This window comes from Argiope bruennichi, chromosome 9, assembly GCF_947563725.1.
Source record: "Argiope bruennichi chromosome 9, qqArgBrue1.1, whole genome shotgun sequence".
In the NCBI taxonomy this organism is placed as follows: domain Eukaryota; kingdom Metazoa; phylum Arthropoda; class Arachnida; order Araneae; family Araneidae; genus Argiope; species Argiope bruennichi.
Genome location: NC_079159.1, coordinates 74,227,752 through 74,495,540, shown reverse-complemented (window position 1 = coordinate 74,495,540; position 267,789 = coordinate 74,227,752). Strand labels below are relative to the sequence as shown.

Genomic DNA, 267,789 nt, shown 5'->3' with positions numbered 1-267,789 from the left:
TTATTTTGAGGAAACTGACGATAGTAATAAATATATAAAAAAATGACAAAGTTATTTGAGTTTTTAAAAAATGTGTTTCTATAAAAAAAATTTCAATTTTTGGTGGATTATTTTTTAAAACATTTTTTGAATGAAATTTTATTTTACATTTACTGTAAGCTTGGTAATTTGAACCCATACTATACAGGAGTGCAAACACATAGTAATAATAATAAAAATAAATCCAAACTTTAAAAAAGTTATCGCAGGAAATATTCAATTTTCAGTAGAAAAAGCTTAATTAGGGAAGTCTAGGCCAGTCAGTATTCAATGAAATCTATGCATTTTACAATTAAGACACTACAGAAGTTCTAAAGTGATATATTAAGAATTCTTAAATTGGTATAGTAACAAAATATATTTTCAGTCAAAAACAGTTTTTCAAAATAGATTGATCTTATATTTATATTATTTCATCTGCTCCAGAATTTTTTAAAAGGAACCCTTAAGTGTAATAATTTCAATTTATCTGCATTCTTAAAATAAATATTTTCTACTTATTTGAATTCAGATTTTACTCTAACTTCTGTTGCACACTTTTTTAATATTCATATAAAATGAAATGAAATTTCTTTTGGAAGCTAAATAAATGAATTCCCTCCAGCTTCCTATTTGGAATGTTATTGTATGCATGCATCACACATAAATTATGCCAATTATCACTGTTAGATAAAAGGCCCATTAAGCAGAAACGAAGAGCAAAATGCATAAAATTAAGCAACAATCAACGTGCTATCACAGTATTGTTTATTCACATAGCTTTTTTAAGACATGCATTTAACATTGAAATCAGTCCCAGCAATACACGTATACACAAAGGCAGCATACAGACAGATTTACAAGGCATACATTTGTTACAAGTATATTACACATCTGTAGACTTGGTATGAAATTAAGCACATATAAAATATCATAATTTTTCTCATCTTAAAACATTTATAATTTTACATCTCTCATTTTGAATAAATTTTAATGCATTACAAACATTAAAAATAGGACCCTTTGATATTATGCAATAAATTTTTGGGTCTCAATAATACAAAGAAAATAAATATTTCATATTAACTTATTTACAAACATCTCAAAACTGCAGAAAAATGTGCTTCTGTTAATATGACAAGCAGTAGTAAAATATTGGCACAGTTTAGCACAAACATCATTAAAGCAGATTTATACTTCATAAAATTCTTTAAAAAGGTGTCGACACCTGTAAAAAAACTTTGGTTATAATTATAGAATACATTTCTTGATGCACAATGTATTAGAAACAGCACAGCCTTCCCAATGTAAAGAATATTCTTTATTAGAGATGCTTAAAATAATTTGCCAAGTCATGAACAAACCAAACATGTATCGAATAAAATTTTGAGCCATTATGCAGTTTAGTTTAATAATGCAAGTAATATAAATACATGTAACTGTGGGAAGACCATTTTGATATGCTTGCTACTGATCTATAAATGATTTAATTCAAAAGGCACACAAATAAGAGCAATTTATGAACGAAAAATGAAAAAAAGTAATAATAATAATAAATTTAAAAGGATTGCAGCAAATATTTTATACTTCATAGAAAACTTAAAAAAAAAAAAAGAACTAATTAAAAGCAACATTATTCATGATTTAAAAATTATTAATATTACAATGATTGTTTAGGACAAAGAGTCTGGGAAAATAAAATGTCTGTAAGCATAAGCAGGATTACACATTAAGAATTTGACATTAGATTATTAATTATTTAGGTATTAAAACAGAAAAAAAAATAATAAATAAAACACAAATTTCTACAATAGAAAGCAAAAATTTTGATAGTTAAAAACAAATTAAATCAACAACAAAAAAAAAAACTATTCTAAAATAAAATACTATTACCTTTTACATAAAATGCATATGCATATTAAGGTTAAATATAAACATTCAAATATTTTTATTTCACAGAAAATTATTTTTAAATATCTCACAATATCAACATTTATATCTTATTATAAAAGACAAAAAGAAATTTCTGAATATTCTTTGAAACCGTTAAACATTATTCAGAAATCAACGCACTCATTTTATATTACATTTGATAATTCGATATTAAAACATACTGATGCATTTTCCTTTTCTATACTCTTTCTCTGTAATCACTTTTTATATACATAATTATTTTCAATTAAATATTTTTTAATATCATTTCTCTGATTTTAAAAACAAATTTTAGATGAAAACTAAATACACTAAATCAAAGTATTAAATTAAAAAGAAAATAATTTTCAATTATTTATTTATAATGTAAACTGCAGCCAGCACTGCTTATGCTTTCTTTCTTATAAGAAGCAGTGAGCAACAATTATTTTTAAAAATATTATAAGTGGGCATCAAAAACATTTATAAATTTTTTATTAACTAATTTATTATTTTTAAAAATTAATAACTTACTAATCAATGAAAGCTAAGCAAACTAAACAAAATTTTAACAAGATACTTATTTAAATACTATTGAACATGACAGGGAAAAAAAAAAGAAAAAAAAGAGAAGAGTAAATAATTACGAATCTTGTATTAAAAATTAAAAACTTATAGTTCTTCCTTTGGTAACTTATAGTTACCAAAGGTGAAAAACAATCTTATCTACTAAAATAGAAACAACTATTTAAATTATAGCAAACAAAATGATATATTTTTATTTTAAAAAACACAAGTTAACATGCATATGTACTGAAAATGCAGAAGTAAGAAATCATTAGTCTATTAGCAAAAATCAATGTTTTATCTTTGATTATGAAAAGTAAGAGCTTTCACAAATGTATTGCTTTACAAAACATAATTTTTAAATTTATGTATGTTCACCTTTGTTCTTACGATACCATAAAAAGATACCATTCTTTCTCTAGAGTAATATAAAATAAGTGCAAAGAGTAAAATAGACCTTTAAGATATGTTATGCTTAATCTCTTAAAAATAAGTGCAAAAGTATTATAAATAAGTTGCATTTTTGCTAAAAGAATTGTCAAAGCCTTACAAAGTGTTTTGATTTAAATACTAAACCGTGCAACGAAGCTTTTAAGTTAGAATATACCATGTGTAGAACCTAAATCCTGCCATCTCTGATTAATGAACTATATGTGAAAATTTTTCACAAAACCTACCTTAATCAATATGCATTAAGAGAGAAAATATTAAAATGTGCAATGCAGAAAAATGAATATTCTTAGTAAACCATTAATATCCACAAGTATAAATAAGCATTTCACAGTTTTGATATTTCATTCACTCATACACACAAAACAAAACAATCAAGTAACATGTAGTAACTTTTGTTCTTACTGAAAATAATTTTTCATCGTCCAAAAGTTAAGTATCCAATATAAAATATGGTCCCATGATACAAGAGCAAACATATTTAGAAAGGGTTGCCAGCTCTTCCATTTAACTAAAGGCAGTGGATAATCTAACTGAGTCTGAAACAATGTGATAAATAGTTAAGTAAAAGAAGAAATTCGTTGTTATTGCTAAATAAAGAGTAAATTAGCACACATCACAATTAATTTAATTAATCACATAGAAACATATAAAATGCTTACATTCACTATCACAAAATTTAAATTGATCATTCTACTTAGATAAGATTCAAGACCATAAATAAAACAATTTTATTAATTATCAAAAGTTCAAATAAAAATTTAAAAAATTTGCTCTGTAAAAACTTATTTTTACACAACAAAATATATTTTTGAAGCATATACTTAAAGACAACTAAATAGTAAATTTTAAAATCAAATTTAGCAATTCAAATTTTCTAAAATATTTTTTTATAGAAAAGAAACTGTGTTTGTTATAAATATTATTATGTAATAACAATAATTATAAATATAATTTTAAATAAAATTTGCCTTTTGACATATAAAATGTTTTAACAAATTAGTAGTAGTTTTCATAACTAAAATATATTTTAAGAACACTGATTAAATGTTTAACTAAAATATTAACTTTAGCACATTTCATAAAGCAGTATAATGTCAGACTCTATCGTAAAATATTTATAATTTAAAATATCAAATAAAGGAAAAAAATTATATGAAAAACTCAAAGGAAGTACATACAAATTTAAAAGAAGGGGTGAACAAAAGGAGCAATGTAAGGCCTATTAATTACGGACGGCATGGGATTGAAATGCATCTTCACTATACTCAGCATAGTTTCAAAACACAAATAATCAAATAAAAAATTAGAATAATTTCTTAACCCATTCATACAACAGTCTATTACATAGTTTAATAATAACATGCTAAATGCCATGGGTCTACCAGTGACTGACAAAGTCAAGATTACCAGAAATGCATAATTCTAGTAATTCATAATAAATTTTCAACTAAATAGTAAACTTTCAATTAGTCTAGTAAATTTTTAACATTTTAGTTTCAATTTTATCACCATTACTAAAACAGTGTAAAGAAATTAATGCAATATAAAACATACAAACATAACAAATAATTGCATTTCAGTGGCATGCAGGTCACAATTGACTTTGGTAAAATAAACACATTACAAATGATTACACAAATTAGCTCATCGGTTGCAATTAATATTTCACCAAAATATTCAATGCATAATGAAAAGTCATGTTGGCCAGACAGGCAAGTCATGTAAAATTAGCATGGCATTAAACATGTTAAAACATTTACATAAAAAGTACTCAAATAATGGTACTGATTTTAGATGAAATTCAGGCATTCTTAAATTAATTGAATTTGTTCAAACACTCTCTTAATATTTTGATTGATACCTCACAAAAACAATGAAGTATTATAAACAAGAAACTTAAGATTTCACTCTAAAAAAATCCCTAGTAGAATAATCTTCCAATATCAATTTACTACTAATTTTCCATAGATTAATATGTTATATTCAAAATTTCACATAGATATTAAAAGATAGCAGATTATTTATTTTATGTTGTCAAAAATAATCTTAGAAGAGGAAATAATAATATGTATCAAAGGGAAATATTTTAGAACATATATAAAAGATTAAAATACCTCAATGATATTTATACATATCTTCTTTAATTACTGATTGTTAATAATTATAATAATATAACAAATAGTTATTATCATACATAAACATTGCAGAATGGGTTAAGAAATAATAAAGCTACAGAAAACATATATAGTGCATATTTTATGGATAATTTCTAGAAAAACAATTTGTGCTTAAAATGATTTAAAATTTAAGACTGCGCTAACAAAATTGGAGCTGGGAACCCATGGGAAAAAAAAGCGCTGCATGTAGGTTCTGTGACAAAAAGAAAATATTTGGCTTAAATGGTCAAATATGAGCTGATAATAAATATCAGATCAAATATAAAATGTATGGTAAATGAGAAAAGTATGTACAGATGCAGAAAAGTGACTCAGCACTACAAAATATTCATCTTTGATTTGAGGTTAATAATGTTAGAAAGGTTTGAGATGTTTCTCAAGATTATAAATTTAAATTTAAAAAAATCAGTGCAAAACAGTGAGGGATTTTGATAATACATATAAAAGTGAAAAGGAATAAACAGAACCAAGATTGCTGCTTAACGACATTTAAGTGAATACACAGGCTTTTATGATTCTAAGAATGCACATGTACACCAGATATACAAGTAGTGACATTCAAAGTCATGCAGATCTACATGATGATGATTCTTGATAGACAAAGATGTAAATTATTGATAATTGTTATGCAGAAAATAACAGTATTTAATTTCATATAATAAATTTAAAATAAAATAGATTTGTTTTAAGAAAAAGTTTGCAAATAGAATACTTTTCAGTCAATATGCATCATGAACAGTAACAGTTTAAGCATGACAATTAGGGAAAAAGGAGAAAAGAGTGCAACTTTTAAAATGAGCATATACGTAAGAAATTATTTTCACATAATTAAATTTTAATGAGACATAACTTAAATAATTTTTTTGAATATTATTCATTGATAAAATTCAAAATTAGTTGGGGAAAAAAATTTCCATGTTTTTTCACAATGGATACAGTGCTAATTTAAAAATAAAAGTTATTATTGAAATATATTTCAACTGCTAATTATTGAAAAATATTTTATCTACCGAAATCATACAAAACAAGTACAATTATTCATCCTCTTAAATAGCACTTCAAAAAAAGAGTTTTCTTGTTTAAAAATAATGCATAGGCTCTCGCACAGTTATAAAACGAGCAAAAATATTGGCTTGATGGTTAATCTTGTACTATAAAATTAGCTCTTGGCTGAAATGAGGAGCATGGCATGCTAGCATTTAGAAAATCTGAGGAGATGATACAATGATTTAGCTCACATAAAAGGATCTTGAATACTTTTTACAAATTTCTGAAACAAAAAAAATAATTACTTTAGATTACTGTTGATAAATTTAAATATGACAAGAAAAACTAAATTTATTTATTTTTTGTGAAAATTGGGGGAGGGTGTATTATTAACATACAAATTGTCCTGTTTCTGTATTTTGAATCTGTTTTTGAGTTCTTGAAATATTTATTAAATTTTAATTACAAATGTATATGAAAAATTATAATTTTTTGGAAAGAAAACTCATTGTAAATCAAAATTTTATCTAAAATATTGAAATTATTTATAAAATAAAGTTCCTAATCTTCCCAAGGCAAAAAATTGTCTGGGAGTTTATAATTAGAACTATTATCTTTCAATAAAATATTGAAGTTTCATTTAAATATACAATAAATGATGATCAAAATGAAAAGACTAGTGTAGATGTTTATCAAGAATCATCATCCTGTTTAATTTATGGATACTAAAAATTACTGTTGGGTTGTTCAAAAACAAACATGCAGTTAGGTTTAGATTTTACAGCACCAATACATCGAATTTCTACAATTAGACATCTGACTTTTAAACACTGCAACATTTATCCAGACTAATTAACTAATAATTTGTGCAATTATTTTAATGACAACATCCAGTACTGGAGCTAGAACTATATTTCTTACTAGTGGGAAAATACCACCCATTGTCTTTGGGAATGTCAATAACTTTATCTGGAATGATTTGAAAGTTGTACAGAAACTAACTAAAATTAACATTAAAAATACAAGACATTCATTTGCAAAAACAAATTTCATTATAGTCAGTGACAACTCAAGGTCATAGTACAGGGAAAGCTTCACAAAGTACCACTATTCTGAGATAAATAGTCCTCAATAGAATCCTAATATATTTAAAAGTTATTAACATGTTTGAACAGATTTTAGTTTTAAACACATGTAATTGAAATGCCGTGCAATGAATCTATGTTTAGAATGAAAGTTGTCAAATTCTATTAAGTTTTTTCTATAGCACTAAGATGCACAAACATTTGGAAGATGTAATCCTCTAGTGATACGGTTGCTGGTAGCTTTCTACATAAATCCAACTTGAGTTGTCATGGTCTATAGTGAATGGAACACAAATAATAAATAATGATCTACATCTAAAGATTGCAGTGTTACCAACATATTTATAATTTGAATGCCTTGGTAAAAGAAAAAAAAATTATACTTGCATTAATATTTTAATTTTCTAATAAGCTTTAAAACATCCCCAGAAAATGGTCAAAATCAATTTTGCTGGATATTCATTTAACAATTACAAAACAATTTATCTAACTGAATATTAAACAACGTTTTTTAATAATTTTATTTCCAATTAAAACATTAAAAAGAAAACATATGAAATTAAAATTACTAAGCAAAACATTACTGTGCAAGTAGAAATACAAATATAATTGTAACTTTATCAATGGAGATAGAAAAAATAGCATTAAAATTGTATTTTAAAAACAAATTACAAAAATAAAGAAATAGGAAGAAATTTAAACTATATATTTTTGAAACTATCTATCTTTTTAAAAAAATTACTTAACATTTCCCCCAAACTAATAATGTAAATAAATTTAAAAAATTAAAGATTGATAATTTTAAAATGGAAGATAATTTTTTATTCTATTTCAATCTATTTACTATCAAAAATCATATCTGCCTGACTTGAACTGGATTTTAAAATCAAGTTTCTGTGATGCAATTTGATTAATAATATTTTTAAAAGTATAATTATAATTTTAAATTTCTTCCAATCAGAGGGAAAAATTTACAAAAGGAGTTAGCTACTTTTTTTGTGTGTGTTTAAGTCATTTTTTCTCCCTTTAAAAATTTTTCTTTCTGCAATCAAGGAGATGACTTAGAATTATCTGTAATGGTACATAAATTTAACAATATTTTAAATATAAGTTAATACATTCAATGAATTAATAAAAAATATGCTATAGATTTGAAAAAAAATTAGTAAGCTACATCCAATTTATTCACATAATTTTATTAATTATGAAATATTTTAATTTTCAATCACAAAGCTAAACTATTATTCAGAAATGATAAAAAAAAAAAAAAAAAAATACAAATGTGGGTTACAAAGTAAAAGTTTGGGCAGGATGATATAAATTTAAAATTTTTTTTTCCATATAAAATAGTGAAAAATTCCTTATGTTTCATATAATTATCAAGAATTTAGTTTAGTTTAGCACCATTAGTTCAAAAGTACCAATCAGTATGAAAATAGCAGTACAAATCTATATACAACTAGGAAAGAATTTAATCAGAAGAGATAAAAAGTATAGCATCTTACAATTACACAATTTTCATTAATTTTATATTTCTTCAATAACCCCTTAACTGATTAAGGTATATAATAGTGTGCGTACATGCAGATGTACAGAAAAAAAGTATCTAATATGCTTTAATAAACTAAGATTATTAATATAACATATATATCTGTACATCTTTTCAGTTTCTGAATCAAATAAATCGGAAAAAATTTGCACTTGCCTGAAAAAGAAAAAAAACAACACCTTAATATTTTAATGTTAATTCTAATTATTAGAGTAAATAATAAAAAAAAATTGATAATTTTTATTTTTTAATTATTAAATGTATATTTCTTACACATTATAAGAATTTAAGCTAATTAACCAGTTGAGGGGTAAAGAATAATTGTCCATTAAAATAAAAATTATTGTGGTGTCCAAACAGTTGTTTTAGGGCTATATTGACGCCTTTTGCCACGAAACCTTCTTCACAGAATGAAAAGCTCTATACAAATGTAAATGGGGTTAAAAATTTTGATTAAATGTGATCCATTATTTGTTTTCGCTACTTCATTTGAAATGTAAAACAATTTATAAAAAACAGCAAAGAAGAAATAATATCATTATTCCTCAGCAAACAATTTCCCAGAATGTAAAACAATCATTAATATATTTGTGAGAACTTAACACTTAAATAAAAATCCCAGAATACATATATTAGAATTGCACTAATTTTCCAGCAGGTTTTCAGCTACTTGGAAATGAAACACAAATCTAATTCTCAAGCAGCTTAAAGATACATTTGATATAATTAACAGATCAAAATCAAACCTTTAAAAAGAACAATAGAAATATCTAAATTTGCCAAATAATCGAAATATGTTCAATTTTCATAATATAATTGAATTATCTAATTTATGAGAATGATTTTATGTGCATATTCAATCATTTTTCAAGACAATAAAAAAGATTGGAATTTAAAATCATAGTTATATTGTTTTTAACTGTAACCTTGTTTTAATGCTGAATTTTAAATATGATAGCCAAAGAGGATTAATCACATTTAATACTTATATTAAATAATTTAAGAATTATTTTAAAACAAACTTTTTAAGGATTGTACAACCATCTATACATATAATTATAGATTTGAAAAATAACTGCATTAACAAAAATCAGTTGATTGATAAAATACTATCTTGACTGATTACATTAACTTCTACTGGAATTACAATATAAATGATAAATTTATAAAAATATATTTTATAAGCAATAATCACAATTTTAAAGAAACAGGATTTATAACCATTCATAAGAGTTATAATTTCAATTAATCCAACAGCTTCAGATTTCTTTCATTTCCATTCTAATGGGCTTCAACATGCCATTGATAAATATACATTATAGACATCAAAATACATTTAAAAAGCGAAAAGCCACTTTTTTTTAGGAACCAAGAGAATGGAAGACTGGATAATACAGAAAGTAATACTGTTTTAAATTTATTTATTACTGTACAATAAACATTTCATAAGTCTTTTAGCATATCATTATAAACTGGTTTGAAAAATTACATCCTTAAAATGGGTTTTCTTTTTTGTTTAAATAAGTATATTAATTAACCTGTATTATATTTTGTAGAATATAATGAAACATTAAATAATTTTTTTGATTAATAAGGGCAGTTCCTTCAAATATGAACCCATTAATAAGTACTGATCAGACACCACTTTTTTCAATAGATATAAGTGACAATTTTTAAAAACCCTATAAAATTTTAAAAAGGGTATAGGATCATAAAAAATATCAATTTACTCTTTCAGTAAGAGAAGAGATGCAAATACAGGTATAATTTCACATATTAAAAGATAATTTTTTTTGCATACAGATGTTACACATTTTCTTTTTTTGAAGAACATTCAACACAAAATGGGCAGAAACATTATATAAATTTTTAAAAGTGCATAGACAGAATGGAAATATTAAATTAAAGGACAGAAAATTCAAATATAAAATACTGTGCAAAATTCTATTACATTTTTTAATAAACTTAAATGTCTAAGAAATTACAAATATTCATTAATAACTGAAAAAAAAATTCAATTTTATGCTTGCAGAGGCATAATTCACTGAATCTTAAACAGCAACAATAATAATAAAAACTAACAAATTTTGAAAAACTTATCAGAAGTTGAAACATTGGTGGGGAAAAAACAAAACTTAAATACAATATACTACAAATTGTTTTGTAGCAATCAAACAAACACCTTTAAAAAAAAATTATATACACCGAAATTAGGCAAATCATATGACTTTGAAAAGTTTAACATAGGAAATATAATAGTTTATTTTTAAACATGAAATAAATGGAATATGAAAATCAGATAGTCACTTTAAATATAGATTGATGCTTTTCAGAAGTTAAGCTCATTTATAAATATATTACTGATGCAATTTTATATAATATTTCTACCCCAATCAAAAAATTATATGTGTGAAAAGAGAATTTCAGTGAAAAGTCATGATAAATATACAAGACATTTCTTTATTATACAAATCCACATTTTTGAAAAAAAGCACTCTCAACAGACAATTAAATATAATATATATATATATACAAAAAATATGATTTACAACAGATTTTCTGCTTCCAGTTAAGATTTCAAGTAAAAATATCGGCTCAAAAATTGTTCTTAAAATTTACAAATCTCTTTGAGCATTAAAAAATACATATGTTTACACATTTCTTTCTTTTTTTTTATCAGAAGTTGTCTGTGTAGCAAAATATTTTAACAGGTAGAAACTGAAATGATCTTTGAAAAATACAAAACTGTGCTTTCAAGCTTACAAAATTTTTTTAAAAAAAATTATTTTGCAAGTTAGACAATCTGATTGAACTGTGCTTGAAAATTTCCATTTTAAAAACACCAATCTTATAAATTAATTATTACATGGATAAACAATAAAAATGTAACATATAAGACAATGATTCAACAGAAACAAAACAAAGGTGATAAAAAAATTGAACAAAGTCTAAGTATATAGGAACATGAGGCACCATGTTTAAAGAGGATAAAGACTTATTTACGGATCAAAAGTTCTTTTCAAGCAATAGTCAATTCTAAATAATACATATATAAACCTTCCAAGAAGTAAGAAACTTAAATTTTAAGAAGCTAGTACATTCAATAGATATGTACATATATCAATACAAGGTTAATCTCTGCACATGTAAACTTTAAAAAATAAATTAAAACTTCTTAAAATGAGTAGTTTAGTGTTCAGGAAGAATAACTGTGTTTTGAAAAATAAGCTCAAAACAATTAAATTTTTTACATAAAAAAAATAAGTACTGCTTACAATTTCAATATGGTAAATATAAAGCTTTGGGGGGGGGGGACTGTGCCTCAGAAATAAATACTTTAAAGTTAAATTGACACAAAGTAACAGAAAGATATTCATTGGAATCTACCATCTAAAAAAAGCAAAATTTAGATGTTAGGCTTTTATGTGGATGGTAGGTGTACCAACTGAAAGCAAACTTTAAGACACCGGTGCTCCACTTCACCAAATATGAGGTTTCACATAATTTCAGGGATTTATTCTTTCTTGCCTAACAACTTGGAAGCCCTTGCATTAGCATTGACAATATGAGTTTCATTTGATTGTGCCTACAAGAAATGAAAATATATTATTTGGTAATACAATAAAGCATAAATAATCAAAAAATGCAATTACAAAAGAAAAAAAAATCATTCTGCACAAGAAAAATAAAGAGGTTGAATTTCTCTATGAAAAATTATTGTTGTAAAATATTTATAAATGCTACATATGCTACACCAATGATTATTTTTGTTAATAAATAACTGTGAATTACTTCATTAAATTAAATGTTTAATGTAAATTATTTGGTGAGAAGTAATGAAAAATCTTTGCATCATAGATAGAAAAGATTTTTCATCAATTAGCAAAAAGAAAACTTCCATATAAAGTATTTTGTAATAGAATGAATCCAGATTTGGGCAATGCTACTGAAGTTTTACATACTTTACCATTCCATATAAATGAATAATAAAGGAATACTTATTGTTAAATTTCATTTTTTTTCATAGAATATAAAATTAGAAAATATAAAGGGTATTATGTGAAGTATTAAACAGAAATATATAGTGGTGCCTCACTTAATGAGGATAATTCATTCACAAATCTTATTTGTAATACAAAATACTTATTGTGTGAAAAGAATATTCCATATAATCAATGTAAATTAGAACAATATGTCCCCTCCCCCACAAAAAAAAAAAAAAAAAAAAATATTCAAACAAATTTATAATAATGTAATTTATTATTAATAATGACTGTTTTTTATTTTAAAGAAGGTTATTTTAACAGTTGGTTTTGTCTATGCTTCAAAATTGAGAGAAACTAAAACACAGTATTATCATTATACAAATCCTAAGCATGCAAAGCTTTCGCATTGTAAGGGTAATTCTTAACATATATGTAGCAGTTTTCCATGTTGACAATGTCTTCTATATCTCATTGGAATGTTGATGCTATACTGAGACAGTATTACCTCCTCTTCTGATGAAATCTCCCTCACAACTTCTTGCAGTGTACAGAATACCCCTCCTGGCTATGCTTGCATGTTAATGAAAGAATTCCCTCTCATTTTGATCTGAAGCTATAATGCTTAGAGAAGTATCTCACTTTTTTTTGTACTTGCAATTAATTATATATTTTCTGTTCCACTGTTAATTTTTGGGAAGGGAGGTGGAAAGGAAAGGGGTAAAAAAACCTTCAACAAACACATGCTAAACACAAGATTCATATAGGATTCTATATACAGCATTAAGAAGTCTCCTCATTACTTATTTTGAAAAATCTTGCTTGACAAGGAAGTATTTTTTTTTTAATTTTATTTAGTACCTTATGCAAATCACTTGCTACAAGAGGTTTGAATTCTAAGATCCATGATTAGAGAAACTATACAGAAACTTTCCTTAAGTCATAAGTAACACAGAAATAGTTATTTAAAAATAGCATAAAAAAATCTACTTAAAGATAATATTATGTACATTATATTCCTTTAAAAAAAATTTATTTGAACATAAACATTTCTATCTTTGAAAATTTTGGTAATTCGATTTACTAAACGAATTTTTACGGTAAAAAAAATCTCACCTTCATATTGATTCTGTCAAGTTGTTGATTCTGAGAGTCGATTTCACTTCCCATATCTATTGCCATATTTTTTAGATTCCCAATTATAGAGCTGACTTGTTGCATATTTTCTTCCATTTCATCTTCACGTGCATCATGTGTAATTCTAAGAGAAAAATATTTTTTCAAAAAATACTTACAATTATATACATAGTAGTATATAAAGCTTAAATTAATAAATTCTGCTTTTAGTTTAGAAAATTATAATTAAGAAGTTTTCAAACCTTATACATATATATCACTAGTTTGATAATAATACAATTAGGAAATTTCATAATAATTTTAGCTAACTTCATTTAGCACAATAGTGTGTTTTCATTAGGAAAAGTTATTATAATAATGGTAATAAAGCTGATACTTAATATTTTATATTTGCAATGAAAGAAAGCTAAACAAATTTGTTTAATTTATTAAATAATAGCAGATTTTGGTGACAAGCATATTTGTCTCAAGTACCAGTGTTAACTCTTCAGCTTTAAAATTGATTCACTTAAAATATAATAATTCAATCTAGAATTGTACATTCGTTAAGTTAAGAGGTTGTCTTATCATGGCCTCATTTTTGAAAACTAGCCTAAAAATGTTTTTTGAATTGATTATGTAAACCGAACCCAGTTTGATCACTTTCCACATTATGTTTGATAAAAGCATTAAAAACAACAGATATTGGAATTTCTTATATTTTTAAAGTATAAAATAATATTGCAACATGTTATATAAAAACATTTTTACTTTCTTCTAGACTTGATATAGGACCTAGTATAGCAAAAAGAATCTAAATTTGCACCTAGCCCTTGAAAATTTGTGGTATATACTATATTTCAGCCCAATTATCAATTAATGGAAATACTCATATACTCATGAATAGACTAGGTTATTAAATGACTTAGATTCCATAATATGTAGTCTAAGTCAATTAAAAAGTACTTTGAAAAAATACTACAATTATTATAAGGATGCAGATTACTCATATACTTTATTCACTTAAAAGAAAAATTATGAAAATTTCTAAAGAAAATATCAAATAATTCTAATGATAAATTTTACATTGAGTGAAATAGAAGCTATTATTTTGCAACACATAAATTCTCAAACTTTCTTGTTATGGGGGGAGGGAGGAATCCAGAATTTTAAAACTTATTTTGACTATGTTTATCACAATGGTTTCAGATATGAAAATATTTTCTCTATCTGCTCTACTTTCTGAGATGACAGGCAACTAAATTAAGAAATATTTAATATATAAAGAACAAGTAACTTGTTGAGAAGACAAAAACATTTTTTTAATGCAGAAAATCATGATAAATGAAAGATGAATATGATATTACAGTTCTGGTCATGAAGAAAATTAAATTTGAATTGTTCATGATTATTAATGGACAATATGTGTGGATCACATGAAATCTCCTTGCATTTATGGGGCAGCAGAACCAACCAACACCCATGATAAAATAAATACTCAAGAGAGAGAACTTTGTTATCAGAGATAGAAACATCTTGCAACTGCTGCATATAGAACCAGGGTAAACAAAACAATTTATGAAAGCATTTGATCAGAATGTTTTAAGCTTTTCACACATGGAACAAAGATGATTGAGATGATAAGCACAAAAAAACCTGGAACTAGAATTTTAGTTGTTGATCTTACAAATGTGTTAAGAATTACAAATTAAATATATGGAAACAAGTTTAAAATAATAAATATTTAAATAAAAAAAATTGCAACAGACAATTTTTAAAAAAAATGGATAAACTGAAATCACCTTTGCACATATCCTCCAGTAGTTGGACCAGCACCATTTCTGTTATCAACTACTCTTGTAGGTTGAGTATTTACAACTTTACCATCTTCATTATTTCTCCATGCTGCAGAATCAGTTTTAAAATCGGTAGCTCTGATAAAAAAAATAATTAATTGAATGCTAAAGTGAATAAGTTATTTAAGTTACAGAATTCAAAAGAAAAAGAAAATTGAAAAAAAGAATTAAAAATTAACTAATTCAAATATTAATACTTCAATTGGAGCATCAAGTACTAAAAATATTTTAAAAATTTCAACTAACTCACTGAAAGTGTTGAGTAAAATAAAATTATGTAATTCAGAATCAAGTTTCAATTTGAAAATAGAAATAATAAATTTAACAAATTGCATAATTTTTTTAATAAGGAAAATATACAAGAAAAATGATCTTTAAACAATTTATTAAAAATAATTAAAGGAAAATTTGTGAAATATTTATATTAATACTAATGTCAATAAAAGAGATCTTTTAACTTTGATCCATTGCCTGAGGATTATTTACATCTATGCAACTATACTACCAAAACTTAATGAAATTAAATGTTGTTGAATTAAAGATGGGGGGGGGGGAGGAAAGAGAGCAAACTAAATTAATTTTGGAAAATTTAGAATTTTATTAAACTTTCAAGTTTGCACTTATCTCATCAAGTTCAATAAAAAGCTAGATTTATAAATGGAAGTTTCTTAACATTTTTTTAAACATGGAAAATCAAATAATTCAGTTTAAGTGTCACATAAATTTAAAACTCAGTTTCATTAATTAGTGAACATTCAATCATGTTTCTAGATATCCAGGGATTACAGTGCAATTGGACTAATTTGAATTTATGAGTAACTTGAATCTCTGAATTTCTTATAAAATAGAGATACAACCCTATATTTTGATTAACTTAATGTTATTCTCCGACTAATTTAACTAATGAAAACTCCCGTTTCCATTACTTAAACATGTTTGTACTTTGCACTCTCGATGATTTTGGTTATTTTGAAGTCAAAACTAAAATTATTAAAACTAAGCCGTTTTTCATTAATTAGATATGCCTTTACCTCATAATAGAATAAATTTTTAAATACTTTAAACTTTTTAAAACTTTCTAATCATTAGATTCAATTTTTATTGTGAACCCACCAGTTTCAAATTAGTCAAATTCTACCGTATGACTATTTTGAAGAAACTTTAGAATTAAATGCTTACTTTCCACATGGACATATACATATCCCACAACATTTCTCCATCCCTGTTAAATTTTTTTCTGCTTCTCGCATATCGGCATGAATGACATCCATGTCTTCTTCAATGCGATCAAGTTGTTCTGTTAATTTCAGTGAAGATGGAAATAATTATTATTAACCAGTTATAAAGAAGCAATGAAGATACATTAAAAATGCCATTCAGATTCACAAACAAGAATGTTAAAATTCCTTTACTGCCAATCTTTTTGATAAATATAAGTAATTAATATTTTCTTTAATTATTTCAAAATGTTTAACAAGGGGCAATAAATAATAATTTAATCTTACCCCCTTGATCACTCAGCATATTTATTGTTTTCATACCAACATCTTCAGTCTAAAAGCAAAACAAAACTAAAATATAACTTAAAAGAAATAATAAGAACGTTTGCAAATAAGAAAAAAAAATTTTGTAAATAAAAATAAAACTGGAAACATATAAACAAAAGTGCTACTACAAGCTAGAGTAAAAAAGAAATAAAATTCTCAACTTTCTATTAGAATAATGGTGAATAATTATGCAATACTTTAAACCTTGGTATAATTTGAAACAAAAATATTTTTTTAATCTCTCTAATATCTTCTTTTCTTTTCCCTTAATAAATTTTCCTGTTTTATAAATGTTGTCATTTTAATTTAATCAAAATTTCATGAAACACTTATAGATTCTAAATTTTTAAATCAAATTACAATGTCTAGGTACATAGATATGATTTTAATTTATAAGTTTCGAAACATGATAATTTGATACTGAATAATCAAATCAATTAAATGGTGAAAATTTATCAAAATGAATTAACTTTGATTATCAAACAATTTCAGCATGCATAAAAATATATGGCATATAATAAGAGAAGACATGAGCAACAATGAAATTCAAATTTAACAAACTACATGATATTAGTTATGACATTTCTTTCTTTTTTTTTTTAATTTAAACTTTCTGCAAATATATCAATATGTATGAACTGTACTTTGAAAATAAGTAAATAATAATAATAATAATAATAAAACTAAAATCCAAAATTAAATAACGTATGTCCTCAAATTTCAATCAAGTCTTTATGAAGAAACAATAACCAATTTAGTTAAATTTACTTTTAACAATTGTGTTTTAAGTAATTTTTATAAAAAATGTGTGAAAAGCAAATAATGAAATATTAACATTCTCAAACTATTAATATGTAGAAATCACACAAATAGCTATTTATATATTAAAAAACAACAGGACATCGCAACCAGGACAAATATTAAAGAGGATTCATGTGCTGAACCATCAGCCTAGGTAAATGCCCAATTTCTTAAAAAACATGCAGATTTCTTTTTACCCAAATGTTAACAATCGAGGCGATAGCAGAACATATAAATAATAACAATAGTTGGTCACAATAATTCATGGCATAAACTGATCACCAGAAAGGTTAACACATAAGTAAGTAGTTTCTTTTTTATCATTGATCTGGCATATATGGAAATGATGAATTATTTTTCTGAGGATTTTTCTAGTTTTCCTCAATGAATGATATGGCTTTGTTTAACCGAGTCACAAACATGCTCTAAACTTTTGCTAAATTGATGATTTGAAGGCCCTGTTTATCAAATGTTTCTAGCAGTTTCATGAATGCCATAATTTTTATTAAAAAAAGTTAACATTAATACAAGTTATCACAAACTCATTACATATGTAAATAACATCATGCTCTCTATTTGTATGGATTATAAACATGCCAATTTTAGCTTCTTTCCTGGTATTTATACAAATCAAATGTCTTGGGACAAAGGTTAAAAATGTGAAAGGAATCAAAAAAATTTTGTAACATTTAGTTTTTACAAAATTAATTGTAGAGGGTAAATACAATTGCCCTCTACAAAATGATACTAGAATTAATACTGCAGAAATTTTGAGTCCATACCTTAAATAGTATATGCAGAAATTTTAATAATAATCCAACAATTAAAAGTAGAGTTTCAAAATATCATGAAAGAACCAAATAGTATAGTAGACTTTTGTATTTTTCACAAAAGAAAATTGATTTCTTATGCAATAAACATTTTAATAATCTCTAAATATATACAACATTAGACAATAATTAGTTAATATTAAAAATATTCAGAATGCCTAAGATATAGTTGAATAGCACATTATTAACTTACTCAATTTTAAAATAATAAAAGCATTCAACTACTTCTTGTAAAGTAACATCAATAAACTTTATTTTAAGAAAATTACATAAAAGAAATTTTAAAGTCTATTCATAAGATTTATAGAAATTTTAAATTGAATGAGGAAATTTTAATACATTAAAATGATATTTTAAAACACAATACACTATGTCATTTATTTTCCTAACATGCTTTGAAAATAATAACACTTTAAATCAAAACTAATACTATAAAAAAACAGCTTTTCAAATTAACTTAGCAATAAATAATAACTCATTCCTAAAAGTAGCAAAAAATTTACTCATACTGCTATCTATTATAAAATATCTTTTTCAAATTGTATTTAAAATTTGTAATTGAATAATCCTTTCCAAATGCATGATGTGTCTTACCTCCTTGCTCATCTAAAGCAACCAATGTCTGAATACCCGTGTCCTTGCTCTAATGGCAGCATTATGATAACAATAATAACAAATTAGACAGAAAAAGTAGCTAAACTAATAAGTGTTTGAACAAAGAGAAATATTATGCATAAGAGGGGAAATTACAAGGTTGCAAAGTAATAAATAAAATCTTAAATTTCATCGTAAAAGGTTAAAACTGTTATACAAATATTAATTCAAATATCTTTCAAAACACAGTTGGAATTTTTGAAGATTTTATACTTTACAGAATGAGAACTTCCAAAACTAAAAAATAATAAGTTTCTAGAATCAAAATTAATGGATGAAAGGGAAATTACAAATTGCTGAGTTAAAGAGAATATTCCTGATAAAAACAGTTCAATTGTTTAAATACAATAATAATAATAAAGGGTTGAAGTTTTTTTTTACTATCTTGCTACTTAGATTTTATTGAATGCTTCATGCAATTTTTAGGATTTAATACAAAATAGAATAAATTCAGCATAACAAAGTAAAAAAGGTAAAGAAAATAATTAAAAAAAAACTTTAATAAATAGAACTATTAAATTTATTCACGACTTTATATCTTGTCATTGTACTACAGCTAAAACAGATCTTTAAAAGGTATATAAAAAACAAACTATTTCAATATATAAAATTCAACAACTGTATTTAAGCAATGTATAAACTTAAAACAATCATTTAATAATTGTGAGTACAAAAGAATTTTTTGCTTACTTCTTCTGCTAGTTGTAGCATCCTTCTTGTGCTTTCCAGTGACTGAAATAAAATTAGTAATTAAAAATGGCAGGTAAAAAAGGTCTAGTTCACTAATTTGTTAAAATTAACAGTATACAAAATTAATAACAATATTCTAAATAGAATTAATGGGCTTTCAATACTAGAGCTACGCAAAAGGCTTTTAAAACTTCTAGAATTATCTATTTATCAATAATTCATTATATAATCTTTTTTTAAAAAATTACTTTAATATTATTTGTAGCAAGTAAATGTTTCAGACTCAAATATATACAATAAAAATCATTAATAATAAATCTAATTTTTTTCCCTTTCCCAACAATATAATAAAATAGATAACTATTCCTTAATACACAAAATCCCACCCTTTTGTCAGATATATAAAAGACAGCATAGTAACTTATGAATCCATTTCTAATTTATCTAAATTCATAGGTTAAGTTCTAAAATATTCAGCATGATTGCTATAAAAGCTTCCTTAAATGGTTCAAAAAGTAACAATTTCACTAAATAAAAATTTATACAATCTCAAAACACAGCAGTATAAAATAGTTGTAAATGTAATATACAATTCCCTTAAAATTCAGTTTTACTGGCTAAAGGCAAAATTATTTTAAATAGAATTTCTAAAAAAGAATTTATCTTTTATGAAAATTTTAAAGCTTCTAAATAATATCTATTGGAACAAAAAATTTATTTTTTTGCAAGTATTACCAGGAAAGACTACTTATGACTACTCATTCTGAATATCTATATTAGAATCTGTAAAATCTCCATAATCAATCAACTACCTTTCACTGCTTATTAGAAAATATTTAGTATCATTTGTGATCTTTTGTACACTGTTTTACTAGAATATTGGATTATGGATATATTCATGAGAAAGAAGTTTAAAAAAACTTTTGTCTTTTCTATTAGTGAAAACTTTCATAAAATTTTACAGACTCTTGAGTATGTTATATTATTAGAATTATATAATTAGAAACATGACAGATATAATATCTTCTCCCAATGGCAAAGTTTAAATAAGAGAATAACATTTTGTTGATAGAAAATGAGGAACCAGTTACATTTAAAACTTCAAAAATACAAATTTATACAGTACCACTATTGAAGAGTTTTGACTGACAAATATACAAATATCTTTCTGTTACAATTATAGATATATAGCTAAAGTCCTTTTAGGCTTTTGAAATAAAAGTGCTGGATAACAAAGGTACTTTTAAAATTGACAAGGTGCAAATCCTGTGAATGATTTCAGGGATTGTCTGGATAGGCTATGTAATATTTGGTTTTATAAATCCTTGATAAGCAAGAAAAAATTTATATGTAAAAAAAATCAAGAAACAAAAAAGAATAGAACTTTCATTCTATACTTATTTTATGGGAAAAAAATGAAGAAAAAACCTGGCCAGTTTTTCTTTAAAAAAATAAATTAAATAAAGCTATTCAAATTGGTAAATATATATAATCTGAAGCATGTGAAAAATGAGTTCATATTCACAATTTAAATAAGAAATTCAAAATTTACAGAAAGTTATATTAAAAAAGAAAGTTTCTCAACAATAATTAAAAAGCCATCTGATTTAATCTTGCAGTATCTTTTTTGTTGTAATTTTACAGTGAAACTATCTCAATATAATACACACTTATGTAAATGACACATATTTAAATTCCTCACAAAGCTTAAATTTCTTCATGAATATGAGTAAAATATTTTAAGAAATAATTAAAAAAAAAATATTGGTTTCAAACTAATTCAATTACAAGAAGAATATAGAAAAGAAAATTAATAAATGTATACAAAATTTATATACTTACCTCATCAGTGACTTGATTTGCCTTCATTTGAAGGATCTCAAGCTCTGATGTTTGGTTAGTAGTCATTTTTGATGTCTTTTCCTGTAGAAAAAGACAGAAAAGAGGTTAATACTCAATATCACTCAATTAAAAATGACACATTAATTTGTATATAATGATGCAGATTGATATCAAATAATCATTGAAGGAAATAACTGTTATCATTATTAATAATTTGAATTAATATTAATAATTAAATAATTTTATATTAATACCTTATATATTAAAATTACACACTTGCATTCATTTATTTTCTTAAATACTATAATCATGAAAGATAGTATAAAACATACGTTTTCATTAATTAACTGAAAACAAGATTTTCATGATTATATAATATCTACATACCACTCTAAATGAGTGATCAATATCTTTTATATCATTTATAAAATTCAACATTAAAAGATTTTTGAATTTTTGCTTTTATTAATTTTTAATGACATAACAGAAATATAACATCGATAATATCTATTTCAATACTATACTTCCAAACAGAATTAATACAAAACTCACAAATCAAAAATTTATTCACACATGTAGGAACTGTCAGAATTTCGTCAAAATATTCAGAAAAATTTTATCAAATGAATTATTTCCTCATATTAATCTATATTAAATAATATAAAGATCGTTGTTCGACAGAAAAACTGAATACTTTCAAATTAATCCATTACATATTTTCAATTAAAAATTTTTTTTCATGCCACTTTTAAATTTTGCTTTATCATTCTAATTTCTATTGTAAAACATATTGGTTTTCAACTATTGAAGAGTAACATAATTACATAAAAATGAACAATATATCAGTTCTAATATGACATAGGTCTTTCTCATTAAACCGAAACTTCAGGAAATATGCGATGACAGCAGACGAAATAAACCATTTATCAGGCAACATTTAACATTCATTTCAAATCAATAAATAATACGAATCCTCAAATCTATCATTTGAAAGGTTGTAACTTTGCTGTCAATATGGTAGGGTAAAACAGAAACAAGATAAAACAAGAAATTGGGAGGAACTGAAATGTCAAGAGGTGGATACCCTTAAATATTATAAACTCGTTCGATTATCAGAATCAGAAGAAAAAAATACACACATGCAGATTGGAAAAAGTACAATTACTCAAAATTTTCTTTAGAGTACCTCAAAATTATTAATACTTACAGTAAGTGAAATTAACAAATTAGAAGAAAACGGAGAAAACTTTTAACACAATAATAACATCTACTTCAGAATGGAGTCATTGCCAAATTCTGATGCATAAATATGGGTATCTGCAGTGTAATTAAATCCAAAAAATAAATAAATAAACAAATAATAATGAATAAATTTATTTTTCATTTAAAAAAGTTTTTTTTTATGAAATATATTTTTTTCACGTTAAGTTTTTATGAATTAATTGTATCGAAAAAAGATATCAGTCAGATTACTGAAAAGGCAATTTTTCTTCAAAAAGTTACTGCTAACTAAACTTGCTTCCCTTATTATTACTCTATTCTACTATAAAATATCTAATGTTAATTAATTAAAAATTCATAACATTTAAGCTTCAAAATATTTCAAGTAGGCTTTAAAATAAAGAAACTGGTATATAGCTCGCAAGTATCATATTCTAACCTGTCTGTTGCATTAAAATATGAATCTTTCAGGTCCCGCCAACTCTCCCTTTAAATGTTTTTAACTTTTATTTATCTAATTTATTTATATCAAAATTAAATTTTATATAATTCAAATATATTTTTTCATTGCTTTTATTATTTGGACACGGAAAGTTTCTAACTCTTTCATTTGAACCATTTATATTTTCTAACAATTTCATTTCAAATCGACGATAAAAGCATATTGCTATCTATGGAAGAACTTAGAGGCACGGAATAGTTTAGAGATAGATGTTAGGAATAGATGGGAAATTACCATAAGGAGTAATCACATAGAGGATCTTCCGAGGACTCCGAAAATTTATGCATTTCGAAATTATTTATTTCTTAACTGTTTGTATAGTATGTTGGGGGAAAATGAATAGATTAATTTAGAGAGTCATGTCTATGAATTGTTTTGCAGTAAAGCTATTTTTATTTATGTTGTGATTCGTTTTGCTATCAAACAGTCCCAAATTGAACCTTATGGAAAATTTGTGGAGTGCAGTGTCTTATTATGCAGACAGGCGTTGTTACGCCAATAAATATGAATTACATAAGATGGAAAATTCATAGGAAAAAATATCGAAACAACTTTTCGCCGATATGTGAACTCTGTGACATTTCGGTTGGTAGTATAATACAAATTTAAAAAAAAAAAAAAAAAAAAAAAAGGACGAAAAATTTTTGAATAATAATTATTTTGTGAGCCAAATTTGTAACTCACCCTATTTTATTTTTCAGTTTTACTTTTGTGTAAATTAAAATTGAGTAAAACCGTAATAAATTAAAATGAAATATTGTTCAAAATTGCTTCAAATATTGCATTTTTAAAAATATATTATATTTCACCAATTAGTTTAAATTTACAAAAACTTTTTAGCTGGCCCTACCTTTTTTTTTTCACCATTGTAGTTTTATTTTTCGTAAAATTTAACTGTTTATATGGCACTTTTAAATCCATTTTTATTCAACTCATTTTTATTGAAATATTGCTTCTAGACATGTTATTTCGATTTATATTTTATTTACAATTTTTTTTAGGTATTATAATTTTTTTAGGTATTAATAAACCTTTTAAGCAAAGAAATAAGAACAATTCTCAAAATATATCGACAGTAAAAGTTTGAATGAATAGAAAATAATACGTCAAATGAATAAATACGTTTAATGAATAAATGAATACGTCATTTTGTATGTTCTTGTGTTTGAAGCTTTAAATCCACTTCTTCAGTTTGTTAATACCAAAATCATACGAAATGATAAAAATCGAACACATTTCATTCAAATTACTTGATGTTTTTTATGTAAACTCATAAATAACAACAGAAATAGGGATCGATAGATTTCTAAAAATTGGATAAAAATTAATAGGAAAACAAAACATTTAAAAAAAATCAAAAGATTTTTATCCAAAACTAATGTAAGTATTCAAAATCGAATCCCTAATTTTATTAGTCCCTTTTTGAGGATCCTTCAAAAAAGTTGATGAGCAAATATTGAAAATTAAATGGAAAGAAATATTTTATAAATACAAATTAAATTTTTGACAAAGAAGTATATTTTAAAAATCTAAATTTCTGCACAGTTTACATTTAACTACTACAAAGAAAAAAATACCAAAACTGTGGTAAAAAAATGTTTTAGATTCCGAATTTTCTTACCCTTTTCTTTTTTGTTTTTTAAAAATAATTGCTAAGAAAAATAAACCTGACTGCTTTATCCTTTGAGATATTTAGTTGTTTAGTATGGAAATTCGCTAAAAACTTTGGGCTCGATTTTGTGTGTGTGACGATTACTATGCTTTCTTCATACTTCATACACAAGAAAGTAATAATATCTGTTAATCGGTCGTTCTCTTGCCGGTAAAATGATAACTTAATCAATGGGAGTAGTCTAAATGAAGCTTTCTCGCCTATTCTCTATAAAGGTGTTATTCCTCTGTCGTTGCATGCGATGCGCGAGGATAGAACGTGGGACTTTGTAATTCGCAGCCCAGTAACATTACCACTACACTAAAGCAATTGCTCGTGTAGTTTTGCTGTTAACTGGCTTATAAGCTTTCACCAAAGACTCTCGATCGAGTGAGTCGGAGGTGGCACGAACGATATGGGTGTTGAGTGGTGATGTATTTAGCTGTTGATTCTAATGCGCCTGTACCCATTTGAGTAGTGCCAAGCATTTCCTGAATATTTCCAAACATTTGGAAGAATGCAGGACAATAAATGCATTTGTGGAGGAATCGGTACTGTTTACCACTATTTAAAGGAATGTATTGAAATCTCGGAGTTAAGAAAAAATCTGAAAATAATAAATGATGACTTAAGTACAGTACTGACGGTACCAGGTGATCTTAAAACTCTGAAGGACATGATGTCAAAAATTGTCAGTTTTTTACCAACTATTTGAGAGTTTGTAGATAAGAAAGAAGGACAGTAATTGACCACTTTGTGGCCAGTTACCTCGAGGAGAATGTCAGTTTGACAAATCGGTCAATGCAAGGATGGACAATGCTCAAGATAGCAGTCGGCCACAACAAATCCTGTCGATACTGCTACGTTCAGTGGTGGCGGGGTGGTAGGCTGTACGCAAGAAGAAGAAGGGTGAGTGGTTGCTGGTGCTGTTGCTGCGTCAAGTGAGTCTGACGACTTCGGGTTGCTGCGGTTGTTTTACACAAAAGAAACTGTAATTATAGGAATAAGAATACACACTGAATTCTACATACATGCTTTTACGTGCTTGCGAATGTATAGACTAACAGATAGCCAACCCTTTAACAAATTTCGTTGAAATTTGATAAAATTCTACATCTAGATGCTCAAACTGTGTATAAATTTTATTAATTTAAATGATTTTGTTTTTGAGTTATTTATATGCATTTGAAAGTCCCTATTAGCACAAGATTTTGTATGACATCTCTTCGATGATTGATGTTCTCAGCGCCCAACAGTATCAAGGAGATATGGCAACAGTATTTCATGATCACACTATATGCATATGCAATTCTTTACATTTCATTGTTTTCATGTTCACTTGCGCTAAAATACGCAAACAGACAACTTTCCTTTAAATGGCTTTGATGCAATCTATAAATTTGGAATATAAACCGAGAAATCAAATTTTGTCAATTTCTTTTTAGTTATCGCACACAGACAGACAGGCAGATAGACATAATTCACAAAAATTTGTTTTCAGACTCAAAGAAGTCATAAACATGGAAATCCGACAAAATCTCAAATTCGAACTTTGTATAAGAAAAAGTAAAAATGGAGCTAATAAAACGATTGAAATTATGTACCTAAATTTAGATCTGTATCGCACACGAAATTTGTCTATCCCAATGTACTTGAATGTAACAACTCAAAAATGCAACTTGAATGGAATTTACCGTTGATTTTATCAATTAAATCGCAATTCTATGCAATTATTTTAATTCCAAAATATATAATCGACTCTCTTGTTATATTACGAAGATAAACACAAAAGTATCATTCTGTATAAAGTTGGTGAGAGAATATTCATGCTGATTCAATAATCATCACACCTTCGTTTCTCATCTATGCCTTTCTCAAGGTCATAGCTGTCTACCCTGAAAGCTCCCCCACCCCTCTTAATTCTACTGATAATTAAGTTTCCAAATTGATTCCTCTAACTGCATCAAGGTTTCATCATCGGGTATCAGGCACGATCTCTCCCTTTATATTAATATACAGGGAAATTCTTTCATAATATGTAATTTGTTCCTTTCTTTTTCTTTTTATTTCCTCTTTTGTATTTTGACTTCTCCTTACTATTCAAAATTTTAAATGTTATTTCTTTGTATAATTTTCCGATCATCCTTTCTTGTAAACCATTTTTTTATGTAACTATAATTGCTATCTTATTTTCTTTTTATTATTGTTATCTCCGGAAGTTAAGATCTATGGAGTTCAAGAACTCCTCCCATTCTGTTCCATTATGTGCCATCTTCTTAAGAATTTGAACTTGTTCTTTCTGAATAGATTTTCCCAAAAATATTATTTTCTACATTTTGATATTAACAGAAACGATTCAGATTTGAATTGAACGATTCATATTTATTTAGATTTGAGTATTTTTATTTATTGTTTGGTGCTGACTTTTGTAAACGCTTTTGTAAAAGACCGAGTAACTACTTGTTTAAAAATTAATTATTAAATATATTATACATTTCAATTTATGCTTAATGTTGTATTAAATAATATTTTTTCTCAGTAAATTTTCTGACAGAAATAAAATTTATTAGAAAAAGTGATAAAAAAAATAAATTCTTTTCAAATTGAAAATTGACTTTAATTTTACAATTTTCACTTAGTTAAATTCTATTAAATTTAGGCAACTGATGAAAGTTATGGGACTTCAATAAAACGATTGCAAATTTAAAATAATTTGCCATTAGTCAAAAAGTATAATTCGTATTTAAAATTTCTTCATTAGTAATATCAATATTCACAAATTTAATAAAATTTTCTATTAACAATATACAGTTACATTATTTGGATTCATTCTAAAATAATTGAATTTTCTAGAAATCGATAAAAACTTTATATAGCTTTAATAATATATAAAGCTTTAATAATAAAATATCCTGATAAAAAAGATCTGAAAACTAAACAAATTGCATAAAAATTATAAAAATTTGAAAGGTGTACATTATTTTTAAGAGTGGTTTTATTATTTTGTATGCAAGATTTTGTTTTAAGAACCATTGTTTTTAAGAAAATGGATGTTTTTTTCTCCTTCTACCATGTGTTATTATTGCCACATTAAAATCGCCATTCATTTCCAGCTAGTCCCACGGGGGGGGGAACCTCGTAACTGAGGATGAGAAGTTCCGATATGGTGATTGGTTCTCTCCACCCTTGTGAAAGGATGGCGAAAAAAAGTGGGGATCTGGCTCCTCACATCGTTGACGGGACGTACTTCCTTAGGGAAGTGTTGTATCGCGGCCGGTGAGTGCCCTTAGGACTCAACCATAGTTCTGGTCAGTATTGCTGTTGAGGCAGTCTGGTCATACAAGCTTTTTGGTGTGCCTTCCGGCAGGCCGAAGTAGCCAATTTGTGGTTCATTTCCAGCTACGTCTCTGAAATTTTTATTTTTCTCTAATCCAATCTATTTGTATATGTAATTAAATTACTGAAACACAAATCTTTTGATCAAATTCTTTCCAATTTATTAATTTTTTTGCAAAATTTTTTAATTTTAGATTTACGATTTAAATATTGAATATTTCATTAAATCGATAGTTACGTTTTATGAATTAATATTGATTTTGAAGTTAATTAATGCCATTATCATTAATAAACATAACCGCTCAAGCTACTTAGCATCCATTGGACATTAACTTATATCTTTGTAAAATGCGTAATAAATAACGAAATTCACTTGCCATAATTAATGTATGTTACATGAGCTTGATATAATTCCACATTGAGCATTGTACTGATTCTAATTATTGACTTCAACAATCTATAACTATTTTGAAATGAATTCAAATAATATTTAAAATGAAGTCGAAGAACAGTATTAATGACAAAGGCAAAGAAAGATACATGATTCGAATTTATTAATCTTTATTATTTTTCATTCCGAAGCAAGCATTTATGCTCTACAGTAGCACCATCAAAATGTTAACAAAACTCCACTTTATCACTAGCGCATTACACACATGAGATGAAGATGCAAAAATGATAAATATCAGACAAAATGAATCTGCTTTGTGTTTTTTTTAAACATAAAGCTAAAGCGTTTAACTTAAAGCATTACATTTCACACAGAAGCAATACATTTCTATTAATTTTTACAAAATTAATTAATTGAAAAAATTGTTAAATTATTAATTCTGCCGTATGAAATTCAGACATCAGTGTAAGGGAAACTTTATTTCATAGACAATTTATTATTTATGATACACATATGGAAATATAACCAATACATACCAGGCATATGGAAATATAACCAAAAATACAATTTTAATATTGTAAATAATTATGCTATTTTTGAATCGCCATTAAATCTTTTAACTTTTGTTGCTTTCTGTACTATCTAATTTGATGTATCTTCCATTTCTGAAATATATAATTACATTGATCGCAGTAAGAATCCATAGAACACTTTTGATATTTACGGGTAACTGCTTATTTTTGTATGAGTTATATCACAGTTAAGGATTAACACAAATTAGCTGTCAAGCATATTTCATGAATAAGCTAATATATTTGTTTTATCAAAAAAAATAATAATTATTGTTTTTATAATTAAATGATATCAATTATGCATTGCCAAACTGCGATTTGATTACTGCACTATTGATTGGTTATCACATGTTCCAATTCTTCTAGTCGATTGATGTTTCGTCAGTGTTAACTTTATAAAAGAGCACATTCCCCTATGCGGGGCATTTAGGATGAAAAGACGTAGTATAAGCAAACAGATTCTCGCTTCTCTGGTGGGTGGGGTGTAGTTATCTCTAATCCGATGACGGATCGTACTTCTGGATGAGGAGTAAATGCATGGGCCCTGCCGTAATGGGAGCTATTTTGCATTCACCATAATAGCTAGTTTAATCCCAGCAACAAGTTCCGATCAATTCTTCATCCCAATTTCACTGTAACTTGTACATTTTTGATTCACATTCAATTTTATTTCCTATTTTTAATATACTTATATATATATATATATATATATATATATATATATATATATATATATATATATATATATATATATATATATGTGTGTGTGTGTGTGTGTGTCTGTCTGTTTATTTTCATTTCTATTTTTTGTATTGGCCCTTATTGATTTTGGTATTAAATTTTCTTATATTAATTACTAAGTGAAAAGAATAAAGGCACAAATATTATTATTTTGATATTTAACTATTGTTTATCTATTTTTTTCCCTGATTTGAATAAATAAATATGATAAGTCTAATTGTCTATAATGTATTGGCAAAACGGTAGTTCAAACTTTGAAACGACTGCTGCAAATTCCATTATAAATAGTTCATGAAATATGCCTTTCTTTCCGCATATTTAAAAATGTAATCTTATAAATTTGATATTTATTATTATTTGGTAATTTTAAAAGCATCTGCAATAATACTAAGTAGTAAATTTGACAAAATTTATAACACAATGAAAATAATATTTATACTCCTCTCACTTCCCCTCCAAAAAAGAAGAGTTATTTAAATCATTCCTAAAAATTTTAAAATCTTAAATTTCGATCACTCACTGAGAAATCTTTCGAAATTGTAATTCAGATAATTTAATTAATTTGAAGTGAAAATTTATCAAAATATTTTTTAAAAGAAAATTTATTAAAAGTATTGACGTTAAAATGCTTATATTTTTAATTAAATTTCGAGATGTTTAATTAAAATTCGAATCAATAAATTTGAATTTATTTAATTTTGAGATTTTAAAATAAATAACAAAGTCAATCAAAATCAAGTTGTTCTTCTTTTAAGATGCCAATTTTTTTAAATAAACGCGCAATTAAAAATTTATTGTTCAGATTTTTTTTTTTTTTTTGCATATATTTCTTTTCTTTATTTTGCATATGTTTCTCATAATATAAAACAGTGAATGAAGTTTATTATTAATTAAGAGTGTAAACAGTTTCTACTTATATATGATATTTATTTGACGTACTTATCGGGAATCGATACAAAATTTTCCTATAAAAAATGAAATATCAAACGCCGATAATAATTGCAGACGACAATTATATATATATATATATAATGATTATTATAGCTATACTGAGTAGTCATAGTTACATTCTTATCATTGCTTTAATTTTCTTATGAATTTCAAAATTAAATCCTGACAGATTTTTAATATTATTCTACCATAAAACTCTGAAGAATATTATTTAGTGTAAAGAAAATTATACATTATTATCAATCGAAGAAGACTTTAAAAGTCTAAAGAAACAAAGGGCAAAAGACAAACGAAAAAACATATATACATATCCTCCCCCCCCCCCCCCCCACAAAAAAAAAAAAAAACACCGTCAAATTTTGAATACTTGAATACCAAATTCGAAGATTAATCTGTAATTCAAAATAAAGGAAAGAAATATTTCTAATGCCAAAGTAAATATTCAAATATTATTGAATGTTTTTCCTTACAACCAATGCTATTTAATTGGTGAATATTTTTTTCTAATAATAAATAGAAATTAGATGAATAATTTAATTTTATTTTTCCAGTAATAGTATTTTTTAAAATAAATTTTAATTATCTAATAGTTTGCCATTCCCAAAATATTTTGTACCATTCAAAAATCTGGGAAGACACGAAATATTATATTTCATAAAAATTAAATACCAGTTCTACTAATTTTACAACGAATCTGATAAATGGCAGTAGTTGTTACCATAAAGCACAATTTTTTCCAACATTAAAATTTCTTCACCATTTTAATATTTTTACCAACTCCTTTTTTTTTCTTTTTTCTTTTTTGCATTATGAAGTAGTACGATGAAAAGGAGGGAATTGCTGCTAAATATGCTATTATTGCTTCCTTCAAAAGTTACTAAATAAATGATTCAATGTTTTATAAACTATTCAAATGTTTTACATACATTTCTCTAATGTATTAAATTTGATGTTTAACAGAATAGGAAGTTTGGCCCCTGTATTTCATGCTTATCTAAGACCACTCGATGCTTTTATAAAAATGGAATATGGAACGTCTATCAGTTGCGTTAAGTTCCGTCTCAACGATACATTAGAACTTTACTAAAGGACGGAAAAATCCATAAAAAACAGTATTAATGTTACCAAAGCACATAAATTGCATCATAATTTTTCATTTTATTAATCATATAATACTGTTTTTTTTTAAAAAAAAACACCAAACGATTAAAAGAAGTAATAAAAAAGAAAAAGAAGGAAGAAAGAAAGAAAGAAAATGCAACTCTTTTGTGATTGCTTCATTCCATTTTTATAGGATCTAATCTTTTCGATATTTTATTAAATAAAAGACTAATATTTTCTGAAATTCTTTTGCTTCGCTTGAAAAATAAATAAAAATGATTCGGCATAAAACAAAAAGAATTTAATGAACGGTTTGCAAATTACTACTGTTTCTTTTAAATATATATTAACAAATGATAACAGTTAATCCAAGAGGATTGATAAAATTTCTTTATTTAATTGAATTTGAAAACTCATTTTAAATAAATATAAACTAACAACTGAAAATCTTTTAAATGTCACTAACTCCACTTGAATTATAGTTAAATTAATACACAGTAGATACTACATCAAAAATTAAAGAATATTTAAAAGCAATTATAATAATTTTCATTACATTTTTAAGAATCAAACTCACAGGTTGAAAATACATGTAGTAAATGTTTTTGTGAAAAACTGACTAACTTGATAAAGATTAAATAAGTGGAATTCCAAATTCGACTTTTGCAGAATTTAATTACATTGTTATTATTTTTTTTACTGAAATAAAGATTATAGAATTCGGGAAAATATACAGTATAGTTTCATGTGAAATTATAAGAAGCATTTATTTTTAATTAGAATATTTAATAATTTCTTTTAAGTCAAGGAGTAATAGAAATATAGCAAATAAGACCAAAATTTAAACTGGTGTTTTTACTCATTGCCATTATAATTTTAAAACGTTTTTTTTTACTATTTACTTTGCACTTATAAAGGAATGTTATCAAATTTGCTCATAAACTATTTATATAATATCTATGAGATCTATGAACAAAGTATGAAACAAAAATAATTTGGTATATTTTATAAGCCAAAAAAATTAACATAGAGAAAAAATTCGGCTGGACAGAATGAAGTGAAAAATTTAAATTTTTACAATGAATGTATGAAGGACAAAGTACTTTTTCCAATGAACAGTTTTCAAAGAATAAAAATTTAAAGTGTATGTTATGTAATACACGTTTATTTCCTTCGTTAATAATCAAGACAATGACATTAAATTTAGGAAATATTATTGAACTTATGTTTTGAATACAACAATAATTAACCGACAGATGATTTCCAAAATACCTAGCATCAAATATTTGTTATGTAAATAGCAAATTCTTTAAAAATATATAACAAAAACATCATTTTCGTTAGCAGTGTACAAACATTTATATCACTTAAAAATATAAGCATCTAAATATCTAAACCACTTTGCTGAAGCGCCTTTCTAGCTTTGCTGAAAATATTTCGCTTTAATAAACTCTTACAACTAACTGTTTATTTAAAATTTTTATTAGCGAAATGGAATGTTTATTTATTACTTGCTCATATGTTGAGCTCTACATATCTGGAATGGTTTGTATCAAAGATGCCTATGACCTATTCTAAAGTATAGTAAATGTTAACTTTTTGGGCTTTTTGCGAAAGATTTGTCAAGCCCAATTCTGGCACTTTCAAAATTTCTCAGTAAAAAGGAAGAAATATTCTTTCTTATTTTAAATATTCATTTCTGTACAGTCTTATTTTAATTTTAAAGGAACTTCAACAACACTTAAAATTATTGACAGATTGAAACAGTGAGTGGATTGAAGTAACAACATCCGTATCACTTCAGTTTTTGGTTCTCTCTATATAAAAAAAAACCCAGTAGCGGCTTAGATTATACTAAGCATCGCCACATTTTAATGGTTAATAACTATTCTGAAAAAATCGATGTCAAATAAGGTCAACAAGTACATTACTAGCGTCATTGTATCTTCAGGATATTAGACTGATTCGAAATATTTTCTATTTTCAGTTCTACTTTCCACAAATTAATTGAAATATTGAAAGAAAATATCATTAGAAAGTATTCTAAAAATCACCATCTATGAGAACGAAGAAATTTAGTAAGAGATTGAAAATGAACATCTGACTCTAATATATACTATGTTTATCTACACCATATCGTTCTGATAAGTTCAGATTTTAATCACATAAGTTCCAGTTTTCAGAAAATCAAGCAACAGTTCATCTCTCATAATTATTCTACTTCACAAGAAATCAATCACATTTTAAGCAATTGAAGTCATTAATTGCTAAAGTCTTCATAAAACTCATAATCTTTTATTGCCATAGTTTCTTTTCTCAACATGATTCCACTAATTCGTTGAAAGTTAGGAATTCAGCGGCACATACAAAAACGGGACTTCATAGATATCTGGTTAGACTTCATGTTCTAATAAACATTTACTGTTCTATTTGTTGCAAAAAAGCACACAGGAACTTGGCCTTCTTGGTCTGCAATCAGCACATAATTTCGATTCTTGGAGTACTAAATATGCTAACTAAAATAATCCAGATTAATTGCTGAATGATTCATTATCCAGAGAGGAAGAAGTTGGCAGATTCTATTACGTATCATCATCGCCCAGTTTTTTCGAAACGATGGCAAGAGGTCCAACTGCTCCTGGCTTGAAACTGTTCTCTTGTGCGGCCAGCCTAGATGGCAGAATGATTGCTTGACCCCTTTGGGCGGATTCATGGAGCTCTTTTTGCATCACAGCCAATGATACTTTGTTCGCTCGCAACAAATCAGCCATGGAAATCATTTCTCCAGAATTCCGGCGTTCACCATCGCTATCGTAGGTAGAATCATTATCGCTGGTGTCAGCGCCCTTACCCATATTACGAGCCTGAAAAAAAGAAACGGCATTAGAAATACTGCAAAATTGTTTTAAATCTATTTTTTTATATAACATTGAAATATTAGATCATGTTTTAACAATTAATTATTTAACCATGATTACTCATGTTGACTAACGATTTCATTGTTAAAAGGTATTTGAGAATATAGAACAGTTTAGAAAAATTAAGATTTTACATATAAAATTAACTTTATTTAAATTCACTCTTTAAGGATGCTAAAGTAAGCAATTTCTAGTTTTAAAAATGCAGAATATATTCAGTAATAAGAACTGGAACCAAATTTTTCCTTATCAAATATCAGAGCTAACTCTGATCTCATTATAGTGATCAAAATTTAGTATAATTGATATGCTTTCCACTATTTTTTAAGATAAATTCTACATTGTCTCAAACTATTTGTTGAATTTTAAATTAATTATTAAAAATAAAATTCGAAACGCTGAAAAAATTATTTGCCCTTTTTTTAGTTAATAGACTCAAGTATTTCTAGGGGGAAAAAAAAGAAAGAGAGAAAGAAGGGAAAGAAAAAGAAACAAGGCAAGCATATGGGAACCAAAATTTCAAAAAGAAGGAGTAACATATTAAATATTTGGTTAAAATAAGGAGAAAAATATCTCAACTCGATTTCTTATTCTTCTAGAACACATGGGAGAAACACTTTTCTTATTTTCAGATCAAAAAATGACTTCAGAAAGAAAAAGCAACACAAAGCGAACAACAGCGACAAAATACGCAATGTTGTAAAATAACTACTTCACTGAACGAAACACGAATGAAAAGAAATAAAAATCAAACAATAGATAAAAACAAATAAATTTCATTGCGTACTAAGCGCTGAGATCAGATCGTGAGGAAAATAAATCCAGACATTGTACCTGGGTTATATTTTTTCTGGCAACGAAGGGATTTATGCACTTGTATCAGTTTTACTATCGTAGTTTTAATTCACTTATCCTTTTTCATAGCTAGAAGTTATGGGATTTCGTGATAGCGTAGTTGGCAACATGTAAATAACTGCTCTTCTTGCTTCTGAAAGATTCTATTCTATTGTCCTCGTTTTTCATAATTGTTAGAATACAAGATATTTTCCCGCGTTTTTCTGACCTGCGTCTTAAACACACTTTTCTATTCCCTTTCTCTTTGTAATACTTATATTGAAACAAATAATATTAATATTTTCACAAAGAAAAAAAATTACGGTGATTGACACTCAGATTAAAAGAATTTTGAAACCCACGAGATAGTAAAAATTTGGCGGAATTTTAAATATATCAGAATTTGAATGTAATACTATATTACATATATCTATATTTCAAAATACTTTGGTAGTGGAAAAAATACATTAAATTTTTTTAATTAATTAATGTTTCGTTGCATAATTTCACATAGATATTTTTCCTTTAGCTTTTAAATATTAAAAAAAAAAATAATTGCTATGTTTATCAAGACTTTTGGAGAAATAGCGTTTGAAGAATTGTTGCATACATATTTCAGTTGTTAACAATCGAAATTTCAATACGATCAGCAGTATAAGAAGTTATTCTTTAGTTTATACGTGATGTTATCTGAATTGAATAGATGTCGTTAATGAAAATGTATCTACTTATTAAAAACATATCTAAAAATATCTAAAAGATATAAAAATATTGAATGAAAGGAATTTGGATAAGCGAATTCATTATTCAATCACATAAAGGAACCAGCGGGAATGGTCTCTCTAATACTTTCTCGCTTAATCTCTTATAAAAATGCTATCCCTGAGAAAGTTTTGCAAGGCATTGCCATGCAATAGTTACTAAATATTAATCTTTTGTATGCATTTAACATTTTTATTGAATATGTCAGTGATCCCTGGCGAATTTTTTGGCAATTAATCCCTGGCCTGCGGTTAATAATATCCCAAAATCGAATTTGTGTTTCAAACTCGTTTATTCCAACCGATTGAAACTCAAATTTGGTATAAAACTATGATTGTAGTAAAAAAATCACATGCCAAATTTAATATTTTTAAATCACTTCCTTTTTGAGCTATCGTATATACTGTTACGAATATGCGATGCGGCTTCCCAGCATAGTGGGTTCCATAGGAGGTCCCAGAGCTTGGCGACCATTTGGAGACGAATTTGGTGCCAAAATAGATTATACCCGAAACATATAGAATTTTGCCGATCCGTCCAGTAGGAACGGAGATAGCCTCGAACGTTCCTGATTGGTTGAGAGGCTTCTAGCCCCGCCTCCTGATACCTATAAAAGGAAGCACCCGCAGCTGCCGGGCAGTGGTGAGTCGAGTGGTGAATTGAGTAGTCGGGAGCGACAGAGAAGAGTGGTCGTGGACCAGTGGAGTCGTCGTAGTTGTGAACCGACGATGAATTGAGTCGTGGACCAGTGGAGTCGAAGAGTAGTCGGAACCGACGCTAAAGAACTGGCCTTCCAGAGATAAGCGGAGCAGCGACGGAGTGAACTAAGCTGTGTACTACTGTCTGTAGTAGAGTTTTGTATGCTGCTGTTGTATGCTGCACGTCTCGGCTGAAGATAATCGTCTTCTGTGCTGTATATAGTTGTCGTCTTTGTGCTGTCCTGTGTGTCTTCGTGTAAATAAACGTCGTTGTTTTATTTTCTAATGCCACCTGCTGATTGAGTGTTCTCCACACCATATAGCTCCCACTTTCCAAACGAACCCCGGAAATTTCGTAACAATACGTATATGCATCTGAGAGGACTAGACTGACAGACAATCAACCCCTTGTTGGATTTGGCTCAAAATTGGATAAGTTTCTACAAATTCTAAATTTGTAAACCGAATTTTATCCATCTAGATCTCTTCGTTTTGTAATTACCGTATTAATTTATATTCGAATAGCCGGGGAGACAAATGGATTTGGCTCAAAATTTGATAGAAATACACAAATTTGATATGAAGAATGTATACCAATTTTCATCCTTCTAGCTCAAAGCATTTTTTTTATCTTTGTCACAGACTGACATTTTCTAAAAATGTGTTTTTTTAAACTTAGGAAGATCTAGAATAAAAATCTCGAGTTTGAATTTTTTGCCGATTACATTATTTTCTCCATACGTGAAAGTAAAACATACGAGAAAGTAAAAATAAATAAATAAATAAATGAAATAAAAATAAAATAAATAAATAAAATAAAAATAAAATAAATAAATAAAATAAAAATAAAATAAATAAATAAAATAAAAATAAATTAATAAATAGAAACACTGTCAGACAATACAAGATCAATAACATGTCATTGTAGAATTTTCATTATGCCAGTGTAATAAAATTTTAATTATTGTTCTGAAAATAAATCGCTTGGCTTGTTATTAGCTTTTCGGTTCATGGCTTATTACATAAAAGGCCTATTTCAGTTTAATCTTAATTTTTATACTTTATTTTTGAATCATAAGAAAATCGGACAATGAAGATTCTTTTTAATTGTATATTCGTAATCGTTTTAATTAATCGCTCATAAGTAATTCTTAAAATTCAGAACACAAATTCTTGTTGAGTGAAAGGCATAGATTCGTAAAATATATCTGATAATACTAACCAATAAAATATCAAAATAGCATTATTAAAGTATTAAAAAACAACTTTGTTTATTTTTTTTCTCTTATGCCTTATATCAATGATAGGAATGCCGGTTACCAAGACACATCTAATAATACTACTGTATTACATGTATTATATATTATCCTAACGTTTATTTTGAAAATGATTGCATATAAGATATCAATGAAAAAGCTCACATAGCCAAAGTTGGCGTCACTTAGGCTATTAATAACCATTTCCAAATTGTACATTTTTTAGGTATAATTTTATGCGCATAATACAGGGTGTTTATAAAGTCCCAGACCCATTTTGATGTTTAATAACTCATAAAATAATAAAGATAGATTTAAATTAATAACATAAATGGTTAAATAGACTCAAAAAGTTTCATGACCCTTGTCAATGAACTTCCACGTGTGCCCCCTTAGTCGCACGGAGAATATCAAGTCGATAGTCAATTTCACGCCAGGTAGCGACAAGCATGTCGGCATCCTCAGAGCCATTTGCGCACTTTATGGCGATTAACAATGCCAGAAACATGAAAGGATGCTTCATCGGAGAACATTATGCTCTTCAGAAAATCAGCAGCATCTTCTATCCTCCTTAGCATATCTGTTGCAAAGGCCATCCTCCTAGGTCTATCGTTCGGTTCCAAAACTTGAACAATTTGAACTTTGTATGCATGCAGTCTTAATTTTTTCTTAATAACCTTGCACACCGTCGAAATTGGCATATCCAATTCTGTTGCCGCTGATCTCACAGATATTCTAGGATTGTGTAAAAATGTCTCTCTGACACGCCCAACATCAAAATCACTTGTGCAAGGACGTCTGGAACGTTTCTTATCTTCGATACTTCCAATTTCTAGAAAATTCTTTTTCCACCGCAAGGTGCTGTTTTTGGATGGAGGATCTTTTTGGTAAATTCTTCTGAAATTTCTCTGTGCTTGCACTATCGATTTCATTTCTATGAACCACCATAAAATCTGTGCTTTCTCTTGTGGTGTATGCATTCTCCTTAATATCCGCTCGAATAAAACATCACATACAAAAGTACTACATAGAACAAACACATCAAAAGTAAACATAACATTGCAATAGTTGACAAAAACAAAAGAGAGAAAAATGCAATTAATAAGCAGACAATATTTAGAAAAGTACAGATATTTAGACTGGAAAATGAAATTATCTGAAATTAACCACACGCGCAGACGATATTTACAAAAGTAAAAATATTCAAACCTGAAAAGGAAAATACATGAGTTATTCCATCAATAAATGTCATAAGTGCGTTTATATCTTTATTATTTTATGAGTTATTAAACATCAAAATGGGTCCGGGACTTTATAAACACCCTGTATTATAGAAAAATTTTAATACTGCTAATAGGATGCGATACAATTATAATCTCTTCAAAATTATTGCAATCTTACATACTTAGGCGCAATTTGTAATACTGTTTTCGAAACCTATTAAATTGTTATTGGTTCCAGATTAAACAGCTGCGTTCTTTTTTTAACACATTATCATTTTCTTGTCTGCCTGTTTGGAACAAATTTTGCAATTGATTTTAAACTAACTTCCCGACTAGCTAAAGACTTGAAAATTTAAATATAGCTTTAAACTAAATGACAATGCAATATGCGCTTTCTTGTCTGTTCGATACAAATTTTGAAATCTGGTCTAATAGGGAATGGCTTTAAAGTCTATTTCAAAATTTCATATGTACAAAATTAAAAAGCAGATTTAAATAGATTTTTTTTATTATACCACGTTTTAAAAACTCACTGCAAAAATATAAAGCGAATTCTTTTGCTTCCATACAAACTCCTAAACTACGATTATGATTTTTTTTTTTAAATTCACGATCACAAATTGGTAGGATATAGTTATTCAAAGAATTTATTTTATAATTTTTTTTATCTGTTTTAAAATTTTGGGGTTTGATTCTCTTTATTAAAATACTTTATTCAAACTGGGCTCATATTTCAGCACACCAAACATTCGCTGTAGCTGTTAAAGTTATGCGAAGTGCAACAGATCCTTACCTGGGTCCTCAGGTGATATGGGGTAATGGCGTTCCGGCGTCCTCTGGCGAGCAGCTGTGGTCTACTCGGGGGTTTCCTGGACCTGCAGCTACACGAGAAGTCCAGCGTCTTCATAAGCCAGTTGAGGAACTGCTTGATGACAATGGAGGTGACGTTAAAGAGGCTGTAGATGCAACACGATCCGCACACGATGAAGGCGAAATTGGCCACCCGGTAGAGCTCCATGTGCGGGTAATGAGGCTCCTGGGAAGTGACCAGGTCCCCGAAGCCGATGGTCGAGAAGGTGACAAAGCAGAAGTACAGACAGTCCAGGAAGGTCCACCCTTCCATGGGGCTGTAAAGGAAGGAGGCACTCGTGGCGATGATGATGGTGGCCAGAAACAGGTACAACATCACCCAGTAAACCTGTACAAAACAAAGAAAATGGCAATGAGAATAGTATACTACTTTTGAAATAGTAAAGAAGCTCGTTCAATCAAAGAAGGTTTAATCTTTATCAATTTGCAGATGAGAAATTATCGTTTGCTAGGATGTCTGTTATATAAAACGAACTAATTAGTGGCGGATTACCAAACAGACAAACAAGGTAACCACTTAGAATCACTGGTATGAGAAAGGCAGAAAATTTTATTAAAATTGCTATTCGATTAGTTGCCATGTAAATAAATTTATAAAAAGATGTAAATTTTATGAATTGTAAAATATTAGGCCTACAATATGTGCTTATAGAGAATTATTAAAATCGTTATTAGTAAATTATTTACAATATGACGAGTTATTAATATTCATTTTACTAGTTGTGTTATATTCCATTTGATAGATCTTAATATTCAAAGTTTAACTTGTTAAGTTGAAGTGATGGAAGTAATCTTGAATCGAATTGGTGTTTTAATATTGTTGTAAAATAGTTTTTTTAGGTTGTTCGTACTGTATGTTTTGATTTTATTCAATGTTACGTTTGTTTCGGAGCATAATTAAAGCAATTTATAATATAAGATAACGAAAGGGTTTTCTTATTTATAAACTAAAAAGGTCTTCACCTAGATGATATTTAATGACTTTTTAGTGAAATTTGAAGCCAACCTAAGGTAAAAAGTATCAGAAGAAAGTTTTTTTAAAAATAATTTTGGGAAAGTAAATTTCAGGCAGATTAATCTTTAGTGGTATGTTTTCTAATTTTTGAGAAGTAAATACTTTTTCCCTGTAATGTTCTTATCTTCGTGAAGAAAGCAATCAAATTTTGTTCTTTCTATTATCAGTTGCAATAAACTGAATGAAATCAGCCAAAATAATGACCAGCTTTCATCTGTTATCCAAATAATTTTGGATAGGTGCAAACTACTTCTTATCTATTGTTTTTTACTGGAACTATATGCTAATTCCAAATCAACAAAGCGTGGTATGAAGAAAAGTATTTTTAACATTTTTTAAACCCATAAATTTACAAAAGGATTTTTGAACTGAGTGATGATACTTTGGCAGTATCATCACTCAATTCAAAGATGGTGAATAATCTAATAGGGTTTAATAGAAAATGTCTATTAGGGAGCCTCAGGGAAATAAATCTATTTACTATTAGGGAGCACCATAGCAATATTCCTCCCCCAGGATTGCTTGATTATAATTCTTAATTAACACCAACATTTAATTGTTTATCGCCTAATATGATTTAGTAGATAAGTATATTTGAAAAGGTAGGTAAATATCATTTGAATAACAAATGCAAAATATATCCCACCAACAGCTCAAAAATTACTCGTATGATGAAGGTATACCGTTCTATGAAATTATACATGTACCGTTTATCTAATCAATGTTTTTCATAAGACCAGTATTCTTCATTATATGCATCCATGTCAACAATAGAGAAAAACTTCCAGTAAAAAAAAAAAAAAAAAAAAAAAAAAAAAGATGACTTTAAAGATAATTTGGACAATATTAAACTTTCTACGTTTATTTGAACTACAATAGAATCAGAAGTTAAGAAAAATACGTTTTTAATCAAACGTTTAAACCTAAAGTGATGTTATTTTAGTGCTGAGAAATTATAACTCTTAACGCTTCTTATTCAGCAAGATACTACCCCATAGCTACTACAAACTTTATATACAGTGACGGGTGTACAAACAGTTACATACGGGTGACAAACTACTACGAACACCCACGGAAAAGGTATGGCTCATTTCAAAGAAGCTGAACACGCATGTCACTTTTCACTCAAGTCTATCACCTGGTGGTTATGAAAGGTAAGATATCAGTCGTTGAATATCAGTCATAGATATTGCATGCGCCTGTCTTACTCTCTGAAAAATTCAATAAAGACTGAACTGTTAAAGTTAGGGAGTGGAAACAACCAATTATTTGGGACATTCAAGATGTACTGTATTAGCCGCTATGACAGCATACATGTTGGCATCTGTGAAACATAGTTGTGGAAAAAAAAACTTACTATGAGGGATAGGAGTGTTGATTTGTATAGGGGGCCGAAAGCTCAAGCAATCGTTATCCCAAGTAGTGCCAAATCAGTCATATCCGAAACCCATTTCAGTAAAAATTATTCAAAGGGAACTTCATGCTTCTAACGTATATGGAAGACTTGCAGTTCGCAAACCATTGGCACCATCAGGTCGTGCTTTTCAGCGACTCCAATGTTAATGGCTCGTTCTGAAATTTTTACATTTTTTTTAAAATTTGAAAGACTTACCGAGGGCTTCCACTCGTCTAAGTTGTAATCGAAGGACTGCTGTGAGTCTCGCCGTCCTTCGAAGAATCCCTTTTTTCTGAGATCTCTCTCGTGCAGCATCCTCAGAATGTAGGCGAGGAATGTGATGATTCGCTCCAGGAACAGGTTGAAGAACAGGATGGCCCCCGAGCAGCCGAAGAACCCATAGAAGATGACAACGATCCGTCCTGCCAGCGTCTTTGGGGTTGTCATCCCAAAACCTGAAAAGAAGAGACGAGTCATATTTGTTCATACGAGCTCTTGGTTTTTGAATTGTTTATCCATGAAAGTAATTCGTATACTCTTCCATAAGGCAGTTGTGAGTTCAGTATTTTTTTAAGCGAAAATTATAGGAATAGGAAAAAGAGTCGATTAAAAAGGGCAAAAAAAAAAAAAAATTATTCTGATTTCTTTTTAATCACCCTAATTTTTCACATCAACTAATATTTTCGAAAATGATATGATTTTCCGGTAAGATCCTGAATTACTGACATTTGTCTTAAAAAAATTGAGTAAAAAAAATTCCTGAAACAGGAATGACAGTAAATAATATTATATATCCGGGAAAGAAACACCATTTTTTAAAAAATGGTGTCATTAATTGTTTTTACTTATGTATATGAATTGGCATATAGTGGCTCTGATGAATTGGAGGCTGACCTTCAACTTTAGAAAAAAGAATCAAAGGAATGGTGAAATATATGAAACGGATAGCAAGTCACAGAGAAATAACTGGATCGATATAAATGTCACTTGTGTTGATGCCTTTCAACTTATTAAAATGGACTCCTTTCATTTTAGGTATTCTTATTCAAATCCGCCAACTAAAACGAAGTTACGTTTTACAGACGTTGTATGCTAAATAATGCGGATTTCAATTTCTTCGTGTAATTATTTATTTATCCTTAAATAATTCTGCAGAGAGTTTTACTCCTTTGTTCAGTTGCATCACCTCATATCTGATGGTTGAATTAATTGCTATTGAAGAAAGACAAAATCCATTATTAACACTGATGGTGGAGAGAAATGCCTTTTTTATGATTCTTTTAATGATCTGAGAAAAAAAAAGTTATATTTCTTCTAAGAATACTTGTTTTAGAATAATGTTTTATAATTTCATCTTTACTAAATATTAGATTCACTTTATCCTGCTATGTGATATAATGAAAGAGAAATACTGAAATCGACAAAAAATTTGCCTTTTATCTTTGGATGAATATACACATTTCAGATTTCTGTAAGTAGGGGAAAAATATTTTTGGAATAAATGTCTAGTTATTTGGCTACTTTTACTGTCCCCAGGTTCCCTTGATGATTTTCAAATCCCATCAAGATGGTCAAGATAATGGCCAATTTCAGGTTTCGCCAAGATAGCAGAGCTTTGTTATACATAAGATGACATGATGGGTGCATTCCCAGATCTATACGGCGATTTTCAAATTATGCCAAGATCTCAGAACTTCATTTTACACAAAATATTAAGATTTTGCTAAGACAATTCGCCATAATTTGCAGTTTTTAGCGATTTATCATTAATTCATATATATATATATATATATATATATATATATATATATATATATATATATATATATATATATATATATATATATATATATATATATATATATATATATATATATATATATAGCTTCAATAATTCATATACTAGAAAGCCGCAGGGAAAATATTTCCGTTTTTTTTTCTTCTTTTGTCCACATAAATTTAATGGCTTTTGTACCTGTGCTGACTTCTGAATACCAGCAGCTTGTTTAATATTCATATCAATATGGATTATAAAAATCACTACCATAAGTTTGGTTTCTGGAATAATAACATAAATTATGTAAAAGTAATACTACCATGTTAAATTTAATCTTTTGGCGACCAGTTGGTTTGCCGGGATTGAGGTTTTCTAAAATTTCGGTTAAGTATTTTGTGTAACTTTGTTTCAATATCTGAGAAAAATATTTTAAAACTCCTAGATAGACATTAAATTTATAGTGTGAGTTAAATGTCTATCAACATTTACATCGTTCAGTTCATTGCACTATGCAATTTACCTAATTTTTTTCATCTCTAGCTTTAAGCATGCAATTATATTGCAAAAAACAACAGTAGTGTTTAAACGCACTTAAAAAATTTTTTCACCAATGCTTGATTTAAAAATCTTAATAAATACAACCACATTTCAAGAATTATTATAATAAATAGAATATAATGAATGGATGGAAAATAATCCGAATCTTTAGCAACAGATAAAAAACCAGATTGAGATATTAGCAACAACAATGAAAACGATTTGCGTTATTTTAACAAGGAAACATATTGCTGTACAATACATCTGAAACCTTTTTTTAACTATTAATTTATTATTATTTTTAACTATTAACTATTATTTAACTATTAATTATTATTATTATTATTTAACTATTAACTTTTCTAAATATTAAAAATATTTTTAAAATTAAAAATAGAAAAAGAAATTACACGACAAGATAATTTATATCATTGGAAATATAACGTTTTGAACTTGAAGATGTAAAAATTATTCTTGTCGAAGGATATTTACGGAAGGAACCGCGAGAAACACCAAAAATTCCCTAACCTTTTCAATGGTTAAAATTCCACTTAAAATGAATTGCTCCCAGGTGCACATTATCACACCCCTATGTATACTCTGCCATTTTTTTTTTTTTGTAATTCTATATTGAAAAATCTGTCCTGCACACGCACGCACGCACACATGCACGCACACACACACGCACACACACACACACACACACACACACACACACACACACACACACACACACACACACACACACACACACACACACACACACACACACACACACTTTTATATTATTAATAGATATTTTAAATGATTTCAAGTCAGTTTCATTTAGACGGTAAGAAAAAAATTCTCTATTTTATTTTGTTTCCATCTTTTTTTTTCTTTCTTTCTTTCTCCTCTGATTTGATGGACTCTTCCTACGGACTGCAACCTCAACCGCTGACTACCGACAAGAAAGAAACGTCTCTTTGTTGGAGAAATTTATTGCCGCTGTAACGGGCATAAATTCAGTCCGGCGTAGCTTTTTTTGGCATCCAATAGGCCATTCGTATGGATAATTTTTATGATAGGACTAAGTGACGCAGAATAAGTAACTGCGTAACAATCAAGTGGGTGCGGAATGACTTCAAAACGAACGTTCCATTTTGTTTTCTCTTTGCAATTGGGTTAAGAATATATTTCTACCACTGAATAATGTCTTCGAAAAGAAAGTAAGGTTGTTTTCTTTCTTGGCTGCTTTGACGTAAGAGAGTATGTATGCAACCCATTTCAAATTTCGCAGATTTACTCTGCTATCCGTTACCTTTCACCTGGCAATAAAGTAAAGTATCATCTTTAGCAATAAATAGGAACAATAAACCAGTAAACAACTTCAATGCCTCAAATATATTGAGACATTAATGTAGTTGGCAGTTATTCAAATGTTGATGTAAATTGGTGCAAATTTTATTAGCTAGTTTATATATTTAAAACAATTTGGAGAAATAAAACTAGTCCCTCAATAGCAACTTCTGGTCTGATTACACCACTTTTTTAATTAATATGAAAGCTCATGACAGTAAGGAAATCACCATCAACTCATATTGAAGGAGAACTTTCAAACATATTATACCTCTGCATATTTTAATGGGAATACTCCCCCGAGGGACTTCCCCAATCATTGCTCAGATTTCACCAATCACTGTTTAGATTTCATTAATTTTATTTGATTTGAAAACTCATACGTTTAGTTACGTCATCAATGATTGCCTTTCGCCTTTTCACCTTTATTTTCCAGAAATATTGGAAAATAAAACCTCCACACAATCCCAAGCCTCAACAACTAGACCGATATCGTTAGTTTTATTTAATTAATTTCGCCACTGAAAGTATACAGTAACCAATCAGAATGCCCTATTTTATTTTGTAAATATAATTTAAAATAATTTTTAATTTGTTGTGATAAAATATAGTTCATCAAAGTTGATTGATGTTCTAATACCATTAATATCGTGAGCAAAGGTCGAGCCACCGATAGCGGCTTATTTTATATTGGAAAGGTTTAATGGCTTAATTTTAAAATATATATAAAAAAGGATTTTCCAGATATGAAAGTATAAAAGGACTCTGAGAGACAGATTTTCAGTCCAAATTCCTGAATATTTCGATGCTAATAGGAGTCAATGTTAATAAAAATAATGGAACACTTCCGTAATTCTTATATTTATTATCGAATCTTCATAAAATTAGTGTTCAACAGACATTTCTCAATCAGATTAAAAAAAACTGATTACTCAAGTTAATTAATTAGTATCAGAATTTTCCCACTACGAAAATGGAGATTTTTTAATAATTCCATCCAATATGCCTTATTATATATATATATATATATATCAAAGTTCATTCCAAATTTCGTAGTCGTTCTTGAAGTATTGTTTGATGAAAACTCCACTTAAAACAGAACAACTTGCTAAGGGCCATATACTACTAAATAAACCTCAGATAATAGACCTGCGCAATAATACGACAAAAAATGATTTTTGTCATTTTATTGCTCAGAAATTTCAAAATGTAAATAAACACATTTCTGGTTGTTCTTAGTTTGAACATTCAGTTTCAAATTTAACTAATATTTGATTTTTTATTAGAAATTTAAGCTTTTCAGTACCTTTCAAATTATTTTCGAAACTGCCTCTATACTTGATCCAGATAGAAATATGTCAATACCTCCTAAAATGTTTAATTGTGAAGGAAATCCATTGGATACAATATTTTTAAATGCAATTTTATTTCATCAGTAAAAAAGCTAATTTGCATACTAACATTTTAAGCAAATGAATTTATCAGCTTTTATATAAATAAGGAAATTTTATTTTCTCGATGAAATAATTGTTCATCAAATTAAAAGTCCAATAAGCTGAGATGCACTTTTTTATAAAAAAGCTTTAATTATACTTTGGTACTTTGGTTTTAAATAGATTTCAACAATATTTTAATTAGATCGATAGAGTAAGTAAATATATGATTTTAATCTACAGAAATAAGAAAGAAAATTCAATTGACTTCTCTAGTTAAAATAACTGCGTACGGGTAATATTTATGGTGATGAAACAATTCATCATTTTAATCTTTGAAAAGATTTGAAAAATATCATTAAAAAAAGTTCAAAGCAAGTTACATAAAATACCGATTTAATGCAAAAAGAAAATTTACTCAATTGCTTATTTAAGTTATTTTTACCACTTCATGAAATAGAGAATGAAAAAAAATCGTTTGTCTAATAAACGGGGGAAAAAACATACTTTGATAAAAAAATAATTTTTAAATATTGTATGAAGAGAGCATTTAATTCTTTCATTTTAATCTGTAAAGAGCAAATTTTTTCTACTTAAAAATTATTTCCCCAATTTATCAAAATAAAATTTTTCGTGATATATTTTTTTTTCTGCTAATGCTCAAGTTTTTTTTTTTTTTTTTGAAATCTTTTCTCGAATTCTTTAATTTCCTAATACATTAAAGTTTTCATATTGCATTTTGGCTGGGATTCAATGGGATTATAGAGTTGTAACTAGTGATTATTTCAAAATAGATAAAAATTAAAATAAATTAGCTGGATTGGTCTTCCCAAAACTCTCTCGCACACACTCTAATAAACTTGCCATGCAAGAGAACGCCTTGTATGGCATACAACGTGTACAAAAGTTAAAAAAAAACACGTTTTGACTTGAATTTAGCATTTACTGAGTCTGCCGTGCTATCTTTGGCGATTAACTCCTGACGTACGGATAATTGAATCCGAAAATCGAATTTCTGTTTTAGATGCGTTTCTCTCAAACAATTGAAACTAAGATTTGACACAAAACTACACCTGTAGTCACAAAATCCCATACCACGTTTGATATATTTAAGTTATTGCCTGTTTGAAATATTGTATTTACATGCTTTTGAAAGTACAGACCGACAGATGGTCAACCTCTTGGATTTCGTTCAAAATTTGATTGGTGTTTACATTAAAGATGTTAAATCTGTATATCGAATTCCATCCATCTAGCTCTGTCCGTTTTGTAATTATCGATTAGTTTATATATTCATACAATCAGACAGATAAACTTGATCTGAATGAAATTTGCTAGAAATCTACAAATTTAATGTACAGACCTATGCCAAATTTCATTCGTCTAGCTCAAAGGGGTTTTGAGTTATCTTTGTCGCAAACAGGCGGATATTTTTCAGAAATGTGTTTTTCAAAATCAGAGAGCTCTAAAAGATAAAGATTCGTCAAAATCCTGAATTCAAATTTTTTGACAATTACAATACTTTCTCTATACTACGCATAAGAGAAAGAAAATAGTAAAGAAGATTCAAACAGATTTTCCGAAACAACATGGTATGAAAATTGCTAAGTTTGATTTGTCAGTATTTATTTTAAAAATTGCTCTTGATTATAAAATAGCGTAAATGTGCGCACAAAAAAATATTTAATAAATCGTCTCAACTTGTATGAGTGCAAATGGAGGTATTAAAACGATTAAAAGTATTATTGTAAAATATTCTCAAAAATACTGTCAGAAATTTAGTAGAATTAAAGAAAAAAAAAATTCACGGAAATGAAATTGAATTGATTGACTTTTTTCTCGAATTTTAAAATAGCATAAAAGTATTTTTTTAATGAAAATACAGATGAATAATATTAAATTTTGAGTAATTTTTAATAAAAAAATCCAATAAAAAAAACCGGGAAAAACTTTTTTTAGGGAGCGCCTACTTCCCAAGAAGTAATTAAATGATAAATTTAGCAGAGTTAGGTGCAACAGCTAGCTCTACTGAGCATATTTGAGTGATTTTTTTCATCCTGTATGTCGTCTCATATATGTAGAACTTCACAAATGTTATGCCAGACTATAAGAATTAATATGTTTCAGAAAAGAATACGTATCAACTTATTGGGAATTTGATGAATTAATGTAGAGTTTTGAGTCCCATAATATAAAATTAATTAGAAATTCTACAGATAAAAAAAACAGAAATAAAATTATGCTTATTTAATAATAAAAACAGAAAAAAACCTTCCTAACACTAAATGCAAGAATTTTAGTTTAATGGAGACTACAAGACTTTTTAAAAAATTACGTCATTTTTTGTTCCCGAATTTAGAAATCAAAACTAATTGTATTTTAATATTTGTTTAAATAAAAAAACAAAATTAAGGATAAACGAATGAAATTATTGTAAAAAGCATCACTATAAAAACATTTGGTCAAAAGAAGTGAATAGAGTACAACTCTTCACAAGGAAAGTTTATTGAACTCTTCAAAGAAATCTGGACAGTCGTTTGATTATTCCAGTTGAAATTCCTCGCCGCATAAAGCGAACTAATAGTAATAAAATAATAAGAAAATGAAATAAAAATAATCAAACAAAAGAAAAAAAGAACGTAGAGCTATGGCATGCGAGTTAAATGTGAAGGCGAATGAAATGATTGACAGAGCCGCCGAATTCCAAAGCTCTCATAAAGTTTGTTTTCGTCGTTTGGCCGCAGGTCGCGCAGGCCAATGAGAAGAGCGGAAATGCGCTTTGACGTCACACGCTCCCGGCATCCTCTATTCGTCCTTGACCTGCGAAATATTCCTCTCATGAAAGGAGGATAAAAAGTGAAAAAGCCCGAAAATTCCGTTCAGAACATTTATGACGTTGGAGCATTTCATCTTAATATTTCTTCCCCCTTTTTTAGTATTGATAGCATATAATTTTTTTCTTCTTTTTCTTTGCAGCTGTGACTTGCAGTCCGATGAGGTTTGGAATGTAGTCTCACAGACCGCGGCATTTTTGAAAAGTTCTATTGAAAAAGAATTAAGTTTTTGTTTCCATAAAGGTTATACGATTATTTTATAGGCCATCAAACTGGCCGACTGCTTATTCGGAACCTTATACTCACTCCATACTTCAATTCCGATATCAGAAAATGGGTGTGGGCTTTCAATTATTCAAACGTCATATTGGATGCATAAATTCTCATTTTATTCAAACAGTATATTCAGCTTCGATTATTCAAACAACAAACAAATGAAGGCATAATAAATAAGAATGCAATTTCTCCATCCAATGTTAATCTTTCATAATATAGTGATTTATATTTGTATCAGGATAATTTTGTTTCTTTTCTAATATTGAACTATGTAATAGTTGATTAATAAATTCGCTTAACTGCATTATAAAATTGGAAGAGAACAATTTTTAGTGTATAAATTTCAAATGAACAATTGAATTTTATATACTAAATACGAATTGATACAAAAAAACATTGAAGAAATAAAAAAAAAACAATGAAGAACAAATTATATTTTTATCAAACGAATAATACAAATTTTTATCAAAGAAAAATATAAAATTATTAATAAATGATACAAAATTTAATGTTGCTTTATTCTTTATTTTAAAAACATACAGTGAAAATAAACAAGATCGTTTGCATTATAATAAAATTACCAAACGTAGTTTAAAATTTAATAAAATCGTTTTCTTTTATAATTCTGATAAAATAAAAGGAAAAGCTATTTGTAGCATCTTTAACTGATTTAAAGTAAAAATAAATTCAGAATAATGTAAAAAAATTGAGTGGCTCTATTTTCTTTTTCCCCCCCAACTTTCACTCTGAACAAATATTTAAAAAAATGACTAAGATATAAAACATTACGCAAATTACTAAACTTTTATTAAAAAATAACTTCTCTATAATAGATAATTAACTCCCTAGAAAATTTAATATACAATATTACAGAATTTAGTGAATATTGAATTGACTCTATCTTTTTTTTCCCACCACTGTATTCAATCACCGATCTACATTTTGATCAATGATTCTATTTTTTCAAAAGTATTACACTTGTAGGAGGGAAAAATAATTTTGGATAAAAACAAGGTGGTTAAAATATTTCATAAATGATTCATATTCTTAAATTTAAAACAACATTTTTTTCTTTGAACGCACATAAAAAGTTTAGGTTAGACTCAATTATTTCAGCTTGCACCATTGAGACTAAAGTTTTAAAATTGTTTTGGCTGCCTACTTGAGTTATTCTTTCTTGGAAGTTCGTACACGTAGTTTTAGTAAACCAAGGAACCCGATTCTGAGCTGTAAAATTAGGTTTTACGTTGGTAGGGAACCACCATATTCCCACGTCTTTTAGAACGCTGGAAAACTTTCAAAATAGTATATTTCCTTCCTGGAGCTGTTTTGTGATTCTTTGAAGTTCTGACGTGGCCATGAGGTTGCCCCTTTAGTAAAACACAAGTATGAGCGTACTTCCCTCAACATTTTAACAACTATATTTACGCAACATGGTTTATGTACATTTTGACTAGTGATCAGAGTCGAGTATATATTTTGTGTATCTTTTCTTTTAACCGATTGGAATCGACATAGATCCACAATTTTTAAATCACAAATTATATATCAAAATTTCATTTCGTTAACTGGATACGTTTGTTTTTTCTTATGTTAACATGTTTACTAGTACTTGAATAACATACCTATTGATTTCTGCTTGATGGATTTCTTCTAAAATTTAATATGAATCTATAGTTTTGAATATCTTATATCATTCTTTCAATTTATCGCATTTTCACAGACAGAATGACTTCAAGCAGAGATATTTCTCAATTTTTTTTCCTTGTTCGAGAGGTCTACTGAATGGAAATTCGTCGAAATCTCCTGGTCGATCTTTCTGATGATTCTTATACAAAGAGATAATCTTCTAAAGAAAAATACGTCTTTATGGAAATTTCCTTAACTATTATTATCCGGAATGTATTTTAACTGTATCCATAAACTTCCATCAAAGATACATAAATGTATGAAAAGAGTTTTTCAAAAGAGATTGAAAATAAAAAGGTAGATAAATTAAATTTTTATTCGGCCACCAGAGAGAAAAGATGTCAATGATTCGAAACTTCTTTTTTCTTACATTCATTTACAAATACAAGTTCCCTTTTCCCATCTGTAAAATTTGTTGACATATTGAAAGACAAAATTTCTTTCCTTAGGGCATTTTTCCATACCTCAAACGGGTTTCTAGCAAGTCTTTCACCCTGTCTTTCAGGAATAATAAACATATCTCAGAGGTTTATTAAAGGAATGATGATTGCATAAGGATGCATTTATTAATTTTCATTGAATTTTTAAAAAAATATAAAATAATGCATTAATTGAAGTGCTTAAAAAAACATGTTCAAAATGAATATCCTTGAAACCTTTACAAAGCTGCATTCTTATAACAATACTTGCACACGAACGATCCGTTTCAGTACTTCTGATATCAAGCCATCGGCAAAGATCCACAACATCTACAAGAGACTTGTTATACATAGAAGAAAAGATACCTAATATATAAAAATTAACAGGTGTCAAATCAGGTAATATAAGGGCAAATTCAACAAGTCCTTATATGCTAATTCACTTACTAAGTATTGTAGCGTTTATTATCTTACAGCTGACTTATGGTGTGGAGGAACACGATCAGTAGAAATATTGCCAAAGGCCAAAATGTTCAATTATATTATCGTTCAAAAAACTGAACATATCAATCATCATTTAATACATTTTTATCCAAAATAGCACTAACCAAGGAGTTTCTAAAAACCAATTGTAAGTTCTATAAAATATTATATCAGGTAAATTGTCAATAACTAAATTTGTGCTTTCATTTACTTATATTAATGTCCGTCTTTGAAGCAATAAAAGGGTTTTGTTTTTAGATGAACCTCATAATTTTGAACATGGTCAGATGACACTGACATAATACTTTTTATTCTAGCATCCATGCCCATATAAAGGTCAAGATGTTTAATATTCGAAGTCAGTTTTAATGTGCACAAGGTCCATGTACACTTAAAGTTTTTTCGATCGATTTGGATTTTGAACGAAGTTAAAACTTGACCATCAACCGCCATCGTTGATATTAGGATTCGGCTATTCCGCAAAAAGTTAATCGTCTCATTTGTTTTGATAAGTTTACGTTATAAATTTTTCTCACACCCGTAAATTTAATTTCAATTAAAAATGAATTAATGTACTTAATTCTATAAGTGTTAGAATGCACAATTCCCGAAGCCAAGATTTTAAATCCTATAAATCAGAGGAAGGATTTCTACGAAACTTATTCGCATATTTAATGAAATATTGTGTTATTCCTTCGCATGAAAATTGTGGGTAAGGCCTTGAAGCCAACATAAAGATTTTTATTGCCCTCGGAATCAGAGACTGGATATTTTATGCTTCGTAGTATCGAGATGAAAAGAGGGTCTAAATTTTTGACATCTTTTTTCGACAGATTACAATAGATATTGCTTTACAATATTTTTAATAAAATCACATACCGATTTCCATTTATCTCATTTCGTATTTGAGTTGTAGCTTTTGCATGCAATCTGATGCATATCTACAATTACGATGCTAAAATTGTGTATTAAATTTTATATCCCTATCTCTTTACGTTTTATAGTTATTGTATTGACTTGTTCCTCGAAAGACAAATTTCCTCCAAATAGAATGCATTCAAAATTTGATAGAATTTGATAGATAGATTAACAGAATATTTTCTGTTAAGATCATATTTATTACCTCGTTCCTAATTGTATCCGTGTTATTCAAAGTATTTTTGAGTTATAGTTTTCACGGAAAAACATAACAAATAATTCCAAAAATGTGTTTTCTGTAATCGGAAATATCTAAAACTTGGGAGTTTACTAATATCTCGATTAGAATACTTTTTGTTTGAATACGTGAAAGTAAAAAAAAAAAAAAAAAAAAAAAAAAAAATCAATGAATTGATTTCCTACACATAATAAATCACGATTTCAACTTTTCAGAAAAATTTATTAATGCATTTAGTTCGATAAATAGTTTGTACACATTGCTTCCAAAGTATCAACTTTACTACCAGATCAAGGCGATCTTCTATAATGTTGGGTTACATATGTTCCTTAAAAAAAATTAACAGATAATTAATTGTTCGTATGCATCGCTCAGAACAACTATGTTGGTCATTAATTTGCAATTAAATCCACTTATAACGAATGGCACGTGTCAATATCAGAATTACCACCCCCTCCCATCTTTCCACGCGTTTTCTTATAAAAGAAAATTCTCCTTTCAAACAAAAATGACAAAGATGCAAAAAAGTATCACACTGTTGTTAAAACAAAGCGGAAAATTAAAGCAAAGAACTTTGACACCAGAAGACATCACGGAAGTACTTTCCCAGTTAACAATGCACTCAAGACTAATTAAAAGATATTTAATTACTTCTTTGTTTTAATTTGAAAGCGTAGGCTGCAATTAATGTTGTTTTTTTTCACTGCTAAATGCTCAGGTCAGCAGGTGGAACGTCTTTGTTTCAAGAATTCTAGTAACTAAGCAACCAGTCGTTAAAGCTATTCAAGTAATTAAGTGCATATAAAAAGAAGAGAGGTGATATCGAGTAATTAAAGCTCGGCATTGCTTCATAAGATGAAAAGAACTCAATTGTTTGCAACATGATTAACTGACAAATAAAAGTAAGGGGAGAGATAATAAAAAATATCGCAGTTGTTTACAAACAATCTGCTATAATCCGAGCAATTTAATGTTTTAAAATTTTCATTAAAATAAAATTAGTGTAAAAATATTTAAAAGGTTTATGTATAGGATACAAATATTCACAAAAATAGTAATTTTATGTATTTTATGATTTAAAAAATGTTCACTTCCTAACGTATATTTTTTAAAAAATTAACCTATTTATTATTTTTTAATTTTCCTATTTTATTGTAGTTTTACATAAAGATTTTGATAGTTAAAATTTATTGTCTTTTTTTATGTCATAATGGAAAAAAAAAGCTCCATTAAATGAACACAAATTTTTAAATACAAATTTAATTCGCAATCGATATTCTTTTGTTATTTTCTATATAACAGAATATTTTTTTTATTGAAAAGATAGATAATATTAAGAAAAAAACGAATAATTCTGTCTGAAATTAGGGCATCACATTTGTAAACCTATTGTTTGGATTGCAATTTGATGAGATGCAGAATCAGAATAAATCTTTCCTAAATTTAGTTAGGCATAATCTCTGCTAATAATCCCTGTTATGGTACTGTACTGGATAGATCTCCTCACCTAAAGCTACCATTATTTGATACTCTTGTATAGTTTGGGGGTTGAGTATATATCAGAATGATGTTCTAAAAAATCTAATTAATTAAAAATTAAGCAATATTTTGAAGTTTTTCGTTGATAATCGCCGAAAATATTTACAATACACAATTTTGAAATCCGGATAAAAAAAAAAAGAAAAGAAAGGGGAAAAAAATACAATGTCTCTTTGAAGATTTTACTTTGATTATTTTATTTGTCATGTGATTTTTTTCTCTGAATATTGGTGGTTTTCAACAATATATTTCATTGTTACAACAAAATTAAAACCACTTTAATTATTCCATCAAGTATTTAATTGTGAGATTTTCTTAATATGTTAAAAGTTAAAGAGTGACACCTTTTATTATCTTCACATTTTCCATGTGGAATAAGAAAGTTAACTTATAGTACTGCGAAAAATGACATTCAGCTAGAAGACAATCTATTATGACAGGTATTCTTATAATGGTGCATCATGAAATTCATTCAGAAGGTTAATTTTACACAATTAGTAGAACATGTGTAAGGGTATTAATAATATCTATCATATAACAGTTCTAATGTCTATCACAATTCGATGCTTAAAGTTACTTTTTTTGAGGAAATCACGGACGTTACCGTTGCGAATATGATTAAATTAAACGCAACTAACATTCTCGATGAACTAGTTGATCGCCAAAGAAGGCTAATAATTTATAGACATCAAAATATAGTATCTGATAAATGGTACTTCTTTCTCGGGAGCTGAAATTCGTTTAATCTGTCTGTTCTTGTTGTTAAAAAAAAAAAAAAAAACGTATTTTCCCTTTTCAACATGATGTCTACTTCAGTTTAGTGAAAATTACGAGACTAGTTTCGATACTCAGTCTCAAATATTCACAGTAGCCGGCGTCCTGGCATAGTGGTAGCGCGTCTTCCCCGTGATCTGGGCGTCCTGGGTTCGAGTCCCGGTTCGGGCATGGTTGTTCTTCATCTGATTCTGTCTGTGAGATGTGTGAATGTGCCCCCCTGTAAAAAGGGGTTGTGCAAGCGAATGTGATGTGTGAGTAGCTAAGACGTACTCTTGGGCCTAGTTGGCGCTACTAAAAACAAGAGACGCTCTCTTGGCTTAAAATTGCTGACTTCGTCAGCAAGCTTGTCCATGGCAAGTGCCATTATAAACAACAACAACAAATATTCACAGTGAAATTCTTAAGACCGAACTTTCACGCAATAGTGTTTCTTTTCTTGTCAGCTTGGCAGATGCTTGGAAGATTCTCTATTTCGTTTTATAAGCAGTCAGATCCAGAGATACATTCCATTGTAGAATACATAAATATTTTTAAAAAATACAAATCGCCTGTAGAACTTAGATTATCCGAGATGAGTGGCGCCATAATTCACCTTGTAAAATCGAAAACACTCCTACTTGTGACTCCTTTCTTTCGTCAAGGTCTTTCAAAATTGTTTATTTGAAATTATAAGAATAAATCCTCAAACATAACTACGTATCTGCCGATGCAGTGTCCGAGCAATCCAGTCTTGGAAACGCAAGGAGAGAAGTAAATACATATGGCACAATAGAAGGGTCATTAAAAGATGAAGTCTTATAAGAGCGGTTAAAAGATCAATCACTGTTAAGAGGTTTCGTGTTTCCCCATTTTCTTTGTATTTTTTTCATAGTTTCTTTAAGGATGCTCTCAGAAAGACCAATTCTCTCTGTTCAACAGTTCTCGGAACTTACTGACACATTTACTGTGCCATTTAATTTTTTTTTTTTTTTATGTTTCTAAAATTAGGAATTGTGCTGCTATTATCCTCCCCCTCCGGATAACTTCATGAGTTATAAAAGATCGCTTCCCCATGATGATCTGTTGCAGGCCTTTCCATCCTGGCAATAGGTTCCAATGCAAACGATTGAGTCGATATCGCTTTATATCGATTAATTCATTATTCTTAACACTTAGAAAAATACCCAATTAAGAGAATTCTGTATTTGTTAATTTATATTCAAACTCATTATGAACATCGGCATAGCGAGGATAACAGGCATCCATGGTACGACGTAGAAGGGCAAATAAAAGTGTCCCTCAGTTGCCATCAATTGTTTAGCAAATTTGGAAAGCACCAGGGGTAGGGGTACAGTAGTATTTGTTCATCAACACGATTCCAAAAAATGAATTTTGAAAAGTTAATTGAAAAAATAATATTAACGCAATAATGTGTTGTCTTGATGGTGCTTCGTAAAACTGGCACCCGGGGCGTTACAGCTCCGACCCATCCGTTGCCCAACGGTCATTATGTCATGGTCACTATTAATGGCGCAGCGACCGTCATCATCGTACAGATAGACGTCTCAGCGACATCCTCTATATGTAACATAAAAGATGACGGTATGCTAATCAATCAAAGTTTTATAATATGTTGTTTCTGTGAACACACCTTTTAGAGATAGCGTTTATAAAGGAGGCATTATATTTGAATATTTAACAAGTTCTATTCCTTTTACTTTCTTGTATACTATACTAAGTATAGATAAAATATTACAACCCAAAAAAAATTTGAACTCATTTTGATAAATCTCCACGTTTCAGACCTTTCTGAGTTCGAAAAAATACATTTTTGGTATTACGTGAATAGGATAACGCAAAATTGCTATAAGCTAGATGAACAGAATTTGGTATATGGACTTTAGACAAAATTTGTGAATTTTTTAAAAATAAATTTTGAACTGAATCTATTTAGAAAGAGTCTGTCTGACTGTCTATCTGTTCAAGTGAGCTCAAAACTATATGTCGTGGCTGGTTCGTGAGTGCTTTGAATAAATAGGCAAATAGAAAACTTAACAACAAATTTTATGCAGATTCGTTCGAGTTACTCTGCTCAGTAACTCCTTCTTCTCTAAGAGCCAACACTCGAATGACATCACTCTTTGAATTACACTCGCGCTAGTTGCCTAGCGCCATCTATGAACGTTTATTTCCTAACGCTTCAAAATCCAATCACTACACTATAAAACATAAATGAGCTGAATAACTCGAAAACGCAAAGAGTTAACTAAATAACATTTGATCTATTTAGCATATAATAGCTAAATATTATTGATTCACTCTTATCTCTTTTTAACCGAATCTGTCAAAGAGTTGGTTGTCTGATGATCTGTAATTTTGCATCCATACAAATCTAATAGTCATAAATTTGATTAATTATCAACTCATATCAATGACTTTAATCAATGAAATTCAACATGTCACCTTGTGATAGATAACAACTTTAGTTCCCTGTCAAATTTTAGTTCCATTCTTCAGGAAAAAAAAGGGACCGAAATGCATGTTTGTTGATACATTTAGTAAAATTACTAATTTCAAGCCAAGGATCTATATTTCGTTCCTATTGTTCGCCAATGCCATGCAAGAAAGTCCACAACTTTATGTGGGGGGGGGGATAAGACCTTTATTGGTGAGTAGGTGAAAATTTTCAAGGAGATCATTATTATATGTTTTGTGTTTGGCACATTGTTAACCCATATTTTCATTTTAGGACATCTACTTCACTGAATGCTTTTTCTCAACTACGTAAAATTGCTACAAGGGTTGTTCAAATGAAAAGGTACGAAAAGACCCTGTGGGTATAAATGAAGACTTTATTCAAAATATACACCATAGGCCTGAGTACAACGATCCCATTGATTAACCAACCAAAGGATTCCTTGTCCCCAGAATTCCAGTGACCGTGACAAGACCCAGTCCTTCACAGCGTCCTTGAGTTCGCCGTCCGATGTGAAGTGCTTCCCTTTCAGATGTTTTTTCAGGGGACCAAAAGCATGAAAATCACAGAGTGACATGTCCGGGCTGTAGGGCGAATAGTCGAGCTGCTCCCACTTCCGCGTGTGTGACCCTGGAGACATGTGGATGCGCGTTATCATGGAGCAGAACTACAGCGTCGTTGAGTAGTCCCGGTCTTTTGTTCTTGATGGACCTCCGTAGTCTTCGGAATGTCTCACAGTACACATCGGAGTTAATGGTTTGGAAAAACATCTCAAAGGGAAGCGCTTCAACTCGGACGGCGAACTCAAGGACGTTGTGAAGGTCTCATCATGGCCACAGGAATTCTGGGAACAAGGAATCCTTCAGCTCGTTTATCAACGGGATCATTGTGTTCAGTCTATGGTATATGTTTTGAATAAAGTCTTCATTTATCGTTTATTTCTCACATTTCCCATAGCGGCATAGACAAATATTTGTAACGGTTACGTTGTTACGAAGTTTCGTGCCTTTTCATTTGAACACTCTTTGTATATATATATATATATATATATATATATATACAATACACACACACACACACACACACACACACACACACACACACACATATATATATATATATATATATATATATATATATATATATATATATATATATATATATATATATATATATATACAAGCAAATATTATTTTCCAGTACATGAATGAGCCATTCAATTCACATCCAAAACTAAAATAATTGCTTATTAAGGAATTGAATTCTAATTTCACTACTTGTAGCGAAATGAGTGAAAAAATTCTTTTTTCTGCACTTCAGAATCCTTCAGGAATACTTTAAATGAATCTCCTCCCCAATTGAGTCTTTCTTCTAAGTTTTCATCGGTTACTAAGCCGGTAATCGGTTGCTAATCGGTTACTAAGCGTTATAATTTTTATGTATCCCGTGTAAAAAATTTTTGCTCACTTCCATTTAATCCAATTTATTCACTAGAAATAAATATGGAATTTTATAGTCGATTTTTCCTTCATTTATTGGTGGATTATAGGTTTGAAATTTTCGTACTTGTGTGTTCTGAATGACAGTTTATTATTGTAATATATTCAAAATTTAATTATGAGGTAATCGATTAATTTAATTAAATTTTACTTCATTAGAAGCTAATTACATATTGACCTTTTCTCTCATTAGATGATATTTGGAAGTCTGATTTAGGGAATAATGTGTATGATATTGACCTAAAATGTTGATATGAAAAATACTCTGTCAAGATAGTATTTCGCAATGTTTTGATTGTCATAAAATCGGTAAAGTCGGTCTAACCACAATTTTGACCTATTATCAAATTTCAAGAGATTAAAAATAGCAGACAAAATATTCAGATAGTCATAAATGTTGCTAGAGCTCAGATTTTTATTTTTAAAGTCCATGTATGGAAGTTGTGTGTTTCGTAGAAAAGAAAAACTGCTACTTGAGTATTGATTGTTTGATTACGAAATGCCGATATTTGACGTGAATCTAGCGTTTTAATGAATTTACGATGCGATGTTTTGCAATTAATCGCTAACAATATAAGTATTAGAAAATTGAATAAGAATTTTGGATGCCTTAACCAGAATTACAATTATAGTCACAAGATCACATAACAAATTTCATTTATTCAAGTCATTATATTTTTGAGTTAACGCGTTTACATACAAGCAGAAATACAGACCGAGAGACGATCAACCCCCTGGCTCCAAATCTGATACATATCTACATTTTAGATGCTTAACTTGTGTACCAAATTCCATCTATCTAGTTCTTTACATTTCGTTGGTATCGTATTCACTTATACTCGAAAAGGCAGACAAATTTCCTCTGATTGTGTTCAAAATATGTAAGAAACAAATTTTGCTTTAAGATCATATATCAAATATTCCCCGTCTAGCTTTTTGAATTATCGTGTTCACAGACATAATTTCGAAAATGTGTTCTTCAGTCTCAAGGAAATGTGAAGCGTGGAGATTTGTCAGAATCACCAATTCTAATTTTTGACGATTACAAATACTTCATCTTTCCTTACGAGAAAGTAAAAGTTACAATGTTTATTTCATATTCTTTGTCTACTTTTTTTTGGGGGGGGGCTGCTAATTGAAGGTGATAAAATAATTTTTATTAATTTTGAAGTTGAATATTTAGCATCTAATGTAATAATAAGCAGCCAAAATTAAATTTTAACAAGTAATATATATATAAAAATTTTTTAAGTCAATTCCTACTTAAATTAACTTTATTTTACTTAATCAGGATATTCTTATATTATTTATATATATCTTATATTATTTATGATCGGTTGCCGATTATTTGTCGACAAATTTGCCGACCATTTGGTGACATGGCGACGGATTTGGCGACTTTGGTGACCAAATAGAAATTATTGGACAAATTTAATTAATTAATTAATATTTAAAAAAAATTGTATTAACATCAAGTATCATGCACTACAAGTTTTAAAAAATGTATTTGAATTTGAGTGGATGAATAAAAAGTATTTTATTAACGATTGAAAATTTGAACAAGATATATATATATATATAGGGAGAGCGTGAACTAATAGTAAGAATTGAAAAAGATATGCATAGAAGTACAATGTATTTTCACCACTTTTATGAATTTGAAGTCCCACACAGAAATGAAAGATATTAATTAGCTTATTTTTTCTTTTCTTAATTTTATTTCTCACTAATTTACAACCTCGCTGGGATAAAGGGAAACTGAAAAAAAAATATATCTTTTCGGCCCACCTCAATGTGTACTTTCATTTCTTAAGTGCCTGTAACGCAAATGTTGACTTGGTGGCTTTGATTTTTTTCTTTTTTTGTGAATATAATTTAAAGTTAATGATAATAATCTAAAGTAAATTTTTCAATGATTAATAATCACACGCAAGAAACTTTATTCGAAATTTTGAAATAAATATATAGACATGCACTGTTCTGTTAGACTTCAAAAATTATTTCAAGATCGAACGAATTGTTTCTAAATCTTAAATCGACATTAACATTAACGACGGTTTATGAAGACTGTTATCGATTTTTCTACCGCTTCATCAAACATCCTCGCTTAAATCACTTTAAGAAAATAAGATTAGAGAAAGGATTTCACGTGCGATTCTAAAAATAGGGAACTGTGCTATGGTGCCTCTCGAATTCTCTATCTGGCTGGATCAAGCGAATCGTTCAGTTGTGAATCATTTGAAAATAGTACAAGAAAAGGGGGAGTTCCATCTAAAAAATCACACCGTTTTATTGATGAAAATTTTACTCAAAAATTATAAATCCCCCTACAATATGTTTTATGTTAGCTATAAATATTTATAACATTTAGAACTAAAATGCATTTTAAAATAAGAGGCTGCGAAAGTAAACTTCTTTTTCAGAAATTTGATGGCAATTATTTCTTTACCGTCCATGGGCTAGCAAGGTGGCCGCTGCCTGGTGGTAAGGACTTGAGCGTGCAAACTGAAGTGTTTCAGGTTCAAAACCTTTGAATTTTGGGGCATCTTCTTAGGGATATGCAGTATCGCAAATCTGAATTTGAGGGTCAAATGTCTTTCTAATGGTGGTGTGGTGAGGAAGTATGGAGAATAGATATATCGGTTTGGTGTTGTTTGCGTTATTTGATTATAGTTCAAAAGCGGAAAGACGCCCCCCAAAAGCAAATGTGCAACATTAAAACGGAATGCTAACTTAAAGAGTAACATAAAAAATAATTAACATTGCATTGACTTCGCAATTATAACTACGTATTTTTATAACAAGGAGCAGAATCAATTAAGAGGAAACATTATGTGCTTATATAAAACTATACCAAAATCTAAATCATAGAGTATTGCATTATTTCAAAATTCTCGTTCAAATCTGTTACCAAAAACAATCGAAAACGATAAAATTTTCTAAAGACAAACCTTGATATGAAATTTCATTTCACATATTAACTCATAAAATCCATAGCTGAAGTAAAAAAAGTGCCGTGAACAGTTTCATTTCTATATCAATCTTTGGAATATAAAATAAAATAATTTGAACAAACAAAACTCAAGATTTTAATGCAACGAGAACTATAAATATGGTCCTGAATAATTATAACACTTAAAATGCCAATACGAGGCTTAAAACTAATTGTTGTTCATATACGGTTAAAGTTCTGTATTTGTTCTATTCTCTTTTAACAATCATTTGTCAAGCGTCATCAAGTTTTTTTCAATTATGAATTGAGAGTTATAATTTTAAAAAAGAATTGTTTATACTTGCTGCCTGTCATGGTATAAAAAAATATCCTGCATTAAAATGACATTCCTCATTATTTACAAAAATTTAGGTTATTTAAGGATATTGTTCAAGATTGTGTACAGATCTAAATAAGTCATTAATTCGGTAAAGTTAAACATTTTGCAATTAAAAATTATACTAAAAAACGACACAATTAATTTTATATCAAAATTTTTGCTCGCATATTCTTACTAATGAAACTCAAATTAAGTGGTTTAAAAAATGCCTATTTTGATTCAGGCACAATTTAGATGACAATTAAAATACCTTTAATTTAAATTTCTAAAGAAAATTTCAAGAAGGAAAAAAATTAGCATATTTTGAGTTATGATCAATAATATCGACAGCTTTTTAAAAAAATGATCATACTTTTTTTCCCCGAGTTATATCGCAAAAACATCCAGAAATACTCTGTCCAGTCTAAAATGCAGTATTAACTGATACAATCATTAATTTTAAATTAGAATTCTGTAAATTTAATCTTTTATTGAAGAAATAAATTTTCAAATACCTTTAGTGCCAAATTTAAATTTCTTTGAATTGTCTTTTAATGGTATATCTTTAACGAAGTATATCAATTAACAGAAGATCTATCTTCAATTTTATGAAGGAGGTGGATATCCAACTAGAGAGATTTGACAATTTGCGAGGGATGCCGTACGGAGAAAGAGAGGGGAGACAGTGCAGTGTACAAAAATATTATTTCTCTAGTTGGCAGATAATCTAATATATAAAAATGAATTTTTGTTTGTTCATATTTTATGCGCTGCCATACCCTTCATCAGATGGCGATAAAACTTGGTCAACTTATTGCTTCTCCTTGCGCGAAGGTTATAGAAATAGTACAATTATTATCTCTAAAGTAAAAAAAAAAAAGTATATTATTTATATTTCTCATTTATATATCATTCAACTTCAGTGAATGTACAAGGGGTGTTCAAATAAAAAAGTACGAAACAACACTGTGGGAAATAAATGATAAATGAAGACTTTATTCAAAGTATACACCATAGGCCTGAGCACAACGATCCCATTGATTAACGAGCGAAGGATTCCTTGTTCCCAGAATTCCTGTGGCCGTAACGAGACCCAGACCTTCACAGCGTTCTTCAGTTCGCCGTCCGAGTTGAAGTGCTTCCCTTTCAGATGTTTTTCCAAACCATTAATTACGATGTGTACGGTGAAAAATTCCGAAGACTACGCAGGTCCATCAGAAATAAAAGACCGCGGCTACTCATCTAGGGTGTGATTCTGCTCCATGATAACGCGCGTCCACACATCTCCAGGGTCACATACGCGGAACTGACCAAGTTCAAGAGGGAGCATATCGACTATCCGCTCTACAGTGCGGACATGTTGCCCTGCGATTTTCATGTGTTTGGTCACCTGAAAAAACATCTGAAAGGGAAGCGCTTCAACTCGGGCGGTGAACTCAAGGACGCTGTGAAGGATGGGTCTCGTCACAGCCACAGGAATTCTGGGAACAAGGAATCCTTCGGCTCGTTAATCAATAGGATCGTTGTGCTGAGGCCTATGGTGCATACTTTGAATAAAGTCTTCATTTATACCAACAGTGTCATTTTGTACCTTTTCATTTGAACACCCCTTGTATTCCTTGTGACAAGTAAATAAATATCATTCTTTCTATCATTCTTAATTAAAGAAGATAACTCAAATCTCAAACAGTAATTCCAAAGTTTTTTCTTCTGATTTATAAAAAGTGCCGTTTTCATGACTTATATGATGTTAAGCAATATTATTTCTTTCTGAAATATAATTGGTTCAGTTCCTATATATTTTATTACATTCATTTACTTATCACAAAGTTTGAACACTGAGCGTTTATTTAGATAATAATATGCACAAACGTGCAAATGAAGGTGTAATGAGTCATATTAAATGAACAAATATATAAAAAATATTCTCATGAAATTAATAAAACAAAAAATTAACTTAAAATAAATCCCTAATATATTGACTGAATTAAAAATGTGTTTAGAACTAAATTGATCAATTCATTAAAAGAGGCCCCTTATAGTGTGCGCTGAAAATGCTCAAATCTGCCAATGTTAAGAACTTAAATGATCCCATTCCACCAACCGATATTGGAGGTTCTTAATATTCCGCAATAATCTACAATCTTTTTCATGGTATCCTCACAATATTGAACAACGTCATATGAATATTACACAATATAGTGCGATATCAAAGGGGATTTTTCTTCCTGAAATGAAAATAATACTCTCCTGTAGCATCAAATGTGTTCTGAGAAAATCATGATATTTAAGTTAAAATTCCGCTCAATATAACCTTGCTGCATTTATTAAGGACATAAAAATAATTTTTCTATTTGAAATTCCATATCAGTACATTATTTCTTACTAAAATTGTCAATTATCTGTTTTTATTTATTTTTTTAGTGTTCTTATATAATAAGTCAATGCGTTTTTGCGATGTCATTGTCATACCAATTGTCAAAGATTTATTGTATCATGAATGTCATTTGCTGTGTCGTCATTTGTATTCTTGTTTGTGATGCTTTTTAATGTGTACATAATAAATATCAGTTATACATAGAAATAAGGGACTGCGTTTGTAAAGCATGAATTTTGCTATCGAATTCGGTTTCAATGTAATATAATTTAGAAATGTACACACGTCTGCAAATATTATAAGTGTTAATGATCAGTTATGGTATTTACAGGTATAAGAACTTATAAAAGAAGTTATTTCATTTTAATGAGTGCCTTTTACTTAAAAATTCAGTGAACGAATCGGAATAACATTTCGATTTTCAGTTTTTATTATTCTAAAGTATAATGCTTTTTTTCGTCAGTTTCACATTTATCAGTTTAATATAAGAGTGTTTGAAGCAAAATTCAGTGTTCATTAACATTTTTATTCAATTGTATTCAGATTCAATTGTATTCAATTGCATCTGAATTTCAATAGAGAACAACGTTCTTTTAAATGTTGTTGTTTATAACTCAAATTGAATTGTTTGAATTTGAACATAAAAAATTATGATAAATATCATTAAAATTGTATGATTAATATAGGTAAAAATATTTTTTTTTGTTACAGCAAAGATGAATGTGAATAAAATAGCTAAAAATGTGTGTGTGTTTATTGTTACAGCAAAGACGAATGTGAATAAAATAGCTAAAAATGTGTTTTTTTTGTTTTTTTTTGTTACAGCAAAGATGAATGTGAATAAAATAGCTAAAAATGTGTGTGTGTGTTTTGTTATAGCAAAGACGAATGTGAATAAAATAGCTAAAAATGTGCTTTTTTTGTTACAGCAAAGATGAATGTGAATAAAATAGCTAAAAATGTGCTTTTTTTTTGTTACAGCAAAGATGAATGTGAATAAAATAGTTAAAAATGAAGAGCAAAGCTGAATGTGCATAATAGAGCTGAAAATGAAGACTTTTCTGTTACAGCAACTACATGCCAAATATGATGTCTAATAATTCGGAGGAAATAATTGTGTATTAGGAGATATAGCTAAGGAGATTTTCTGTTAAAATTCTACATATTTTCTCATTCTCACCCCCCATTATTTCAATTTTCGATCGAAAGTGTTCCTTTTTCTTTTAACGACCTTTCATCAAACAATTAAAAAAAAAAACACACACGTGACTCTTCAAATTTGCGATTACATTACTTAAGAATAATTTAACTATACATTTTCCTTTTTCCGATATCACTCCATTTTATCTGCAAAATGAAAAAAAAAGAAGAAAAAAAATAAAGCGAGCATTATTGAAACAAAAGTTAAAAATCTGTCCCTGTGTTTCACGCAGTCATAATCGAACTCTTTTTGACTGAGATCCCCAAACGAGGTGCGGAAAGAGACGATAAAACATAACTCCCCCTCCACAGCAAGCGCAATGCGATTTTGAGTCTCATTAGTCTGGCGCCAGTATCTAGCTACTGCTCCTCGATCGGCCGCTAGGGGAAAAGATCGTCTGCCACTTCCGGTTCGCTTGTTCCGCTTTAATTAACTCAACTGCCATTTTGACACTTCCGTTTCGGTCCCGCAACGACTCTGGTCTTCTTCGATTCCATTTCTCATCGTCGCAGGAATAATAATAATAGGAATAGGTGACAGGTCCCCGAACACGATTCTTTGACTTTCTGCATCGAGAATCATCTGATATTCTGTCTTTTATAGTTCGCCATCAGTTTCTGACATTTCATACGACAGGAAACAAACACAGGGTGCAATGTACTACGACCAGACTATCTTCAATAAGACTTACCACAGAATAAAGCAAAAAAAAAAAAAAATGAATATTATTATGGTATGCAAGAAGAAAAAAGAAAAAAAAAAGTTTTCTTTTTTTCTTGGGATAGAGTATATAAATAATAGAAGAAAAATTCTCAATCCCGATCATTGGTCAATCATCTTCAAAAACCGGTTCCCCAATCCCAATCATTGGTTCGATTTCGCCAATTTTCATATTACATGAAATATGTCATCAAGATTCGTCTGCATTCCACCACCCTTTATTTTCAATAAAGTTTAAAAAATACTACTTCCCTGTCCATTATCCATTGAAAAAAAAATAATAATAACTCCCAAACCACAATCCCCTTAGCGATTTTGAAAATTTTTATTTCAGGTGGAAGTTTATAATCCTAGACAATCATCTATACTCGTTTATATCCCGCCATCCTCCCTTTTCAAGAGAAAATTCAAAAAGAATGCTTCTAACAACCAGTTAGCTCAATCTATACCTTTCTCCAGACCAAATATAAGATATCTTGAATAATCATTCGGTAAAGTAACAACCCCGAATGGTAGAAAACTTTGAATTCCTAATTTCAGCTCAGATATTCTATCGAAATATTTTGATCCTCGAAATATTGTAAAAAATCTCCAAGTTTTTGAAGTGATTTATTTTTACAAGGTGAACTAAGATGAAATACTACATTAAATGAGATATTTGAATAAGTTTTAAAAGCCAGGACTAACATGCAATGAATCTAGTAATAACGAGAGAAGTTAAATAAAGTCGATATTAAGAACTTATATCTTTTATTATTTTAGCTTAATTAAATGAAAAGTATTAATTGACCATTAACGATAGGAATTTTTCAAAGAAAAGAGATATCAAATAATCTAATTTTCGTGTATTTCATTTGTAGAGAGATCAACTATTCTATTTGATCAATTGTGCTAGTTATCTTGTTATTCATCTTCCTAATCACCAAAAATCTTTCAACGGTGGTACAGCATACATAGGGAAAAGACGCTTCCAATATTGTGATTGCTTTCGCTTTCTTATTGGGAAAAAGTAATGGTACGAAGTGGCTACTTTCATAGCGATGACTGGGCTTACCTCCGTCCAGCAGACTTGTATCGTGAGCGTTGAGGCTATTAGGACTCAATCATAATTCTTGTCTAAGTGCTGGCACAATGATGCAGGTCATTCAAATTATTCTGAATGCTTTGGAAGGGGAAGGTGATTAGCTCTTCTTTTTATTGTGGTTATTCAGACGAAATTAGTTGTTTCTTTGTCCATTGGTGTTCAAATAATTGCTTAGAACGTTCAAGTTTAGTATTTTCATATTCAAAACTATCAATCCAAAAAAGAAATAAAAATTGCCCATCAAAAACGTTTATTATAGATTACATAAATGTTTTACGCTAGATTTTCACAAAATTTAAAAAATCTTCTTCTGTGTATAATCATTGATAGTTACAAATCGCCTACAGCTTTTACAAGATATAACGAAACAATTCCAATAAATCTAATTATTCCAGAAAATGCAGTTTAGTAAAACATTAGAATCTTAAAAAAAAATCCCTCATTCCTTCTGGATTGAGACACCAGACTCATATAATATCTTCCAATTTCATCTATGCAGATTGTTCTGCATAGAATGGTTCAAAACAATGGTCATGGCATTGACCAGAGTATTTCCTGGAATTTTTTCGATAATGCCATTTGGTAATCCGCAAATGATGTAGGTGGATAATTGAAATTCATTAACTAACAACAGAGAAAACAACACTGAATTTGGAAAAAAAAGTACATTAATCGTACTATCCAAATTTATTTTATGATTAATTTAGTAGCAACTATCGCAATTGCTGACAGAATCAGTTCGTTTCTGCACTTTCTTGAAACACCGACTTGCACAGAAATAAAAGAAAATCATGTTTACCGAATGGACACCACAGGATTTATTTAAGGGCCGAAAGTCTTCTCTTCTTCTAAGTATCAATATATTTTCCTACTTTTAAAAACTAATTCTGACTTTTGTAAGATTCTAGAAACTTTGTGTTTGTTGGAACCCACCAATTAATTTATTATTTCTTCGTTATCTGCTATAAAAATGAAATAATTTTATTTATAAGTAAGTAATCATTAATTATTGTTTAATTTTTCAAAGAATTTTTCTGCAATCATTTCTTTTATGATACATATATTAAAAACGAGAACGTGTATTTTCTGTAATAAATAAAAACACGTATATTTTAACAAAGCTACTAAAATAAAAAAATTAAAATATAATTAATCATTATAATCTATTATGATTACAGATAAAATATAATTAGCACGCTGAATAAGATTAAAATGCATTGAAATATGTAAAGTTATTGAAACAGAAGCCTCACATAAAAGGAGCATTACATACGGCAACAAAATGCCCGAATTTGCCGTTAATAATTGCCATTTATTTGTTCTGTAAATGTGTTTCACAGTTGAAGGACTATTATGGCAGTGAAATGTAAAAGAAAATGAACCAGAAATAAAATGGTGATTTGAGTTTAAGTGAAATATATTAATTAATAATTAATTTTAAGAAAGGCATTTTTATTACTAAGAAGTGGATTTTTTTATTTTAATAATTTTTTATTTTGTAGTATAATAATTAATAAAATTAAAATTAAATCTAAAATGAAATAAGTTGAATTCATTCATTTCAACTCTTCTCAGCAATTGTAAGTTTTCATTTTCGCCAAATGATATATTTAAAAATAAGAAACAAACATAATATGGTACAAATGTATATGCAAATTCACTACTGAAAATTTTCAGGGCGGTTGTTTTAAAATTGAATCTTGATGATTTACGCATTCCTTCTTTCTCCGAGATATAATTGAATGCATTAACTTAAATTCGTATTCTGATATAGTGGCGACATCTGGTGTTCTTTAATGTATTAGAGTTTGAATTTGTTCATTCTTGAATAAGCTGTTGATGTTAATTCAAGCATAGGCTGTATTAGAAAAGAAATTCTGAAAAATAGTAAACCAATAAAATACTTGCTTTAACTTTGTGTTACCTTGAAAATTTTTGAATCACCGTAGATTGCACGATATCTGTCATATAACTGAATGGGATGAATTTCCATGCCGTATATTTATGTTTATTTAAAGTAAGTAATTTAGAGAATGAAACAATAAAAATAGTTTTTTTACGTTTTTTTTCATTGTTTTATAACAAAAATAAAATTTTATCTCTTTAAGAATGTCTTCACAAAAGGCAGTTATTGCATTTGCAAATAAAAACAAACAAACAAAAGAAACATGCAAACTTAATATTGGGAGTAATTAAAAATAAAAATGAACAAGGAAAAATCGTAAAATTTGTGCATGTATATTATTTAAATTTTGATCCATTACTATATGTTTTGTCAGTTTATTTTAAATCTAGTGAAGAATTTTTTTTTTTTGGTTTTTTTTATTGAAATTATTTCTCAAATGGATGATTATATTTTGGCTATTTTCTTTAAAAACTGCCCAAATTTAAATATTAAAATATTTAAAACACAACTCAAAATAATTTTAAAGCAATAATATACTTGAATTTTGCACTAAAGGGGAAAAAAATTAAATAACATTCTAAAAATAAAAGAAAGAGGCACGAAAAGAATGCAGAGTGCAATAACAAATGCGTAGAGGCATTCTACGCATTGGCTGTTGCACTCTATATTAAGCTGCATAATGTTAGTTGGCCATTATTCTAATAAATATCAGGAATTGTTACAATCAATGAACATATAAAATTATTTCATTTTCTTTATATTCTAATTTGAAGCAAATTATTCAATTTTTTTTAATTATAAATATGCACATTTTATTTCTTGAATTATTTTCAGAATGAACAGTTTTCATTCAGAATAACTAATTTGTCTATTACATCTGATGTATTTCCGTTTAAATATCTGTCTCAATTTCTAAGTCAGTCACAGTAGCCTATACTAGTCCATTCTGATATAATTTAAAATGATCAAAGAAATTCCACTTAGCCTGCAAGCACGATAATGAAATATTAATTCAGTTAAATTGAATCAATTAGCAATAAAAATATATTTTACAAAGTCCAAATCCAATATTGCAAACAGTATCTAAGTGTTAGTAGTGCCAAACTAATCCAGTTCAATCAGCACATCACATAACGCAATAATCAATGCTATAAAAATGCAGCATTTGAAATTTTTTTTTCTATAATTTGATGTAAACAATTATCTAAGTTGTTTGTTTCTTATGGCACTTGCCACTGACAAGCCCACTGTTACGAAGACAGCGATTTAAGCCTGAGGGGGACGTCTCTTATTTTTTATAGCAGCGCCAACTAGGTCCAAGAGTACGACTTTGCCACTCACGCATCACTCATTCGCTTGCACAACCCCTTTTTACAGGAGGGCACATTCACACATCTCACAGATAAAACAATAGAAGAACAACCATGCCCAAACCGGGACTCGAACCCGGGACGCCCAGATCACGGGGAAGACGCGCTACCCCTATGCCAGGACGCCGGCACAATTGTCTAAAACTGTGTATTTTGGAATTTGCTCTTATAATTGAGACGAAATATAATAAATTTAAGTAAATCGCATTTTCTATCTAATTATTCATAGAGCTTTTAAGACCCAGACGTAGGATGAAAGATTTTCTTTCTGCATAGTTGGGAAAATTTTAAGAATTACTCATACTTTCATTGAAAATGGATTCCACGAATAAGCAGTTCTGGAAGTAAATTGTATTAAGTAATTACATCTTCCAAAATTGAAAGCCCAAATTTTAAGACCAGTGCAAGTAAAATAGCATAAAACAACTGAGCCTATTAATTGAACTCGCTTAAGAAGTGCAGCCAATATGGCGAAAATGAATTTTCCACCTAAGTTAGGACTACTTTTCTGTTCAATAACCCCAATAGCACTCTGATGAATCCATAAGCGCATTCAACAATCTCAGTCTTTTGATGCCATTAAGCTATTTTGATAAATTAGTCCTAATGGAAGTTGACTATTTGCAATGAAAGATAGTTTTATTGTTGGCAACTCACCCTGTTTGCCAAACGCAGCACTTCCTCTGATAGAAATGCATTTCTGAATTTCTTTTTTAGATCTTTTTTCCCTTTGTGTTTTACGAACTGATAGCGCTTCGCGTTGCATTTACGACACGAGCTTTGTGGGCCGGATGGACAGTTTTATTCATTTGCTGGCTCCCTTCCAGGGCGGTCCGAAAAAGAGATGAAGTCTTCTGGAATTGGCCAGCAGATTCTTATCGCTTGTTTGTCTTGGCGATGTCCAGAAGGGATGCCCATTGGTTTTGATTCATTATAAAAATAAAAAAAAAGAAAGAGTAATTCTTTTATATGAGAATAATGCTTTTTAAAAATTATTATTTATAGTAATAATGGATTGCGCAATCAGACTTAGTTTATGCACAACGAAACCGGCTAGAAGAAGGAATGCCATTATGTTAATGTAATGGGAAATATCTGAAATATAATGGAATTGATTAATTTCGAGTCATAAACATAAGACAAATGCAATTACGCTAGCCATCTGACATCTTACAATTTATGTGAAGTCATTGGCCTTTTCTTGGCAAGACTGCTGCCATCTTTCTGAACTACTGAACAATAGTTTTTAAAAAGTTATCTTATTTTAATACATTTTTTTACTTTCTCGTATACGTAGTATAGACTAAGTAATCGTTAAAAAATCGAACTCGAGATTTTCATGAACCTCCGGGTTTCAGACCTCCATGAGTTCGCAAAAACACATTTTAGGAAGACGTCATCTCTGTTTCTGTGACATAGACAACTCAAAAACGTTTTAAGCTAGATGGTTGAAATTTGGTATGATGTCTCTTCACTAAATTTGCAAATTTTTATCAAATTTTGGGTAAAATCTGTTCGGCTATTCGAATATAAGTTAACACGATAACTACAAAACGAAAAGAGCTAGATAGATAAGATCTGGCACACAGATTTAATGTCTATAATAAAAATACCTCTCAAATTTTGAGTCAAATCCAACAATGGGTTGATTGTCTGTCGGTCTGTTCTTCATAAACATATAAACGTGATAACACAAAAAAATATATCTTACATATATCAAATTTAGCATAGGATTTTGTGACTATAAGTGCAATTTTGGGTTAAATCTTTGTTTCAATCGGTTGAGAAAATCTTGTCTGAAGCGCAAAATCAGTTTTCAGATAATATTAAGGCATGCCAGGGATTAATCGCCAAAAAACTCGCAAAATTAATATTTCGTAAATATTGAACGCAAATGTTCATGTCTATTAGAGAGTATGGGAGAATGTTTTGGGGAGACAACTGCCACTTGTTTGACAAAGCTGTTATTAAATTTAATGATTTAAGCATGATTAATATTGAGCTTCAATCAATAGCTCTAAAGAAGACCATTTTCTCATATATCAGCGTTTATGGACAAAATGTGCAGCTCTAATATAACAAATGTCAATAATTCAAGAGTAAAATTAGCTATTAGTGTTTTCAAAAATCAGCTAGTTCAAATGATATTTCAAATTTAACAAAAAGATAAAAGATTTTATACTAAAATAATTTTGGATATTAAGATATTTTATGAAAGTAGTTTTCACGTTAAAAATATTATACTTGAAATAATTTAAATCATTAGCAACGATGGATATATCATCAGTATTTTATAATTCATAGAATTTTTTAAACAAGATTTATTACTTTCTATTTAGATTAATAATGACTTTTCGAAACAACTTTATCTATGTTCCTAAATAGTTATCAAGTCAAAAATCCGATACTGAATGAGATAAAAATATCAAAATGGAAGAATATTTATGTTGCAAAGGGTTTTCAGATGAAAAGGTACGAAACGTCGTAACAACGAAACCGTTAACATATTTGCCCATTCCACTATGGGAGAACTTGATGAGACATCTTGGAATGCGATTGTAGTCTCCGGCGTAAATCGCATCATGCGCGGGTGCCCGCATGCGCAGGAGAGAGCAGAGTTTCTTATAAAGAGAGCCGTCCAATTGACATGGCAGTGCATGTGAAGACAGGATGGCATTAAGAAGAACCATTAACTCCGATGTGTACTGTGAGACGCTCCAAAGACTACGTAGGTCCATCAAGAACAAAAAAAACCGGGGCTATTCACGGATGGTGTGGTTCTGCTCTATGAAAACGCGGGTCCACACGCGGCCAGGGTCACACACGTGGTACTGGCCAAATTCAAGTGGGAGCAGCTCAACCATCCGCCCTACAGCCCAGACATGTCGCCCTGCAATTTTCATGCCATTGGTCCCCTGAAAAAACATCTGAAAGGGAAGCGCTATAACTCGTATGGCGAACTAAAGGACGCTCTGAAGGACTGGGTCTCAACATGGCCACAGGAATTCTAGGAACAAGGAATCCTTCGGCTCGTTAATCAAAGGGATCATTATGCTCAAGCCTATGGTGTAAACTTTGAATAAAGTCTTCGTTTATACCCACAGTGTCGTTTCGTACCTTTTTATTTGAACACCCCATGTACACCATGTATTTCAAGAACTGCCATTTAGAGGTCCGTCATCCCCATATATTTCAACAAGTGTCATTTAGAGGTCCGTCATCCCATTGTTCATACAGAGTCTGGTTCATCATGAAACCAAATACCTAATGTAGCTTCAAGGACACTGCTGAATTGCTGCTGCCTTCTTCATACTATGATTAGTTAAAGAGGTTCTGAATTTCATAAAGAGAACCGTACCAAAGGTGTTATATTGTCTGTCTATACAAGAAAATCGAGGGGAAGATAATCCCTCTGATTTAATTACAAGCAAAGGAAACCAGACTTCGGGCTATTTTTAAATTATTATGTCGTACCACATAGAGACCCGAACATTTAATTAAGAACTGTTTTCTTATACAGAGGCATAAAAAAGAAAATGTGTTTTAAAATCTGGATAAAAATTTGTCTGTATTAAGTGTCAAAATATTTCTATTATCATGGTATGCAATAGTCAATGCATTTAGTGATCACATATATGGAAATTATTCGCTTTTACTGCTCAAAATAAGGAAGAATAGATCTTCCGTATCTAAATGCATAGGCAATCAGTCGGCCCTAAAGATCAATTTTGATGTCCATGCAGTTTGGCATGGAAGTTTCTTTGGACACAGCAAAAGAAAAAGCTTAATCAATTGAAAAGTCCGAAGAGGATTATAAAACTTCGATCAACACTAACGTATACTTTGAGACAACTTAAAAAAAAAGAAAAAAAAAAAAAACTGGAAGAAATAATTTACCATGCATGGATGAATCGGACAAGAGGACGGCACGCAGCGTGAAACAGAAGAGAAACCGTCATCAGCTTACGAAATTCTGAAAGTTCTTCATCCATTTAGAAGAACATTCAAATGTTGCGCTGAATCTTTTTTGCTGAAGATTATTCATATAAAAGATTGATACAACAAATGTTTAGTCACTCAATAGTCTCTATATTTTTGAATTGATTTATAGTTTTTTACGGAACAAGTACTGGTCCCACTGAGCCGTGATAACTTTTTAAATAAGTTTAGAATTTTAAATTTGTATGAATATTTTTTAATCTATGAATTATATCAATTTTTCTGTTTCTAATTAAAGTGAATGAATAATAATAATGATGCTACTTGGTTTGTTTTTTCTGGTACATTTTTTAAATATAATTATATTAATTTTAAAAGTTTTTGGACGCCTTGGTCATTTGGATATAGAAATCACTTTGTCTTGGACACAATTGATCGCTACAAGTGGCTTCCGCTATACTTAAAAAAGAGGGCTTTAAACATAGTTTTATTTATTTTCGGCATCATTTTACTTTATTTGTAATATTAATGGTATTTATTTAATAAAGCAAAAATGGGAATCGGACTGTCGGCATAAAAAAGTCATAAAAATGAGAAATAAGGTAGAAAGACATAGAAATGAAAAATTTAAGCATCTTATGAAGAAAGCTAATAATTTGCTGATGTGAATGCGCTGCTCTTGAAGAACACATAAAAAGCAAAAGTTAATTAAATAAATTAATTACTATGTCTATGATCAGCAGAGGACTTCCTACTTGGAAATTTAAGTAGATGACTGGACAATTGGACGCTGGACAAATGAAGATCGCAGACAATTCAAAGACAGGTAAAAATGTTATTAGCCTAGTTGCTAAGTAAATAAATTTGTAAAAGATACAAATTCTATGAATTAAAAATTATTAGTTATGTATTAAAATAAAATACCATTTGCAATTAATCATAAAATATTAATATCAATTATAATTAGACAAGTTCCGAATCGCATCATTGGTGCTTATTTATTATTGGTGCGATGCCTCGAATCGCGCATTGGACTTTGGCCTTAAAAATATTTATAAGTATTGAAAATGTGTAGCAACAATAGTTTGTACAAAAGAGGATGACGCCCAATTATGAGCCATAATATATACATTTTCACATAGCTTAGTTAAATAACCTAAGATAGATCACTGACAATAAATTAAAATGTAAAATTAAATTGATAAATAATTAAAAAAGGGGCCTTATAAAGATAACTACCAAGAACCTCAATATACCAAAATTGAACCGATAGTCTTCTTACACACATATCCTTTTACATAACAGCAGAATAAATTATACCAGAATTTTGATGTACAGGACAACAAATCCTTTGCTCTTAATCTTGAATCTTTACGAATGTTCTAATAAATATTCTGGGATATCTTTCAGACTCAATTTATAACCTGATATCCATTTTGTTCTGGAACTTCGAGAACACTCATTATTCAATTCTCGAATTTAGTTCCCTTTATATTGGATGAATTTTATTGCCTTCTTTGACAAGTTTAAGATTTCAGTAGATTTACATTTGATACATGACTTCACCCCACTGTCTCTTAAGGTTTGTAAATCTTATCGAGCTCTAATATTAACAACAGGGTAGTTAGATTATCTGCCTTTCGTATTGGAAAAAGGAATAAGAGAAATTTTCATTTAGTAAAATTGTCAAGTAATCTTAAAATGACCAGATATATTAGAGTATTCTTGGTTATCGAAACTGATTCGGTTTATAATAATCTCGGATAATTGGAAACTTATTTAAGAAAACAAATAATGACTTCTTCTTTCCTTTCCAAAAGGTTTTCCAACATAAATTAAATTACTTGAAATTTTAAAATATAGCTACTGAACAGTTTTCTTACATCATATTAATAGTATTTAATTTAGTAATGTCAATTAACTTTGATAAATTACATATCATCATACTAAAAGACAGTATTAATTTTTAAATTTACTTGCACAATAAAGACAGAACGCTCTGATTGGTAAACTATGCTTGCAAAGTGGCAAAATTAATTAAAGTATAAAATTCGCAAACTCACTTTAGTCATGAGGGGATAGAGACACTGATTCTGTTTTATCTTGATATATATTTTGAAAACGAAGCATTTCATATTTAAAATAAATATTTAAGAGTCATGTGTTTTCTTATGAAATAAAAATTAATATAATCAACACAGTGGCTTGGTTTGGGGTACTAGTTCTATAGTTTCCTGGTTATTAAAAAAATATAGGAAGACCCGCAAGTACCACAGTGTACCATCATTTTAACAAACTCTTTATGAGTTTTGCATTGATTCTTGTATTTTTTAAAGCATTAATTAGTTTTGATAACAAAAGTTAAGTGAACATAAGTAATTTTTTTTCACTGTTTCCTTTTCATTTCACTTGTAATTTTTGGAAAAAATTTACTCAAAACGTATTTTCATGCTCTCTTTTAATGCAATGAAACGTTTCCATATATTTAGAGTTATTTTTTTTTATTTGGGGAAACATGGATATTGCTCATAAGCTGTAGAAGTGTTTAAGAATGGAATTGTGTATTTTTATTCTTTGTTTTATAAAAGTTTACCTCCTAATAGCGAAATCTTACAAGCCTTTACTTCGTAGGACCTCACACCCACCTGAATTGGCTGAGTCGGCGTGAGTTTTCCAAACCTTCGCATCAAGAAAACTCGATTATAATATCAAGTTTGACCTTTTTACTGAAAAATTCTGTGACATTATTAAAAATTATATGGACAATTTGATTTTCTGATAGATGTCCGGATAATCGAGGTTTTATACTGTATTCTTATATATGAAAGAGAGAGAGAGAGAGAGACGAGGAGAAGAATGTTGGGTCAGAAAGTCAGAGTATCCTATCTGATTTAAATGTCTGGTGCCCTTACATTTATTATGGATAGAATTATTATACAATCTTTCTGCTTTTTATTTATCATTTTCTCTATTTCTTGCTATAAGGCCTTGCTAAGAAATGGAAGCAATCTTAGTCTACCAGGAAATCTTGCTTAAGGTGAAGCATGTGATTGAAAATGTTGATAAAATAATTTAAACTAGAAGTTTTAAATTTTGGGGGTTATTCGTATTTCTGCTCAAGGTCCAATTTTCAATGATACCTGCCCATCTTTTATTTCTCTCAACACTATACTAATATACAAAAATCTTTTAAATGTGAAAATTAATTTCGATTAATTTTAATTAAAATTAGTTTAATTTAAAATTAATTAAAAAAATTACTATTAATTTTTTTTTGTATATGCAGTTGGATTTTATAAGTAGATAAGGCACATGAATGCAATTAAGTTTCATGAAAATCGTATTTAATTATTTTTCATAATAAAAAAGATGGGTAATATAGCAAGTAATAAAATGAAACATATTCGTATTTTAAATTATAACAAAAATTAAACAGATTCATTATAATAACAATTTTATTAACAAGGCAAATTTTCCTTCGTAACTAAATGTCAAATGCTTGTAAAAATGCCCAATTATTTTAAAGAAAACATGAAGAAATAATTTAAATAAGGTTAAAAATAGGAAATATATGGAAAAAAGATTTATCTAGATAAAGAAGTTTTGTCCTGTTGTTGAATAAATGCCTTCCTTTTGGAATTACTTATCAGAAATTCAATATATAGGGTGTCCATTTTCATTGTGGACCAATCGTTTATTTCAAAACCCTTAGGGTCTGGTATAAAATCCTATAAAAACGCTTTAAATTATATAAAAAAAATCACATTTTGTAATTTTTGGTCAATAAATTTATCGCTAAAAGCTAAGAAATTTAAATTTTTATACAACATTTCTTTCCGGAATGATAAAATGTTCTAGTTATGTTAATTGGTGAAATAAAAAATTTCCATTCTTCTGTTATTAAGACAGATCGAGAAACGAAGCATTGAATTTTTTTTTTGTATCTATAACTTCCTCAAGAAAACCGAGTCCTTTGATTGGGTGATCTTCATCTGGACATCCGTTAAAATGGTTTAAAACAGTAATATCTAAATCTATAGGTCAATTTCAGTCGCATATGAGTGGAACTGACTTTACTTAAAATGTTAGAATGCCAAAATTATTTAATTAATTAAAGATTATATAAAAATTTGGAGACTATATAAAAATTTGAATTTTGTATTATTTTTTAACGGTTTTTATCTCAAACTATATAAGAAATAATTTCCTTACATGATTTAAAACATTTTTCCAGTCAGCACTAACCGACATAAGAAACTGGCCAGTTTAGAAATTATATATTAGACCAAAATTATAGTGGGACTTCTGTTCAGCTCATGGGAAAATAACTTCTTTTTCACGAAAAATAAATGACATTAATCTTTTATTCTTTTTGTGTTACTTTTATTCTTTTCCTCTGACATTACTCAGTCTATTATCGCCCACATTATGATGTCCACTAAAATTTTTCGATCAACTCCAATTGAAAGAAGATCCATTTATTTTTGAACCAGTTTTGAGATGTCAGAATATTTATCAGTTCTATCTAAAAGGAAACTGAAATGAAATCATTAACTGCAGTTCTCTCATTTTCTGTAATCTATACATCTATTGCTTCTATTTCACATTTATCAATAGTGAGAGAGATTGACCGAAGGTCCATTTAAAAGTCACTTTCCATTCAGGAAAGAACATTTTTCTTAAAAGATTATTTAGAGAATCCCATTTTACACGCTTTTCATCATTCTTGTCTTTATGATATGAAAGGGAAGAAATATGTATTTCAATTGTCTAAAGTTCTTAGTTCTTGTCTCATTTTTATATAACGTTTAGGGTAAATTAATTGCTCTTGCAATGACACAAAATTTAGTATTACTGATCTTTTTGCTTTAATTGCGAGATTTGATGAAATTGAAACACATTTCACTGAAATTACAAATATTTTATTCCGGCATTTACATTTATTGTGGACAAACAGGCTCTCTTTTTCAAGTTGAGTGGGCATTTTGATTTAGTAGAGTTTAAATAGATTTATTATTATTATTTTAGTTTTGGGGTATTTAAAATAAGATTAAGCCTCAAAAAAAGTGTATAAGAATTTTTTTTATAGCTCGTTCATTTCTAAAAACTATTGCTTTTTTCTTTAATAGAATTGCATGCAAAAATATATAAAATCGACCTTTTAGCTTTCTTTTTTTTTTGTTATTGTAGTGGGATAAATTTTTTATTTAGATCAGCAAAAGTTTTTTTTTCTAAAAAAATAACAATGAACATACACGATATCACAAAAAAATCTATCAGTACACTTATATATTCTTATGAATTTGTAATATTGCTTCTCTGCGCAGTAAGTCTTCCGGTAAGTATGCAATCTCTAATGGTTCCTCATTGGATGCTTAATAAATGTTTTCCCGTTCGTGTGTAACTTGGAGACTATCTGGCTGTTTTAGCAATAAAATCGAAGATTCCAGAAACGACAAGAATCTTGGCGATAGATCCATTAATATTCGATGTATGGGGACCCGTCTAGAAGTTTCTGTGCCATGTCTCGGAAACTATAAAAAGCAGGGAAATAGAGTAAAAAGTGCATAGTGAGTTGGCAGTTAAGTTCAGATTCAAGTGAACAGCCACTAGACGATTCGAGAGACTTGAGTAATCTCGCAAGTCTTTTTCATGCCAGTATTTTCTGATCTCTTTGTGTTGTTACGGTTATTTATTATCGATCTTCTGCTTGTGTGCTACGGTTTACTTATTGCAAATGTTGTTCTTAGGCACAGTTTGACAGCGCTTTTTTTGACTGGATGTTCGTGTTTTTGCGTAGAACAAAGCGTAATTTTTTGTTATTTAGTCTGTTATATATATTTTTTTTTCATCATACATCCTCAGCACTGGACCTTGAAAAATTTTCTTAACAATATTTTATAAACATGTTTTAGTTTAACAAACCATATTAGTAGAATTTCTATAATTTTTCATTTGTAGGTGATATGATAGACAGAGAGAATTGGCAAACACATGACACAATAAACAAAACAACACAAGATTTCTAAAACAGTATAAGTTACTTGTCTGCCGAATTTTGAAATTAAAAAAAAATAATTTGTTGAGGAGATCATTAAAATCAAAGTACTCACTAAAGATATTATTAAAATCCTCTCCAATCGCGGTCCAATATTTAATTTCAAAGTCACCAGAGGTATGCGTATATTTTATATAGGAAAAATGTCCTAAATAATTTAAATAACCATAATTTAGATCGCTTGGATCATTAAATGAAATACTGAAAATTGAAGAATTCTAAATTTTTATTCAATCTCCTGGTTATATTAATCATTTTTAGTAAAATATCTTTGATACAATAACATTTTAATCAAAAAATTCCAATCTTTTGAGACTAAAATGGAACTAGTTATTTAGCTTTGAATCATTATTTTAGATCATTTCAAGTGTTCTCAAATTTTGTTTCTGTGTCTTTTTGGCTCAACAGCTATTTTTGGCTAAACTACGCCACACTTATGGTTAAAATATCCAATGATACTAGAAAAATATTCAAAAGGCCCATATCATTGGTACATATGAAGCCAACAACCTTGCTACCGCGAGGAAGAAAATCTAATCAACAGATTCCATTTTTCGGAAGCAACCTCTGATTGGTCTAACATATCTAAAGTTTTATAATTCGGATAGTTATAGCCACGAAAGCGTGGAACTTATTCTTTATAAATTTTAGTGTATCAAGAACATTTTAGTAAGTATCAGTCGAAAAAAAAGGCTCTATAAAAATTTAGAATTTTTAAAATTTTTTAGAACTAAATTTATTGACTAAAACGAAATAAAATATAACTCTTTACGTCATTAAAATATCTTCCCAAATGAAAATAAATTCTCATCTCTAAAGGATTAGTATGACATTCTATATATAATCAGTTATTTTGAAAATATATTATAAGATTTCACTTTCGACGATTCGGAGGAATTCTATTACATATTAATTTAACTTTGATTAAATATAATGTAATTTACTAATATATCCCTTCTTTATCTAAATTCCTTATTCCCTTCCTTATACATTTTTTAGCAGATGCTCATATTCTAAGATGCTTTCTTCTAAAAAAAAAGTCAGTGACGTCGTTTCAGCTTGTATTATATCAACATACTAGTTCTATCGAAGAGAATTGAAATGATATTCTCAAATAATCCTCCCTCCCCCTTTCCATCCTCAAGTCGCGGTTGGGCATAAAATCAGGAGGAAGGAGTGGGGAAGGATTGTCTTTTGCTGAATCTGTGCAGTATTTTAGACATCTGATCGCTAAATGAAGATGGAACGTGTCTCCGGAGATCTATTACAACTCATTAGAAGGGGGGATACGTAAAGTGGCCCTTCTTTGACGAATAGCTCGAATAAAAGGATGATGCGTCTCCGTTTCCTGGAGAAAGGCGATGTTGGTTTACCATGCATGCCCCGGGGATAAAAGGTTGCAGCAGCCAGTTGTTGCAATAAATTGGCAACAGGGGCATCGATTACACGGAATGTCATGACTTTTATTAAACAGCTCTGATTATAATCTTAGTGTATTTAAAAGTAATTGATGCATTTTGAACTGAAATTTTATTTTAAACTCCGTTAACCCAGAAGTGGATCATTGTTACCACTGTTAAAGTGGAAAGCTATTATTCGTTAGTGTTGCCACAAATGGTGTGTTTAAAAGTGAATTAACAAATACGGTACACATCCCGAGTATCCGGCCTAATGTGGCGGAGAGGTAAGGGATAACAAAAAGCTGGATAGGCCGGAGTTCTATGAATTCATTTCTCTGCCCACCGATATACCAGAAGACAAAATTTTATTCCAAACGTATTAAGTAATAAATATTTTCTCACTTCTTATTGAGTACTAAGCCTTACATTTATCTCAAGTCACGTAGAAATAAACATGGCCGCAGCCGGTGAATCACAGAAATAGTTGCTGGTAACGTATTGAGTTAAAATAGAAGATTCTGCAGTGGTAGTTTATATATGTTTATATACTGCACTGCACGTTTCAAGAATTTATTAGAGAAAAAGTGAATTAAAGGATATAAACTACATTCACATTTTAATTGAATTCTGTAATGTCTAACTTAAATGCAGGAAACTTAAACAAAACGTTAAAGGAAATCATAGGCCTAATTCTTAAGAAAATTGTCTCAAATTGATTTCATTTTTCCCTGATGAATGATTACAGAGATATGAAAAGTTAACCCTAATGTAAGAGTCAATACTTACAGTTTTTAGTTTTTGAAAAAGTCCTTAATAGATGACAGCTTCTGCAACGTCTTGCCTTCCTCATTTAATTATGATAAAAGAAAACTAGGTTGGATAGTCACTAACCAGATACTCGGAAGTGTTATGTAGTAATATTGTTTTAAACTCATTTGATGTTAATTAAAGCTTTATTTTCTTTATTTGCCCCCCCCTCACCGTCAAGCGCAAATATATATATATACTAAGCTGTGAAAAAAGTTTCTTTAAATATTTCGAAAAATAATGCGGAACAAATCTCAAATGTCATAGGTCAGGCGACTCTTTATCTATCAATCATACAGCGAATAAAATGCAATGTTTACATAAATTTTTTTATATGATAGATAGATATAATTATCGATACATATCATGATATTTATTTGTCTTATTTGAATGATATTTCTATGTTTCGTCCTTACCGAATTACTTATGGAATCACAGGAAAATTCAACTTTCTATTTCTCACAAATGCCTCCCTTCAATAAGTTAGACGATTCGTCTAATACCATCCGTACAATATATCCTTTTCTAATTCAAATCCAGTCAAAATGAATTAGAATTCTTAAAAGGAACATGCCTAAAATATTTTTTTCAATCAAAATTTTTGAATACCAGATTTATTGGGAAAGAGAAGAAGAAAAATTCCACAAAATCTATTGGATCGGGTACGATTAATAACTTTTAGAAGAAGTCTATTCATTAAATAATCTGAATTTTAGAGTTTTTGAAATGAAATTGTTTTTAAATCAATAAATTTTTGTTTCAACCAACAATTGAATGTTGAAACTTGAGATTTATCAACTGAATTTACAATTGTTACACTTACAACAAGAGAAATTAGATATTTTGCGGCCCTAGGCGTTGTACATTATAAAGAGATCTTTTAATAAGAACGTCAATTAAGTTTCACGTTTCAACACATTTTTAACATGCGAATGATTTAATTTAGGTTAACATCTTTAGTTTATTAGCTTTGTGTATATGTATTTGTTTTTAATTATCTCTTATGTCTTAACTTTTGGACATCCAAATTTGTATCTAATATTATTAATGCAGATGTTCGATTTTATAAATTAATAACTGAGTAAACATAACGCTTATAGTACCTAATCAAAATTACTTGATAATGAGTTAATATTATCGCTCATAAATTTTAAGAAAATGCTATTTAATAAAATAATTCTGTTTATTTTTAAAGGTAAAGAAAAAAAGAGAACAAAAACAAAATTACAAACTCGTTTTTTAGATTAAAATATAAAAATCATAGAAGAAAAACACTTGCAGATTCTAGAAACTTCCGATCATTCTCTACATAATGCTGCCAACGAATGTTTCTGACCCATTATTTTCACTCATCTGACCATCTCTCTCTCTCTCTTAAAGTTTTTAAACCTCAGCCCACGAGCGTTTAATTATTTTAATAAATAAGAAGTTATATTGCATATTTCATAGAAATCCCAGTATTTATTTTTTCGATGTGGTAATGTTATTCTGATATTTTACTACTCATAGAATCTGCATTCCTTATAAACTATTTTTTGGCCATAGGAAAATATATTTTATAAAAAAATCTGTTAGTGGTTCCATCTTGGTCTAGCTGGCATAGGTAAATATTTAATTCGCCTAGTTCTAAATTCACTATTGACTATTGCCTAGTTGCAATGGTGGAAGTAAAGAGAAAATTTTTAACAAAAATTCTCTTTACTTTATCTAAAATAGAACGATTTTAGAAATTTCATTGCAATGGAAACCTTTATAATTCATTATCAAACTGAAAAAAAAAAGAAAATTTCAAGAACTCATCACATTAAAATGGAAAAATAAATTCCTGGAAATTTCAATATGTAAATATATAAAAAAATTAAAATTTCAAGAAAAATTTAACTTTATACAAAAACATAATAAATTTTCAGAATTTTTCTCTTAAGAATGGAGATAGGAAATTTCAGGAACTCATTGAAAACGGAGACAAAAACAAATTTTTACAAAATGCATCTAAATTTCTTCGAGATTCGATAAGGTGACACATTACCAATTTTATCCACCAGGAACATCATTTAGAATGTTTTTGTAATTTCATTTACCATGAAAACCTTTATAATTCATAACCAAATTGAAAAAAAGGATTCAAGAATTCATTATATCGAAGTGGAAAAACTAATTTCAAGAGTTTTCATTACTTAAACATAAAAAAAAAAAATTCAAGAACAATTTAATTTGATGTAAAATTGGAAAAAAAATCTAGAATTCATTACTTCAATATGAAAAAAAAATTCCTAAAATTTTTACTATTTAAATGTAAAAAAAAAAAAATTAAAATTTCAAGAATAATTTAACTTGATACAAAAACATCATAAATATCCAGAATCCTTCTTTTAAGAACAGAAATAGGAAATTTCAGGAACTCATTAAAACGGAGACAAAAACAGTAATTTGCAAAATGCATCTAAATTTCTTCGAAATCCGATAAGGTGACACATAACGAATTTTATTCACCAGGAACATCAATTCTGGAGCCGTAAAACATAAGCCTTCGTGGTATGGGCTTAAATGAACCCCGCACTTTGTTGCTTTTTGTGCTTTTCCTGCCTTAATAGCCAGGGAGATATATCTGCTTACCGTATGACAATGATAGCGCTTTCCTGGAAGACACCCACGCAAATCAATGAAAAAGAAGAGTACCGATGTGGGTGAGAAACGCCTTCGCTCGCGAAATTCTCCAAGCACAGTCAGGTTGAGTATTTGCGCAGAAGAAAATAATCTATCTACTCTTGTATCTAGATTTCTCCTCCCCCCCCTTTCATATGAACAGATTGAAATGGTAGAATCCATCCCCTCCCCCTTCTACCCGTTTCTCAGTTATCATTGCGAATTTTACTAGGAATTTCTGCTTTCGTTGGATAATATGTTGTTGATGATGTGCATTATATTACATTTTTGAGGGAAAGAGAAGGGATGAGAACGTTAACTTTGGGTTGAAAGCAAAAGCGTAGGCGGAATAAGTTTTCGATTCAGGTTATAAATTCTTTTAGATGTTTTGACATTGAAAATGCTTTTTAGAAATGTGAATGGAATTTAAAAAAGGAAAATTCTGAGAATTTTTGTGAAAAATATAATTTCTTTTTATCAAAATTCTTAGTGATTAAATTGCTTTTTAAGTCTAACATATGTACTTGATCGTACTAATAGCGGTTTCTTTCTTGAAATTCGTGATAAACTGGGGTTATTTCTGGGTAGATATAGTTCATTCTTTTTGAATAGGATTTCAAAGAATATATTTTGTTTCTTTTCTTCATCCCACGCTACAGACGCTTCACAAAATTTCAACAACATTGACATGTTTTGAAGTTAACCTTATTTATTTGAAAGAAAATCGTTTGCATTTCTAAAATTGTTAAGACGAAAAAACAGTAATTTTATATTAATTCATTGATATGACATGCGTACAGATTTCGAAAAATTCTCCAAAACTGGCTCTGTTTACAAAAAAAGTACATTTAAAAAAAAAAAATTGAGCATTCGAAAGATCATTCTTTCATAATTATAATTAGTCTGAGTTTTTCTATTATTACTAGATTACAGTTAGAGGCCCTGATTTGAGATGCTACAACGACATAGATAAATATACACCGTTAGTTTCTTATACTCCAGAGCTGAAAAATATATGCATTAATAAAATCAATACTTTGCAAAATAACATAAAATTAAATTTTACTCTCTATAACTATCTTAAAACAATATTCACACATATTAATGTGGAATTATTGTACCTTTCCGTAATGATGACTTTTAATATCATTCAGTAATATCGAAAAATACAGTGTAGAAATATTACATCTAACCGGTAAGGTCGATTTTTAATGTTTCCCAATGATAAAGAACATGTTTACGACGACTGGAATGATGAAAAATCTCTAGGATTTCTGCGTTATATCGCTCATGTGTGATATACAAAAGGCTTCACTCTATTCTGTTGTTGTGCACTTCATATTGTTTAGCTGGCCACTGCGTGTGAAAATTATTTTGATTTCATGAGTCTACAACAATTGTGTGGATTCCATTGGGTCTTGGTATTGATGTGGAAACAGCAAGCTTTCAATTGCGTTTTTGGAGAAAGTAAAATTCTCAGGAACCTAATTCTGAAAAGATACCAGTACAAAAGGGATAATAGAGTTAGTTAATTAAAATGTCACAAACAATAACTGTCCATTAATATATTACGTTATCATTGGAAAAATAAAATCCCGACATTTCAAGTCGCAAATCCAATCGCTTTTACCAAATAATCTTCTTCATACACAACAGATCTTCATAGTAAAATTCAAGTTTGCTTTTTGAAAAACACGAGGGAAGACTTTGTATTTGATTCACTAAAGGATATTGTATATATTTACTATTCTCAGCAATAAAAGATTGCCGAAAAATGTTAAAGTCTCTGAGACCAATCTACATAATAAAGCATGAAATTTCAAACTGTGTTTCATTAATCTTGCATTGCTCTATCTTCTTTGCAATGGATCACGACGTAATCGCGGATTGCCACAAGCATGTGGTCACAAAAGTTATGATATTAACACAGTAACACTTGGCTTCTCTAAGAATAGCAAGACATGTCAATGTTACTATTTGCTAGTACTCTACAAAACCAGAATCATAATTTTTTTGATAGAATTCCGTAGAATGCTTTTACTTATAATAATACTAATCGGGGTTATATATATATATATATATATATATATATATATATATATATATATATATATATATATATATATACCACTTATCCTTACAGTATTCTCCTCGAAAAATCTTTTACTACTATTTCTTCAAACAGTTAAGTTTCTGTGTGGTCTTACGTCAGAAGAGCTTCGTACTTATTCTGAGACCCATGTTTTGCCTCGTTTAAAAATATAAAACTGTCCGTGTTTTAATTACCAATTGCTTTTCTCTTTGGAATTTTTGCCCAGTAAACACCTACGCAGAGGATTGATGTGGGCGATAATAGTTGTATTTCTTGTAACGGCAGTATGTTTTTGAACTTATTTATTCAGGAGATAATTTTTTTAGTGATTTTATAGACATTTTATTTTATTTGATTTGTTTCGAGTTATAAAAAATATTGCAAATCGATTTTCCCCTTTCTATTCCTAATACATTAGTGCTTAGAAATTTCGTATACTCGCATATTATCGATGAAAATGCATTATTTTTAATATTTGAAGATATTAGTTATCAGTGCAATCGACTAACTTAATTAAATTTTAATTCCATAGAGAAAATATTTAAAATAAAAATATGTACTTTTTTAACACTTTAATAATAATGTGTTTTAAGTATTTTTTTTATTGGTTTTTTTTTTTTGTATTAGAAAACATTGAAAAAATAGAATTTTACTTCTTTTTTCATTTTTCACAATTTTTTACATAGAATTACGTAGAATATTCATCTGAAAATTTTAGCAAATATTATGGTCACTAAAGGCGGCTAATAATAACATAAATAAATATAAAAAATAATAATAATAAATAAAAATAAGAATGAATAATGTTACTATATTATCCCTCCGAAAAGTAATAAGGTGCATTTTTATACATATGTAATTATAAAGCTTTTTTTATTGTTTAGAAATCTTAAAAATAGTTGTAGATTTGTTATAATTCCTAAAAATTATGAAAATTATAAGGATAAAAATTGATATTATACGTTTTTTATAATAATCATTTTCCAACAGGAATGTGGAAATGATGCATTCTACACAATGAGAGTCAGATTGGACATAGAAGTGATGAGTTAATATAGAAACATATTCCTGATAATAAAGAAAAATAATGAATAAATAAGTATGCATAAAAATAAACAAAATAAATAAAATTTATAAATATATGAAATTTATGCAGTAAAGGCAAGGAAAAAAAAATAAGAAATCACTAAAAAAAAAAAATCTTTCTAATAAGTGTGAAACCACAAAAAAAAAATCTTTCTAATAAGTGTGAAACCACAAAAAAAAATCTTTCTATTAAATGTGAAACCACAAAAAAAAAAAAAAAAATCTAATATAATTTAAATGTGTGAATTAAGAATTTTGTGACATTAGATAACACACTTTACAAGGTTTCTTTACTTACAAATATAAGCTTTTAATTATTATAAAAATTATAAAGAAACAATAAATTTCAAACAATTGTAGCATTCAAAAGTATAATTTTACAGGATTTGTCAAGTGGAATATAACATAGCCAGTTAGTGAATAATTAATATTTCTAATATATTATTAAAATATTTATTTATAATTCATTTTAATGATTTTGATAATGCAGTGAAACTGTAATAACATAGTACCAAGTATAGTAGTATTCTACATAGTACAAACTGTATGTATGTTCTATGTAGAATGTTGCACAATTAAAAAATCTTACAAATTTATTTATTTGAAAACTAGAATAATCGCATTTATTAAACGACTTGCATGTGTATCTGTTTCATTTCGGCTGCCTAGCTATCTAAGTGGAGATATGCCATTGGTAAGATTACAAATAACAGTTCTGAGTTCATTCTTGCCATCCAATGAAAATTAAAAAAATTAGGAAGTTCATTTTTAAATTGCTCTAATTGGCTAGTAAAGTTTAATGAAAGCTTTAGCTAATGAAATAAATTTAATATCTTTGATCAAATAAAACTTAATAAATGTAAATTTTATCGAACTTAATTATTTCCTTTACTTACAAAACGATTTTTTTGATTAAGAAGTCAGACAAAACACGTAAATGGTATTCCTAAATACGTTAGAAAAGTTTTAATATGATAATTTAACAGGTTAAATGCTATTTGTAAATATCGATGCATATGGAGCGAAAATTTCAAAATTTTTTTTATAGAGTAAGCCTTTGGATCTAGATATACCAAGTTTGGCATTTAGTTCCCTTTTATACTGTAAGCGCTCACGGACGAAGTGGTTATAAATACATTTTTAGTTAAAATTAATTAAAATATTAAAAGCTTTTATTCAATATTTTTAAAGGTTATTAATCATTTAAATTTTTATAAAAAAAATAACTATTTTGTGAGAATTATTTTATTTCAGTGCAATTTTTTTCCTAATATTACAAAAAATATTAAAATATATATTTAAATATACTTTTCAGCAGCATTTTTTTATTATTTTATCTCATTTGTTTATATGTATATGCATTGTGTTAATTCTAGATGTAATTTTTGTGTGCATATTGTTGTAGATATATTTAAATTTAAATCTTTAGAAAGTTTAATATACGGATAGACGAATCAGACAGACTTTTAAAATAATATCATGTTGCGATGTTCGGACTAGAACTTCGAATTTTTCCCTCCATATTTTTTTTTTCAAATTTTCTCTCAAACTGTTTCTTGTTATATTATAGTATTATATTTTATTTTATACTTTTAAGCAGTAGGAGCGAACATTTTTAATAATAAAATAAAAATTTCTGCATAGTAACTCTCTGATACAAGAAAATTTCAAATTCATTTTACATCTCTACAATATTTTCAAAAAATAATTTCATTTTAGTACTTAATATTTTTTTATTGGAAACATACTCGCACAAATTAATAGAATGACTGGTCATTGCCAATATGGATAAAAACACTTCAACTTGCTATTTCTTCGAGCATAGTTTTGCTATGTATAAACTCCGACAACAAAATACTCGACTAATGGTTTCCTCCCACATTCCCGGAAATAAAAATGCAATGGAACAGTTTTTTTCCCATTTGCTAATTATCTTTATGAATTCGAGGAATTTATATATCCATTGCATAAAACGTTTCTGGAAAAAATTGAAGGACCTACTATAGAGAGATGGTTTTTGCTTGTTCTGTAAAGTAAAGCCCATTGGTTGATAGTTTAAAGAAAAAGTAATTGGGTTGTACAATAAGACTCCATCCTCATTATAAAGAAATAAATTTATTAGCTCATTCTGCCAGGACGTAGGGAAAGGAATGCAAATGAATGATCCATTATCTAATTTCAAAACTTTTCTCGGATGATTGAATAAAAGTTTCGAAAAAAAGATAAAATTCGTTAAAAAGACATTTGGTGAATAATTGATGATTTTTAAGAGGATGGAAACAGGTCAGATATGACCATAAAGTTCTAAAAATAGCTAAAAGTAACTTGTCAAGGGATTAACTGACAGGTTAAACCCTTGACTATAAAAGAGTTTTGTTACGCCAGGATAGAACCTGGGACCTTGCGGTTCGCAGCCCAGTAACATAACCACAATACAAAAGCAACTGCTCGTGTAGCGTAGCTGTTAACTGGCTTATAAGCTTTCACCACAGCTTAAATATGCTGAAGTAACTACAAGCTGTAGCTGTTAAATATGCTCAAGTAAGTTCTGGGTTTAAATATGCTTAAATAATGGCAAAGGGATTTAAATATGCTGATAATATATCATGAAATCAAAGTCGAAAGTGCGCCAAAATTTATCTGAGCATGCTAGCCATTATGAATTCATTTTTGTTATTAGTTGACTTACATTCGTCTATTTTCTTATATCATTCAAGGAAAAGAAAAGCAGGATGACATTCTGTGAATAATGCAATTTAACAGTACAGAATAGTATTACTTAACTCCAGTTCGATCAGCATAACCTGGTGATCCGCATAGAAGTATTCTTCATGCAAGTAGTAAAATAATTCGAAGATAAATTTGTTGACTCTGTTTTAGAAATTGGGCAGTATGATATAAAATTTGCAATCCTTGATTCAAAATATTTTGCTTGAATCAGATCAATATATTATACAAATTTAAAGAAAATCCTTTAGTTTTAAATTTTTTACAAATCTGGACAGTAGCATGTATTGAAGCATTTAGCATTAGAAGAAGTTTTAAAAAATTTCTACTTAATAAAGAACTATTGCAGAACTGGATTGCTATCCTATTTTGTTTGAATATTGAATTAGAACAAAAAAATTGATTCATCAGCATCATGAAATCAATTCTAATTCATGTGATACACTTCTAAGGTGACCATTCGTACTGATTTTACCAGTACAGTACTGGTTTTCAGGGCATAAGTCCTGGTTAGTCATTAAACAAAACCAGTACACGAAAAGTACTGGTTTTAGATTACAAAACATTAAAACCAAAAAAAGTAATAAAATAAAAATAATAAAATTAGAACTGGCAACCCTGATAATTCCATGTGATATCGTCAGGTGTCGCATGAGCAGGACCGCCTCGAGATAGGTGGATTGAAATTTTTAAAGCCTTTAGAGAAAATGATGTGTCCAATAATATTGGCAAATTGGTAGAGTATTGCCTCTGTATGCCAGGAACTAATGCACCGACCGAACGGGATTTTTCTTTATTAAACAACATCTGGACTAGCTAGAAAACCCAATTGAAAGTGGAAACTTTGAAATCCTTGTTGATTGTCAAAAATAATTTAAATGAAACCTGTATGGAATTCTATGAAAATATACAGTAAAACAAAAATTTGTTAAAAGCAATTCATTCCTCAGAAAAATATAAAAAAACAAACTAAATTAAATAACTCCTTATGTTTTATTATATTAGGTATGACTTATCATGTTATGTTATGTTTATTATGTTTTATTTTTATATTGTAAAATCATATTTTAGTTTTCACATTTCTTGTGTTTAAATAAAAGCAACATTTTTTGATATCTAAAAGTTTTTTTATTTACTTAGGTATAGAAATTGGACGTTGGGCGAATTTTTGATCAAAATTTATAAAATTTGGGCGTGGCTGGTCAAAATTCCTGTTGTCCTGGTTTCAGGTTAAAAAAAATGGTCACCTTATACACATCAAATGCCCCAAGCCAATTTAATTTTGGAATCCACATTAAGCATCATTTAAGGGGAATATAATTGACTCTACACAACATTTCAAGACATCTGTTGATTTTAATTAATTATTTAAAATACAAGGCAATTGATTAGATCAGATATTAATCCTTGGTAAGACTGGTAAGATTGATGAATATTATGTTTATGTCAAGAACGGCGTTATGCAGGTAAAGAACTCATTAATATTTTCTTTAAATAAAAATTAGAATTTTTTTCAGCAAAAAGTAAGGCTAGACAAAATAAAAAAACAATCCTAATCCTTTGTAAGAAAATACTTTCGTTAAATTTACTTGGTCCATTGTTTTGATAAACACGAAACGTACATTTCTTAAAAAATAAAATGATAAAAATAGGTACTAAAATTAAAAAGTATTCTAGTTACAGGAAGAATTTTTCTTAAATAAAATCAATAACACTGAAATAGAGGGAGAAAAGCAATGCAAGAAAAAAAAATGGATAAAAATTTACCACTTCAACAGCAGTTCTGCGTCTGCCCAAATTTCAAATGACGTCAGAAGAAATCTGAGATCTAGCGGAAGATTCCGCCTATTTTAAAAAAGACTCCTACGATAGTTGTCAAAACAAACAACTCCGAATATAACGAAGGTTTATATTATTATACATAAATTCGTGTATATATATTTTATCCTCCTTTTTTTATTCGGATTATACTGAAAAATAAGAATAGCAATAAAAAATCGTACCGGACGCTTTGACAGCTGCACAATTCGATGCCAGAATGTCAAAAATCATTTTCCTTTTTTCTGTGTTGCCATATTCGAGAAACTGAAAACTACAAAACAGTCTATGAATTAAAGATGGAAAGGAAGAGGCGACATCGATACAAATGGCTGAATTCTTGAAGAAAAGTCTCATCTAATTCTTAAGATTTGCTATTACTGTGAATCTTTCTGTATGGATTGGAATGTGTTCTAAGAAGTGAAAATGGTTGAAGCTATTGATCAAGCTTGATTCTCAATTGGGGGAATTTTTTTCTTGCAGTCTGGAAAGGATTTCGTCAAGGAATCTACGTGCCTGGAATTAAGATGTTATCAAAACAAAACAAGCGAAATTTCTGATTTCCAATCTGCCGTGATGATTTCACAATAATAGTTGTCATAAAAATGTTAATAAAAAGGATGTGATATACCTCCAAAGCGCAAATATTATTAAGTGGAGAATCACAATTTTATTGCGTTTTTAATCGAGTATTTTATTGCGAATAATCAAATATATTTTAAAGACAGTTAAACTAAGGTGACATAAAAATGTGACGTAATTAACGTATATAAATATATCAATGCTCTTGAAGTTATTAATAGCATTTGTATGCGTTACTCCATAATTTAAAATCACCAACTTATTGTAGTGCCCTTAAGAGACTAAATGTAAATTTCTAGCAGAAATTTACATTGTAACTTTTTCCCTTTTTCCTCATATGGTTAAGGGCATTCAGACCAGATGTAACTCTCCTATTTTCCCACACATAGTTAAGTGCATACGGACCTCCAGATGTAGATCTTTTTACTAGGAGAGCCATTGTGTCTGGTTAATTGTTACTATATCCAGGTGTGGGAAAACAGTTGTGTATCCCGTCCTTTCAAATAGATCCATCATGTCTTCAAGGGAGAGGTACGTCGAAATATCCAAATACTAAACCAAATATCCAAATACCAAATCAGTGTGTGATACAATTCATCGATACATCAAATTATTATCTACAGACATAATTCAGTAATTCTATTTATTATGATTATTTTGTGGAAGTAAAATACATATCCAGAAGCTTATCAGAGATCAAAAGATGGTATTCTTCATCTTACGTTTAAAATTTTTAAACCATAACTTCTAATCATAGAAGAATTCCGAAATTCCAAAATGATTAACTCAGCGGAAATAACAGAGATTCAGATAATCATTTTCCTTGAGATTTCCGCTCGTTCCTAAGAAGAAATTGGATATTTTGAAAATAAATATATTTAGCTCTCTCTTTCTCAGTAACTTGACTGTAACTTTAGATCAAAATTAAGGGGAGATTTATGATAAAATGAGGTCACAATAATAATTTTAGTGGATTTAATTGTGAAAAGCATAATTGTATATTATCAAAACCAAGCAGCAGCAAAATTTTCAGTTTTCCGATGGAAATTGCTCTTATTTTAAACATTGGACATTGGATACAATGCTGGTGACGTGATGTTTGGAATGTTTTATAAGCATAATTGCTTTGAAATTTTAATGAAAAATTTTTAAAAATTGAATATGAACTCTTCAAATATGCTGTTTGGGTTTATAAAACCGCATTTAAAAATATTTTAAAAATTTAATAATGTGCTCTTTATTTTTGATAAAATATATATACAATTATACTATTTGTAAATTACGAATTACGTTATACGACATGAAAGATAAAAAAATCGTTCGACATGCTTTACAGAGCAGGTCGTTGGATTTAAAACATCCAAATTCGCCGGAAGTTAAGTTTTGTGTAGTGGGTGGTCACTAAAAAAATGGTTTTTTTAAAAATTTTGATTAAATTTTTGGATTTAAAAATTTTGTATTAAAATTCTTCTATTTGTCAACGCTTATTCCTCGATAATCTTGTAGGATATTATTACCAAAAGTATTTTTATACTAATTAAAATTTCAGAAAATAAAACTGTTAGTGATACCAATTTTTTTCCTTATAATTAATTTTTATTCTATGCAAAAAAAAAAAAAAATGCATAGAAAATATCTTTTGCTCTATCAATTTTTAAAATGTATGCGCAATTACAAAAAAAAAAAAAAAAAAAATTCAAAAATATTTGTAACATTTCTTTAAACAATAATTGCTTCGATTATTGGATTTATGCAAGTGCGCGTTGTGACAATATCAATTACATTTATGTACATGATCGCTACTATTTAACTAAGAATAAATTTAAAAATAAAATAAAAACAGACAAATTGGGCCTAAAAGTAATCATGTCATGATATTTCGGACTAGAAATTGAATCTCTTTGAAATTATTTTTGTAGCAGTATTATGTTTAATTTAAAGATTATCATCACTTCGGTGGTTTATCTAAAAAAAAGCAGCTAAGAATTAAATTTATATTTTGCTTCAAAATATGATTCAATAACAAACTAATTGTTTTATTACTAAAAAAATAAAAACCAAATTGTAAAATTTAACTACAAAAAAATTCAAATATCGTGATTGCTTTCTGTGCAGTTGTCATGAAAATGGCAAAATAATTTAAATTTCTAAGGTGATAATTTTAGCGAAGACAAATATGGAAATTAAGTGTTTCGTAAAATAATTATATAGAAAAACTATTTGGGAAATTAAATCAATGATGCTGTTTTTTGAAAACATGTTTAATATACATATAAAAATATCAATAATTTCTGCCCATTTTGTCCTGTAATATAATGATTGAAAGAATTTATTTATCACAAAAGAGTCAATAGGTATAATTAATTTATAGACAAAACATATACATTTATAATTATAGTTGAAACTAAATATGCGTTCTAAACTGTTGTTCAATAAATCATTTCTTTTTGTTTCATTCCGTTTATTTAGATAGATCTTTCCTTACAGTTCTGCTGAAAATAATGAGCGATGACCACTTGCTAATTCGTTTGCTACTGGGGATATACATGCACAAATACACAAAATTTTCAGAGAATTAAGAAAAATTAATATTTAATTACTATTGCTATTTTAATTTCACAACTATATTTTTTGAAATAAAGCTATTAATCGAGTATTATTACTTTCAATTTTCAAATATCTTGCAAATCTCGGGGTTTAGCACTATTTGTGAAATACTGGTTTCCCAACTTCATGAATTGGACTTTCAAATCGAAATCGTTGTCAATGTTTTTTTTTTTTTTTTTTTTCATATTTATCAAATCGAATCAAATCATTACCATCTCAAATAACAAATTGTTAATTAAAATAATTAAAACGATTATCTAACATAGATTTCAGTGCAAAAAAACCATCCAGATATTGATGAAAATATAAAGAAAAGATCTTAATAGAGAATATATCTTACTGACTGAGTAATCATATTGGCCAAATGTACATGACTGTAAAAAAGATCTTTCAATATATTTTATATACTATATTATACAGCTTGAAAACTTTTAAAAACTTAGTAAATTTAGCTAATTTTATTAATTTCTTTTACTTGAACTACTTTATAGTTTGAAATAGATGCAACATTAACTAATGAGACAACCAATTATAATTTTCCTTTGTTCAAACTAATCAGAAAGTGTATTACAATATTTTTATAAGTATAGATGTCATTTTTTGGGTATATTTTAATTATATATATATATATATATATATATATATATATATATATATATATATATATATATATATATATATATATATATATATATATATATATATATATATATATATATATATATATATATATATATTATATTTTTAATAAATAAAAAATTATCTCCATAAAAATTTATTTTTTCTATAATAATTTCGTAATGCCCTGGTGGGTATTTTTCTCTGTTTAAAGTTACATTCATTCATATGACATAAACCATTCCTAGAGTTGTGTTATCATGTGATAGATTTTTTATAAAAAAATTAGTTTCATTAAGTAATTACATATTGATATAGCAAAACCTGCTTTTACAGTTTTAAGAATTATTGAATTTGTGAATATTTCATTTAAAAAATCTTGTTATATTTTTACATCTTAATATAACATTAATAAAATTTGATTACATTTTTAATTAATTAATCATAATTTAATTAATCATAAATGCTAACTGAAATTTTTTTTAAAAAATGGATTTTTAACGCATTAACAGCTTTATATCCTAAGAAAAAAATTAAAATTCTTACAGTATGCATAATTTATAATTAGGATTACAATTTTCAAATCTTACATACTACAGAATATCATATGTCTTGGAAATCTACTGACCATTGGACAGAAATGTTTCGAAGGAAATTAATAACTACCTACAGTGGACATCCCCTATTTCCTCAGTGATAAGTCGGCAGATTTATGTACCCTTATGTGTTGTATCCTATGCAGCCCTGATTTGTATCTCATAGTTCATAGCTCTCTCTCTCCAACGGTCGGTGGAGTGTAACCTCCTTTCCCAATGATTCTTGAATATCTTGTGAAGATTAACAGTTCTGTTTTAATCTGTAATTGTATTCAAAAATATTTTAAGTTCTTTTAGGAATGAGATTGGTTTAAGAAAAGAAAGGCATTTAAATTGTTAGGTAAAATTAATTATATTTTTTTATGTCTTTTTTTAAATAGTCCAAAACTTTTTTTGTAAATAATTTTTAATTAAAAATCAATAAAATTTTTTCTATTATATAATTCCTGAATTTTTGTGACAAATTTTACTCATGAAATTGAAAAACGTGGGAACTAAAACTAATAAGTTATTTTTAATAAAATTAAAAAGTTAAGAAAAACCCTCAAATATATACTGTAAGATATCTAGAAATATTCATGTTTATAAACAACAGATCCCAACAGATTAATGAAAAAGTATCAAATGATTCGAGGATTAGGCTTAGATAAAAAAATAATTGCATTTTGATGCTTTCTTTTCTTTAATACAAAGATAATAATTTCTATCAGCAGAATTTTATTTTTTTAAATTATTTATAAACATCGTTATGTGCTTTTAGAAATTATCAGATAATTTTAGCTTACTAGTGAAGATGATAAATTAGTTCATTATAACATTCAGAAAAATGGCGGTAAGTAGACTCCCCAGGGTCTAAGAGAAAATTAACATTCACAAATTAACCAACTGAAAAACTCACGAAATGATCAAGGACTGACTAATTTATAGCTTAGTTGTAATATTATTTTCGAATGAATACTCAAAAAATATATTAAGAATATTTTACAAAAAAGTTTTATGGGAAACAGTCTTCAGCAAAAATTTCAATGCATGATGCGTTATTGACACTGCTGCTCATGTTGTTAGGCTGAATCATTTAGTGCAAGTATGCTTGTCATTACCGTCTTCGGCTTTTCCTAGAAGTTGAGTTACCTTTCTTTGGGTTCTGAAAAAAATTCATCTTTTATCTTTCGTTTATTATAATATGAAAGAGAAAGTCGCAGGTGTTTAAACAATATAGAAACTGACTATTACCATAGGAACTTATGAATTCTAGATCCACTTTCTGAAACTACACCGAAGTATGTATAAAGTTTGAAGTGTTAAAATTTGCCGTCTTATATCGAAGCAACTATAATCCGTTACAGAGGTCTTTAAATTATACAATAATTAATTTTTAGAAAATTCTGGGTTAAATATCTTTAAAAAACGCATATTACGATAGAATACTTCGTATTAAAAAATTGCATGAATTGAAAATTATAGAAATTGAGTATGTTTGAGAAACAGGAGGACTAACTTACCAAACAAGCTAATATCGAAGGAAAAGTACATTTTTTTTCCTTAGCACAAATGAAAAATTGTCATGTAAAAGTCTATACGACATTTAAAATGGATTAAATGGGAAAAAAATCCGAAAAATTCCCACAGATTTCACAAAAAATCATACAATTTGGAAGAGATTTCAGATAATGTGTAGTTCACCTTCAGTCAAAATTTACGTAATTAAGCATATGGCCGTAAATTAAGCATATTTGGGAATGCCAAAAAACAAAACTTGAACATGAATAGGAAAAGAATTTTTATTGAAATAGAGTTATGCATATATTCTGGAATAATATGCTTGTGTTCTAAACTGAAATAAGTCTCTATTTTTCGCAGAAAGTATTTTGGGTTAATTAACGGGGTAAATAAAAGGCATCGTTGCTGTAATGTATTGTGGGTCGGAAGACAACATATAAATTTTACATTGCCGTTGACGTGAGTAGCAGAACTCATCTGAATTTTTTTTATGCTGTTCTGTTTCTGAAGTTTTTCACTTATTTCTTGAGGAATTTTCTTGGAGCAACTACGATGTATACACCTTTGTATTTTTTTTTTGTGTGTGTGTGTTAACAAATTTTATGTTCACAGACATTCTGTGTGCTTTTAGGTTTCATTCATAAAAGATGTCATTAAATCTTAATTTATAAACACGAGCAGCACTAATTTGATGAGCGGACATTCGCCAAGTTAACAATAGTTTTAAAAAAAGGTAGAATTCAGTCGAAATTTTTTTGTTCAAATTTTCTTTTAAAAATATGCAATGGATGAAACTTCTTGTATGATTTATTAAGTTCGTTTCTTCTTGTGTAATTAATTATACATGTTTTTACAATACGGAAATTTAAAAAAAACTATTGGCTCAAATATTTTTTTAAAGTTAAATATCTGAACACCTAATTTGATAATGTAAAATTCAAATTTATTATAGCGATAACGGAAGTGCATCTCAAAGAACAATATGCTTCTACTTTGAGGTAAAAACAGAATCATGAAAATGCAACTCAAAGAAAATCTAAGAAACCAACTTGAAAGAATGCATAGGCCATATGATAAGGGTATTTCCACCTATCATTCAGTATCTAATTACATGCTGTCCTAGACTTGGCAGAGATGTCACTCGTTCTCCACCAGCAAGATAAACATTTGATCTAAAATTAAATTGATGTGTCGCATGTCACTAATATGACGTGAACAAAAAATTCATTCCATTTCATATTTAGCATATTTTTTTTATAGATATTTAAAACAAAATCTGTTCATATAGTTGTGCAGCAGAACAATTTGAATCCGTTCCACAACAAAACTCGAAAATTAAAAATGCACCCTTACAATTGAATTTCTGGAAAAAAATAGCCAAATCTTTTAAATAAGTGGGGAGTAAATGTACCCTCCTACAGTTTAAAAACGCTGACCAATAACAAAAGTAAAACATTGTTTGAACACAACTCTACATTAAACAATCCATATTAAAGTGGCATGGATTTTTAATTAACTATCACTTGCTTCAATTGATTGAATCCATTTTCAAATAATATTAATCCAATTTCCATAAATTATGATAAATAGAATACTAATTAAAAATAATTCAGTAAACAAAAATTCTCATCTAAAACGATTATTCTTCATTAATTCGTTATCCAATATAAATAATTATTTATAAATCATTAGGGTTTTCAACGAAGTCCATGAATGAAATGCAGTAACACACCTTTCAATCAGGAACGATGCATTGAAATCAGCAGGAAAAAATTAAGACAAGAGTTTCTTACAAGTTATTGAAGTTGAATAACCACAGTTGAATGAATAACCACAACATATCTATCAATTACAATGAATTAAGAAAAATACCACTAAGGAGAAGTTACCAAAGTGTTGGCGTTATGTTGTACCTTGACGTCCTCACAGTGGCGCCCCGCGATATAATTCATTTTCAAACTTTTAATCCCATTTTAAATTTAATTTTATAAGTTTCAATAGCAAGCGTAGTTGGTACAAATTATTAAGTAAAAGGTGTATATACGAGTCCTGATGTCCAGTTTAATACTAGATTTTAAAAAATTGTGTAACGGTCAAAATGTTCGTCCATCTTATTGATTATCATAATATATACAAAATATGTTCAATGACTTTATCTGCAACCTGAAACGTGTGTTTTTTTTTTTTTTTTTTTTTTTTTTTTTTTTTTTTTTTTTACCTACTGGTCAAAAAATGCTGTATATTTTGTAAACTGTACTTGAGGTTTTATATAAGCGCATTGGAAATTATCAGCAAAGGCTTTGGAAATCGAAAAAAAATAAATTAGAATCCATCCTTTTATCTAAGATAAAAAATCATTGACTTTCTTTTAAACCCTCCTAAGAATGACTGCTAATCCATCCCTCTAATTACTTGTCCCTCTAAAGAACATTTGGCCATGAAATTGGACAGAGGGGAGGGACCAGAATTTAAATGTCACCATTATCCAATGATTTACGAGGGGCATAATTTTAATCTCCAACTCAGAAAGGTAGAATGGTCTTTAATTAGTGGTCTGGTGTCGAGAAGCTCAGAGCGTTCTGGAATTTTCGCAGGAATGGAATTCCGCATTCCTTCTCTTTTCAAGGCCGGCGAGTCGAGATGATCATCTGAACACGTCCACCCCCTTCTTTCCAACCCCTTCGAGATGGATGAACGAAAAAAAAAATGTGACTTCTCTTCTTCATATCGCTTCTTATATCTTTGATATCTAATATATGGAGAAAAATCGGGGGCTCTTCGAAATCAGAAATTTTTCTTACTGACTATTCTGACTATTTATTCCTAGGCGAATGGGTTAAATGATTCCGGTTGAAAAGAAGATAGTGGTTTTGCAGAATCATTCCTGTTCTTGATGTTCCCTGGCGAAATATTTGGCGATATATTACGGTCTTTTGTATTTCGAGTAGATGGATGAACACAAATTGCGAAAGCAAATCAATTTGACGTGAAATGGTCTTTTGTTATGCATTTTCGATGTAGAGATGCATTTATTTTATTACATAGAGAAGCAGATTCATTTCATTAAAAGATATAACTACTCTCTTCAAGAAAAACTTTAAAAGGAAAAGGAAAACAAAAACCTTTTAAAAGGAAAACATTCGGGAGTAGTCGCCTAAGAACTTTATCGCATACTTCATAATTAATGTATCTATATATCATTAACCATGTGCCATTGACGACCAATAATTACGATAGAGTCTATTAGGCTTCGATTTTTCGCGATTAATCGGTGGAATGCTGTTATTATAAACAGACAACCGAATGTGTATTTCAGCCCTTTTGTTCAGGAGATTAAAACCAAAATTTGTGACTGAACTACAATTATGGTTAAAAAAATCATGTTTTAAATTTCATATAATTAAGTCATTAAACTTTTGTGTAATTGTGCGTATATAGATGCGAAAACATGGACTGGCAAACGGTCAACATCATGACGAACTTGGCTCCAAATTTGTCACATATTTTACACTTTAGATGTTAAATATGTGTATCAAATATTATGCATCTTGCCCTCTTCGCTTTGTAGTTATTGTGTTAAAATATATTCGGAAAGTCGGGCAGACAGAGGTTTTTTGAAAATATTTCGTTCAAAATTTGATAGAAATTTACAGACTATGTACCAAATTCCATCTGTCTAGCTCAAGCATTTTTGAATTATCGTGTTCATAATCAGGCAAATGGCTGGACAGATATAGTTTCAAAAACATTTTTTTTTTTTTTTTTTTTTTGGGGGGGGGGGGCTCAGTAATGTCTGAAAGGTGGAAATCCATCGAAATCTCGAGTTGCAATACTTCCTCTCTGTGTATGAGAAAGTATAAAAAGGGGGAAACGATGATAATTGTAAAGAATTTTAAATTCTTTTAATGATATACTTGAGGAACTCCAGCCACACATGGCTGTGAGCTGAACTAAACAAGTTATGTAATAAAAAGAAAATAATGAAACCAATAACAAAGATTTGTTGTTTATAATTGCATCTAATATCAACACGTATCATATGGAAAAGCATCAATAAATAAGTTTCAAATCGCGGCAATCATAAAATAATTTTAGTCAAGTAATACCAACCTTAATTATATAACACTTTAAAGTTCCATTGAATTGCTTAAAAAAAAGAGAACTCAGGGATCCTCAGAGACCTCAAATGCTATTATCTATATTTAAATATATATTTGTTTATATGTCTTTTAATGTACAGTTTTTATCCGATATTGATAAATCTTGACACTGTCCTCTTCAAAACGACAGAAACGTTACAATCATTTGTTCAAATATTTATTAAAAATTAATTTGTTTTTGGCCTTTTTCTGCTATATCTTCCAAAAATATAACAAAAAAATGACTTCTATATTATCTTCAAATTAATATAAAATAACAAAATTCCTCTTTAATGACATTAATTTTTTGCGTACAACGTTTTCTCTAATTTAAATAATTTTATTTCATAGATTTTTATTGATATGGTGAAATTCAGATTAATTTCATTGTTTTATCAAACTATTCAGTCACGTGCTTTTTCAGTATTAAAATTGAGATAAAAATAATGCAATTTTTAGTACAATTACTCCATGGATTTATTTTTTTCTTATACATAAATTTATCTTATCTTATTGTCTTATCAAGCTGAAAGCTAAATCTTTGATAGCCGTACGTCAATATTTAATGACTGTAAAAGTTATAAAATCAATAAAAATAATTTTTAGAAATTAAAAATAAAATTGGTCCCAATTACAAATTAATTAATTCTATTAATTTAAAAAAAACAGCTTTTCTAAAAAAATATTTAATAGATATTACAATAATCTATTCCTTTTTCGAGAGTGGAATAAGAAATTTGGATTCTTTGGAAGTAAATGTTAAGTATAATCTGAAACTAAATGCAAGCAGTTATATTTCTTATAATGTCCCGGTGCCTGCAAGCAAATTTTCATTTCCAAATTTAAAAACAACAACAACAAATTTTAATGATAATAGAAAAGTTAAGTGATACTAATTAAGGGAAAATAAAGAAATTTCTTATTCAAATATTACTCAGTGTAACGTTTATTAAATAGGACAACAGTACCTACAAATTATAAATACAAATATCTTCGGACTTTTAAAGCGAATAAAGTCTAAATAGCAAAAATGCTTTTTGTCAAAAGCAAACCAAACTTCAGTCCATCCGGTTAATTAAACGACATCACGTTGAAAGAAACTCATTACCATTTTATAGTTGCGACAGCCATTTTGTGATGTTTCTGAAATGCTTACACACAGGCATACATCCATGCAACCTCTTGTCTATTCGGCATCGTCTGCTAAAAATGATGACAAATCGTTTTGACTTACTTTTTGGATCGTACTATTTCCGGTGGCGCTTTGGACGTCTCCTGTCTTCTTCCGGTTTCGTTTTCAATGAGGATTTAAAAGCTTTTATCTACAGCACACGAACAATTAAACTTTACTCTATTATTGACTTTATCTCTTGCCTGCACGTGACAATAAGGAAGTGTGACAAACGGCCCCTTTTATCTTTTTCATAATTCTCTGTGGCGGAAAAGTTGAAGATTTTTATCGTGGTGGTTCGCTGCAAATGCTGCAAATTTCTATCTGGGTGCGGAAATGTGGATTGCAAAATCGAGAATACTCGCTAAACCTTGCTTTATACGAGGAATAAGAAAAAAAAATCATATTCATTTTTTTTCACAATTTAGAAAGAAATAATTGGAATCAATGCAATTGTTCCACTTGATCTATATTCACGGAAGATTCAGTGATGGCTTTATAATATCTTTAAATCATATCCGTAGAAGTTTATTTATTTAATATGCTTCATCAACATTTTAAATAAAGTTAGTTATGATATTTGCTTCTATATAAGTAATTATTTTGGTGAAATCTTTTATATTGATATTTTAAACTAACCGCATTTAGTGACTTAAGTATTCGCTAGAACTGTTGGTTATATTTGATTTCAATTAAATCTTTTATATATAATTTAAAATTAATAATTACTTGAGCAAAGTATTTCAAGGCATCAAATCGTGATAGACATTAAAGTCATCTATTTTAGTAAGTACACTTATCCTGTTTTATTTATGTATAAAATTACCTAATGGATTCAGGTACTTTTGTATCCATTTAACTGCCATCTTATCTTCTACTGCAAGTTGTCCTACACATAAATCTAATTTTTCTTTCTTATTGTTTAAACTATTTACTTTTGGAGACTAGCTGATTCTATATTGGTAACTATGTAAAAGATTATTGGTTGTGAAAAATACACATATTTCAATAATGTTAATAGAGATAAACTGTAAAGATACTAAATGGAATATTTACCCTTAATTTTCTATAATAGAATTATATGCATATTTGTAGAAATAGATAAAAGATTTAATTTTCATTATAACATTAGAAAGATCGGTACACATTTTACAGGAAATAATTTTTAGTTGTCAAAAATTAGGGAAACGAATGCAAGCCACCTAAATTAAAGGTAAAAAAATATCATTATTAAATTTTTAGATTTTGTAAAAATCCTTTTTATATGACAATATTTTCAAAAGTGAATTATATTTTATGAGAAACTCCTAAATGTTGTCTTTCAAAATAAAATACAACATAAGTATAATTTCTAGTCTTCAAGGTATGTAATGTGCTAAAGTTGGAAACTCGATTGCTATTTTTACGCTTAACAGTTTAGAGCTTTACGCTTAGAGCTTTAAGAAACATACATAAAGATTCACACATTTCCCTTTATTATAAATAGAACTGGTAGTTTCTGAGGATACCAAAAATATTTCATATTTTTTTATACTAGCGGGGTTTTTAGGGTTCGTCGACTTGGAATATGCGTTTTGAAAAATTGTACTTCAAACTGGTGTTTTGCAGGAAGGAAGAAACATATCCGTACTTTATCTTTATTTTTACTCTCCATCCCCACGATTAATCCTAAAAATTACAAACTTTTCTCAACTTGACGACGAGAAAATCAGCATTTGCAATGTTGTAATCTAAAAATTGCAGTTAAACTCTTGGCATTCCTTAAATAAACCCTTGAATTATCATTTTTGGTGAAATCATTTAAAAATCGCTAAATAAACTAGGTAATGAAACCCTCTTGGAGAAATTTGAGTATTTTATATATAATGGGGCTTAGTGATCTTGGCGTAATCTGAAAATCGCCAAGTCCATTATCTTGGCGTGATCTAGGAATCGCTAAGTAAACCGGCGGTTGTAAAAATAAAAAAAAAGCATATCCTAAAACTACAGCAACAATCACAGAATACTTAATTTCTAATAGCACTGCTCCTCTTAAATATCGGGATGGTTAAAAATCAAGTATTCTCATGACGTAAAGTATAATCATATGAAGTAAAACTACCGGGCATCCCAGATTTGTTCTGATATCAAATAAAAGTTCCAGAACTGTCTCGTTTTCTAATTTTAAATAAAGGATTTATATTAAAATGCTTTATATTAAAAGATTTATATTAATGCATTGATTTATATAAAAAATTGAATTATAAGGTAAATTGACAAATTGTCTCCTCTTTTATTATATGAAATTTAGAATATTGTGACCAGATTTTAAAGAATAATTTCACTTCCATATTTGAAAGGGAATTAAGTTTCCATATTCATTTGAAAGTGAATGATGTTTGTAGTTTCCATATATGAGTGTGCTCATGTAATTTTATCAAATTACTAGTGCACACTCATACTATCATTATTGCCAATGATAAGGTGCATCAGACAAACTGAGATAGCCTGTCTTGGTTTGGTGAACTTTTATTTGCTCAGTATCTACAGAGGCCCGAGTTGAAGCTCTTAAGGTCTATTTTTAACATCAAAGATTTTTTTGCATGCCCTTTGGAATAAAAAGTAACGAAACGGAAAATTAAAAAAAAAAAATAAAGAAACATTTGGTAAAAATGACATTATATTAAATAAAAATTCTTTAACTTGCTTATACTGGATGATCTAAATTTTAGTCTCACTAGCTATTAGAGAAAAAGGCGAGTTAATATCACATAGGAATATATGAATAAGAAAAATATAACATGCTCTTATTATAGGATATACGATGCAGCAATGATTAGCCATTAACAGGTGACAATCAATTCTTTATTTGGTTGTATTATATATTTAGTCAATGTGTGAAAAAGTTCAGTTTCATAATACATCATTCCAAGACAAGCATGATTCTCTGATAGATATTCTACGATAAATGCTCTCGATATTGGCATTCGTTAATTGTCGAGTAAGCCGTTAAAAGTTTAAACGATTAGCCCCAAAATTTAACCACAATGCTGGGTAACAACGCCCTTTGATTGAAGTTTCTGCCCACATTTTTCTTTGTGATTTAGTTCCTTATGCTTGTTTTATCTTTTATGCTTGAAGATTCTAAATTATTTTGTTTTATATATTTTACCTTCCACAACAATTTAGACATTGAATTTTGAATTACTCTGTATGCTGTATGTAACAATTAAGTTAGCATTTGTGCGTAAATTATCATTGTTACTATCTGTAGCATTTCTCTCCCATTTAAAATTTCTTCTAATATATAAGGCGACTTTTAAATATAAAATGGAGACATTCGAGTAATGTTTATACTATTGACAGTAAATCCATGATTCTTTTCTGTCACCTGTTTTCCAAATGCTCTTAGATACATAATATTGGCATTCTTATAAACTTTATTTTCTTCATTGTATAGTAGAGAAATACTTTAATTCACGAAACTAATACTTAATTGCAAATCAATAATGCTATAAAAATCAATCAAAAGGCAAAATAACTTCTGTTTGACATTTTATATGTATATCCATCTTAACAATATTAAAAATGGGGTGGTAGAATTTTTTTTATGTTATTCATCAATTTTTGAGCAATGTTTCTAATCAATTTATTTATTCATTTTAATTCCTATATTGACCTATATTACCCAAGGGATGAAAAACTGTCACGATTCTAGGAGTCAATTATTTATAAATAAATCCTGCACAGTATCAAGACTTTTAAACATTTTTCCACTACCAGTCCCATTTGGACTAAAATAAATCACCAAATGTGCATGTAGTAGTACTTTCTACGAAAAAACAAAAATAAGTAAGCAAATGAAAATACTATCCTGAGGGAAAAGATGTGTAGGAAAACAAAGTCGCGAAATTGAGCAATTAATGATGGTTTGAAATTTCGGGGAATCGTTGAAATTTCGTCAAATCAAGACGACTCCACTTAATTATCCTGCTTGTCTATATCTCAGAATTTAAAAGTTGTTTACTTGGTAAATATTTTCGTGGTTCTAAAATTGTTGTATCGCGCCCACCCCCTTCTACTTGAAGTTTAAATTCATACTTTAAGTTTCCTAGCAATTGGAAGGATTATAAAAAATAATCAATATTGTTTGAATTATTGAAATTTCGAAACTAAAATATGATTGGGAGATCTTAATGAGGTTTATTTTTTAAACCTTATACGTTGACATTTAAAAATAAGCATTGTCTTATTGAAAGCTTGAATATAAGAAATTCAAACAAGAACTGAAAGCAATGAAAAAAATGCACGCTTAAGTCCATGAGCTGTTGCATATAATATAATACTATTTTGGAAACGTAACTAATTTCTAAGAGCTTTAATCTCAATTTGAAAACCGTGTTTTTGTTACCTTTTATCATGTTAAACTGTTTCGCTTCATTTCGATATTTCGATGACATTTAGCATTATTTATTTTTTGCCTAAATTAAAGATAATTTTTTTAAAGCCCGAAGAAGTTTTATCTATTAATTTTTCTTTTAGATTTTTTTTTCTTTAAGTTCAAAGAAAAAAAAATATTGTAATTCGGTAAAATATTATAATATTGTAATTGTAAAATTCGGATTCGAGATTTTGACGAATCTTCACGGCTCCCAAGAGCTCGAAAAAAGGTAATTTTTGAAATTACCTCTGTCTGTGAACATGATAACTTAAAAACAAATTAAATATAATATGTTGTCCTTACAGCAAATTTGCAGAATTCTATCATACATTAAACGAAATCCATTCACAGAAATTCTGTCTATCTGTCTGTCCAAAAACAGGCGAGTAATTACTACACGTAAAGCATTAGAAGGATCAAATTTGACACACAGATTTAGAACCTATAAAGGGTTTATGTGTTAAATTTTGAATCATATTCATGAAAGGTTTTATTATGTATTGGTTTGTGATTTTGCACGCTTGTAAACGCTATAACTTAAAATCTCAAGGATCCAAACGAATGAAATTAGTATGTTATCAATCTATTACAATTTTGTAGCCAAAATTACCTGTGTAATTTTGGCTACAATCGCGATGACAAAAAAAAAATCCAAAATTAATGTTTTATATTTTTTAATGAGCTCTAAAGCACTGATTTGAAGCACAAAACTCGTAAACGCGAGACTCTGAAAATAAAACTCTAATACTCAATGTTTACAATTTTGTGCGGGAAAGACAATAATACCTTTATCAGCGAGCATGCATGAAAGTTTCGAGGAAATCACTCTCGAAAGTTTGAAATAATTTTCAAAGCAAATTCTACATTTTAAAACAATACAAAACAAACATTGGTAAAAGTAAAGCCTCTTGAGCTATATCAAAAATACAGATCCTATTATAGATTTAAATAGGTTAACTTTATTGTGTTAAACATTTTTATGTAAGATTAAAGGCCAGTGGAAAAAAAACATCATAAATATTATAACTATACAATATAAATCATTAAGTGGCTGGTTCCTAAGTAACTTTTTTCAGAACTTCAGATGAACTTCTTGGAGAATATTCATAGAATAATTCTCCGAGGTTAAACGAATCATTACCGGTTTATCCTCAGAGGCCACTCGTAGTAAAAAAGGAAGCTATTTAACGTGAAAAAAGAACAAGAAATGACAGACCCGGAGTTAAGAGTATCTTAAACCGGGGCAGATGAGCCGACAATTTCCGGAATTGTTTTCTAGATGAATGTCCGAGCTTCCCAGTGGACCTTAAGATCGATAATGTCCATTTGCAGAGTTCCGGACGAAAACAGGAAGGTCCTTTTCAACTCTGTCTTCTCCCCCCTCTTCAAGCAAGAGAAATAAATTAAAGCAGCCTCCCCACCCCCTGTTCTTTTATAATAGCCGTGGCCAACGAAGGACATGACGTTCCACTTTCTCTATGAAAAGGCAATGGGGAAAGGGGCTTCCTCAGAGTTCCTTTATTATTATTATTTTTTCATTTTATTCAAAAAAAAAAAAATGTCGTCTTTTTGACTTGCTTTTGGTAACCTTAAGATAAATGATTGAATTTCAGTACTTCGGTCATCTGGATTATTAAATTAAAGTCCCATATCATTGAGATTGATAGAATATTCTGTCATATGATGTATGTTAGGCATTTTTATAGTTTTCCCATGGGGGTGTATATATATTGACTTTTCGTATGAGATATGAGTCATATTTCAAAAGTAGGGGATTATTTTCCATTGTTGTCCAACAATATTTATCTTTGGAAAAAGAAGAGATTTTCAGTATGAGAAACGAAAACGGAAGAAAAGATTTTTCTAAATCTGTTTGGACAGCTTATTCCTTAATTGTTTCATATACTGTTTAATTGAACAACTTTCGTTCTTGAAATTCTTTGTCATTTTTTTTAGCTAAAAATCCATAAAACACTCTCGAGATATTTAAGAATGTACCAAATTTTATATACCTATGGCGTTGCACTTTTGTGTTACGCGCTTATATAAGTGCAAACGTATACCAGAAAGTGGTCGTTTCTTTGACAGGTTTTGTCCAAAATTTTACTACGCAGCTTTATTTCCAATATGAATCATATTTCATTTAAATAGCTTCAATTCGAGTATATATATATATAAGTAATAATATATAAGTAACCAATCTAAAGTAAGAAATATTTTGAAAACGAAACGAAATACTTTTAAGCAGCTACTTCTAAAACACAGATGAATAGATGCAAAAGTAATAAAAATCAAGTTAATAGGAAAATCAAATTAAACCAAATAAAAAAAGAAATATATATATGTGTGTGTTTGTGCGTGTGTGTGTGTGGTGTGTATGTGTATGTATATATATACATATAAATAAATTATATATAAATATATAAATTCAAAATATCGATATATACATACACACACAATTCCAATTCAAAGCTTTATGTCCGCCCCAACGTAACCCGCACATGGCTTTACAAAATGATTTTAGTCTAACTAAATAAAATCTAATTGCATTAAATGCTCTACGCCCATTTAATTTTGGAATTTATTGAAAGCCAACAGAAAGAAAGATGTAACGATCTCATAGCACATTTTAAAACAACATGTAATCAAATATATAAAGAGTAGTTACGTTTGTCATGTGAATAGTATGTCATGTATATTGGTAAATAAATAGTGTTCACGAAAAGCTAAGAGAAAAAAATATCTTAGCATATTGCCAAAGATAAACATACATAGCAAATAATATCCAAATATCTAACTAGTTAGACCTCTCGGTCATATGTTGAAAATCTGGAAAATTACACGTCCGACAGAAAGTGCTATCATTTGATAAATGAAGAAAAGGCATCAGAGCCTTCACTTAGCGATTAATTTTGCGGCCATCACCAGTGATGTGGATTACTAATAGTGACCCCAAGATTGTTAAATACTCTATATGATAAAAAATATTCAAACATTTTTGGATTTACACATTTTCTATTTCTTGTAAAGCGATATTTTCTTTTTGTCCAGTAAAGCCCTCTGTTTGTGTATTACACTCTCCGATGAGGTCTTTTATTGTCATTTTTGCAACATTGTATATGGGCATCTGTATATATACAAAATGAACATTCACATTAAAGCAATTCATTCCACGAGCAAATCTGCAAACGCAAATCTTAAAAAAATTATAATAAGCAATGAATTCCCTTATTTTTTGTTCCTTTTGTTTCCATAAATTTGCATTTAGATTAATAATTGGATTAAAGAACATCGTCGATATATTTTCCTAGAAATTGCAATTATTTTTCAAGCTTAAAAATGCAAATTAACTGATTTTCATAAATACTAAAAGCTATTGCGAGATATAAAATTATATTTTGCAAAATGAAAAATATAAAAGATAATTATTACAAATTTATTATTAAAAATAAAATCAGGTTTAACTAATTTCAAATTATTACGTTAAAACATTTTTAATTTACAATATAATTTTGTATTGTTTGAGGGTTGGATTTCAAACTACAGTTGGCCACATGAAATACATTGATATATAATCCGAAATATTCAATAATATAGTATAAATTAAGAGCAGACGTTTGTATTCAGAATATAAATTCAAACGTTTTGAATTTAGAATTTTTTTAGATATTTAATGTTTTCTAAGGTTCCAATTCCTAACGACCTCTCGTTGTCCTTATATTTATATCTAAACTGTTTTTAATGGCATCAGGGCTCCAATTTCTAATGACCTCCCATGATTCTGATATTTATATCTGAACTGTTTTTAATGTCATCACATATCAACTTCCTAAAGCAACATCATGTTCTCACTTAATAATGCGCACAAACTCATCTTTACTTCCTTTTACCAAACTAGAAAACGGAAGTGTAAAATCCCAACCTTTCAAATCAATTTCTAATTCAATTAGGAAGACAAAAGTCTACTCAGAGCCCATTCTTTTTGAAGCTAACTAGAAAGCTCCATTTTAAACCTCTTGCAACATTTAACAGAAGAATTAAAATAAAAAAAAGAGAAAGTGTCATTTGCAGGAAAGTTCCGTGTCGCCTGTTTGCAAATTATCTTCTTATCTAGTCGATTTAAGCGGGGGAGAGATAATAAATAATGCAGGGAGGAAGAGAATAGTCTTTAATACACCTGCTTGCTGCAGACATAACATAGCTTGAGACCACTGCTAATGGGGGGGGGGGACTGAATCACTTTTCTCTCTGTTTAGAATGGAGTTTTGCTTTTTTTAAAAATTCGATTTAAATTTCTGTCAGAGATAATATTGATCATTAGAACTACAACAGAAAACTCTTGCCGATTGTGGATTTATAGAACTCGATTTTGATTTATAGAAACTCATATCATTCATTTATTTAATTTTTATTAAATTTGTTTAATACTAGAATTTCATTCTGACACGGTGCTTTGGAGAACCTTAGCTGGGCTGCCAACAGAAAATAAAGCCAAAGAAATCATGTAAACCTTAGCAGAAAATTTTTTAGGTATGGATTTGGTTGAATGGAGTTAAATGGCTCCAGAATCATTTTTAATTAAATTATGCCAAACATAAACTGAGAATTTAAGTCTTATTTTTAAAAGCTTGCGTTTTATATAAAATAAATAATTTTAAAAAAAAATAAAACTTAGAATTTACTGATTCTGGTTTACATAAATACAATGTTAAAAATATGCATGGGGAAAGCCATACAAATCTCACTCTAAATATTGAATGTAAGTAATCATTTCAAGCTACTTTTTTATGTTGTCACGTAGAACTATAGTATAGAACTCAAGAACACACACACAAGAGGTAGAGCTAAATCAGTTTATTAACTGAACTCAGGACACAGTAACTGACAAATCTGCTTTTATACTAGCAGAGAAAATTCCAGAATACACTTCTGGAGACAGTAAGAAAAGTCCAGAACACTTGTCTGGTAAACTAAAGAAATGTCCAGTATCTTTTGGAACATGAAATAAAGGAAAACATAAAATCAAGGAATTAAATATTTACATATACTATTAATCGCATTGTCTCTAGCGGGATTCCGAACCCACGGTCTCTTAACCATGAGACCAGTGCCATGAGCATTCGGCCATGGAGATACGACTGTCGTTTTTCAATGCGGCAATATTGTTGCAATGGAAACATAGTTGTTGAGTCGTTGTGGTATCATAAAATCTTTCATATTTTTCTTAAAACTTGATAAACTTTTGCTCTTTGTCTCTTATTTTAAAAATATTTGAAGAATATTTGATATCAATTTTGATTCTGGGATCTGCTAAAATTAATTTTTTCTCTCTTATACTTAAATTTTACTTTTACTGACCTATACTAAAATTTTAAATTCTTAAACTTAGCTGTTTTTCATTTAATTTTGACCAGTAGATTTGTGGAATTCGATTTTGCACATATCATTCATTTATTTAATTGTTTTTATTAAATTTGTATGTATATTTGTATTATGTATTTTCATTCAGATACAATGCGCTGGAGAACCTTAGCAGTGTTGTTAATGGGAAATGATGCCAAAGAAATCGTTCAAACTGTAACAAGAAAAGATTTTCAGGTATGGATTTGATTTAATGAAGCTCAGGAGAAATTTCTAATTAAACTATGCCAAACATAAGGTAAGAATTAAACTCTTATTTTAAAAGCTTGTGTCATAAATATCTGCCAATATAAAAAACCTAGTAGGAAGGAAAATACCAATTTAAAATCGGATCAAATAGTAAAACCCAATCAACTTTAAGAAAATAAAAAATGGGAGCGGGTAGTTTCACGAAAAATGTCTTTTAAAATGAAGCAGGAAAAATTATATCAATTGATATGATTGATTATCAAGATAGACGCATTCTATTCGAATTTGGAAAAACAACATGAATTATTGGTATAGTATGAATCGAGAGGAGGGGGTGTTCCTTAAAGACAAATGCGAGTATGGCCTCTTACTAATTGGTTAAAAATTGTGTCGAGCTTTCGATTAAATAAGATTAAAAGTCAATTAGATGTTTTCAGATATGAAAAAAGAAGAGTAATAGAGAATTACATTAAAAAAACAGCGAATAAAGAATTGGATGATTTCATAACATCAACCGACAGTGGAAATAGGAATTGTTAAGAATAAAGAGGTTTAAGAGAGAATTGTTAAAAATACTCTCAAAGAATAACTGATTTTGCATTGAGGATCATTTCAAATGTATTAAGAAAACATTGGTAGAGACATGCATTGTTTAGCAGAAAATTTAATTAGAAAATTTTTTTCCAAAAAATATTTGTATCATAAAAATCATGTAATACTTATTAAAAAGTAACAAAAATTCTTCCAACTACCATTTATTTCATTTTTTCTTTTAATTACAATAATAATTAGTTTATTCAAACTTTATTCACTTTCTTCACTTAAACTAAATTAGTTTTTTCATAAACATTGGCTTTCCGGAATGAGATTTTGTAGTGCTCACTTTATATTTATTACGTAAGCCTCATATTCAACCCAGTTATACTTTATATTTAAAGGACCCAAGTAATGCCGAATGATTAGAAAATGGATGATTGATACAAAACAGAACACCTTTTTTTCCTATAGAATAGACAATAAAAGTGGAGTAACTTCTACTATAAAGATGAATGTCTGTGTTGGCGCTTTACAGGACACACCTTTTGACTTGCAACTATAAAATTCAGCACATATATAGTTTTCAAGGCAGGAATATACACCTCGAAAATAGTTTTTGAAATTTTATTTAGAATTCAAATTAAATTAAATATTTAAACACAATTTTGGAAGCTCCTCGTGACAATTTTCTGAAATATTGCACAAAAATAATTTTTACAAAAATATTTATTTTTAAGAATGTCAATTTCACAGCCGTGCAAAATTTTCCTGAATTTTGCAGTTTTTTAAAATTATTTTCTCAATTTATTTCTGATAATACACTATATTATTGCCCTGGAATTCTAACTGTTTTCTAATGCTTTATCAAATATATAATCGTATGATTTTCTTCCGTTGTTGAAAGCTAAGAAAGATGGATGGTCAACATTTTAAATATATCATATATAGACAAATCTGTCAAGAAGTACATTGCCTGTATGTTTATACATTCGTTTAAATAAGTCTAATGCTCCCCAAACCCTCTGCTAGATATAAGTAATTTGATTTCTTATTTTGACATTAAAATGCTATATATATATACCTGTATCAAATTTTGAACCGAATTGAAAAACAGCAGAAATATAAAATGTAACTTGATTCTCCTCATGGCAAAGTTAAGCAGAAAAGGTATTATATCGCAGAAGTGCATTCCAGTGGATTTTTTTAGATTGTTTAAAACTTTGTTTCCAGCCTCTCCTTTTATATTTATAATTGCTAACCGCCTTTGGTGTCTAGGTTTGCGGAAATTTTGGTTGTGCTTATTTTTGCAGAATTCCATATTTCTAATTACTCCAAGAAAATATTTTTAAACATAAATTATGACAGAAATTTAAAGCCTATTATTTTCATAGACTAATATCTGTTCTGTTGACTGTGCATATGAACTATTATAAAACAATCAAGTTCCATTATCTCACAGAATTTAGAAAAGTAGTTGTCCGATGCAGCTACGTTACATCAGATTCGGTTTCTTATTTGTCATGCAAATAACACAGATATTAAATAGATAGATATTAAGTAGATGAATAGATCTTTTTATTAAATTTTAAATAATGCAAGAAAATTAAGCGATTAAATATTTAATGATAATGAATATGATTTGAATTTCTGTCCAAATGTGAAATTTAATGTTAAAGGGAAAATAAAAATATTTTTAGGAAATTGTCACAGTTCATGAAAATTTTACAACTCAATGAAATTGCTAGCATTACAGAAAGGTACTTTTTTTATTTTTAAATGAGTATAAAAACCAGTTTTTAGTGATTATATTTTCTGAAGTTATCGGGAAAAAACGCAAACATTTCTCTCTATTTTTAGTTAATTAAAATTATAATCAGATTTAGAAAAAATACCTTCAAAGTGCAAATTCCTATCCTCCAAATTATGTCTGTGTCAAATTTCGGAGCTCTAGGTTTAATGGTCTATTTTGTAGAGCGCCAAAACACACACACAAGCGCACACGTACACACATACATTCTGCTTCATTAGTAGTAGATATATATCAAGCTAAGGAAAGTGGGAAAAAAATAGATTCTTTGTAACTGATCGCTATGATCAGCTTATTTTAAAAATAAAAGTAGTAACTTATTTTTGTTAACTCAAGTATTCTACTCTTTTATTCAATACGATTCAAAGTTTACGAAGTAGAATTCAGAGTATATAAAATGGAGAGTACCTTGCGAAAAAAATATCGTTCAAATAAGATCAATTACAAGCGAAGCAAATAAACACTGTTTGCTTCGTTAAAGTCAAATATGTGTAAGTGTTTTTAGCAGAATTCGTTTATTCATATTTGAGAACATAGAAGAAACCATGCATCTATTTATACTAAAGCATACAGACCAATTCCAGGAGGCCCGTTTACTTTAGCCTTCATGGCCGCAAAGGCTAGAAAGCAGTATTGTATTCGCCAATATGCCATTGATAGTTTTCAGTTTCTATTAAAGTTTTACAAAATAGTTGCTTAAACAGATTCGACATTTTTTGTTGAATTTGGAAGACAAGATTCATCATCATAACAACGTTGTGCATGTTTTATTTTTCATTTCACTTTTTCAATAAAGTGGAGGATAAAATTTCCATACATTAACAGTAACGCCACAGCTATATTTCAAGATATTAACTTCAATTTGTGAATAAGCATTATTTAATGTTCGCTGACTCAATTTATTTTCACATTGATATCTAATTGCTATCTTGGTCGCATAAGTCTGTATGTATTTTATTTCCAACAGCGCGGAAATGTATATGCAAATGAAATTTAACAAGAACTTTCAGGCGGAAACTGTCTCAATCATTAAACAAACTTTTCCATATGCTCTTTATGGAAATTGTGGAAATTTGGCCAAAATTTAGTACCATTCATCATAAGTTCCTATAATTCTTTATTGTCGCTAATGTTCAAGTTATAGTTACTGTCTTTCTACTTTCAATAGTTTGGGAATTATGAGGGATTGAAAATTTTTGACTCTCGTCATTTCTAACCTGCTTCTTTGAACCAGATCGAAAAACCTATTAAATTTCCGGAAATTTTTTCCTCTCTACAGCATATAAGTTATCGGTGCAATAACCTTATTTATTATGTTCAATACATATTAAAATCCAATTTATCTGCTTTTTTAAAGTGAATTATTTTCTAAACATTTGATTTCAAGCTTCGTTCCAACCTCTGAATTTCTCAGAATTCGGTTTTTCCCACTTTTCTCAGGGTCTAATTTCTGTAGTTTTAACTGTTCAACTTTAAATTATAGCATCACTTAAGAAACACTGAACTAAATTAACTTTTTACAGTGCTAAACCATGGTAAAATACCTCCTTCGAAATAATATACGTTATAAATTCATTCATGCGGTTTCTTTTTCTAATTTCCACCCTACTGTAGTGAGAAAACTCTTAGATCGTGGTTTTAATACAGAAATCTCAAGGACAGTTAAAAAATTAATCAATCTTAACCTCAAAGAAGAGCAATAAATTAATGATTGAAAGAGATCAGCGCTTCTGCCTATTTACCAGATGTTTAATTACAGGTAAAATATTATTATTATTACTCAATGTGATAAAATGATTCATTAATCCTCTCAGTTATTATTAATAATGAACGATTAATTGTAATATGCATACAATCGGAAAGTTAATCTACTTTGTTTAAAAAAACTGTGAATGAACTTATTAAAGAGAATTCCATGATATGCAGAAAACAGTTAAAAATAAAACTAATTAAACATGCCGTAATACTACAGAGCGATAAAAAATGAATGATAGATTCAAAACTGAATTGAGAAGAAAGATTTCGCTTTCGACACTTGAACAAAAAAATAATATTATTGCGAAAGCTACTTGAAACGTTTTTTAGAAAAATGTAAGAAAAATCTTCAGAAAGTTAAACATGATTCCTTGCTGTACTGTTTTTCAATGTTAAAGGATAAAGAGATTGACATTAATACCTTGCAGTCTCAAAGAGGTCTTAAAGATTTATTTGGAAATGAAGCAATGTTTCGTCTTTTATATCTGTCATTACGTGAACGTTATGTAATCCACATTTCGAGCAGTGATCCTGATTAGCTTTCTATTTCCTAATACTTCAAGCATATTTCTTCCTTTTTAAAGCAAAGGCGCATACTTAAGATTTTTATATAGCATGAAACCTTGCAGTCTGAATGCTTTTAGTTGATATAATTATGATTATTTAAATTTTTGTTCTTTTTTATGATAGCAAATATTGGTTTTCGAATATTGAATTAAACGACTGAACTATACGGATTGATTACCATACAAATTACCATTGTATTACCATACAAAAGCGTAAAATATCGGATCTCTCAGATTTTCAAAAACGCCAAATTGTAGGAGCCCGTCTAGCTAGAGCAAGTGTTTCCGAAACATCACAACTTTTAGGCGTTTCTAGAGGTATGGTGTCTAAAGTCATGACAGTATACACACAGTGCGGCAAAACAAGCTCGGCAAAGCAAAATAGTGGGCGGAAAGAGAAGATCAGTGAAAGAGACCAACGGGTATTGAAGTGGATTGTAATGTCTAAAAAGTGAACAACTGCAGCAAAAGTGACCGCAGAACTCAATACCCATCTGAATTCTCAATGTCAGTGATTACAGTTAGAAGGCACCTTCATAAACAGAACATTTATGGCAGAACAGCAATTCCCAAGCCACTTGTAACAGATGTTCATGGTAAACATCGTCTACAGTGGTGTCACACTCACAAAACCGGATCAATTGATAAGTGGAAAATAGTAATATGGTCTGACGAATCGTGTTTCACACTTTTCCCTGTTACAAGACGGGTGCACGTTTGGAGGACACCTGCACAAGCGTATGATCGCGATTGTCTTCTTTCAACTGTCAAGCATGTAGGTGGATCTGTCATGATATGGGCAGCCATGTCTTGGTTTTCTGCTGGATCAATCATAATCCTGAAAGGAAGGATCACTGGGGAGAAGTATAAATTTTACCTGCCAAGGTCCATCCTTTGATGCAAACTTTGTTTCCTGCAAGAGATGGAATTTTCCAGGATGATAATGCACCTATCTATGTAGCTAGACTTGTCCAATCATGGTTTGATGAACGGAAGGATGAAGTTAAACATCTGCCTTGGCCCTCACAGTCACCCGACCTCAATGTGATTGAACAGTTATGCTCTATTTTAGAGCGTTCAATACGGAATCGATATCCTCCACCGGCATCTCTCCCAGGACTTTGACAATATATACAGGAAGAATGGTACAATATTCCTCTAACCATTATCCAAAACTTGTATGAATCGATTCTTAGTCGAATCCAAGCTGTATTACAGGCCAAAGGCGGTCCTACACTATACTAATAAAGGATTCTTTATAAATCTAAGGTGTTTCCATTATTTTGATAACCACCTGTATTATGCTGTTTTTAAATAGCAATTTACTGTCTGCTTGCTTGTTGTAAATTTCTAAATGTATTGTCTTTTTGAGTATATGTCAGTTGTATTTAACTACTTATTATTCTAATTCTATATTTGGAACAAAGTATCGATATCCATTATCAAAAAATGTTGAAGTTATTTCACCGTACGTCCACATTAACAATATCTTTTTATATTATTTAAAATTGTGTGGATGGCACTATACTTCAGTTGATTTTATTACATTTTTCTGAGAAGGCATGGTCATTCTTTGACTAAAATTGCGAAAATAGCAATAATTTATATATAAAGACTCATAAAAGAGGAATTAATTTCATTAAATTTAAATTAAACTTTTAATTCACCTTTCCTTTCATATTTATATAATTTTTATTCTGGGACATTGGAACAGTCTTGTGCATATCGTAAATGTAACAAAAATTTTCAAGAGCTTCTGCAGTTATAATAGTATTCATTTAAAATTGAAGAACATTTTAGTGATTTTTAGTCGAAAGGTTCGACGTTATGCTTGCTGAAATGCAAAGGAGAGTAGAATTATTTCCTGTTCAAGATATTTCTCAAAATTACAGATTTGTTTCGTGTGCTTAATGAAGTATGGAGCGGAGCTACCTGTATCCGAAAGTGAAATGAAATCTCTTTGAATTACAAAATAATTAAAAATCTGAAGTAAGATAATATTTGTTGATATATTTGAAATAATTAAAATATAAATAGTAAATTCATTAAATTTAAATAATTATTGATTATTTAGATTTATTAGTCATTAATTGTTTAAATTTGCTTACTATTAATTTTTTTAGATTTATTGATTTTTTTTCTTTGGATATTTCTTTAATTTTTATACCACGAAAACACTAAGAAAGACATATGCAGTTTATGTCTAAGACAAAAATTATTAATTATTAAATGTGCTTATCATTTTTAAATTATTAATTATAATTTTAAGTCATTATTAATTAATTTCAAATTATAAACATAAAAATATTAAGCTTTAATAAAGAATTTTTGTTTGCTTATTCCTGCATTACTTAGATTAAAGCTCTTCAAATCTTTCTTCCAGGTTTCGGAAAGATCTGCTTTCTTGGACTACGTTTGTTTTTCAGTGCCAAACGAACGTCCATGAGGTGTTTAAAAAATAATTTTTCAGCATTAATTTAGGTATATTTACTCATATAGTAAGAATAAAAAACGTTGTTCTGGACATTTATTTCATTAACATATAAATGATTTCCACGCTGTCAAAAATAATATTAAAACGAATGGAATAAATAATAATTTTCACAAAAAAATTAAGTTTCAAAAGAATTTACTGAATAAATTGGAACGATTCCCGAAAAAATCAACATTACATGAACGGATTAACGTCCCGTTTATTTATTTTACATAAAAAGAAGGAAATGATTTTTTAAAGCAAATTATCTTCTCATTTAATCGTTGGGTTTTACGTTTAAAAAAATGAGTTATAAATATTTAATTCCATTGTTTCTCAGAATGTTAAAATAAAACTGTGCACTGCCATAATTATTCTTTAAATTACATTGGACTCTTCTCAGACTATTTTCCTATTTTTAAAGAAATACGATTGTATGAAATAAATATTATATTAAATATAAAAATTTATAATGGAAATGAATGCCTTTAGATTTTTTTTTTATTTTCTTGTATACAAATTATCATAATTTTTGTAAAATAATATAGAAAATATGAGATGTAATATCATTAAATTAATACATATTACAAACTATATTCTTTTATTGTAAGAAGAGGAAAATGTGGATATGAAACTTTAGTCTGGGAAGATATTTGATATAGTAATGGGATAGGGTTAAGATCAGGATTAGATCAATTAGATTAGACCTTTAGGGTTTTCAGTCATTAAATCTATCTGCTATAATTAAGGTACATGCTAAGTTGAAAATCCACTTTGACCGAAAATCAAAAGATTTTTAAATGTTTTATTTCAAATATATTTTTGTGTTTTATTTATTTCCTTTACATTGCTAAAACTGTTTTTGCTTTATTTTTACGAAAATTTGAAATTTACAACTGAAAATAGAACTACAAACAATACAATAAATAAGCTTTTTTTTTCATTGTTTTTATTTGGGATATTTAAATAAATATTTTTCTACTTTTCTTGTTTTTACCATAGTAGATATTATTTTAAAATATTTTCAACATGCATTTTTTGATTCTATTGCCGCATATTGATTACATATATCGCAGATCAATGGCGTTGATTATTTGGTAATTATGAATTACTGAAAATTGATTTTTCGTTAATTCTGTAATATATGACAATAAATGCATGGTAAGCGTTGGAAATTTTTAGTTTCAAAAATATAAAAAAAGGTGAACTCTAGCTTTTTGGGAAGGCAAGTTGATTTTCTACCCCCCCCCCCCCGATACTATCGTTGATACAGATAATTTATTAGCAAATGAGTGCAAATTTGAAGGTTATTGTTTCAGAATTGATTAACAATATCCGTTAAGATATCCGTTATTTAAAAAAAAATATTATGTTTAAAGCAACTTTTTTTACATTTTCAGAAAAAATTAAAGCGCGTATATTTAATATAAAATAGAAAATAAATGTTTTAAATGCTTTTTAAAGTATTAAATTTAAGAATGTTCCTCATTAAATTTGATCTTTTCACAAACAATCTTTAGAAAGTAAATGTCCTAATTGATATAACCTTCAGTATTCTATAATACCTATATATTGGCTTAGAAACTGAATCAAAAACTTAACATTTACTAAAAATAATTGCCAGTTATGGAATTTTAATTAAAAATCATAAAGTATTTTATAATATTTGTAAATAAACTATTTTGAAATATTCTTATTAAAATACTAATCAATTCTTAGCCACATTATCTGCCCTGTAATATCATATCTGAACTATAACCAAAATTTAATTTTTAAAGTGATTAATAATTTTAAATACAATTTTACTGGAGCTAAATAATAATTATAATTATTCTTTCCCGTGGAAAAGATTCGTGTAGAATTTTGGCTTATAAATTTTTTTTTTCTATATCTACAAATTTTTAATTACATATAAAGGGCAGAATAATGATTATAATAAAACACTGGTAATATCTTCCATAATTAATAACAACTTCTATAATTAATAAAAGGCGGCTTTGTGCGTTCATTACAATAACGTTTTTTAGGAAATATGTTGAGAAGCAAACATAAAATTTTGAAACATCTTCCAATATATTCATTAAATTAATAGTTACTGTCCATTCTATGTATAGCTCCAGCAGGTTCCGTAAATTTAGATTGAAATTTTTTGAATAATTTAATCCAATATTTAAAAAAAACAATTAGTTTTAATATTAACAGTAATTATACTATTTATATTATTAAAGTTATCTTTATAATTATTGAACATTATTAAAATAAAATTCTAACCAATTATAATTTAACATTTGTTGAAATTAAATTCCACTTAATTTGTTTCGTGAATGAAAAGTTATTTTAGGGATGAAAAGGATTAATACTTTAATAAATGTATTTCTAAATACTTTATGTAAAGGTCAAGTCATTAATTTCAAGATATCCCCTTGCTTAATTTCATCGAAATATAAAAGCTGATCACTTGTTTTCGCTGTATTGAAGAAACTCCACCTGTTGCCAAGGTTTATATCTGAAAACCTTTCTGTATGTAGTAATTAGGGATTGCAATACCGGTGTACCGGGATACCGAATACCGGTATTTTGAGCCATTTGTACAATTTTGTAATACCGATATTCACAAGTTTAAATACCGGTATTTTCGGTATTTACTAGAAATTTTTTAAATTACCTCCACTATATGTTCAGGGATCACCAACATGGCAAAGTAGTATACGTTTTTATGTCTCCCTAACGGGCAAAATTAATTAGCTAATTAATGGCTTAATTAATTGTTTAAATCTAAATTAGCGAAAAATGGATTATCCTGAAAGAAGATACTGTATTCATAACGACTGATGGAGCAACAGTTATGAAAAGAGTTGGAAAGTTGATAGGTGCAAATCAGCAACTGTGCTATGTTCATGGAATTCAATTAGGAGTAATAGATGTTTTATACCAAAAAAATAAAGAACAGAAGAATCCAAATACTGTTCATATAGAAATTCCAACTTTGAAGAGAGTAAGAGTGTGAGTGATATTGACAATGAAGATAATGACAATGTAATTGTTGAAGAAGATATTGCTAATGAGGATGAAATATTAACCCATCAAGAATTGCTTCGCATAATTTATAAAGTTCGAAAAATTGTTAAGATATTTAAACGTTCCCCTATAAAAAATGATATATTACTAATATATATACTAACTGAAAATAAAACAGAATATATGTTAATATTAGATTCTAAAACATGTTGGAACAGTTTACTCCCAATGATGGAACGATTTTTGAAAGTGAGAAATCCAATCCAAAAAGCAATAATCGACTTAAACCTGTAAATTAATTTTTCAGATAGTGAATTCGAATCAATATCCAGAACTGTATCAGCTCTACTTCCAATAAAACTGACTATTGAGGCATTATGTCCGAGAGATTTTAATTTATTAACAGCTAATGCAACAATAAAATTCATGTTGCAGTCACTGAAAGAAAAGCACATATCACTATCTGGAAAATTATATATTACATTGAAAAATCACAAAGAAGAAAGGCATACCGAAATAGAAAATGTCTTATGGTATTTACATATTTATAATGAATTTAAAAATGAAAATGAAAAAAAAAAAAAAAGAAGAACCAATTCAAATCTAATTACGTTTTTAGTAAATTTTCTTAAAATTTTTTATTCACAAATCTATTCACATTCAGAAGAATTCGGTTCAGTTATCAAAGATTATGATGATACTAATGTCGATAGTGAAAAGGAATTGTCCCTTGAACAAAAATTAGAATTAGCGATAAATAAAAAAAAAAATCAACGAACCAAAATACAACACAGAAATCAACTTTATCCAAAACCATCTGACGAGAAATCGATTTATTTGAAGATGAGGGATTTAGAGGTAAATACTTGGAAAAAGTATATCGCGCATTATTATTAGTACCACCAACTAGCATAAATGCCGTAAGAGCGTTTTCGACAGCTGGTAATTTTTGCACAAAATTACTTTTTAGGCTTAATGACAGTACAATTGATGCATTATGTTTTTTAAGATCATTTTTCAAAAATTTACAATAGTACCACAGACTGAATAGTGATATTTACACTTTTTTGTGATTTAAATAAATAAGATGTTTCCTTACTTTTTTGTGATTCTTTATATACTGTTATAATTTATTATTTATTAGGTTATAGGTTATTTAGATTATAGGGTTATTAGGTTATAGGTTAATTTATAGATTATTTTTTATGATATTTACACTCTCTAATAAAACTGGCAAATAAAACAAAGAAACACCTGTGTTTTCTTTCTTTTTCTAAAATTTCTAATACCGGTATTAAAAGCAGTATCCCGGTATTAAGATCTAAAAAATACCGAATACCGGTATTGAAATTTTCGTCCAATATTGCAATCTCTAGTAGTAATCTAGCGTCATTTGGCATTGGTTTTTTTTATCCATGCCAGTTTTTGTGATAGCTGAAATGTTTCCAAAAAAAATCTTTAATTATATGAATTTTATTATTATCTTTATTAAGAACTTTTCATCTGATTCTTCATATGAAATGCATTTGGGTGTTTACTATTTTTATTATTTCTTTTAACTTCCAGAAAGGAAATTAGTACGAGTTTGAATCGCAATCACATCAAAGCAACTATCACCTATGTCATAGAAGGTAATGTTATGTTTATTCTTTGCAGTAAAATAGTATTAAAGACCATGTAGTGCATGCAAAACATGCGTTATTTTATGTTTTTTTATTTAATGAAATTCATTTATGGCAATACATATTTTATTTAACTTTAATAATGGATATTGAAGTTAAATCAGGTATGTTGAATAAAATAAACAGTTCGTAAAAATCAGGAGTATAAATAGTTTGTTATAACGTAAATTGGAGTAGAAAGATTCCCTTATATTGATTAATTGCTAAAATTGCTTATTATCTATGTATATAAAATTGAAAATTCGCTTGTTTGAAATTTAGCATACACGTTTCTTAGCACCTAGAAGGATTAACTGCGATATTAATACATTTCTATGACCCTCTAAAGGAAGTGAAATGGGGACTGTCAGTTTTTCCTCTATAATTTCTGAACAAGATACCGCATGAAAAACATTTTAGCACTATCTTAAAATTAAGATAAGTAGCTTTATATTGACAATAACTTTATTAATATATTATATTTCTTTGAGTTTTAATAATATTTAAATTTACTTTAAAAATAATTTTTATCAATTTTTTTGACAAAATATTAAACTTATTTCACTGTTTAATCATATATATCAGCGTTTTAGCAAATGTTGTTTTCTACAGGTATTTTTTTAATTTTTTACTTTTAATAAATAGAATAAAAGCAAAAAAAATAGTATGCAGGTGTTGTAATTCATTATCACAAACTGTCTTTTAAAATTGTACCAATGGCTTTAATTGTTTTGGGTAAATTGGTCTCATACTATAGCTAGTTTAAGATTTTATTTCCCCAGCTGACGTGAGTTTTTAGTTCATTAAATAACATTTTATTTCCCACAGTAAATTTGTAAGTTTTTAATGGGGTTATTACATATTTTTCCCACCAGCCTCAAAATTACACCTTTGAAAATGTATTAACAAATATTACTTAAAATTAAATAAAAAAACTTACTTAAAATTAAATAAAAAAAATGCATTGCATATACACGAATGGTGAACCGTTAAAACAGAGATTCAGGAACATGTTTGAGTACAATATTTTTAAATGGTCATTTAGAGTGCCTAAATTTTGGAAGTTGAAATTAATTACAAACTTGGTTCAGATTTTTTTTTTTTTTTTTAGCAAAAGATTTAGACAAATATATATTAAACAACAAATCTATTCATCAGTTTAAAACCTCTGCATTTCTCAATTTAGAATAGATAAAATGTTGTTTTAACAGACCTCAAGCAAGAAGACCTCATGAAAATCGTAGTCAAAAAATGGCGTAAACAACAGCAACAATAAATGTCACGTATAGAAATTGTCGAGAATATTTCGCGAACAGCTGATGAAAAAGATAAGGCAATTAGAAAATTAATTTAATTAATTCGAAAGAGTTTATTGAAGCTCAACATAAATGCAGAGATATAGCTGCATTGTTTAACGAAATTAAAAATGAAAATAGTTTTAATAGCTCTCGCGGGTTTTTGGTGAAAAAGGAAAAATCAATTAATTCAAAACCGAAAGGGAACTAATTGTTGTTCTAAAAAACAGAATTTATTAAGTCATGCTCCAAATAAAATATGTCATGATCACAAATTAAGGCATTTTGACATGATAGAACTTCTCGAAATCATTGAACATTTAGGATAAATGAGAAAAATATTTTTATCGGTCAAATTTTTAAGAGGAAATAGAAGAATGTAGTAAAACTCAAGATCCATGTCAAAGAAATGGAAAAAAAATCAATATTAAAACAAAAGTTCAGTTGACTTATATACCTATAATTTCAGAGATATTTTCAAAAATAATATTTGATGTAAATTGTTCTTTATCGATCACACCATGGGAGATAAATATTTAATAGCAGCTGTTTGTTCAAAATATTTGTATATTGTTTTATCCTGATGTTTAATCGACATCAAAGGTTGAAACCCTTTTTGAAATATTTAGTAGAGTGTGATCCTAGAAAGTATAGAAATTTGATCAAAATACTTCATTTATAAGCAATATAATCATTGAATGTTTAAAGAAATCTGGCATAAAATTAAATAGAGAACATTAAAACGTCATTCTCATCGTAAATCTGTCGGAAGATATCAATGAATTATCAAAATTTTTGAAATCGTATGTTTTGAAACAACCCTTTAGGGTTAGTTTAGTTTAATTATATTAACGTGCCCTTTTTAAAGTAACACTAGCGCTGTTTTGAGTCGGACCTTGCAATTTTGAACCGCGCTCAGATGGCGAGGATGACACCTGAGCTGGTAACCCTCTCTCCAAACTTCCACATCACCACAACTGGAGGACATTTGGCCCCGACGGATTTAACTTGCACCAGACCTGCTAACATGACGTTTCTTCGGTAGAATCGAGACTCGAACCTGAAACCCTCGGGTACCGACGCTGAAACCTTACCACCGGCCACCGTGGCAATTCAAAACTTGAGGGAGCGAAGCACTTCCCGTAGTTCTATTAGTTTTAAGAACTACTTTCAAAGAAATACTGGATTTATATCTTTAAAACTCGTTGTCTTTCAAAATTTATGGTCAAAGTCAGATAGCCCTGTATCATTATTATATAAACAATAGATAGATTCTTAAGATGAAGGAAATAATGCTGTTGAATATGTTTTGCAATCGATATATAAATCAGTTGTAAAAATATAATGTGCGATGCAATTGTGGAACTATCAAAAGAGAATTATCTAAAGAAGTTTTAATATTAGCTGTATCGATAAGTAAAACCAAACAGATTAGCGATAGATTGGAAAGGTTCAGAAAAGACTGAGAAGAAATTATCTGAAACTAATTATTTTGTGAGTTTCGATAGATTAATTAGTTATGGAATAATATATTAAACTAGGACATAATTAGTTTTGGGAACTAATTATACCCTGACTTATTATAAAAATTACAACCATGGATTTTCTATGTTAACATGTTAAAATAGTATCAAAAGAGAGCAGAATTAGTTAACCTTATGATTAAAGGAGACAATACATATATTTAAAATATAAAAATTAATTCAGCACCTACATTTGATTTTTAGAAAATTTAAGAAAATAGATCCTTAAATACTAACCTAAATAAATAAAGATTAAAATATTGCACAATATGCTATTAAATTTTCAAAAAAAATATTTTTTCTAATAAAGCAGTAATAATCTAACTAAAAAGTAATTAACAATGGATGATAAGCAGCTGATAAATATAGGGAAAAGCATTAAAGATTCTTTAGACAAAAGTATATGTCATGTATAGACAAAAGTATATGTCATGTATAGACAAAAAGATATTTCTAAAGCATAAACTATTAAAATACTTAAACATAAAATAATTGAATAAAAGATTAAGATTATTATAACTCTTGAATGATTTTAACTGAAGTAACCAATTTCTAAAAAAAAATAAAATAACCTCCTGAAAACGAAATTCTTCTCTTTACCAAATACAGAATGATCCAAAAATTATCAATTTCAAATAAACCACAAAATATTGACAAATACCATTAACACAGGATGTTCAAAGGTTAACTACTTATTTAGATTATTGAGATAGTTATGTATCTTTTTCTTTTTTTTGGGGGGGGGGGGGATTAAAATTCATTAATTTTCGTTAGCCAAAATGATGTCTGAATTCCTTCAAGTATGTGAAAACTTTATAATCCGTTATTTAGTTCATTCGCTCAAACATATTTTGTTTCCCTGCGAGTGTATTGAAAAAAAATAGACAAATTTATTAAACAAATAACTCTGAGGGTCACAAACTCTGAGGGTAATGATTTTTTTTGGTGCTCACTATCCTACCAGGGTGAGAATTTTATTGTTTAAAATAAAAATTTAAGGAATATTGATCATTATCGTATACATCAGGTTGCACATGATAAAATAATCAATCAATCAATAAACACAAACAGGAAAAAAACAGACAACAGATAAACTGAAAGATGAGAATAAATGATATTTGCAAAACGAAACATATGAAAAGGGTGAAAAAAGGCAGAAAGAAGGAAGGAAAAAAGCTTTTACAAAAAATAAAAATAAAAACCCTCAATTAAATTTTTTAATCTTTTTTATTTATAAAGCGTTTAAAGATAATTCAAAAATAATAATATAAAAACCAAACATTAAAAGAGAGACGAAAAAGGGGAGTAAAAAATGGAAACATTTAAAAGCACAAACAGACAAAAAAAATAAATACAGTAATAAAAGTATGGTGGCAAAAGACATGAGTGAAAAAAAGTCCTAGTAGCTTCGAAGGCATTTTATATATGGAAAATAAAATACATAATTTTAACGTGGCAAACAGAATGAGAAAAATCTCATATTGCAAGAACACTTGCTAATTATTAAAAAATACAATTAATTAATCTATACTTATAATAAAGTTCAATGTGTGTGTGTGTTGGCGCTCTACAGGCCAGACGGTTCGACTTACAGCTACTAAATTTGGCACGTGTATACATTGCTTCCCGGTAATTGGCACTCGGAGCGATTTTTTTTGAATTTTTAATTAGAATGTTAATTAATTAAAAATAAGCTAAATTTTAGCGTTTTCCCTTTTTAATGATACTAATGTTTTACCCAACAAGTTAAATTTCTATTTTTAAGGAATTTTTAAAAATAATTTAATCATATTTTTCAACAATTTATTTCGCACAAAATAAAAATAAAATTTATTGACAAAAGCTGAAATTAAAATATAAATTAACTATTTTCCAAATTAAACATATAAAAATGTAATTTTCTGCACATGTCTGTATGAAATGAAATAATTATGAAATAAAATATTTTTTTAAAAGTAAATGCAAGGAAAATTTTTCTATGATCTTTTATAATATTTTTATTACTAATTCAATTAAACAGTTTTATTTAAGGCAAATATGGTTTAATATATACAAAATATCTACAATAATTCGGAGTCCAACTGCTAATTTGTAAACCATTAGCAGACATATGTCTCCTAACAAATGGCCTGAATTCTATAAATAATTATATTTGCGTAAATTGAGTCAATAAATGCTAATGAATTAAAAAAATTTATATATATCCTCTGCTCTGTGAATCATATTTAACAAAATATTCTTTAGACGCTAATATTTCAAATAAAAAGAGTTCCACTCCAATCAACTAAATCAATCACTACAGCTAACCAATTTATGAAAATTTCAATATCCCTGTTTAATAAAAACGGATGAATTTAGATCACTTCATCAAATGTCTCAAAGAAGTCAATCATATCCCAGAGTTTCTCAAAAGTGATTGATTTAGATTATGAAAATGTCGATTGTTCTAATATTGTAATATTCAAAACTTAATTTCAGATTTGAAGATTGAATACAGAATAAAGATACGTTTATTCATTTATTTAAAATTTGAAGTGTCAAGAATATTCGGCAGAATATGATTCTTTAGGACCAAAGGACTGTCTAAAATTTAAACTTCATATTTTTTAAATATATTTATAAACCGATAAAATAAAATATTATTATTGATATCCTTTACATCCTTGTTAAAATTAAGCTAAAAACTGAATTTTCATTGAATCCGCGAAATTTTTGTTGAATAATACTTTAAGATATTATAAATTATGAAAATTATTCCGTACTGCACATAAGACTTCAATGCCAAACTACTCTTCTTTCAGTTTTCATATTTTTTTTAAACCAAAAGACATGCGCGGATTCACTGTAAAACGTTTTTATATTACTTGCAGTTTCATCATATCCACTTTAATTTAAAATTGACTTTTACGTGTGGTAATAAAAAATGAGAGAGAGATGCATATTACAATGAACAAAACGGCTTAAGCTCTACGTAATAGTATAAGTGAATGATATGACTTTCAAAATTTGAAGCTTAAAAATATTTTGATGGAACACCTATTATGAAAACTAGTTACATAATATATTAATTGAACATTTTAGCCAGCATTAATATTGGCGAACAGGCTGGTCGTCAAAGGCGGTTAGTATTAAGTAAAACCATTATATATATAATTAAATAAGGTTATATAATATTAAATAAGACCATTTACGGAATTTATAAAGAAAGTAATTCATAAGCTTCAATTATATCAGAAAAATGAAAACTTTAATTGTAAACAAAAAGCAGCGAAAGAAATTTCAATTTTATTTAATTTATAGACTGATTTCATAAAAACTGTGTTTTCTTAATTTTTTTTTCATTCAATGTATTAATTATAAATATTTTTTTTAAAAAGAAATTTTATTTTCGATGTTAAGCGTGTATACATGAAACGTATTTCTTTTATTGTTATATAAATCTCAAAAGAATCGTCATAAGATGCATACTTCTACCTTTCAAAATACATCTATACCAAATTTTGTTTGCAAACTGTCTCTTCGTAGATCTCTCTTTCTCTCTCTCTCTCTCTCACACACACACACATACACACACACATACACAAACACACACACACACATACACACACACACACACACACATACACATACACAAACACACACACACACATCTTTATATTAAGAAAGTGACAGAAAAAAAGTAAAATCTTTCTCCAAAAGATGCGGCCTATATATAAAGTTGAAAAAAACATTTTTTTAATAAAAAATATCCATTGCTACGCTGAATTATCTATAATCGAATTATCTAAAAGCGCATGGAAGGCTGTTCCTGAAATAATTACGAGCCATCCAAGTACGAATTAATATTAAACGTGTGAAGGTCATACTCTTAGAAGAAAGAACAAAAAAAGAAAGACAAAAAAAATCCTGCCATCGTTCCGAAATGAGTCTCGTTGTGCAAAAAAGCAAACACCTGCCCGTGTGAGAGAAAGTAAGCCGAATTATAAATACCACTTATCGTCAGAACACTGGAAAATTCCTGCATTGGGAGCAGAAAATTGAATTTTTAGCTTTATTGCGTCCCTAATTCTTTCCTTACACAGAATAAAAACTTTTAAATCCGACTTTTATCGCTGAATTAAGTTTAGTACCGACTTAGTGCTGCCGGAGGACTTCATCGGAAGAAAGTGATTACGTTTCGCTGGAATAAAGTGCTGGGGAAATACTACGAAGGAAAATTTTAAGATTTGTCAGAAATTTCTTTTTAAAAGCATTGATGGGTGGACAAAAATCACAATGTTTAATCTGTTTTTGTTATTTTTTAAAAAAAAATTTGTTTTATAGTTTACAAGTATAATGCAATGATGTGCGCCTTCCTATCTATCAAATTAATTTAATAAGAGTGTTGTGCTATATATTGTAAACAAAGATGGTGTTATTTTCTTAGAAAATAATCGATCAGATATGCTGCTTAAAACGGTTGCATATTTTTTACATTCTTATGCCCGAAATCTACGTAAATTGTTATAATGATCAGAAACTTCTTTTCCAAATTTTTATAGATATCTGTATTATCTTATTAATTTATTTGTGATTGTACAATTAACAGTATTAAAATATCTTAGAGCTCTTTGAATTTTGTAGAACATTTTTTGAAAATATTATTACGAATGTGTAATATTGTTTCCCTTCCGAGTGTGTATCATTGTAAGAAAGTGCACTTTACAGATACCTTAATGGATGCTGAAGAGAGGCAATGGGCAATGTCTCTTCTTCGCATTTTTTAAAAACCATTTTGGGATGAATTTTGTGATAAAATTGGATTTGGAATTATGTCTGTCTGTGAGCTTTATAACTCAAAAACGCACTGACCTTGAACAATGGAAATTGATATCAAATTTCCTTACCATATTTGTAATCAAAACTTGGACCAAACCCTTCGAAAAGAAGTATATTTGTATGCAACAAAGTAACTCAAAAACGCGAAACTTTGTAAAGATTAAATTTAGATTTATAATCACATTTGCATATTTATATTAAATTTTGGATCCAATCAGTTATAGGAGGGACCATTTTTCAGCTTTTATATTCACGTGTTGTATTAATAAATTGGATAGATTAGTTAAATAAAATACTGCAATCGGGCATGTAGCAAAAATTATAAATTTGTGTTAAATTTTCGATTTAATAATTGAATATTAAAATGTCTAAAATGAACATTCAGTTTCATACTTTATTTTATGAAGTGAAAACGCACCATTGTTAACAATATGCAAAGGATTATAAAAGATTAAAAGAAAAAGTACTGGAAAAAGTGTATGAAAATGGAGAGGACAACACTCCAGCTAGTTTTCTGTGAAATAAAAACTTTTTTCCCACTATTCTTCATTTAACCGGATATTTGATTATCCGACTCTATTGATACCCAATTAAGGCGAATAACTGGAGCTCTGTTGGTTTACTAAAATTACAGAGAGTATTTTCTACTCTACTTTCAAGACTATATTTATATTATTTTTGTCAAAAGCTGCAAAAGCATGTATACACACAGAAAAGATGCCAAAAGATGTAAAAACTGCAAAATCATGTATACATATGTCATATATGTATACGTGTTTCATGTTAAAATATTTTATTTACAAAAAATAAATAAATAAAAACAAGATTGTTGAAAGAGCCACTTCCCATCAAGCCTTAGAAAGACAACGGAACTATTGCAATGATTAGAATACGATCACTTAACCTAGATTGTAGACAGAAGAGTGATGAGGCTTCTGCTAGTTAAGATCAGGAATCTGAATCTGAAAGGGAGAATTACTAGCTAAAGTGAGACTAACATGAGAGATTTGATGAAGTGAATTATTTTATTAAAAAATTCTTTTAATTTGTTTTTTTCCTTCAGATGTTTTTGAGTTATGTCATTGAATTTTTTATCGAGAAAAGTAACAAGAATAATCATCAATTGGAGTCTCGGCAATTCTTCAACAAACAAAACTCAAAATATTAAAACTTGTTTTAATTTATACGATACTTGAACAGCTATTTTTGATACCAGCTATTTAGTTTATTCTAATTGTCATGAATAGCAAACAAAAACGAAGGGAAAATACATCGTAGCAATTTTATCGTTTATACTTGTTATGCTGACCATCTAAAGCAGCTTTCACTATATTTATTCCCAGATATTTAACCAAATAAAGTAGGAAAAATATTGGGTTTTTTTATTAAATGAAAAGGAGTTATTGATTGGAGAGAAAAATCTTATTAAGAAAGCTATAGATATGAAAAGTACCAATAAAATTATGTATTGTTAATGTAGAGGGAAAATATCTTACTTATAGAATAGGTGAAACAATTTCGGATCGACCCATCCAAGGGTAAAAATTTACTTCTGATCTAACTAAGCTACCTTAACGTTCTATAGCTCATTATATACATATTTTTTTCGATTCTGTATATTATTCAAACTTTTTCTCAGAGAATTGGCTTTTTATTTAAAATCAGTGGTTCAAATTCTAATCTTAGGCTAATACAGTGACGCCTTATGGAAAGTCAATTCAATAATTTAAAGCAATAAAATTGCTGGCATACATGATATTCATGTCAAAGTACAATTCGACTATGAATTCTGTATTTTAAAAATGTTGAATGAACGTGATTAAATATAATTTTAATCTACTTCCCTTCAAATTAACACAGAAGTGCTAAAAATAGGATTAAGAATATATTTTCTTTCCTCTCCAAGGAACAATTAAATTTATTTAAAAATGATTTATGACGAGTAACAATAGTTACACATTTATGTAATTTTTAATAAATGGAGAGTATTTTCTTCACTAGAATTTTAAAACAAAGTGGATAAAGAAAGCAGTTTGTGAGAAGCTTTAAAGAAATAGAGGGAATGATCTCTTAAAAGTTTTCCCTGTAATCTCTAATAAATATACTTGTGTAACTTCATGTTATTGGCAAACAATAGTTACCAAAAAACCTATCAGTGTGCGATGTTTGGCGATTAATCGTTGCTATGAGGTTAATACACAACCAACAAAACACCGTGTGTATATTTAGGATCTCTTTTTTCCGATCGATTGAAAGAAAAATTTGGCGTAATTATAGTCACAAAATAGCACATCAAATTTTACAGATTTAAACCATTGCGGTTTCAAGTTATTGCATTTATGCTTGTTAAAGTACTTAACAAACAGACTAAAAACTTATCGGATTTGGTTCCAAAATATCTACAATTTATTGGTTGAATATGTGTACTTTTTCCTTTATTTATCTAGTTCTCCCAGCTTTGTTGTTATCGCGTTAACTTATACTCGGACAGAAGGCGATACAGAATCCCCTGAAATAATTTCATTCAAAATTTGAAAGAAATCTACAAATTTGTTTTAAAGATTATATACTGAATTTAATACATCTAATTCAAAGATTGTTTAGCTATCGTGTTCACAGACAAATACTCCAAAAATGTGTTTTTCGGACACTAGAATGTCTAAAAGGTGATACGTCAAAATTTTGAGTTTGAAATTTGTGATGATTACAGATTTTTTTGTTGGCTTATTTTGTACACCAGAAATAGGGTTTGTACAAAAACCTACTTTTTGAAAAACCGGCTTTCGAATTCAATATTTCCAAAAACCAGTTTTAGTCGGTTTTAGACTAATAATAATATAAAATTTATATAAAATAATTTAATTTATATGAAATAACAAAAAACGAAATCAAAGTCAAAATATATATATAAAAAAATAAGGATTACATATGCATAATACTTACACAAAATAACGAAAACTCAAACAAAAACTTCAAATAATATTTATATTATTTTCAATAATTTTAATTTCTGCTAAGAAAATGGAATTAAAAAAAAAACATAAAGTAGCCACTGTACGGTGGCTAGGTCTTGTTCTTATTTTGGACACAATATTGCCTGAAATTGAAAATACTCTTTCACTAGCTACTCAGTTTCGTTTTATAGTTTTCATGGCATCAAATAACAAATCTAAGATGTTGTTGTTTTTTATTCTTTTATTCGTGGCCTCAAATAATGAAAATTCAGCTTTCAGTGTCTTCGGATTTGTAAATTTTTCTTCGGGGTTTTCAAGAAACTTATAAATTGATTTTTCCATAACTTATTTTTAAAAAGCTGAGCTCTGATGAGTAGTTTCTTCAATTTGCCCTTCATCAGAATCAAATTCCACATACAAATTTGGAAATACTCTAAACAATATCATTCTTGATAACTTAATAATTTTCGGTTTTTGAAGATAAAGAAAGTAAAAATGTTGAAAAAATGTGTTTGCTGTCCATTGCATGAATGAATAGCAAATCAAATAAGTTTAAAATTAATTTTTACATAATAATATGAATTTTTTAAACCGGTTTTCTTAATTTAAAAACTCGGATCAAATGTGACAATTTTTTTTTTTAAATCGGGTTTGAAAAACTGTCAAACTATAAACAGAAAATAAAAAGAGAGAGAAAAGCATTTGAAAAAAAACATAATTCCTGAATGTTTCCTATAATTAAGGATCGATTATTATTGTCTGAAGCTCCAATAGGAACAAATATGTACTTTTCGCCTTATTAATTTATTATATTGTCAAACTCATTCAACAATTTTAAATATCGATTTATAAATTACAGCTAGAAAGAACTGTTTCAGAGTAGATAATGAATGGACTGACTGCTGACAAAGAAATAGTTAATTTATAAATATTTATTATTAATTCTTTTATATATAAAATAAGAGTTAACAAAGTAATTAGAAATTAAATTGAGTACTACTTTTGTTCTATTCCTAATTATTCATATACATTAGAAGGAAGGAAAAAAAATCTATAATAATGTTTCGTTTTCATTTTCACGTATACAAAGTATAGTAAAAGTATTCTAATCATCAAAAAATTTGAGCTCGTCATCTTGAGGATCTCCACGTTTCAGACTTCCTTGAATCCAAAACACAGATATTTGGAAATATATGTAGTCTTTACTCCAAAGTCGTATTTTACTATCAAATTTTGAACGAAGTCGATTAAGAGGAAATCTGGTTGTACGGATGTTTGTATATAAATTTATGCAATAATTGTAAATTGAAGAGAAGTGGATAAATGAAATTTGATAAATTCACTATCAAAAGTGTAGATATTAAAATTCGAACAAAATCCGTCAAGTAATTGATCATCTATCTATTTTAATTTCTGCATGTATATAAAAGCAATAGTTCAAAAGTGTAATAACGTAGATAAATGAAATTTATTTCACAATTTTAGCGTCTATAGTATAAATATTTATCAAATTTTAAAGTACATGCATCAAAGAGTTTAGTGTCTTTATTTTCAAATAATCTAAACGCAATGACATAACGTTATTGGGAAATAACCAAATTACCCGAAAATCAAACCGATATAATGGCGAACGATTACAGCTTTCTGTATGATGGAACATTTGAGCTCGCCCCGCATAGACGTATGCACCATCATCGGGATAGGGTTTGTAGACCCGCATCTTAACTGGACAAACTTGGGACAATATGTATTATATATATTAATAATCCAAAAGCTATCTCTCGACTTACCGAAATATATGGAGATCTTGGATGACTGTCACTACCCCAATATAGAATTGGAAACTAAGGTTGAGTCTCAATAACCATTATTGGTAACGATACAACGTCTCTCGCAGCAAGTATCTTCTAACATGGAAGTGAAGATATCTAGACCTTGCAGCCTTAATGAAGCCATTCAGAAAGCGAAATCCAATCATTCTATAGAATGTTTCTCATCCTCATATCTGAGTTCCCCCAGATTTGATTTAAATATTATATACATATAGATTATTCAAGAATATGATACCCATATAGGACTTATTATTGCATACTCACAGATTATAAAAAAAATTTTGTCCAATTAAATGTATGTTTTAATAAAATATAATAATGTTATCTAAGGAAATTTATTATTAATATTACCCGATTATTATTATTATTATATTATATTATATATTATTAAAGAAAATATAATGTTTAATTAAACAATTGTTTGTGACAGTTTAAGAACTGTTAATTTACAATGTCAATTATTTAAGTAAATTGCAAAATATGCTGTAAAGTGAAAAATAAAATAGCCTCAGATCACTTTTTTTTTATATCAAGTGAGAAAGTCCTCCTACTTGTTTCTTCTAATAAATAGAAAATTAATAATGTTTAATTCCTTTTATATTTATGCCAATTCATGTCGCAAATCATAGGATTAAAATCAAAATATGACTTTTCATCTTGAATACTTCTACAAACCCTTTCCAACCGACCAGGGCTGAGGAAGAACTTTTTTCCCCTTTTCGAATTTTTTCAAGAGGGAGCCCCTGATTATGCTGATGACAAATGGGCGGGAATTTCGCAAAGTGCGGAAGCGCTGGAATGCCGAGATAGTTTGCGAGGCTCCTATAAATGAAAATCGTTATCGCCTAGCGCTGTGGGCTTCGCATATCATCACCCGGTCGCTAAATATGCTTTTGTGCCACCATCCAAAGAAGACTGCATTTTCCATCAATTTTGCTCGCTTAGGGAAGTGAAAAAAGGTGTTTGATTTCATTATTATGTTCTCAAATATGATTGGTACAAAAAAACCGTAAGGGTGAGAAACTGTTTTCTTTTCAATTTTCTGAATAATTATACACTGAATTATGTGTATTTGTATAGTATGGCAACTAGCAATGAAAGATTTATATTTTTTGTATCTTCTTTATGGACAAGAGAGTTCAAATTTTGATAAAAGAAAAGACAGTCTTTGGAAAAACTCAATCCGAAATTCGACACAGATCTCAATCCACGAATTCCATCCAGTCAGCTTGTTGTGTTTTTGAATTATCATATTCACATGCTAACGACAAAATTCTTGTACGTGAAATCCGTCTGAAATTCACCGGAAAAATTAAATTTTCTTGCATAGACCAAATAAATATTTCATCCTTTTAGCTTGTTAAGTTCTGGAGCTATTGTATATAAAAAAAAAGTACACAAAAAGTAAAAATTTGACCTAATAGTTTTGATTAATTTCGAAGTTTCGGTGGCGAAAAAAACCATTTTTGGACTTTTATCTAACTGTTCTACTCAAGACAATAACGCTAAAATGCAGTGAGGAAAGTAAATGAAATCTGGTATGTTAATTATAGACCCATTTATTGAGTGAACAACTTCAGTATTCACGCAATTTCCTTATCTCATTCTAGGTTTCTTTTATCTTATTATGAAACTAAGCGAAGTAGCTGAATTAATATCATCTCGATTTTCTCATATTCTAAACATAAGGGATTCTGTTCATTTCCCTTTAAAATGTTTGTGTTTGCGCAGTGTATCACTAAAAATGCAACAAAATCCACAATTGAATAAAATGTTGGAACAATATAATACAGCATATTGATTCAATGTTTCTTCATTGTTGTTTATGTCATATTAATTCTGAGGTGTTTTGTGTTTCCTATTATAATGAAAATAATTGATTGTAGATTTTCATATGTTATATTCGACATTTCGAAGACATTCAAATAAAGTTTTAAAAATTAAAAAAAAAACTTCTTCCAAAATTTTGTATCTACAATATCTAATCAAAGTTTGATAAAAATTTAATTACAAAATTTTCAAAAAGGTTATTTAGATTTATCATTTTGAAAAAATATATATATTTCATTGCCTACATTGCTATGCTTTGTTCGAATAACCATAATACATTCAAATACTAACGAATATAACCAAACAGACAATCAACGAAATGACTGCTTGAATAGTAAATTTGTTACAGATAAATAAAGCTCATGATAATACCACATGTCTAACCTCATTTGACTCGGTAATGCTTTTATTTAATTACCTTTCTCATATATTCTAGGACGAAGTAGATTATCAAGTTCATGGTAGGAAAAGTTTTTTTCAAATTTGGCTGAGTTGGATTGCTTTGGAGATCTTTCATACAAATCGAGGAAAGTAAATAAAATTTAGCTGTATGAAAACGATAAATTAAGCTGAATTCTCAGTTTTCGAAGCATCTATAATTTTATTTTGTATTTGCACACTGAACAATCCAGAAACAACTTCTGGCTGGATTTGCTTACTGACTGTACAAGAAAGGAATTTTGTACAAGGAAGGAATGTATTACATGGCAAAGGTGAATGAGCAGTATTTAAAACTCTAATTATACTTTTTTATGAATATGTATGTACGGTTACTGTACTATTAGGAATTTTTTCATTTAAAAATATTCTGGATATTGTAACGAGTCAATAATAATAAAGTTTGTAATAACGTTTCCCTGCGCAGCTAGTCTCATAAAAAGGAAGAGAGATAGATATCCATATCTTTTTAATGAGTGCTGAATGATTGCTGAATGTTTTTTTTTTTCGAAAACCAGCTGACGTCACTCCGAAACTTTCTTGAATATTCTCTAATAAAGATATTATCCCCTTCTTCTCCAAATAAAACAGATGTTGAGCAAGGCTATGTACATCACAAGTGTTTAGATTTTTATTTCCAGAGATATATACGATTAAGCGTTTTGTGTTCCAGAGTAAAGAACGAAAACCATAAATGCATTTCGAAGTTTTTATTATCTTCCAGTTGGAAACAAAGTTAGAACAAAACTACAACTTTTTTAACAAGATTTTCATTTATTTAAGTTCTTAGGTTTTGAGTTATCACTCTTACATCGGATGCAAAAATTGCATGTAATGTGTTAAAGATGATCAATCTTTTAGCACATTTGGTTTGAAATCTGATAAATATTTATAATTCATGTGCTAAAACTATGCACCAAATTTAATTTATTCAAGTCACTGCATTCTTCAGTATTGCCTTTATGTGCTCGTGAAAGTAGGCTTACAGACGACTGAATTATCTTCGGTTTTAGCTCAAAATGTGATTTTGATCTATAATTTAGGTGCCAAATATGTGTAACAAGTTTTATCTGCTCTATCTCTTCACATTTTGTAGTTTCGAATTCACCTGCTATTAGAAAACCAGACTGATAGACTTCCTGCAAATAGATTCCCTTCAAGTTTTGATAGAAATCTATAAGCTTGATTCTCTTGCATTGCTCTCAGACCTTTTCCATGCGTTTGATTCAAAGTAGATTTTTTTAAAAAATTATCTTGTTCATAGACAAACAAATAAACGTATTTATAAAAATATGATTTTGGACCTAGGGTGGTCCGAAACGATGAAATTTGTCTAAGTCTCAAGGAAAAACTTTTTGATGACTACAATATTTTGTCTTCATATACTTCATATAAGAGTAAGTGAAAAAACAATAGTACGAATCCAGCAAATCTTAAAAGAATTGCACTCATGCCAAAAATAAATTAATAGTTTTAAATCTTCAATAAATTATTAATAACATAATTTTTTTTATCTTCTACGACTTTTGTCATATATTTCCTTATAATATTGCCGTAATATTTTTTTAAATAAGTAAATCGTTAAGCCTCATTTTTTAAATGTTTATTGTCTTTGTTGTATGAAAAAATGGATAAAAATACTTTTTCAGAATTTTCTAAAAACAAAAATTAAACTAAAATAAATTATTAACTTTCTGATTAGGTAACAAATAGATTAAAATTTGAAACTACAATAACAGCAATTTAACGGAGTTCTAACAGGGGCGTGGACTCATAGTATTCACAGTCTGGTGTGCTAAATTCGGTACTGACTTGGACTTTAACATGACATGTGTGCAGTTTCATGAATGGAGGAAATACAAAACCTAGTGATGAAGTCTAACGCTTGTAGATACATTTAATGAACCTACTCACCGCCTATTCATAGAACTTACTACGTAGTGCAATAACTAGATTTCCAACCAGTAACAGCGTCTTATTGACCAAGAAATCCCTTCTATGATGAAAGATGCGTCTTAAATAGGCATATTTAATTAAAAGCCTTTCTCCAAGAGTTCCTTAGCATCTTAAAGACATAGACAAATCAAATTTGATAGTGCTATCTTAATAAGCTAATTCACATTCATTTTCATTTATTTTATATATATATATATATTCAGAGAGTGCAATTTTAAAATTGCAATTCATTTTTCTTTTTCTTCATTTTTTTACTTGATTTTTTTTTTAATTTCTTGTATCGAAATAATCGAAATACGCAGATATAAGACGTTATAAACATCAATTAATACAATATCAGAATTTCGACGAATCTTCTTTTCGTTATCTTTTTGGTTTTATCTGATTACCTTTCTCTACGGAAATAGTTTAAAAAGCATTATGAACTTGAGGGATGAAATTTCATGTACAGTTTTTAGGACAAATTTGTAGATTTCTTTCAAATTTTGAATAATATCCGGCATTCTGAGTTCTATCTGTCCGACCGTATGCAATGAACCATGGTAACTCAAGAACACAGGAAAATTGGTAAGTGAAGCTTGGAATTGTGACAAATATAAAACATTAAACTAAATTTCTCAAAGGATCGACTGTGCAAAATTGAATAAACACAGAAAAACACAGAACACAGAAAATTGCATTAGCAAACAAGCAACATAAGAAAGGCAATAAGGTACGTAAGTGAATCTCAATCTATGAAATTTACATAAATTTTATTTTACATACATGAAATATAAAAGAAAAAGCATCGTAATGATCAAAAATTTCGAACTCCAGATTTTGACTTATCTCCACATTTCAAACCTCCCGTAATCAGCAAAAAAAAAAAAAAAAGTGAGATTATGAATCTTGATCTATTTATCTATGAACATAATAACTAAAAAAATATCTTGAGTTAGATAAATGAAATTTGGTATGTCATCTTGTTACGAAATTTGTAGAATTGCATCAAATTTTAAACAACATTCCTTCAGTAGAAAGTGAATTGTTTATAAAAATATGATACATGATATCTATCAGTCATAAAGAATCTAAATGAACACAATTCGATACACTGATAAATAATCTTTTAAAGTGCAAACCAGTATAAATTTGGAACCAAATTGTTTATCGTCTGTTGATCTGAAAATTCTCAAGCATGTAAACTCGCTAACTCAAAAAACAGCCCGAATTCGTAAAGCAAATTTTTCGAATTATGTATGTCTGTTTATGAGCAGGATAATTCAAAAGCGCTTTCAGATCGAGAGATGAAATTTTGTAAATGGAATTAAGATTCAATTTCTAGATTTCTATCAAATTTTGAATGAAAACTGTCTATTTAGGTGTTCGAATGCATGTGAACTCAATATACACAAAATATAAAGAGATAATTAAATATTGTTTGACACACAGATTAAGAATCCTAAATACAGATTCTTGTCAAATTTTGGACCAGTCTGTAGATCAGTACCGTCCCATGTATGTAACAGCAATAACGCATAAATTAAATAATTTTAATAAATGAAATTTGGTATGTAATCTTATGAATACACTGTGTTCTGTGTCAAACTTCGGTTTCAATGGCTCGGAAAAAGAATGCCTAGAATACATATTCTGATCATGAATCCAGTGAAAACGCTAAATTCATATCAAAGATCTATATTTCGTAACTATTGATCGCCATTGCCAAGTGAAACGTTAATAGAATATTCAAGGACCATAAATTTATACATGGGGGGAGGGTGATAATACCTTTATTAAAGAATATGCGAGAAATATTCGAGGAAACCACTCCATCTACTTTGTATATATGCTTTCGTCAAATTGAGTAATTTAGTTAATCCATAGAATTCTTAGTTATTTTATGAATTAATTAATTGCATTCTTAGAAATAACAGATTTCATAATTTAAATGATAACATATATAATAACATGATGCAATACCGCAAGATAAAAGCTCTTATCTTTAGGTGGGTAATTCAAGCGCCAAATTAATAATACTAATGATTAAACTCAAACTGGAAAAATTATTATGAATCATTATTTCTTTCAATAAATAAAAAAATTATGTTCCCGACATTTTCTAACATATTTAATACATTGATTAAAATTTTAATTGAAAGTTTTTCTAAAATTATGAAAAATAAAATGCACCTAAAAATTGAAGTTTGTAAAAGTATTCATTTGAGTAATCAAAATTAAGAAAAATAGTTTTCATTAAAAAAGACAAGCGCATTGTTTCATAATAGGAAACTTTACATGTTTAGTGTGTGATTGAGAACGTTACATTCAAGTATAAAAATTAATTAAAATATATGTCAAATGAAAACCAAGAAAATACATGAAGCTTCTCAGATATTTACGAAGAAATATCTGAGAAACTTATCTCACAAAAATAATTTTTACACTGAGTTAAAACTAAAAAAAGCATTTTTTATATATATTTACATTTTATTTCTGTTTAATTTATTTATAGACTTTTAATTATTTAATTTAATTTGAAAGATAACCCATAACGATGTTTTTATTATTACGATGAAGTTAAAGTTTATTTCATTGCTCCACCAAATATTCATCGTGTCTTTTTTTCCAGGGTTAAAATTAAGACAAAAATTGCTCTATTTGGGCATAAACTCCAAAGCAGGTTTTTTTTTTTTGTTTATACCCTTTTGAATTTCAATGTGCATTAATTTGTAATAGATTCAATTAATAAAATTCATATTTTTCAGTCTCATCAAACAAAAGATAAAACTTTAAATAAATGTTTTCCACATAAATAAATTAACAACCAAGAAAACTAGACAAAAAAAATTAATCCCAAAGGCTGCTATTATTTAACATAACCTTAAGAGGTTGAATGGAAGGTCAGTGAAATAGTCTTTAGAAAGAGGATATATTGACCCAAGTATCTAAAAATAGGGATTAAACATCACATTAATTATCATCAGTGATTTCTTCTTGTGTTTATGTTATTCCATTCGCAGTAAGGTCATATTCAGGGTTAACTTTCCAGAACCGAAAGGCTTTCACCAAAAGGCCTTTAACCCGGGTACACACTGCGTTCTCCAAAAATAAAGCCGATCTATTTTATCCTCTAGAGTGTTTCACGAAACGATAATGAATCGCAGACGAGCGGAATTAAAATCGCCTCGGGTCTGTTATCGTTTGGCGGGGATGGAATGTAAAACCTGCGGGGGTTGTGGCTGGATCCGATATCCCAAACAGAATTATTATCCCCTTCCATAATTAGGATGGCAACAAAGATGCTGACGTCACCTCAGCTGTCATCCATCAAATCCCGCGTTCTCCGAATCCCGGAAAAACAAAGCACCCCTTTCGTTCCTCCCCTCCTCCTCCGCGATAAGACTGCTCCTCTCTGGAATAATCTTCAACTCTGACCTTCGTACTTTTCCTCTGTGTGCTCCTCTGAGAGGATTATTAATAATACAGACACCTCTGAGACGAACCTTTTGGTTACTCAGAAGGACTAATCGGCATTAAACCACAGAAAAAAAATGAATTGAACAAAAAAACATTTAATATAATATTAGTGAAAAACTTGTAAGATTTTTATATAATAAATAAATTTATAAAAGCATTAACATAATTTAATAAAATAGCTTTAATACGATAATTTCAATTGAAACAATTTTAAAACATTTATAATTAATCTATTTTTTAAAAATCTATACTTTTATCTTCGATTTATAATTATTTATTATACATTTTAAGAAATATCGAAAATATTTTTCTCATTCCCTACTAGATGGGATCATATAGAAGCTACTGTAGGCAATCATAGCTGGCCTATTTTTTAAAGTTTGTTAAAATTGATAAAAATTATAGAGAAACTAAATGTATCTCTGAAAAGATCAGATTTTGAATTTGAAGATGGTGTAAAAGTGTAAAGTGTAAAAGTTTTGAATTTGAAGATGGTTTTTACCTGACAACAGTTTCAGAAATTATCACTGCAATCACCAGTATTTCGTTTCATTTTTTTTAATTAATAAAAGCTTAATTGCACAATCGAATAGCTAGAAAGCATACATGTTCTTTTTCACTTTTAGCTTTGATAGAGACAATGAACTTTAAATACGGACAGCTCTTTTATCTTATAGATACCATTATCGTCATAAAAATGCTCATAAAATCATTTCGAAAGTTTTAATGAAATTTTGCTAACCTTACTCATGAAGTTTTGGATACATTAATATTTTAACCTCTTAAAAAGAGCTTAAATAAAACAAAATCAGAACAAATGTGTGTGTAAAACTTGTGATATAAAAAATATATAATGAGCATGCATTCCATTGATCTCATCAAGGGCATAATAAACTTGCCGACACCGATAATTAACGCTGATCGCGATGGCGCGAAACTCTATCTGTGATGTTTTAGGATCTTCTCTAAAATAATGGCGTGTCACATGCTTCACGATTAGTTAATCATCACGTTTTAAAATGCACTTTCAAATGTCTTTATATATAGAATTATGTATATAATTCCATGTGTAATGTAATTTCCTTTATACTTGTTATATTATTTGCTTTTATATTTAGTTTACTATATTTGATTGTGTAAATAAGGTACATGGAATGACATCTAGCTCATAATGGTTCAAAAGTGTTGTTAAATAATTATTCAGAATTCCTGATGAGTGTAGTGTGTTCCAAGCAGAATTGCTGTGCCTCAGTAACTCGCTCAAATGGATCGTAAATCACTGTACTCTGTCATCCAGGTTCCTTATTTGTACTGATTCTCTCTCATCCTTATTTTTGCTTAGTAATATTTCTTCCTGCAACAAAATTGTAGTGAATTTTCAAATCACTCTTTACGAGCTTAAAGCAAGAGGAATTAGTGTCTGTTTTTCTCATTGCCGAGGTCATTCTCTCATTTTAGGGAATGAAAGAGCCGATTGGCTTGCAAAGCAAGCTACAAAACTAAATATCATTGATCCTGTGAGCCTCCCCAAATCTCATATTCGTAATGAGAATCACAAAAAGACCATTCTCTTATGGAACGAGCTGTACCAAAATTCGTCAACTGCCTCTTTAACCAAATTATTTTTCCCCACAATTTCTCAAAGGTTGAATAACAAGCATTTTTTCAGTGATTTTCACTTAACAAAATTTCTTATTGGATACGGTAATTTCTATTACTATCTCAAGAAATTTGGATTATCGAACACTGATCTGTGCTCTTGCAGCGTGGGTGGAGTTCAAAATGTCGAACACTTGCTTTTTGATTGCTCCAAACTTACTGGAGGGAGAAGAGATTTTATTGTGGATCTCGATGCCTGTAATATTAAGTTTCCACCTCCGCTTTATGCTTTGGTCGACCACAAAAGGGCTTTCTTCTCATTCTGTAAATTTATTGACTTTGCTGCTTCAATTTTTAATTAGCTTTGTTGTTTATTTTTTCTTGTTGTTTTTATCCTTATCTTTATATGTACATATTTTTATCTATGTATGTAGTTTTTCTACTTACCTCTGTAAGCCTTGTACTGTACTTTGTGGTGCACAAGGATTGGCTTATTATTAATAAAAAAATTATTATTATTCAGATTAAATTTCTGTGGAGGCACTATTTTTCTATTTACCTTGGGCATAATTTCATGTATGTGCCTTTTTGACTTTAGAAGAGATGAAAATAATTAATTTTTAAAAAAATTTCTTAATTTTCATTGGTTATTGCCACCGTTTTTAAGGAATTCCAATGGCTATAATATTTATACATTGACTGTCAGGCCAGTCCTGAAAAAAATCCGATAATCACGAGCTGTTTCGTTGTTGCCATTCAATGAGCTTACAATAGTTCTGTAATTAAGATGTTGTAATGCTTGAATTTTCCACCACTTTTACTTTCTCGTATACGTAGTATAGAGAAAATATAGTAATCGCCAAAGTATTCAGAATCGAGGTTTTGATGAATCTCCATGTTTTTGGCCTCCCTGAGTTCGGAAAACACATTTTGCAAAATATTCGACTGTCTGTTTGTGTCAAAGATAATTCAAAAACATCAGATGGATGAAATTTGGCATACAGTTTTAACACCACATTTGTAGATTTCTATCCAATTTTGAGCAAATTACGGACAGAGGAAGTCTGTCTGTCCGGTGTTCGAATAAAATTTAACACAATAACTACAAAACGATGAGATCTAGATAGATAAAATTTGCTGTATATGTTGAACGTTGTTGTGTAGAAGCCATAAAGTAAACATTTTAAGCCAAATTTAACAAGGGTTAGATCGTCTGTCGGTATGTACTATCAGAAACATGTAAACGCGATAACTTAAAAACGCAATGATTCAAAAATATTAAATTTGGAGTGGGATTTTTTTTATTACAAATGCAATTTTGAGTTACATTTTTGTTTCAATCGATTGTGAAAACGTGTCGGTTCGATTTTTGGATACTATTAATGTATACCAGGGATTGATTGCTAAAAACTTCCCCAAGGATGACACGATAGATTCAGTATAAATGTCAAATTCACTCCAGAAGTTAATGTTTCGAAACTATTGTATTCCAATGGTATGTAAGGCGTTCTCTGGTATGGTAAGTTTATTAGAGAATATACAAGAAAAAGTTTGGGAGACAATTCCCACTGATTGCTACTTTTTAGACTACAAAGGAAACACTTTTGTTTTCATTTAATAGAACAAATAAAAAAAATAATGAAAATATCTTTTTTTTTTCATTTTAATAATTTTTTAGTTAAATTACTTATCGCCATTTCATAATTTGACTCTACATCGATTACTTAACTAACTTTATTTCGGAATCTCTACAATGAGTGACAAACATCAATTTAAAATTAGAAGCTGGACATTCACAATTATAAATTAATAAGGACATTTTAATTCAATATGTATGTAATATAATAAACTGCTATGGAAACCATTGTAAGTATTTAATAATGCCTTCCCCCAATTTCTTGTTCAATGAAAATAATCAAAAGGATTTTTCCAATTCGAAACCATCTTCATAATCTCATGATTAAATAATTGTAAGGATGAAAAAAAATCTTGGTCGTTTCTCTCTCTCCCCCAGTCTTAATTATGAGTCAAAACTGCATATCTCATACCAAAACTTTAGTCTTACTTGCCAATTGTGGAAAAAAAATTATTAGGTCAAATCCTATTCTGTCTCTTCAAGGAAGTTGGCGTTTTATTCCGTTGATTGTGTGAATAGCTTGCGGATGGAGAACGGAGGAAGTGCGTTTTGGGGTTTATCTTTCTGCTTTTGGCCCACTATTTGTTCCCCTCTGATCGGAAAAACAAAGAGACTCAATAATGGAGAAGCAAATCTTGTTATACACAGAAACGGCATTAATTGTGGAAGACGTAAACTTTGACATTTCGGAAAGCTTTTCTTTGACCTCCAAACTTGGATCGAAAACTCTATTTCCTGCCAAAAATGCGGGCTCTCTAGAAATAATGACCACTCTGAAAGGTTGGCGTGATTTTTATTTGTATTTCAATCTTCGTAGACATATCTTCTCCAAGAAAGAATTTAAAGTGAAATAGTCAGAAAGTAAATACTTCCTATTGCGGAATTTACTTCGTCTTTAATTTAAATTAAATCTTATGATTTTCCTTATATTTTTTTAAAATTAAAATAAGAGTTTATTTATCAAAAATAAGATCACGTAATTTTTTTTAAAAAAAATAATTTTCAGATCATTTATAGCAAAAGAATCATATGTCATTTTTGTAGTATTCAAATCGATAATAGTTAAAAAAAGAAATGTAATATCTCTTCAGAAATCTCCTTAGTTCACTGATAATTAACACGTTGACTGTCCCGCTGATTTTCTTACAATGTAATTTATAAGGGTTCCCCGATCACCAATGACCCCCACGGCAGTCAAAATGTTAAGCAATTTTCAGCGTTTTTCAATTGCAACACAAGTTGAACAACAACAATAATTTTCCGCTGCATCAATGCTTCAATAACTTCATTACATAATTTTAATTTAGGTGTCGCATTTACTCACGTTTTAGGTATTGCAGAATGAAGCTTTTATGATTGACAATATGTAGAATAAGAAATGAACAAGGAATATTTCTATAGACACATATCCAAATTAAACTCTTGCTTGAATTATGATGCTATATTGTTTTAAATTCCTATTACTTCAAGAAGTTTGGTATTATTAGTATTTGGTTTGGTAGTTGACCATCAAATTCAGTTCCTAAGCAACTATAGTATTCCACCAAGATAGTTACACTTTACGAGTATATAATGGAGTTTGGGAATCTTGCCTCAATCCTAAGATTGTCTCATCATCCCGAGTGCTGCTATGATACTTAGTTATAAAGATCTTTTAAACTTAATATTGAGGATAAAAACAAAGAGGACAATTATATCACTTTTATTTGGAATGTTTGATTTCTTTTCTGTTAAATGATGTATTCTGATGAAGAAAAAGTCATAATTTTCATCAAGTTTGGTAGTCACTGTTGTAATAGGGAGAATAATTTATTTCATTAATTATAAGTGTTTATACTTTAGTTTTTATTTGGCTTTGTACACAAGAAAAATAACTTTTTTCCCATAATCAATCTATTGTCAAAAAGGAACAAATCGAAAGAAAAAAAAGGAATCAATGAGCTCTACTAACTTTAAAATATCATCTTTTGTAAAAGAAAAAAATTGCATATATCAATATGCACTGAAAGAAAAACATAACTGTCTCACTGTACATCGTCTCTAGGCAAATCTGATTACAGAGTTCGCTAACTCCAACCTCTGGACCAGTTTTAAAAATTTCAATTTCATACGAAAATTCACCCCCCTCTAAATATATTATCAAGAGTCTACTGCTTTCCACCACCAACCGTTTTGGAGAGAAATTGAAAAAAAACAAAGTTTCACTGCACATTGTCTATGGGGGAGTCTAGCGATGATTGCATTCCAACACTCACATTTTTGGCTGACATCTGAAAATACTCTCTTTAATTACATGATGTCCATAATTAAACTATGATGTTTTAAAATTATCTAATACCAAATTGTAGTTCGGAAAGTTGTGAAATTTTCTGTAAGAAACTCTTCCAAGTGGAAGAAGATAAAATTTCTAACGTACAGGCTGCTGCCAATGTGAAATTTTCTGTTTTTTAATTCTTTTAATGCATTTTTATTCATATGACCCTCTACCCCAGTAACTCATATTAATTAAATTACACAATATCTAAAGTAAACTGTAAAATTTAATTGAAACATTTAAAATTCCTCTTGGTTACACCTTCGGCAGCAATTGCCATCGAACATACTCAAGCTCACTGCTCTCAACTTAAACCTGAAAATATAAGACAGTCAATTCGACAGTTAACACGAGAAAAACATTTAAATGAAGAAATGTCTTTCGAGTTCCCTAGCGAAATTTATCTTTGAATGTGCGAGCAATTACGAAACACAAGGTATCTAAACGAGGTATTGTTCGATAACTGCACTCAATCGAAAACTTGGTCGATAACTAATTTTCAAATAAAAGATTCAAATGAATTAAGAAGAAACAAAAAGCACACAGCTGTTGTAAAACATAGAAATTTTCGCCAAGATTTTGCTCGCTATTGATAATCAGAATATCTTTACGCTTATTAGATCAAAATTTGCTAGTTAATTTATTTTACTAAAGCTATAATTCCATAGCCGTAAATATTCGGTATGAAGGGAATGCGAAAAGTGGTGGCCGATGGTTGCCAAATTTGAAAAAAAAAAGTTCCTTTAATTTCGTTCTGGAAGAAGACGAAGGCCTGTTTCCAAATAAGCAATAGAGAAGGTTAGATTTCCAGGGGAAAAAAAAGGACAAAGTTTCTGACGTTCAAGCTGCTACTAGCGTTTGTCGTGCGGCAAAAGAATTGATCTTCCCGTCATGAAGATGAAGTGGACCGCCTTCCGGTAATATTTTTATAAGCTTTAATTAGTGCAGATTTTGCTTCTAAATGAGTTTGGGCCTCGACAAGATTCTCACTTCAGTTTCTTGCTTATTTTGAGGTTGATTCAAAGAATCCTTGGATTAATCTCTGAACAGACACAGCGCACTTTCATTTAGACGGCTCGGTGAATATTCACAGCCGCCAAGTTTCAGAACAGAAAAGCCGGATTCAATCTTACAAGTTCCGTTGCAATACTAATAGTAATGATATGGCTTGGGTTTACTACGTTATTCATTCCCGACCCGTAATTTTTAAAGGAATTAAGTACTAGAGGTACAATAATACGTTCGATCATCGGGCAGTGATATGCATCATTGTTACAGAATAAGGTTGTTCTGGTCTACAAATACATCAGTGCCTTTCATGCACAATTTTTGGGTGAAAGAAAACTTCTCTATGTGTTATCATCTGTATCAAATTCAAAAAAATCACTTTACAGAAGAACATACCGCAACTTTCATGTGACGTCCCCGATCACCAGATCGAAATTCAAGTGACTTTTGACTTTGGGAGCCTTTGTAATATCTGAAAATTTGTGATATACCAGGGACCTTATCTCATTTTAAAGATAACATTTCACAACATGTTCATAGCATCTCCCAGAACACACTGCTGTCAGCAGTGAAACACGTTATGTTACGATACCAGATGGCAGCTGAAAATGATTATTGGTTATCACGTTAAACATATTTTATTATAATAAAATTTGTAAACTATCGTAAACGAAGACTAAATATTAATTCAATGAAAAAGACATCTGATGGGAAAATTTTGTGTTATCTTTTTTTTATTCTGTCAAACAAATTCCCATCTCTTTATTATGCCTTAAGCAGAATTTCATATCTTTCTAAACAATAATTTCATCTGTAGACAAATTTAAAATAGGGTCGTTTAATTATGGTTACCCTGTACACTCTTGACAGGGAAGTCCTAAGACAGAAATCAGCAACAAAATCACTAAACCGACTCCAATATTTTTAATTTCATATAAAAGTTCATAATTTCTAAATGCACCTATGTACTAAATGTAATAGTTGCATGTCGTCCTTCATGCTACATTTTCGAAAAAAATTGAAATATATTGCTTCACAGTAGATCCACTATTAGAAAATTCATTGTAGAGCTAGCTCTCCAGCACTAACCAATAGACCAATATATTTGTTCATCTTACCGTTGCTATGTAATTAAGAATTGATTTTAGAAATAAAACAAAGACAGGCGAATTAATCTTAAGCATAAACCTATTACGATGCTTCGGATAATAGGTTTAATTATCCTGCAAATTTCTTGAATGAATGGAAAGGGATAAGAGCAATTTGGATATCGGAATGTTTCGCATGCATTTCCTTGTATATTGTATTTCCCACAACGCTGATTACTTTCATATATTTCACTGTATTTACTATGTTTCATAGTTGCATTGTCATCACATATGTTAACGCGTTCGTTGATAATTTTTAAATACTCAAATTGTTATATTTTAAATTACTTTATATTGTAATTCGTTGAAATCCCTAAAAAAAGCTTCTCACAGATTTGTTAATATTACTGTAACTTTTGCATAATTATAGAAAAGTCTTCAAGTAATTCGTAATAAGCTTTAAATGAAGTTCCTATAATTTTTATTGCAAACATTCAATAATAAATTTTAGTAAATCATATTTAAAACACCAAGACAAGATATTTTAAATTATATTACTTTCGTAAGCACAAGAATTTTTCAATATATTTATTTTTACTAGAGTTTTTCCTTTCTAATTTAGATAACTACTTTTAAATTTGACGTAACATCAATTCTGAAAGTTCGTCTTAAAGAACTTGTCACTTATAAATGTCAATCATTGGAAAAATATCTTATTCCTTTGCGGAGATATCAACTATATCTTCTTAATGATTGTTAAAAGAATTTGAAAGTGTCAAAAATTGATGGACTTGATATCTTGTAACTTACTTTTAGCGAAAAAAGGGGAACGTAAAAGTAAGGGAAAGAAGGTGTAAATCAAAGGCTTGTCAGAAATAACAATTATTAGATTTCTCGTTTACTACTAAGCAATTTAAAATTAATGAGCTACACTTTCGTCTGGAATTAAAGTTAAGATAAAGAAACAAAAGAAAAAAGATAGAACAAACTCTAAAGTATTTCGAAATAGGAAAAAGATGTTGTTCCATGATTAAATATAATATTAAGGAATATGTTACATTCCAAGTGTTTGAAAAAAGTAAGGTATTTTAAAAAATTTCTGAACAATAGTCATAAAATTAAATCCAGTTCGCATTTTTCCTTGACAATATGAAAAAAAGCTTAACAAGAAACAACATTTGCATTATAATATAAAAAAAAAAAGAAATGTAGGGTGAATAAGATAGTTACCGAAGCTCCCTTCAGTTAATCCCATTTATAATTATTGAGATGATACATTCTAAATGAATATAATCAATGTTCAAACAAATAGAAAGAAAAAGATTTCGTTTACCTAGTGAAGGATAGTTTACCTAGTGAATAATAGATTTTTGCATAATTCATTCACTTTTCTCCAAAGTTTATTCTGTTATATATTATACAATTATTCTTTTTGAAATAAAGTAATTTAAGTAAAAATACTCTGAATTCCAGCATCGTTATTTTTTTTAAATAATGACTAATTATGGATTTATTAAACTAGTTGTAACATTTTCTTTGTTTACTCTAATGCATGCTTGAAAAACATCATGAATAAAAGAATAATCTTCTATAACAAAATGCCAAATACCGTGCTGTCTTATTTAATTTCATCCCCCCAAATTTAAAGTCATAAATGTGGAGTTTAGAGTGAAGTGGTTAAGGACATTTCAGTATGACCATCTACATTGCCATCTAGCGGCTAAATTTGGGACAAACTTTCTTATTTCGAAAACTTTAAGAGATGCAAAGAAAAAAAAAAGACTGAGATTTCAGCTCAGATTTTTTTTTCAGGATTATCTATCATTTTTTAATTGAACTATATCATACTTATTTAGTCACTATTTCCAGACGCTTGAATTCTTAAAATGAGGATCAAACAAGCACTTACCTGATATTAAATTAATTTATCGTTCTTGAAAAATCGTTCTCTTTATCATTCTTATTGAAAGCGTCATCTAGGAATCAAAATAGAAAGCATTTCTATAATTGAAGCAATTCGAAACCTGTGCAATAAGATATATTGTGTAGGCCCTCAATCAAAAGCGCATTTCATACATTCTCATTTAAGCATTTATTTGAGCAAGTTATATCTTCATACTAAATTAAAGATGCTCGAAAATTTTGTATTGTATTATTTTTAGTCCCAGATCTCAACCTTAACGAAATAAAGCCATATACTCCGAATTCGCTGTTATGTGGGGGTGTAATAATTTTATCGTGACTCGCATTGGCATTTTATTATAACTAAGCATCCCTTCTATAACTGGGACCTTCAGCGTTTCGAAATTAACGCTGAAATTTGAATTGAAGAGGAGGGCTCAATGTTTTATTTTGCCTCTTAAAATTCCGAACAATCGCCAGTTTATTCAAGAAAATAATTCTTTAAAAGAAAACTATCACGTAAAATGAAATACTATTATTAAAAAAAACATTAATATTTCATAAATTCTCTTTTCCTGCATCACAGTCAACAGCTTAACGATTATATATTCATTTAAAAATGCTGATAAGATATTTTTATATGTTTAGTCATTAAATTTATATACAAAGTAAACGTCAATTAGTGATAAAGAGACACATAAACGGACGCTTTGTGCAAATGCCAAAGCAAAGCCTCTTCAGTTTAAAAACAACAACAACAAATTAGAATCCACACACCTTTTCTCTTTTTCACAAGAAATTTTATGCCGAAATTGTATTAAAACATAAACAATGATGCATAAACTATTTTTTGAATTATATTCTTTCAATAAACTAGCTTTAATTATTTAGTGTTACTTAACTTTAATTTATTCATTTATTGAATAATTCATCTGAATTCACCATTCATGCATTGAATAATTAATCCATTATTACTTTCTCGCATATGAAGTATAAAAAAAGTATTGTAATCGCCAAAACATTCGAACTCGAGATTTTGACGAATCCCCCCAGAGCTCCCTGCATTCGAACAACATATTTTAGGAAAATCTCTGTCAGTGATAAAGATAACTCAAAAAGTCTTTGAGCTATACAGATGAAATCTCTTGTACTATATTTACACAAAATGTGAAGATTTTTTTAATCAAATTTAGAGCAAATTCCGTTCAGAGGATGCGTGTCTCTCAGGGCGTCGGAATATACATAAATACTGTAACTACAAAACTTAGATAGATAGATAAAATTCGGTTGGTCTAACATTAACATCTATAGCTTAGACGTTTATCAAATTTTAAACCAAATCCGTCAAGGTGTTAAACCGTCTGAAGGCCTGTACATTCAGAAACATGTAAACGCGATAACTAAAAAACGTAAGGATTTAAAAAAAAATTGATACGTGATTTTTTTTTAAATTTAAATTGTAATTTTGTGTTACATTTCGGTTTCAATCGGTTGGGAATTTTTCAGGCCTTCTTGAGTTCAAAAAACACATCTACACACATTTTGGCATTATATCTATCCAACTGTGATATTATATTATAAAAATGCTTTCAACTAGATGAGAGAAATTTAGTATATTCCTTTAAGAACAAATTAGTAGATTTCTACCAAATTTTGAATAAAATCAATTCAAAGGCAGTCTTTCTGGCTGTTAGCTAGAGTAAAAGTGAATCCAATAACTGCAAAACGTAAAGAATAGATCGGCAAGTGGGTTTAGCGTCTAAAATGTATAATATTCATATCAAATTTTGAATAAAATCTGTCAGAGGATTGACCATCTGTTGGTCTGTACTTTCGTCAGTCTGTAAGCATAATAAATCAATGAAACTCCGTATGATATCTTATGCTTATAATTGTAGTTCAGTGTCAAATTTTGATTTCAGTTGATGGGAAGAAAAAAGGGTAAAAATATTATATTTGTGCGATGTATTCAGTAAAAATGCTAGATTCACATTAAGGCTCTATATTTCTTAACTGTTCGCTATTGATACCAACACTAGACATTCGATATCTTATCCAGGTCGATAATGTTATGCGAAAAAGGGAGGTTATAACTTTTATTAAAGAGCATGCGAGAAAGTTTTGGGGGGCTCCTTCCCACCGATTTAACTTTGAGGTTCCTAAATCCAATACTTTCCACCTCTGATTTTTCTCTCCGAAATTTTATATTTTAGCAGCTTGCTGAATTAACCTTATTCTTAATTTATTACTACAAAACGATCCATATTAAGACCTTCTGTATCAAAAGTTTATTTTATATATATTTCTCCATTTACTTTTATACTTTCTATCTTATAAATACATTTGTAGAAATTAAAGCATACAAGATCTATTTCTGGCTACATTTCCTATCGTGGGAAAAGCGACCAATTTTGGCACAAAGTGAAAAATGCTTTGTCGAAGAGGACTTCGGCATCTAAAGCAATTAACGGAAAAATTAGATGAGGCTTCCTTATGATGTCAAAGAACTTTTCAGGCTTTGTAACTGCGGGCAAAATTCAATTACATAAGTCGAACAAAATTACATATTTCCTTTAATGGTGAAAATAGCTATTGTTCATTGGAGGATCAACGAAGAGCATCTGAGTTCTTATGCGAAGAACCAACGCCACTGCTCCTAATTTCCTCTATTTTATTTATTGTGATGTTATAGTTATATTCTATTTTGGTATACGGTGGAATTATTAGAACTCTATAAATTTTGTTAGTTACCAATTCGTATTTTCAAAGAAAAATTGCATCCAGTTGGCTTTTAGCAGCTACTAATGTAATCTAGTAAGATATATGGAATTAGTGTATTATTATCACAGAAGTCCTGTGAGATGTAGAGAAGTAAGTGTGCGAATGTCTTTCATTTAAAATCAAAATTAGTTCTGGTCTGAGAAATAGCGCAACGGTAGATTTTCTAATTTTGAAATTCGAAGAAATTTTTCTCATATATTCATGTAAATAATCATATTTAATCTTAATTATAGTTTTCTCTAAGAATAATACTTCAATATGCGATCCTTTTTGGTGTCACAGTCACATGACAAATGTAATTGCTAACGATTATAGGCTTGACGAAAGTGGAGGCTGGTGCAAAAACTGTTTCACTTGTCCTTGAAGCAAATGATGTGCAACAAAATAATAATTTATTGCATTTCGCGATTCACTACATTGTATAAATTGGTTTTTAAGAATTTAAGGAATAGGTGAAAATGTTAAATAATTCATAAAATTTATATTTCAATCAAAAAATATTAGCTATTATAAGAATTTCGTTTTTTCGTCCTTCCTTGGACCTTTAAAAATACAAGAATAAAGAACAAAATAAATTTATTACCAAAATTTGTGCACAAACATTTTTTATCATAATCGAAGTAAACAGTCAAACATTTTGTCATATTAATGGATCAAGATTTCGATCTTTTCATCGAAAGACATTGCCTTCCGTAATGAGAGATGGATCTTAACATTACTTTGAAGCTTCTTACTAGTAAGAAAGCAATCTAAGTTTTCATTAAAAAAGATATAGAGAGAGCTGGAATGAGAATTTTATTGCATATCTCAAATCAATCAAGGCCTATCTCATCGATACGACAAATGCTTGAATCTTCATTTCGATTATGCCGAAAAGTAGCCACATTTTTAAATAACTTTTGATAGTAAATCCATTTTGTTCCTTACTTATACTTTTTATGGCCCATTGGACCATTGGATTTTTCAATATACTTATAAAATATAACTTAATATGCGAATTGTTAGAACGAAATTTTTGTTTAATTTTTTATATGCAAATACAATAAAATTGACCCCATAATTCAATTTTCTAAAAATTTTATTTCGATTCTATAGAAAGGTAAATCGTCCTTGATAAATGATGAATCTTGAATTCTTTTTATTATTATTATTATTTTTGAAATTTTATAGAAAAATTCAAATCATCGAAAATGTTTTCGATTATTGTAAGTAAAATGCTCAAAAATCACGTAATAATATTCACATGTATCTAATAAAATAAATATTTAAAGAAAAAGAAAGATTTTTTTCTGTAAAACTACTGAATGAGTGGTGCCTAAGAAACGCGGGCCTTCTGTGCTTGCAACCATAGCAAGCCCCTCCACTCATGTCGCGTGCTTCAGTATACAACTGCAATTTCTTTATATCGTTTAGACAGGTAGGGGATAGGTAAGGGAAGAAAACATCTAATTGTAAAAATTTTTGAAAAAAAAAATATCTTTATAAAATATTTTTATATATTTTTTAATGATTTGCTATTTTTTGATTATAATTGTTTTATTACTAATTAACTATTCATTCAAAATATGCATAAAAAAGGAAAACATTCATTATTCATGGTGACCTAGTGGTAATGATTAGGCTTCGAGGCCAGAATGTTTTGGGTTCCAAACTGAAAAGAGAGATTTGTCAAAATCCAGATTTTGAATTTATGATGATCACAAAACTTTCTTTTTATATACTCTATATCTTTTGTATTCAGGAGAAATTAAAAAGAATGGCAATATCAACATGAGTTTGAATTGATTTCAAGACAACAAACATTTTATAATCACGTGCAAATTAAATATTAAAAAAATGTTATAATTAAAATTACATATGTAAAAAACGTGACACGTGATAAACATGTGATAAATTTAACTATATACATCATTTCCTTTTGAACTCCATGTGATCTTAGGCAGAGGGATCTCAACTTACTGCAAAATCAGCAATAAATTTGAAAAATTAATACAAAACGCACTTGATTGACACAAATCATTTGATGTAAAATGGCGTAAATTCGTTCAATTGCGATTCGGAAAATCGTGAAGAAAAGGAAAAAGGTCAAATGTTCTAATGCATTCTTTTTGCTTTTTGCAAGATAGTGAAAAAAATTTAAAAATCTATTCAATCATTTTTCAAATATTTGCGAAAAAACTTTATACATAATTTTACTTGGTTATTTTTCTGCCCTCTAAAAAAACTCTAGAATGATGTTTTATGCTCCCTTTTCGGTTCTATAATATCTTTCAGTAATCATCTGTAGAAATAGCTTAGAAATATGCAATCTTTAGAAATATGTCTTTGGTTCAAAGCATATGTTTTGCTTTTTCAATAGTGAATTGTTCGAAGCTAGAGTTTTGTGAAAGGTCAGAGAAAGCGATTACAGCACGCCGTTCATTTGCAGTATTATCATGGCATATTTCCATTTTTATCTATTAATGTCATGGCGATCCCAAAAAGAGTAATCAGCAGCAATTTTCATTATCAGGATCATATTCTTTCTTGCAAAAATAGAAGTAAGCCTTCGAGACTTTGCCACTTAAGAGCGACACAGAAATGTCAAAGGGATGAGGATACTTTTGCTAAGGGATAACAAGGCTGATTAATTGCCTATTTTAATACAATGCACGCTGAAATAGAGAATACGATATATACTCATATTAACTCATCAAAATTGCTAAAAAGTAAAGAAAGATGTTACATAATAATATATTCTGAGAACAGCAGTTTATATTATATTCAGTTATAAATCAATGATATTTACTTCTGCATGCATTTCCCTAAAAAAAGTATTATTAAAAAATTATAATATCATTTATGCGATCTTTAATGCTTGTTTTAAAAACATCATGATAAACGCAGCGCAAGGAAGGAAGGAGAGAGCATTTTGAGATTATATAGTTTAAAAAAGATTATATATATATATATATATATATATATATATATATATATATATATATATATATATATATATATATAGCGTTTTTGAGTTATCGTGTTCACAGACAGACAGAGCAATACACACATATAATTCAAAAATTTTTAATCCTTTGGATTCATGTCTGAAACGTAGAAAATCGTCAAAGTTTTGATTTCAAATTTTTTGACAATTACAATGCTTTCTCTTTATACATGTCTGACAAAAGTAAATAATAAGACGAAAACAATTTTGACTATTTTAGAAAGAAAATAGCTTTGTGCAAATTGTACTAAAACTCATCTTTACCAATATACAAAATATACACTGGTGTGCAAAACTTAAGCAACAATGTGAATTTTAAGCAATTAGTCATGAAATTGCAGAAAACGGGTTATTGCGATCGGTATAATGAACACGCAATTCAGTAGAAAGGTGATGCGTATGCAAATGTCAGGAACAAAACATCATAAACGGACTGAGTATGCGCAAGACGAGTACAGTCGGGTCGTGCGGCTCAAGATTACAAGGAAAGGACGGAGGTGCAATTAAGGACATTCGCTGCAAGAGCAAGTGAGTTTTTTCGTGAAATATGGCTAGAAGAAATCACCTGGACAACTTCACACGTGGAAGAATGATCGCAAAGCTGGTGGAGAGGCGCAGTTTGATCAGTGTAGCTGAAGAGTTCGGAATCAACAAAAGTGTAGTTTCGCGCGCTTGGAAAGCCTTCCAAACCATAAGTGCAGTTGTTAGAAAGGTTGGTGGCGGCCGCCCTAGGAAAACAACTGCAGTGGATGACCAATATATCGTTCTGCAGGCGAAAGCAGCCCGATACCAGTCAGAAAACCTCACCGCTCAGCAGCTGTGTATAGCAACATTGCGATAATTGCCGAGGTTTTCTGTGGCCAGATGCCTTCATAAAATGGCCTATTCACCCACCGTTCAGAACACTGCATGCCTTTGATTGCCGGCCATCAGTGGCACCGTTTAGAATGGTGTAAGGAGCACGAAAACCGGATATCTCATCAATGGAGTCATGCTCACTTTACGGATGAGAGTCGTTTCAGTGTCACAAATGACTCTCAACGCCAGTTGATTTGGAGAGAGGTCGGGACACGGTTCCATCCCAGTAATATCACGGAAAGAGACACTACGATGATCCTGGAGTTGTCGTCTGAGGAGGCATTATGTTGAATGGACGGACTGAGCCCCACGTTTTTGACAGAGGTTCTGTAACCGGAGATTGCTATTGTAAGGATATGATCCTTCCCCATGTGCGTCTGTTCTGAGTTGCTTTTGGACCAGACTTCGTTTTAATGGATGGCAATGCACGGCCACACCGGACTAATGTTCATAAGCTACTGAAAAGTGTAGATATATCACTCGAATGGATTGGTCAGCGTTCAGTCTTTATTTAAATTTCATAGAACATGTGTGGGATGCTTTTGGGAGATGCCTTGTGGTGCAATTACATCCTCCGGGGAACACCCATCAGCTGAAATAGATTCTGATAGAGGAATAGGCACTCTTACCTCAAAAACTGTTGGACAATTTGGTGCTGAATATGGAGAGATGGTGCGAAGTAACCACTGCTGTAAGAGGATTGCATATCTCATACTAAGGAACATCTGCCTGTTGTTTTTCCTCTTGGACAGACAATCGTGCGTAGCGATACTATGAGTTCAGTAAAACCTTTTTCTGGTTGATTCCATGCTATATGCATTGTATTCATTTTTGCGCAACTAGGCTTTCGTCATCGTTTAAGTGCAAAATTTTGTTTGTCATTTTTGAATTTCATGTCTCTCAGATGATTTGGTGTGGAGTTATGGCAAAAAAGCACCTGTTTCTCAAGTTTTCACACCAGTGTATAATACTTAGAAGCACGGTAACGGTAATGCGACAAGAATAATACCTCATCCTTTTTCTATCATTCTTTCCTCTCCCTTTGTATGTGTGCCTTCTGTTGTTATTGTTGCTCCTGTTATATTCAACTAAACAAAAAGACGGACAGTTGGAAAACAAAACTTTTGTAGATGAAAAGGAATTGTAATATACATTACAAGAATCCCATAAACATCATTAGACTGGATGTTATCACGTCTAATAATCTTATAATCATGTCTTTTCATTTAGATATAATCTCAACAACTTTCTGAAAACAATCAGGGAAGTTTCTGATTTAGAGATCTTATAAATTTATTCAATGGTATGAAAACGATATTAGAACTATATAAAAGAAAATAATAGAAATGTTAAAACTACTACAAAAATTTTTTTCTGATAATATTATTCTTTTTCCTCGAATGAAGTTTCTTATTCATGATAAAAATGCAAATTTATGCTTAAACATTTCTATTAGTTTCCTTCTCCTTTTCAAAAGGTTTTAATTTTCTTAACTGATAATACGGTAGCGGTAATTATTTCATTGCATTATTATAAAATTATTTATTAAGTATTATTTATATTAAGTATTATTTATTAAGTATTAAATTTTATAAGTACTTATCCAAAACGCATCGATTTGTCTTTGCTAAAACTAGCTACTAATTTTGTTTTCGGTTTATAGTTTCTTTTTCTTTCTAGCTTGTTAATATGATTTAAGTCTGATTTTTATTCAGAAAGTCAGCTGCTACCTATACAAGCAAGGAAACTGTTGTTAAGAAAAACAGCATTAAAAGATAAAAATAAGTTTTTAAAATATTTTTAAAATTATTTAGTAGTTTATTTATTTGAGAAAGTTCAAAGGAATAACAAAAGAAAATAACTAAAATTCTTTTCAGCATATAATATGCATATGTAGATGATAACTCACTATTCAATTATAATACTTAATGAGCTACCCATGCCCTACAAAATAAAAATTATTTTGAAAATAATTTAATTAAATGGAATTTAATTTTAATTAATTAATTTCAAATAATTATTTATCATTTGGTTATTTGATCATAATAACCAAATAATAATTATCATTTGGTTAATTTGATAATAATTATTTATCATTTGGATTTTTTATCATTTGGTTATTTGATTTTAATTTTGAGAGTAGCAAGATGTTGAGCGAAATCTTTTGCATGCGTACATCGAAGATATACACCATCCCAGAACTGGCAAATAAGGTGGTAAAAATGATGCTTTGCTTTGAAAGTAAAAAGAAAATCCAATTGTATCTCATAAAAATAAAATCCACTTGTAATCTACTGAGCTAGGAATAAAAAAAATCCAATGACGGGTTTCCGACTAGTCGGCTGCTTATGGCCATTAGGCAGAGAGAGCATAAATAGTATACTGATTTATAAGCTTTATTTTCCTAATTACAAAATAAATAAATTTTCAAAATATACAAATTGAATCGATTATAACATATTAGGGTAGTATTATATTTTTTCGAATATAATTGGTTAGATTTTTATATGCTTCATCATATTCACGCTATCAATAGAATATTTATAACCCTTTACTTCTATAATATTGCGTGCAAACATGAACGTGAGACAATTTGGAGCCATAACAGATTTTAAAAAACAGACATCCACTCATGCATAGTTAATAAAATAAAAAAAAATTAATCTAAAATTATCTATTAATATTTTAAAAATATGTTGAAACGTGATCCTAAATTACCCATTTTATTCGAAGAAGAGATTTATAATGCGCACGGTCTAGGACTGCAAAGTACTCAACTCCACCACTATATATTAAAAAATGTGCATTAATGTATTTGGAGAAATTTATGCTATGTAGACTCCCATAGATTAGGAAGCTCTTTTCATAATTTAATAGTCATATCAATAAAGATTTAAAGCCAATGATATGCTCGTTAAAATTTACATATAAACATGAATTCAGTAAATATGTAAAACGAGCTACAGTAAATATGAAAAAACGAGCACCGTTCTAAACAAATGTATCATTCATTTTCAGTGAATGAATGAGAATATTATTATGTGTTAATAATAATACTATATAGAACAGGACATTTGCCGAACATATATTAATAGGGAAAAAAATTAATTATGAGATTTAATTGCACAGTACGTAAATAAAAATGAAAGATAAAACTTATCATAAAATAATTTATGATACATTTTTTAAGTAACCTCCAAGCTGCTTTTGTTTCAGTATCTTAATTAATTAACATGTCTTATTATAATGAAAATTTATTTATAGAAATACATATTATATAAATATTTATAGAAAGACATAACTGAAAAATCCATAATGTAGATTTGATTTAGATTAAATATGAATAATATTGATTTGAGTGATTTTTTTAATTGAATATGATACAATTACGACCAAATTTCGTAATTTTCTCTTATACTTAATATACAAATAATAAGTAATGCTATCATCAAATTTTCCAGACTTCAAAATTTTTCATGTATTCTTATTATTTTAGATCTCTTCACTCTTTTATATACCTTGTTTTATGTAGAATTTTATGTTTGAGTTATCACTTACTTTTCTATGCCGAATTTTATTCATTTAACTCTCATCGCAATATCCTATGGTTATTGCGTTAACTTCCATTCGGACAGCCGGATTGACAGACTTGTTCTGAATGGATTTCATTTGATAGAAATCTACAAATTTGGTCCAAAATCCATATATCAAATTTCATCCTCCTAACTCAAAACAATTCAAAGACAGACTGATATAATTCACAAATTACGTTTTTCGAACACAGGATGGTATCTAAAATGTGGAGATAAGTCTGTCTGTGCACTTCGAATACGAGAATGTAAAAATTGAAAATAATAAAATAAAAAATGGTTTTAAAAAGTTCCTGACTTTAATTCACTAAAATATATATAAAAAAAACTTTAGACAACAAAGCAAAAATTTCGAAAACGGGAGATGCTGAAAGCATTATAGTAAAGAAATGCAGCTCCAGAGTATTTTTTTAAAATCTGCTGAGAATCTGGCTAACTTCGAATATTTTACGCGTTTCATAATTTAATAATTCTTTTATTTGACTTCTAATTTAACGAAGTGATTTATTTATTTATTTTACTTTTTAATGCATTGTTACTCTATGCCTATTCTTCAGTATATATATATGCGATAATTACAAAGCACAAGCTACATAAATTAAATTTGCAATGTAATCTTAACAACAAAATTGATATCAGTTTTAAATTTTGGGTTCAACCAATCATAAGGAATCGAAACAGTGTAAATTTTTATTTTCTTCACTGTACTTTTAAACTAATGTACCACGACGAGTAAGTATTCTAGAAAGACGAAGAGGGGTGGGGAAGGTTCCAAGCAATAAAAAATATTAAAAGATATTTCAACAAAAATGTTTTTTCTTTTACTATTTTGTTGACTTTACTTTTTAATACACTGCATACGGTTATATACTGCACATGAGTATTTGTTATTTTTTCACTCTTTAAAAATCTTTTAAAGATGGTAAAAGACACAAATAATAAAGGTGCATTTTGTAAAACTAGACAGAGCTTTGTTTTTGGAATCAGAAAGATTTGAAAATTATTTAAATTTTCCATATATAACGATTTAAATAAATCTAAATGATTATGTAAACAAAGCAGATTCTGAAAAACATTTTTTAATCAGTAAGAGAAAAATATTGATTTTAGTCGTAAAAACTGAGATGCATTAAATTATTTTTCAAGTTAAACTCTCTATGAAATAAAAATGAAGCAAGTAAAGATACTTATTTTTATTATTTATACTTTTTGATATTGTATACGATTATATAAATGTTTCCCTTTTTTTAAAAAAAGCTTAACTCTCCTCTTTTCCTATTACAATGAATAATGAGTTTTTAAATACTTTCCCTCATCGGTCACTAAAGACTATGATGCTTGTAAATCATTCAAAATCTTTTCACTTCTTCATCCCTTTCTAAAACCAGGCACCTCTCCAGATAGTTCATAAAATGGTATTCTCTTGGTGCTAGATCTCGAAAGTATAGTGGATGATTAAATAGTCCCAAACCAAAAAATTTGATCAGTTTTTGAATTTACATCAAAATCATTCAGAGAAATGTCTGGTTCATCTTGAAACATGTTGACTTGGATGATTACAAAAGCAACTATAATTGCAAAAGCATCGAATTTCCAGGTGAAGAATGCCAAGAGCCGGTTCGCGCATTCAATTCACACATAATAGGTATGCAGATATAAAAAAGGAAGAATTAATATATTTTTGTTGTTTTAAAGTAGAAAGCAGAATAAAATCAAGTACACGATTGTAAATCAATTATACAATATAAGGCACCTTTTTTTTTTTGTTTGTTTGTTTCAAAGACGATATTATAAAACAGCAACCAATAGGTGTTTTCTTCTCGAAAAATTTTCAAATGCTGCATAATAAAAGTGTTCTCCCCTATTCCCTCTTCGACATAAAATAGGGGATCTTCGTGGACCATTATAGAACTTGTGGACGGTGAAGTTTGGGAATGCTTTTTTTGTATTCAGAGTTTCGAGCATGAGAATATTATGCTATCAAACATAGTATAGGAATATGCATTTTCGGCGCTTTTTTCCGATTGAAAACCAATTTAAACGGAACTACAACTTAAGTAACAAGTTTGCATATTAAATATCACTTTTATAAATTGTTGCGTGTTTGAATTATCACGTTTAAATGCTTACATAAAGACAGACGGTCAATTCCTTACCGGATTTAAAATTTAATACAGATTTATTTGTTTAGCTGAAAATTGTGCAGCTCTACATTATAGATTCCGAATCTGAGTTCCAAATTTTATTCCTCTAACTCTTTTCACTTTGGGACTCTCTTGCACTCAGATAGCCAGACAGCCTTCCCAAAAATCGATTTAGAATAAAAATTTTTAAAATCTCCAAATTTGATGTAAACATATAACACATATTATCCGCCTAACTCAAACAGTTTTTGAGTTATCGTGTTGTTTTGATAAATTTCAAAAAATGTGTTTTTAGCTCTTAAGAAGGTCTGAAATGTGGAAATTCTACAAAATCTCGAATTCGAATTTAATGCTTTTAGTCAATAATTTCTCTTCAAATTTGTTGGTATACGAGAAAATATAAATGCATTAACGGTTTTTTTCCTCCCGTTTTGATCACTTTGAACAGTTTACAAAAATTATATCATAAAGTTTCATGAAACAAAGAACTATATACAGAACACTAAGATCACACAAAGATCTTTTATACAAAACACTAACTATGTATATTTTGATGTAGTTAAAATTTAATATTTCTTGATAAAGATTATGATGTATACCTTAAACTTCGATAATTAATTTACTTTTTTATTGCATTTGATACATGATACACATTCAAAAGAATTTGCCTAGCACTGGAATAATATCTGTAAAATGCAATAAACTTTTGGTCGTTAAATTTTCAGCAACTCACCATACAATGAAGCATTGCCTCAGCTCATTAAAAAAGCCTTGCTAATTTAAAAACTGTAGTAAGAAATGTTAAAATCGTTAGTTTTTATGGCAGTTTTGTTGATAAAAATCTATTTAAAACCTCTGGAGAAAAAAATCGTAAAAGAAAGATCCTTTCAAAAGCGCAGACGATTTATTACTCGAACTCTCTTATCGAACTCGGACGAAATTCGAAAATAAAATCGATTTGTTCCGATGCTTGTCTCGAAATGTTTGGAGGTATGTAGGACAACCTTCATGCTAGGGTTTTATGCCCTCCATACAGAAGATTTTTTTTCTTTATTTTATCTAAAATTTCATTCTATTCTATCTTATTTATCATGTATAGAATAAATCTCTGCTTAGGGAAAAAGGCATTAAAAGCAATCTTTGGAAGGCAAAATTTTAAGTAATTTAAGCAATATATTAAATGAAATTGTGGAACAATTTTACCTTATAATAACAGAGAATTTTATTAGGCTGTGCGAAGAATTTTTAGTGCTTCAAGACAATGAAGCAATGTAGAAGAATTCTGTCTCATTCTGTTGGAAGAAATAACGTCACCTAGTAAAACATTAGTATTTGTATTAAATTTAATTTACCCTATTTTTACATTTTAGAGCAACACGAATCAAAGAGTACGCTGCTAAAATTAGATACTTTATGATTCAATTACATTAGATTACATTAGACCTTGCATTACATTTCAGAATTTAAATTTAAATAATAAATTTAAATTTAAATAATAAATTTAAATTTAAATAATAAATTTAAATTTAAATAATCTTCCATTAAAAAATTTCATATAATTTTGAAAACATTTACCTTTAAGATAATTCATATTTATAAGGAAGATGTCTTTAAATGTCTTATGGAAGTTTCATCGAAAAATGCATGTTATTTTATTCAATAGCATGTGGTTTGAAACTTTTGGATTTTAATAATTTCATTAGAACTTTTCTATCTATGAATGTTTTTTTTTTCATTTACTTGAATCAATTGAAATGATTAACTTATAATATTACAATCAGCATTTTTATTGTCAGTTAGGTAGATAGAAATTGGTTTAATTTACCATTTTATTTTTAAATTTACATGCACAGCAGTATAGAATTTTTTTGGTGCTACTGTACAAGTGAAAGTGTGCTATTACGAGTTAAAGCGTGATATAAGTTATGCAATATGTGGTTTTATTTTTCTTATCTAGTAGCTCGGTAGTAATATGTAATAAATTGTAGCTCAATGCGTTTCATTGTTGTGGAACTCCTCTGGAGCTGTCTTTTAAACTTAAGCCCTTGAGTCCTTGCTTAGCAGCAATACATCTTTACTCCATCATTTCCGTAACTAATCTTACACAAAACTATCAATATTTTTTTTAATATTATGCCTTTAATCATTCGAGAAGACACAACAAAACTGGTAAAGGAATACCACTAAAAATTCATTGTATAACCACGTAATATTGATTTGGTGTGATTGCAATAATTGCAATTTCCATTCGCATTTTATTTTTATTCATTTTATTAACTATACAAGATAATAAATTAAAAATTCTACTGGTAACGACTTTTGAAAAAAATGTATAAACAACACCACAAAAATATTCAGTTAATCAAATTGATCATCAAAATATTTCATAGTTTTCTAATTTCATCAGGAAACCTAAATATTTCTTTAGATGATCAAAAAAAATGTTTTGGAATAAATAATTTATCCGATTCAAAAATTGATTGAGAACTAGAAAATTTTAAAATTTCATACTCGTCATCAAGCTGCAACGCTGGATGTAACTGATGGCTGGATTTACCTCACTAGAAAATAATGAATCTTTTGATTTCAATAACCCATTCGAATAGTTTTCCTTTGCCCCCTCCCCTCTTTTTTTTTTCAGTGTAGCTGTAGTAATCTAGGGGCTACGGACGATTTGACGTTTCGCCTAATGCTTCAAGGACGTCATCAATTTGGAGCAAGCCTTCTTTGCCAGGACAATAGATTCAAGTGACATTTGCGTCGCCAGTAACATCGATTTAGTCTACAGCTCAATGCAAAAGGAAGGATACACACACACACATGCCCGGGAAAAAGTTTCAGGGAAACAAGCAGAAGAGTGTTCCGCTTTCTCTCTCTCTCATTCGTTTTAAAACTGGATATGTTGGGACTATTATGTCCCTTTTTCGGGGATCCCGGAGTAGTTGTTTGAGGTATTTATTGTCTCATTTCGAAAATATTCATGACGCAACAGCACAATACCGATGAGAGATAAATTTTCCTAACTTTGTTTGCTTGTCTGTAGCGGGACGATAAACAAAGAGGTCAACAGAAGAGTTGCAGGATTTGAAGGAAAAGAGGGTTTAGATTCTTGAAGCAAAAATAAATAAATAAATAAAAGTAGATAGACTGAATAAAATAAATTGCGTTAAAAGTGTTTCCTTTATATATAATAATATTTAATTACTAATTTTCTTTAAATACTCTAAGGATAACTTAAGCAATAAAATTAAAGAACTGGGACTCACTTTCAAGACAGACATTGCAATTTGCCACGATGATAATTTACAGCCCGGCATACCATCTGTAAATTGCGGCATGCATATATAGATAATGAAATATAGCTCAAAACATTTTACAGGACAGACTCTTGAACCTCAGCATCAGATGCGGCACTTGACTAATTCTTGGGTAAAAAATGTGCATTAAAAATAATTTCAAATATTTTAATTAAAAATTAATCAAAGTTTTAATTTTTTTTCAAAGCATGTTTTTGAACAAAAAATATATTTAAAACCTCTGAAATTAAGATTTTTAAAAAAATATTTTTCGTGATACTATTCTTATTTTCGTATAATTTTTTTTTCTATTTTTAATAAATTTTGCAAAATTTCTTAAGCATATTTTGCAACAATTATTTTTATCGTTTAGTTACTAGTTTATAAATTCGCATCTTGCAACGATTTTAAAGACATTTTTTTATGTACATGTTATTGTTGCGTAAAGTGCTATATTGTTGCTATACAAATGTTAAAAGTTACCTGCAGCTTTTTCATGCTATTATGTATGTCCGTTTACATTTCGAATCGCTTACAGATATTTTTAATTCTGAATTTAAACACAGAATATGAATAATTAAAGTTCTACTTCTTAAAGTACTACTTCTAAAGTAGTACAGACAGAGCCGGCCTGCTCTATAAAGGGGTCCGGGTGCAAAAAACCCTTTGGGGCCCTAATTCTTTGTGAAGTAAAAAAAAGAAATACAAATCCGAACATATATTATTAATATGTTTATTTAATGCGTGATTTTGGTTTTGCTAATACATCAATTAACTCAGAAAAATTATATTTTTTGCAATTTCTTTAATATAGCAAGTGCATTTAAGAATTCTGAACACGTGCTTGACCGAAGAAAATTTTTTTCTTTACTAATTTTAATTTGCTGAAAGAGGGTCAGCACTTGCTATAGTAACGGAAAGAAAAGTTTTAACACTGTTAATACGTTTAGAAATAACTCATTATAATGATTATTTAGTATATATTGCAATATGTCGAGCGTTATTCACATCTCTTTCATTTTAAATTAAATCCCACAGAAAACAAATTTCCTGGATTAGGTTTTCATCTATATCTTTGTTATAAAATTTTACATAGTTTTTGGAACATTTCTCTAATTTATGTTTTTCTGAAATTTTTATATCAGTGATTAATTTGAAATCAGATATAATATTTGGTATAATTTTAAATCTATCTTCTATTTGCATAATAACAGTATCAATTACAGTGTTAAAAAAATAATTCGTAATTTCTCTATCGAGTTTTTCGTAACTTCGTCTTCTGCTAATTCTGAATATAATCTTTTCCTTTTTCGAATTCGTTTTTCAGGAAAATGTTCTGAAATGTTCAAATTAAGTGCTAGCACTTTTGCTTCATCTAAAAATGCGTTAAATTTTGTTCTTAAATTTTGGATTTCAGTTTTAATTTTATTGACTAAATTGAAAGACGAGGTCAAGAACAATTGTTTTTGCTTGAAATAGTTTATTGATAGTGTAAACTTTGGACAATATTGCAAACCTTACTATTAAATATAAAATAAATGGCATTTCTTGTATTACATCCAATAAACTTTTACAGTACTTTAACCGATTCTGTTTTGGCTTCCCAACAAGTGTCTCTTAATGGTTCAAGAGTAATGTTTAAATGCTTTTGTAGAATTTCCCATCTTTTTGTAGATGCAGAAAATGATAAATATAAGCGTTGCAATATCCTAATTTTTTTTATAATATATACTGCTGGAAGCGGCATCACAAATTAATAAATTAAAGGAGTGTGAGAGGCAAGGCACATAAATTGTAGGCAAGTTTAGATTTACACGTTATATTTCCCTTTCATGCTGCTACCGATTACCGTATGCTTGCCCTCTCCCTACAATTCATAATATCTAAATAAAGTTCGCTTAATCTTTCCAATAGAGTTTTTGCTTGTCCTTCTCCAGTCACATCAGTTACTTGCAATAAACCGTGTAAATGACTCATTTATACTTTCAACATTTTCATTGCAAGACTATGTACTTTGCTTGGAATTTTCTTCTCCAGTTGAAGTTTGAATTGTAATTTCTGAAGTCGAAGCAATCTCATTGCCAGAATTATTTCGTGCCAAGAAAACAGATGTAATTGAGACTTCTTGAAGTTTAGCTTCTCCTCTTTTTCCTTTTTTGAAACTTTTCTAACACCCAGAGGAATATTTCCCTGGCATGGACATGGTTATATCTAACAGTATTAAGCAATTTATAGAATAAATTATCAAATTACTATATGCTATACTATACGCTATTACCTAGTAGGTGAAATAAGTGACTATAAATCTACTTAATTTATATTAATAATATTTTGCATGCTTGCACTAGACTATAATGTATACTGTAAACATCGTATATTCCCAAATCCGTCGACTGTTCTATTGAAACTTTTTTCTAATTCTTTTCATTGCGGTCGTGGCCGGTGAAGAAGTAATGCAGTGTTCGTTACTTGGAGTTGATCGTTTAATTTATCTTCATTTTATTTTTTGTTTGAACAACTGAATAAAAACAAACATACACAGATGCATCCATAAAATATATTACAATAGATGTAGAAAAAAGTAAATTGTTGATGATTTTCAAGTCCATTAGAACCCAGCCTCATCCTCGATTTCTGGGAGCCACTTGCGCCAGGTGGCTCTCTGCTCTGTCTTAACATATCTGAATGGGATTTCCTTATTCATAAATGACCCCCCCCCCCTTTATAGGTATCACTGCGATTGTTGCATATTAACGGTGTAAGTCGACGCTCAGCCAGCAACGTGGAAACAAACTTGTATATTTTCAGTACCTGTAAACGCTAGAATTGCTCAGAACACTATTTTAATTCTTGATCATGGTGGGCCCCCTCAATCGCCGAGCTCCTGTGCATAGCCTCTGCCGCACCCTCCAGATGGTCGGCCCTGAATACAATCTATCAGAATTTTTCTCGGGTGAGGAATCAAATAGATCAACAAAGTATGCATGAAAGATTTTATTGAAATTTCTAGTGCTTCGGAAAACTAGATGGTCTCCAAATGCGGATGCAAATATTAATGATTAATACAAAATACATTTTTATATTAATTATGTTAAACCCCAAGATTGCATTGGAAAATGGGTCCGATACAAAAAGATAAAATCTGGACTGCATATTAAAATCTGGATTGCATATTAATATTATACATTCTGAAAGCAATCTAAAAGAAGAAACGAATGCTCCACGTCATTAATTAATTAATAAAATGGAAGAAGCAGAAGCATGAATTTTATTAGTTTCATGATTTTAAGCATTTTTAAAATTATTTCCTTTATTTGATATAATAATAAGACTAGTAATTCGATTAAAGAACAAAAAACTAAATTTCTGTGAAGATCTTGCATAATTTGCATTATTGACCAGACAGATTATATACTAAATATTTTATGATAGTATTTTCTAAAAATTAATAATTTCTAATGACAATTAATTGCTATATCATCTTGGCTTCAATGTTATCCAGAATTCAACGTATAAATACAAACACAGACGAGAAGACGTTCCAGCGGGTCATAAATAAATGGACTCAACTGTAACATCCCCATTACAGCTTTGGAAAATAATCTGGCAAATGTCCTTCCAGACCAGGAAGATATTCCAGTGAACCGTAATGAAACTGACAGAGGAAAGAAGGGGCTCGAAGGCATAGGTGGATTCTACCCAACATCCACAACCAATGGTTTATTCGAAAACTAAGCATTTTAGATATGTATCAGAACAAAATGTTTCTTTTTCGAATCCCACTGAAAATAATGGATGGTAAGAGATGCTCATAGCTTTCCAATTAATGATTTACTGGTATTATTCGGTTAACTGGTCTCAAGCGAAAAGTAGCCAAATAATTTAGATTTGCGCCCAAAAAAACGTCACAAAAAATTAAAGCGTGAGGCGTGCATGTAAGTTAGCGCAAGTCTAAATTATTTGACTATCTTTCACTTGCGCCCGACTAACCAATGATTCGTTTCATGATTCCTTCCCAGTTGAAATTTCTGCTTTAGAGAATACATTTTGGTTTTATTTGTATGTAGAGAATTACAAATAAATGTTTCTCTACATACAATGAAAATAAATAAATAAGTAATAAACTCTATACTTACAAATAAATATTTTTCTTGATTACTAGTCTAGCATTTATCGGCAGGCAAACTAATAAGAAATTGTATCATGCGATGGGCATGTAGAAGAAAGTCTTTTAAAACATTATACAGGACAGACCATTAGAAAAAAAACTACTAAATTCAGCATTTATTTATTTTTTAGATAAAAGGATTCATCAAGAAAAAAGTTTTTAAAATTTTAATTAAATATTTAATTAAAGCATATCAAAATTTTCATTTTCTACAATTTGCACAAAATTATTTTTAACCACATTAAAATAAAAAAAAATTAATTTCTCAGTGAGAATTATCTTATTTTCATACATTTCTCTACTTTTAATAAATTTAAAAAATAAATCGATATTTTATACCAATAATTTCCATCATTTCATTGCCAGATGTACTATCACACGTGATATTAAATATGCTTTTTACCTGCATGCTCCCACTACTAGATCATGGTTAGCAGATTTCAAAGACGAATCAATCCTAAAACATTATTATGCTTCCATGTTTTGCCAAGAGATTTGAATCTATTAATTTTTTTGAGAAAGACAGTAGACAAAGAAATATACAGAAATTATCCCATGATAATTTCACGCTGTTTAATTTTAAATCCAAATAAGTATTTCTAATGTTATAACGTTCGTAATTTTGACACATATAATTATCTCCGTTCTGATACTCAAACTGAGGACACTATTTTCGACTTAATACTAAATGTAAAGATTAGAGTTTTTTCTAATTTTACTAGTATTTCATAAACTGAAGTTATTTTCCTAATTTAAGGCACATGAATGAGTATTTTCATGTACACACTTGAAACTTCGAAAATCGTTCAAAATATCGAATATTTTTTATTGCTTAATAATGTTGTCTGATCCTTTAGATTTCAAACGATACCAAGATGTTATCAATATTCGAAATATTTCTCGAGTTATAATTATTTTTCTTACGGTGCTTTCTTTCATTAAAACTCTAGTTATGGTGTTTTTAAAACTCATTTTATGAAGAATGATATTTTTCCACTACGTTGCTTCATTCAAACAATCATAACTCAACAAAAAAGAACCAAATACAGTTATTTATATATCAAAATAATCTGTATGATATAGCGGATGTTTTGTGCCTCAATCAAAGTTATATTTATAGAAATAAATTTTTTATAGCTTTTTAAAAGTTAAAATGACAGAAAAAGGCTTGCTTTTTCTATTCATTGTTAATGAAAAAATTGTTTAAAAAAAACTATATATTTTTATAACTTGATTGAGGCAGACAACATGAAGACTCATATTAGGCATAATTTCTAACTAGAATTATGTGTCTGTACAAATTAGAATTTAAGATATCATGTTTCAAAAAATAGGCTAATTAGCTCATTAAATATTATTTAATTAATTAATAATTAGTGGTAATATGTTTTTTTTCTCACTGAAATGAGTTTAAACATATATTAATGACCTACTGTGAAAAAAACTGGATTTTTAAAGTTAAAATTAATAAATAAATTGTCAAGTGTGTATGTACACCTTAATCCTAGATATAGTTAATTATTAAACAACTTCCAATAATGAATTTTTTTGAACTTGGATGTGTTTTGTAAAAATTAATATATCCGTTTAACAAAGTTTAGTTGCAGAGGTGCATTTATTTATGTTTTACCAAAAATTAAGAACTCTAGGTAGCGAAAAAAGTGGAGAAAATATGTTTTGAAATAAAATGAGATAAAACTTTGTATAGTTACGTACTTAAATCAAAAAATTTAAACAACGCTGTTAAGAAAAGAGCAGATAGAGCGGAAAAGAGCAACACTTCTGATTCGAATTACAGAATTCTGTTTGATTATCTTGCAAAAAAAAATCATTTGCCTCGCAACTGTAATAATCGGTTTTGAAAAACAAATTTAGAGAAATTATATTTAAGGAAGGAATTCTAAGGAATTATTAAGGAATTCTAAGTGAGAGTATTGAAATATCGTTTTACCTAAAATCATTATTCGCATTCTAGAAAAGTTTTTACTTTTATATGGAATAAAATCTTGATATTGAATATTTATACTTGTAAAGTATCACGAAAGGATACCTGGGATTTATGAAAGATTCTTTTATGAGCGAGCAGTTCTGTTTTTAGGAATAACTAAGAAAGAGAAAGTACGGTTTTTTATACTCAAATTTCAATGAGAGCAAAAGTTTTTAAAGTTTTATTTTACATTGCTCGGGGTGAATTTAATATTATAACATAGAATTTACAATGAAAAAATTACTATTTAATTAATTGTTATAAAACCATCTTTAAAACCCTATTATTTCCCCATTATTTGTGAGGAAAAAAATCATGGACTTGTATTTAACAAAAATGTATTTAAAAAAATATTTGAAGTTACCTCTTATCATAATAGCTGTTGAAACCTACGAAATAATTAAGTTAATTTTTTTATATCTTTCCAAAAGAGTTTGCAAGAATTATACAACATTTAATTAAAAATTATGACTGGCAGCTAATATATGCATTCCTAGCAAGAAATATGAAAGCTTTCATTGCAAAACTAATTCTTCATCGACTGTTAAAAATAAACAGAAATTTTGAATCAATTTTCAAGAAATAGAAATCTTCAAAATAATTTGAAAATTAATGAGGCAATTTCGATATTAGTAAAGTAAACTAAATATTTAAATATTAGTTTTGAAATTAAATATTAAATATTTTAAATTAAATTTACTAAACAAATCTTTGGTACAGCTATATTCTTATTTAGGCTATGGAAACATAATTTCTAGCTGCGAAGATTTCACTTAAACATTTTTCATCTTTCATAACATTTTAGAGCATCAAATCCTTCAGTTGTTTCGATTTTTAAAGCAGGAAAATAGTTGGACGTTTCATTTTCATTTCTATAGATTTTTGGATAGAATTTGATTTCAATTCCTAAATTCTAGTTGAATCTAATATTAAACCAGTGGAAATTTTTTTGTTATTGTTCCGTTTGGGATGGGTTTTTTTTTTTTTTTTTTTTTGCCTTATGCCACTTGAAACAGCCTAAAAAATACCCCTGCCCCCCAGGGCATATATTTGAGAGAGCCCTTTCTATAGAAAATTTTATGAATTCGATTTATGTACTAATATATTTACAGTATGTAAAATATTGAATTCCTTTTCTTAAACTTTATGAATAACTCCTTTTTAATATAAAGAAACGTCATAGGAAAAATTGAAACCGCTTTATTTCGAAATTTTAAATTTGAGTCTACGGAAACTAGTTAAATGTACAATCACACAAATGGTTTAATTACTGCACCAACTGTATCATTTTGAAACCTTATCAGCACCAGACTGATATATTGGAACTGTATCAAAGAGTTTAGAAAAGCATTATTTCGGATTTCCCTGGAATTTAATTCATTCCGTTTTATTTCATTTGCTTGGTACCATTTGGTTTTAAGGCAGTTTTTTTTTAAAGTTTATAATGTCTTTATTCCAAATTAATAAAGGATAACTATGCAAATATTTTTACTGGCATAATTTTTAATTCAAAGCAACGGTCTTCTGACTTTCAAGACTGTATATAGAAGTTGCATAATTTACTGAAGAATTGGTTAAACACTGCAAAAATTTTATTCTATATCTTTTCGCATTTATAGTAAGTTTAAAATGGCCTATCATTGCTTCATAAAGAATTGCTCTTCTAAATATTTTTATTGTGTCTCTTGTAAAAATATTTTAAGCCTCCTTTGCTCTTTACCTTGATTATTAATAAGTTTCTCAATATATATAAAATATGATAGGATTAACAGTTTGATCTGTTAAACGAAAGAGGATGGTAAGAAAGTCCGTGTGTGAACCCTGAACCCTATTCCATATCTTACCATTTACTAATTATGATGAATAAAATAAATATGCTATCAGTTGGAGAAAATCCTAATTTAAAAAATTCTTGATAGGCCTACATGTAAAATAATCAACCTGAGAACCTTGCGAAATGCAAATTCGAATTGTCGCCAAAATCTTTATTATTGAAAATCACAAATACCGTCCTAGCTATAACCTGTCTAATTTACCAAAACCTTATCCATTCCATTAGCTTTTGAATGAGCTTAAAATAACTTGTATCACTATATCATTTCAGGAAAAATTTACTCCTTCATTTGCAGTACATTACTGAAATCCGTATTCTTCGAAACAAATATTCGTCGAAAGTCTGCAAATGTAGGGATGGTGAATAAATGTATACAAATCAGGGAATAAGAACCCTTTAAGATATTTAGATGTCTCTCGGTTAGTTTCCATTATGTTTTTACTTTTCGAAAAGTTTCAACTTTTTTTTTATGTGGCTTTAAAACAACAGATTTTAGTGAGCAAGAAATTACAATCAGGAGTGACAGCGGCTCCATGTGAGTTTTCTTTTTCCACCCTATATAAGTGATTGCATATCCATTCCATTTAGGAAATTTGCCTATTGCAAAGACAAGTTTTATGGAAAATTTATATTAATTCGAAATTAGATAATTTATCATCTCCACTGAAATGTACATCTTTTATATTCAAAGCTTGCCATTAATTAGTAGTTAAAAGTCAATTATACTACTCGCTGATATAAAAAAAAAATTACTATACATTTCAGTTTATATATTCATAGATCAAAAACGGTCATGTATACGAGCAATAGTCAGCACTTGGACCAATAAAGAAATACCATTGCATTCCAGCACGGTAACAGGAATTTTATACAAGAATCAGAACGTAAGTTTAGTTGCATGTGCTATAAATCACTATTTTTCTGAAACGTTCACAATAAAAAGCCAAATTTTTGTCCATTTAAATTTAAATTATTAATAGTCATCTTCAGAAATCATTTGTTTGTCTTCCACATTCATAGTATAAATTTAGTTGCATAATTTAGCCAATTTCGATTAACTAAATCTTATCCTCATACAAGAAAGAGCTATTTTAAATTACAATTGAGCAATAAACATAAAACATTCCTATTGGTCAGCTTCGCTTCCAAAGTAGTGAAACTGATTGGTGAAATCAGACTAATTGTTGATGGTGGAAGATTTCTCAAAGATTTGTCTTGCTATATCTTTCAAAATAGAAAGCGGTGAGGGAAGGCATTCATTGATGACTATTTAGGGCTCTTAGACTTTGATATGAAATAAAATTGACGAATTCTGTGCAGTGCTCGATGAAGGACTGTTAGACTTATCCATAGAAGTCCATTCATAGAATGAAGAAGTCATTCTGATATTTTATGATCATTTATATTGTATCTAGGCGTCGTACAGGACAGTTTTACAGAAAATAAAATCTGGGGCAGTTGATGCAATAGTTGAAACTGGATAACTGATTCTTTGGGATTTTTTTCCTTATTATTTAAAATACAAAGATTTAATTCTTCTTAAAAATGTCTAATATTAAGAATTATCTAATGCAGATAACGATGGAAATAAACGTGTTTGGACATTATATGTATGCCTTTTCTAAATATGCCAGCAAATGTATACCATATAGAAGAAATCAGTTCTATAAATGAAAAAAAAATTAACGAGTTTGAAAAAGTGTTCTTCCCATATTCCAAATACAAACTCCAATCTGAATAAAAGCCCTTGCTTTAAGTAGGCCAGTTTTGAAAACATAAATATTTATGAAAATTTCAGCTCTTAAAATGGCACGTAAAGCTTTCGCAAAACTGTCACTATTAAGTTCCACTAACGGTATATTTTATTGTTCTTTTCCGACATGCTCTACTTCAAGCGAAATAGCTCTTTACAGATTTTTATCGTCCCTATCCATATTCGTACGGAGGATTGGATGTTTCTCTCTTTTTTATTTTAGATGTGGTCCCAAACTGAAACGCACAGTTTATACGTTTTCGCACTTTTATATTTTTCGTCGCAATTAAAACTCGGCGGAAAAAGTTCCTGATATGGGTTACTGCCGACAGTTAATGCATCGGACGTTTGGAGGCTTCTGTTATCTTAGGAACAAGGTCAGGGTACTTTTATTTCCACTTTTAGGGCACATCAAGCTCTGCAAAAATATTCACGGCGAAATTTTGCATTGGAAATATGCAGCTGAACTTATGAACGCCCAGGAATGTTATGCCGAAGAAAAATATAGCAAATCAGGGTTTTTCAGTGAACTTAGAATCATTATCACTAAATCGGGAAAGTGCACAAAACTAACTGACTAATGGTTACAGAGGTCTGAAATGAAGAAATTATTTTAAAAATAACTATGTTTTGAAAAATATTTTTTGGATGCTAATTACTATAAAAATAATTAAGAAATTAAATCATCTTTATGGTAAACTACATTTCTAATATAAACTTATTTTGTAAATTTAAGAGCAATTTTGTGCTGTCTTTAGAAACAAAATAAACGTATGCATATATTTTTAATAATAATTCAGCCATTATGGATTATTTCCCAAGGAAAGGAAGCATGATTTATACAGGATATTTTTTATCGAATTGATGAAATGTATATCAAATACAGTAGCAAAGCTAAATGAAACAGATTATATGCACAAGTTTCATTCTATTTATATAACTTGTCGAATTTGTGAAATATAAGTTGAACACAATATCAAATCCAAAGGAAAAAAGTGATATCCACCACTCTCCTCTTATCATCCTTACTCCACTTTCTACCAAATTCCCCACTGATCCTTCCCCTCAAAAGTTTTATTATTTCATTCAAATAACTGCTGTGACAATCTTAAATATTGATTACATCCATTTTATAATGTATTTATATTTTAACTTCAAATTGAAAAATCATAAAGATTCAACTTCAGAACAAAAAAGGACAGTGTGTGGAAATTTGATGGTCATGAATAGTTTTGCTTCCGCAGAGTTTCTTAACAAAAGTATTATTCTGTCTCCCGACCATAAAAATTGAGGATATTGAGTTCAGAATGCTCAGAATTTTATGTTCAGGGTATCGCAGATCAACGTTCTATGCTTCGTAGTGCAATCCAGAAAGCAGTAGATGCATTCGGAGGTCTTTTTTCCAATCTACTGAAACCAAATTTTGACACCGAATTATAATTTTATAAGATTACATACTAAATTATATTTATCAAAGTAATTGCATTATCATCTTGTTTATATGAATGCTTATATACAAACCAACAGACGGACAATTCTTCGACTAATTTGTTTTATTTACATGCTAAAACTGCCTATCATATTTTATTTATCTAGACTTTTATGTTTTGTAATTGCTCAAACACTTGCAATGCGAACAGACAGCCGTCAGATCGACTTTCTCTGAATAAAATTCTTAAAGATATGATAGAATTCTACAAATCTGATACTAAATCTATGCACTAAATTTCATCAGTCTATCTCAAAGAAATTTTGTGTTGTTGCAACAACAGACATGTATAATCCCAAAAATGCGTTCTTTTTCCGGATTCAGGGAGATCTGAAACAGAAATTCGTCAAAATTACGAGGTCGTCTATACGTCGAATTTTCTGACAATTACAGTGCTTTCTCAAGCATACTGTATACCAATATAGTAATATAAGTTCATACGATTAGAGTAAAATAAAAATAATATTTCATGGATTGAATTTCTGTATTATTCTGTAAATTTTTACGTTCGCTTAAATCAAAAAAAAAAAAAATGTTGCAAAACATAAGTCTGACTAGCGACCTGTCTGTCGCAACGGAACTCAATAGTAAGTGCAGGAGGAGTCTGTACTTTTCTGATGTGGAAAATCCACGAATCAAAGGGTTAAAAGAATATTCTCTAAATATCTACTTAAATATATATTTATTTGGCAAACTGCAGCCATTTTCCGCCCTGCTATCTTAAACATTAGAGGAAACGAGCTCTAACGATCAACCATCTCCATCTTTCAGCTCTCAGCACCCTCTTTAAATAGATTATTTATAATTTTCTCCGGGTGCGTCTGGTTCGAGCAAAAAAGCTGCGGATCGTTGCGGCCGGCGCCGGCCAGACTGATCGCAGGCAAAGTGGAAGATCTGCCTTCTCTCGAAGCACGGGATTAGTTTCATTGTCACACTCACAATGTAAGGGAAGAACTGACACGAATCTTTCTATCTTTTTTTTCCTCCCCTGCTCTTCGACTAGACGTCACATTCTGAGTTCCAATGTGTTTGTCTAGAAGTAAGCTTTCCGTGAATTCTGAGAAATGTGATCGACTCAGTTTCCCCTATTCACGACACGAAGGTATCAAGACTTCTTAAATCAAACAGATTTTGCAATGTTTCATGAAAATCTTCATTTGGGAGATAAAATGCATTGATAGAGCACATGTTTTTTTTTAAGTAAGAAATTTAATTATATATATATATATTTTTTTTACTTTCTTGCATACGGTGTGAAGATAAAATATTGTAATTGTCAAAAAAAATCGAACTTCAGATTTTGATGAACCTCCACATCCAGATCACCCTGAGTCCACAAAAATGCATTTTAGAAATTATCTCTATCTATCTGTCTGTTCGTAAACTTGATAACTCAAAGATGCTTTGATCTAGATGGATGAAAATTGACTAATGGTCTTACCACACATTTTGTAGATTTCTATCAAATTTTGAATAAAATCCATTCGCAGGAAGTCTTCTGTCTGACTGTTCGAGTTTAAGTGAACTCTATAAATACAAAACGCAAAGAGCTAGGTAGATATAATTTAATATGCAGGTTTGGCATCTAAAATATAGATGTTAATTAAATCTCGCAATATATATTTTAAGTTTGCATTTTTTTTCGCATGTATGTAAACACAATAATTTATAAACGCAATGACTTATATGAATGAAATTCAGTATGTTATCGAGTGACATAACAGTAGATCCAAGTGAAATTTTGGTGACCGCCAGTTTTCAAAAAGGCCTCCAAAATACATATTCTCACAATAGATTCAGGAAAAATGCCAGACTCATGCCAGAGACTAATATTTCATAACTATCATTCACCAATGCCTTGCAAGGAATTACCTTGATTTACTGAAGGTCTATATGGGTCTATATGGTCTTTATGGGGCGATGAGGGAGGAAGATCTTTATTAAAAACTCTCTGAGAAAGTTTTGGTGAGACTTTCGGTTCGGTTTCATATTGTCAAAATATTTTTCTACCTTTAATAAGAGCATTTCTGTGCAAACCAAATTCCATTATAGTCAGAGTAGCAGAATCTTGTGACAGCTATCGGTAATAGGTATTCCTATTTTAGTTTCCAGCATATATCTGTGTTTGCTTTACATACCTTAGCTTAAAAAGCAACAAAAATTATTATTCTCTAAATATGCAGGTAATAACTCCGTCGAACGTTCTAGCATCCTTTTATTTTCATTAGTCCGATAGAAATGATACTCTGTAAAATGTAGAGATAGTTATAAGATTAAAAGAGTAAGATGAGGAGTTTGTTTAAAAGGTTTTAATCAAGCGAAGTGACGATATTCATGTATCAAAATCGTTAACTGATTATTATTCAAAAAAAATTCAAAAAAATATTTTTTTTCAATTTTTGGATCAGCTTACTGCTTTAAAACTATCAACTATACCTGAGGATCTGTCGAGGGCCAAACGGTGCCCTTCTGCAGGTGTGGTATGAATATCTGAAGTCGCCTATTCAAGTACTGTTTCTTTTATCAGAGGGCTAGTCAGTTTCACGAGATCTGTCCCATAACCAAAATCTCTTCTTGCTTTTTTCTTCAAAATGGGACATTTATTTAACTAATAAAAACTACCTCATCCCAAATACTACGCATTTAATTGCTTTTGTATAATGATTGCTCACCAACTCATTAATCTTAGAGAAAAAATGAAACTTCCGCTTTCCGGCTTGTGGCAGGAGTTTTTCAAAATGTCCTAGTATCTCAATTTGAATGCAAAAGTCCTTTACAGTTTTACAAATGGAAATTTAAAATACGTTCATTGTAAAATCTGGCAATATTGGAGAGCAAATCTTTGCTGCGTTTGATGCCAGTATTTTTTAATCCTCTCTGCATTCCCAAATGGAGTGTGAAAGTAATGTAACACTCAACAAAATTTCAAAGAAGTTGGAATAAAACAAAAACGTTATCTGAACAAAGACGATTCAATATTTTCAAAACTGTGATTTAGTTTTCTTCGAAATTGGGATAATTCGGATGTAAAGTAAAATAACGTATTTTTAGACAGAACGTAATGCTTTCTTGCTCTCTATTTTGCCGAGAATATACATATCATTCAGTGAAATTATTGCCAGTAGCCTCTAGTTTTTCTTGTAAAGAATCAGTCATTCAAATGAAGATAAACCATTGCGCCTAAAAAAAATAAACATTTCTTTGGGGCATTTTTAGAATGAAGCTTCAAGATACGAACAGTCTGCAAAACGTCTGTACTTGTGTGTGGAATAATCTTAACTCCATTTGGCTGAACTTAATTTAACGTGTATAATATGCTGTTTAGTAATTTATCAACAAATTCAGGCACTTTAACACATTGCTTTGAAGTGTTAGGTTGCGAAAAATAATGCGGCATTAATTTTCGCTTTTTGAATGAAATGCTACATGATTTTGAGTTGAAAAGTAGTCAGAAATGATCATTCTATGCATCAAATCAAGTATTAGTTTAAATGATACCTGCTTTGTATACTCGGAACTTTTTTCATAGGAAATTTCATGGTTTAATACTTGAAATACGTAGTAATATTTTGAATGCTTAGTATTCAATTTAATTCTTAGCTTTGAAATGGGTTCTCAATTTAATACAATGCAACACTTTGAAACACGTAATGATACGAAGCTCCATAAGAATCACGAGCAATGTATTTTAATCTTTACATCTGCTTAGTTGGGAAATATTTTAAGAAAGAAAGAGAAATTTCATTTTTGTAAATCGAGAAGAAAAGCTTTTTTTATCATCAAAATATTCTAAAACTTGTTTAAAACCAATAATGACAATTTAAATAATATTCAGATAATTAAAATTAATGGATGGGAAAATTATTTTTAAAAAATGGAAATTTTTAGCAATTATGTTTCTTAAATAAAAAATTGTTAATGTCATTCATATATGAATGATGTGGCGTTAACTGTGATAAACAAGGATTATCGAAAAATCGTACTCAGTAAAAGTAAACCTTTCTATTATTTAGGATCCTATTTCCTACATTACTTTAGCCATTTTGATATCTTTTACTAATTTAACTCTTTCCAAAAATTTTTACTAAAACTAATTTCTTTTCAATGAATTTTCGGAAACCGGCCTTTTTTAATTAAAGACAAGACCATTTATAAAAATCTCTTTATAACATTCAAAGCGGATTTATCTTTTTGTTTCTGATAGGCAATGGACAATGTTAATACACAAATAATGGTCTTTCAGTGGAGCATTATTTATTTCACATTTCAATTAATAAGGTTTCAACAGATATTATTAGCTTAGCCTTACAACCTTTACTCAATCAAAGAGATTGGCATGAAGAAACAAACTGAAAATCTAAGCCAGTCTTTTCTTTCAGGAGCATCGTCTTGAAAAGCGGGGTCAAAAGATTAAGTTTCGAAAAATTTAGCTTAAACATACCAATTACGAAGCAACCTAGATTCTTGGTGAAGAAAAACAAGCCCACTAACACAGTAAAAGGCATTGGCAGACTGTAATCGAGGCAAAAGAGCAACTCGGCGCCGAAATGCATCGAGTCCATCAGCATAAACAACTCATTTGCAAGTAAAATGCAAGCAAGATGCAGCAATCCGTAAACGTACATCTCATTTATAGACTTTGAAAATCTATTTAAAAATAACTTTGGTCCAAGCAAAAACTGTCATAGTTGAAACTTTTCAGAGAAGCCAGACGAGTAACTTTTCTGCGCTACGAAATTGAAAGATGAAATCTTCGGCTAATCTCCTCTGGCTTATTTAGTGAGGTTTAGGATAATAGCGAGATGTATGATATCGCTTTCGTGTCATTTGCATGGCGTCTGATAGCAAAAGGGTCCCAAATGTAGGCCAAAGAAATGTTTATGTCTCGTGGTTTGTCTGAAATGATACCAAGTGGAATGATGCAAAGGTGCGTTACAAATGGATATTGACTGAAACTGAGATCTGATATATACTTGTTTCTGGATGTCTGAGGGGGAATTTGAGTTCGATAGAAAATATAGTGTTAGGATCATAAACGTGGTTTTAAGTGCTACACTATACAGATCGTTTGGAAAATGTTTCACCTCATTGCATCTGTGTTGAATGGATTTCTAATGTTTTATTTCTTTTCAATATGACACTTAAAAAATATATTTTTAAAATTTCTGAAATAATTCGAATCATTAATGTTCTTTTAATCATAATAAATGGATAAGAAATTACGAGAAAAGTTCAACGATTTTAAAATGTGCCTAAAAATTCTTTAAAGTCAAGGAAAAGCAGATGTCATTTTAAAATTAGAAAATTGCATACTTTTTCTGATGAAGAGAGAGTTAATCATATCACGTTCAAATTAATCTTATTTTTTTATTCCTAAGCAAATGCAATTCCTCAGCAAAGTTATTGGAACAGAAAAAAAAATTATATTTATCAAAAATGCGGAAAATCCATCTCAACATTTTAAATCATCGAAAATAATGATAAAATACTTTAAGCTGATTGGTAAAAAAAGTAATAATTATGGATTAATAGACAATGAAATTGTCTGCGCAGTCGCAATCACAGAATTAACGAAGCTGCACATATTACCTATCATCTAACTGTGTGTTGCGTACACTACGTCATAAAATTATCCGGATACTTTTTGTTGGTTGTAATCTATAAAAATTAAATTCAAATTCGAAATGTTAATCGATTTGGAAGAACGTCCTCTTCAAAACTATGTAAATTGCATCCGCATAATGGATTATTTGCATTTTTGTATTTTCATAATCCTCACATTTTTACATTGAAACCCTTAATTTCTATCTTTTAACTGATTTTGAGTTACGAAAAATCAACAGATATGAACTGTTAGACAAATCGATTTGAAATAACCAAGAGTATACAGTGAAAATGAATTAGGTACTATTTTAGTATATGCAAACGTAGCACAAAGACCACTCTATTGATCGAACTGAAACGAAAAGTTCAGAGAATCATGAACTTTCTTGAGCTTACTGACAATGATGTGCAAAAATTATTGAGAGTTGATAGATTTTATAAAAAGTTTTATTTATGAAAAAAATTACAAATGTTTTTTTTTTTACAAATCCTTTTTTTTTAAAAAATAACAAAATTAAATTATTTGCCTGAAGAATGCTGACTAGAAATAAAATTAAAGAAGTCTATTCACATTTTCCTTTCAAATACGGTAACTTCGCTCAGAAAATTAATATTTTTTCGTACATTTTCCATTATCTATACTTATAATAAAGCTCAATGTGTCTCTCTCTCTCTCTGTGTGTGTGTGTGTGTGTGTGTGTGTGTGTGTGTGTGTGTGTGTGTGTGTGTGTGTGTGTGTGTGTGTGTGTGTGTGTGTGTTGGCGCTCTACAGGCCAGGTTATTTGACATACAGCTATCAAATTTGGTACATGTATACCTTAGAGGTCGGGAATGTGCACCTGGAGTCCTTTTTTTTGAAATTTTAATTATTAATTAAAAACTAACATTCCCGCCAAAAAAATCTTCCATTTTCCCCACCGCCAAATTTTCCGCCAAAATAATCTTCCATTTTCGCCACCGCCAAATGAGTAAGGCTTCGGGGTTTTTTTTACTCCCAACAGTAATGAGGCTAGGGTTAATATTTTTCGGTGGATTATTTCAAACGATTCTGTTTATTTTCTTAATGTTTGATGCATTTAAAAGGAAACATTGTTAATGAATCCATGTTTCAGATTCATTCTGAAGTACTTTTGAATTAAAATAACACAGAATAAAGGAAATTAAAAGTGTATAATCTGCATAGCGCTACCCCAACTGGCGTAGAAAAATTCACGCATTTGCGTTACCTAACCGGCGAAGAAAATTCACACATGCGCATTGTTCTGATTGTTGTCATGACAACCACTATCGACGGATGATTTAAATTATTTTTAGGTTAGTTGCATGCTTTTGTAATTAAATTGTATTTATGTTAGTTATAGATATTTTTTGTATATGCTTATAGTTTTAAGTACATCGTTTTTTAAGTAGTTTTTTTAAACCGGTTTCAGACCGATTATTTTAAACGATTCATTTTATTTTCTTAGTGTTTGATGCATTTAAAATTAAACATTGTTAATGAATCGATCTGTTCATGATGAATCTGAGAAATTTTGTTGACAAATTCTTGAGATATTACATAAATTAAGAAAGATATTCTTTAGTACCCATAAAGTTTAAACGCTCAGTGACTCTATTATCAGTAATCATATTATTAAAAAAATGCTTTGTTTCAGTATAAAATATTATTATATTAATTGCAGATTCATCGTTTACACTTTAATTTAAAGCATAAATTCTACGAGGGGTAACAGAAAATTAGAGAGATGCATATCACGTTATGAATGAAGGCCTTTATAATATTATGAGTGAATTATATGACTATCAAAATTTGAAGTTTTAAAATATTTTGCTGAAGAATCTATTAAAGTTGGAATTGCATAAAATATTTAATTATTAAAATTTTAACGAACATTAAGATTGGCGAACCGGCTGGTCGCCAAAGGCGGCTAGTTAGCAATAAAGCAAGATTAAATAATAATCCATACTTCTATTTGTATATTTAATTGCAGATAAATAGCGTTTTTGAGGCACATTGTTTCAAATAATAATAGTGATTTTGAATAAGATTAAAACTAATTTTAATGAAACAAGCTTAAATTAAAAGTTCTTGGAGTAGCTGACAAAAAAACGCGCATGCTAATTTTCTGAAAATTTTTTTTACAATTGAAATAGAAATAACATTATGCATTTGATTTGTATGATCAAGGCTCCACCAACTAAAACTTTAAATCACTTTTAATAATATTTTTATTTTTAATATTTTTTACCAGAAACGATATATATTATAAAAAATTTATCATTACTAAAACGTTTAAAATATTTTGTTCCATTTTTTAAAGGTATTTTGTAAAAATATAGTTGACAAGTCATTATTTACAATCGAGAAGTTACTTTTGTATTTTACTCAATGATGCTTTATTTACTCGTATATTTCAGGCTATATAAACTTTTTCTTACAGATTTTTTGCCTCTGTATTTTTTTTTTTGTTAGTTAAATATTTCTACAACTGTAATAGACTCCCATTTATCCCAAATGAAATTTCGCTTGTAATGTAATGGGAGCAGAATTCTGTTTCATGCATCACTTTTCTCTTTAACTTAGCATTTATTCTGAAAATTAAAAAGGATATCTTAATCCAAAGTAATTTTCTAAATAACCACGCTTTGTTTTCCGTTCCCTTTTTTTTATTCCTGTTAGAGAATCCATTTGTAAAATTGAAAATACGCCCCAAAAAATTCGAAGATCATGCTTTTTGAAAGTTTTTAATTATTAGTTCATGTCGTAAAAACTATTTGACAGAAATTGATAAAATTTGGAATAATCATTTTTTAGGTCTTTCTCCATCGATTAGTATCAAACACTTTTATATGCCTTTATCTGAAGAATTTGACTTATGAATTTAAAAATTTATTAAACACGTAAAAACTACTTTCATGAAAAAAACAGCTTTATAGCAAGGAATTAGTTTTGCAATAAACAGCAGCTTTTAAATATTTTTTTGACATACAGTACTTCATTTCTAGCAATATCTGATGTAATTTCCAAACATTTAATTGCAAAGTAGTATTGGAAGACTTTCATATAACCTAGTATTGACTCCTTCATAAAGAATACAACTTTATTATAAAAGAGAGTGTATATAAAAATGATTGTATTTTAATGAAAATTGTCTATGCAAGCAAAAATAAATTTAATGTCAAAAAGATGTTTATGTATACATTATAATATTAAGACGTGCCAGTCACGAAAAATAAAATTACTTCATTCGCGTCGAAAAGTATAAGTGGAGATTATATTAAAAAAATTAATTAAAACTAAGGGATTGATCACCCCGAAACTTTATCGCATAATCTCTAATAAAAGTATTATTCTTCTACTACTCGAATAAATTTATAAATTTTGGACTATAAATGATAAGTCTCGCCACATTTTTCTTTTCAGAATCCCTCGCATGAGAGTTGTGTGCTTCGTATTATATCGAAGAATACAGGGAATTCATTGTAAAAAATCATTAAATTATTATTGCAAAATATCGATTTTTTTTATTGATTTTCTTAGGGGAGATTAATCGCTGCTATCGGTTTAATATACAGACTTAGGAAATCGAATATGCATTCTGGTTTGATCTAGATTGACTTTTGGAACCAAAATTTAACATATAACAACAATTATACATACCAAAAGTCATTTATTTAATTAATTTCATTTTTGAGTTACTGTGTTTATAAATATGTCAAAGCTGGAGACAGACAAACAATAAACTTTTTTTATAGATTCGGTTCATGTTTTCATTCTGTTAACTATAACTGGGGACCAAATTTCATTTACCTGAATCTTTAAGTTTTTGAATTATTGCATATATATTGTTGCAATAAAGATCAACAGACTGTCAATTCCTGGACAGAATTTTTTACAAATTTGCTGCACTTTAATACTTTAATTTCCAAAACTGTATACCAAATTTCATCTGCTGCTAAGCTCTTCTGTCCAAGTTCTATGTTTTTCAATTACTGAATTTGCTTACATATGATTAAACAACAGCAATAACTACAAAACATAAAGAGTCATTAGCCGGATAAACAACTTCCTCTGAGAAAAAGGAAGTCCGTTTCTTTGAAGATAGAATCTGTTCCTTCAATTTTCGTTGAAAATTTGAGATCAATCTACTAATTTGGTATAAAGAGCATATACCAAATTTCATCCATCTATTTTGTGTTTTTTAATTATTTTGCTCACAAACACATGCAGACATAATGCCAAAAATGTGTTTTTCGAATTCAGGAGATTACAGATCTCTTCAAAATCTCGAGTTGGAAGTTCTTGACAATTACAGTACTTTTCTTCGTATACGAAAAAGTAAAAAGTAATGACACAGCAACAAACACAAATGACTTTATCAATTTCTACAAATCACATATATGTGAATTTGAATTGGGAAAACTTTGCTGTGTTGAGCATGATTGGATACTTGGCATGCTATCATAAGCGTTACCATGTCAAATTTCAAATGATATTTCAGATCTTCCATTCTTGCTCCATCTTATGTCCTTTATCTTTTCGAAACGTCTATCATGTAATTTTTAATCATATAGCATTTTATAACTAATTCGGGTGATTATTTTGAATTTTAAAAAAATCTTCTTGAAAAGGGTAGTATATCATTAAAAATAAACTATTAAATTTTCTGAGAGACTTGCAACCAAACGCTTCTAATTGACATAAATAAAAAAATTTTAAATCATTCAAATCAACTCACAAACTACAGACGATTGTAGCTTTAAAAAAAACTTTGGGATGAAAACATTTAAACAAAACATAAAAAGAAATTTAAAGTTTTATTTGTGTGTGAAATCATTGCCCTATACTTCTTCCGTTACTTACATGTAGGGATTGCAATACCGGTATACCGGGATACCGAATACCGGTATTTTGAGCTATTTGTACGATTTTGTAATATCGGTATTCACAAGTTTAAATACCGGTTTTTCGGTATTTACTAGAAATTTTTAAAATTGTCTCCACTAAATGTTCAGGAATCGCCAACATAGCAAAATAGTATACGTTTTTGCTTTTATATCTCCCTAATGGACGAAATTAATGGCTTAATTAATTGCTTAAATCTAAATTAGCGAAACATGGATTATCCCTGAAAGAAAATATTGTATCCATAACGACTGATGGAGCAACAGTTATGAACAAAGTTAGAAAGTTGATTGGTGCAAATCAGCAATTGTGTTATGCTGATGGAATTCAATTAGGAGTAATAGATATCAAAAAATAAAGAACAGAAGAATCCAAATACTGTGGATATAGAAACTTCGGATTCCAACTTTGAAGGGAGTAAGAGTGAGAGTGAGTGATATTGACAATGAAAATAATGACAATCTCATTGCTGAAGAAGATATTTCTAATGAGGATGAAATATTAACCAATCACGAATTGCTTCCTATAGTTTATAAAGTTCAAAAAATTGTTAAGATATTTAAACGTTCCCCTATAAAAAATGACATATTACTAAAATATATGCTAACTGAAAATAAAACAGAATATATGTTAATATTAGATTCTAAAACACGTTGAAACAGTTTACTCCTAATGATGGAACGATTTTTGAAACTGAGAAATCCAATTCAAAAAGCAATAATCGACTTCAACTCGTAAATTAATTTTTCAGATAGTGAATTCGACTCAATATCCAGAACTGCATCAGCTCTACTTCCAATAAAACTGCCTGTTGAGGCATTATGTCAGAGAGATTCTAATTTATTAACAGCTAATGCAACAATAAATTTCATGTTGCAGTCACTGAAAGAACAGCACACATCACTATCTGAAGAATTATATATTACATTGAAAAATCACACAGTTGAAAGGCATACCGAAATAGAAAATGTCTTATGGTATTTACTTAATTATAATGATTTTAAAAATGAAAAAGAAGAAAAGAAAATAACCAATTCAAATCTGATTAAGTTTATAGTAAATTTTCTTAAATGTTTTTACCCACAAACCTATACACATTCAGAAGAAAACGGTTCACTTATCGAAGATTATGATGACATCAATGTCGATAGTGAAAATGAATTGTCTCTTGAACAAAAATTAGAATTAGCGATAGATAAAAAAAAATTTCAAAGAACCAAACTACAATACAGAAATCAGCTATATCAAAAACCACCCGACGAGAAATCGATTTAGTTGAAGATGAGGGATATATAGGTAAATACTTGGAAAAAGTATATCGCTCATTCCTAACAGTACCACCAACTAGCGTAGATGCCGAAAGAGTGTTTTTGACAGCTGGTAATTTTTGCTCAAAATTACTTTTCAGGCTTAATGATAGTACAATTGATGCATTATGTTTTTTATTATCAAATTTCAAAAAATTTTAATAGTACCACAGACTGAATAGTGATATTTACACTTTTTTATGATTTAAATAAATAAGATGTTCCTTTACTTTTTTGCGACTCTTTATATACTGTTATATTTTATAAGTTACAAATTATTTTTTGTAACATTTACACTCTCTAATGAAACTGGCAAATAAAACAAAGAAACACCTGTGTTTTCTTTATTTTTCTAAAATTTCTAATACCGGTATTAAAACCGGTATCCCGGTATTAAGATCTGAAAAATACCGAATACCGGTATTGAAATTTTGGTCCGGTATTGCAATCCCTACTTACATGGGCCTTCTCTATGCGTACTTTGAATTCTTTCACTGTTGGATGCAAAGGTATAGTTAAAATATCACTAAATGAAGGAAATAATTAGTGCTTCACTGAAATGAAGGCACAAGAAATAATTTCAGAAGATTTAGACAGCCACCTACAGAATATGTATGAGGCTTAGGAATGCCCATCAACAGTTGCGAAGATGTTTGACAATTCCTGGCATGACATAGGCTATCAGCCCAGATGACCTGGATAAGTAGTAATGGAATTATTATGGTGGCAAATAAAAGTTTTGGATTTTTTTCCCTGTTGTTCTCAGGATTTTCTTGCAAAAAAAGGGTTTTTTTAGTTACTAGTAACAGTGCAATTGTTTTTAATAACCCTCTGTAACAAAAGGTTTCGAAATTACATTTGTTATTTGTAAATTAACACGTTCTTTTATTGTGTTCATTTGTTATTTTCATGCATCTCAGAAATAACTCCAGAATATTCTTTTATCGACGAAAAATATTTTTTATAAACAATTCGAAAAATTATTTAATCAATGATATCAGATTTAAAACAGAGTTATTTTTCTCTGAATAATGCTTAACTCTCCTATTTATATAACTCATCAAAATAAAAAATAAAAAGTGAATTGCTTAATGAGCGATATTTTACAAAAAAAGTGGAGGGTAGAAATCTCAAATTTTGGATTGGCTTGTATTAATCTGCTTTGCATATTTTTTTAAAACAGCCTTTATATCTATATGGAAGAAGTTTCGGGCAGATAGCATTGTCAAATGCAACTCTTTTGACGGCTTTTCGGGCAGATAGCAATCCTAGAGATTTTGTCTCTGACCAATGTTATGAAGATAGCAATGACATCGATGAGCTAATTGAAAAACATACCCAGGATTACTATAGAACTATGGAGCTGCATTCTGTTTTACAGTAAAAATCTGCGGAGGAGATACTATCAGAAGAGAGAGAAAAAAAACAGCCTCAACAGAGCAACAATGTTTCAGTGAAATAAGGAAAGTCTTCAAGTCATGAGAAATTATTGCATTTTATGTTAAGAATCATCACCCTTATACGGAAGTTGCTATGCTCGCGACAAATTCATTTAACAATAATGTTGTGTCTCATTTTTGACAAAATTTGAAGAGTAACCAAAGGCAAATAAATGTCTGTAGATAACTTTCTTGTAAAAAAAAAAAAAAAAGAGTTTGCATTATAAATAATAAATTGTAGGGTTATAAATTGATTTGTGCACTTTTTTCGGAATGGAACGCATAGTCTTATTCCTACTGAAAAATTTATTTCAACTTCAAGTTAATCACATTATGAGTAAAAATCGGTAACGAATTGTGCTCGTTAAACGAGGATCTTCTGTAGTTAAGAAAGATTATTTGTTTTTTAAAATGATTTATTAAAATTAGCAAAACAATTAAATATTTTTTATCTGTAATTAATAAAAGTAATTCATTCTAGTGTATTATAAAAATTATTTTTTAGAGAAGAAGGGAGAAAGAGAAAAATCTTCTTTTTTTCACTTATTTAATTTTGTTAAAACATGTTTTATATCAATAATAATTCCTATTCAATCTTTGTTTCTGAGTTGAAAAAAAATAGTTAATTTTATTAGAATCCTAAAAATAAAAATTTCATCATAACACAGATTCCAACTTTAAAAAGAGGATCATGATGAAAAATTAGAAGCTTATCATGTACAGCTCAACTGTTGAGTCTGATTATTATTCCTTTCCTCTATTTTTTCTGCTCCTTTTCCGACCGAGTTATTTATGAAATCCTTCTTCCTTTCAATGGAATCGCATTCCTTCGCACAATGGTCCGAAGGGTGCGTGACCAGAGGCTCAGAAAACATTCCATAGGCCCCGCCCCCCTCTCATGACCTGCTGACGTCATTAATGGTCCCGCGCAATTTCCACCTTTAATGTCGTGCCATTGTGGGTCCGAGCACAAAGACTCGCGCGATTAATTAAGAAGTCCAGCCCCTTCGCCTTATAAATTTGAGAATTATTCATGGCTGAAGAGCCGATATTGACAAGAAGAATTTTTGTTTTTGGGAAAGTTTTCTCAAAATTCTTCAGGGGAAAAGTTTCCTCGAGAAATTCGCCTAACGTCAGCTAGCTGTTATAAGCATCATTTATGATCAGATGGATTCTGTAGAGTTACCCAATGAAACTTTCTATAACAATGCTACTTAATTATTGATTCTATTCATAAAAAAGGGACAATCTTAGTGTTATTTTTTTTTAATGTTGTGCATCATTAAATATGAACTTTATAATATTTCTTTTTTTAATGCTTTAGTACTGACATATAATAATTATTCACACAAATATTTTTAAAAAATCTATAAATCAGAGTAAAACATTCATGCGTTCTGTTTTCTCTCCACCATCCCTCCATGCAAGCTACGTGCTTTAACGTGAAGCTAACATTGTATTTTTTAAAAATTAAGGCATAACTGAGTAATAAGCCGCAATCTGGTGTTTTAGATTAATCTTTTTTCAAAAAGAAGCCGTAGCTAATATCGTCAGATAGCTGATCGATATAAAAATTGCCAATTGACCAATTAAAATGTAGTTATATTACATGTGCAATATCAAAATGCAGGTATAATGCTTTTGATAAATAACAGATGTTGCAGCGGCTAATTAGAATCTCCGATATTAAATAGATTTTAAGGCAATAGTATTTTGATTCTCAGATAAGATAAATGTAAAATGTTATTCAGTCGGATATTAAAAAGGAAATTGTGGTAGACACTCAACATAATAATTTTTTAAAAAATCGTACAATTTCCTGCAAAAAGAAATCTTTAGAAGGTCCAAAAATGGCGGTAGCTTCAATCAACAAGTGGATGAGGGAAAATTTGAGAAAAGTAAGTGCGAATCAATTCGAGAACTATTATTTCCTGAGCGGGAAACCATAATCTGTGAATAGATTCTTAAGAGAAGAGAAAAGTGTTTGATTGCTCACAGAGTTGTTATTAAATCTCTATGACATCACATTTAGATATATCGAATTCAAAGCAAGGAAATGTCTTCTTTCAGCAATATTAACTGTCTAATAAAGTAAACTATGCATGAAAAAGTGAAGCCATCCCCTGTAAGTAAGCCTTACATCTTTAGGGGGGAAATAAATGTAATGCCGGGTCTTATATTCGCTGAAACATATATGACAGATGTCGGTGAAAAATTCTATTCACTGATATTTTATTAATAGATATGTACTGTGTATTAAAAGAGATATTAAAGGTCTCACCAAAATTTTTTGCATATACTTCAATAAAGGTTTTTTTCTACCTCCTACCAGCATAACATTGTGGATCTTGCTGGCTGCAAATGTCTTGCATGACATTCGCGAACAATGAATACTAAATATAAATCTTTGGCGTGAAGCTAACATTTTTCTAAAATCTCTCGTGTGACTATATGTCTTCGACATCTTTTTCTATTGAATCCCTCCCATTGGGAAAACATCAAAAATGAAAATAAGTTTCCTGAATGGAGGTTGGTTTCGCTCCACTCTGCTGGGTACAGAAATGGTGGGGACCGGCTACCTCCTATCGATGACGAGACGTGCTTCCTACGGGAAGTTTTGTATCATGGCCGGTGATAGTCCTTAGGACTCAACCATAATTATCGCCAGAGTTACTGCCGCGATGGCCCAGTCATTCAGATTTTTCCGTTCACCTTCGGGTGGGTCAGAAGGCTGGTTAAGGTTTTGATTGAACCCGACCAATTGAATGCGTGCGAAAGTATAAATCTACAGACGGTCAATCCTTTGATAGATTTTGTTTAAAATAAAATAAGAGTTTACATTTTAATTGCTAAACCTGTGTACCAAAGCAATTCTATCTCGCTCTTTATGCTATTAGTTACCGAATTTACTTGTACACAAATAGACAGTTAAGTAGATCTCCTCAGAATGGATTTCGTTCGAAATTTGAGAAACATCTTCAAATATAGTTTTAATACAATATGCCAAATTTCATTTATCTAGCTCAAAAAGGTTTTTATTATTTCGTTCACAGACAGACATGATTCCAAAAAATTTTTCTCAGGTCTGAAACACTGAGATTCGTTAAAACTTCAAGTACAATTTCTTAGATTATTATAATACTTTCTCTATTCTTCGTATACCAGAAAGTAAAAAATATCACCAGCAAAATATATAACACAGGTATAGCACGTATTTTATATTAATGCAAAAGGTATAATGCACTAACGATTATGAGCTGTTTGAGCTATAGTTATTGCTACATTTAAAGAAGAAATATTGGCTAATAAACAAACTGGGTGTGGATTTTCTTCCCCCTTTTTGAATTTCCGAACATTTTTATGTTAAAGATTAAACATAAATAAATATTTTACTTCTGCCTTATTAATTAAAATTATGAGAAATATAGAATAATTTTCTATGACAACTGAGATGTTTTTTCAAGGAAAAATATAATTAATCTCACTTTTACTTTTCTCACAAGGCTCTTTTTTCTTCTAGATTAAAAATATCCAACTAACAAATATAAAGTAACATTTACTAGCAGAGGCAAAGATAAATGATGCCTGGAATAAACTATTTTTCCCATACACCCTACATTATACTTTGTTGATAAAAAGGAAACAAACTTTTTTTTTAATTTGAGCGTTCTAAACACTTTTCAATACTGCGTAATGAAAATCTAACCATCTCATTGCTATGCCATATATTATATTCCACATCCTAATTCCTATCTTAACACGCTTATTTTAAACTGTTACAAAATCAAGAGCAGTGAATAAGACAACAATGGTTACAGTTTAGTATCCATCTTGATGTGCTATACTTGGTTTATGTTTAAACTCATAGTTTATTTATAATTTAAATTAAAAGAAAATTGTAATATCCCCAAATGCAAATACTGACTGCACCTGGTACTGCAGAAATCAAACAGTTGCTCTCATCAATTTAATATTAACTAAGATGTTTCATAAAATTTTTATTCCAGCATTAACGCTAAAAGAGGAAGTTTGGTATATTGCCAATATGAAAAATTTTAATTTTAGAGCAATCATATACTTTTACCTTCTCGTATAAGAAATATATTAAGAGAAAAAATGAAATACATTAAGAGGGAGAATTTTATAAAATAACATTTAATGTTTGGAACTTAATTATGATAACTGTATTCGGCTGAAGGTAACCAGATTTTGTCTACATAATATTTCGATCATGAAAATATGATTTATGCAAAATAAAAAAAATAAAACAATTGCTCGCATTTTTAATACTAAATGCAATATGATGCTATATAAGCAACTAGTCAAAAGAATTGCGAAACTCAAAACTGACACTATGAATTTTAGTTTGGAATCGTTGATACATGTGATTTGAATTAGCTGACTCCTCAAATGTTCAAAGAAAATGTATTCTTTGAATCGCTGGATTAATTCTTAATACAACAACTCAATCTTGATTAGGTGGGCCAACAGCACTATACGATCCTTCAAAATGGTTATATTACCAACGCGCCCTTTGTACTACACGTTCAATATATATTATGGTCAAAAATCATAGAGATGGAGATCCGGGAAACACGGTGACCAACTGCAAGAAAGTGTACGGCAAATTATCTGCTTATTTATAAAATGTTATTGTAACGTTTCAGAATGCTATCATGAATAAAATGTTATGGTATCGTATCACTGTACAGAAGGGTGTCTGCATGCACATGCATTTAGTATAATCCAAACTCTAATTGCTTTAGCCTATTTCCGAAATCTGAATCTAAGCAATTAAGTGGCCAAGAGAGGGAAAGAAATTCAGAAGAGTGCTCCTCAAGCCACTCGGTAGCTACTGTAGACTTGTGGGGAGGCGCATTATCCTGTTGGAATTGTCTAAGTCTGTCGGAATGTACACAGAATATAAATGGAGGCAGGTGGTCAGAAAGGATGTTAACGTACCGCTGACCTGTCATGGTCGAATATAGACGCATCAATGGTCCCATTCCATGTCAACTTCATACGTCCCATACCACCACAGAACCTCCACCAGCTTGAACAGTTCCTTGTAGTCATGAGAAATCCATACATTCATTGGGTTTCCTCCACACACGTTCATGGCTATCCGCCCGATACAATTGGGAATCAGACTAGACAACGTTTTTCTAATCATTAAGAGTCCAATGATGGTGTTGGTGAGCCCAGGCAAGGCGCAGAGCTTTGCCGCTGAGTCAATAATAGTACACGAGATGGTCTGCGGTTGCAAAATCCCATATCAATTAGAGTACGTAGCACAATGCGTACGCTGACACTTGTTGATGGGCCTGCATTCAAATCAACAGCAGTTTGAGGAAATAGTTGAATGTCTATCTCGTGCAACAATTCTTTTTATTACTATATTTTTTTATTCGATTATCTCTTCCTATCAAGGTCTTTTTCCTGCCACACCGCTCTCAGAGATTTGAAGTTTACCGGAAACCTGATATTCGCGGTACACCCTTGAAATGGTCGTACGCAAAAATACGAATTTATCTCTACTTCGGAAAGTCTGTGCTCCATCTCTTGTGAGCCCCATTGAAAATCACTTAAATCTTAATAACCTGCCATTGTAACAGCCAAAATCGATGTAATAGCCTCCTCATACAAATATTGTCTTATATACGCGCTGTCTGCCTAATCGCGTTACGCTGAACGGTTGAATACCTCCATTATAAAAAATCGACCGGCTATACCAGTTTTTCTGGCTCTTCAGTGTGTGTGTGTGTGTGTGTGTGTGTGTGTGTGTGTGTGTGTGTGTGTGTGTGTGTGTGTGTGTGTGTGTGTGTGTGTGTGTGTGTGTGTGTGTGTGTAAAATTATTTTGGTTGAAGCAGAATGCAGGTTCAAAGACGTTGAAGAGACATGTTATATTTTTAAATTAATTTTAATACCCATTTCATGAAAGCATAACTATTTACAAGAAGACGCAGTGCGGCACAAAAGCAGAAGAAAAGGCAAAGGAACGAAACAAATGATCACTAGTCTTATATAAGATGGGATTTCCGGCCATGCGCCAATTCAATACATGTGTTGACCTTTGACACCTTTTTAAGGGCACCGAAGAGATCACTTTCATTTGATACGTAGTACTGATGGCGCATTATTTTTATAAAGGGATTAATTAAACCGAAAGTGGAATTAGATCACGAAATAAGATAATATTTTTAGGTTGAAGTTACTGTGGGCTAAATTAAGATAAAGTTTAGGAAATTAATTTGGATTAAATTAAGAGTCTAAAATATCATTACATATATATATATAATATACATGTATGTATATTATATGTATATATATATATATACACTGAATTGCAATTATGATAGCTAAATAAATTAAATTTGTGAAATAAAAACTAAAATTTCACATCTATATTAAATTAATTTTCAAATATGAACAGTGTTTTTCATTTTCGTTTTCCTACGCCGCAATTAAGAAGAGAAGTCATATTAAACACTACATTATTTTTTGCAATTCACAAAGAATAGAAAATATTACAATTATCTTTAATTATTTTTCAATTTTAATTCCTTTATTAATATGTAAGATAGTCTGGAAGAGAGTATTTATGAATTTTGTTTCATGCATTTAATATCTGACTTTAACTTAAAGCCTTTTATGACAAAAAATATTATCTCATTACAATTGAAGATTAAATTGTCCAATCGTTCACAATCGTCAATACTTTTTAAACAAGTTCAGTTAACACATTGATGTTTCAATAGCTTTTAAAACATTTTGTTCATGATTGCCTTTATCAAGTGATTAGAAAAAAATAAAGAATAAATTTAGTAAAGCTTTTAATTAATTTTAAAAACTTAACTTTTTAAAAATTTTTAAATTCTTTAAAACTTTAAAAACTTAAAAACTTTTAAATTCTGATTCTGGTACTCTTTCAATAGATTATTGCACTTGGACCATTTATTGGACCTAAACGAAAAATCAAAAATATTTTTTTAACTTTTTTTAAGAAATTTTTTAACATCGTAATATTTATAAATTGGCATATTATCTGTGCATTGTATCATTCTCAATAGGTGATGTGATTTACACGCTGCAAAAATCATTCGAAACGATCTGCAAAGCCTACCTTTTATAAATAAAATTATCAAAATTAGCATGTAATTACTTCTTGAATAAAAAGTATTCACTGAAAAAAGATTTTTAAAAGCGTAATTAAATATTAAAATAAAAAATTAATCGATATTTTACGATTTTTTCAATAACTTTGAAGCGTATTATAAAGTAAAAACCATTTTTGTCCCTCTTTGAAATTCAAAAATGAAACGTTGTAAGGATATAAGTATTATTTCTTTGCTATTTTTTTCTATAATTATATGAGTAATAGTGATTATATTAAATCCATTTTCGTATACATACTTACATAATCATATAGCACTGCTATATAATTATGATAATCAATCAGATCTAAAATATTATTATGCTACAATATTTCAAACTACAAATTCAAAGTTTCTTTAAATTTTTTTTCAGATAAAGATATTACACTTTTCAATTCAAAAGAGTGCTAGTTTTTAATAAAACATGTGTGAAAAATTGCATATGATGGCACTTGACTAATTCGAAGCTGATGGGTTCGAAATTTGATTTTTCCATAAATTCAAACTATGAAAAATTGAAGGGAAAAACCAGTAGAGAAGCTACGACATTTTCACAAGCGTAACTTAATTTGAGCGCATTGTCTTAAAATATCCTACAAGAATTTTCACATTCACTAAAAAATAAAAGCTTTCCCAGTACCTGAAACATTTAATATTTCCGAATAAAAAATTTTCCTGTCTTTTAAAATCCAATTGATCTTACAAAAATTACGAATAACCATATAAGTTATGTAAAAAAATTTAAGAAATTGCCTTATTTTTTGAAACTTACCTTTGAATTCACAGATCCGTACATTCTTCAAATATTAATTGGTTTATTTTCACATTCAAAAATTCAAAAATCAACCTTAAAATGTAGAAATCAATAAAAGAGAAGAATGACAATATAGAACACAATTTTTATATTTTGAACTTTGACTCAACTGCCACATGGAAAAAAAAGAGAAAAATTACTTTCAAATATTTAAAAAAAACTATCGTTTGCAAGTTTATTAAAAAATTTCAGAAATAATTTATCATCTTTCTCATTTAATAATTTTATATAAATATCGTTTGCTTCATAAATTTATCTTTAAACTTCTTTTAAAAAATTTTAGATTTGTAATGTTTATAGTTATATATATATATATATATATATATATATATATATATATATACAAAATGGAACTTTATGCGTGTGATGTCACTTTCGCCAGCTAACACTTGATCTGACGGCGGTAAATCTGAACCAACTGATCGAACATTTGATAGATTGGATTATTTATTTATTTATCACAATTTTTGATACTACTCCATTACCTTTGAGACGATTTTTCCCAACAATATATATCTGAATATACTGTATGATGAAATTGGAATATTTAAATGAAGATAACGCAGGATCTTCATGTTTACGAAGCAATATTGTTGGAATGAAAATGTTTCGAAAACTAATTACAATTTAAAAACTTCTTTTTATCCAAGCAATAATGAAGTAAGTTAAACTTTTTACTTTTTTATTTGTATTTCAAATTTTAGAAACATTTATTGTTATTAATTTATGAACTTATTATACAGATTAACAGGGTAATTAGGCTTATGATATATTTTGTAATTTCTGAAAGGATATATTTATATTTTTTGCACATTAGATTAATAAATCATAAACAAATTAATTATACAGCATTTTTTTTAATTCAATATAGATATTATAGCAATATAAATTGCTTCTCTAACACCAGATATATATAGATAATTGTGTCTTTCTAGTAAATAATATTACTCAAGCAAAAAAAAAAATACCGAACAGAAGTTTATAATAACCAAATAACCGAATTCATTTTAGTTAAAATTATTTTTATTAGTTATTCGATACTGATAATTATCATCTATGCTTGGTTAAAATATGTATACAGCAGAGGCTCAAATAACTTATCTACTAACCCGAATGAAAAGCAAAAATCATGCATTGCAAGAAATGACAATAAATGATAACGCATAATACTCCACAATGCTATTTTATATTGAAATAATATAAAATGGTAATCATACAGTTGTTTAAAATAGACATTCAGCAAATGCGAAATATAATATTCAAGATAAATCATGATATAGTAAGAGATAAAAAATATTCATAAATTAATTTATTTAATGCATCATGTAAAGTATAAACGATAATAGCAAAGCACAAATTCGTAAATGCCTTTAAAATTTGCAATTCCTTCAAATGATCAAAATGAAATGAAAAGGAAATTATTGATAAAAAATAGTAGATTATTTATTATAAAAATAAAACTTCCAAAGTAACTTCATTTTCACAAAAAGAATTCAAACTTGGATTACATACTGTCAGAACACATTTATATTCTCTTAATAAATGCTTACATTCTGATTGGAAAAAAAATTAGTTCTTTTTTTAGAGTTGAAATATAAAAATTAAAGATTATTTTCTTCGGCGACAATTAAATATTTTTTGTTATAAGAAACACGAACCGAGATACATTTCATAATTATGCATTATTAAGAGAAATCCAATTTAATATTTCCATAGCGATAAAGATTCTAATAAAGGTAAAATTTTAAAGGAAACAGAGAAATAAGTTCTCACACTGAAGATTTCTGTTGAAATATTTCGCCAGAAAAATTAAACACAAAAATTGCAAACGATATTTTATTCATCAGAAAAATGCTGAGCCAATAATTGTTATGTATAACTCTTAGCTCTTTATCCTCAAAATTTACTTTTATAAGGATAAAAATAAAATTAAAAAATTGATTAAATTTTTTACTTTTTAAGAAAATGGCATAATTTGTGAGTCTAAAAGAAAAGAATTTCGAGTATAAAAGAAAAGAATTCACTTTATTGGCCTTCAAATAGCTGATCAGCTGATTTTATATGCAAGGTGTTGCCGAATTTGACAGACAAATTCAGAAGGGTGATAGTAGTTATCAGGAGGATAAAAAATCACCATACAACATGGGGTCCCAAGCGATAGTTAATTGGTGAAAATGCAAAAATATAGTGTCGGAGAACTGTTGGAAACTGTAAAAAAATTCATAAAAAATAATAAATGGTGTTTCAATTAAGAATTTTTTTAAGAGAAAGCACATTGTTAAAAAGTTTTTTTTTTTTCATGCTGGTAACATGCGAATCTAGGGGGTCGTAAATTACTGAAAATGAAAAAGTTGTTTAGAATCTATATTTGCAAAAATATTAAAATTTGAGGAAAAATAAAAGCTTGAAAATGTAAGGAGTTTCATATTCTATAATTTGATATAAGCGTGTAATGTGAGAACTGGGGAGTTTTAAAGATATTCAAGAAAAACTAAAATGGGAACCAGAAAACATCGCTGCAGCGTCAGTACCGATGTTCGCAGAGAGTGTTGTCAAATTCGAAAGACAAATTCAGAGCAAGGATAAGTAGCTGAAAGATTACCGCTTAAGTAGATGCAAAATTACCAGAAAACATAGGTAACATTTATTCAGTGAAAATCGCAAAAACAGACGTCGAAAAGACAATGAGTCTGTCGAAGAGAATGGCCCTATGAATGCGAGGATTAGGAACAAGGTAATTAGGAAGAAGCCTTCTCGTATGTAAATTTTTCATGCGTTCGAAAAAAATAAAAGCAGCGAGCAAGTATTCATGAATGAGCATTATAGAGTTGATGGTCGTTATACTTCATTCGCAAATAACAAGTCAGATTTCACGAATTCAATTAAAATGTGCTGGTATTCCATCATGCACTAACTAAATTGTAGGTGTTCCCTGCTGTAAATCCGGAGGAACGTGCTGGAAGAAAACAATGTACTTTTTACCGCTGAGGCGTTCGGACAGAAGATACGGTTCAAATAGAAGACTCTGCCCAGATGTTCAAATTTGTGTTGTAAGTTCGACGTGGTAGTGATGTGGAGATTTTCGAATGACCAAATATTCGCATTGTGCGTGTTGAAGACACCTTATCTCGAAAAGAAGACTTCATCTGAGAATAAAACTCTAGCAGAAAAGTGTGCATCTTCCTGTGTGGCATCAAGCATCCAGCATCCAGCTTGCGAACTCCACCCGATTTGTGATATTCATTGAAAAATGTTACCTGAGACCCTATGTTTTCTGGTAATTTTTCATCTACTTATGCCTACGATCCTTGCTCTGAATTTGTCTTTCGAATATGACAGCGCTCTTTGTGAACTTTACTGATGTCGCAGCGATGTTTTCTGGTTTCCATTTTAGTTTTCCTTAAATATCTTTAAAACTCCCCAGTTTTCACACTACACATATCAAAACAATAGAATATAAAATTCCTTATATTTTCAAGCTTTAAGTTTTAATATTTTTGCAAATATGGGTTCTAAACTACTTTTTCTTTTTCAGTAATTTACGACCCCTTAGATCATCAAATCCGTATTTTACCGGCATGAAAAACAAAACTTTTAAGAATGTGCTTTCACTTTTAAAAAAAATTTGTAGTTGAAGCACTATTCGTTTTTTTTATTAATTTTTTTTTTCAGTTTCCAACAGATTTCTGACTCTCTATATTTGTGGAATTTTTACCAATTAAACGTCGTTTCGGACCCCATGCTGTATGGGGATTCTTTATCCTCATGATGACTACTATCACCCCTCTGAATGTTTCAAATATTATATATTTGAAACATGATAATGAACACTGGCAACTTTTTAAACTGCAAGATTTAATTAAAATTTAACAGAAATCAGAAATTTTGTTTATTTTTCTGCAATAACCTTCGGAGAAAATTATCTCACAAAAAATTTAAAAACTAGTTTTTAATATTCAAATTCAAATTTTACCTTTTCAAATTTAAATTTAATTTCCATGCAATTTTCCCTTTAATTTCAATATTTTTTTCAAAACTAAATAAATTATTAGATGTTGAAGACTTTGAAATAAAAAGGAAACATATAAGGGAAGTTGAAAGGAAAATTTATAAATACTCTGTTGATAGGTAACGTTGAGACTTGAAACTATTCTACTTTTATTTTTTGAAAATTTTTTCGGCAACATTGTTTATTACTTTTCAAGGAATACTCAAATTTGTTTATTTATATAATATGTACGCGATTAAAAGATTCTTCGCACTAATATATTTACTTGAGTGATAAAGCAGTAAAATTAATAAATATATACCAAATCGAAACAATATGATACTCTTCTTAATATTGACAGAGCTATGCAAAATGGATCATAAAGTTTGAATATACACATAAAATCGATACGCACAGATCGATGATAACCGATAAAAATTTCTAAAAAGTCAATAAGATTAAAAATAAATAAGAAAAAATCAAGGAATAAATAAATAAGGAAATCTTTAAATTTTTTGTTTAAAAGTCGAACTTATTTTAAGTTTTTTAAATTTGAAAAATTAAGATTTTCTTTTTATTGTAAACTTGATTTTTGCCGATGTAACTCATGTCGCATTGATCGTAACAAAATCCAAAAAATGTGTAAAGTTTCATTTTCTATTATAAAAGAAATGATTCTCAAAGAAAATTGGACGAACTGTTCAGAAATGAAAAGTGTTAACTACGCTATTTTATTCTCTATGTAGAAAATATTTGCTTCTACCACTTTGTTACATTAATATGATAAAATTTCCACTGGATATTATCTGTAAATGACAATGCGCTTTATATAAATTGCAAAAAGAGTTCAAAACTTAGTTAGATCTAGAGCTGCCAAATTCAAGCCATAGATATTTCCTGGGTGATAAAAAATTTAAAAGAATGAGAAAAAAGCTTAAAAGTTAAGAAAAAGGCTTTCACAATTTTTTTTGGGGGGGGGGATTTTTAATTAATTCAAAATTAATCCTAATTTTATCTTTTTTCTTACTTCGGAGCATGCAATCGCATAAAAATAATTTTTACACCATATAAAATTTTAAATATCCATCTTTTTATTAATAGCAAAATAGATTTTATCAATAGCTTTTTCTCGAATTTTAATAAGTTTTTAAACTATTATTAAATCTATCTTAATCATTTTAAAGCCCATTTTACCATTTCTTTTCATTATTTTCGCAACTGCGTTTATACATATGATTGTTTCTACGATATTAAAAGTCTTATTTAGCACTCTTTATTGTTGCTATATAATTAAGAGCAAATTTCTGAAAATAATATAACTCAAGATGACGATAATGTCAGGATAATAATTTTAACGTTCTACAACATTTATGACTAAATAATTTATTCTTCATTAATTTTTTAATAAGGAAAAGCTATTGTCATTGTGTTTATCATAAAATGTCAACTTGCTTCGTGCAAATAAAAGTCATGTAATCTGTTTATTACTAAAATAAAAGAAGGGAATAGTCAAAAGATTTCCTCTATTTACGGCATTTCCCAAATTACCAAGAAGCAAGACAATTCTACGAAAAAAAGATATTTAGTTGTTTTCGAAAAATCCAACAATCAAGGAAACTTTCGGTAGATTCGCAGGATCTGATCCCTTCACCAGAAAAGCGACTCTGTATAAATCAAAGAAAATGAATAATTGACGCAATCTCTAGTGAATACAGCGGGTAGAGCACATGATCCGATATTTTATAGTTCCCTTGACTTGCTTTACAACATTGCTATTTATTTCGGAATATTCAAGATGCTTTTTCTTTGATTTCTCTCTCAATTTAATTTCCAATTGCACTTGTGTCTAATAAAGCGTTTTTGCAAAACTAAATTCCCGGTTAAATTTATTATGATGAAGTATTAACTTTTCTTGTGTCAAATAAAGTTATTATTTCGTCATATTAATTTTTTTGTTGTTCTTGTTATTCTCCATATGCTGTGTCATGATCATGGAAATAATTACTTTTAGAAACAGTTATGCAGCCTCAATAAGGTCAAGTAAAGGAGTCTATGGCATGCTGCCATTAACACAGAAAAGCTATATGCTACGTTTAAAGCTGGATTAAATTCTTTTAGCAATAGAAGTTTGGGGGACTATTCTTTCGCTTTCCTAATTTCTGAAATCAGATATTTCTTATTGAATTAATTTAATCTCCTTTTTAAGCAGTTTTCAGGGACATATATTTTGATGGAAAGGAAATTAAAAAAGCATTTAATTGTTGGTGATAATTTAGAGATCTAGTTCGGCACATCCGGTTTAAGAAAATTTGCATTTTTATTTTAAGGAAGATTGTAAAAAAAAATCAAGGTTAAAATTTTTTCAACTCATTCTAAATATCCATGTAAAACGTTTTCCAAGCTTTAATGCAGATATCTTCTTTGCTTATTTAATAATGGTCCTGATTATATTCTTTAATTTAAAAAAAATGCACTTGATAACCCGTCAAGAATCCAATCTTCATTAATGACTATATCCAGTAAAAAACAATACCAATTTTTTTTTACAATAAATTCGATTTCATTAAATTTACAATGCTGATAAATTTTATAATAAAGTTCATATAACAATTCCCCTCGTTGTCACTCACTCTCCGCTTATATAAAAAAACAAAGCGCTGCTAACCGAGTTAACATTGGTATGTTAAATCTCTCCCAACTTAAATATTAATGGCTATATAAACGAAGTATTTTTCAACATCACATTGAGATAGATGCTTAATGCATGATGTTCTGTTAATTATCAGTACAAGCTTTTCTAATTTACATGAAATATCACATTTACATGGAACGGCAAAGTTGCATGTCATTTTCATGATCTTATTTTTCATATAAAATGTCCGGTTGAATCCCACTTTTAAATGATACACTGCATTTACTCATTATGTATAAGTAATACAACAGCATGTTAAGTGGATTAAAGAATGCTAATAAGAAATTAAAGAATAGTCAATATAGTTTTCCAATATATTGGAATCATTTTTTTTTATCTAAGTAAGCTTTGGTAATAGTTCCCCAAAAAAATTTGGAAAAACAATAAAATGTAAAAATATATAATGAAATCACCAAAGAATGCTTAAAATTAAACATAATCTTATTTTTTTTTTTTTTTTTTTTGATTTCCGCAACGGAAAAAATATTATTTGATTAAAAACTGTTGTTGATTAAAATTAGAAAAATACATTGAATTTCATAGCAACAATGAAAAATGTTTCTTTGTATTAAATAATAAATATGGTTAAAAAAACTGAAAAAAATAAAGGTAAAATTTTACAGCAGCTAAATTGGTATCCTTTAAAAGATAACTCTTTAAATATTTTAGTGGAATAAACTTTATTTATACGTTTAAAGGAAAGTTTCTGTCTACCTTACTGCCTAAATTTAAGTTTTTACGATAAAAATAAAGCGAAGAAAGCTAGATAGATAAAATTTGGTTCACAGATTTAACATCTAAAGTGTAAATAGCTATTAGATTTGAAAGCAAGTTTGTTAAATGGCTGATCGCTTGCTGGTTTCATAAGCATGTAAATGCAATAACACAAAAACCCAATGATTTAAATATTTGAAATTTGGTATGTGACTCTGTAACAGAAATTGTAATTTTTTTGCCAAATTTTGATTTCAATTGCTCAGGGAAAAGACGTTTAAAAAGCTTATTTGTTGTTCTGGTTATTGTGTAATAATTGACATCCCAAAGATTAATTTCCAAAAAAATTTTTAAGTTCTCATAATATTAGGTTATTTTTGTAATTATTGTTCGCCAACAGAATGTGGTAATAATATATATTTATTATACATTATAAAGAGAAAATAGATTTGAGGAAACTAATCCCTTAAGCTAAAAATAGAGACTTGTTTTGACAATTAAGCAAGAATTGCTGAATTTTCTTCTAATTCTCCGGGAATATCTGGTCAAGAGTAGGTGCAACTGATGTTATATGGGGTTTGTGAAATTAAAATTATAAGCGGATACATATTTTACTCAAGTTCCGTAAAAGAAACGATAATAAAATTCTTAATATTTCCCTTATTTCTCAAAAAACAACAAATTGATTGTACTATTTCCTTTTGTACTCTGCACCGCCTATATATTTCTATAAATTTGTTATTTTTTCCTTACATTTATATTTTTCAGGATTTTGTTATATTTTATACTAGCCGCCTTTGGCGACCAGCCGGTTCGCCAATCTTAATGTTCGTTTAAATTTTAATAATTAAATAGCTTGAACCGGAGTTTACCCCTTCTTCGCCAAGTTGCGATAACGCGCCAAAGCTGGCAATCTTTATTATGCACTATGATTGAACATCTGCTCTTTTGCTTTTGAACATTTCGAAAGGCCGTTGTTAGCGATTTTTAAAAATTTTGCCAAGCAGGGGGTTAAACTCCGGTCGTACCATTAAATATTTTACGCAATTCCAACTTTAATAGATTCTTCAGCAAAATATTTTAAAACTTCAAATTTTGATAGTCATATAACTCACTCATAATATTATAAAGGCCTTCAGTCATAACGTGATATGTATCTCTCTCATTTTCTGTTACCCCTCGTAGAATTTATGCTTTAAATTAAAGTGTAAATGATTAATCTGCAGTTAATATAATAATATTTTTTACTGAAACAAAGCATTTTTTTTAATAATATGATTACTGATAATAGAGTCACTGAGCGTTTAAACTTTACGGGCACTAAAGAATATCTTTCTTCATTTATGTAATATCTCAAGAATTTGTCAACAAAATTTTCTCAGATTCATCATGAACAGATCTATTAATTAACAATGTTTAATTTTCAATGCATCAAACACTAAGAAAATAAAATGAATCGTTTAAAATAATCGGTCGAAAACAGGTTTAAAAAAACTACTTAAAAAACGATGTACTTAAAACTATAAGTACATACAAAAAAATATATAACTAACATAAATACAATTTAATTACAAAAGCATGCAACTAACCTAAAAATAATTTGAATTATTGAAAACAGGTTAAAAAAACTACTTAAAAAACGATGTACTTAAAACTATAAGCATATTTAAAAAATATATAACTAACATAAATACAATTTACTTACAAAAGCATGCAACTAACCTAAAAATAATTTAAACAACAGAATGCGCATGCGTGAATTTTCTTCGCCACTTACGGTAACGCAAATGCGTGGATTTTTCTACGCCAGTTGGGGTAACGCTATGCAGATTAGACATTTTTAATTTCCTTTATTCTGTGTTATTTTAATTCAAAAGTACTTCAGAATGAATCTGAAACATGGATTAATTAACAATGTTTAATTTTAAATGCATCAAACATTAAGAAAATAAACAGAATCGTTTGAAATAATCCGCCGAAAAATGTTAACCCTAGACTCATTACTGTTGGGAGAAAAAAAAAAAAAAAACTAAAGACTTACTCATTTGGCGGTGGGGAAAATGGAAGATTTTTTTTGGCGGAAAAGTTGGCGGTGGGGAAAATGGAAGATTTTTTTGGCGGGAAAGTTAGTTTTTAATTAATAATTAAAATTTCAAAAAAAGGGACCCCAGGTGCACATTCCCGACCTCTAAGGTATACATGTACCAAATTTGATAGCTGTATGTTAAATGACCTGGCCTGTAGAGCGCCAACACACACACACACACACATTGAGCTTTATTATAAGTATAGATTAGGCTGCCTTTAACAAACAGCAAGTTCTCCAGGATTAATGGATGCTAAGCATTTTAAATAAATATTTTATGTAACTTGGTCTTAATAGCTTTCTCAACAAAATATTTTTAAACTTCCTTCGCATTCACGTTCGTTTATAGTTTTAGAAACTTACACCGTTCCGTTCATCGTACCACGCACTCCCTAAACAATGTTTTTCTTTTTTTCTTTTTCTTTTCTTTTTTTTTCACAATAACTAAAATTTGAATTTCGATTTGAAATAGAAATGATTTAACTTCAACTAATACAGTGCAATTCTCTCAGTAATATTCAATATTTCAGTAATATTCTCGTTGAAACTAAACATATTCATTAAAAATAATGATAAAAAGTGGAATCGTTTAGCACTGGATGTGACTACAGAATATATTTTATAACTGGCATTATATTTTCAGAAGATCATTCTACGAAAATTTCCCTGACTCAACTGAACTTTAATGTACTTAAGTATAATCACAATTTCCAAGCAAGAAAAACAATTGTATATTTTTATATATGAAAGTATATTAATATTTTTGTTGGACATTTGGAAAAAATCCATACAGTAATTTATTTCGGATCCGAATTTTTATGGTGTCCTTGTGTTTTTCCAATTCCACGCCATGATCTCATGTAACCCGACCTTTTTTTTTTTGCAAGTTACGTGATTTGTGGTTGGCAGCAACTGCAATGCAAATTTGGCTACTATTTAAACTCGCCTCGTGTAAGTGTATGAGAGGTGTTTTAAGGTCTTCGTTCGAGGCGGAAGCGAATTTAGCTGTGTGCAAGTGGTTTGTTGCTTCACCATTTTAAGATAGTTTCTTTCAGTTCGTTTAAATGTTAGACAGAAAGGGCGAATGTTTCGAATCTGTTGACCAAGGTCTGGTAATGTTAATTTAAACTTTGATTTTAACATTTTTCGTATTATTTTGATTGTTCCAGTAATGAGCACATTGACTTTAATCATCAATAAAACTTATTTTGAGGAAACTTTCAACTTTATGCCACTTCGACATAAAATTTCACTGTCAACTTTGCTAAAATTTGGGTTAGTTTACTCAGAGGAATAACAATTTTAAATATGGAAACTTTTTATAGAGCTAATTGCAAGTACAGCAAAATTTCAAGCATTTTATTTAAAACTTTCTTTAAATAAAAATAGACTCAACTTGAGAAAGTGATTCGAATTTTTATCATGAACAATGAAAGAAAATCCTGGCATATTTGTAGAAACAATAAAAACTATTTAAGATTATTAACAAAAATGAAATATCGTTGGAAGTTGCATATTTTTGTAAAATAGATTGAAACTTATTAATAGAATAATAAAAACTTAAAAATAGATTTTTAAATTAATTAAAAACAGCCAAAACATTATACGACAATTGAATTATAACATTCTAAAGATGTTTAAGATGGTGTGGTGTTTCACTACAATATTTTCGGCAGTTATTGTAAGAAGACATCAAAATACCGCTACTTTTTTTAACTAATTAAAATCTTTAAAAAATCATTGCGAAGTGCATATTTCCTTCCTCCAATGTATATCTGTGCCAAATCTGTTGGTTAAAAGTCTAATGGTTTGTCTTGTAGAAGGCAAACACGCACGCACACTTTTATTATTAGTCGTACATTAGTACATACTTTATTAGTAGTATATTCTCCTTTTTTATTAATAGACAGATATTTATATCTTTATTAATCTAAATCTGGTTTATCTTATTTACAAAGTATTCTTGTACCTTATTTATGCACAACAGTGTATAAATAATGCTCCGGTTTAAAGGTTGGCGCAGCATAATCAAAAATGGTTTTTGCGCCATAAAACTCCATTAAATCAAATCAAATCAAATCAAACCGGTTTAAAGGAAGTTTTATGTATTATAAGTTTTTTCCAACTCTCATCCCCACCTCTCCTCTCTTTTACACTTAACTCGCTATGCTATTCTTAAAATTGCATTAACTTGAGAGCCTCTTGCAAAAATTCAAAAACATCAATGTGAAAGTAATCTATTGTTTCACCATTGTGTATACAGGGCTTTACAAATTCATGTTTAAAAATATTTTCCTCTTAATTTGTGTTCAACATAATAGAGAGAAAATAATGAGAAATCGTAGATTTGTCTTAAATTTGCATAATTAATTAAATATTTAATAATTATATCGAGAAAATAAAAACAAATCTTATTTTATATTTAAGAATTTATTTTTAAAATTGAATGGAATAAAAGACATCAATGTGTCATAAAACAGATCAAACACATTTTTTTTGTGCGTTTTGGCGACAATATGCACATAAGTATTAAAATAATTCCATAAGCTATGAACAAATGCAAAGTGTCATGTACATTCTGAGGATAAAAATTTGTGATGGGAAAAGAAAGTCTGTATACTTCATATCATATAATGAATATTATGTATGGCAGTTATAATCCGATGTATTATTTCTGATGATTGCATCCCATTTTTTCAACAATCGCATGCACATGGGGATGAATAAAATACTAACAGATATGTTTCTCTCATTTCTGATATAGTTTACTCAGTATGTATTAAAACGTATTATTTAACACTTTCAACTCTACCGACGAGATATCTCGTCTTTCAGACACTTCCAATTACAGCTTTCTGTGGACTAAAATTTGTCTCTTATACCAGTGTGAAAAAAAGTAAAGGTATTCTTCAGATACTTATTAGAAAGTTCAACCTATCTAAACTGGCATAAGAGACAAATTTTAGCCCACAGAAACCTGTAATTGGAAGTATCTGAAAGACGAGATATCTATTCTGTCTAAAGTTTGAATAAAAATTTAGGATCATAATAATTTCATTGAGTCATCATCTAGTGATAAACCGGCCAATGGATTTATGGACGGGCCTATGACCCGTTTATCATTACTGATGCTTTCTCAGTGCTATTCAGCTTCAAATTTTCAGAGCAACTAGGGCTATCGTCTGTTGAAATTGAACGCATTCGCTGCTATGATATTTTGAAAATTAATATTAATAATAAAATATCTTTTGAGTTCTATGAAATTTTCCCGTTCTTATTTTTATAATACAAAAACATCCCGAAACCGCAGTTCCTTCGCTCTTTTTTTTTCTTCTGTTTTATAAAGTTGAATGTATCAATATATATAACTGATGTACTGTTTTTGAAAGCCACTAAATCTAACCTTTCCTACAATTACTGAATGAAGGAAAGAAGCATTCAAGAAATTATGTCATCCATCATCAAATATTGTATATAAAGTATTATTGCGAATTTGTGTGCGAATGTAATGTGTGTACATTTTGTTGGTTATCGAATTTCATTCATCCAATAAAAGACTTAATTATCTTTTTAGAGCGAGTAAGTCCAAATATGGGAAAATTTCATTCGAATTTAACGGTGTAATATTGTTCTTGTAAGGATGTTTCAAACTCAAACCTGTTTTTTGCTAATGCACCTAATTTTCCACTAATTAAAATTTAATCTTATAATCGGAGATAATCAATTATCGGAACAGATGTATGCATTTTTGACATCTCTTTGAATATTATCTATGAGAAAATAACAAATTATGCAATATAAGTGAGTAGTTAGTTTCATATATGCACAATCATGGTATCTAAAAAAAACATTTTAGATACTGGAATTCATGAACGTGTAAGAGAGATAAAAAGTCCGATATATACGAAATTGGCCATTCCTGTTTCCTCCAATATTTCAATTCCAAATCTTTCTGCTTGTTCTTTGTTATAGTTCATTTTTCATTCAAATTTCTTTTAATAGTTGAAAGATTAGATAAATAATTTATTTAACTAAAAATATATATTTAAAAGAAGTCATATCTTAAAAGTAGTTCTAACGTTTTAAAGTAATTAAGAACTACTATTTGTAGGTTTTTAGTAATTATGTGATGCTCCGTTTCATGACATTGCTAATAATATTGTTTATTTTTCTTCAATTCACTACAAATTTAGTCTTGTAAAAATCATTTAGAAATAATTCGAATCCAAAAATTCATATTCAACATTATTTTTATAATTTATCTTACTTCATGCATGAATGCTTTTTAGAGCATATATTATCTGTTCTGTGCTTATTGTTGACAACTAAATACTACAGATTTCATTCCATTCTGTAACATTTAATTAATTAACCATCATTGGAATCGAAGTTGTTCTGAAGAAATCTTTCTTCCGTATGTTTCGTAAAAGAATTTTTCGTCCATTTTCAAATAGCTTTCTATTTCTTCAGCTGACAGAACTAGAAGTGAAATTTAAGAAAACACCGTATAATAAGAGAAACTAACGGGACAAATCGTTATTTTCTTCGAAGAATTCATATAGAATGTCAACGAAATAGTGAAAGTACATTTCGATTCGCTTTAAAAAGAAAGAAGAGAAAGAGAAACATTACTCTTTTTTAGTAAAGACAAATCCATTAGTACAGAGTAAGATAGTTCTATAAAAAATAATCAAAATATTTGTTTATTTGTTTTTTAAGTAACTTATCTTTTTATACAATAAATTAAGTCCACATATTGACGTATACATTTGAATAGAATATGATTTTAAACGAAAATATTTAGCGGAACAATGTGAATGTATTTTGCATTTCCATACAGAATATCTTAGTTTTCTTTTATTATTATTATTATTATTATTAAATATAAAACTATATTTAACATATAAATATCATTAAAAATTGAATTCGGCGTTATTCTCATCATACAAGTCCTCATTAACAGATGATAATAATCGTTTTCAAAATGCAAAATGGTGGTTAAGGATGACACGCGCAAGATAATTTAAGTTGGATACCAATAAATCCTTTAAGCAAGTAAAAGTTATGTGTCATGAGCAATTGTTATATGCACAAGTTGTATGGTATTGGGGCATTGAATTGTTTTTGCTTTTAAGACTTTTGTTAAATAGAACAGAAAAAGGAAATGTTGCAACCAGATGACATGACTGCTAGAGATGAATATCATGGCTTTTGTCAAAGAATTAAGCATGAAAGTTGTTTGAAATTGATATTTTAAAATTCACTCACCTATTGTCGAGACGACAGTTCCCACGAAGTAAAAGGCACCTGGATAGTCCCAACGGGGTCTCTTCTGTATGATCCCCGATGCAGATGCATTGCCATACTCCCACAGCAACACTTCTACATCTGCTGGGTCTACTGTACCATTATACTTTTCCATGAACCACCTGTAGATCTCCCAGTAGCGTTTGCGGTCGTCCGTCTCGTTCTGATGTTCCAGCCACTGGAACAGCCAGGCACCGGCTGCCATATATATCAGCATCACCACCCCCAGCAACAGGAACCGGGTGTTGTCTTCATGCAAGTGCAGAACACGACAGCAACCCTTACCCCTGGTCATAGAGCCAGGTCATGCAGTTACCACTATCTTGCTGCAATACAATAACTACTCCTCAAGGTGGCAGTTTTAGTCTTCAAATAGATTTCGATATCCAAAACAGCAGAGTTTATTCGATGGGCTGTATTAAAGAGTGCAAAGTTGACTTACACTTGAATAAAAGTAAATGGTAAAATGAATGATACCTATTGAGATTATTTCGAAATAATTCTCTCACTATTGGAATAAAATAATATGATTCTTCAAATGACAGTAATAAAACGTATGTTATAATAGTTTCATGAGAATGCGGTTTCTAAGTTGAAATAATTTTAAACTAAAAGAAAATTGTTGATTCATATTATCAAAACGATAACACTGAAAGAACATTCAACTCGTTGATTATAATAATCTCTTTCTCTTGATGTAAAAGTTTTGCTGGTATTACAGAAAACTGAATCTAGTTCTTGCTACTTGAGATGAACTGTTTCAAGTGGATTTAATGTTTTCGAATTTACGGACGTTGCTAGAAAAGTTAGGGTAACCAACTTTTTTTTATTCACTTGCTTCCAGAAGTGAACTGTTATTTTTTAATGAAATTGTCTAGTTTATTACAGATATAAACAATTCAGTTGTAACGACATACACAATGATGCAACTTACCAATACCTTTTAAATGCAAGTCGCAATTGTACAATCTGTTATCTAAAACATAAGCCGCAACATGACACTAACTGAACACTGTATCGGATGATAAAACTGAATTTCAAGAGTTTGTAAAACTTCAGAATCAGATGCTTCTTATGATAATACACTCTATTTAATACTTATTATTACACTGCAACTCTTACTTCTAATCATAATTCAATAATCCTATGAATTTCGTACCTCACAAGCAGATTTTTGAAGCGTGTTGACACTTGGGAAAGTTCTTGCAATTAATTTCAGCTGTAGATTTCCCTTTTCTTAGCTATGTTTTGCACTTCATTTAGTAATTGTTTCTCCTATAAGAGTTTAAACGCTTTGAAATGTTAGCACTACTAAATGCTTCCTTAATAAAGGCTTCAGTTAATGAATTTTATAGAAATAAATTCAGTTAACTGAAATCAGCAGGTTATAAATAGAAATACATCACACTGAAAATTTGTCTTCATCAAATTCCTTTTGTTTATATGTCAAACACTGAATTTTCGCTTGCTTTCGTTTCAAATTATTTAATCATTACAAACAATATACTCATCATATAAATAATTTCAATATTGACTGCCGTCTTTGACTCATGAAGCATTTGTACAATTCGAAGAAAAAAAGCAACATAAATGAGCCTTCAATCTTAAACCTACGCACAACAATAAGAAATTTTTATCGTCTAAACTTTTCATTTATTGTCTAAAAAATGCTAACATGGATTTAATTTTTGAATCGAAGAAACTGTTGTTTGGCAAAATTCTAATTTTTTTAACGATTTAGAATACTGTATCAATGAAACTCTAGTCCATAAAATAATGAGAACCTTCTGCTTTAGTTACAGTTAAGTTGAATTTATAAATTCTTTTTAATAATTTTAATTAAGGAATAGATGCAATTAATGTTTCCTACCCTTTGTAGCATTTTACATTATAAAACGCAATCTGTTGAAAGAGGAAAGAATGCTGAAATAATACTTCTTCTTTTTTAATATATAAAATTTGTACTTTTTTACTCTATTCTTACTATTATCTTTCCTTTTAGAAATAACAATATTTTTCAGAACATTTTATTCTCTCTGGAATAAATATTGAAAGATAATCATACGTTTTATTTTTCAATTTTTGAATCATTTACTACCATTAATTGAATTTCCTCATAGCATTAAATGAATTTACTAATATTGAAACAAAATAAATGAAAGCAAACAAAAAATAAATTTTATAAACTCTTATTGTTATTTAAATATATTTAAAAATATATTTTTCAAACAGTTGTGTCGTATGAACTTTACTCTAGAATATGTCCTAAAATCTTTAGCAAATCTTATAAGAGTCTATTTCATTTTAGTCTATTATACACAAAATATAATGTTAAACTGCTATAGAAACTATTTTAAGCTCTCCATTATTCTCTACTTTTACAAAGCTTAATGACAGTTTTGACAGCTAAGATTTTGATGGAAGCTACATTCTTAAAATTACTGTACAAAATGTAACTGTAAGTATTTTATCAAACATTAAGTTAACATTCCTTAAGGCTCATCAATACTTTTTTTGCAATAATAGAGCTGAAAATAAAAATATTTAAATGTTGTTTTTTTATTAATATTTAATATGGTTTCTCAATGTGCTTATTTAACTCTTTGCTTAAAATATAAATTTATTTTCAACAGTTCTTATATTAGTTTTCAAAAACTACCAACACTTATCTGTTTCACTCGATATATTTCAAGAATACTATTTTATACATTTAAATGAAAGTTAATATCTCATTATGAAGCATAGATAAAAAATATTTTATTTATGCTATATATATATAAATAGGAGTTTATAAACTATTAATTAGATTCTCATTTTCGAAAAAATCGAAAATATAGTTTTTCGTAAACTATGTTTAATTTATTTGTGCATACGTTTCATAGTTATTTTGGTATATTTTGCTCATATAAATATTGCTTTCCTTTTCTTAAAAATCAACGAATTGCAATAACTTATAAATGTAGTATCTCGTATTCTTATTATATTATTTAATCGTCGTACAAGGCACAATAGTTAACAGAATTATTAAATGCAAAATAGATCGTTGATTTTGTCGAACTAACTTTTAGCTGCTTAATTTTAATATCTTAAATTTTTCATCTGAAATCTATACTCACAAATGGTCCAAAATGTAAACTTCTGTTCTTTCTGATGATAAACTAATATGACAATTCATAGAACTTTCTCCGGTTCACTTCTGAATTATATGAATTGCTGAAAGTTTTCATCACTAAATGAATCAATCAAGGAAAATAGGAATGTTGTTAGAACTCTGGAAACAGTGATCAAATACTGGCTTTCAGCCAGTTTTCATAACATTCATTGAATTGCTTCACATCTTTTGGAAGATATTGTTCATTAACAAAATGGCTATTTTAAAATGTTGAGAAAGTTCTACTGTTTACATCACAAAATGTTATCAATTATTTTAAATACATATCTTTCAACTTTCTCTTCTCTGTTATTTAAAGCTTGGTTTTAATTTGGTGAAGAACCAAATTTCACAACAGTTCCTGAAATATAAATGTTGATTTGAATTATACAGTATATTTAAAAATAGAATAAATTAAGCATTACATATTTTTCATTTACTAAGGGATTGAGAAATTTTCGAAAATTTCATTATTAGTAGTATTCGAAGAGAATTATTTAAAACATACTATAAACAATGCTCACATAATTAAATAAATTCAGCTTTTCCCAAACTGGCAATTCTATATATAATGGAATAAGAGTGTTTTGTTATGTTGAAAAAGTCGAACTTGTTTTTCACTTCAGATGAAGAATAGATTCAAAAATAAATAAACAATTATTTTTAAAAAAAATCCTCGATTAATTATCACTTAAAATGCAAATTCCGTAAGTTACAATTCAGAGCTTTTGATACCATCGAACAAGATCTTCACTAAAAATAGCGTTCATATCCAAAGCCAGAATGATTTCTCAAACGATATAATTGCATCACGAAATCATCTTTCAAGAGCAGACGATTATTTTTCCTTTTTTAACCAGAACTCGACGAAATATGATCGTTAACCTCTAAATAGTTGTCCATTTATTCCTTGCAAGACTCGCTCGTCAATCTTAAAGGAAAAAAGTCCTCCGCTGCAACACGTGTGGCTGTTGTTGTGGCCTCCGTCACCATAGCAACGGGATGAATCCTTGCATCCGTCGCTCTCGCTCTCTGTTCTCTGACTGGAGCCATCCCATCGACACGCGCTCACTAAGAGGGCCTCAGGAGAGACACCTGGTGCAGTATTTACATTATTCGTCTCAATAACGCAGAGAATCGTTTATCGGCAGACGACTGATAGAGACAGCGACTAAAAGAGTATCGTTTGCAGCGCTGGGATTCGTTGAGATAAAAAAAAGAAATAAAGAGATGGCTAGTGTTTATCGGCTTCGATGAAACGGTCTTTTGCTACTACAAAATTAGAATTTTTCACCTCATTCTATTATAAAAATTACGAACTGTAGTAAATTTGAGCATTTGTTTTTGTTTTGTATTTTTAAAAATTTAAATATTTTTAAGTTAATTACATTTTACTAAATAAAAAATATTCAGAAGTAATACGTCCGTCGAAATTAATGGTTGATAACGATTTCGATTAAATATTTCATTTTATTTGGTCTTAATGGCTTTCCTATCGAAATATTTTTAAACATCAAATTTTAATAAGCATACAGCTTATAACATTTTGGAAGCACTGTATCGTTCTGCTCCTATATATTTCCCTAAGCAGTAAATGAAATCATAGAAAAAAGAAACACTTTTTTTTTTCTTTAAAAATTTTTTCAATAATACTTGGATTTAAAATTAAATTTTTATTGTAAATATTACAAAAGTTTTAAAGCTTTTATTAAAAGCCCCCTTTATACTGAAGACTATTCATTACGGAAAAATAAAGCGATCTTCATATCTTGATCATTAGAAATATAAGAAATCCGGAATGAAATTATTTTGAATGAAATGAATACTATCTTAGATTCACGCCAACAATGAAATATATTGTTGTAAAATACTCGTTTTTAAGTATTTTGAATGAATTCGGAAAAAATATTTTTGGAATTATTTTCGAACATAACTCAAAAAGACTTTGGGATAAATGGATAAATTTCGCATGTATTTTACACCAAATGAGTAAATTTATATTAAATTATGAGAGAAATCCATTTAAAGGAAGTCTATTTATCCAGCTGTCCAAATACAACCGAACACGAAGATTACAAAATTTAAGCAACTAGACAGGTGAAATTTGGTACACAGATTTAATTTAAATTATATCCATTCTTATAAAATTTTGATCCAAATCTGCCAAAGGGTTGACAATCGCTGTACTTTCTCATACATGACAAATGCAATACTTCAAGAAAGCAATGGTTTAAATAAATGAAATTTGGTATGTGATCTTGTGACTACAATAGTAGTTTCAAGAATGCAATGATTTAAATAAATGAAATTTGTTATGTGATGAAATTTGTTATGTGATCTTGTGACTACAATAGTAGTTTCATGCCAAATATTGGTTTCAATTAGTCGGGAAATATATGACTGATTTTCTAGTGCTTGTGTATTAACCGCAAATCAATGATTAATCGTTAAAGATCGCATGTTAGATGCAGAAAAGATGCTCTCTAAAGACTGATATTTCGCAATTGATGTTCGACAATGCCTTGCAATTAAACATAAATATCAGTTTTCTTTCCTACGAGGAAACAATTCTCGTATTTGGGATTCTACAAATAATACTCCATGCACTCATGGCTTTGCCGATAGTCCACAATTTTAGGCAGAGGGAGAGCGAATTTCATTTTTATTGGAGGATATGCAAAAAGAAAATAACTGGCTATTTTCTTTCATAAGAAGAGTGCACAGAGAAAGTCTTATAACTGGGGGGGGGGGGTCTGAAAATTTGACCTTTACGATTTTGAAGAATCTCAATGTTCAGATTTCCTTGAAAAACAAACTTATATTTGTCTGTCTGTCCTTGAATATGATAACTCAAAAAGTGAGTCAAACTAAATTTGGTATATAATCTTTATGCTAAATTAGAGACATCAATTTTTGGACAAAAATTATTCAAAAGAAATGAGTTCCTCGGTCCATATCCATATGAATGCAATAATCAAGCTGTGAAATTACTCACCTTCCGACTTTTTCAGATACTTAATATAGTGGTGTCTTTTTACTTCTCCTGACAAGAGCTCATTGTTTAGCTCTAAGTGTTTTTCAGTCATCGTGTTCTCAGAAAGATTGATTTAATTCCAAAAATGTCTTTCTCTGACAAGGAGAGGCCTAATTGTGGCAATTTATCAAAATCTCGACGTTTAAATTTTGATGTTTACAATATTTTCTATATCTATATGTTAATTACAAGAAAGTAGATAAGAATACTTGGATTCCCCAAGACTTTCTGCTTATTCTTTAATACAGATTACAATTCGTTCATCTCTTTCAGACATAAAATTACAAGGACAGGTTTTCTTTATACACATTTAAATTTCAGTTTTATAAAATGTAATTTTGTTACAGAATATTTATTTAATTTCTGGCATAGTGGATCTCTGAAATTCTGCAAAACTATGTAATCCCTATAATAATACAGTACAAGTATATTTTCACGTTTGCATTACTAATTATTCGCTCATTTTTATTTTTATTGTTATTCCATATATAAAACTCTATCTTGATGGTGAATTTGAAAAAAATTATCATAATATTCCGTAACACTTATAATCTATACTTATATAAAGCGCTCTCTCTCTCTCTGTTTTGGTGCTCTACAAGCCTACAGATACCAAATTTGGTACATGTATACCTCGGAGTGCACCTGGGGGCCCTTCTTTTGAATTTTTAATTAGAATTTTAATTATTAATTAAAAACTAACTTTCCCGTCAAAAAATCTTTTCATTTCCCCCACCGCCAAATGAGTAAGGCTTCAGTTTTTTTTTTTTTTTCCTACGCTAATAAGGCTAGGCTTAATATTTTTCGGCCGATTATTTCAAACGATTCTGTTTATTTTCTTAATGTTTGATGCATTTAAAATTAAACATTGTTGATTAATCGATCTTTCAGGTTCATTCTGAAGTACTTTTGAATTAAAATAAAACCGAATAAAGGAAATTCAAAATTTCTAATTTGCATAGCATTACCCCAACTGGCGCAGAAAATTCAAGCATTTCGTTACCAAAACTGACGTTGAAAATTCACGCATGCGCATTGTGTTCTGATTGTTGACAACTATTATCAACGGATGCGGACTTGATTTAAATTATTTTTTTGGTTAGTTGTATGCTTTTGTAATTAAATTGTATTTTTGTTAGTTCTATATTTTTTCTATATGCTTATAGTTTTTGTATATGTTTATAGTACATCGTTTTTTAAGTAGTTTTTTTAACCTGTTTTCGACCGATTATTTTAAACGATTCTGTTCATTTTCTTAGTGTTTGATGCATTTAAAATTAAACATTGTTAATTAATCGATCTGCTCATGATGAATCAGAGAAAATATTGTTGACAACTTCTTGAGATATTACATAAATTAAGAAAGATATTCTTTGTTGCCCATAAAGTTTAAACGCTCAGTGACTCTGTTTTCAGTAATCATATTATAAAAAAATGCTTTGTTTCAATTAAAAATATTATTATATTAATTGCAGATTAATCCTTTCCACTTTAAGACATAAATTCTACGGGAGCTAACAGAAAATTAAAGAGATACATATTACGTTATGACTGAAGGACTTTTAATATTATGAGTGAATTATGTGATTATCAAAATTTTAAGTTTTAAAATATTTTGATGAAGAAGCTATTAAAGTAGGAATTGCATAAAATATTTAATTATTAAAATTTTAACGAACATTAAGATTTTCGTACCGTCTGGTCGCCAAAGGCGGCTAGTAATGAATAAGTAAAAATATTAAAAACTGAAAAGAAGAAAATATCAAAGCTTAAAAGCAATCTGGTGGTCAAAGCAAACATCTCAAAAGTGTGTGGTGTGAAATAGTTTGAACGAAAAGAAATTTCCTAAACTTTTAATAAAATGGAGATGTATTATGAGTGTAATAAAAGAATATTTTAATGAGCAGCTCTCATTTTTACGATTTACTCTCATATTTTACTTTAGTTTCCAGATTTTGCTTCAAAAATAATTTCCATCCTTTCCAACATCCTGAAAAAAATTCATCTATCTTTTGCTTTTTGTACTTTTAAAATTTTTACTTAAATATAGAAGAATAACAATTTTCAGAAAATATTTGATCGTCGCATCACAGATGAATACAAATACAGGATATAAACCAAAGAAAAATATTTTTTTTTTTATAAAATAAACTTAAAACATCTTGCGCAACAACATGAGAGAACAAATTGGACAGAAATGAAACTGTAGCATTGAAATATTTTTAGTTTTAAAAGGATATAAAGGGGCTTTATGCAATAATATGCTCCGTAGTTAGTTAGGAAAAAAAAGAGCATTTCGAATAATTTTTGAATAAAAAAAAATTTTTTTAATCTTTTTTTAATGAACTCTTGTTAACCAAACCGTAATTTTTTTCTGTCTTTATTTGTTATAGAACCAACAATCTACTTTTGAGAATTTTGAACAATTTTTTTTCACCATGCATGTTGTAAATTATAGATAGTATGCATATAAATGTTTTTATTTATTAAAAAAACATTACAAGTTTTCTTTTTTAATTTTAGCTTTATATTTTTGTAATTTAATTACTAAATTATGAGATTAAAATACAATACAAAATATATTAACCCCTTAACTGTCGTATCCAAGTGTTAAATGGACTTCGAATAATGGCTTCTCAAACACGTAAACTAAAATTAAATCATTCAAAGATAATAATCCCAATACATAATCCACCAATTCCTGAGTATTCTATAGATTTTTATCTAAATCAATAATACAGCTCATTCCCAAAATATAAGTTATCTTATTAAACAATAAAAAATTTCAAGACTGTAAATGAGCTAAAAATCCTATGAACATTATTTTATATGTTAGAGCATCAAATCTAAAAATCTACTTAAAAATCCCCCTTACTTTTGACTTTTTTCTGCTGAAACCAATTATGATGAAATTATCTTCCAAACATTCTCCATAGTCCTATCAAACTGCCAGCAGAATAAAAGTAGTAAAAAAAAGCAACATTTATAGGCCAAATCTCCATAAGTATTTAATGAGCGACCTACTTGAGGAGAGCTATCTAATATATACATTCAGTGAGCCCTGGAAAATATTAATGGGATTTTTTTTTCGCTCCCCTGGGTAGAAAGGTTGTAATGATAAATAACTTGTAAGAAAAGGGGTAGCTGGCGCCAAGAGACTTTCAAGATCCACGGGTGGCAACGGCATACTGGAGAGTTTTAAGCTCCCAAAATTGGGAAGTAGATTAAATTGTCCTTTCCTAGTTGGCACATCTGAAAGGGGTAGAAAAATTTGGTTTGCTTCCTAGTTTCTGCACTTTTCAATAATCTATATAAATACAAGTGAACCGTGTGAATGGTTTTTGCTATGTATAAATTCAAACTACGGACTTGATTTTGTTCAAATATACTAAGGAGCATGAGAAAAGTTTTAATGAAAGTTTGAACAACTGATTAATTTTTTTAAAAAATTAATTACATTAATTCCATATTCAAGAAAATTATCTTGTGCTATTCGTTTTATTCCCATTTAACAAATTAACCAATTTGTTAAATGGGAATAAAACGAATTTATTCAGTTTCAATTAAATCTATATAACGAAAATTTATGTTCCTGGTCCTCTCTGTAATAAAGCGAATTGTGACATATATTATAGCCATATTATTTTATAGCTATACACTTAGTCTGATCATTGCATAAATATATCATCCTAATGGTATACGATATCAAATACCACGATAGTATCGTAGAACGATTGCAAACTTAAATGTCCGATTGCATTTATCTTCTAAGATTTTTGCTGTTGCAAATTTCCTTTTTTTGCTCACTTATCACTTTAAGCCGCTTTTTAAGACTAATTGGTTCACGAGATTCATGGTTGTTAAATATTTTAATTAATTATTCTTTGTGACGGATTTAATGCCCTTTTCAATGAAATATTTTAAACTCAAATTTTTATAGACATGAAATAACATTTTAGAAACTTTATGTAGTTATATTCATAATTCTATGTATTTTCCTTATTTTCTATCTATATCTTTATACATCCAATTATTTTACAGGAAAAAGCAGCTGTATTTAAAGATGGACATATTTTTAAAAATTTCCCCATTGTTTGATTTTGAAGTGAAAACTTAAGGGTAAGTACAACAAAATTCAATTTTATTAAAAGCATGTCTTGTATTGTAGCTTATTAAATTTGGCAAAATAAACTGAATCCTCATATCTCGATTATTAATTGTGGAAAAGTAACAATGAAAAAATATTAGTACTAATAAAGATAAAGATTTGAATTTACTTTCCACAATAAAATGCATTATTATAAAATGCTCTCAAACTATATTTTCAAAAATTAATTATAATTGGTAAAAGAACTGGTATCATTGAAAAGTTAATTTTTTGAATTTTAAGGTAATATAAAAATTATTCTTTGCAGTAATATTTTTGGAAATTATGGCTGAGAAATGCCAAAATTTCTCTTGATTTTTAATCAATTAAAATAAATTAAATTCATTTTTTTTTAAAATTGTTCTGAGATGCATATTTTTATCCGCCTTCAATTATATGCTTTCTAAGTTTGGTAATTCTAGGTCAAACTATGGCCTGTGGAGTCTCAATACAGACACATATATTTTCCTTTATCCTTAGTGACGATTTAAACTACGCAAATATTACTCAGAATCCTTCTTTTTAGATTTTAAAAATGAAATAAATCACACCATTAAATGTTTAATAAAACACTGGAAACGGTTTGAATTTCAAGAAATAATGAAAACTCTTGTATAAAATTATTTTCAATTTGTCAAATTCCTGAAAAAAATTCGGAACGATTTCAAACTGATATCATTAAAAAAGCATTTTTTTAAATTTCAACATAGTGTAAAAGTAATATAAATGTAAAATGTTTAATAATATTAACATGGAAGATTTATTTGAATATCGTGTAGTAATATTTTCGAGGGTCATCATGTAAGAAAGTGAAAAAAAAATTCAATTAACACTTAATTCATTGAATTCTAACAAAAATTCAAGAAAAAATCACTGGAAATGTACAATTTTTACCATTTAAGATATATTTATACCAAATTTAGTGACTCTTGGTCACACACAAACATTTCCTTTATTATTAGTCGAAATTAAATGTTTTAAACCCTTTAGCATGAGAATATTATGAGTATTTTAAGTCCTTTATTAATCATTTTACTAATTTCAACCCTTTTATTAATTAGTATTTTAAATCATTTTATTTATTAATAATTGAGAATATTATCAATCATTTCCAATACTCCACTAAATTTTGTATCATTTTTTGAAGGTTATTAATCGCTTATGAAAATTTTAACTTGCAGATATTTTTAAGTATCATTTCATACAGTTTGCATTATTTTTATCGAAAATTTTTAATATTTCAAAATTACTTGGTACTTATCATATACTCCTTTAGATTAGGTATAAATTAGTAGATAATAAGAGAATTTTTTTGTAATATAATTATTAATTCATATTTCATTTATTTTAATTTTATTTCATCTAAAATTATTATAATTTTATATAAAAGGACTTTTTACATAGGAAGTGTGTGTGTGTGTGTGTGTGTGTGTGTGTGTGTGTGTGTGTGTGTGTGTGTGTGTGTGTGTGTGTGTGTGTGTGTGTGTGTGTGTGTGTGTGTGTTTTAGAAAAGTATTTATATGCATGAGTCTTTTCATTTCTTTGAATTCTATTATTAAATATACTTTTATTTTCATTTCCCCATTGTAGTCGGTAATATCTTTTTGGTGTATTTGTGTAGTCTTCGTTATTTTATATAATTATATAAATTACTTTCTTAGAAGTATGAACTGTATACTTATACATACTTTATAATTATTCGACATTTTATAAAATATTTCAAATTTTGTTCTCAAATACTGAAGCATTAGGAAATTAATCATCGTTAATTATAAAGAAAAGTTCCGATACAATTAATTAAAATATTAAATTTAATAGTAAAGAAAAGTTCCGATACAATTAATTTAAATATTAAATTTTTATTAATAAAAGACATAAAAAATATTTTCACCGTAAAAAGTGGATATATAATAAGTAAATCAAACTAGAAAAATTAGTTTTGAAAGTGAGTAAAATTTTTCTCCAGGAATTTCAGTTTCACTTATAATAAATTCAAATTTTACATCTAAATGTACTCTGAGAAAATACTTTAAAAGTAAGTTGCTACAATCCATACCAAAAATTTAAACCACCCGAATTTCTTTCGGTATAGTTCGCATGTTCCCTAGAATATATTCTAAAATCATTCAAAGAAAATGTTTTAAGGAAAGTGCGTCCACGAACTTTGAGAGGTATGTTTTTTATTCGATAAATTTTACATGGCGCCACAAAAGTATTCAAAGAAAATATTTAAGAAAAAAGCTATCACACTATAACCTTAAAAGTTCAAGAAACTCTCAATTCCATTCCATTTTTATCATCACATGACACCAAGGATCTTATTATCTTTTGATGATAAAAAAAAAAAAAAAAAAAAAAAAAAAAGTTGATCATAAATACGAATGCGGTAATACTTTTGTAAAATACTAACACAAAATTTTGAAATAAAGTTTAACAACAATGTTTTTATACTGTTTGTTTTAAAAGGTTTGTCCTGTTTAATCTTATTTTACTAGTTCATTCACCTTTGGAATGATATGATTTTTGAAAGTTTTAAATTATTCATTTCGCTTCACATGGGGACATTTTATTTGGAATATCTTTCAATAATAAAAATATCTTTCAACATATATTAATAATATCGATATTCCAAAATATTTATTTGAATTATAATTAAGAAATCAATAATAAAGTAATTAAAATCCCCAAAGTAGTAAATGAAAAATATAACTTCTTAAAAATTGTGTGTAAGAAATAACTCAATAAAAATTATAGATATTCCAAATTATTTCTTTAAATTATTAAGAAATCAAATATTGTAAAATAACTAAAATCTCTAAAGTTGTAAATAAAAAAGGTCATTTCATGAGATTTGTCCCTAAGAAATAGCTCAATAATAAATAGTTGATTGTAAAAACTGAAACATTTTAAATTTATATAAAATTCTTAGAAAGTTAATTTTTGACTTAAATCGTTACTCGCTTGATACTTTTCCATTGGGCTGTTAGACAAAATCCTTCAAAATTGTATGGTAACAATACTTCAACGAAAAATATTGACGTTGACATTCAAGCTTCAATATCATTGGAATCTCACCAAATAAAATTAAAAAAAAAAAAAACGCACGTTTTTTTAAACAGCAAACAAACGTCTTTACTTCAAAAAAAAAGTGAGAATGGTATTATTAAATCTTTTTCGCATACAAAGGTGTTATCTCCCTCTGCATAAAATTTTGAGACTTGGGAAAAATATGAATTCCGCGAATACTCAGAGTTTTATTTTCAGAGTCCAGTATATAAGTCGTGTTTTCTATAGTGTTATGGGTCAGGTTCTGTGTTGTTGTGTTTTGATATTGAAAGTTGAAGTTAAAAGGCTAGATTTACAAACATTAAATTTATTTATTATATTAAAGCATAACAAAATTATGGTCTTCCAGTTGTGCTTCGATTAAGTGCGTATACGTCGGAGGGAAAAGAAAGAGTGATTGAAAAGACATCGCGAATCATACCCGAATGAGGTGACAGTGCGTCCTGGCTTACGTTACATTCAACCGACGCGCAGCATGCAGTTAACAATTTCTGGTTTGCTTTTGCAGATTGTTTGAAATTCACTACAGTCGTAGAGTAAAAAAATTAATATGGGTGTATTAATTGCATGACACTGGTGAGCAACAATTATGGCAAATTGTGTACCCCAATAAACTTTTAAAAATTATTAAGATTAAAAATAAAGTAAGCAGAAATGGAATTGATATCATTAAAAATGCAAGGTTTTATTTAAATCAGTGCAAAAATCTTTTTTTGTGTGTGTGTGATATAAAAAGTTTTGCATATATAGCTTTAAAGGGCAAAAAACTTCCTTAATTTTTAGTTAACTAATATTTAAATTAACTTTCAGATTTCGTAGAGTTGACAGTGATGTTCTCTTTGTCTGGAAGAACATGAATTTCTAAATTTGCACTGAATTTATAGATAAATTCTGCCTAAATGGCAAATTGCAAAATGTTTAAATATATGGGAAAACAAGAACTAAAGTACTTCCGAAAGAAATGCATTCTGGTATATAGATTTATTACCAAAAGAAAAATATTAGTTAGCAATAAAAAATACATTCAGCGATGAATTACACATGATGTATGATACCTTAGGAGCACAATTTTTCAACAATGAGTATTGCATGACATCATAATTCCCCAGGAGAAAGGTGATCAAAATATCACCTAGAAAATATTTCAAATTGTTTGTCGCAATAATAAATTCAATTCATACTCTCGTGACAAGAGTGGCACACCACTATTATTTTAGAATCCTTTGAGTATCTTGCAGCATAAAAAAGGGCATGACCTCTAAGCAAAGAATTAGGTAAAACATACTTAGATATTATAAAAAGACATGCCGGTGTCCTGGCATAGGAGTAGTGCATTTTCTCCGTGATCTGAGCGTCCCGGTTAGGGCATGGTTGTTGTTTTGTTTTTTTTTTTGTTTTGTTCTATCTGTGTGGTGTGTGAATGTGCCCCCCTATAAAAAGGGGTTGAACAAAGCGATTGTGACACATGAAGTAGCTATGCCATACTCTTAGTTCTAGTTGGTGCTACTGAAAAAAACAAGAGACGCTCACTCGGCTTAAAACGCTGACAGATCTGTCAGCGGGCTTGTAAAGTGCCGTAAGTAACAACAACAACATAAAACGACATGCCCATTTAACTCCATCCTATGATTGAGAAAACAAGTGAAATGATTTCAACAATTTTTATCCCTTTGTTCTAATCAAAACATGTCTTAAAATATCGTTTGCATCTGTAAAGAAAAAGAATGTTCCTTATTGATATTTCTTTCATCCAAACATACAAAACATAAGAATAGCTGTCGTTTGCATTTGATCAATTTCACTTTGATCTTAACTTAATAAACTCGACTGATCCTTTCTTGCTGTTAAAATATTAAAAAACCGGGAATTTATGAAAGGAAGATTTTCAAAAAGCATAGTTTAAAAAGGAATGAAAGTAATTTAAATTTTTCAAAAATTTGTGTATTCTTTGCTTTATACATAGAAATTTTATGCTTATATTATTTTCGCCTAAGTATGATGCTATGAATCTTTAGTAAAACTGTTAATTAAAAGCAAAATGAATATAGAAATTAGCTTTAAAAATTTTAAAACAACAAAATATACGAATGAACCTCTAATCAGAAATATCAAAATATAATAATGATTTCGGCTTGACTCATCCATCCCAATTTTATTTTCAAAAATTTACTGTCAATTATATAATAGCTGCAAAGTGCGTACAAAAAGTATCTAGTGCTGTCACAATATGCATCTTTATACCTTCAATAACTAAAACAATAAAAAGTATTGCAAAACATAATTTAAAAAAATGTTTAAGATTTATTAAAATGAGAGAAATATAGTGCCGAAATGAAATCGCTGAAAAACTATTTTTTTCTAATTTTAATGTGGGTAAAAAAAATATATTCTGTGCGATAATTTGTTTCAAAATTGTGAAAGAAACTCAAATATTTCAATTAATTTTTAAATGGGCATTTAATAAAAATTTTTAAAAAATTCTTGGTAAGCATTTATTATAGATTCGAAAAGTTACGACTTGAAAACTTTAGATCTAAAAGCAAACGTTTTGAAAGAATTCATGTCGCATTCCGTATGATGCAGATTCCACCCAGCTCATTAATATTATCATGTTAAAATTCATTATATTGTTAAAATTCATACATTTAAACCGTACATTATTAATAATAATATATAATTTGGATCTTTCAAAGTTTTTATTAGAATTAGAATTAATAAGCTAATTTATTTGTCTGGCGATATTTTTTTCCTGTCTCAGGTTGAAGTAAATATAGCAAGTATATCAATACAGGCGAAATCAGACGATTAATAGTCTTTCCAAACTTTCTCATACTATACTTATAAAACTGACCGCGTGCAAATGCACTGGGATTGGTGGACCCCGAAGCAAATGCTTTGCATGGCACTGTTGAACAGTAGTTTCGAAATATAAATCTTTGGCATGAATTTTTAGTGAATCTATAGTACAATTACGTATTTTCGAAACCTACTTCTGACTCATTGAAACTAAAATTAGTTGCAGTTTAGTTTAAAGCAACGCTAGCGTTCCTTAAAGCAATATTATCGTCCCGTTTTAAAGCAACTATAAGCCTATTTTGGGACGGTCCTCGTAATTTTGAAGCGACGTCAGATGATGAGGACGACATCTAAGCTGGCACTTCCCTCTCCAAACTTGCACACCAAGACAGTGGGAGAACGTTTGGTCGCGACGGATTTAACGTGCACCAGTACCGCTTTACGACTGTTCTTTGGTGGAATTGAATCTCGAACTGAAACTTTGGTGGAAACTGAAATCCTCCGGTTTCAAAACCGAAGCCTTACTACTAGGCAACCATGGACCAAATTTTGTCGCAGAAATGCAGTTGCAGTGTATCGAATTTCATTGCTTTAAGTCACTGTGTTTACAAGTTATTGTATACATGCAGTACATGTCTGCGAAAATCTTTCCCCTTGACAGATTTGGTTCAAAATTTATTATGAATCTACTTATTTAGATACTAAACCTGTGTACTAAATTTTACCTATTCAGATGTTTACGTTAGTGTGATTATGAAGTTTACTTGTACTCAGACAGACAGATTTCCTCTGAATGGACTGCGTTCAAATATTTTTAGAAATGTACAAATTTAGTCTAAAGTTCATATACCAAATTTCATCTGCCTAGCTCAAAGCATTTTCTTCTGTTATCATGCTGACAGACATAATACCTGAAGTCTAAAAGTAGAGATTCATTAAAATCTTGAGTTCCAATTTTCGGAGGATTACAATACTTTCTCTATACTTCATACCCAGAAAGTAAAAAGATAACTTGGTCAATTTCAAAAGTACTTTTAACAACTATATGCTCTTAAGGCCCTTAAGTGTCATTGATTGGAAGGAGGTTAAGTGGAGTAACTTCTGTTCCTTTTAACCGTTGACAAATTGTCCATTATTTCTGTAATATTGCAACGGTCATATTAATTGAAAACCCTGGTTACTATTTGGATTCATTCCATCTACACAGGAGGGTTGTATTCCGGAAAATTAATCGCCCCATTTCCGGGCTGCCTTTCAAACGATTCCGTTATTAGGAGAGAGGAGAGGTTTAAAGGGGTGAGAGAAATTGAGGAATGGATCAATCCTCAAAAATAAGTGAAAATATATATCTTGTTTTATTTGCAGAGATGGAACCGAGAGGGTTGTGGGGGGTCTTTCAAGAAACAAATGCTCGTGGAAGAGTCAGCTGTGATGAAGGACTACAGGGGTCGACACTGACAGTAGGGGGTGGACAAATGGCGTCCGCCGACGCCACCGAGCATGAACCACTGTCGTCTGCTGTCTCGGAATGGGGTCAGGGGAGACAAACGACACTGCGCAGGTCGCTAAAAGATTTGTCTGCTGTAAATAAGGAGGGCTGGATATCAAATTCGTCCCCCTTTTCTGGTTTTTGATCGATGGTGTTCCCTTTCTTACCTCCCCCCCCCCCTCTTCCAGAGAACTCGGGACGAGTAATATCGTTTGGTTCTTATCTCGATTTTTTTTCACCATCCCCCTCTTCAATGTAGGTCAAGAGAAAAATATCCAAACAAGAGTTTTGAAGCTATGAAAACGAAAAGGGCAGAAGAATTTAAGTTCTTTTTTAATAATGCAATGTTTTGTTAATCTGATTTTTGTTTTCTTGTTTTAAGTAATGGATGCTGGTGTTGAATACTGAGCTGAGTCCACAGCAAGTCTTGGAATTAGACCTAAAAATAAAATTTAGCAATTCAGGGATTCATCGAAACTGGAAGAGAGGATTCTCCGTTGAATTTCTTAATTCGTTTGTAGTAACATTCCTTCACTTCTGGTTTGCCGTTTTATAAAATGGCACAAATATTCTCTTTTAATGTGTTTGCGATATTTCAGAAAGGATAAATAATTTATTTTACGATGTTCAATTCTTCATTGCTCTTATTCCTTAAAATAGATGGTATGGCGAATTGAAGCTTAGACATCAAATTGAGACAAAATAGGAAATGATGAGTCACTTTTTGATATTGTTTTCTGTTCTAAAATGTCAAAAAACCGATATATAATAAGCAAACTTGAAAAGTGCTTATCCATTTAGTAATTCAGAAAAGAGGATAAGAAGAGCACAGATGTGGACATTTTGGTTTTTGATCCTTGTAATGCTTATCGTTTGAGACTTCAAATAACGTTTATGTAAAGAGAAAATAAACTAGAATTTTTTTCTGATACATTAAAATAAATGTTACACATGTATAACTAAAAAAAAAAGAATTCAATTAATAATTCAAATACACTGTTTAATAGATACAACTAGCTGATATACAAGACGTTATTTGGGTTTAAAGTATTTTCATATCTCCTTTTAGCACAATAATATACTAATTTTACACATGTAAACAATAGATTTTAGAAAAATATAAAGAATATTTTTAATGTAAATAATTTTTTATTTAAGATTTCAAAAGGCAATTAACTTTTTACTGTCTGTAACTTCACTTTAATTAAAATGAAAATATCAGTTACATCTATCAATTTTTAAATAATTTTATCAAAAATTTCTGACTATATCGGATGATTTTTAAAGACCACTTATTTTTCCAGGCCCTTATTTTTTCTGTAAATTATCAATAACCGTTAAAGAAATTTCATTAGTGCGAATAACGATACTAAAAATAACATTTTTTTCTTTAAGTGGAAATATACTTTTGAATTTATAAAAAAAATATTTTTTTAAATTAATTGTCACCAATCCTTGCTAATATTTCGTAGTATTTATCAGCAAAATCTGAAGAAAATTTATTCAATTGCTTGGGATTCTATGAAGAACGAATTATTTATGCAATATTCATTTTAAGGTTTTATAAATTAATAAATTACAACTCATAACCATAACTGCTTTTTAGAATCCAACCCGGAAGCCAACTCATTTGGAAAATGTTTGAAAGCTAGCCAAGTTAAAGGAGCATTGGTACTAGCGTTCTACAAATTATTCCTTCTTCCTTTCTTCCCCGTTTTCCCTCTACCCACAGCCTTTTTTTCAGCAGCCTTTGTAAATGCTCCTTCATCATTGCATGCCAGTTTGTCACCCCCTCCCCCTTTTATGTCCATTCAATTTTTTAACTCTTTCTTTCTATGCAAGAACTGGTAGAAAAATAATCCCACCGAAATATTTTTAAAAATAATAAATTTTATTGCAAATATTTGTAAAGCACGCGCTCTCTTTTTCTCCTCAAATATGTTCTTATTTCTCTACGTGTTAATTTCTACGCTCTTTTATTTGATTTGAATTATTTCAGGCTAATGATGATGACATTTTTAGTCGAATTTTTATTTACTTCCTAATGTGCTAGATTTCAAATTTTCTGCAATTGTGTATCTTTGATGACAATACACTATTTTGATGTTTTCTAAATAATGTATTCCCATATTAATATACTTAACTGTCATCTTCATATTGCTTATATCAATTAATAGATAAATTTAATGGTTTTCTTTTACTACTGGCACTACCTGATAATGAATTTCAGAAGACATTTATTTGAAGATTTTGTAAGATTTATGATAATGACTTAAAAATTAATGGCTAAAAAGTAGGCAACAAGTTTTTAAAGGTTTCTACTTTTTATTTTAATAAGATGTTTTATAATTTTTTAAAAATCTATTAGTGTTCAGTTGCTACAAATCACAAGTTTCAAACATCTGAACCAATTTCCATTTTCTTATCGTGATTCAATTTAAATCTTAACAGATTATTTTAACTGAGTTTTATTTTTAGTTTAATAATATTTTTAGGATTACATGCAAATTTTATCATGGGACGCAAGAAAATTGTTCAAAGTTTTCTATAGAAAAATCAAATTTGATACCTGATTATTTCTCGGGTAATAAGTGTTCCCAAAATAAGGATTTTTCAAAATTTTAAACATATTTTTATTTTTAAGCTAATCGAAATTTTAAAGTGTATCCTCAATAACTTCAGAAAAATCTTTTTTTTTTTTTGAAAATGTTTTCTTGTTATATTTTTGAGGCAAACATTTTGGAAAGAATTCATAATAGAAATCAATTCTTGCTTAAATCACATGCGAAAAAGGCTTCTATCTAAATTAATATCAAATCAAAAGCTCGTCTTTGATTTGCAATCTGTAGTATCCCATTATGGTTAGACAATTTCATTTATTGAATATCCAGCAAGTGATATGAACTGAATCATTGAAATTTCATGTGTGGCATTGTTGCCAAAAGCCAAATTCAATTAACTTTTCTATAAAACTGCAGAAAATATTTTTCGATTTCAATGTTGGAATGATAATGTTTTATAGAATAGCATACTGTCTATAAATCGCTTTATATGTGACAGAAAAGATCATTTAACAAATATGTTTTAATAAACCATTGTGCCTACAGCTACCAAATTCAACACGTAATCGCTTCTTGGATAGAAGATATTAACTTTGGAAAGAATTTCAAAATTTTTATTAGATTTTTAATTAAAAATTAACTAACATTTTGACATTTTTATTGAAGTGCTGCAAAATACCATTGCACAAAATTTTCAAAATTCTAATCCAGAGTATCGCAGCATGATAATGATTTATCTATCTATCTATCTATATTTCATTTTTACAAATATGTCATATAAGAACGCTAACGCGCACACGCAAAATCTATTTAATCTCATCGCAAATCGCATGTGTATAATTAGTTGCTCAGTAAGTAAGAATTTTTCAAAATTTTAACTCATTTTTAATTAAAAATTAAAAGAATTTTAATTTGCCCACAATAACTCTCATATTATTACATACAAAGCACTTTTACACCATCTTAAGTAATACCAGTTTATTTCCGTATAATAATAATTTTTAATAATTTTTCCAAAAGATTTGCAATTACATTTCTCTCATCGTTTCAGTTAATGCTCTTATACTCACACTTGCTACAATATTGTATATAATTTATGTGTGCACGTTAGCGCTGCTGCATAATTAAGAGTAAATTTTATCAATAAAATAACAATAGTCAAAGCAAGTCTAAGATATTATCTTGCGATGATGTTTTAGACTATAAATTCTAACTCTTTTATGGTGTTCTTTTTAACAATGGGTATAGCTCAGCATGGTTAAACATGGCTTTTATGTCATAAAATTAAAAGCCCACATAGCAATATGTTATCAGATTGCAATGCACTAAATACAGAACAGGTCTTAGGAATAGAATTCATTCTGCTTTTATGTATTGCAAAAATTATAAGTTTTCATTTTTTTATCATGTTTTGCTTTTATCGAAACACATACTTTTAAAATATATGAGCCCAATGAATTCAGATGGCAAACAAAGATCATTTTAACTTAGTACTAGTTATTGTATTTTCAATTATATTTCATGAAAATTAAGTTTTAATTAGCTCAGGATTTGTAACAAATTTTAAATGGGAAATGTATATTTTAAAAGCGATTTTTTTTTTAAAAAAACATGCCCGAGAGAGGGGGAAAAAAAGAGAATTCATGATGCTTTAGAATATCTTTTTTTCCTCAGTTACTGAAGAAAAGTAAAATTTTCTCATTGAGTTCTATAATTTTCAAATTCAAATCACTGATCTCTGACCCTATTACGTGGAATCAAGACGATATCTGTTTTTATCCTGTTTTATAAAAATGGAAAATGTTATAAGAAAAAAAATTAATATCATAATATTAAAAATGCTTATATTAAAACAACATAGAATAATATAGTTGCTGAAAGATAAATTTATCATTTCCTGTTTATGAATGAATCATAGTGATTCTACTTATTGTTTTTTCACATATGAGTGGCTAAATTACTATGCTACCAGACACTTATACGCAAATCGGCCATGATTTTATGTTGTTGCTGCTAAACAGAGAGATAGCTATAAAGAGGAAATGTATGACAAGTGAAGCATGAATTGCATTGTGCTAATTGTGAGGAAATGAGAAAAAAATTTGATCTGTATTTGAACGCGGGAATATTACACGCCCTCGAAGCTCAAATATCTTTAATGTCTTTAAAAGGCTACACTTGTGAAGAGTTCGAGAGCAGTAGCTGTTAATGTTTACTGTAAGTGGACTATTAAGTTTAAAAAAAACCCGGTCTCAAAGTCAGGCTTGTGGTCGTCTCACGCTACCAAATGGGCTATTGAAAAGGAGACTTGCCAGAGTTATCCAGTAAAACAGAACTACAGCACGTCGAATTGAAGGGAATCTTAATCAAGGAGCAACTGTAAATGAATTATTCGCTACCATATACCACATACTCAATGGAAACCGCCAACCGGTTCGAAAACCTCTTCTAATTTCCTTAAACGAGAGCAAGCGTCTCCAGTTCGCAAAGGAGTTTAGGAATTGGACAGTAGATGACTGACTAAAGATCATATGGTCCGATAAATAACGTTTACAACTAAACTATACAGATGGCAGTATGCGAATATGGAGAAAAAAGTATTAAAGCGGGGTCTTAGTCGCATTGACACAACATTTCAAGCTGGTAGAGTCAACAGTATAGCGTGAGGAATGTTTTTTGACAATGATAGATCTTTAGATTACAGTGGAACAATGTCTGAATGCCCAAGTGAATATAAGTTTCATCACAAATCAAGTACTTCCTAGTAATTCCTATAATAATGGTATACCCTGCTGGCGATGGGTACTTTCAGCAGGACAGTGCTCCCCGTCATAAAGCTAGCATGTTTTCAGATGGTTCGAAGAGCATGATAGAGACTTTACCTGACTTATTAGGACTCACAATCACCAGATACCAATCCAATTGAGAATATGATGGAGGAGATCAAACAAGGCATATGGCAGATGGTTTTAATGCCATCACTTCTGAAGGAATTGGAAAATGCAGTTCATCGGATATGGTCTCATACCATCATTCGTCTACCATCTACCAACATATCATAGAATTCTTGTCAAGAAGAATTCAAAAAAAGGACAAAAGGGGGTATAACTTTTTATGGAAAAGGTGGTCATAATAACTTGGCCTCCCAATGTACGTATACAACGACAAAGCATTGTAATTATCGAAAAATTTGAACTCCAGAATGTAATGCCTCTAATGTGCAGAACTTTGAAAATAAAAATTTGTGTAGATGTGGCATTAATGACCTTATGCAAGATACATAATTTTTTTGCGGGAAAAAGAAGGGAGAACCTATTTATTTGAGAGAATTTGAGAATATTTGGTAAGTTCACTTCCGCTGGTTTATTTTTATTTCCATGGATGTATTTGAACTTCATTTACAATTAATGCACACGTTTCTTTTCAAGGAAATATCTTTTAAAAACAAGAATTACAGATGGGTTATTTAGTAATGTAGCAACAAACCTGCAGGTGGTTTTGAGGCATGAATATTATCGAATCCACATGGTATTACATAGTCGCTATACTATATTTATTGATAACGTTTGAATATAATGCTATTCGGATGTCTTAGAGGGCATTGTGTAGAAAGAGATTAACACTTGTACAGCTTGTAATCGTATTCGCCATCAATGACTGAAGTGGCTTGCAAGAGACCACTTTATATAATTTTACCTCAAGCTCCCTCGTTAGAGAATGCTCAATGTTTCTATAGCAAATTTTGCTGAAACTTTTCAAAGAATCAGTTTCTGAAAAAAATTATTTAACTTCTATCTCGCGTAAAGTGATACCAATCTGATGAGATTTTCGCTCATTTATCTAGTGTCACTCATTTATCTATATGTCCGACGATAATTAAGCGTTACGTTGGTTACTCTTGAGTAGGGCATGACGGTCTGGTTCATTGCTGGATGAATCATGATTTCTTCTTTGCGGGTTAATGAAAGCAAAAAAGCACACTACCGAATCAGCTGAAGATTTAATTACTCATGTAAATGTCGAAGAGAACAGAGACATGACAGAAATCTTCCAAAACGTTAGAAATTGTATATAACATTGATATCAGACCTTTGTAATAATTTATGTTCGAAATTTCGGACACCTTCAGGTGCAGTTATACTTTTTTGATAATGAAGAAATTGCTTTGTTTGGCTAAAATGTTGCTGTCTCATTTTTTTTCCCTTCTCTTTACTTATTTTTTGTTCTTTCTCGTGAAGAAGGCATTTCCAAATGATTTTGAATTGTCTTTGTGCTCGCTACTCTGCTTTCAAATTTTATTGCAATAATGTTGAATTTGTATTTTAAAAAATACAAAGTTTTTCTACACACTGAATGTTGCTAGTCAGAGTCCTTCCTAAAAGGTTTTTGTAACAATTATTATGAGTGTATCGCAAATTTTGTTTAATTCGTTGTTGTTGTTCATAATGGCACTTGCCGTGGACAAGCTCGCTAACGAAGTCAGCGATTTTAAGCCAAGGGAGCGTCTCTTGTTTTAGTAGCGCCAACTAGGGCCAAGAGTACGTCTTAGCTACTCATGCATCACATTCGCTTGCACAACCCCTTTGTATGGGGGGAGGCACATTCACACATCTCACAGATGGAACAGACGAAGAACAATCATGCCCGAACGGGGACTCGAACCCAGGACGCCCAGGTCACGGGGAAGACGCGATACCCCTATGCCAGGACGCCGACATTGCTTAATTTAATGATATTAAGCAAATGTCTTCCAAACTAAGAAATGTTAAGAACAGAATGGGACTTATTCTTTATCAGGACTTTTCAATCTATGTTCAATTATAACTAATGGCCCAAACTATCCCAAATCACATTTTTGTATGACGATGAAAAGAATGATCTCCTCTGGACGTTTACTTTTTCGTATTAAAATTAACTTCGTATTATAATACAGAGAATCGAATATGCATTTTGGGCGAATTCCCAATGCTCGTCTATATCTAGCTTTGGGAAAGATAAAAAAAATTGATTCCTACATTAAATATAAAATTATCTTGTTTGTTGTGTTTTTGTAGCTATTTTGTTTAAATACTTGTCAGTGGCATTTGGCGAACGGCTGGTTCGACGGAGATATTGGTTATATCTCATTCCAGTTGAATTATTTAAATATATTTACTTTTCCAGGATTCCGCCAAATTGCCGGACATTAAAACCGTGTTATTTTAATTTCTTAAATATGCTTTCTTCATTGTGTACATGAACCTTTCTAATGAAGGCCAGTCTTATGATATTAGAGCTTTATTAAAAACATATATCTGCAGTTCATCCGTCTTCTAACTTCAGTGATATTGTAATTTAATTATTTTATTCGTCCTCTAAACTCCTTCTTCGTTCTTAAGCTTTCAACACTAGAAGAAAATTATGTGATTCAATATTTGATTAATTATTTGCGTGTGGGGGGGGGGTGTCAAAATTCCACAAGAATTTGCACGGACATCAAATTAACTCATGAAAAACAGAATTTTTAAAATGGTATAAAAAATCAATTTAATGCTGTAACCTCTTCGATAATGAAAAAATGCCAACATTTTGCTTAATAATAAATTAAAGTTCTAAATAAAATTTCAAAAATAAAACATTATTTGAGATGCATTTCTATATTTCAAAGTAAATATGTGCCAAGTTTAGTAGCTCTAGGTCATATAGTCTGGCCTCAAGAGCACCCATACACAGACACATTCGTTATTGTTATTGGAGATGGGAGACAAAAGAAAAAAAAATCTTCATTCTGATTTTACACAAAATTTAATACACACTTTTAACGCTAATAGCTAAACTATATGCTGCATTTTTTTTTTTTTTTTTTTTTTTTTTTACTATCTTGCTAATTTTATTTTTTAGTTTTCATAATCACATGCGTACGGATATCTGAATTAAATAGAACAATTTCAAACAAACCTTGATCAAAAGTTTGTCACAATTTCGGTGTAAAGACCCCATAGTAAATTTTATTCTTCCACCTAGTTAAACTTCTCATTGCCATGCTGACAGACAGAAAAACTCCAAGAATGCTGCCTGAGAAATCAGATAGATCTAAAATGCTGAGATTCATTACAAATTTGAGAACGAATTTTCTGACAATTAATAGAAATACCCCCCCCCCCTTTTTTTGTGAACATCACATACAAGAAAAGATAGAAAAACAGATCTTTTTTCACTTTTATCCTTGCCATGCTTTTTCAGTTTTTGCTTAGAAATGCAACGTTTCACAGATTCTTAACCCCGACTGCAGACAATCAAAAATTTCTTTTTCCCGAACGAGAAAACAAAACAAAACAAAACAAAAATCCGGCACACAAATTCCAGTTCATATGAGCTTGAAAATGAACGATAGAAAAATGGGTGAATAGGAAGAGGACCTGAAGAATATCCAGAGGGAAAACGGACAGCCCAGATAGAATTCTTATGGACATCATTAGATGACATCGGATGACGTCATTATGTGGTCACATGATCCCACTCGAATACGTCACTTGGGGGCGAGTATAGAGTTCCTTGCTCGTCTGTGGGCATCGAAGCGCGAAACCTTCCCTGTTTCTATAACAAGAAAGGGAAATTCATACAGTGTCTTTTATGTGGACTATATATGGAAACAGAGACATTTTTTTCCCTCCCCTTCCTATCACATGTTGCCATTCATTTGCTACTGACATATGGATTCAGGGGAATGCAGGAAGACAACAAAAAAGACGCCATTGCTAAGAAGAACTGTGCTTTTGACAAAGGAAATTTAACAATTGTGGAAACGAAGAACTATCAATACAAATAAAAGTGAAAATTCCTAAATAGATTTGTAGATTATAAAAATTAAGACACTGAATGAATTTTTCAAACATTTTTTTCTCGCAAATATTATGGTGAAAAAAGAAATTTTAATGATGTTTTAATGAAATAAAGTAATTTGTCAATTTTGTGTTAGTTAAAAACTATATTTTTATGTATAGAAAAAAATGTTCTTAGCATTACCACTCCTTTTAAATGTTAATATTATAGATTTTTTAAATCATTTTTGTTTTACTTTTTTTCAAGTAGTCATTCGCAAGTTTACTTTAATTTTGACTCATATTTTAAAAATTGATATCTCATGGAGAAAATTAGTTTTCAACTTGAATCCATAAAAAATATCTATTTTTAATCATTCGAGAAACATTAAAATTTAACAAATATTCTGTATAATGGATATTTTTCTTTTAAAGAAAAATAAAGTTTCAATCCGAAAGAAGATATAATATTGATTATTATATATGATTATATATGATATAATATTGCTTGCCAATGGATTCTAAAACTCTCTGTGCTTTTGCGCATGAGTTAGGATGGGTTTATTTCTGCAGGGAAGATGAAAGGAAGAGATGTTTGTATTTAACAATAAAGAAAATTGAGGAAATGCTTACGTCTTTCCGCGTCTCACCCCTTAATGAGATAGAATCGACGAAAAGTGGCTCTCTCAGGATGTTGAAATAAACAATATATTGTTTTTAAAAAGTTCTTCTATATTAAAAATATTTTGAAATATTTTCATTCCAGGGCAATATCAGATACGTCAGCTAGTGCCAGGAAATGACTAAAACTTTTATTTCAAAAGACTGACATCACGATAAATATATAATTATTATTTGAATTATGAAAGATTAAGAAATATTCAATACAAAAATACTGTTGTTTTCCGTGATCTCACAGATTTGGAGCACTGTTAAATCCATATTTGTGATGAAACTCACATAATTTTACTTGATCCCTATTTATTAACATTAAAGAAAGAGAATTCAACTCCTCTCTCAAAAATATACAGTAATGTTAACATGAATGATAATTTTTAGGTCACTAAAAAAAAATTATGCTTCCCAATATTAAGATACTGGTTTTGGTAATAACTCTAATCAAGAATTTCTAGCATATATATTGACAATAAAATCATGATCAAATATTGATAATAAAAATCTGAGGTAATCATATTAAGCCATAACAGAACCTACATTTTGCAGAAATGCAGAGCTTTGACATTGCATAACGACCTGTTATGTAAAAACATGTCAATGTATTATTGGGATTCTTTTATTTCTTGAAAATGTGTCTGAAAACTTGATTCCTCACCATTAAACTAACTTTATTTTAATACATCATCTTTTAACAAAGAATTTATTTAAAAGAGTGATCATTGGAAATCACATCTTTTGACATTTCGGCCTCATGACCGCTTGTTATGTTAAGACAAAGTCGGTTAAACTGTAATGCAATGATGTCGAATTCAAATGCTAGTAAGTGATCACGTAGCTCTGTGTAGGCAGCAAAAAACGTTTATAGAAACTCGGATTTGTTTCAAAATCACAGAATAAAAAAGAATAAACATAAGGTAAAGCTAACGGATATTCGGTATATCCTCTCTGTTATCATTTTTTTTTTTTTTTTAACCGCTTAACTGTTTTGCCCGAGTGCCATACGTGCATCGATTTATCGAATTTTGATAGTTGTAAGCAAAAAATAAAGTATTCATAACAATTATAATTCATTATTAAAATTACTTCGAATACATAGATAAGTCAAGTATTCAATGGATTTCTATTTGAATCAAAATAAGAAAATATTTCCAAAATAGAAAGTGTCATCTTATTAGATAGTAAAGAAAATAAAACAGTTAAGGGGTTAATTTTGAGGATATCTTTTCTCCAGTGATTCATTTCAAAAACGTTCCAATGGTAGTTTTGAAATCAGATCAGGACTTCAGTAATTTTGGGTCTGATGGAAGATTTATTTCCTTCCATTAATGTAAATAATTAGAAGAGAAAAGTTGTATTGATATAACGAGACTAATAATATGCGAATAGTCCTTTGCGAATGTTATGGTTCATTATAAACAATTTTGTATAATTAAAAATTTCAAAAACCAAGCGAACTACGAATTCAAATAAAACTATTAAATTTATCAAAGCATTTGCCACGCAAGTTGTTTATATATCGTTATTGGGCTGCAAAAAAAGTAATTTTGTTGTAATCTTAAAAATATAACAATCCAAAAAAAAAACGATTGGATGAATTAAAAATTGTTTAGAATTTACACGTGAAAACTGAATCGGTGATAGCTAAGTGAAAGTTCCTCCTCTTAATTTTCGGTTAAGTATCGAGTAAGTTATAAGCTTGGTTATCAAAACGAAAATGTTAAGCGTAAAAATTAATATCTTATATAATAGCAAATATATCATATGCATAAAAAAATGCTCTAGAAGATATCAATAGTCACACTGAATATAAATACAAGTGTCACAATTTGTAAAGAGTTTTATAGTTTGTTATATTTTTGGGTTATCATATTCTCAGAAAGGCAGAAAGGCCGCCTGGTAAATATAATTCTAAAAACGACTTTTTAAAAGTTTAGGAGGTTTAAAACATGTAGATTTATCAAAATTGCTAAGCCAATTGCAGTACTTTCTTTTTTGATATGTGTGGCATTCAAGAAATTAAAAATGTGAAGAAACCGATTATTTCCAGTTCCTATTATGCATATTTGTCTTCAGTTATAACCTCCCGGGGGGGGGGGCACCTCGTAATGAGGATGAGATGCTTCCGGCATGGTGGTTGGATCTCGCCACCCTGGAGGGTACACAAATAGGTGGCGGATCTGACTCCTCCCATCGATGACGGTACGTACTTCCTTCGGGGAGGGTTGTACCGTGGCCGGTGACGGCCCTTAAGACTCAACCACAGTTCCCGCCAATGTTGCTATTGCGGCGGTCCGGCCATTCAGTTTTATGGTTTAAATCCTTGTGCCTTCGGGTGGGTCGGAGAGTTAGATGATTGACTTGCCTTCAGTTATATGGTGGATTGGTTCAAAGGTTTGATAGCAGTATTAATAAATAACGGTATTTATTAATTCTATAGCTAAAACCTTATGCTAAAATTTACTTATTTAGGTCATTTCATTCTTCATTCGTCATGTTCACATCACACAGAAACACAGACAGATTTCTTCTTGTCAAAATTTGTACGCACTTATCATAAATCACAATTTCGAAGGGGGGGATGTCTGACGACCTACCAAATTTTATACTGTCTAGTTGGTTGAAATTTGGAATTACCGGGTTCGCAAAAAGGCAGGCATAATTCCAAAAATCGTTCTATCTCAAGGATATCTAAAACGCTGAAATTCATCAAAATGTCGAAAATGAATTTTTGATAATTACAGTATTTTGTCAGTGCTTATTTCGCACAACAGACAATAAAAATATCAATTTTATGGACTATATGCATCGTCTGAAACCGGAAACGAAGATGAAAAACCTAGAAGTTTATCACCTCTTTATTCGAATCATTTATCAAGATGGGGCCGCTTTGCGCATTGGCCGCTAATGGGTCGTAATACACCTCAGAGAGGAAGTTCGTCTTCATTTAGAGTTCGAATAGCAGACATATTCGGCAAAAACAATCGCTGAGTGCCGAATTTCATCTGCCTTTTATTGCTTTACGAATTCTATACTGCAGCACGAAAAGGAAACACCTTTCACTTCTGAAAATAGAACTGGTACATAGGGTAATGTTAGAATTTTAAAATAATTTATTATCTCTGTATTTTGATTTAAAATAATGAATTAATATAATTTCTAGGACTGGTACTCTTAGATCTCCTAGATACATATATATCATGTAGTATATCATTTTCTATCTATGATATTTATAGATACTCACACATATAAACTCATATATTGTATTCCGTGATAACTCTAAAAGGGATGTCTTTACTCATAGAAGATATTCATACATCATATAATATCTACTATATAGATACTCATAAATCGATACTCATAGATATTCAGTCATCATATTGTATCTATGATATTCATATTTATGAATGTCTTTGATATTCATAGATACTCAAAAATCAAATTGTCTTTTAAAATGCGTCTACCATAATTTGAAAGACTGATACTTAAAGATACTCCTGCTTTGTAATAAATCTACGGCATTCGTAGAATTCATAAATATTTATTCATCGTATTTCACAGCAGTTCGAAAAGGAAGGATCTTTTCCTCTTGGAATAAAAATCAGAGCGGATACTTACGGTGATATCAAAATTTTGAAATAATTTAATGTTTCTTACTTCAATTCAAAATATTGGATTGAGTATAAGTTATGAGACTCGTACTTTTAGGTACTCATACACCACATTTAATTTGTTATTACATCGATACTCGATATTTGTTATTTCATCGATACATATATTCAAAAATATAGTAGAAATTTACAGATCACATTCCACAGCATTTCGAAAAAAGGGGATCTGGAGACAAAAACAAAATAGGTACATTAAGCAATGTTGGAGTTTGAAATAGTTTGTATCTCTGCTCTATAATTTAAATTAATGTATCAAATAAGCATTAATTTGAAAAACTGATACTCATAGACTTTCCTCGCCTAGATTCAAAATGTGAATCTTTTTATGATGTGGCATACACCCAAATAATATGCGAACTTAAGGCATATTTGAACTTTGTGATCAAGGTGACTTTTCATGTTTATTTATTTATTTATTTTCTCCCAGTGATATTCAAACGGCAAACAGGTTTCTAAAAATTTCTCCAAAAATTCCCTACTCCTATTTATTGGAGCTAAAATCAGACATTTACCTTTGGTAATACCCTAGATATTCGAAGATCGTTTTGACCAATATAAACTGTCACATTTCCAGTTTCTCTGAATTTCCACCAAGAATTTCTTACCTTTATTTATTGGAGATAAAATCAGACATTTATCTCTTATAATAGAAGTTCGAAGATCCCTTTGACCAACAGAAATTGCCACGCATTTAATTATCCTGAAATTCTTCCAGGAAGACGACCTACCCGTATTTACAGGAGCCAAAATCAGACATTTACCTCTAGTGGTACTTGGATGTTAGAAGGCTCTTTGACGAACCGAAGCTGCCACATTTCTAGTTTTATTGAAATTCTTCCAATCAGACCCCTATTTATTGGAGCTAACATCAGATAGTTACTTCAAGTGATATCTGGATGTTCGAAAATCGTTTTGACCAACAGAAACTACCATGCTTCCTCCTTATAAGTTCTTGACTCATCAGCCGATTTAACTCGCTAGACGAAGTGACATAAATCATAACAACTCTGTTTGAAAAAGCTATTTATAAATAATATTACAGAACTATATTTAACGCTTCATAAATTGTTCAAAGAAGATTATTGCTTTTGTTAAGTTGCGCTTTAACTATTACTTTTTTTTATCTCCTATGTTGTACAAAATTGTGTTTTATCTACAAGAGGTGTTTAAATGAAAAGGTACGAAACGACACTGTGGGTATAAATGAAGACAATTTTATTCAAAGTATACACCATAGGCCTGAGCACAACGATCTCATTGATTTACGAGCCAAAGAATTCCGTGTTCCCAGAATTTCTGTGACCGTGACGAGACCCAATCCTTCACAGCGTCCTTGAGTGCGCCGTCAGAGTTAAAGCGTTTCCCTTTCAGATGTTTTTTCAGGAGACCAATCACAGGGTTACATGTCCGGATTGTACGGTGGATGGTCGAGCTGCTCCTATTTGAACTTGGCTAGTTCTGCGTGTGTTACCTTGAAGACGTGTGGAAGCGCGTTATCATGGAGTAGAACCACACCCTTCGTGAGTAGCCCCGGTTTTTTGTTCTTGATGGACCTGTGTAGTCTTTGGAGTAAATCACAGTACACATCGGAGTTAACGGTTCTTCTATGCTCGAGGAATTCTACAAGTAGCGGGCCTGCCACGTCAATTGGACCGAGCTCTTTATAAGAGCCTCTGCTCTCTCCTGCGCATGCTCCGATCTACGCCGGAGACCCCAATCGCATCCCTAGATATCTCTCTACGTTCCCCCATACCGGCATAGGCAAATAGGTTAACGATTACGTTGTTACGACATTTCGTACCTTTTTCATTTGAACACCCCTTGTATTACTTTCTCGATTTAGTAGAGTATACTACGCTATATTTATTATTTTCCAGATCTAGTATATTATACTAAGTTATGTTTTCTCTACTAATTTCGAGATGTATTAGGTTATATGAGGTTACGTTTTATCCATTTATTTTTAGATCTTCCAAGTTGTAATAGGTTATATTTTGGCTATTAATTTCTAGATCTATTGAGTTGTACTAACTTATGTTTCTGCAATTAACAAAGACTTATTCACAATGAAGCAAAATACAAAACAATTTTAGCAAATTGATAATCAGTATCTATATTTAAACTAGACTAGAGCATATTGTGTCCAAGCTGTCTTAAGTGATTAAAAAACTAATAACTTTATTTAATTACTAATTAAAATTAATATAATTTGCATTTTTAAATCATTGTTTTTTGAGCAAAATTCAGTCATTCTGCATATTTGAAAAGAGTAACTTTAATTAAAACAGCATAGATGATGCAAAGTAGAGAATACTAGAGATTTTAACATAGCCTTAATAGTCTCAAATCATTATGACACGTTTTTTCTGTTTAAGATGGCTAGAAGTGAAACACGTTTTTCAGCTTCCGACCTACAAAATTTGTTTTAAAAAGCAATGCCATTTCGTCTATTTTCAATACATTCAGAAAAAAAAACATACAATCACCTTTTAAAGAGGAATAAAATTAATTTTTTGAAAAAAAATTATTGAAATTTTAATTATATGTTTAGTTTTGTTGGAACTTTACAATTCAAATGTAATCTGAATTCTAAATTTTAATACAAGCAAGAAAGATTGAATGAATAGAATCGTCAGCAAACGTAGGGAAAAAAAATTCAAGCATTACCATACATGAAAAAGTAATATTACTGAAATGCTCTATATAATAATCTTGCTATCGTTATTTTTTAACTAAATATTCGTACTATTCTGATACGATGATTCCGTACGATAGTGTTCTTTAATCAATCGTGTAAGTTATCAAATGGTGCTGCTGTTATTGTTCTTTTCAATAATGAAAGCAAAATAATAAACTTGAAATATCGATGCTTTAAAGTTTATAAATATTACGTTAAACATCCATAATTTGATTATTTAAGTCTCGATTCAGAGTTTTGACTATAAATAGAAGTAATTTTCAATATTATTTAAATCTTCAATAAATAGAGTTCACCCTTACACTAAATTATCGATAGAGGCCACATTTTCAATATCAGTATTAAAGTGACCAGACTTTCTGTACTTTAACCAACGAGCTTTAGATAGTGAGAAGAACACTCGGCAAAAAGTCAAAACAGAAATTGCCTGTGCTGATCCTGGATTATTGGTTATTTCATTATTAATGCTAACAAATGCGAACTTATGTGCGTGTGTTAGTGCTCTACAGGGCAGAGTGTTTGATTTCGGAAAGATTTATTTAAATTTTATTTACAATTTTAATTAATTTATGAATAAAGCGAGATTTTAGAAATTTTTCTCCATAATTCCAAAAATATTTACAGTACAAGAACATTTTTTACACTATTTCAAAATTCAATCTGTGTGTTTTGTGTCTTTTCCAGCTGACCAATTGCTTCCAAAATTTGATAAAGATCTCTCATGTATCCATTAAAATCGCATGTTAAAATGTATTCGTCTAGTTTGTTACATTTTTGAGCGATCGCATTGACACTCTCTTGAATATTTGCTGACAGTAAGTGGATATTGAAAATCGGATGAATTTGGTGCACAATTTATAATAGAAATATATCTATTTGTAAAGAAAAAAAACTTTTACCGAATCTCATCTATTTAACTTATTATGATTTTTTTTTATTTATCGCTCTCACATGCACACAAATGAGAAAAAAAGGCAGAATTGTCACTGACAGATTTTATCCGATTTTTGGTACGAATCCGCAATGACAATACAATGGAGAATATCAAATTACATCTATCTAGCTTTCAAGTAACAGAGCTTACAGATAGACATAATTGCCCCAAAAAATTTCAGATTCAGGGAGACTTTCTTGAGATATCACATAATCTCGAGATTATATTTTAGACTGTTATAATAGTTGCTCTTTGTACACTTAAGAGGATGCAGATGGCCATGTCTTGTCTTCGGAACCGGAAACTCCAGGCCTGAAATCCGATTCCACTACACATCCATAATATATGCCTGCCTAAAGTACTGATGTTGCAAATCAAATATCCTCTGCTCGTTGGTGAAGAAGTTTGGAGAGGGAGTGCCAGTCTATGGGTCTCTTTTGTCATCTGACCGAGACTCAAAAATGCTGGTCCGTACCAAACTAACTATTGTATTTCATCAGAATAGGACGTCAATATATAACTAACAAAATAGTTTCATGTACCAGAAATTAGAAAATGGATTTGCATACTGAAGTTACAGACACTTACTGCGTGAATAATGCTGATTATTTTATTATGAACTATTAGCTTCAAATATTTTCTAGAAATGGAATGGACTTATTATAAGAATATTGGATTCAAATCGATTAACACCATAACAAATGTGTCAACCGAAAAGCTTTTAACAATTTTCACGTTCTTGTATACAAAGTATACATAAGGGCCGTGGTCGCCAGGTGGTAAGGTCTCGGCTTGTGAGCCGGAGGGTTTCAGGTTCGAGACTCCATTCCACTGAAGAACCGACGTGTAAGGGGGTCTGTTGCATGATAAAGCCGTCAGGCCCAAACGTCCTCCCGTTGGTGTGGTGTGGAGAGGGGGGGTGCCAGCTCGGGTGTCGTCCTCGTCATCTGACCGAGGTTCAAAATTACGAGGTCCGTCCCAAAATAGCCCTAGTGTTCCTTTAAACGGGACATTAATATATCTAACTAACTAAGTATACATAAAGCATTGTAATCGTCAAAAAATATTGGAGCACGAGTTCCATTTTTTAGACTTCCCTTAGTTCGAAAAACATATTTTTGGTATTATGTCTGTCTCTGTGACAGACATAATGCCAAAAGAGCTAAAAGGGTGTAATTGAATAAATGGATTTTAGACCAAATTAGAAATTTTTTTATCAAATTTAAACGAAATCCCTTTCAAGGTAATCTGTCTGTCTGGTTGTTCAAGTACAAATGAACTCGTTAATTTCAAAACGTAAAGAGTTAGATATATAAAACTTGTTATTAAAGTGTAGCATCTAAAATATAGATAAGTATTAAATTTTGAAAATCTATCAAAGGGCTGACCGTCTGTCAGTCTGTACTTTCCCTTGTATATAAACATAATGACTCATGAACACAGCAACTTTAATCGATGAAATACAGTATGTAAAATTCAGTATTTCAGTAAAATTCAGTAATTCCACTTCGTAATTTTGTTCAATCTGAAGAAAGAGGTCCAAAATGCATATTCGAACGATAGATTCATAAAAATACTAGAGTCAGGCCAAAGATCTTTATTTCGTGCTCTTTGATATTAAACATCAACCTTTTTATGCTGAAGGACAGAAATTGATTTTTATTGGAAAACATACAAGAAAGCTTTGGGGAGACCATAAAAAAACTTTGAAAGACTAATAAGAGTATTCTGCTCTCGACTCTTTCCCATTTTGATACAGTATGAGGCATTTAATACTTAGTAGAATAATAAAATAATAACAGAATGTATTTCCCTTTTGAATGATTGGATTCAAAATTTAGAACACAACAATCGAAATGAAAATTTCATTTCTCTGAATAGTTGTGTCTTCTTAGTTGTCATATTCACTTGCACATGGCAGACCGAGTAAATGTCAATCTTTTTGTGAATATGGTCTAAACTATGATATAGATATACAACTGTGATGATAAAATATTATTCCAAATTTCATTTGCCTTGTTCTTTAAATTTTTTTCAATTATCATGTTCACTTACACAAAGATCAACAAACAAACTCCGGCGGCCTGGCATAGGGGTAGTGCGCCTTCCCCGTGATCTGGGCGTTCCGGTTTCGAGTCCCAGTTTGGGCATGATTATTCTTCATCTGTGTTCTATCTGTGAGGTGTGTGAATGTGCCCCCTTCCCTGTAAAATGGTACATGCTCCTCCTGTCATTGTCTTTTAACCATTAAGCATATTCTGGTGCAATGCCCTAGTTTTAGTACACTTATACGAAACCATTTTGGTAAAAATAACATTGAAGTAAAAGACTTGCTGGGAGATTATTCCCACCCAAATTTGTTTTTGTTTTTACATGACATTGGAAATGATAAGCTCCTTTGAGTTTTTTTTTTTTATTTTATTTTTTTTCTGTTTGTGTGTGTCTTACTTGGAACATTGTATATCAAGATAAGTCATGCGTTTGGCGCAGCATGGCCAAATATGGCTTTTGCGCCACTAAAACATACTAAACCAAACCAAATCCTGTAAAATGGGCTTGTGCAAGCGACTGTAACGCATGAGTAGCTAAGACTTATGTTTGGCTCTAGATGGCGCTACTGAAGGCGCTCTCTCGGCTCAAAATTGCTAATTTCGTCAGCGGCCTTGTCTATGACAAGTGCCATAAGAAACAACAGCATCTTGCGCAAAGACAAACAAACAAACTTTTATAGAAGAATTTGATATGAAATTTGATAGAAAGGATGCAATTCCAACGCAAAGACAAGATACCAAATTTCACCCCTCTAATTTATTCTCTTTAAGACATCGTATTCGCAGAACAGAGATTCCATAAAATGTTCTTTTAGAATTGAGAGATGTTTAAAACGAGGTGATTCATCGAATCAAAAAATCGAAATTTTTGATGACCACAAACTTTTATCTTTGTATTCTTCATATACGACAAAGTAATAATAAAGTAATTTCCAAGCACGAAATGAAAAAAGCCATAACAAAGAAATTATTAGTCGGATAGATCAAACGTTTAGCTTACGATATAAACCATCACCTTATCACAACAGCATGCAAATGCAAGCTGCATCTACTGACGTCAGAGTTGTATTTTTGAGCTCCTTTTACGAAAAAAAAAAATGAAGATTCAAACGATAAGCACGTTCTGCGAGGGTGGACTTTTCCCTCTAATCGGTATCTATCAAACAAAAGTTTTTGGGGAAAATTGTATATTTTTATTGGTTTTTTTAACTAAATTAAACTTTTAATCTTACTGGATACTACCCTCTTTTGGCAACCGATTTGATAGCTTGGATTAATGATTTTCCTATTTGTTAAACCACATAATGCAATTTTGCAATGAAATGCACATTTTTAATTTTACTTTGCTATTTGATCAGAATGAAAAGTTTGAATAGAACCAGTCTACAAAAAATTAATGAGCGTGAAAATTGAAAGGTTTATATAAATACGGAAGTAGCAGTCATACTTCGGAATGAATGCCCAAAGGAAGCAGATTCTTTTTAATTTAATTTTAACAGTGGCGATAACACGCAAATGAAGGGTTTTATTGAACAACAAAGGAATGAATAACAATAGAAATGTTGCTACAGATTTCGTCTCAAATTAAATTTATAATTTATGGAAATTAAAAAGCAAATTAGCATTACTAAAGAGGATTTTTTTTTTTTTTTTTAGTTTTTTAATAGTATAAAAAACGATTTTGTAAAATAATATTTTAGTAAGGCTAAGTTTAAAAAAATCAAAAATTTGTTTCATTTTCAAATTAACATATTTTCATAAAATTTTGGAATTTGAAAAGTTAACAGTTGTCTTCTTTCTTGAAAAAAACTGTGTGTCAAATTTCATCAAGATTGGATAAAAATTATAGTTTTCTATAAAATATATACAAATAATATATCTTTATACTGTAAATTGATTATTGATCTAGAACTAAATCATTTGTTCTATAACGGCAAGCACATTAACATTCTTCGTAAATTTTTTCAATATAAGAAATTGATTTACCACATCTTAATGTATTGTGTATTTTTAAACATTGATGACCACTGTATTAATTTATGTATTCTTTTTTTTAATATGCACTTTTATTTAATATATATTTTTCTGTGTATGCTGTATGTGGTCATCATAAGCACACATAGATAAATTTTTCAATCGTTGAAATTTAACAAATACACAAACCAGCGGAAGTATTCACCCTCCAATTTTTCTCAAATACTTACTTATACGACATGTAGCTATTGTATTGAACTTCGTACTATACTTAAAAGAATCAAAATAGATACTGAATATTTTCTCTTGAACGAATTTGTCCAAAATTTGATGCGGCACTGCCATTCACATGACAAAAACGTATGTTAAATTTTATTTATATAGCTCGTCGTGTTCTTGAATTATTATATTCACATCCAAAAGGACGAGTGGATAGATTTCCCACTAGCGGGCATCCTATAAAATTCAATGTAAAACACGATTTTGGTGCCAAACCGCATACCAAATTTTATTTACTTAGCTTGTTCCATTTTTGAACTATATTCCTCAAAAGAAATATATAATATATTATTTGGTTTAATTTAACTTGATTTTATTATTTTTTTCTCAATTAATCTGTGTTTTAGAAGTAGATGCATTTGTGCTCTCTAAATACTTTGATGTTACTCTGATGATTTTCCTGTTCCTTTTTTGGTTTTAGTTTGAATAAGAAATAATTTTTAGTTGCCATTCCGAAACTATTTCGTTTCGCTTTCAAAATATTTCTCAATTTAGATTGGTTATATATATACACTCATGTCCAAAATTAAGGTCACAAAAAGGTTTTTCAAAGTAATTGTAAATAGCTACCAGTAAAATTTAAACAAATTATATTTTGTATATTGTGAAGGACCGGTAACACGATATTAACCTCCGTTGTGGGAAAAAAATGTTGTTTAGCATTAGTTTTTGAGGAACTACTGAAATAAGACCGTTTAGGCATCTGGGATTTTTTCCTGCAATTTTGTAAATAATTTATTAAAACAAAAAATTTAACCTGTTTCCAGTGAGAATGAATTCTCATAATCGTTTAGACGATTCCTTGAGATGGAGAGCTGTTGGCAGGATTGAAGAAGGGCAGTCTTAGGCGGAGGTGGCTCGATGGTTACAAGTGGCACCGAAAGTGGTATTCAGGTTGTGGAATCAATTCCAAACAAGTGGTACTGTAACCAGGAAGGCCGGCCAAGGCTGTCACAGAGCAATGACGCCTGAACAGGATCGCTATCTGGCATTAAGCGCACGACGGTATAGGCTGACAAGGGCTCCTAAACTTGCTCGTGACCTTGCTGTTGCGTCTGGAATAAGAATTTCCAGACAAACAGTATACAGACGTCTAGCAGAGAGGGCCCTTTATGCCCGGTGACCAGTTGAGTGCGTCCCATTGATTGCATCCAACAGAAAAGCCCGGTTGTTCTGGTGCCGAACACATCAGTCTTGGGCGCAGCAAGAATGGGGGCATGTTCTTTTCAGTGATGTGTCGAGATTTACCATACAGAGTGACACTCGTCGAATCTTCATCTGGAAAGAGCGAGGAGCTCGCAATCATCCCTCCTAAGTAAAAGAAATCGACAGTTATGGTGGCAGAGAAATCCTTGTCTGAGGTGGCATAATGTTGGGCACCACTGCACGTCTTCGATGCGGGTACTGTTAATGCGCATCGCTATAGGGATGAGATCCTTGGAGCCTATGTGAGGCTGTTCCGGGGTGCGTTTGGACCAGATTTCATGTTTATGGACGATAACGCGCGTCGACACAGAGCCCAGATCGTTGATGATTTTCTTGAGGAAGAGGATATTCGACGTATGAACTGGCCCTCTAGGTCTCCGGATATCAATCCTATTGAACATGTTTGGGATGGTCTCAGAAGAGCCATTGCACAGCTTAACCCCCCTCCTAATACCCTTCAAGAGTTAAAAGCCGCGCTTTTGGAAGAATGGGCTTTGTTGCCCCAAGCATTTATTGACCCCCTCATAAACAGTTTGAAAGCTCGTTGTGAAGCCTGTATAGCAGTACACGGTGGTCATACTCCATGTTAGACAGGCTTTCCCTGAGATAAATGCTTTATCTCTGATTCATAATGTAATACTTTTTGATATAACCTGTTTCTTAATTCCCAATTAAAATCTTTTCCATGTTGTTATGCGTCTATATTCTTTCTTCCATTGTAGTGTACCTCTGTGCCAAATTTCGTGGCAATACAATGAATAGTTTTTCATTTTTCGCAGATTTTATGTTTGTGACCTTAATTTTGGACATGAGTATATATATGGATTTAGGGAGAACTAAAACATGGAGATTCATCAAAATTACTGAATCGAATATTTTGAGGATTACAAAACTTTCTCTTCGTTTATTCGAATGTAAAAACTTAGAAAACAGAATGAAAATTGAAACAAGAAATTGAATATTAAAAAAAATCATATTTTCTAACTAATCAAAGTTGCATATTTCATAATAAAGTCTCTCTATAGCAAACATTAATTTATTAGAGATATTAAGAAAACATTAGTTCAATAAATTATAATTACTTGATATTGAATTAATTGCGGACACGTTTTAATTCTCTGCAATGGAATTTATATGTTTTTTTTTCAATCCTTAATAATAAAAATTTGAATATTTTTATTGATTTGATCCCATAACTTATCAACCTCACCGAAAAATGTACCAAAAATACATCATGCAGAATAAATGATCTCAGACACTTTAATTTATTTACAGATAATTTTTTGCTGATTATCTGATGGTTTACTTAATAAAAATAATTGCATTAATGATATTTATAAAGTATAAGGAAAATTCATTAATTTTTAATTTGTTAAAAAATTAAAAAGTGCATAATATTTTATGAGTGCTTTGTAATATCGCCTTTCGAAATTTCATCCTACCCTCTTTTTAATAAACAAGAATTTACATACAGAAATTTATGGTTTTACTTTCTTGATTTAAAAGGTCCTTTTTCTTACTTCCCACAAGCAGAAACAATGGATTTTATTTATGTTCTTAAGTGAAATGCACCAAACCAGTTTAAAATCTAAACCACATCTTAAGGATGGAAAAAGACTTGGGAACAGAGTCCAATATTAGATAACGCGCAGTTAGATGTAAGATGAGATGGACAGCGATTTTTATCATGTGATTGTCACATCAATTAACCCTTGATTGGAATGCGAGTCATTCTGATTCCTCCTTCCACTCAAACTACGATTCTGGAAGAAGAGGAACTCCCCTTTTCTTTTAGTTATACTATATGCAGATCTCGAGACATTCAAGGACTAAGCAAAGTGTGCGTATTGTCTGTCCTCTCCAGTTCAGCAAGCATTTTCAAAATATTATGAATCAAATTGATTCCACATTTCTTTTAGAGAATATAAGATGTATTTTGATTCGTTATTTCTGCCCAGTTATTTTATAAAAAAGATCTCTTTTATATTGTTTCACTTATATAATTTACTGATAAAATTTTTTAACAAAGTAGTTTAACCCTCTAAGGGTTCCACACGTATTTCGACGTAGCCCCATAGATGTCTTTAAAGTGCACTGCACGGTTTTTAACGTAGGGTAACGGACGATGCAAATTGGTTCTGCACGGAAAATCACGTAGGGGTCATACTGAACCGAAAATGGTGTCGACGTATTTTAACGTATTTCTTTCCCCCTACAAGTTTCGACATCTTTATGAATTGGAGGGGAGACAACACAATGAAATTTTACGGCCATTTATGGATGTCGCTGCATCTGAGGGCCCGAAGATTGCTTTAGGCATAGGGCATTGTGATGATGTCGGCGTTAGGGAGGAACGAAAGCTCGTTCAAGAAAAGAGGAACATGAATTTTTCCCCAAATGTGTGTCCCTTAATGCTCTATGTGGACTTAGATTTAAATTGCATTTGGCTTCAATAGTATTTCTTTGATATAGTTATTTGATCGAAATGTTGTTTTAAAGTTCCATTAAAGTATTTTTCAAAATGCAATTTTATCCTCACTTATGATTAAACATCGCATTTAATTATTAGGAACTCGGAGGGATATATTTGAAAAATCGCTCTATATATATAGTTAATACATTAAATATATTTCTCATTCTTAGTTCAACTATTTTTATAATGCAAATTTATATTTTTTACACTAATCTCTACCTCCAATTATTTTTCTTCGTTCAAAGTAAACAGATAAACTGAATTTTGTGTTTTAAAACAGTCGTAAATTTCAAAAATATAATAAAGGATATTATTATATTGTTTCTCTTTTCAGATTTACATCGTATGAAAATATCGAATTGTGTGTCCGAATTTTTATAATGCGACTCCTTTTTAAAGTTCCTTAACGAACTGAATAAAATAATTTCTTTCAAAGTCGTAAAAGAAACCAAAAAGATCTTTTTAAAAATTATTTCTATTCTGAAAGATATTAATATTAGTTTAGTTTTTAATATTTAGTTAGTTATTAATATTAGTTTAGTTGTTAATGATTAGTTACTAGTATTTATACCTTGATGTAGATGAAAACAAATAGCAAAATGAATTGAATCAAATGTTTGAATAATTTTGTTAGGAACATTAAGAGACTGATAGCATCGTAAAAGTCTTTAACACAGCAAATTATCTTAAGATTTTTTTTTCAATAATTTATCAAAGAAGATATATTTCTTAGATAAAGTAATAGATTTATAAAATCTAAAAAAAATAGGAATTTCAAAAATTCTATATTTATTTTACAGTACTTTGAAGCACTTTTTTTTTTTTTTTTTGTTAATATGATAATGAAAATTCTTCATTAAAGTCTAAAATCTGAGTGGATAAATGAGATAGCTTTTGATGAATCTTGTGCAAAGTGCAGCAAGATTTTTAATTACATGTTTTTAAGGACGTTCTAATGCAAAATAATGCAGATAAATGCTTCAATGGTGCACGGGCAATGAATTATTTTTGAATATTTAAAAGTGTAACATTCATAGTTATGCCCTGAAATCACAACCTGTTATTTACTCGTGTAAAATAAAGGATTATACATTACTTCACTCAGATTTTGTTATGGGAGTGTTACTTATGGAACAAAATTTCATAAACTGCACACATTGGGGCAGGATCAACTTTAAAAGTTGCGGGGTCCAAACAGGAAAACATATTTTATCAATACTTTATTATTATTATTAAAAGCAATCTAAGGATTTGCAATCAAGGTAAAGATCAATGCTATTATTTACCTCTCTACTTTCTCCTATGCATATGCTTATGAGTGCAGCGGTATCCGCATTTCTTTAGAATAGAATCAAGTATAAATTAGGTACGTCTTCCTATCCTTTTAGATTGGAGCAAAAATTCGATACATATTTGTAATAATGATGTCAAAGCAAAGAACCAAATTTCATTTATCTATTTTTTGTAATTTTAAATGATTAATCAAATACTCACGAATAGACAGACTTACGGATAATTAATCCTTTTACAAATTATATTAAAAAAATTAATATAAATCTACATTTAGATAAAATTGCATGATACATTTAACTGATCTAGTCGCTTTTTGTTTTGGGGTATCATGCTCACGCATTCACGGTCAGATAGATTTCCCATCAGCCAGTTTCATCTAATATTTGAGATAAGGTTACATTTAAGTTAATTGCAATTAATTTATGAAAATTGCAATACGTTGCCGTACGAGACGGAAAGAATTTAAAAGTTATCCCAAATGCTTTGCATGGAATGATTCCAAGGGTACATGCTCTGCCTTTTTAACCCTAGCTATTGAATTGAGAGGAGGTCAAAAAAGGCTAATAAAGGGATTTAAATGGTTGAAAAAAGGAGATAAGCCATATCCAGTATGCTGTATTAATCTGAAATTTGAGAAACAATTGTTTGTTTTTTAAGTCAATTATATAAATAAATACTTGTTATGCAAATTTTCCAAACATTTTAACAAGTTTCTAAAAAAGGCTGAATTTTTTAATCTACGTTATTACGTTTAAATATTACACATTTTTAATTCTTAATCTGCTTTTTAATGTTTTTAAAAGTTGCATTTAGTTTCCATGCATGTTTCTTAATACATTTAAAATCCAGTGTTTATTGCTTTTAGAATCTCAAATGTGTTTAACTTCTAAATTCCCAGTCTACATTACAATATTTTCATAGTTCGGTGATAAAAGAATTTTTTTTTTTAAATGTTCCTTTTGTATAAAATTCTATTTAATCGGATTTTTTTTTTTCTGTGGTGAACATTTACTTTAAATAAATAAATATATAAAAGTCTACTGACTATGTTACAAACCTTGGATACTTTCAAATCCGCTAATAACTAGATTTCCGAATGATTTCAAAATTTCACCCACGTATATATATAATTCCAATCAGCTCCAACTTCAACCACAAGACCAATTTCATTAATCTTTGCTTTATATGAGAGCTTATAAGCATAGATACATCATAAAAGATCGCATGTCCTTCATCACCTTCCTTCAAGAAAAATATTATATATATATATATATATATATATATATATATATATATATCTTCACTAGATTCGTCACATGGCGGCAATTTAAAATTATTTCCAAAACCTTTCGGTGCTTAAGCTGCCCCAACCGATTCTGCCAATTTTTATTTCATATTAAAACTTTTGTCCATTAGATATGTCATCGAAGATCGCTTGCTCTCTATGATTTCCCAATTTTAAAATAATAATAATAATATAAACGTCTGTGGATGATATTGTGAGTGGATACTATTTGTTTTCTTTCAGCATTTCTTCATAATTCCGTTTCTCTGAGTGCTGGAAAATATATGAATATAGAATTTCTGAAACTTGAGAATAAATTTTTTACATCAAATTTTGGT

At 29.2% G+C, this 267,789-nt stretch overlaps 2 protein-coding genes across 3 annotated transcripts; both read right to left on the bottom strand.

Annotated features, from left to right (window-relative positions):
• Positions 1-11,090: 11,090 nt before the first annotated feature.
• Positions 11,091-23,396, bottom strand: LOC129985276 (synaptosomal-associated protein 25-like). Of its 2 annotated transcripts, none has more exons than XM_056095246.1 (8): positions 23,274-23,396; positions 22,067-22,147; positions 20,225-20,266; positions 19,475-19,523; positions 16,882-16,999; positions 15,649-15,780; positions 13,847-13,991; positions 11,091-12,333 (listed from the first exon to the last, which is right to left on the bottom strand). In XM_056095246.1, exons 2-8 carry the CDS (start codon positions 22,130-22,132, stop codon positions 12,262-12,264), a joined length of 624 nt encoding a protein of 207 aa, XP_055951221.1. In that variant the 5' UTR covers positions 22,133-22,147; positions 23,274-23,396; the 3' UTR covers positions 11,091-12,261. The 2 variants fall into 2 exon arrangements, with proteins under 2 accessions (XP_055951221.1, XP_055951220.1); XM_056095245.1 differs by lacking the exon at positions 19,475-19,523 and adding an exon at positions 17,208-17,256 and having other exon boundaries at positions 11,094-12,333.
• A 10,124-nt stretch (positions 23,397-33,520) lies between these two features.
• Positions 33,521-222,163, bottom strand: LOC129984978 (potassium channel subfamily K member 13-like). Its single transcript, XM_056094914.1, has 4 exons — positions 221,830-222,163; positions 43,721-43,959; positions 41,017-41,421; positions 33,521-35,396 (listed from the first exon to the last, which is right to left on the bottom strand). Exons 1-4 carry the CDS (start codon positions 222,161-222,163, stop codon positions 35,115-35,117), a joined length of 1,260 nt encoding a protein of 419 aa, XP_055950889.1. The 3' UTR covers positions 33,521-35,114.
• Between the last annotated feature and the right edge of the window lie 45,626 nt (positions 222,164-267,789).

Coding starts and splice junctions, on each gene's coding strand:
- LOC129985276 (XM_056095246.1), bottom strand. CDS start 22,132: ATGACTACTAACCAAACATCAGAGCTTGAGATCCTTCAAATGAAGGCA. Junction 20,267..22,066: donor CAAATCAAGTCACTGATGAG/GTAAGTATATAA, acceptor ATTTTATTTCAG/TCACTGGAAAGCACAAGAAG. Junction 12,334..13,846: donor TTGACAGAATCAATATGAAG/GTGAGATTTTTT, acceptor CATTTCTTGTAG/GCACAATCAAATGAAACTCA.
- LOC129984978 (XM_056094914.1), bottom strand. CDS start 222,163: ATGACCAGGGGTAAGGGTTGCTGTCGTGTTCTGCACTTGCATGAAGAC. Junction 41,422..43,720: donor TAGACGAGTGGAAGCCCTCG/GTAAGTCTTTCA, acceptor TGTTTTGTACAG/GTTTACTGGGTGATGTTGTA. Junction 35,397..41,016: donor CATATCACCTGAGGACCCAG/GTAAGGATCTGT, acceptor TCTTTTTTTCAG/GCTCGTAATATGGGTAAGGG.